Below are 247061 nucleotides of genomic sequence, written 5' to 3' on the forward strand. Positions count from 1 at the left end.
CCTAACAAGCTGTCAGCTCACATTTGATAAAGCATGCATCAGCAATGGCCAACTTGGCATATATTTAGACAGGGCAGACAGGTCTTTCCAAGCAACGTTATCCCCTTAGGGTTCCGTATCACTTTCTCCCATCTCAGTTTTCTCAGACAGTTTGACTTTGTCTCGTACTGATGACGAAGCCGTCCACTTGTGCAGCGATCGGATAAACACTGTTGGATTCCACTGATGAAAAAGCATGAGACGTTTGTTCACCAGCTCCGGTGTTGCTGGAATGTTCAGTTCCGAAGTCCCCACATAGAGGGAGCTCGTGCGTGCATAGAAACCAAAGCGTAGAAATACTGAATGAGTGAGTTAGTGTGTGTTCGAGTGAGAGAAAGGGAGAGGTGCGGTGGACGAAATCACATCGCAGGGGAGTGAAAATGTCACACAAGCCAGCATCAAGAAAATCCACGGGGACCGCGCGACAGGTTTAAGATACACGCGTTTCGTTGCGGATCAACTTTGGGCAAGTTGGTGATTACCAGGAGACCAAGTGAAAGCCCCGAGACTGCGCTACAAGTTGAGAGAGGGGTAAAAGGACTTATATCACTATTTTTAAATGTGAGATTTAGGGGGCGTGGACGGCGGAGAAGCAGCAGCGAGCATGTTGGCTGCAGTTCCAGTGAAGTGATGTGCCGGCTGGAGGAACGGGGCTGCGCACACACTGAGCAGTTGGACACGGATCTCTGCGGTTGGCGTGAGTCGTCTGTTGCCGGCTTTGTCATTTTGAAGCCTCTTCGACATTATTTGGATTATTGTTTTTTCTTTCGTTTGTGCTCATCGACACAAAGAATCAGGGGGAAGAGCGAAAACTGTTAAAACCTACCCTGCGTAACGGGTGGAATCAGATATAGCAGCTATTTGAATGACAGTAGTGCGAGGCATCTGATCGTATAAGGAAGCGTAATTGCGCACAGTAAAATACAGTGGGTCAGTGAGAGAAACGTGTGAAAGCTGTCAAATCAAGCTCAAGTTGCCTTCATGTCTAAATATTTACAAGTGTTAGCCATAGTCTGTATCAGGCAGAATCTCCATTCAGCTTTTGTATGTTTTGATAAGGTTGGGTATGGTGACCAAGCCTGTTATATGGATTTTTCCCAAATTATTTAATCCAGTTCTTCTACGCCCCTAACACATGGAGAAAACACACGGTCACTGACAACCTTATAATGCGTTTGAAACGCCAAGTGGGAAAGTAGCATTCACTTCAGTGTCGTCTTTCTCCCAAGTTGTAGCCGATTTGGCAACATCCAAAATGACAAGCAACGGACCTGTCATCGTCTACGAGTGGTTGAAGACTCTCCAGCTCTCCCAGTATGTCGAGTCTTTTGTGGATAATGGATATGACGATCTGGAGGTTTGCAAACAAATAGGGGATCCCGACCTGGATGCCATCGGCGTCTACATCCCTCACCACAGGCAGAGGATTCACGACGCGGTGAGAAGGCTGAAAGAGGAAGCCAAAGAGACGGCCAGTGGACTGTACTTCACGCTTGAGCCGATGCCACCTACAGCCGAGATTTATAGCAGTCACATGGTGGAGTATGAGTCAAAACTGAGGGGGTCCAAGTCCTGGACCGAGCCCAACGGTGACCGGGTTGGGCGTAACGGTGGGTACATGGGCGCGCAGAGGAACCTGACGCTGGGCAACAGGAGGGAGCTGACTATTTACCCCAAGCTGAAGCTAAAGATCATGATCAGGGATAAACTCATCAGAGATGGCATCAACCTCGCCAAGCCGCCCTACTCTAATAAGGTAACAATTGTTATGCCACGTAAATGGCACTCAAAGCACAGTGCTGTATACTCGGAGCATCCTGCTCAGTCACCCCAAATTTATTTCATTTAAGAAGTAATCTAACATGAAAGCATCTAGAACTGACACTCCCTTCCCACATATGATGCTTATATAAATGCTTTAAAAAGTACTTCACCTGCATTATATAACGTAAAAAAAATTAGACCAGATTTAAGAAAAAAAAAAATGGTGCTGCTTTTAGAACAAGTGCAAAACATTTTCTTCAGTGGAGGAATTTTTCAAAAAATATTTTCAAAGATGAGTTTTTCCATCATCCCACAGATGGTTCCATGACACAAAGGTTGCTTTCTCCCGCTCAGCATGGTCCATGTTTGGATAAAAGCATGCTGTGTGTCAGCAAGTGCACAACTTTTGTTAAAGACAACATGCTGTATGTTACTCAAGTGCCCAGCATCAAATAAGAATCTGAGCTGTAGCTGTAGTGTAATTCCTAAACATTTTCAGGACCACTGCACTTTGCAGATAGTATAGTGGAGAAAACTCCTGTGGAGCTTTCACTTTGTGATTGTCTGTAGGGCAAAAATGATTTACACTGATTATAAATCTACTCGGACTCCACCTGTCCACTGGCTTCTCTCAGTATTCAGTGTGGGTGGATCAACCTGGCCCACAGGGATGTAAGCCCCATCTCTTATCTGTGATGAATGGGCGATGGGCTGTTGATTTCAGGGCCAGAAGATGAAGAGACCCCAGCTGGGGTAGGCTGTTGCAGTCCTGTGAGCCAGACTGAGAGGGCCTCTTGTTTTCAGACTTATAGTGATGTTTCTTCAGAAGTGTTTGAATCATATGCCTACCAGCTGAGAGGGCCCTTCTGAATTACTGCTGTTTACGGACAAGGAGGTTTTTGATCAGAGCGTCTGCAGGCCAGTGAGGAAGCAGACACCAGGTCCTGTGCATTTGTTCAGGTTCTCTAACTTGCACTTTTGTACAGCAACATCTTCAAAACGGAATGACGCGGCATTACAATAGGCTTGTATAAGGTATACAGAGAAGATAATCCCAGTGTTTTGTCATGATGACAACACATGCTGCTGCAGAACTATTACTTCTGAGTATTCATTTTTGTTGTGCTCAAGAACCTCCACACTTTATTCAACTGATTTTGAGCCTGCGAACTGAGCATTTTTTGTAGCAGTTGAGTGTGCCTCAGAAGACTGAAACGTGTGCTTTGAAATGTATGAATTTGCAGTGAAGTCTGCAGAATTGTTATTATTATTAATATGATTATTGTTTTGGGCCAAATGACCTCTGTGTAACAGAAATCCTGATTACAAGCGTGGCATTGGGCCTGTTTGTGTAGTTTCTGCATATTTGTGTGGATATGGAGAAATGGATTAGTGTCCCTTTCTATTCCAACATAAAAGATTCCTGAATATACAGCAGATATTCATCATCCCTATAACTCTCTGTACTATCTTTATTCTCTTTATTTTTATCCATCCTTTGATATTGTTAACAAGATTTAGTGCTTGCTTCACAACAGCTTTGATTGGAGTTTTGCATGTTTTTTTTAAGCTCCTTTTCTCCATGTATTTTTGCCACTTTGGCTAACGGTGAATCCCTCAGAGATTTGGGATTTGTGAGGGATTAACTGTCAAATCAGAGCTGAAACAAAGCATTAGTTTCAGAGGGTTAAAGTATCTTCCTTTTGAAGGCTGTATTTATTTAGAGCTAGAGCTTTGGCATTGAGGCTTTTGAGAGGAATGAGCAGGTCAAGGTCTTTCAGTCTCTTTTGCTCATTTGTGTGTGTGTGTGTGTGTGTGTGTGTGTTTGTGTGTGTGTGTGTGTTTGTGTGTAACCCTGTACTTTTGAGTTGGCTTCATCCCAGTGCTTTTCTCCTCAGGAAGACTGAGAGGCGTGTGGGAGATGGAGCTGTGACCAGCTGATAGAGTTTGACTAAGTGGGCTGTGATTGGTCTGTTGATATCCCCCCTCTCTGTGCTCTCCAGACAAGATGTCCCCCCCAGCAGAGACTGAGGACACAGACCCAGATTTTGGGGCAATAACAGAACACACTTTTGGGATGACTTAAGGGATGATTATTGCATAGCATAAACCAGATCTCCATCCACATTTAAACAGTTCCTGAGAGGTTCTTTCTTTTTAATACTCTGTGATTTTTTTCGTTCATGTTTGTGCAACTGGATTTGCCTCCATTGTTTGTCAGCAAGCAAATCCAGTGAAAATATAAGCACTACGATTCTGAAATTCTCTCTCGTGTGAGCTGAATGTCCTCTGGTGAGACAACCCATTATCAAACAATTGACTGAAAAGGCTCTGCTGGGTGTAATAAATACCCATGATCCTTATCATGAGCCGCAGAGACCCCTTGTCTGAGAGAGAGTATTATTTCTTATGATGTAAACAAACACTTGTGCCGAGGGTTGCACATTTCATGATCTCTCATCAGGGAACGATATGAGTAGAGAAGACTGTTGCCGGCTGGATTGTTGTTGTCATCCACAGCAGTCACTGAATTAACATGGTTTTTCTTTTCGTTCAGATAGCCTCATGAATTTCTGTAACTTGCAACTCTTCCTATCTGATAATGTTAATGCAGCTATACCTGCTTTATTTTTGTAAATCATGCCCAGAGCATTGACTGCTGATTTGCTTACCTAAATGTTATCCCTAAACAACTTTTTTTTAAATGAACAACATTTGTAGACTGAGACTTCGTCAACCTTAATAACCCTTTCTATTCCAAAAATGTGTTTGGGCTTTGTGATGTCACAACTAGTTTAGAGGCCAGCTTAGGCCAAAAAGGTAACTTATACCATAAAGATAATAAAAAAGGTAACTTAGCATTTCACATAGGTTGGCAGTAGACTTTGAGTGATGTAGGAGACATCTTATGTCAAAGCATTACAATTTTTAGATAGAAAAAAGTTTGCATACTAGATTTTTCAATTAGGAGTCATATGACACTTTAAGATTGGCTAATAAGTCAAGTTTTCTAAAGGATAAACTGTATCTAACAAATTGTTATCAAAAGCATTTTCTTTCAACTTGACTGGAAAGATCTGGTCTTTTACTGTTTTTGTCTGGTTGCATGACATGTTTTCCAAGGTTAATGGGATGTTAAAGTGCTTTGCATGAATTATTCCATAGCTGTTTTCTAACTGTAAAAATATAATTAATATATATAGTTCCATCAATATGTTAAATGGATTCTGTTATAGATTTCTACGTTTATGTTCTTTTGGAATACTAATCAGCACATTTAGTTACGGTCAGATTAATTAAGGATTACATGTCTGAAAGGGGCTGATGGTTATATTTGACCCCATTTGCCCTAGTTTTCTTCTTTTTGCTTTTTCTGCTCCAGTCATCTCTCAGTTTAATTCTCTTTATCTCATTGGGAAAAAAAAATGATGTTTTAATGCCAACTCGTTAAATAAGCTCAACACCAAACTATGTGAGGATGTTCTCCCATCCCGGCCTCATCCTGATGCTGGACGCAGCAGACAGTCGGTCATAATAGCGCCTCATTGTTAGCGCTGTGTGTCGGGAGGAAGTAGAAGCTAAACAGTGGGAGATTCTCTATTGTTTGTATGGAAGCTGATGGAGCCATATGTCCTTTCACTGCTGGTCTGTTTTGCATTCCCAATTTCCGCCCATTGAAATGGGCTGTGGAGGCAAGTGTCCAGCATTGTGCTGATGGGTGGGTGATTAAAAACCTGGGTATCATACAGAGGGAGTAAGGATTGGAAATAGATGGGCACATTTTTTATGAAGGCTGTAAAGGGCTTATTGGGTGTTAAGGAAGGGTCAGAGTGCAAAGTTGTTGGAGAAAGTCTGCTCTTTAAGGCCTTTCTATGACCCTACAGAGCAGCTGATCAAATGTAGTGGGTGACAATTCTTGAGGCCTGTAGCTTAACCGATCTTAGGAATGTGAAAAATGCAGTGAAGCCACAGAGGTGTTGTTACTTAGGTGCTGTTTACACATACCCGGGTATTTTGAAAAACGCATATTTTCTAACCTTCGTTTGCAAAAAAAACTAGGTGCACACAGCCCCGTTTTTAAAAAAAAACCACGTCTACATTGATCCGGAGAAATACGCTATCAGGAGCTGTTAAATTACGCCAAGCCTGACGGTGGCAGTGTTAGAACAATGAGAATTCCACACAAGCCAATCAGAAGCCTAATAGAGAACCGCTGACAGGAAGAACTTCCGGATCCTTTTCAAGAAGAAAATATTGCGCTAGGCTCATGTGTGTGGACTGATAGCGAGACTGAGCTACTTTTACACGTTGCGCTGGACTATAAAACTGCTAAAGCCGTGAAAAATGTCTTTGTTGTTCAATACATTGTATGACTGTAATTTTCAAAATCACACAAGCGAGTATAGCTCTCAACAACTGAAATGCTGCTAGTACCTCCATGCTTGCTAGATAAACAATGGACGGAGAGAAAGGCGTTCTCACGCTAGCATCCTGCCAACAAGATGGATAGGGGCGGGGCTCTGTACTATGACGACAACTCCGCATTCCATTCTGAAAACTCCGTTTTCGTCTCTTTCAACCAGTTTACACACAAACGCTAAACGGAGTTTTTAAAAAATCTCCACTTTTGCCGGAGTTTTTTTTTAGCTTCGTTTTCGGAGGAAAAAACTCCGTTTGTGTATAAACGAAAGGCACAAACGAAGGGAAAGGTCTTCGTTTTTCAAAATACCCGGGTATGTGTAAACGGCACCTTAGAGGGAAAGACAGCTTTTAACTGGCTGTGTTCTAAACATCCTTTTGCAGAAAAAGGAAGTTGGCCACCTTGCATGAAAGCATTCACCTCCCTTCCTGTTTCAGTCCTCTTATATTGATTAATATCCTTATAATCATGCCCAGCAGGAAATTGGGGTATAGTGTAAGATGACCCTGAGTTGGCTGACTGTGATTATTGAAGGCCCTCAAAGGGGAACTCCGGGGCATTTGAAGCGCATTTCCATTGCTAGAGGTTGTCAAATACTGATAGTAGGACACAGACAGGTGCAAATCTGCGCTCCCTGTGTGGAGATCGCGCTGGTCGCGCAGCCTGTCATGCGAGGCTAATACGTGGTGGCTAGGGGCAAGCGCTAACCCTTCCACGTAAAACAACAACTTGCACACTGCAGAAACGTCACACCACTTTATAAACCATCCGACAATAAAGTCACAAGCCTTACCATCAAAACCATATGCATGGTTCTCACATTACTGGCATGGGGACGTTACAAAACAACTTTATAAACAGCATGTCACTTACCGGTTGTTCAAGTATTTAAAACATTACAACAATACATGCCCAGTAATATTGTTGTAATGTTTTAAATACTTGAACGCAGTTTTTCTAGAGAAGATAATTGCTTTGTATATGGGAGTATCGTCCATTGACTCTTTTGGGCTTTCACATGCGCGAGCATACAAACAACCGGTAAGTGACATGCTGTTTATAAAGTTGTTTTGTAACGTCCCCATGCCAGTAATGTGAGAACCATGCATATGGTTTTGATGGTAAGGCTTGTGACTTTATTGTCGGATGGTTTATAAAGTGGTGTGACGTTTCTGCAGTGTGCAAGTTGTTGTTTTACGTGGAAGGTTTAGCGCTTGCCCCTAGCCACCACGTATTAGCCTCGCATGACAGGCTGCGCGAACAGCGCGATCTCCACACAGGGAGCGCAGATTTGCACCTGTCTGTGTCCTACTATCAGTATTTGACAACCTCTAGCAATGGCCCGGAGTTCCCCTTTAAGCTTCACTGGACAACTGCCAAGTCTTGGAAAGACAAATAATTTTAGCCCATCACAACTCTTTCTACCACAGCATTGCCACCACATATGCATTCACAGGCCAACTGCCAGCCTCAATGATGTTCAGGTGAAAGGAGAAAAAGAATTTGAGTTGAAAACACTCTCAAGCTGCTTCATTACATATGGACTCTACCTCAGTCCTTCGCCTCTATTCATATGAGGCCTTCTTATAAACTATGGGCTCAGAAAAAACATTTTTTGAATTCATTATCTTGATGTTTTTTAATAAATGAAGAGCTTTTTAATTTCCATTGAAAACACTACAGTAAAAGCTTCATTGAGCTTTTCATTTAGCATGTGTTTTTTTTGGGAAATGCCGTCATCAACCATGTCCATTCCTATAGGGCTGGCATTTAGCCACAAGGACAGAGAGCACCTCTCACAACAGCCTCTGAGTTTTTCATTTACTCTGCTGAGAGAACTGTTTGCTTAGTTTTTATTAAAGGCATCTTAAAGGAATGGTCAGCTGAGGACTCATAAAGGGGAAGTCATAAAGAAGTCAAGGACCAGCTCTATTGTCCTGAGAGGACAGGGAAAGTCAATTAGTATAGTGAGCTGCTGTTTACGTGATAGGAAAACAGGGTTATATGGAGCACTAAAAAGGGATGGGTCACATTTCCATCATGTTGAAAAGTCATGTACACTCATAGCAGCTCCTCTTAAAGGAAAAAAAAAACTGGTTCTGGATTTTTAAGGCATCTTTGTTAGACATTAGCTGCAACTCCGAGTATTTAGCTATTTGGAAAGCAACTGAGGATTGATGGCTATCACATTGACACCACAGCCTTGGAACTGCTGTACCAAAGACAAAGCTTTGGTGCTTCAAAGAAATGGATCCCTTGCAGCCTTGTGGTTTCAGTGGGTGCCGGATCTTTCAACGTCAAATCTATTTTACATTGCTGTCTCAAGTGCACATAATCACTTTACCATTTTGCAGAAAGTACATTGCGGAATAATTCATGATATATATTGCACATCTCTGCTCCGTTTTGCCAAAAACCATACCTGCAAAAGCAGTTCAGTCAAATAAAGCTATCTCCTTAATTGTTATCTCTGCAAGGAAAACTTCATTCATGAGATGTTTTTTTTTTTTTTCTTGCACCATGAGTCAGAATTTGTCTCTTCCACTGTCATAAAGACTGAACCACCCATCTCCAGGGAACATGTGCAAATGTGGGAAAGCAAAATCTATGCTACATGTGCAGCTGGCCTTCTCATTTCAGTAGCAGTGAGAGGAGCTTGTTCCTACTGTGCTGTTTCTCACATGATCAACTGACTTCTTAGCCACTTTGATTCCTTGGCTGTGTGAATGTGGTCTGAAAGACGACAGGGTTCAGATTCACAACGCAGCACAACTGCACTGACTATTCTTTGTTCATTAATTGGAATAATCAGCCTTAAAGTAACACAGTAAGCGTAACGGCTTTAAATAAAGCAGACCACCAAGTCATCAAGGCCATTTAATGTTCCACGGTCTGCAGAGGAACAGGTCCTGATGACACATTCATGACAGATGCATTATCAGAGCTATTTTGGTCCAAGGTTTCAGCAGCTTCCAGACAGCCAGACTGCATTACACACATGCTGTAGTATCACACAAGACTCCAGGCTTCATTATCAATATCTGCTTATCTTTGAACCCTTTTTCACACTTTTTTTTTTTTGGTATTTAGCTTCATTCTAAGGTAAAAGTATTTGAACTGGTGCTATGCCACAATTGCATTTCAACAGCAACTCCATCAATAAAGAGAAGAGTTGGTTTTATTAGAAGTCTTTTTCTCTGGTGAGAAAAGAATGAACAAAGTGCATTTGAAGTCAAGCTTTTCCGCACACATCAATATTCTATGGTTCACTGAAAAAAAGGCAGATTTCTTGTCAGCAACAGCCAAAAGGAGACACTAGATGCTCAGTTGCGGCTGTAAACATGTTTGTTTTTCACACGTCTCTTCACCGCCTCTTTCTTGGTGCTGGCAAATGCAAAATGCATAAGCAGCAGCTTGCTTTTATCCCAAAATTATGTGAAGGCACAAAGAAATCCTATTACAACAGCCTTAATCATAGCCGCCTTTGCCATGGTTACACGATATGTGTGCAATAATGACCCCGTTGTCCTGAAAATGAAGATATCAAGTGCCCCAACAGGATGCCAAGACTAGAAATGACAAGAGAGCAGGCCTGAGCATCTGTCTGTGTCAGGATCCAGATTGCAAACACGCTTGCAAATAAACACATCCACTCATGTTTTCTTTCCCTCTACATCGTTGTCTTGCACACACTCGTTACTGCATTCACAGTGACTGCTGTGGGGTGGATCATCACATTTCCTCATAGAAAGTGACCGATTGTACTGGAAATGCACAGCCATGCATTGCTGGATACCATATAGCTGCTCTGTAAACACTGACATTCATCTATTGGATTGATTTTGCTGTATTTGTATGAGGTTGTCATGTGTGACCTATATAGGCCAAGAAGTCTAATTACTGTACCTCTGACTCCCATGGAACTGTGAGCCAGGAGGTGGTAAACTAAAGGAGCATTGTTAAAAGTTACCATGGAGACCTTTTTTTTTCTTTTTTTCCTGCAGTCATATTGGTTGGGGTTATTGCATAATGTTAGAACTCTATTTAAATATTGCTCATCAAGCATGACGCTAAGCAGCTCTCTGTTGTTGTTATATTTGCAAAGATAATTCATCATTCTGAAAGGGTGAGCGCTGCAATGAGCAACACTAATCCTAAGGTTAAATGCAATCATGCATCATTGTCTTCATAATTTACTGATCTTTTTTTTCTTTTATCAGAGTTCAAGGTAGCTTTTTAACTGATTGCCTTGTCCACCTAGTATTCCAAATTTGAGAATATTTCCAGCATTAACCTTTATAAATGTTATAAATTGCAAATCATATTTTCATAATTAATCAGTTAGCTAATCCATCAAGTATCAACAGTGTTGGACTGAAAAATAATTTATTTGGAGTCACAGGAGTTTGGCAAATTACTCAAATCATTTATTTTACATTGTTAGAAGTTTAATATTGATTATTAAAACGGATAAATATTCAACTTAATGTCTTTGTCAGTGTGCATGAGAGATGTAAGACAACTAGACCCTATGCTCCTTTTTCATGAGCAGATCTCTGCCTCTAAAAACATGACAAAGGAAATTCTAGTCATTTTTCTCAAGCCTTGCTTCCACATGCTTCTCCAAGTGGATGGAATAATCCTGTTTCCTATGAATATACAGGTAAGAATGATGGCAGTGTTCCCTGCAAAGCTTGGAGCCCAGACATGCTCAATAAATCAGAATGATGAGGTTAGAGACACACAATGCTTGCTGGTCTTAGTGGTGGATTTCTTTAGGCAGTGAGCAGTTTTGGGAGGGTTTAAGTTCTACAACGTACAATGGAGATTAATTGCCCCACATGTAGCTACAGTTTGGTTCATGTCAGCCCATATTATCTTGGTCTGTGTTTCATGTGTAATGCCGGGGTGTAGAGAGATGAGTGAGGTGTGATAGCTGAAAGTTTGAGTGTTAGAGAGACATAAAGGAGAGTGTGTATAATTACCCCGTCTGAAGCTGCTGCCAGCGAGGTGTATGGAACGCAGAGCAACTAACTCACAACCCCTCCTTATCTCTAATTGGTCCATTTCCAAGGCATGAGGGCAGGACACTGAAAGCTTTGATCATGGAGACCACACCAGTGTCGATATGTCCCTACCTGAGTGCTTTTGTAGTGGCTGAATCTGGCAGGGGATTACACCAAACTAAACCCCCAGAGTGTCTGTATGTCAGTCTTTCTCACTCTGGCTTCCCTGCGGCTCTACATACCTGAATCTGAACCCTAATTACGAGGCATTTACTACATTCCTCAAACACACCCACGCAAACACACTCACCTCTAGTATATTGCTCATATTCATTCTTTCATAAGAGCGCCGGAGGCATTTCATAGGGACGGTTTGGTCTTGTGGGGTTTGTTACACCTGATTATAAGGATTGTGTGTGTGTGTTCTGTATCCATATACAGTGGCATGCAAATGTTTCAATATCTTGGTTTCTGTGGACTTGAAATTGAGAAAATGATGGAAAAAAAATATGGCAAGGCATTAAGAAATGGCAGTTAACAGGAATAGTGGAGGTCAGATTGGAGTCGGGATAACCAAGAAAACTTTTAGAGAACTTTTATTTTACTGTGCAGTGACACCTACACAAACATGATCCTTATAGAGGCGTCATCTTAAGAAAACCTCTCCTGTGTCCTCCCCTCCAAATTAAGCATAAGATTTTGCACAAATGTCTAAACAAGGCAATATTTTTGGACAGAAATTAAGATAGAGCTTTTTGGCTGAAATGCAAGTGAATCTTTGGAGACAGAACTGTGCATAAAGCGACAGGGTGCAGCCTGTGCCATTTGGAACATTTTAGCTGTGGATAGACCTGAAAAGAGCCACCCAAAAAAGTTTCCTTCACTGTTTAATTGTTTTTCTGTGAGAGGAGGTTAAGCTGACTGTAGCAATTCTTTCCAAATAGGATACTGCCAGCTAGTCAGACACGCATTAGGGGATCAATCAAGACATTCTCTTTGTGGAGGGCTGGAGTTCATCACTCTAATTGCTGCTTTTTGACCTGTGTGCATGTTAGAGTTAATAGTTCTATTCATTAAATGCTAATCACTTGCCACACTGCTTCATGCAGGGAAGAAGAGATTCCATTCTAGTTGCCCAGGCTGTTCTAAAACCTCCTTTTTAAGCTTCAAATTTGAGTCTCATATCATTACAGCTTCACCAGAGTTTGGATTTCTGTGGTTTCTGCAGAGGGAAAATTGGTCAGGTTTGTTTATGTTGAGCTTAACTTTGCAGCCCATCATTCAGTTCATCCATTGAAATCTATCTAAAATACACAGAGCGAATGAACTCTGGAAGCTGTTCGTTATACTGTATAAACTGAGAAATTGTGTGAAATGGTTCACCACTGACTCCAAGCAGGTTGTAAGCCACAAAATTAATACTTGTATTAGAACAAAGCCCTTAATATGTTTCCCTCTGGGTATGGATTTTTCTGAAATGCTTTTTTTCTATGATTCTATCATGTGGCCTTTGTTCACACTTGATAAATTTCACTCTTTGTGAGGCTTCATCTACTGTGGGTTAGCCACAAATCTACAGTTTTAATGTTAGGAGATCTTTGAACCAATACTAAATGCCAAACCAAATTCTATATTTGTAATCGCTCACGAGAATTCTTTCTAAGGGAAAGTCTTTCAGGCAAATCTAGTGATGCAAAGCATCTCCTCTGATCTCCCTTTGGCTTTTTCTAGCAAAATGGGGCAACATCCTAAGATTTTAGATCATTCCAACTTCAGCTAAGTCTTAGAGTTTATATTGCACAGTCAGCTAAAGTCATGGATTGAGATGCCTGTTTGAACAAAATCACAATTGGAAATTTAACCTTTTGCATTCTTTGGAACTGGCCTGATGTGACTTCTATTAAGAGGCAGTAGCTTGTGTAACCAGTCAACAGTTAGCATGTGTTGCTTTAGAGAGGATTAGACTAAGACCACATTTATTTCGACATGAAGCCTTTGAAGAAAAACTAGATTAGAAGCCAATAATGAGCTTTCGAATATTCCACTTAATAACATAGAAACATTATGTACTAATGAGAAGGTTAGCTAAACAGAATGTTGGCTGAGCTTGTCCTCAGAGCCTCCCTTATAAAATAAAACTCAAATATTTTGTAGCTTAGGTTTATAGCGTGTCACACAAGTATGTTAAAGTTGACCCCCCATTCCATCCTCTATGCATAATAGTTGCCTATTGTTTCACAAACTGATTTATGATACAGTCTCTGCATTCACCAGCCTTATATTGTTTTATTAGCACTGGTCTGTGATCCGACCTTCTTATTTGCCCACCTAATGGATCAATTCCTGAGCATGCTCGTTTGCAGGCTTCATAGAGAGAAACTGCTTTTAATCAGGTTCACTATATAACTTCTGAGCCAAAGTCCACTTGGCAACATTCAGCAGTTTTTTTTTAAATGCCAAATAGATATCGTTAACCACGGTTAGCCCACTTGTTGTTTGTAGGCTGCTCAAATGTCTGTCTTTGTATAGGAAAAGCGCCTCTCAGGAACATTTGAGATACTGTTGGAGCATTTGGCAAGTGCAAGTCTGGGTTATACAGGGGTTATCGCTTATTTGGTTGTCCACACAAGTGAACCACATTACTTTCCCTAAGAACAGTTTGACTCTTTAATGTTGCAACTGCACACACACAGACACACACCAGGTAGTTTTAGCCATTTTCTCTGACTCTTCCTTGAACGAACCTGAGCTTGTGTACTTCTTGTGTCTTTACTGGCCGTAGCTACACTCAACTACCAATCTGTAGCCCTACAGATTGATTGCTATCTCAGTGGACTCTGACTTGATAACAAACCATCTACTTGTCTTAGTGATGCAACATGGTGGCAAGAACTTTAGTTGGTCCCCATAAAAAAAAAAAAAGAAATATGTTATAGAATTATTAAAAATTGAATTGTGTATAAAATCTTCTTAAGTTATGAATTACCTTTGAAATATGTATATGTATACACTCAGCTCTGTACAAAACTCATTGAAATTAGACAATTTTGTTCCTTTTTAAAAGGTCTCTATCCTGTGGCTCAACCCCTCTGTAAAACAATGAACAGGCCAACTGGCAGCTCGTAGTCTGAGCCTGAGCGGCGGGGTCATGCATCACGAGTTTTCTCTGCTCCACCAAACATCCTCACCCAGTTTTGCCTCATTCTCACTAACTTGGAGACAGGGGAAGGAAGGCTGAAATACAAATTGACAAACTGGCAACCTTGTCAAACTGACAGAGACTATGTGAGAAAGACTGACAGCAGGCATGACAGGCAGACAAACAGGCTGTTTTTGACAGACAGAGAAAGTAGAAAATAAAAAGAAATGCCAGAAGAGATGCAGCTTGATTGACAGAAAGGTAGAATTCGTGATGTGCATGTTCAGACTTTCTTTAGTCATTAGTAATATTCTCTCATTTGGGAATTCTTTTAAGGATGTGCCACTGCTATTACTGCCATTTCTGTAGATATTTGCATCTGCAGGGTTGTGTTTTAAAGCTTTGGCTTGGAGGCAGTTACTCTCATTATGTATGCCCTGAAGCATTTAACAGCTAAACAACTAATAAATAAATGATTAGATCATGGGTCAGTCAATAAACCATGCAAGAATAATGGCTGAGGTTACTATAGTGTCTAAATAGTCTATGTGGAGACTATGCCTCATATAAATGCATCTGTTGAAGATGCATCACATGATTAAAACTCTATTTATCCAAAGGGAAATGTAACATAATTTGATAGTACATGCATGCCTTTTATTCTACTTTCTCTCATTTTTTCCCCTGATAGCAGTTGTAGGCATGTAGAAAACGTATGCTTTGGATGGGACAGCAGTATGTAAACACTTTTCATTGGTCGTCTGTTGGGTGAACTGTATTGTGATGTGGGGTTTTGTTATGGCCACTTAGCCCTGTCTAAAGCCTGCAGAAGGAATTGTTTTCTTTCCTCTTGGATGAGAATAGACTATCACTACAGAACAATGGGCTGCAGGCCTCAGCTTCTTCTCTCAGCTGCCCCTACAGCTATGATCCCTGTCCACTCCATTTATGGTTTAAGAGCTAAATGCCTGTACCCCTCCACAACTGGACCCCACCCACCCCCAATGCACGTACTGCCCCAGATTAGGTGAAAGCTTTATTCTTAAAACGCATTTTATGCCTTTAAATAGACCCTGGCAACTGCTTCAGTGGAACAAGTGTATTTGAGTCAGAAGACTCGATTACCTTGCTAATACTTCCTGCAAGATGACTGAAGGTCTTCACTGATTCCAGTGGCAGCCACGCTTAGGGTTCTTTTGGAAGTGGATTATGATGCAGCAGTGAAAGTTTAGGCAAGCGATTATGTTTGGAGACGTTCTCATTGTCATGCAGGAATTCCATGGCTGAGCTTATACCAATTGTTATGTAAAGTGGACATTCATATTGTACAGTCTGCTTGGAGCTGAGTTTCTGCTTTGTGTGTAAATGCTACAGAGAAGGGCAGAGGAGTGTGAAAATGTGTTGTTATTATGTTTGTTTTATCCTCCTTGATTACTATACACCTGCCTACATATGCGCAAACCGTCACTTTGTTTCCGTGCCCAGCATCAGCTTTAATTTCCTCCAGTACAAACCAGTGTCTATTTTAAATCAGATAAATGCAGGCCTGATACAGTATGTAAAATCTTAAATATGTTTTTGTAGAACTCAAAGTCTCACATATTCTGTGCTCATTATCCTGCAAAAATACAACAAAAGCTCAAGTGCTCTTATTGTTGATTAGACTAAGGCTTCTCTTGTAATCCTAATCAGTATATTGATGAGCCCTCCTCACTTCAGGAAAAGCTTGAGGGAGCTTTTGTTATGAAGAGGCATTATGTCCTCACAGGTCGAGACTCAGAGGAGGCTCTTTATTTCAGTCACATAAGCAACACTGTTTATACAAAGAAGAGACACATTAAGAGAATTTACTAGTAGATGTTAATTCTGTTTTCTTTTTTTCTTGTGAAAAGTTGAACTCAAGTAGAGTTCTATCAGGGTGAGAGGCAGCTGTTTTCTCTATACTTTCAGGTTGCAGACATTGCACTCGATGTAGTTCTTACTTGTCCAGAAGACACTCTGCTTCTCACTTTAACAGACACGAAAATGTTCAGTGTGTGAACATGTTATGTTTGTTTCAACTCCCTCTGTGTCCTTACGTACACTCCCTCTCACTTAGTGCACTCTTCGGCTCTGTGACTGTTTAGTCATGGCAGCAACTGCTGCTCATATTGACATCAGTTTGTGACAAAGATGCAGATAATTGAATAAGAACATTACAGTTTCAGAGAAACCAGGATTAATTTACCATAACAGAGTGCATAATTAGATCATTATAATGATAAAGTAGCCACAAAATAGTTATACTTTGAAACAGAGTGCTGTTGTCAAACGTGGACTTAATGATCCAAATTCCCCACCCAAACCAAAACTACCTTCAAATTACTTTCATATATTACTCATAAGGTGTGGTCTAATATTTTTTTTTGTTCAAGTCACAATTACATGGAAACACAAGCTGACTAAACTATTTAACACAAACAACTGGTCTGAGTAATAACTGAGGCTGAAAAAAGATGGAGAAATGTTTCAAACTCACAGAGCTGTCTTCAGTAGCACTATCCTTCATCAAATCCTCCAGTCTAACAACAATAAGCAGGAATACAAAGCTATTTCAACTAATCAGTATTTCTGAGGCATCTTAACTGAACCCCTGGCCCTTGCCACAGCATTTTTGTTGGGTTAAGGTCACCGCTCTGATTAGGCCATTCCAAAACCTGATTTTTGCCTTTTTCAATCATTCTCATGTTGATTTCCTGTAGTTTGTTCCCTTTGGGTTGTTCTAAAAGAGTTCAGTTGGACTTATTTTTGGTTCTTGAAAGGGTTTCACTACTTGGCCACTAAGTCTTTTTATTTCTTCAGCCTTCTAGAATAAAAAGAAACACTAGTTGTTTTCTCTTTTAGCACTATGTATTATCATGACCGTGATGACTGTAATGTGTTTACAGTGGCTTTTTGTGGCTTTTTCCAACTTTGTAATGGCTCATATGAAAGTTATTGTAATGTAGGCATTGTTAACAGCAACCAGTCTGTTTTAAACAGAGCAGGCTGTCAGTGAGCAGTCTTTGTAATTCTTCATAGTCAGGAGGGGCACCTTTACAGCCCACTCTTTGAATCTCCTTGGCTGGAACACATGATTGCAAATAGCTTTTGGAAAAGCCGTGAGCACAGAGGATCATAAACTTTTTCCCAGTCTAAGATGTGAACAATTACTTAGTGTGTTCAAGAAATACATGAAAAGTCAGATTGTGGACTTAGATGAAGATCAGACCACATTTCACGAATAATGAAAAAGTACCCAAACGTCTTGCAACTGCATGCTGTTGCTTCAACAAGTTTATGAATTACTTCAGAAATACGCAACACTCCTGTCCAGCCAAAATGCAAAACTACAGACATGTACACACTTGTAGATGACATATTATTTTTATAAGCAATTAGAAGCACTGAAAAACCTTTTATGAACTTTAATAAAACAACATAATGCATTAGACTCTACAATAAAAGAGTTTTCCTTAAGGCAAACAGTACTGCAGAACCAGTAAAAAATAATTATTCCCATATGCCATAAAGACAGTAGCCCCTTTCACACTGCGACCTGCTACCTTAGCGGGTCCAAATTGCACCTTCGACCCGCGTCGACCAATGTGAACGCTTGGCGTGTTGGTGACCCGTGTCGCCTGAAGCCGAGTTCAGGGGGCGTTGCCTAGTGGCAGAGCGTCACACGAAACACATAAAATGCTGGGCGTGTACAATGACGTAGGCACAAGCCATGCGTCGGAGGTAGGGTTAAATACACCTTGAGGACTCGTTTTTGCAATTGTATATGCAGTTCATGGAGATGTTATTTTACGGGGTGTGGATGGTTACAACGTGGGATGCCGCCGAAGAACATATGCGGAGAATACAAGAGCACTATAGTCCCCGAAATGTGGCGGTAAATAACGTCCTCTGCTCGGAGGCTGAGGAGCTTGCGGACCTCCTTGTCTCCCCAGTTGGCCATCTTCAAAAATGTCTCGAACTTGATGTAAAACAGAGTGAAACTTGTCCTCACCTGTCGCTGTTGTTCTGAATCAGCTGTCCATTCTGTCTTTTAAACTCCTCACGTCACGCCACGCCCACGTCCGACCCGCGTCAATTGCGTTCACACCAAACTCGGCTCGGCAAAAAGACTAGGGTCCGACGCGGGTCGAAAGGCGAGTCGAGTTGACGCGGCAGCCCGGGTCGGCAGTGTGAACGCAACAGCGGACACGCTAAATTCGCGGATTAAACGTGGGTTATTCCTCAGTGTGAAAGGGGCTATTGACAGAAGAGAAAGTGATATCACAAAACCATAGTTTAGAGGCTGTAATGCTATCGCAAACTGCCTACTCAGCTTATTATAGGCACGATGCACGATATTGATCACTTAAGATATCCTCAGGACCTGCTAACATTAGCCGCTTTCGGACAGACCGTTCTAAGAAAGTAGTTATCAGAACTACCCTCCTCGAATTTCGTTCTGATAACTATCCTTCCCCAGCGGAACTGTTTCAGTCTGCATTTGCACATGAGGCGGGACCTGATAGGGACTGATGCGCCGCGCGCAGCCGTCTGCTTCAGTGACGTGTTAGCCGTTAGCCGTTTAGCACTACATTCAAACACAAAACAAAACGATAAAAGTAAGGAGAGTAGAAAAAACACCACCAAGAAGCTAATATGGAGAGCGGGGAGGCCACTGTGTTTATGGTCTGCATGATGGTGATATTAATCATAGACAATCACATCAGGCGTCTAATATCAAGGCTGGAAAAGCTCACAGAGAGAGTCAGGAGACGATACTTTTTTATTTCATGAAGGAAGAAAGGAGAGCAGAGCGCTGCAGACAAATGAGACCAGTGTAAGTTTAACTTATTAAACACCCGCCGGTTGTGTCTGTGTCTATTGAGGAAACATTTCAGCCGTGATAGCATGACATGGGACGTAGCTACCAACCACCACACACCTCCGTTAGATTAGTTCTATAAGAACTATGAAAAGACCCGACCTCGGAGAAGGAGCTAAATAGTTATAGGAACTGAGGGAGAAAGCCTCGAGTTCCTGTATGTCCGAACACGGGAGAAAACGGCCCCGCGGATTAAAAGGTTATTAGAACTGCCAAAGGTTCCTACAGTCCGAAAGCGGCTATTACTGCTGTAACCACTTTATCTAAAAGTGAACTTTTTATAATGTAGTATTTGCATGCTCGGATTAACATTTCACTTCCGTTACAAATACATCACAAATATATTTCTTTTTCAGAGAAAATATTCTTTCGGATTTGAAAATAACTGTAACTAGAAATGCACTCAGAGAGTGCAGACCTCCGCCAACCGCCAACCCACCTGTGGATAGCGAGCCATGTATGGACATACGTTCCTGATGTGGGCTACTTGTTCTTTGGCGCTGTCAGCAGAAGAGGCATTTCCTTCTCCCTATTCATTATTGAACAGCAGTGTTCACCGTTATTAATTATTATTAATATTATTATTATTATTATAATGTTTTGTGGGTAAGCAGTGTTCTGTCGGGAAGCAGTGTTCGCCGTTATTATTACGCTATATGCAGTTATGCACACTGGCTTGCCGTGCAAGTAAATCCGCGCACTATGCATTCTGTCTGGCTTTGGGCACGCTAAATGCAGTTATGCACACTGGCGAACGAACATCCAGACCAACAGACAAACTCGGGCGATCACATAACCTCCTTGGCGGAGGTAATTATGTTGATTTTCTGCAACTTACTGTCTGTTTTTCCAAACAAACCAATGGTTTTGGAACTATTCTTTATCTTGGATCCATCACATACAACCAGCCAGAAGATATTTAAAATAGAATATAAAAAAAAGAAGACTTTTGGAATTGTCAATTCTTCCCTGCGGAGAACATCTTTCCATTTTTTTTCGGCTCCTACAGAGGAAGAGGCACATTGTTGAGCAGTGGCTGTCTCGTCACTTCCAAGTCTGTTGTTAGGCAGATTTTAGTAAAAGAAAAACTTCACATGGGATTGCTGTGCGAGAAAGCAGACATTCATCTCTATACGAGTATGCATCGGGCCACCAGGGTTCCTGAATCGGCTTATGTAATCCACTTGACATCTATGGGGCTCAGGGGGTTGTCAAAAAGAAAGTCTGAGACTGATTTGGCATGTTGTTTATTTTCTGTCTGGGAGTTTTTTGGTATTGCAAACTGAACTGAGACATGAACAGAAACGTCTGAGACGATGTTGTCTTACATGTGTTGTCCAGTTTTGGCTGTTTCTTTTTTTTTCAAATCAAGGGGAAAAGAAGATCTTTGTCAAAAGCAGCATATTTAATCATTGTGACCTTTCTTGCATCTTATACACGAGTTTACCTTTTTTTCTGTATTCTGTTCCGTGTTCTAAAAACTGATCATGTTCAGCATATCATCCACAGCTTACCTTAGTGGTCCAGTGAGTAAAAGCCATGAAAGCTCTTGCCAAGGACACTTCCAATCGCGTCAGCACTCTGGCTCCCCAGAGTGGAGATTGAAACTGCAGGGGGATGTAAAACACAAGCAGAAGTGTGACAAAGCTTTTTCTTTTTTTGTGCCATGGAGTCTCTGAGTTGAGGCTGTGTTTGTGTGTGCACACTCATGGCTCCTGCCAACCCAGAAACCTCTCAAACCTCTCTTCTCCAGCACTCATGTGGCATACACACAGTAAGTCTGTTCATTTACCCCATTAACACTGCACCTACACTCTGCCTACACTGTTAATGATAGGAAGATGTTGATGCTGTAAAGCTTCCTCGTACTTGGCCGGCCCGTGTGACAAATTCCTCTTTGGGTATTCTCTCCATTCTGAAAGAGAGCATGAGGCCCGGGTATTTATGTTGACAGTCTCCACGGTTCTGACTGAAACTCCCCGCTGGATCCCATTCACAGCCAGCTCATTATGGGATGTCAAGTCTGCCATCCTTCCTCTTTTCCAAGCTGGGAAAGTGTTTTCTTTTTCTTTTTTAAAAAAAAAAATGCAATAGGTTGCCAAGGCAACATGTAGAAGCACTGCTGAGGGATTTTGGTGCCATGTTCTCCTGTGATCCTGTGGACAATAAGCCCAGTGACAGGCATTGCTGATATGCCCGCTGCTGCACTGTAATCATAATGACTTAGATTAGGTCTTACATCCCAGTAAAGACCACCAGGGTGTCATTTATTGACACATACCAGGTAAAATGTTAGAGATGCAAGCTAAAGCTAAAGAAGAAGGTCACGATATATATATGTATATATATACTATATATATATAGTATGTGCTTCAAAAGATCGAGTGCTAACATGTCCTATAATACTGCCCTACCCTCAAATACTTTTCAGCTAAATACCAAGGCCAGGCATACATTACTATAGATGAAGACCATCGGTCATTCAATCCTGAAGGCTTGGACTCAGGCATGTCTTATAGGAATATCCTGACTCAGCCAGTCTTTGCATGCCCACAGGCTCTCAGCTGCTAATGTGCCACTAACTGCGTGTCACGTATCGCCCTACTGAAGGTCAGAGGTTGAGTGGAATGATTCATCTGGCCTCCACAGAGGTGGAAAAAAGCAGCAGCAATGGGGGAAGTGTGGTCGAGCAGCCCCGGGGGCTTGGAACATGCAATGTTCTTATTTCCACACATGCATGAAGTTTTTATTATCAATCCTATGTTGATCCAAAGAGGAGAAGGAGTGGAAGTTGGTAGGATTTTTTTTTTTTTTTTTGCGGGGGGTAAGAGTACATGGGATAGTCCCTGCAATGTTGTGACTCAATATTTGTTTGCAGTTGGATGCTCACATCTCAGAAATTCAGGATTTACCACTGATGTAAACTGAAAACATTTTAAGAATTTTGGACTCTAAACTGTTTAAATAAAAACTTTTTTTGTGATAGATATAGATTGTAGATTTAGAAATTGTAACACCATTTATTTTAGTCTTTGACATTTCGTGCCTTGAAATTTTTGACGATTTTCAGGCTGATTTGTATGTACTTTCCTCATTTTTATTTATCTTTTCATGTGCCTATTTGATCATTATTCCTATTACGGTTCGAGTCAGGGTCATCCCACCAAAACCATTGTATGAGAATCATCTTGCATCAGTGTTGTGTATGGATTCCACTTTTAAGTGGGGTATGACAGCTGCCCTAATTTCATCTCCTCTCTGTAAACATGAACTACACCCTACATATAGGTTTGGCTTGAGATGTCAATTATAATGTGGGTCAAGCCGAGATAAAGCATGCACAACTCTCAAATAAGTAGGGTGTGATACTGTGACTGTTAAAAATCAAGTGATGACACAAATGTTGCTTTGTAAATAAGTTACATAACAGCCCTGGATTTGCCTGTAAATGTCAATTTATGCACTCCACTTCCACCTCCAGAGATGTTACTTTGTAGTCGGAACTTAATTTACATTAGTCATACAAGTCCTTGGTTCGTGATTAAGTCATCTGTTTTATTTACTTTGAAAGAACTGCCTCGTCATTTTAGATTCAGCAAAGCAAACTAGAAAGAGAGGAAACTTGGCTCATTTGTTTATCTCCATTTCTTTGTAAAGCATTCATCTATTGTGTGTGTGTGTCTGCACTGTCTCCATCTCTCTCTCTCCTCTCCGTCTCTCTGCAGAGTAAAACTCGCTGACAGAGGCTCTTTGTTAATGGAGGGGAGAGAAAGAGAGATGAGACTGGGTCATACAGCCAGATTAGTGCTCATTGAAATCCTATAGCAGGGGTCATTTACATAGTGTTGCTTAAATCCACTTGTGACCTAATTTGTGAACCCCATCCACCATCCTGCCGCCTTCCACTCGTGCCTGACAATGTTTTGTAAACAAGTGTCGAGTATGCTTTTTCGGGGGCCATTTTTCAGGGGAACTGGCACTAGAGTGTGAAGGGCAGATCTGCAACTGAAGTGGACATTTTTCAGCTGCCCTGAAGTACCTCTGTGATAGAGTTTCACTCCACTGTGATGTTTGCTTAAAGGAGCTCTGGCTGAGCCCAGCACATTTTTTTGAATGAATGCTCAGTTTTGTCAGGTTCCTTAGGCTGCTTGGAGTGACAAGAGGAGTTTGTCTGGTAATATCAGTTTCCTTTAGACAAGAAAAAGAATTTGGAAATGACCAGTGCCACTGTGGTGAGACTTTGAGAAAAACTCTATTGACTAAAAAAAAAACCTTCCTGTTTTACCAATATCTTGTCTTTGCTTTGATTCCGTTTTGGGAAATCCAACCAGGTCTCAACCTGAAGCTCTTTTCCATGGAATACCCTGGAATACATTCGCAAATGGTTTTGGAATAATGAAACCCCTGCATTTACGTGCATGCAGGATTGTGCCCATTACCAGATTGCTTTGTTGCATGACAACAAAACTAACCTCCTGACCTTAAGGCAACATGACAAAAATAGTTACATAATCACATACTATATAGTTTACTATAAACAAACACTTAAGATCAGTATTTCTTATCATGTTGCCAAAATAACAATCCTACATTTTTACCCATAAGGAGCTAATGAGGAGAGAAAGATCACTGAGAGATTCATGACCGGAGAGCTACAGCTTTACCATGGCAGCAGTCATCATTGAGGATGTTGCAGATGTTTTTTTTTTTTTTTCACAAAACCTTATTATACTTTGCATATTGCGGTATTTTTCACCATTTGCCTCTTGTTTCTGAAACGATTACAAAGGTTACAGTATCAGAGTATTATGTAAAGTAAAATGATGCTCAGGATCAGTTGTGGCTGGGAGACATCATTTAATAGGGTGAGGGCAAAATCAAGAAAGTTCACAGGTTTTTCTATTTGTCCCCCACTGACACGGCTACTTTCCTTTTCCAAATCTAACATCCATGTAGCACAACCTTCGAAAAAGACATTTATGTCTTTGGATTGTCATTTTTGTTTTACACTTTTGTGAGCAATTTGCTTCGATAGTTAAGCACTACACTGATGAGCCATAACATTAAAAACCGCTGACAGGTGAATTGAGGGGAATTTATTATCTTGTTAGAAGTTGTTGCAGCGCTCTGCAGGGAAATCTTGGACGATGTGTACTGACACATTTCCAAAAACTACTTAGGGACCGCTTGTGTAAAACAAAGAGTCCAGGCTGCTAGTTCTGTAAATCACAGACCAAAGTGTGGTTTTAGTGTTACAAAGGGGAAATACACAATATAAGGCATATGTTTTTTTTAATGTTGTGTCTAACGTGTATATCCCCTCTGGTTTTCCTGCTTTCTGATATATGTTGTCAAATGTAATCTGACAAGGCTTGGAGAAATTTCTCCTTTGCAGCTGCAGGTCGCTGTTCGCAAGACGACACAGCATGGCACTGTGTGCCCTTATCACACTGTGACAGGTTAACTCTGTTTCATATCAGTCACAGAGAAACTTCTTACAGGAGAAACCCCCCCTGTCTGGTGTAATTTTATTTGCTTTTAAACCTGATGAATTAGAAATGGCATTGATGCAAGAGATGGTAACATTCTCTGCTGGTAAAACAGCGAGATCTAGCATCAATTGTTGAATTACAGCGACAATTTTAGTTACTTTACAGTTCACGTCACAGTATTGATTTACAATAGGTTGCATCAGGTGCATTAATGCAAATGCATTCATGGAGCACCTGTACACGCTTTCCTCGCTGGATGAGGTGACAACAGGGGGACAGCCCCTGAGGTCAAGAGAGGTTGCAGGAGATTGCTTGTCTGAACCAACCTGTGTGTGTGTGTGTGTCGCATACTTTTATGAGAGAAAGAATTTCATCATTACTGCAAAATAAGGAGAAGGAATTAGCATGTGACACCAGGCATCACATTTCTTTCTTTTAAATTGTGTTCTTCTCAAATGGCTGATTTAAAATTAGAAATAAATTCTTTGGATTAAATATTTTTTAAATTTTAGATAAGCTATACAAGATAAAATCATCCTAACGTGGCCTATCTTTTTTTCCGTCATTATTTAAAAATATATATTTTTGCTCACATGCATGTTGTAGCTCCCCACTCTGTTACTGTTTCTTTATATTGTGGTTACGGAGAGTAGCACTAATTGTATGTTTCCTGTTTTGCATGACTGTCCCTTTTTAATGGTCTTGCTTTAATGATGCAATAATAACTCTCCACAATGCATGGTGTTAAGCAAACTGCACATCTAACTTTTCAGCCATGAAGGACAACGTAACCCATTTTAGACAACATGCATCAGCTATTGATGATCAAAAAGCAAATGTGAGTGTCAGCAAGACTCTAATTGCCACTGAATGGTTTGGGAGTATAAAACCGTCAGCCATAAGATAAATCTCCATTTTCTTTGCTGGATGTTCTATTGAAGTTATATACAATGAATAAGCCAGTCCCTGCTTGGCCTTAAAAAATACCAAAAGGGTTTTAATCTTAAGTAATTGAAAACCCTGCTGAGCATAAATGAGTCACAATGTGACAACAGAGCTGTGCAAATGCCCTGGAGAACTCCAACTGCTTGTCTGCCTCCCCTCCGCTCCACTTTTCCTTTCCTGATAGAAAAAAAGCCAGCCGTTCATAATATTAAATTCAGATGACAGCAGCTCTGCGCGTATGTCACCACCAAGTGACATGATGAATACAAAGCTGCATCAGCAGAGACAAGTCTTACTGTATGCCAATGTAGAATAGGCTATTTATACATTTGTGAAATGGCAAAATAATGAATGCATTCTGTAAATTCAGTTTGCTCTGGGTGAGGATGGATCACTTAATTTGCATAGTTTGCAAGAAAAAATGGGACACTGGCTTCTTTCTATCTTGGAGAGCTTATGATTGGTTGTCTCCTACCATTTTTAAACTTTTTGTTTCTTTTTTAAAGCTATGATCAAAATAAAAAAACAACAAACGAATCCGAGACAAACTCAAGCTATATATAATTATTATTTACATGTTATTTAAGGACAGAGACTGGCTGTTCACTTGTTTGTCTTGAGCTGTGGCTCTGACATGCTATTACTCTTTTATTTTATGAATTGCCAGACTTATTCATATTGCCCTCATTGTCCTCTGAAATTATGCTAACGCGGCCTGTGTGATAGCTTTGGCCACACGGTCAAGTTTAAGCTCTGATTGCAGTATTTAGCTAAGAGTCAAGTTGTATAGCCATATTCACACACTTTGTTTTTGTTCTTCAATAAAGGAAGACTACTAAAATAATAAAGGACCGTCACTGTTGCCAATCTCTTCGAAGACATGTTTTTCATAATTTCATATAGAATCCATCTCAATGAAATTCGTCATGGAGCATGTTGAAAACAACCACACAGAAGTCCCATTGTCTCTAATTCTTTTAGTTGTACAAAAACAAACTGGAAAATCTACTGTGTGCCAGTTTAATGGTCAATGCGTTTCATCTTAAATGCTCTTTGATGTTGCTGTGAACGCTTGGGTTCAATTTGGTGCTTAAAATTTCCTAACATTCACTGTTTCTAGGTTTCATAGTGTGTGAATCTACTGCATTTTTGTTTTATATCAATACATTTGATAGTTTATATTATGAATAAATAGTGTTTCAAATATAATAATGAGATTTGTAGATCATGTCAATTGACATTTACTTCAACCCATTTTCAGTTTATTACATTTGACAGCAGCTCTCTCACGTATTTATTGGCTGTGAATCCTGCAGGTCACCTCTTGGGGTAGGGTTAACGAGCTTGTGGTTTAAGGTTGACATATTCCCCCGCTGGTCAAAGAAAGTTCATGACTTGTTGAAATAGATCAGTTTCCAGGGTAAAATGTCTGCAGCTGTATTTAAGGCAAAACAATGAACTTTTCCTTATCCTTACCAATTCATTATGATACCTAAACCTAACATGTTTTTGTGCCTGAACCAAACCAGACTGTGAATGAGAATGAGTTTGGTCCCAAACAGGATTTAAAACATGTGCCACCATGTGATGAAGGCGGGAGCTTATTCTGCTGCCACACTTCCAACCCTTTCCATGTAAGCTTTGTCTCTGGTTGATTAGGCATGCTCTTGTGCATGTCTTTGGGCGATTTGCTGCATGCGTCATATGCTGCTGTGGCTGATGGGTCATTGCATAAAATGTCACTGTACATATTCTATGTAACTCTAAGAGACATTGAGATTTTATATTTGTTATGCAGAGATGTAAAAAGTATGCTTTTGTGTGTTAAAATGCTTTTCTACAGCTATTACCTCAACAACAAACTGTTGTTTTGTGTTGTTCATTAGTAGCTAATGTTGCACACACTGAATTCTTTATGGATTAATTATCTGGGAGATTGTTTATTGTATGTGGATCAATGACGTGATTTTGAAATGCACGGAATAGAAAAAATACACTTCACTTAGCACCTTGTACCAAATTATAAAAGTTGTTCTAAAAAGTTAGAATTCTCAGTAAAATACAACATCAATGAGTCTTACAGAATTTTACATAAGAAGTATTTAATAATAGCTTAAGGCATAGAAACACTATTGCTTTGAATATTCTAATTAATTTGAATCAACTTCCTGCCGTGTTATAATTGTACAACCACCTGTCAAGGAGCCGTGAAACAAATATTTTGAATAACATGAAACTAACACTTGTTAATACATACTTACCTGACAAATGTGATACATACTTTCAGAGCAACTTTTGAAGAGATTTTATTCTTTCTCCTCTTGCCGACTCATCACCGACCGATGTCTTATGCAGCTACTAGCTGAATAAACCAGTTGAGTTTTCACTTTGATGCCACAGTTGTTTAAGTTGTTGGAATCAAGAAAGACACGGTTTTCTCCTTATTCCATATGCCAATAGTTCCAGTAAAATTCTTCCATGTCTTATTACCAGAGACCAAAAATTAGGTTGGTTAATAGAGATGAAACCATCATATTAGCCCCATAGCTGTCCTGGGTGACCAATTGTTTGCACATATGTGGTCATTAAAAATGGCAGGGCTGAGAAAACACAACAGAGATGCTGCTGGTCCTTAGCAAGGATTGTTAGTAAGATTGGATAAATGGCGCTCATTGTGAGATGGGAAGCTAAAAGAGGCTGATTCCAGAGAAAGAGATTCAGTAAGTGTAGAGAGCTCAAAATGAGTCAAGACCAGAGCTGATTTTACATTGCCTTGCCAGATGAGTTGGCAGAGGTTAAATAACCCAAACTTGTTATTCAGACCAGACCTGGCTAAATAACAAGTTTTAATAGGATATCTACAGTAAATATGCTGTAATTATGGATAAGGAGATTTCGGTTTAGATGAAGAGTTTTGTGTGGAGAACAAGAAGCTAAAATCCCTCCGTGCTTAGGGAGAATGAAAGCAACATTGTTATTATGTTCACTCAGACCCAGCGTTTTAGTTTAGATGTTTTGCAAGCAACTTTCCCAATAATCGGACATAATTAAATCTCTTTAGATGTCATCTGTAATTGTTGTCCTGTGTCTTAACCATCAAACCACCAAATCAGAATTTATATAACTCCGTTTATTCTCCCCGTTTCTGCTGTGCTGGGATTCACTGTTTAATCTTTGGTCACGGCACAGAGTTCAAAGAGGCCTATAAAGCTCATCTGGAAGATGTTGACAGTATTTTTTTCTTCTTTTATGTAGCTTATCTCAAATTCTCAAATTTCTTGCATTGAGGGCAAAAGAAGAATGTCCTGCTGATCAGAAACATTTCTGCAACTCCAAACACGTTCCTTGGCTCTTGCACAATGATTATTAGAAGCATATGCAGTGAACACGATATGCAGAGCCTCCGCCAGAGGCATATCTAATTTTGCAAACATTCAGATTAACTTTCGAGTTTAAGTAACCAAAAGCCTTAAATTCAGATAAAGTCTATAAAAGCAAGATTGGGTAGATTGTTCTTGCATTTTGAATTCTAACATATGCTTTAGAAAAAGTCTAGAAGTGTTGAATGTAAGTTGCTTTATAAACTGTCTGTTCATCAGTGCACAGCTTTTTATGCAATCCTGATAATCAACTCGTTGCCCGTAATAAGTATCATTGTATTTTGTGTGTCTTTTTATCTCATCTCGTAAAACAACCCTGGCTCCCAAAGAAATGGAAAGTCACATATAACATTTCATTAAAGAAATGTGAATAACTTAATTACCAAGATTTATTGAAAATGGCTACCCATAGATGTGACTGAACTGGTGTATCAGTTAGTTTGATTACGATTCTGAGTTAGTCCAGAGGCAAAGCAAGTGAATGCCATTTATCTTCCTTCCATCTGTCCAATTAGGTATTGCACATTTTATCTCTTAAAGCCTGTGAGAAAAATTGCCAGAAACAACTCAGATGTTCATCCTTCCTTGTCTTTCTGTCAAGTTGATGAGATGTTTAAAGGGAGTAACCGACTGCTCCTTCTCTAATTCAGGCTTGAATGCAGCGGAAAGCATGAGAAATGGATTAATAGGCTGCAAACAGAGTATTTGCTCAGCTCCTGCCTTGCTGTATGTATTGCACAGAGCCATAATTAGTCTATTACAGCAGGGCAGTAGCGATGGGTTATATGATCCAGTGCTATTAGAGCACTTAAAGTCAGCATGTCTCCTTCTCATTTATCCCTGCTGAGCAGTTATGCTAGATGGTCTGCATGGATACTTTATCAAATTGTCTCAGTAGAGCAGATGTGCCAGCAACCACGCAAACCACAGAAATATGCTGTTGCTTGTTTGACCATTTGTGACGTACCTGATTTGTTTTCCACATATCAAATGGACTATTTTTTACGATAATGACATATTAGTTTAGACAGTAACTTAGACCTACATTATGTAACCCATTCCAAGGTAAAACGCAGTAAAATGAGAAAAGCATGGAGCTCCTTGCCTCTACATTCTTCTGTCTAGTGCATTTTAAGGTTGTTTCTTTTTTACATTGATTTCAGGTGACTGTAAATAGGATAAAAACTTGCAATGACTTATCAGTTTGATGATGTATCTCAATAATTCATATCTATGTTGATTTCATCAGCAGTTGGGGGGCTTATAGCTGTCAGTCATACTTTGTCTGCTAACCCACCAGCTTTGATGGTAATTACTTACTAGCAGCTCAGTTAGCCCTCTCTGCAGGCGGAGCCAATGGCTCCAGCTGTATTTCAAAACAGACAGCTCTCTCACAGATTATGTTGGGTACATCTAATCAGAGAACTAATAATGGCTGGTTTGCTGCAGTGACATGCCGAAGAGAGGCTGAGGTTGAATCAGGATACTGGCGAACACTCTCGGAATCACTAAGCAGTCTGGGTAATTATTTCTAAATCAATATTGTGACAAGCAAAGCTCTGGAGTGCCAAATCCCAGCCCGTCAGATTTGAGCAAACTTATCCCTGTGGAATCTCCAGAGCTCAAATGCTGCTGCCTTGATTGATTCCCACATGATACCCTTCACATGATGGCCATCTGCAATGCTAACACAGTGATCCTGATCGATCAGCTTCTCTGCAGCATATGTGTTGGGCTTTCTGTGGAACAGGCTGCACAGTGTTCATTTCTGAGTATATATGTGCTGCTGAGAGATGATGTGAGCTAACATCACGGTTATTAAATGAAGCCATGCAGTTGTTTCATCGAAATAATTTGAATTTTTTAAAATCATCATGAGCTTAACTCAATGGATGAAACCAGATATTCATAAATAAACATTTGACCCTCTGCTACTTGTGCACACACACACACACACGCACACTACACTATCCTAACTAAGTTAAATTGCTGTCTCTGCCTTGCTGTGTAAATTCATTCCTCAGGGATGAATGTAAGGCTGCTGCTGGGTTGTTTTCAAGCTGAATTTCCCATTCTCTATTGTGTTGCTCAGGAACACCTAAAGGAAAATCCGTCTGTGTTCTATACCAGTGAAATTAGTTAGTTTTCAGTTTTTTTGGATTCAGATTTCTTTCATAGATTTAAGGAGACAGTAAACAGTAAAATGGAAGAGAAACAGCTGTATGTTATGCGCACATTTTCAAAATGGGACCTGATATGTTTTAATGCTAATGCAGATGGTTCATTCCAATCTTTGAAAAATTTAGTGTATGAATGCGAAATATTGTCAATGCATGGTCAGTCTTTTCCAGTCTAAAAAATAAGTTGAGAAATTGCCTGACGGTTTGATCATACACAACATATGGATTTATGTTTTATGTCATTCATAAATGTTTGATGCAAATTGTCACACATTTATTTCCTCTCTATTTCTTTCTAGTGCTACTTTCCAACACTTTTAGCGCAAGAGTAAACCTCACACCTCCTGACAAACTCGCAGTGTCTCTCCACTGCCTACTTCAGTGGGCTATCTTTTCCCAGCTCCCATTACTCGCAGATAAATGGAGCACTTTCTTGCACAGGCGGACCGGCACGTGACCACAGGAAGGCACTTACTCAAAGGTGGCAAAAAAAAAAGAAAAAAAAGACACCTCTGAAGCTGTCAGGTCTAATAAACAGCAGTGCTATTCAGGGATGAAAATTGTTGTCACAATTTCATAATGGTGTTCTGATGATTCACAGAAAGAGGCAGCAGCTGCTTTTAGAAACTCGTTCCTAAAAAAAACCTTAGATGTGAAACATTTCAGTGATAACTAAATCTCAATTACACACACTAAATTACAGCTTAACACATTTTCTGGGCAGCACAACAGTAAAAAACGTACAGCATTTTCCTGTTTTCTCCAGTTGCTGATTGAATTGCAGCAGACTGTAAAATATATAGTGAGCTGTGGATTTCTCTACACAGGATGTCCATGCATGTTAAGATTTCTGTGAGCCCTCAGACTTAAAAGATCAATAGAAAATAACAGTATGCGACTCTGCTTCTTCTAAATTACTTCTAAGTTGAGGTCATGTTTTATTCTTAATAGGAGCGTGTTTGTGTGTAACTAGCTGTGATGGGGAGCACCTTGGTGTAATTAGCACAAAATTGGGCTGAGTCTCAAGACAAAGGCATTCAAATGGCTCAGTAATATGTGGTTGTTTCCTCATCCTCGAAATAGCCTTGAGATCAAGATAAGCTTGAGATTTCAGGAGGATCATAGATTTGTTGTAGAGACCAATCCAACCCCCATATGGTTGAGCTGGCAAGGCTGGCCAAGCGGTCAAGTGGATGCCAAAGGTTTGTACTGAAGTTAATGTGTCTGTTTGTTAAATTCACAGAAAGCGCTGTGGCCAGGTTTATACTGCCAGATGAACACAGAAAATGGGGAGAAGTGAATTGGAATAGACAAAAGATCCAACTGGGACTACCTTGCATTTAGTGCAAAATGATAATTCAAGCTGCTGCTCAGTTCTATCTCATCCTCATTCCCCTTCCCTCTAAGCTCTCCTTTGCATTATGGGTATCTAATGCTTATTCTCCCTGCTGTTTGAATAGATTGTGCTTTTTGCTAGTGTGTCAGGTAGCATGCAGAGCACATTGAACCAGGTGGTTTTAAGGTTTGGAGCCGTACTTTCTCCCACCAGGCGTTTGGAACTCACAAAGAGCAAGTTTCCTGAGCTGAGGGGGATATTCTTAATGTCCAAGCATCTTTTCATCATATATGCATGCCACTTAGACGTGCCGTTTCATCTTAACTAAAAGTGAGGCCACCAGGAATAATATACGTTAAGCTGAGGCGTCTGCTGCACAGGATACTTTACCTCTTTTGAGATTTAGAACATCATTTTGCTCAGCTTACAGCAAAGAAGTCATATTGGAAACATTAAAAAAAAAACATTTTAATCATGTGATTGTATTCAGGAAATTTCTGTTTGCAAATTTAAAAAAAAGCCATTAAAAATGGCTCTTGGGAGTGACAGATTCAACAGAGCAGCAATAGCAGTTCCACAGAATTCAATGCCCTATCAATGCCCCAGCACATATACTATGGAATATTCCTTGGCATCTTGGTAGCTTAAAGGATTTCTTGAACAGGGCTATCAGTCTTCCGTTGGCATTTTCTCCAATCCCCCAAGACATCCCTCTCCACCAACCTACACATGATTGGCTGATGGGGTAGTAGGCATACTTTCTTTGCCTTGCCTTAAGCACTGCTTCCTTTCCTTTGGCTGTGTTGGAGGTGATGTAGAGTTCATTTTAGGATTATGTACTCTTGCAGGGCCTGTTGAAGAGCTGTAGGTGTTAACAAAGAAAGTTCTGAATCTTTTGAAATCTAGGCCACGAAGAGTGGCTTGTAAAGGAAACCTAATTGTCCTGCAAATCGGCAGCACAAACCAAAGCTGCTTTTGATTTGTTCTTTTTTTTTCCTCCATTTTCTTTATCAGCTGAGTGTGTATTCATGTGTGTTTGTGTGAACTGGTTTCTGTGTGGGAGTACATTCTGACATATGCCTGCAGGTTTGCACTAGATAGAGAGAAATGGAACCTTTTCACAGTGACACCCAATACATGACGCGGGAAACTGAATTTAGTCAATACAGCGGCTTATATTTGGCTTTAACTCAAGAGTTGTCCTCTTTTCCCTCACAGCAATCCTCTCACTTTGATCAATACAAAATTATATACCCTGCCTAAGCATGCTATCGCATCTTGCTTGGGATTTTTTTCAGCATTACTATGAGCCAGATTCTTCAGACTGTTGGCACACTTTACAGTCAATGTAGCCATGTTATTTTTTTATGTCTTTCAGCACTAGTCAAGTCTTGTCAGAGTGAAGATCTCATTTATTAGGGATGGATCATTGCAAGCTCAAGGGCTGTGTGCCATCACAACGACAGGATCTGTAACAAGTAGACACTATTCAGCGCCTTACGGACCCCATTTGTCATTTTCAATTTTCTTTTATTGCTGATAATTCTATAGTTTCTCCCATTGAAGTAGATTTAACACGAAAAACCTTTTTCAGTATATATACTGAATTTGAAAACTAGTAAAAAAGGTGCTTGTGAATTAATTTATTGGGGGAACAGACAAATGGCCCACTTGAAATCAATTGGGGAAGCTCAGAAAATGAGGCGTGTAGATGATATATGTTCCACAGTCTGATCTTTTAAGTAATAGGTTTTAGTGATTTCATGCATGTATGTCCTGTTAGTCCTGTTCCTGAAGGGAAGAGGGGCATAATGCTCTCTGACCTTTCCTCCTGACCTTGTGCTGTCTAGTCACCACCTGGCTCCAGGGGAAATGTGGCATGACACAGGACACACAGTCTGCTTCACATGTACCTGACCAAGATTAATGGCACCTCAGATAATCATCAATATTCTCCCTAACAGCAGTCAGATATGGCCTTGGGCCAGATCTCTGCCACCGAAACTCACGGAAGTAAAATATGCAATGTTCAAATGCAACCTGGCCAGAGTCCTGCAATACATTAGTGGCTTTATTCTGAATGTCCTTTATAGTGCAGCAACTTAAATGAAGGATTAATCCGACTGCACAAAAGGTGCCATGGTTACTGAAGTAAACAACTAACCCTTAGTAAGTGCATTTACATGCATGTGTCACCTCTTTTCGACAGCCAACTTGCTCGACCTGCTCTTTGCTCTCAGAGGGGTCTGCAAGTAAGAAAGCAGTGACACCCCACCCCCCCAACCTCTTGTTATCCATCCTAATTGTCTGAAAATGAGGGTCAATGAAGCTCACACAAAGGACTGCTGCAGAGAGAGGTGGTGGTACTTGGATGGGGTGGGGGTTGGTATTGTTGCACTTGGGCAGATAGAGAGGTAATTGTTGGGGGATGGAGGGTGGAGTTGGTTCTATCTGCCTGCTGCCTCTCCTCATAGGAACATCTGCCTCACAGACTGCAACAGATGCAGAGGCACAGAGGGAGACGCAGAAGGTGATGGTGGTGGGAGTGGATGTATGCCGCCAGGTTGTTGATGGTAGAGTCACCACCAGTCACATTACCAATTTGGTTTTAAGCATAAGTCAGCTTTGTCAGGCTGTTGCAAATATCTCAAAATCTTTGTTTGGGTAGAAAGGGAAATTCAATTCCAAACATTGTTCAGATTCATGGTGTATCTAAAATCCTAAGGTTAGAACTTAAACATACAAGCTTATTAAAACAATTAATAGATTAAATCAGCAATTTAGAATAAAAAGCCCTTTCCTGAGAATTAAGGCATATAAAAAGATCAACTATATAATAGGTAAGAATGCAGAAAATCACACCTATTGCACTTAGAGAACACTGTGTGGGCACTTCTGGCACCTTCTCATGCATCGCCAACCAGATTTCTGTATATTATCCTTAATAGACTGAAAATCGTAATTTGTCAGGAGGGCCAGCCATTATACATGCTACATTTGAATAGAATTCCAATTATTTGATGCTATGCTACCTCAAACTGACTTCTGAATGGCTCCACACACCATCTGCTGTGTAGCCTGTGGCATTATTCACACCCTGCGGTCCTCAAATGTACATTTACTGAAAAACTCACAGGCGCATGCTCACATTCATTCAGCCACTTGGACTAGTGCCTATCTCTGATGCTGTAGCACACCTCAACTGATACCCTGCTGTTAAATCTCAATGAGCCAATTTTCTTCATCCAATGAGATTCGCTCAATTACAGTTCTGTGTATTGGTTTACCACAGGACAGCTGCCGCCGCTGCTGGGATGTAGATTGTGGTTTCCTAAAGATTGGCACCAGTTCCTGCTAGATTTGTTTTAATCACACTAGTTTGATAAAAGGGCCATAAAGATGTTGTAAAGGCAGCTAGCCCATAATTAGCTGTGTGCACGAAATAAGAGGCAGAAACTTGCCACCGCATAATGTTTTTTCATTATGTGAGTTGTATTATTACAGTGTTTCTATGCAAAATGTTTCTTTACTCTTTCTGTAGTTGTGGATTTTCTGCAGTTAGGGTACATGTTTTATCACAGAAGGAGCGCCTAAAAGTTAAAACGGAGGATTTTGCTTTGGTGTCAGACGTTTGTGATGTTTGCCTGTTGTGAGAGAGTCTCTGGAAGTTTCAGGTAGCAGTTCCCAGAAGAGTTCACTACAAACACACCGCAGGTATCTGAGGCACACTTTTTTCTGCCAACACACACAACTCTATAGTATCAATTCAGCAGAGAATGTGTTGCAGCCTTACAGATATACAGTAACTCATGCAACCTTGTCATTTCTGCATTTGTCATTGCTATGTGTTTTCTCAAAAGAGCAGTTTTTTTTTCTTCCCGTGACCCCGAGACAAACTGATGTCAAGAAAGAAATGTGTAGATGAATCATCTGCCGTTTTAGATCCTGAAAAGTAACAGGGCTTCGCCACCTCATCAGTCTGAATCCATGGCATGGCTTTTCACTCTACTTGTAACTCTGCTCTGTTTTATCATTACACGCACATCTGTTTTTCACAAAGCTCTTGTAAGGATGTGAAGTCTTATCTGCTACTGAAGTATGGTGCGGACAGTGATCTGCCAGTCGACCATTAGGTTTGTACCAGTGCTTATCAGCCTGTAGTGGTGCCACCGGCCTGGTCTGCTCTTTATCTTTTATCTCTAACACCGGACGTAGAGCAACAGATGCTGTCTCAACAGCAGCTTAACAGGATATCAGGAGCGCTGTTTGCTTGCTATCCTACCGTTGGAGAAATGATTAACTGACTCTCACTGGTTTGTGTGTGTTTTTATGCAGTGTGTGATCCGAGGTTAGCATGTATGATGATTATGTTATTTTTAGTCAAAGATTTACAGTTTTTTGGCATCATGTCAATATACTGTCACTGTCAAAGTTGATACTTTATTCATGTTATGGTGGTCATGTTTCAGTAAGCTGCCAAGCTTACAACATAAATGAGTCAGTAGGCCAACACAACAAACAATACCTGCACTTTCAGGTGGAAGACCTGGGTTCTTTACAGCAAAAGCTGGATTATTGGCTTAGCAAGGTACTTGAGTGTTTAGCTCTGGATTTTCAGTATCACCAGGCAGTTTGACTTCTTACCAGCTTGTATCAGCATGTCAACTGATGCTGGAAACCTATCAGCTCCAAAGCAACATATATAAGCATCACTGCCTGTCCAATCAATTATCTTGGAAAAAATTAATAGATAAATAGGATTATTTGGTGTTCAAACAGTGAGAGAGCCTCTTCTTGACTTCAGAAGCATCTTTACAAAAGATGTGTCATCCAAAGGGAATGCTTCTGTAGCAAAACAGACACCGATTATTCTTAAGCTTGTTTCTACTGACTTTCAAGGATTTGGCACAAATATTAGTCACCCTCCTTTAACAAAAACATCACTGAAATGGGTAAAATTTCTGACTTTTCCTTACAGAGCATGCGTGTGCAGCATATCAACCTCATTGAATTAAGACTGTACATGCATGTTATTATCCACATCCATCTGAATATTTGAAAAACTAATTGAAATAACTAAAAAACTAAAACTTTTGTTTGCCATTTTGGAGCCTGGATGAAAGAAAAATGACTTGGGTATTTATAACAATCTCATTGACTAGTTTAAATGGTGTAAACTACCCTCTCCACCAGTTTTATATGAACACGTGTATATATATAAGAAAAGCTCCGCTCTTGTCGAGTTGATGCAACACATTACTGCTTAGCCAGTTGTCCCATGTTGTGGTTAGTTAAACCAGATCACATACCCTGGATATGCTGAACCTACTTCATGGCACAGGCCCCTGGAGGTTTAGGATGTGCATTTGGCTGATTTTAAAAACTCCAACAATAAGATCCAAAACTTAAAGACACAGTCTAAGATACTAAAATAAAATTGCTCAGGTTTTAAAAACTTTTATCTTTATTTTATTACAAAGCATATCTATCTATAAATCCTTGAGGATAACTACAGACATTTAAGAAAAAGAATATTGAGCATTGCAAGTCAAACTAAAGTGCTCAGAAACCCCAAAATGTCTTTTCCTGAGCAAACACATGGTCAAAACATGTTTCATGACAATTTCTGGTGCAGTTTTTGGTGCAATAACAGTAGTTACAGTGATGGACCTAAGCATCACTTATTTAAAGTTCAATTTTTTTCTCTTAAAGGCAGCTTTGCAGGATGTCCCTCTCATTCCCCCCGTGGGCTTTTAAAAGCTTACTGCCAATTTTGTTTTTTATTAGAGAAATGCTTATTATCTGTTAGCAAGTGAAGGGCCTTCCAGGGATTTAAACTAATTCAGGAGAAAGGCATCCCATCACTCTGTGATGATGAGCACATGCCCCTCTAATAACTCGCTTAATTTATTGATGAGCAACTGGCAGCACAGAGCCAAGAGGTCAACATTGCCTGTCAGTTGACCTTTCTGGTATTGGTGTTAACCGTGATCCATTTTGCACATGATTCATCACAGAACTTGCTACAATTCATGACCTTTTGTAAGATAAATGGGAGGTGCCAAATGTCAGTTACAACCTGCGGCAACATTGGGGATGGGTTGTGAGATTGCCACGCACAAAAAAGGGCAAAGGGCTTATTTGCCCTAGTTAAGAAGAGAAATGCTGATTCGCTACTGTATACTGCCTTGAGGGTTACATAGTGATGTCCACATGTGGTCCATTTTGCATGGTAACAGTGACTCAGATTGAATCATAGGTCATGTCACTTGCTGATGAGCTAGTTGACCTCCTGCAGTGAGATTGTCCTCTACCATTTTATAAAGTATATGTAGTACTGATCTATGACCCATTTTTATAATGGTAAACGGGGAAGTTATTTCACAGTTCAAAATCATTCAAATCACTAACAGGGTCACTCTGTATGTCATCTAAAATATATATATTCTATTCCTGACTGAAATCTGATAGGTGACATCCATAAAAGGTCAAGACAGTCACTGGCTTTGCCTTGACTGTTTAAACCCTGCATTTTTTAAAGGCGGCGTATTACTGCTTGGATAGACGAGTTCGTTTTTAATACAGTTCATGTGTTTGTTGCGGATGAATGCTCTTCAGCTCTATAAACTAAAAATCGCCTGCATAAACCGAAATGCTGTTTCCAGGGTTGTGTGACCCACCCATCTGCATTTGAGAATGTTTTCCAAGTTCAACTTCTTTTGTTCCTTTCCGAGGTTTGTTTGAAAAAATCAGACTGTTCTCAAAGCTGTGTGATCTCAAAGTGTAATTATTGCTGCTTTAAATAATCAAATACATCCATGATTACCCATCATGCCGCTCCTGATGCAGGATTAAATTTAGTACAGCCCAGAGGACTCAAGCCTTTCTGTAAGCCCTTCCTAGACCCACGAAAACAATATTGCTGATCCTCCAGCCCTCGCACTCCCACACAATGCACCACTGAGCCGCAGAGAGTGTTGGATGTAACTGCAGCACTTTTTGCTGTGGGATAGATTAGTGCATGCACAATTAAAATGGGTCATTCCACCAGGCACTGCCAGTAAGGTATTTTTATTGTTGGGAGTATCCCATTGGATTAGTCTCATGTATAACCTTCCTGCTGCATTCTTTTTCAACAGAATGAGGAGCCAGATTCAGTAGGGAATAAAAGTCTCACTTTGAAAGTGCAGCATTAAGCAGCCTATTAAACTTGGCTAATCATGGAAAAGCAAAGAAACTTTGGATTGGAATGTCAGGAGGCAGGTGCCGAGTAAGGAGACGGGAGCTGCAGGGGATTCAGCATCACAATTGTTTACTACTTTGCTTAACTGTGTGTACATGCCTACCTGTATAACCTCTGTTATTTATGTGTTCATAAGGATATATACAGTGGATGAGCTTATTTACAACCAATGCCTAATAAAAGTAGTATTTATGTCTCATCTGGCTTATCTTTGCCTCAGAAACATAAAGCTTTCATTATTCTGTCAAGGCTTTTAAAACGAAGTTGAAAGGAGCAGAGTAATTAAGATGGTGCACAAATCATTGGTTGCTGGATGGGTAGGGCTGGCAGCGGTGATCTGTCAGATGGTTGAGCTGATGGAAAAGTGAAAGAGGGGTCGCCGATTCAACAACTACAGCTGCCTGTGCCTTAATTCCACAATTTGAATTCAAAGCCGCCGTCGATCTGATTGCTGGTGTGGAGCTACAATATCAAAGTGAGATTTCCTGCCCTCCGGATTTCACAATGAGTTGAAACATAAATTACAAAGTGGCATGCATGCAGACTCTCTTTGTTTATTAATAATAGGTAGCATACTGTTTTGGATTGTTTTACTGGTTGTGTAGATTCTAATGTTAGGAATTGAAATTAATTTGTTTTGTGGATTTTTTTTTTTTTATTATTTTTTTTTTTTTACCATAACACACTTAATTCATACATGATGTCGTTCACTTTAAAGAGTAATTTTATACCAGTTAGCTTTACACTTATCAGCTAAGTGGTTGCCAAGTTACAAAAGAATTGATGACGGCCTTGATAAAAGATATTTATCAAGTTTTTTTTTTTCTGCTGCACTTCAACTTGCTACATATTTGTCAGCTGATTTATATTTTATTTTTCCTATTTATAACAATGGCATATATTTTATAATAATTGAAACTGGAGTCATATAATTTCCCTTTGGGGATTAATGAAGTATTACTGAATTGAATTAACATCAAAAGATTTTGTTTTCCTGTATTTCAGGGTCCTAACTTTAAGTTTGCTGTAAGATTTCTGCTTCACGTGCGGTCCCTTGTTCGATCTGGACACCTGTCCCCCTGCATGCCATCCCTCGAATTTCCCTCCGCAGGAGCACATCTCCAGCAGAAAGTATTCCACCGTGATGTGCTTGTGTTAAGAGTAGCTACGAAAAAAGGCTAGATTACATTTCCACTTGGTTGTTAATGTGTGACTTAAAACTTTCAACATAAAACAACAAAATGACAGAAATGTTGATATTGAGTAGTGTGAAGTTTGATATTCTGTATGCCTCCCAGACTACATAAAGCATCATCCACCATGACACCCTGTTCAGATTGTCTTTCTTTTACCGTCAGCATCTGTCAAATTGATGGGAGCACCATTCAGTTTGAAGCCATTCTCACAATAAATTGTTTTGTCTGTTTCCTGCACTATTCTCCATTCTAACCACCCTTTACACCAGAATAAAAAGTGTATATGCATGATTTTTTGTGTGAGATGAAATGCAGACCCCATTAGATTCCTAATCACAGCAGGATGCTGAGTTGACAAATGGATACGCAGAAAGCAGAAGGAGGTGTCGATACACAGAAACATTACCCAAGGGATAGCCAATCCTCAGACCTCTTGTACTCTCTGCTGGTTCTTTTGATTCATCATATGCCCCCTGGGTTGTTTCTACACTAAACTGCAGGGTCTAAAATATCTGAAAGCCGAGAGATCATAAGTTTTTTTTCAGTAACATTTTTTAAAAACATTTATTCGTAAATGCATTTGCTAATTCTTTTACTACTTCCTAGAACCGAGAGAATCTTAGTTATTGTTGTTGGACATTTCATAGGTCCTTCAACATAATGAGTGTAGTCAAGGACAGAGTTAAGCCCACGGAGTGCTGAGATCCGGTGTGGAATGTACAGAGGCAGGCAAAGGAATACAGGTCTGGAGGACTGCTGACAGACAGATTGATGTAGTGCGTACTCCTTTGAGAGATGATGAATGACTTTCTGTGGTGCTTAGAGCTGCCAACTCCCCTCCAGTGGGAAAAAGTTTGGCTCCAAAGAGTGGAATACAGTTTCTGGTGTTAAAAGCGGAAGAGCAGTGGTACTGCACAAGCTGGCTTTCAAGATGCTTCGGATTCCACTTACAGTAGAATGAGGTTAAGAAACCCTCAGCTTAACATAACGTTGGAAAATCCTCTTTTATAATTCAAGGCAAGCAGTGGAATTGTCCCCTCTTTTTTTGTCTATACTGTGTCTTCTGTGTTAAGAGAACTCCAGATCCTTGAAATAATTCATACTGTTGTTCCAGGTAACATAAGTGTCCAGAAAAACCTTGATATTTTTAAAGTGTATACATTACACTGAATACAACACAGAGGTCTTGGCTTTTGAATGTTAGCAGTCCAAACAACAATATATATTTATGATAGAGCGCCAGCTAGGGAACATTAATGTTACAGATTATTTATGAATACTTGATGATTTAAGTCCAACAACTGGAAACTTTGTCTTTGTCTCTCCTAATATAATACACTCTTTTATTAAAACATTTGATGATCCACATTTAGAAGTAGACATGAAGGTGTTAAGCATGGCTTTTTCAGTAGGTGGCAAGCAGACTGTCTAATCAGTTACTTTTCCCACTTCAGTTCTCTCAGCAGCTGACGGTGGGCCTTTTCCCTATTTGTCAAACTCAGCCACAACTCCTGTGATACAACCCTGTTGCTTTTCCTTTATGCCTTGTGTTATCCACATAGCACTTTTCATATTGCCACCCTCACAAAAAAACATGTTGACAGCAGATCAGAATTCAGGAGACTGTCTCTGACAGATGCTGTATGATGTTAGCTTGATTAACTGATGGACCAGCGTGCGTCTGTTTTTGGTTAAGTAGGTCAGACAAATTAAGGCAAGAGTTTTTCACTTGGGCCTCGTAGTGGCTGCTCACAGCTTTAACCGCAGGTCGCATGACACCAGTAAATTTCAAGACAATTATCTCTGACACAATTTCAGTATTTCAATGTAACTGTTCTGCTGTGTTAGAAATGATTTATGTAAGGAATACGAGTACACATTACCGTCAGTCTTACTATTAATAGTGATTTCTGATCTTGTGGTAAGATAAAATGTTTTGATGAGATTTGTAATAGCTGTCAGAGCAGTGTGTGCATTTTGCCGGTGGCAGTAATCAAATTTAATTTTTTTTTTCTCTTCTGAGGGTTTGTTGTCTTCACTGAGAACGTCTTTGGCCTCCTCTTAAGTTGTTGTTGCTCGAGGCCTGTCTGGTGTAGAACCAGCACATTAGGCCCTGTGTCAGCCAGGAGATGGATGGACAGTGGCTGCTCAGCTGGTGCTCCCATACTGCTGCAGTTGCACGGGCAGCTTTTTCAACAGGGGAGACATGCCAGCAGCCGGAAGGATGAATGGAGAAGTTGGATGTTGGGAGAGAGTCTGGATTAATGAGGGGCGTCTGGTGACTGATGGTGCGACATCAGTAAATGGGTATTTCAATTTCAGCTTCCCACTCTACATCCTGCCTTTGTTATACATCAGGGAGAGGTACAGATATATCCCTGATATTCTGTTCAAGGTGCCTGTTCCATTTTTGTTGTCCGTATATTATTTTGTCTCCGTCGAAAAGGGGCACATCTTGCTCCCTAAATTAGCCTTTGAACTTTCAACAGCTAGTCTTGTTTTAAAAGCATGTTTTAGATGTAAAACTAGATTTGTTTTAATCTTTTCAGTTGTCAGAATAAGTGGGGCCTGTTTTTCATCTTTGTCAGTTTGAAGTGTGAAGAGACACAAGGGTCTTCCTCTCCAGCAAACCAGTCCGGCAGTCGCAGGTCGTAAATTGTGGCCTCCGTTCCCTCAAGGCTCCCCTCATTGCCCCCTCTATCCTTCCTCATCCTATCTAACCTCCCCAGTGGGACCATTATAATAAGAATGATAGTACGTGTCTGCATTGGAGCCTGCTCACCTCTGCACTGCTCTCTGATGTGTGTGGGGGGACTTGTGGAGGAGAAACTTTGAGGAGCAGAAAAGCGAGCAAAAAGGGCTATGGACGACAGATGAGAGATGGAATGAAGCCATGAGAGGAGAGGGCAAGAGAGGGAAAGTGAGGGGACGGTACGGGGCACAAAGAGCACATTAAATATTTATGGGTATACTCCCTTGGCTAATGGGAATTACATCTGTTTTAATTATTGATGGCCTAACCGTCTGTCTTTATAAGAATCCTCTCTGGAGACTGAGCTGCCTGACAGATGTATTCCATTGTTGTTGTTTATGTATGATATGGAAGCACATGTGGATCGGTTCATGGCACTTCACTAATAATGTTTGGTAGAAAGTAATGGTCCATAAATTAATTTCTTCAATCTAATTCATTGCAACGACTTAGCTTGATAATGCTTTTATTTAAAAAGCACAAGCAAGTTTTGTGTTGTTGATGTCACTGTGTGTCCTTCTTTAGGCATGAGTGGAAGAGGAAGTTAAGATAATCCCACTGTGCTGGTTTTCAGAAGCAAAATGTAGCCATTGGCAAATGTTACAATGTTGAAATATCTTGGAGGATAAATCTCTGGAAAACGAACACACCTGCACGGATAAGGATGACTGTTTAAGTTAGATTTTTCCCTCTAAACAGAAAGTCTTTATCTTTCAAGGGAACAGATTTTATGTTCACCGAAACTTGGCTGGCTTGAGCTTCTGCATTTTCTCTTGCCAGTCATCTCTCGAGTCTTGTTGTACTCAGATTCGTTGCCAACTGGCCATCAGTCAGCTCCATTGTGAGAAGGTATTGGTGAAGCAGATGGCATAGAAAAAGCCTGAGGTATCTTCAGGAATCAGAGGTCTTGGCTTCGCTGCAAGTCAAAGGAATATTATTTTCGCTCGAGATGAACTTCAGCTTGTGTGTGTGCTTGTATTATATTTGTCTGTGTGCCAGGATGTGAGTAGCTGAACTTTCACTTATACTAAAACTATCCTCTCTCAACAAGTGTATTCATTTTATATTCATCTAATGGGATCTTTGAGAGTCGCTACTAAGAGACATAGACAAACCAGACTCAAGCATTTTTTAGTACCTGCCTTTTGTTCGTCATCATTGGCGTCACCACAGGTAGGCATTCATCACCTGCCACCTCTTGACTCGGCTGACTTAGGCAGTTTAATCAGAGACACAAATAATTGGATTTAAAAAAATTGTGTAAATGAAATGTATTGATTGTTACATGTGATGGGATGTCCTGCGCTGTCTAGTTATGTCCATTTTTAAATGTGCAGATGTGTAGCGGCACATTATTTCCAAAGATGAAGAGCTCCTCAAGGATCGGTCTTTTCCTGCTGAATTTCAGTCTGGCTTCACTGATTAATGGGCCCTATTAAAACCTGTCTGCTGAACGCGCTTTGTTGGAGGAGCCAGAGTAGACGAGTGGTGGGGATGGGTGAGGGCTCATCCCCCCTCTGATGGATGGTTTCAGAAATGGTCCTTTCCACATGTGTCATGCAGCATCTGGAGATGTATTGATGTGCTACACGGGAGAGTCGCCAGAACTGTTATAGCTGGTTACATCAATGAGTGAGAAGTGAGAGGAAAGACCGAGCGAAGAGGAAGAGTACAACTCATCAAGCTAAAGAAAAAAAGAAAGGATTGAACTCAACTTAAACTGAGAAGAAAAAAATCATATAGGCAGGCATAGAATGACAGATGGCAATTTCAGTAAGACTGAAATACGCTAATAGGGTGATAAGTGGATCTAAATTAAGAGAAGTGGTCAAGTACCTTACTCTGAGGCTTTATCTTCCTAACGGTGCATTTTCATCCTCATTAGAGCGTGTCCCATGGTTAATTATTGATCAGCTATGCAGAGATAAGTCACTCAGCAAAGGCCACATGCTGGGCTTTGAGGTTCAACACTTCTTCCTGCTGGGAACTGGCACAAAGACACAGATACACTCATAAAAACTGCTAATCAGTATTTACTGTTTCCTTCGTATTTATTAGTGCCAATTTTAATGCACATTTGATATGCTGACAGAGGTTCCTTAACAGCTTTAGTTAAATTGAATGCTCAAATGGGCCCTCATGGTTTATTACTACTCTAACAGCTGTGGAGGATGTTGTCAAACAATGATGGAAATATGATGATAACATGACTATTTTCTTTCTTTTGCTGACACTGCTTTTCTGTGATGTGTGTGGAAATGAACCTTGAGTAGAAGGGCAAAGGAAATATCCCTGTTGTCTTTGATTTTCTTTTTAAACTTCTCTTCCTATTGTTGACCTCACGTTGCCATTAACCATATATCAGCCAACAATAGTCGCTGTTTTCCGTCAGCTGTGAGTTGCCTATGTTTAGTGAATTATCACCGGGACAGTCTTTGTCCTGAAATGGTCAGCGCTGAACTCCACCATGGGTTAGAACATTCTAGATAAAGCCCACTTTGTTTTTAAAGAAAAACTGTCAGAGCCCCAAAGGTGCATCTGTCCCACTTTTACTGTGTAAAATGAATTCTGATACATCAAATTAGAATATTTGGCACTGCTTATTTTCTGCAATTCGGATTGATGCATCCCACTGAAAATAAACACGAGCCTGTGTTAATTTGGGAGCCAACCTTGGATTTTCAATATATATTTTTTTTCCACACATGTGGAAATATCCCTCGCTGCTACTTTTAGGCTACACCTACACTGGTGTGTGCACTTATACAAGCTGTTAACAGTGTGACCAGGTCAGGGTCTTTTTGCCCATTAACTCCTTTATTGAGGGACCATCAGACAGCAAGATATGGAACATAATCAATTCTACTGCTCTGTAGGTTGCGCCTACTCTGGCTTTGTTTGCTGCCATTTGTCTCCTGTGTTTACATTGGCTATTCCACATTCTACATTTGACAAATAGGCAATCACATCCATCTTCATCTTGATTGAAGTAGCAGTCTCAAGGTTGCAGGTATCTTTGAAATGATGCTTGTCTTTTATGATACTACAAAAGCTGAGCCTTTTTTTTTTATTAGGGCTTGCTCAGATGAATAAAGGTCTAGTGGATGACAAGGGTGAGGTTTGATCATGCCTTGTACTATAGCCTACATGAGAACCTTTTTTATTGGGTTTGCATTGTTTTGCTAATGAAGTAGCTTTTTAGATGCACAAGTGTAAATCTCAAATCTCAGCGAGCTGCTTCATACATTGTGCAGACGTAAAGAGTTCTATCTCTGCCTGAGGAAAACAAAGCAAGCACTTGCCTGCTAAGTTGTGAAATAATTGAGTGTGCAGTCATTGATTTTCTTGTCTCTCTCCTCTTGCAGGTAAGTGGATGTATTTTGCCGCAAGGGGTCTGAAGGGCTGTGGGGTAAGTGCGAAATCATTTTGAACACAGAATCATTTTTCAACACAGGACACGGTCCCACTCCTCTTTATATCCAGACATGTAGAATGAGCTGCCATATTTTTTTGGTACCAAAGGTGTTATACCAAAATGTTTTCACAGGGTAATGTGACTACCGCATGTCACTAGAATGTGTCCTGCCAGATTCAGCTCGAAATACAATCATCAGCATCAGTCTTTTGACCAAACCTATACACACGTGGCTTTAGCTTCTTCTGAAAAGGAGACTTTGAGTGTTTGTAGCTTGAAATGCAAACGAGCTGCTGCTGCCAACACGTCTTTCTAAAAGAGAGCTCGAGCCACAGATGGAAACATTTTAGAGATTAATTTCTGGTTTTGTATTTAGTCTATGGCTGTGTGCCCTACACTTGATCTGATGTAGTGAGCTGATATACACCTCCCCAGAAATGTGACACAACATTACAGGCTGCATTACTGTGGTTAGTCAGCTTGGTATGACATGTTAACACCGAATATCATTTTGTTCAAAGGTACTAGAAAATGTGATAGGCTTGTAATTCTGGCTTGCATTAAATACTAATAAATCAATGGGGCATTTTCTCTTTTTTATATCGTTCTGCCAGTACATGTATAGTTCTTTCAGGAGTAATGGTTTCTGCTGCCAGTTAATGTTTTGGTGGTGTGCTTATATTAAAAAAACAATGACAAAGTGCGTTTTGTGCAGTTTGCCTCTCCACTCGATCACTTCACTCTCTATTCGTGGAACCTTATTTTTGAGGTAAAATGGTGAAATATAAAGTAGATTAAGGGGCTTTTAGTGTAGCTTAAGTTAATCAAATAGAAGAAGTTAATGGATTTTGACTTTCTTTCAAAAGCTTCCATTTGATCATTTCTTTAAAATGACTGACTTAATGAAGATTTAAGGAGCAGCAGAGTTAGTTTGTTGGAGATTATGTTGTCGCTTGTATTACTTGAGGAAAGTCAATATTGTCTTGACTTTATAGTCTGTAACAAACACTATGTGTTATTCCTAAGACTCTCTTGTTACAGAGAGTAACGTCATTTGTGAACAATAATATGAATATCTTATAATATGACTGACTTGAACGCTGACCTTTTTAAATTCTTTGAATTGGCTTGACTTCTCTCCTTTACAATACTTGGAATACAAGACTGCATTTACTCGTTCTTTTGCTCTAATAAAGCGTCCCTTGGGATTAACTTGTGTTCACTGAAAAACATCATTAAACCCCAAACAGGAAAGCTGAACAAAGCCAATGACCGCAGCTGGCGTCTGTCATTCTGTGAGTGACACAGAAAGAAGGGAGATGAGTAAAAGTGAAATAATTGTTGAGCAGACAGCATGATGAGCAAGACAAAGGTAAAAATGGAGCCAAAAAAAGACCACCTTCCTTTAATTATGCAAAGCAGATTTCCATCCCCTTCAAAGTGGATTGTGGGTAGCCATTAGATCAGTGTCTGTTATTGCCCAGAGACATAAGCTTTTATCAGATGGGAATATGGGTATCTGTGCCATAATATATAATAGGATCATGTTTGTAATAATTTGACATATGCTACTGTACAATTTGATTAGACTTTTCCAAAACAACAGATTATGGTGCTCAATCTGTATTTTTTATCACCTGATATTGTGGTGTACAACAAGGATTTATGAGCTGTGCTTGCTTAATTGCTTTACACTGATTTGTAGTAATTTTGCATAGTTTTTTGTGTGGTTCAAAAGCCATAATACATTAAGCAGATTAGTTGAATGCAAATGATACATGGATAAAGCATGGCCGTGTTCGTGAATTGTGCCAAAGACTAATAGATTTTCTTTGACTATGGTATCTAACGTTGAGTAAACCCACACTTAAGTAAGGTACACAAGCGAAACCAACACTGTGCAGAATTTGTTCTTCATTCAGTACAAATGCATAGCTGGCCTCTCCAGAGACTTCACAGCACAAAGTGGACAAAAGGCAACCCACGCTGCAGAAAGAGTGGAATGAAAAACACACATCACATTGTGGACTCCACGTGTGCGTGGCTCTGCATCTGTTGGGCTCAGCTTGACGCACAGTACACACATAAAGACAGAGACGCCACATGTAACAGCTTCAAATGCGTATCTGGTCAAAGACGGCACTGAACCAGAAAAGTGTGGAATTGATTACGTGGTGCATAATGCTGGGAAAGGTTTTTTTTACTTGGATATTATTTGACTCTTTACTTAGTTCAACATACTTGATTTGTGTGGATTATCATGCATTTTGGTTTCTTTCAGTGTGTTTCAGTAGTTGATGTGCATGCAATGATTCTTGGGCTGGCAATTCACACGCTCACAAGGAACCTTGTAAGTTTTCAAAGAGATACATTGGTTTTGCGAAAGTCCACTAGTCCAGTTACTAACATGACCATTTTTTTCTGGCAGAATCATCAGTCATCAATTATCCAATAAGTTTTCATGTTTTGTTGACAAAAATGTATAATCAGCTTCAGGCTGTTTTGAACAAGCAATCTCCAGCATATTGAATGTTTATTAATGAAGGTCAGGATATGAGCAAAGGGATGTGATGTGGTTTTATAAATGGATAATGCAGCTAATTAAGTCGCACAACATTAGTATTTCAGCTGGAGCACAGGAGGAGAGTATGCTTTCAGTTTAATGATTGACCTTTTTTAGTTGATTTATTCTCCCTCTTGCGCAGGTGTCGTAAATATCAAGATGTTCAGGAAAACAATTAACCTTAATACAAAATGATTTACTTTTTTTAATCAACTTCATTAATCAAAAGTATTCTTTTCAGTACGAGCTGAAAATGCGCAACTTTTTTCGCCTTTATGCATCTCTTATTTCCGACATATCTCATGCTATAGTATTTGAGTTCTTTTTGCCTTTCAAAAATCGTCTTTTACTTGCGGAGGAGTCACACTGATCAGAGTTAAACCCAGATCTGTACGAGCTGATAATCAGTGTCCCTTTTCTAAAGCCACAGCCGGATTGTATAGACGCAACATCCCTCTGCGTAGTTCTCACAACATTTGCTCAGAGAGATTTCTTGTCAGTTAACCTTGTGCAGTAATTTTGTTTGTCGTAAACACACTCACTTTCACACATGCTATGTACTCTGTGAGGGGATTAGAATTCAGTTAGCTCAGTGCGGAACAAAAATACACTACTGAGAGGCCATGTGTCCCAAATTAGACCTTGCAGAGTTACAGACATTCCAAATGAAAACAATTTCCCCCTGACAGTGTATGTGTGTGTGGGGGTGTGTGCGTGCGTGTGCAAGCAGCCCATCAGATGTCCCTCCACAACCTCTGTGGTGCTAATCCTAACTTTATTAGAGATAATGTTCCTTTAGATGAATCTTTTTGTTACACATGCTGTTTTGTGAAAGGAACTGTTGGTAGTTTCCTTTGATCCAGAGTACTCACACAGTAGTGCACCATGTCACGTAGAAGCTTACATCTCCGGAAATAAACCTGCTGTATAAATTAGAGTGTAGTGTCTAAAAAGTGTCATGAAGAAAAAAAGCTTGTCTGGATTTAAAGTGCACCCAAAGCCCTGTGTATGACAATAAATCCCTTGAATCTGAAAGCGTGGCAGCAAGGAATGTGCGTCAATGTGTGTGTATCATGTTCAGATGGCCTGCAGCTGACATGACAGTTTGTTAAGCCTCTTAAGCCAACCTTTACCAAAACTGTTTTGTGTTAACATTATCTAGGCAGGAAGCTGCACAAAACTACACTTAGAGTTCATCACATTACTATATAACGCATTCTTATCAGGCAGTAGAAGTGTGTGTTTAAAGTGCGATCCCAAATTCAAAAAAGCAAGTTTTGTCTGCTTATCATTCTTTCCAGGTTTCAAATAATTGGAAAGGCACAGCTGTGTCTCATTGTATCTACCTGTGTTAAATGCACATGCCTACATCCACTGACCCATGTCAGCGCTCAACACATTTTTTTTAGTTACAGATGGCAAGGATTTGCACTGAAACTTTCTGGAAATTCACTCAGCCAAGCGACAGTGACCTATCTTGGAAAAAGGGTGGGGGGAGGTCAAGTGCGCGCCGTTGACGCTAAAGTAGAGGCTATTTTATCTGTTCCGGTACCTACCACTCGTACTGAGCTACGCCGCTATCTAGCAATGGTTGGCTACTACAGGGGTTCTGTAAAAACTTTTCCTCTGTAGCTGCTCCTTTAACAGACCTACTTAGCCCTAAAGTAGCTTTTATTTGGTCTGATCGGTGTCAATCTGCTTTTGAGCAAACTAAACATTTGCTAATTAACGCTCCTGTGTTGTCTGCCCCTCGTTTTGATGTACCATTTAAGTTGGCTGTGGACGCCACGGATGTGATTCTGGCGTCGGAGCTGTCCTTCTCCAGGATGGTACTGATGGGGTGGAACATCCGGTTTCTTATTTCTCAAAGAAACTTGACAAGTATCAGAGATGGTATTCAACCATCGAAAAGGAGGCACTAGCGTTGGTCCTGGCTTTAGAACATTTTGAAGTGTATGTAGGCGGTTCCATCGGATCTGTGGTTGTTTTTACGGACCATACTCCGTTCGCATGCGCAATAAAAACCGCCGCTTGATGAACTGGGCTCTGCGACTCCAGTCTTTTAACATCTCTATCCAACATGTTCGTGGTAAAGACAACGTAGTGGCCGACGCACTCTCACGACTCTAGTCTTGTTTTTTTTTTCTCTGAATGTTTTTTTTTTTTCTTACGGGTTACATCAATCCCCATTCAGAGTCTTTGGGTGGGGGTGTTATGTGCTTTGGGCACATTAGTAATTATTTTGGTAATTAATTTGATTACATTAATTTGTGGCGCTGTTGGTCCGCCTATAAATAGGCTGGGTTTCGACATGTTAGGGACTTCCACTTCCACCTTTCCACTCGCTTCCGCTCGCTCCATCACCAACGGGAACGCGTCGTGACGCGGTGCGCGCTCGTCCAGTCGCTGTAGGCCGCAGCTGACGTCTCCAGCCTGCCATGCGGTATTTTTGGTTAGTCTTTGTTTGTTCGTTTTTTGGCCTGGTGGGACCGGTTGTCCTGGTTTCGATCTTTCTTTTGCATTAGGTTCTTTTTTGCTTTAGTCCGGTACTAGTAGGGGCTTTGATGGACCTGTATAGGGTTGGCCCCCTGCTGTACCGTTTTGTTCTGTTTGATCGGCTCACCAGGTCCAACCTTCTGTTAATACTTTTGGGGTTGTGTTTTTCCTTCTTTCTTTTTTTGGGACACGGGAAACCTGAGGGAAGTTAACTCTCTTTTCTTCACAGAAAATCAAAAGCAGCTGAACCAAGAACCAAAGTTCCAGAGAGTTTAATAATAAAATATATCTTTTTGAACCCTCAATCTTGTCTTGTGTCCTCTAAATATGTTGTGTACTTGGTGGCCGTAACAGAGACCAAAAACTGCAGGAAACCACAGTTGATATAGATCGTCCCGTGCTTTCCCCGTCAAGGTTTGGCATCCTTGTCAAATTTTCACAATAACTATAAAGCTGTTTTTTTTGTTTCTATCCTCCCACAGGCCTGCAGCTCATGGATTTTCTGTCCTGTTGGTAAACTTGTCAACTGTATCTAAAAAAACTCTCAAACCCCTCCATACAATCGTTAGTAACACAAGCTGCACAGAAGAGCGCCACCATTCATCGGCAAAACACCATGTAATACAGTTTGCATTCGGCACTGAACAAACCTGTAATCATCCACAGTAGAGGAACATTTAAGGAAGAACATTTCATGTGACTTAAGAGAAGACATCATAACAACCACATCAGCATTTGCATATCTTACACCTGCCCAAACTGACAAAATCAATTTCAAATGGGGTACTGTAGTGTTGGAATGTAAATATTAAATAATGGAGGGCCTTTTTTTAGATGAAGAGGGTGACAGAGAAAGAGGTATTTGTATCGAGATGAAAATCTTGCAGATAAACATCCTTTGTTATGGTAATGAGATGATGCAGTGGGTGACAGCCATTGGCTGCGGCACTGAAGAGAGCTCTTCAGGAGCCAGTGGCTTTTGTTATCAGTAGCTGGCAGCTGGTAAACCCATAAAGAAATGGAAGCCTACAAGAGGCACTGGGCCTTGAAACAGATTTTCTGTGGGACTCATTTTGCCAGCAAGAGTGAAAGAGAAGCGAGAGATGTGGTCGTGTGCAGAACGGCCTCAAGAGCACGGCTAAATATCCTGAGGAGAAATGGAAGTCATTATTAGTACCTTGTTCGTAGCAGGATCATCAGTTTCTGAATGTTGTTTTTGGCTTGATCTTTGACGCCATTTTGTGGCGCATTTAATGTGTTTCATATTAGAACAAAATAATAGACAAAAATAATGGTTTAGTATATCTGGCGCTTATTTTCATGAAGTGTCATATGTAGATTTATTACTCTGTCTTGTCTTTTGTCAGATTTACCCCGTTTCAGTATGCTGACATTTGTTTTGATCCATCTTATTCTAAGTATTGTAAGTATTACCCTTGTCCAGTTTCTACACTCCAAACTTAAAACTTGAAAAGGTGAAAATGTGCTTTGATTTATAGGTTTACTGTATGTATGAATGTGTATATTTGCTCTTTTGTTTGAGAGCAGATGGGTTCATTGTTCTTCTCATTGGCAGAATCTCTTTTTCAGTACACCTCAATTACATTTTTCTGGTCCAAAATGTACTGTAAAAATATTTCTTCTAACTTGTGCAGCTCTGCAGTTCACTCATGAGCAAAACAAGCCCCATCACAGCTGCATATTATATGTACTACATTATAGTAGACCTTTTAATATGCCTTTCTGCTTCTGTACGTCCCAATATCTTTTGTCCTTTACATCTGAGATGGGGATGTTTCCATCCTGATTCAGGAAGCTAGCTTTGCTGATACCTTTCTTGAATCAACTCTTATCCTCTCATAGGAGAGTCTGATCGATAGGAGAGACAGAGGCAGCCGGCCGCCATCCAGCCCAGCCCTGATAGCTGCTATTAAGAGTCCCTTTAACCACTAAAACCAGAGCCACATACTATCTCTCTGTGGTTTCTTCCTCCCATTCTCCACTGACAGATGACTAATAGAGCCATGATTATGAGCCACAAATTAAGGTTTGTTTATTCCTCAAGAGAGGTTCAAGGGTTGGATGGCTGTTTGTAATCAATCACTGGAGTTTTCCCATGAATTTTAAAGCAGCTTGTTTTTGTGTCAACTCACTTGCATTCTCAGATTCTGGGGGGAAAAAAGGAAAAAAAAAAATAAAGCAGTTGCTGGTTCTTCCCACAGCATTGGGGCAGTTCCCATTTTTTTATTGTAATCATTAACATATGCCCAATCTCTGGTGTCAATGCAGTTCAGTTATTTTCAGAAGCAGCTTTGTTCACTGAAACTGATAATCGGACCGATGGATAGTCTACTCTACGGTCTTTCTGGTGAAGTTAAAACAATCAATATTACATTGTCTAACCACAGATAACCAAAAGTACCTTGTTGGTCGGTCCTTTAACCCCTTATATGATCTGAGTGTGGGCTTGCTGGATTGTCAGGAAAGGTAACTAAGTGAAAAGAGAGCATTAATTGGCATTGTTATACCCCACAATCAGCTATAAGAGTACATAGGGTGGAATTCTATGCTTTGAACTGAGTATATGTCATATACATTGAGCAATCTTGATCTTATAATGGCTTGGCTGTCCAAAGCTGACATGTAATGCTTTTCTGTTCACCTTAGAAATGGCATGAAGGGTTTGCAGATGAAATATTCTTGGGAATTGAAAGCAGTGACACTTTTCCTTATAAAAACAATACAGTTTACTATATTCAGCAGCTTTTGTCCTAGCCACTGGATCAGTTCATGCTGTCCCTCAGGTCTTTGTCTAGCTATTGTCATGTGCTGAACCCTGAAAGGTGGATAAATTGTAACAATTTGTAGCAGTGCTGTCCTTCCCCTGGGATCACAGACCATATTTGGTCCTCTTTCTCTTTGCCACCACGGCACTGAACAGTCAGAGGATGCATTTTAGGTTTACCTTGACAAAACTGAATGAACAGATTATATTTGATTAATCAGACCACAGTAATCCTTTGTTTCATTTCCCTGTTGAAAAAAACAACTACAGGTTATGCAGCGGCTATCCAGGAATTTCCTCTAACACCTAAAAGAATACTATACATCTCATTACAAAGGGGATTTAGCTCAAATTTAGTAAAGGGACTTAGATTAAAGCTGAGAGCCTAATCCCTCTCCAGCCCATAGCTGAGCCTTATTGATGGATAGTTCTCTCTTGAGAGGGAGAGGGGATCAATAGGCAAACGGCATCATTGATCTTGACTGCTTTGAAGTCATGTCTCTCCCAGCAGAGATCTCCATCTCTCAGATCCCTGCTGTCCTGTGCTGCCTTGTCTGGTTAATGGTTGTCATAAAACGGCAAGCCTGTTTGCAGAAAATGTGCCGGCACATAGGGAGAGAGAAGCCAATTTTACAGGCTATATAATCCATTTTATATTGCGTTTTATGCTTGTATCAGGTTGGATTTATTGCATTTCCCTCTTTTAATTGTCTATCAAAAAGAAAGTGATCAAGTAATTGATAATGCATTGATCTTTACTGAGTAGATGTACCGTGTCCATGATTTCTAAAAGAATTAGATGTAGGTACAAGATGAGGCTCAGAGATGAAGAAAGAAGCCTTAATATCCTTCAATTTAACGGTTTTAACATGTCCCAGATGTGCACACAGAGCTGCTGGGAAGGTTTCATGAGTGACATCATCACATTGGTCCAGACAGACATAGGCATCCCTTGGATGAACAGACAGTCATACAATTATGTGGTTTCTTGCAGGACTCTGCTGTCTCTCTTAAAACCATTTGTAACAGAGGAGAGAATCAATTTACTCGAGGTGTGGAAATCCAAGCTTTCCAAACCAGAAAACTAATAGAGATCATTTTTTGTTTGTTTCCTTAAAACCTCTTCTTTCAGTTTCCAATGAAACAAGATTCCCCCCCCCCCCCTTTCTTTCCCCCTAGAAAACCATATTCCCCCTCTGCCATGATGTGCTGACAGAAGCAGTTATCACAGCTCCCAATAATGTGAGCATTTTATCTGATGAGTGCACTGAAGGGCTATGGGAAGTCTTGTCAAAACCATTTACTATAGTATACAACAATGGGGAAGAAACGGTTTTCTTATCCTCAGGTTGAATACAGTAGAATTGATCATTTAATTGATTTGATAGTCAGTTTTTTTTATCATTATTTAGGAATTCAGGGTGTTCTCTAACAATTGAAACATCGCGATCATTGAATCCAATATAGAGCTTTTCACAGTGACTCTGCTTCCTTTTAATGCTTTCTTTGTATTAAGATTATGTGCACTGAAAATAATTCTCAAAGAAAATTGACACAAGATTTAACCTTTTAACGGCTGGGTGTTATTTTCTCAACAGATTTGGCTAAAAATAATCATGCGATTCATGGATATAGTATAAACACATCTGCACGGTTCACATATCCTGTTCAGTATTGGTCATCCATATAGACAATATGGCAATGCCCAGTAAGATGTTGGAATATTACTCTCCTGCTTTGGGTATTTTGCTAAAAATACAGGGTCATCTGCTTCATGTATATGCTATAATATCAAATATTGGGAGTGCATCATATGTGTTCTTTCCTACTGTTAATACTGACAGAAAGAAAAGGTAAAATTGCCCTGAGCTGTGCCCTGTCAGGCTCACTTTTCCAAGGTAAGATGTTCATTCCCTGTGAGAAAGGAAGATGCAATAAACAAGTTTGAGGGCTTCAGTTTTATCAGTGCATTTCTGAAGGAACAGTAGAGCTGAAAAATGTCACCTTTTTAGTGACTTCAACAAACCATGATATTATTATTTGCAATGTCAACATTGATAATTATGTCTTAAACGTCCAAAAAGTCCAAAAAGGTTTGAATTAAGCTCTCTGAGTCCTGCAACACATGTCAGCATTACAATGGGAGGAGCACTTGTGAATAGGTATGATTGTTGAACTTTTTGTAATCAGTGTGGGTAACAGGTAACAAAACCGCCTTTGTTCCTTTTTTTAAAGAACGTAGTTGTAAGCTGAGCTTGCTGACATTTTACATGTAGATGTATTCTGCTCCCGCTCTACAAAGCTCTGCATATATTGATTGAACCAGAGATCCATGTTTACTGCTCTAAAGAACAGCTACAGACAATCTTGTGTGTGTGTGTGTGTGTGTGTGTGTGTGTGTGTGTGTAATGATTTTAGGATGTTTGATAAACTTATTCCGTCAAATATGCAGTAATCAAACTTTTTAAGGGCTTTGTGGTTTGTTTTGTTTAGTTAATGTCCCTGTACTAAATTCTGAATGGAAAAAAGGATAATAATTTGAAAAAAATACAAATAATTTCCCTCTATGATTTAGAGTGTTTAGAGTGGAGATTGATACAGTTGTGATTAGCAGCTACAAAATACCTATGTTGCAATCAAAGAAGCATTTGTCACTGTGAAAGTGAAATTGGTTTATTTTGCTCATTTTCTGCCGTGCTGTCGTTTGTGTCGATCTCAGTGCTTGCAAAAATAAGTTTATGTGTAAAAATGACCTCCAATCTTAGACCAGCCTTTTTTTTTTTCAAGAGAAGGAGCTTTGGTGCAGGATCTCTTCAGTCATTCAGGTAAAAACGATTACTGCAAAATGCCAGGCGCAGTGTATAGACAAGAGTTTTTAGATCCATTCAAAGCACAATAAGCTACAACTTCACTTGCTCCGTTAGTCTGTGAAAGCTCCAGGTAATGTAGCTCAGTGTCTTACCAAATATGCACACCCTTTTCTTTTTTTTTTTAATCTTTCAGATAACCATAAGCAACCTTTCTACACTCAGTAGAAATCCTATATCTAACATTGTCTGACCCTTGTTATAACAGTCTGAGTCTATAAATTGTCTGTCAAAAACAAGAACGTCTACTTGATATAGATTTTATTGTCTTTCTAATTACTTTACAGCTATTCTCACAGAATAATGGACCAGTAAAAAAAATTGTACTGTATTAAGTATTAAACTTTGAGATTAAGATCATGTTTGCATGTTAAAATGCAGACTTTCACACACGTTTTCTTCTATTTTGGCAGAACACAGCTTCCCCTCCTGCTGTCTGTTACAGGTGTGTCACACTGTATGAACACAGGTTCTACTTAACAGAGCAAAGCAAAGTGAATGTTCAAACCATTACACTCCCACTAATCAAATTCCATACAGCAGACCTGCTGTCAATGCTCAGTATGTACCTCGAGTTTGTTAGAATTTATTTCCCCAGTTGCTTGGAATGGAGGTGCACACATTCATTATGTTTGTTTGTGCACATACAAGCATCTTTGTCTACAACCTTTCACAGTCTGAGCCTGTTTCACACCGCTGCCACTCTGCTCGTGGCAGCCAACACCAGCAATCCCAGCCTGGAGGGAGTTTTTTGTTAGAAGGAGGCGGTCTATGGCACAGATTGCCCAGTGAGGCTGTAATTACACTGAAATCTAAAATGGCAGCACTTGAAAATGGATGAACTGGTCAATAATTCACACTGCAGCCTTCCTGTGTGAACCCCGTGCTCTAGCATTGGGTAATTTTCACCCTATCACCACAATTAATGCTAGCAGACAGCAACAATTGATTGTTGAGGTGTTAACTGAAATATAAAGTTATCTTAAAGATCAATGGAAGGGGTTTGCTTTGGTCATGGAGAATGTTCATATTTTCTTGGCCGTTAACCTGAGAAGAGAGTTGATTGTGGACTGAAGCTGTGTGTAGGTGTAATGGTTATACAACAGCTTTATCTCTGAAATACTCTTTATTTCAGCCCTACATGAAAGTAGAAGTCTTTATAGGTAGGAGGAAATTTATAAAGTTTTATTATTTATAAATTTATAAAGATATAAAGTGTCATATTTAAGTTGATATTTTGTCTGATGCATTTATCAGACTTTAAATTGGTAAACGTTACAATGTTTCACCACAGCATACATTTAGTCTGATGTTAGAGATAGAGTTTCCATCTGCAAGGAGATGGATGATGGTAAACAGACGTGTCCTCACAAGCACACAAACATGCACTGGAGCGGCTCCTTGATTTGCGTCACATGGCTTCTCTGAACACCAATTACCACCACTGCATGGCCGTGTGCTGAACGTTATAAAGCCAGTAGAGCCAAGGCACTTACATCACCACTCAAAGCCGGTCTCCCCTTCCCCTTTTTTTTCCTCTTCTCTTCTCCACCCCCTCCTCTTGTCCCACCACTGACGGCAACTGGCACAAAATCTGCCCTCTATGCACAAAAGTCATCTACAGAGATGGACCTTCTTTTAAATTGCTCTTTTTGTTTCTCCAGGTTACTCTTCTGCGTTTTCTTGGTTTGCCCTAAATTGTCGAATGGAATTTGCTCTAATAATGATTAAATCTTATGGAGGGGTAGATGGAGACGTCTGAAACGTCCTTGAATTGAAATAATAAAAAACAAACGGTCTGAGGTTTTAAAATTTTCAGCGTTCACCTGAACATACTCTCCCCTTGAGCTTCTTCAAACTCCAACTCTACTCTTAATTCTCTCAGTACTGAACAAGAAGTCCCCTGGTAATGCTAATGCATGCATTATGATTTTAATGAGTTTAGCAGTCATCCGTAGCACCTACAGTCTCTGTGATTTTTAACCTGCTTATTATTCATGAACTCTTTGTACTTGTGGATAAGCTTTGTTTCTGCACAAATTAGATATTACCATAACTTAGGCTAACTTTATGAAACAAATGACTTTGAGTTTTTGTTTCGTCGAAATGTAAAACTTTACCCAGCAACCATTTAACCAGTTTCTTTGAGACTGATTCCGTCTTTACAAAGCACCTTTCACCCAGGTCGACCTTGTCCTTGCATCTCAGCTACTTAACCGCCACCGCCACATTGTTGCAGGAGCACAGATGTCCACTGAAATGGTTGGAGGGCGAAGCGAGAGAGCGTCATGAAAAGGAATGTTTTATTTATTTATTTTCTTGTTTATTTGTCTTCTCTGTGACTGCCATGTCGTCTGTAACATGGCGGTGCTGGCCCCAGGGAGGGGGTGAAGATTTGTGTGTGAGGATGCTTGACTGAATCTGCAGAGTGCAGGCTGCCTTGTTTCTGACCTCTTTGGCACACACAATACAAGTCTATTGAAGAAAGCAGCACTTACAGGCAATACCATGTTGTCGTTTTTATGATGTAGCGAGTACAGCACCCCATGTGAAGAGAACCATGCAGACAGGCAGTGCTATAATACACAGGAGGCATGGTTATATATCAGAGTGTATCACATAGAATTCAGGAAAACGAAAAGGAATAAGTTGTTTCGGTTTTCCCTGTCGCTTTTTTTCAGCTGTCAACATTCCACTTCATCTACATATACGAGGAGGGCTCTGCCAGGGAGGAAGGAGCAGCAGATGTTACTGTCACCTGGAGTGCATGCGTTTTGACAGATGGCCACCTGTACAGGGTTCATCTCAAATAACTAGTTTTGGCTCTGTGCTACATGTTACTTATTGGAGCTGCGAGTGAAACCGGCCAAGACTGCTCCAATGCACTCTCTTTGTATGCTAAGTTGCCAAATCTATCTATCTAGCTCTCAAATGTCAGTGTTGTTTAGAAAGACAGATTTTTGGAGATTACTTTTTTATCAGGAAGCTGTGGAATAATTCAAAGCTCGGGCTTTGCACACAAATTTAAAACCTCATCTGCAGTGTGGACATTTCATTAAGGTCCAGTTGTTTAACTTTCTAATCGTTTCTCTTGTCAAAGCCAGTTTTACCAATCATCTGCATAATACAAATAGACTGCAGACTGTGCTGCAATTTTGTGGGAAAACCTTTGGATGGTATTTAAAAAGATGAATGCCACGCGTGACATCATCCTTTGGTTTGTTTAACACTGTTTTGAAGCTTTGATTTCAGCTCTGAGCTCTTCCCATCTTGGGTTTTTAACATCAGAAATGACTGGTACACACTCGAATACTAGGACATTATGCATGTCTTTTGTGTCAACTTTAATGGCAAAATCCCCCCCCCCATACAGTTGTCATGAAAGGGCCATTTCTGCCCCATTCTGTAAACATGTTTGCTCCAGGGTCACTAGGGCATTGTAATATGACATTCTGTGGGGAATTATTTTCTTTTAAAACTCAGCCACAAGTGACCATTTGAAGAACTGCTGTTTTTGCCAAGCATCACAAAAAACTATTAGATGACCCAAACGTTTCACTACACATAGTTATGTGAGCTTATAATAGGACTTCAAAACAGTGCGGCACTGGGGTTGAGTGGTCAGAAATTATAAGGTAATTGCTTCTCTAATTAATTTAATATGAAAGTTTTCCCCCTTGCATATGCTTTGGAGCTCTGCTTTTTTGTAACATCCCCTGCAGCAATGTGATTAAAAGTAACTGATGGGGTTATGTCTTTGATACTTGGCCTGCAGCTCTCTGTAGAGAACCAATGCATAGTTTAAAGTTTTAAACACGATTTCTGTTTAATATCTGTGAATACATGTGAATATCCATACTGACATACTTACAGCCGTTCTGTTTGTTCACCCTCCTCTAAGCTCAGTGCTCCAACAAAAAAAAAGTGTGGATCATACATCCTGCTATCCTCTCAGTCTCCCTTTATTGTCTCTTTCAAATAAAGAGGGGTGCTCCATAGAGAGCTGTCATCCATTGCCATCCATTATCTTGCTGGCTCGCCGTGGATGGCTGAGCACTGTCAGCCTGTGGAGCTCAGCAGGGCTCAGGGTTAGCAGGACTCCCAGTTGAGACCTTTCTCTTGCACCACAGTAATTCTCGCAGGCCTCTGAGCGGACAGCAGCACGCTGGTGAAAAGATGACACCCTTTCTTTCTCCTCCCGCTTAGGAGCACTTAACAAACTGTGGAGTCTGTCCACGACCTCTGTTAATTAAACTTCAGGCTGCTGTTAAATCATGGTCCAATGCATTTGAAGTTCATTTCAGTTCATCCGACCCACGGGTGCAATTTTCCCAGAAGCTCTGTTTTGTCCACAGCCAGATATATATAGTACTCTCACTGTGGTTGAACCAATTGATTTGTTTTACGTGATTAGATTTTAGTTACGTTTCTATTCAACATTTATGACAACTGAATAGTCATTGATTTTCTTCCCTCTGCATGGATCAGTTGAAATGTAGACGAGAGAAAGTGAATCCATTTTGTTTGATTTTACTTGTGCTTTTGTAGATAGAAGTCTTTACGTGTTGCGTTCCGAGAAACAGGCCCATCTCGTTTGCCTGTTTTTTTCCATTGAGTTTTTGCCCTTGAGGCAGTGTTGAGATAGCACCATAGAAAACAATACATTTTTAAAGACGCCTATCATCACACTGTTAAATAAATCGTTCGCATCTCTGTGGTTATTATGCCTCTTTGTAATTATTGCACAGCCAAAATAGTTTTCCATGTAAAACCCTTTCAGGGTTTTAATGAAGTGAGCGGGCCTCCTGGGAGTGAAGGACTTGGATGCGGCGAGGAATGCATGATTAATCCTTAAAATGCCTCTGGAATACACCTACTTGGTCTCGATCCAGTTTTGGATCAAAGAACTCGAGAAGAAAAGAAAAACAGCGTGCCTGTCCCAGTCGTATTATTGCCCTTGATATGATTAATCATTTAATGAATGTGATACTGCATGTTTTACTATTGCTAATTAGTCTTTGATGTTCCCACATTGGTTATAATTATATTAATTATTTTGTTTTGGTGGAATTTTCAGCTTGTGGTTATGAAGTGCATGCGAGTTCAAAAACATTGCTCAATATCAGGGTATTGTAAGCAAGTTTGGGATCCACATGAGGCTCTGCAGAAAGCCACGTATCTGCAGTAAAATGCATCTTAGAATTAAATATTGCCATTTGTCATTCTTTATCATCAGACATTCCCTCTGTTCAGTGCTTTGGTAACTTCAACATACTGACTTCCCCCTTTAAAAGGAACTCTTTAGTCATCAACATGTGCCCCAAAGATCAGAGCTTGGAACTGAGAGAAAATTGTTCTGTAAAAAAAAACAGCAATGAAATATTCATCAAAAGCTCAGTGACTTGAGTGTTGAAGCTTGGGAATTATGTCCAGAAGTTACCAGTGTAAATGAATCTTGCAAGTTCTGCTACCGCATAAGACTTACTCAGCTTGACATTTTAAGTAGGTCAGCCAGAAAAATGCTTGGTGCATAGCATCACTGATCCTCAGTATATTTGAATAATCTGGACTTGGCTATTAGCTTTTATAAAGTTCTATTTGGTTTAATGTGCTCCTACTTTTCCTCAGCTCAGAATGTACTCTTCTTTGGCTGTGCATAGTTTTACAGTCCATTCTAATAACCCCAGTATTGTCTGTCAACAGCACCCTTTCTCATAAAGCAAAAGAGGACATTGGAGCTTTTGTTGCTCTCTATGATGATAATGTCCAATATTTATTGGTATGTCTAGTCTGATTTCGCACATACTAATATAAGGATCCTCAGAAAAGCTTGAATGAATTCCCTTTTTCTTCCCCTCGCTCATGTTCACATCGTGACCATCTTGGTTACTGTTTTCTATGTAAATTATTGGTTTAAGAAAAAGGGTCAATACAACTGCAGGTTCCAGTACCTTATTTTTGAGTGCTTGACACAAAAGAAATCATTACGCAAACGTCTATTTTCACAACTGACCCTGACAATGGCTGCAGCTGCTGTAAACATAGCTTACAATGTGGCAATTAGTCTTTTACAGAAATAACGTAGCAACCTGCGTTAGTTTGAATAGCTGTGGTAAATTTGACATTCATTTCTGACGTAAAAACAATTGTTAATTAAACAAAGTCACAGCTGCAAGATCACCAATACTCACTTGGCTTGGGGTAACATCCTATTATGGTTGTAAATAATAGCCTCAATAACAATTTGTACTGTACACTGGTTAAGTTTTCTCAGTTTTTCCTCTATTTTACATGTTATGTTGTGGAATGTTTACATTTGATCTTTGTACTGGTATGTAGTGTGAAGTTTAGGTAAGCCATGCAGACTAAATCAAATCAAATCAAATTTATTTGTATAGCACATTTCATGTACAAAACAATTCAAAGTGCTTTTTAACAAGACTACAGTCTTGTTAAAAAGGAAGGAAAAAAAAGAAAGCTTTCTCCTGTTTGCCATTTTGAATAAGTCATTCTCATTCAGTCTTTTTCTAATTGTACTGTCATGAAATATAAAATTTAGCATGTTAACTGAGGCCTGTGGAGTCTGAGATGTAGTTTTTGGGTTTCTTTGCACTTTCTTTTGGACATAGCATTGTCTGACCTTAGGGTGAACTTAGCTGGGACCTCCACTCCTGGGAAGCTTGCAAACTGCCATGAATGCTTTCCACTTGTGAATAATCTTTCTAACTGATGAATGATGAAGTCTTAATTGTTTTGAAATGACCTTTTAACCCTGCCCAGCAGCAATAATTGTTTCTCTAAGATATTTCCTCTTTGACATTGTATTGACACACACCTGAATGTTCCAGACCAACAAACTGCCAAAACTTCTGCTTTTATAGGGGTGCCCACACTTACTGATGATCAATTAATCCAATACATTTGGTTAGCAGCACCTTACAGCTACTAACCCTCTTTATGGTAACAATAAAGATGAACTTAAATTATTCAACAAAAACTAAGCCCAAAAAAAGGAGAAAAAAATTTTTTTTACATGTAATCATGAGCATGTAGGCCTCAAGCTGTAAAGTGACTCACAAACCACAAGTATTGCTCGGCACAAGTAGACTCATACCATCCAAACATGTGCAAAATAGCTACTCGTGAGACTGCCTACACAGCCCCTGGACATTGATTTATTTATTTTTTTTACTTTGTCTGAGTACAGTTGCATTGTGCTCATTCATACAGTATGTAGCTCATGTGTCTTTGCAAACAAACATTAGCAGTGTCACGTAAAACCAACTTGTCTGTATAATTGCCCTCTTAATGGAATGAGATCGTATCGATTTATGAAACTAAGTGGACGTCTCATTTCAGTATCAGCTAAATGGAGTTTTAATGACTCCCTTCATCTGTGGTCCTGTTGTGTGCCACTGGATAGTAATCATGAGACACGTGTCAGGCTACAACAAAAGACTATTGAGCTGGGAGATTTGGAACAGCGTGTAGACGAGGCCGGCAAGAGTTTTGACGAAAAGAGCATGTAACTACAACTCCTCCGCAGTTAGTCATCCCTGCCTGCTGATTGGTGATGCAATGGACAGTAAATTTGACCTCTAAGCTTCTGCTGCCGCTGAGTCCACACTCTCTAAAAATGACTGGCATCCAAGCTTGATGTGGCAGGCCCTTTAAGAATACTCACTCCTCTTGATGTTGAGTTTATCCACCACACTGTGACAACTTGATGAACGCGTCAAGAAATTTAATTAGAGTTTGTTCTCTCACATCACCTCCGTGTTTGATGACACCGTTACCTCAGATTGTGAACCCGTGTAATGATTCACTGCTTTGATTAATGGTGTGGTAGAAGTTTATTTCTCACGCAAGTATGGACAGTGGCAAGCATTCCCAAAAGTCACAGAGCGTTGATCTCTGCGTTATACAAATGACTGAAATGATTCCAGTCAGTTGCGATTCCTAAAAGGCTACAAGTGCTAAGAGGTGCCAGCTTGTCTGTCAGTTTTCCAACATTCTTGGCTGGCAGAAAAGTGATAGACAGGCAGCTGGTTCGTAGCTTGTCAAACATGTTAACATTAACTTCTTTGCGTCTTTGGTATCAGTATTGTAATGTTACAAAGTTACAAGAATGCTCAATTCATTCCAGTGGTCCATGCGGACAAAGGTATTGAAAATCAAAGACCTATGATAAAAAATTAAACCTTGTTTATTTCTTCGACTGACAGTTTGTGTTTTAAATTTGACATTTCTAGTTTATCATCGCTGCACTCTTTTTTTCCTTCTGAATATAGTTTTAAGGGTGTTAAACACTGTATCATTTCATTTCGCTGTAATCAAATAGAAAACCACACGGGGAATATTTTTACATAATTTCCAAGGTGAGTCAGAGAAAATGTCACAGAGCCGAGATGTGTTTATATTGCTATCAAATGGGCATGCTGCCATTAAAATGTATGTAACATCAAAAACATGTTGAAATAAATGCTCCTGTCTGTGCAGGAAGCTGGTATTCGCAGCTGAAAGTGCTGCAGCTTGACTCGGGTCACAGATCAGCGCAGATAAGGTCTGACAGCGCCTGAGGTTTTGGGGCCGGCGCCTCTTCTTTGAAGTGTCATTGTTACAGGCTGAACATGATGGGCCTTGTCTTCCTCCACCTCATCTCAAACCGCTCTTCTTTATCGTAAATCCCCATGCTGGGAATGGAACGCAAAAAAAGGATGAAGCCACTGCTGTTGAAATAAAGAGGTGGTGAGAGAAGATATGACTCTGATGTTGTTTTTGTCAGGATGCTGAAGCAATGTGGAAGTCAAAGATGACTGGCTTTTTTTCCAGGGCTTTTAACGCGATAGTGGTTTTAAAGTGTGTTGTTGTTGTTATGACAGCAGATTTATAACCTTGGGATAAATGTAATTGTTCATTTGGCTGGCATTTTAAAACCTGAGTTGTGAATCACGAAAGGACAAAAAAAAAAGAATATCTGTGTTCAGGCCATAAACAGATAAACCAACGTCCAAACTACATTCCCTTTCATAGACAGACAATGCACTCTTATACATACGCACACATGCTGAACAAATAAGTAACCGCATGAGGATTTTGGATTTTGAACACAACATCCACACATACATGCTGAGGTCGTTGTCCCTGAAAGGTTCTGCACACATCCATCACTTGTCAGTACAGAGTAAGTGTGAGATGATGATGGACGGTTGAATGTTTCGACAGAGCAGAGGAAGACGACACTCGTGTATCCTGCGTTGCAGGAGAGGTTTGCCAGTTTTGCCTCTGGTGACACCTCTAACCCGAAGGTTAATTGTCGGAGTAAGAAAGCATGAAAAACGAACTGCTATATATGACAGCTCAGCTGCACAAAGGAGGACTTTTTGATGTCAAATGACATCCAGCTCACATCAGACTGTAACAGAGAGGGCCATCGTGTTTGCTCTTATGTAACGAATGTGGATTTACCTTTGCACAAAGACTGATCTTTTTCAGCAGATTACAATTTCTGATTATTTTTCTATTTTTGTCTTGAAAATTTTAATTGGAAATTTGTCCTATATGACATCAGAGGCCCTGTACAACATGACCTCAACTTGGATCTTGGGTAATCCCATGACAAGCTGACTGCTCCAAGTGCATCAGTTCTTACCTGGTATTAGAATGTATCCCCACATTAATCAGTCTTTTTATGGAAAATCTTTTTCTGGCTCGTTCTCTGGCTCTGATTCTGATTCTTTATATGGAAATAAACATTTATAATATTTTAGTTGCATTTGTCCAACTAAATGTGTTTTGTACAGTTATCTCCAAGCCAAATCTTGACCTGCCTGCATCGATATAACATCGGCAACCTGACCCAGAATTAAATTTGGGCTCCATAAATGACTAATAGCTGCAAACTCTTTTTCACATGCTTTTTTTCTCTCGCCACCACCTAGTGTGGTCTGTGTAATCAGATCTCAGTTTGTCCTTCCTGATCTTTGTTGCCTTTGCACCTCTACTTACAGCTGTCTACTTTGTGGTTGGATCACCAGAGTTGATGTGAGCGGCTGGTGGCAACAGGGCCAAACATAGATGACATTTCTCATAGATGACATTTTACTCATCTTTGGAATGCAACATACATAAAAGAAAGAACAGCACGGGACAGAATTCAACATGTACACTAATGATCAAATTCATAATAAATAAATATCCTTTTGTGTAGCTTTCAAACTAAGCTTTAAACTTAATTGAGAGCAAAGAACACAAAAGCCTCAAACAAAAAAGGCTCTGTGTCCAAGCTGTGTTCAGGTGAGCCCAGATTCGTTTCTTCACACATCTTGTCTCATGAAGTGCTGTAGTTGCCTCAGGGTGCTGAGGTGTGAAGGTCATTTCGACAATGTACCCCTCCTTCTGTGCAAGGAAACACAGTACCCGTCCCTTGCCATAGCAGCCCAAATCATCAACCTGCAGGTGCCAGCCATCGACCAGTGTGACCTCACACAAGGCCACAGTCGCACGCTGCTTAGCACTGCCCTTTCCCTACCCCACACAGACACCGCCTCTGCCGGCGTCGCCATATGTTTCGCTATCCATTGTCATACATGGAGGGCAAAGGTGAGAGATGCCCAGCAGTATCATTCTGGCGGAGTGCTCCACCCCATCAGGGAATCGGACATGCAGTGATACATATCCTGGTGTGCCATCACACATGTCTTGACAGTGTGGCTTGTTTGAATACGTGGAAATGTAGATTCACAGCATGAGTATTTTCTGATTGTCCCTTTACACCTGAACTGTTGCGTAAGGGAAGTCTTTCTTATTTTGGAGATTCGCTTTTTTTACTCCTTCTGCATTAGAGATTTGTTGAACGCTTTCTGAGCAAATTAAACATTCTTTTTGCCCCCCCCCACAGCTGATACCAACACATTAATTCCGTGATTAAACAACTTCACAAATTTAGGAATGACAAAGTGCAGTACACAGATATGGGTGTAATGTTTCCTGTTAAATTAACCTTCATTGCTCTTCACCTTCCTGTTTCCTGTCTGGGAGAGAAAATAGGAATACCATCGAGGGCTTGTGGAAAAATACAGAGAAATCAGTGGAATCCAGGGGAGATGGGGACCTTTGCTATTGTTCTACACAGTTTGTCACTCACAGGGACAAACATTAGTTAATGGTTGCATTATTTAAAACATTGTGTGGACAAGGATATTTGCTGATAGGTATCAATGACCTGTTGCCTGTGTGTCGGTCACATGTGCTGTTGGGGAATTCAGCAGTTTTAACCTTCACTTGAGCCCCTGGCTTTGTTTTGACATTAAAAGTGAGTTGCATGTATGGCAAGAATACCACATCAAAGAATAAGACACAATGCAGGTTTTATCTGAATAAATTGATTATAACAGTGATACTAAGAGAAAATATTGATATTGTGTTGATAATGAATATATAGATTATGGTGTTTTCATCTAAAAATCTTTTTGAATTTTTCTTGTTTGGAATTCAGTTGCTAAAAAATGATCAGATATTATTACAGCTATCATCCATCTCATAATGCTGTTAGTGAATTTGTTTCATAATAGGCATTTCCTTGTCATGTCAATGAAAACAACGCTTTCTTCCTTTACAACACAGATGACCAGTTGGAGCTCCAATTGATTTACTTTCCAACAAATTTGTTTACACTTTTTTTTTTCTCATTTTGTTACTCTCTCACTATTATGTAGCATTTTTAGTGAAACCTCTCCCTGAGCCTGATTCTGTGTTACCTCAGTATAGGTAATGTGTTCCGTTGATTCATTCAATTAGAATAAGATTCATTTACTTTCTGCCATTTCCAGATGAGGCTTTCTCTCCCACAGTGATAAAAATGGGAAATGATTAAATGTGCTGTCTGCAAAGAAACATAATCATTGGTGTTGTGCTTTTTAGTTAATATAGAAAGTGGTCTTCTACATTCAGTTGATTTACCTCTCAAAGGCCTGACCATCATTGCTGTGACTTCGTAGTAATCTATGGAGGAAAAAAAAAACATATCCGTGCATCTGTCCTTGTTGAAGCCATTCTTCAAGGGCCTTTAGCAAAATACCAGTCCATGCATTTAAATAGGAATATTATTATAATGACAGTCTGTCACATCAAGTGTGGGTATGTGTGAATGTCTCTGTCATCCTGGTTTTAAAGAAAGGAGGTGTTTGGGCTATTAAGCTTAGCTACAGTCTGACAGGTTTGGGAGTTCTGGTGGAGAGGCAAGCCTGAACAGTTGACCTCATGGCTTGATCTTTATGTTAATGCCAGATAATTTATTATCAACCAGTTTGGGCCTCAGGGGGACAAGCACTGACAGAAATTTATGTGAGTCTAAATAGGATGACAGAGCAAGAGTGGTGATACGTTTATTCTTCTCTATTCTGTTCCTTTCAGCAAAAATGCTGCAGATCATTAGAGCAAGTGGGACGGAGTTTTTTTCAAAGATGATTTAAGAAAAAATTGTGTGGGAGGTCTACTTTAGGTGTGTCTGGTGGAGCCAAAGAGAAATGTGGGGGTGGAGTGTTTGAGTGCTGGCAGTCAAGTATGTAATCTATTAAGTAGAGTTCAGTGCAGGGCTGTAAACCAGTTTTTTCAGCAAGTTTTGATGAGGTGTCAATTTGTGGAACATTTATCAAATTGCTGTGGGGACACACCAAAGACGGTTAATTTCTAATGCTGCTAAATATAAGGAGGCATTGTTCTGAAAAATGAACAAATGAACACAGAAGGAAGCGTGTAGAGACTATTTTAATGGTGAGAGGTAAACATAAAGGAAATGATGCCATGTATTTCAAACCTGACAATAGCCTTCTCAAGAAGTTGTGATGTTTAAAACTGACCAAACAAGGAGTGAAAAGTATTACGCCTCTAAGACCTGTGACGTCTGTCCACCTCCCACTTAGCACCTTATCTAATAATATCAGAAAATAAGCACACAAGTTGGCTGTTATTTTCGACTCAGACCTGTCGTTTGATGTTCAGGTGATTAAAGTAGTGTTGCATACCTGCTTTGCCCAATAAGAAGTCATCATTGCAATTCACTGTATTCTTGTACAAGCAGGCAAAACATCCAAAAGTCGCAGTTGAAACAAAATGATTCTGTAAAGCTTTTTACTGATTTGAGAATTTTGTTACTTGTTTTTAAAGCATTAGGAAGACTAGTTTCTGCCTCTATCTGGAATCTTCTAACCCCAAATGAGCCTTATTGCTGCTTGATATCCTCTGAAAAACCCCTCCTAATGGTTAGTCACCTGTGGTAGCACATTGAGTTTTACTAAGTATTCATCCTCTGTGCCCCTCAGCTGTGACTCTTCCTGTCTGGAGTTATTGGGCCGGCCAACTCAATATCCTGTTTATCTCTATCTATCTTTTATTGTTGTAAATTAAAGAATAATCTGAACATATTTTTGCTTTTGATGCTTGTTTTTTCTTGTCCTTTTTTCCCTTTATGATATGCTTTTATTCCTAAGACTTTGTAACATATTTTTAAAAAAGTCTTATACGAATGAAATATGTCAGGATGCAAAATTGCAGTTTAATATGAAGTCTTTTCAGTTTTGACGAGAGTATAAATCAGGATTATTTTTCAATTTCAAATTTCAAATTTACCTTTTGGTAAAAACAAAACAAACAAAAACATTAAATAAAAAGTTTCTCTAGTTTTCTTTAAGAAATGGTTTGAAAACCAAAGCTGTACTGGGGACTGGGCCAAATCTAACTGCAGCTCAGTGTAGACCTCCAGCCAGTAGGCTGTACTGAACATTTCAGTCAGTAATAACTTGTGTGTCACTACAAAGAGGAGGTCATATTTCTCACGGTGATCAGTCTTACTGAAGACAGCTCGTATAAAAGAGTGACACAACAAGACTCTGCCAATTAAATGAGACGTTTTCTTTGAATATGGGCCTACCCACACTGCCAGCATGAAATTGTTAGCTGTAACTGAACAAACGCCTTTAGCAATTTACCTCCGCAGAGCACATGAGAAAGTCATTTATTCTCATTCACTTTGGTAAGCACATCACAGTAGCTTGCAGTGTGTCATTTGGCTGTCTGAGTGGATTCAGTGGCATCTGCATGCCTGTAAAACTAAAAACAGCGATACCTCATTAAATATATGATATTGACTCAAGCTGTGTCTTGCCTGTTTTTGCACTTCATCCAAATTCATTCCAGCCACATAAAAAATTTGGGGAGAATTTTACTCGTCATCTGTCCCAGCCCTTGAGGAGGGAGGGAAACCAGATGAATACAGTTACAGGCTTTTGGGGTCACATTCTGAACTGCTGCTGAACTCCTGCTTAAGATGCAGCTCTAAGTCTGAACTATTGACACACCTCACTTCACAGTAATTGCTGCAGTTAACTTAAATCCATTAGTAATCCCAAGCATCATTAGCTCTGTATACTTTGCATCCAAAAGCATTGCTAATTAAAAACAGTGTTAATTGTTAATGTTTTGCTAACAATCGTTGAATTGTTCTAATGATCTGGCATCTTGATGAAGAAACTTCAAGGATGGTAATGTGGTGTATTTGGACTGATATGAATGTTTTCTTTTTCTTTGTGTCCTCCACGCTTCATCTGCGGATCGTGCCTGTCGTGACTTCTCCTCTCCGCTGCATTCAGGTAAGAACAATCCTCTTGCATTCAGACAGACGTGTAATGGAGAAAAACAAGTGCGGATCATTGTTTTCTTTGTGCCTTTGTTAACCCATCACATGTGCTTATACGCTGACTGATTTGTCTGCACATTCTGCCTGATGAGACTAAGTTGATGCAGTGAACCCAATTTTATCACATTTAAAGTGCCTCATTGCCTTTGGAAGAAACACTCAGAGAAACTCCGTGAAACTAAGTCACTTCCTGAAACCCTTTTTTCTTACCACGATCTGTCCGTGTCTCAAATAAAGATGATAGGGGAATTAAATAAAGTATCACGGACATGAGTAATTGGATAGACAAAGGCCTACGAGCAGGAGCTCTACAAGAAAGGAAAAAAAACAGCAAGGTCACCCCATTCTTCCTCTGAGCATCCCATTGAGCAGTTGAGAATGGGGACAGGAGGAGTGTGTGAGACAAGATAACGCACAAGAAAGGCATGGCGTAATTGAGATATCAATCAAGGAGGTTATTTCAGGGGTAATTGCTGAGGTCCTTTGGTTTGTGTTGGTGAGTTGGAGACACAGAAAGAGAAGAGATTTAATGTGGAAAAATAGGTGAGTCGTCTCAACTATCTGTGATCCGTCTTAGTAGATGAGCTATCATATCCACTCTTGTTTTTCTGTGCTCCCTCGTGATTCTCTGGCTAAGAGACTTTCAGTATTAACTAAAATAAATAAGTCTGTCTTCTCAGACAATAACTCCCACAGCCACAAGAATACATTTTCCGAGCCTTTTTTTTTTTTGCACGAGTGTTATTTCTTTATAAATTTTTACCAGAGGTCTATTTGAAGAGCTTAATTTCAGAACAGTTTGCAGTTATTTTGGAGTTATTTTAAATTCCTCTCAGAAGAATAAATAATAAATGCTTTTCACTTGGAGGGTTTACTTTTATTCTTCGCTGAGACAGATCTGTGTCGCTTTCTAAATTACTATGCATGATTTTGACTTGAACTCCTCAGTGACATTCATAGGGTACTTAATGTTTATGCATGTGGAATGTTTCATTTCATTAAACGCCGGTTTGCATTTGTATTTGTATGGACAGCCATTTGAGACTTTTTGAGAGGCATTGAGCTTTGTTTTAAGGGCTGCACAATGCTCATGAATATTCCATTTCCTCTTGAGATTACTTCCTGTAATAACACTGCTGCCCTGCTCCTCAAGGACATACTACTACAGATGCTACACACTGCTTCAGGGACACACACTCACACACTCGTACACATGTGTCTTAGACATGCCCGCATGCAGGTTGGCTTGCACACATTCCCACACACACTTACACACAGTTCAGGTAGTCTATTTACATATTAGCATATGAATGTGCACTTTTAATTTGCCATTTTCTGCCCAAGTGCTCTCTGATGCTATACTGCCTGCATGGTTAAGCCAGAGAATAAGCTTTTAATTGTTAAACTTTGGTGGCACTGAGAAGAATGGCCATGGATAAACTGGGTACTGTTTTTGGGCCCCTGGAAAAAGGTGTACGGTCCCATTTCATCAGAAAAGGTTAAGCTTGTGTTTGGAATTTAAAGCCCGAGCTCATCATTTCTGGATGTGCACTTGTAACGACACTCGCTGGATGTTAACTGAGACAATCGATTCTTTACAAAGCACTTAACAATTAGCCTGGCCCTGTGACAAACTAACATCACCTGCCTTCCAGTCACAGACCGTATATAAAAGACGGATATAAACACACCATGATGTCACCCGTTGGTTACACCACCCCTTTTTCAGTTGGCTGTGTGGGTTTTTAGAGCCATAAAGTGACATGCAAGAAAGCGTTATGACTGAAAACCTGTGGATAGATGTAGTGGACACTTAACCCATTCCGAACTCTTAAACCGTCTTCTAAAACCTGCGGGTTTTCTGGAAAACTTAAAACTGTCTCGTAAAATATTTTATTTGTCAACATCTGAATACCTTCCATTGAATGACCCGAGCGGGGATCCTCCTTGTGTGCTCAGAAACCTAACGAAATCTGCCCGTCATTTATACTGAGGGAACCAGGTCTTCCCTTTTGTTCTACTTCCAAACAAGCAACAAAATAGAAGAAAAAAGAAAAAAAGCTTCATTATTTTATTGCACCGTTTCTTTTATTGAGTTTACACAGGCCAGGGAAATGTAATCCTTTAATGTACAGTACCGGTGGCGTACAGAAAGGGATGTGTTTATGTGTTTTGGAGTGGAGATATTAGCCGTGCTCAGTTACTGTAGAACATCTGGATTAGTCATCATCACTTACTCTTGTTTTTACTGTGTGAATCAAAGCCAATTTTGGAAAGATTTTATAGAACCACACTGTAAAGACTCACTGATGCTCTGACCACTGCCTGTGTTTTTAGATATGTTCATGAAACAGTGAGAAGCACTTTAAAGGAAAAAATGAGGACACGATATATTATTTCAGGATGGAATTAGCAGATTAGTTTTGGGATTTATGTTGATGTTAATTTATCCGTCATCTCATCACACTTTGTGTTTTTTGTTGCTTTTGTTGGCATCATCCCTTGCTCTCCCTTGTGCTGGTGACGTAAACATCCACTATTCACTTCCATTATTTTACCATTATTTTACCATTATTTTATTGAAGGAAGGAATAAGTGAATGAATAACTAAAGAAGTATTCTACAAAAGAAAATTCTTTATGCATGCAAACTCATGAGAGCGAATACATGACAGACACGTGAAACACCCAATTATTGGCTACCACCCAACAATTATTCACATTATCCGCTGGGTCATCATTTTAAGGCCGGCAATTAATGAAGACTCCAGCCAACCATGAAGCAGACATGATGGGCACATTAGAACAGCACTGTGTCGGTGATGTGGTGAAATAGGAGGAGGATGTTTGAGCAAGTTGTCAACAGGCCAGAGATGTGGATGACAAATGACCATTGCTGGTTTATCATCAGCCTGATGTCTGTGTTATTCATGGCGCTCAGTGTTTGATTGAATAATGCAATAATGCAGTTTCCACAGGCTGAAAGGCTCCTTTTTTTTTTAAACGTAAATTAAAGCCCCTTTGCATCCAACATTGCTGATGTTTTCACTCAGTCTGAATGGATTTATTGATTAGTCATTGAACAGTCTATGAATTGATTGGCCACCTTCACCTGTCTTGAACTGTGACGGCTAATCCTTTTTAGTTCAAAGCTTTCTGTTGTGTCTCCATGTTTTTTCATACCTTGCATTTGTTGCTTTCCCTTTTAATCTCAACCAAAGCCATCACAGACATTTCTTACATGTGGTTATGTTACTGATAAAAAAAAAAAATCTATGAAAGAGCAGATTACCGAGTTGAAAGATTTAGACATTCTTTGGACATTCCATCTGTTTTTCTCTATTAAGCATTGTCTGTTTATTTTTCCTCAGCATGTTCCTGATTTGAATTAAATGTGTTTGAATGTAGTACTTTCGTGTACATGAAGGTCTCTGAAAGCCTTTGATAAAAAGAGCTGTACTGTTTCAGGAATCGCTACCTGCTTTTGGAGCATTAAAAAAAAAACATCACCGGTCTGGCTGAATCTGACATAAAAGCTGCTTTGAAGCATTGAGCCTTTTGAGAGGTGATGCAATGCATCAGCACTTTTGTTAGGGCTAAAAACTCAGGTAGCGCTGGCGACCAAATGCAAGGCAATATTTGAAACAAATTAAATGTGAAAACACACTCCACAGCACGTTTTGTGCTCACATGTTGAAAAAGACACAAAATTCTGAGTAAAAAAAAACAAAAAACTGAAATAGACAAAGAGCACATGTCAGTGTGGCAATTTCGTCTTTTAAATGTGATTCACATTGTTTAAGCACGGCATAGACATGCAGCTTTGCACAAAAGTGAGATGTTGAGACAGAGGACAAGAATAAAACATCACAGATAGTAATCATTATCTCGCTCCAGTCCTCCCAGCAGTGGAACAGATCAATACAGTGCACCCAGCATGGCTCTGCAGTGGAACAGCTCCACAAAGCCTCTTATTACTGCCTACACTCTAATTACTAAACACACATGCACTGTTCACACGTGCCTATGTAAACATTGTATTTTTGTGTCAATCTTTGCCTTGTTTAACTCGGGTCTTAGCGTAAGAATCTAAAGCCGTGGCCTGTTTTCTTTTGTTTGAACGCAGTGGCTCTAATGTAAAGGTACAGTAGGCTGCACACATGGCCAGGTAGCCTCCTTTGGAGGAGTTTTGAAAAGCAAAAAGCATTTCTGACATGCATACAAAGATGTGTGCACGCATGTGCACATGCTCTACCAATCATTTCAAATCCCAATCTCAGCAAAATTAGGTCATAATTTTTTCTGTGTTAACGAGTTTCTATTTTTGAATAATTAACAAGGAGTTAGCAGGGTTTGAGGAGGGAATTGGGTCTCAATATAATCCTCCATGCCTCTAGTGAGTGCAAATGTATTGCATGTGAGATTGGTTGATGTCTATTCTGTACTAGTTGTATGAAGGTTGGATTAGGCATGTATTTGTCTCCCTTGAAGTTGGAACAGAATTGTTTGAGTATTTTTAAATTATTACTATTGTGTTATATTTATAATGATACATGTTTCTATTCATGTGTCAGTTCTGTGGAAAAAAAAAAAATCTTCATGCACATCTGTCTTTTTTGGCATTTTCCTAACAGCTCTTCAGCTCTGGGGAGCATGTTAAAGAGCCCTGCAGCCCCAATGATTTACATTCACCATAAAGTTCAACAGGCCAAAGGCTGCTGCCACCAAAAGAGAATGACACAGAGCTCTGGTTGTTTTCTTACTCTCAATCACATGAAGTGCCGGCTGTTCGCAGAGATTCATCGGCTTTGTTTTCTCGACACGACACTTGATGCATCGAAAATAAAATCAGTGACTCTCACGGAAAGCTGCGAAAGGCTAAACAGTTACTCTGGGATCGTGGAAATCTGATGCAGAAAATACAGCTGTGTGTAGCAGTATTTTTTTTGTGTCATTTCCTCACATACACACCGACAAGGAAACACCAGATGTTCTTCCGTGTTTTATAGCTAGCTGCCCCAGGAGAGAGCAGAGCCACCTGCTGGAGGAGCTCTGCTGCCTGTCTAACATGGCCTTGGAATATCTATAGAGGCATCCATCTGCTTCCTGTACCCACCATCCCACTGTGGTACATCATATTTAGATTACACATATTGGTGCTGTGGCTTACTGATGAATACCGTCGCCTCATGAAGGCTATACTAACAGAAAAAGTGTGATTTGCTTTCTGACTTGATGAGTATTTTTCTACTGCATTTTGTGCGGACTGGAAAATTAACTCTCTCAGTTTTTTGATCATGACACTCCACGATAGATTTGAATTTGTAAGGTGAATGGAAAGTTGTTGCCGTCTATATTGCAATTTATATGCTATACATATAGTTTATAGTTCCCCATAGTCTCGCTGAAGCGGAGAAGCACAGTTAGTGCTCATTTTGAACATTAAGAAGACTGTAAAGAAAGAGATACTGTTGTGTTGGAGAAGGACAGATTGCAAAAATGAAGAGCAAAAAAGAACAGAGAAAATGGGAGAGGAGAACTACATTTGCATGTTTATCGTTCAGTGATCGTTTCCATCTCTCACTATTTTATTATAACTCTACAAATTCTTACAAAAAGTGTCAAAAGCCATCTCAAGCTACAATATAAAAGTTTGTGACAAATGTAATGGGAAATTTCAATTCAATGAATTTTCAAACTTTTTTTCAATGTTAAAATATGCATGAAAAACATTGATGGCAGCATCTGATGGCCAAATGCCTCACTTTTAAGTATTCTTTTCCCCATGACTGGTCACCCGTCTGCACATACAGAAACATGAAAGTTTCTCTGCAACGAGAAACAAATAAGAATAACACAGAATAACGAACTGCAGTTCATATGCTCCACATAATCTTACTCTCAGCTATGACTTAATTTGGTCTGATTTTAAGATTAAGAAATTTTGCATATTTTTTTTCATGAAGTGATATCAAAAAAGCACCTTTATCCACTTGATACGACTCTTTTATTAATTAATTCTCCCCGATAGCCTAGGAAGATCATGCTGTTCATGACTGGTGCCGTTTTTATACACTATTATGCAGACACATACAGCTGGTCCAATAGAGCAGCCTTAAGTACATTCATGAAGTACATTCAACAAACTGAATAAAATATCACTTTTACACTTCAATATGTTAATGTCCCCTTAATAAAAAGTCAAATTTGAACATTCCTTTTGGCTTAATGGTATAAGACGTTCAATGATCTTAAGTGTGATCTCTCAATTGCGTTTGACAACAAAGAAGGCTCCACTCTGACTCAGAAATCACTACATGTTATTCTCTCTGTGATGAAGTTGAAGAAATGTATCACATGAAGCTGGGACAATGGTGTGGGGATATATGTGTGTGTGTGTGTGTGTGTGTGTGTGTGTGTGTGTTTCCCCGCTGTGTTACTCTCCTTTACACAGGAACTAAGTCCTGCTGTGCAATCATGCTCAGTGAAGCCCATCCCACCCCCTGCAGACACACACACACTCAAACACAAGCACACACGTTTGGTATAATATGCCTACTTGCACTTGGTGTGTTGCACAACCCAAAGAACAGAGGGTTATAGTAACGGTGCGTTCAGCTTCCTCGGTGATCTCAGTAAAGCAGATGATCGAAGTTGTTTCCCATTGGCATTAAATATGCATTAATCTCTGCCTTTCATGTAGGCGCTGAGCTGTGTTTTGTGTAAGAAGTCCTGGGGATATTTTTCAAACTTGGAGCCCACCAATTTTTTATCTTCATCTTTTAATTAAGAAGGAGAATGAGGTCTGCAAGAAAGGGAGCTAATCTTTATTAAATGGAATTTCTGGGACACTGGGTTGCTCCGGGGCTGGTTAGGAAACATCCAGCTAAGAGACACCACAAAGCCCCAGCTCCACGATCTATTATTTCGCATCAATTCACATTTAAAACTTAAGAGGAAGACCACACAAGAAGATTACAAGGCAAGGGATTGCACTACCTCATAATTATCTCAACCATTCACCTTTTATGCCTCATTCATTGAGAAAAATGTAAAGCCAGGTTGTTGTTACGGACAGAGTTCTTTGTTTACCGTGTTAGTAAACCGAAGCACAGGTTGTGAGCCTCGAGTTCTGTCTTGTGTAAAGACATAGCTATCAGTAATTTTATGACAAGAGCCTTTGGGAGGATCGGGGCTCTGTGCCCTTAGTGTCTTTACTGGCTCACCAGCGAAAGGTGATTCCCAAGCTGGCTGCTATGACCACCGCTGCTCGCACTTATATCCTCTCTGAGGTTGGCTCTCTGCTGTTCGATTATCCTCTCTGTCTGTAATTAAAGGCAGCCAAGGGGAACAGGGATGGGGTGAGGGAGGAGAATAGCTCAAGATGGCTGTCCATATTTTACACAGAGTGTGGCTGACAGAAGAAAAAAAAGAAGCCCTTCCATAGCAAGAGGATAAGTGTAATTAGACCCTCACAATGTGGTTTTAACCAACAGGTCCTCAACATGCAAACCATTGCTTGAATCACACAATTTGGATATCCAGCTAAAAAAGCCTGATTTCCTCCCTGTGTCTGTTTCCTGACCTTTGAGCTACATCAGACTGCTTCCTGTTTGATGTTGATCTCATGATGCTGGTCTGTTTGACCAAATAACCGATGATGTCCATTTTCTCTGGAGAAGTCATTTTGTCAGAAGTGAATCCTAAGCCTCCATCCAATGAGTATAGAAACCGGCACCTGCGTCTTTATGTGCGTGTATGTATGTGTGTGTGTGTGTGTGTGTGTTCGCTGGCAAGTGTAAAAAAGAAGCTAATACTCAACAATTCCATCATGCCGGCACACTAAGACTGTAATATCACACACTGTGAGCACACTCTGTTCACACTCATAAATCAGATCTCAGATCTCCCCCCCCAATTTTTTTACATCTTCTTTCTGGTTTTGTGATTGTAACCCCGTTCCAGGGTTTCATCTGTGTGCCCACGCTAGCTCGTATTGGACAAGATTGGAACCTGTCGTGATAATGGGGTCTATGACCCAGTGGGGCCATCGTTGTGTGTGCGTATAGGTGTGTTCGGGTGCATATACACACATCTGTCCGTGTGCACTGATGTATGAGGAAACAAATCTTCCACTAGAGTCTCAAGGGCATGGCTTGGCTGCTATAAACAAGCAGCCTTGGATATCAGTAGGGCAGTAAATATTGATTATTTAAAATGGCTATCGCACCACACTCATAAATATGCATTGATTACACATCTTTGGGTTGAGACCCTTCGATTTGGTTTTGAAAAATGTGAAACTATTAACAGCTCATGAACGAAAATAGCCATGCTTGAAAACATCTTATGTATTTCCCGAAGATGACTTTGAGAAAACAGCATTGATATAGTCCTCACAATGATTAAAAAAAAAAAAATAATCCATACTTTCATATAAATTATTGCATTTGTAAATATAATTTATCATACAATCCCAGATCCTACAAAACAGGGAGCCTTCAGCTTTCTCAGAACCTTTAATTTCCTGGTATTTTTCATCCACAGTTGTGTTCCAGTCCATTGACAGAATACAAAATGGAAGTCACCCCATCATAGACCCTGTCTACCATCATCTCCATATTTTACTGCTTTGTAGACCACCAGACCTTCCAGATCCAAGATTTTACCAATGCACCATCACAGTGTCTGCAAAATATACAACACATGATTAGTTGTGGTCTACCTCTGGTTATTTAATACCTTATTTCGTCTCTTAGACTGTTAACTCCCCTCATTGGAAAAGCCTCAAGGGTATAGATGGGTCACGTAAACTCCTGCCAACAAAATTTTCTGACAAAAGTCAGCACTTTCTCTAAGATGAACTGCATTTTACCTCTGACTCTCCCCTCGGTGTATTGACTCGTAAGAAGTTTGGTCCTGTGCTTTTCTCCCTTACTTCCTCCAGCGGCTGCCGAGAAGTGTCGATCACTTTGACATTTGTGTGCCTTGCTCAACGTGGGTGTAAATAATCAGATTCATGACAAGTAACCAGCAAGTGAAAGGAGGTGAGAATTGAATTTTTTTGACTCCTTGTATTTTTCTGATATGGATCCCCTTCAGCAGATAAAACAGCATGCCTCTGCTGTTCTCATAAAAGGAAACTGAATTACTCATTTGCAACAGAGAAAAGTGAAGATTAAAAAAGGATTCGCTCGCTGGCAAAGGGACTCGCGCAGACTGCCAAGATGTGTGCATCCAGTTTTTGAAAGATCTGGTGCTCACACAGAAGGGGTACAGTGACAAACAATTCCTAAGTTGGAATTCTTCCAAAAGCGATAAAGTAAATTGTAACAATATCAATTGAAACAATTCTTAAAATGTGACCATATTGCACAGAGTTTGAAAGAAGTATGCATATACATTTTACTGTGTCACTGGACATGGAGGAAGTAGTGCGGAAAAGTGAGAAAAGGAGCAATGAAAATGCCTTGACGAGCATTTTTTGTGCAACTTATATAGATGTTCAGAGTGGTCAAAGCCACGGAAATGACATGGAAAGAAAAAGAGATGAAGAGTGACTGTTCTGGCCAAGGCAACACATTCCACTGACTTAACATTACTGGTTGTACAAGAGAAAAATTGCTTCTAAGAAGGTAGGAGATGCTGGGAAGGGGGGTTACAGTGCAGACTGTTACTGTGCAGACTGTCACAGAACTGACGCACGCACTGACTCTGCTGTACACAAAACATCAGGCAGTGTAAAACATTACCGTCTCTTAACTTTCAGCCTATATTGTGACAATATTTTGGACATGTGGACAAATGTACCTATCGGATGCTTTCTTTGAGCCAGAGCTGGCCACAAACATACAGGCTCCCTAAACAGAGTGGAGATTTTCATAAAATTGTCCAACATGGTATCTTCCCACAGGGTTGTGAGGAGATCCACAGAGTCGTGGACACATTTATTTGTACTTTAAAACTAACCACCAATCAGTAAACAAGGTTTATTTTTTCTGTATGCTGTTCGGTTCTGTGACTGGCTGTAGCCTTTTTCTGTCTCCAGCCATTGAAAACCTTTGCCTTAAGTCATTTGTGCTTGTTTAACCAATAAGGAGGGGCCATAGGATTGGATATCTATTAATTTCTCTTTTAAGGGTATAATTTTTAAGTCAAGACTTTGCATTCATATCAGTCTTCTTAGTCATATATTAATCTCTAAATTAACTCTTCTCATTGAATGAATCCTTTAAAAAATACTTTCTTAAAAATGAGGGTATTGAACATGAAAATAAATGAGCTCCCTGGAGCTTGACAGAGCAGGACACTGGATGGATTCAGCCTCAAGGCAATCTTGAATAGAAACAGCAGCAGAGAGCCTGATCTCTCTTTATGCGCTTTTAATTACACACGGCTGGCTGGACTCCAATCCCCAGAGAGCTGAGGTGAGGCACTTGTCAAGACAGGGAAGGGATGGAGGATCACTGGCACCTATGAGGGTTAAATCACATTTGCAAGAACCACAGGCAGCTGTCGATCATCCCACAGTATTTTGAGTGACATATAGTGAAAACAACTGTCGAGCCAGAATAGGTTACCAGCAAATCACCAAAAGACTCACTAAAAGAATTATCCATCAAACTGCTCATCTGTATTCAATACACAATCACCTCTTGTTTTTAATAACATACAAGTTATGGTGGCTAGCTCTCCACGAAAGGAGAAATATAATGATTAATATGGCACTTTTGACCCATAGCATAAATCCTTTCAGTGTTTCATCTTGGTGATCATTTGTCAGACAGGCAGTTAGTGTTGTTGAAAAATGTGAGAGGACAGACAGACACAGTGCACATCTATGACTGATTGATCTGAAAGACAACAATCGGCTGTGTCAGAACACGGGATTAGGCTCAAGCTTGTGAGTGTTTGCTGCCAGTAGTCTGACATCCCTCTCCACCTCAGACTCAACATGCTCCCTCTTGCTCTCTCAGCAAGACACACAAGTCCAAACAGATTCGTGGTTAAGTCATATTTTATTTACTTAGTCCAGTATCACAAATTTGCCTCAGGAGGCGTTGCAGTCTGTGCTATCCCCGCACTGCTTCTCTCACACACAGTTACTCCCTCTGATATGTCGACACACATTCCAACAGTTCAGAGCACACTGAACGGTTAGAGCCGAGGGAATAAGACACTCTCACACAGAAATACCTTTTATGTATCAGGGACCCTTCATTCACATGATTTTCACCTCCCAGAACTTTGCTTCACTGCAAAATGAATGGTGCAACCTCCAGGCAATGTCAAGGTGAAGGAAACGTGTCACTGCCTCCCTGGCGAGCTTTTCGTAGCTCTGGCTCCCTCCAGTTAATGACTCGTGTGGAGAATATTGCTTCAGCCAAGCATGGCCAGATGAGCCCAGAGGAGATGGTCAGACTGTAATCACAGGCAATCATCAGCTCCCTTGCTTTTTGTGCTACTCTGGACTGAGCAGCATGATCCCCGACCTGTGATTTGGGCTGCAAGGTGGAGTGAGGTAAAAAAAAAAAAAAGGGGGGAGGATTAGGACAACACTGGTTTGTAATAGGGTAGGCTATACACTAATGAGATGCTAGTGATCACTATTTTTTCTGTTTATTATGTTAGCGAGCTCATTTTTGCTAATATTACACATAACGTAGCTCATTTTAATGCCAATATAGTGGTTTATAACAGTTAGAGCAAACACTATATATTGTGCATTTTACACTGCATTACTTTAGCATCAGACAGTTATTTTGCTTTGTTAGGTTGCACTGTATCCTGCCACTGGCCAGCTGTGACTGATTGTTCTGCCACCCTAATCCCAACATACCATCTAAGAGACTGTAGAAATGAACGAAAAACCTGGAAGAGCACAAACCTGTACCATCTTCAAATCTTTGCAAAAAGTAATCTCCTGCAGAGAGCTATCCAACAACACTGATGCAACTTCAGAAAGACTAATCTGATCAATAATAAAATATGTTGGACATCGATCCTGCTGAGAAGTTTTAGATGGTGAATATATGAGTACTGTTAGCTTGACGCAACTGCCAGAATTCCATCCAGACACAGACGCATATTACCATTATACAACCCCAATTTAGGAAAAATAAACATAAGGGGCATTGTTAAGTTACACACTGACAATGCCCCTGCAAAACAGCATCTCAGGGTTGCTTGTTTTAGTGGAACCAGTTGGAAAATATTCCAAGAACATCCTTGCTAGACAACAAGTTTTGTAAACATATTCTGTCAAATTACCAAAAGAACCATATGAGCCCGCCTTATTTTACGAAACAAATATTCATAAAATGTTGCCCATTTCAGTTGCTGCCTTGAAAGTTGTTTTTTCTTTTAAAGGAGATTTTCTAACAGTCGAAGGAGAGTGGTCAGAGTGGTCGGCACCCAGCCAGTCAGACTGATACTGGTCGGTGCTTGATTGCATCAGCTTTGCATCCCAACTGACCTACCTGAACCACCGAGCACAGTAGTGCTCCACTTCCACTGATCCAATGAAGCATTGGCCACTAATCCTCAAATGACCATGAATCTATACAGTAAAAAGAAATTCAAAGCAATCAAAACAAGAGTTTGAATATTGCAATATGAATGTGACCTCCAGACTGAATTATCTTCACAGGATGCAGCCATAAATAGGCATCCTTTTGTGTGTTTCACTGTGGTTCAGCATGAAACTGTACTGTATGTATCGGTCCTATTGTGCACTTACTCCAATAATGTTCCAGTATGAGATCCAATATATATCAATATTAAAAAAGCAGAGAGTGGAGTAAGTAATATCAATCTGAAGTAGCTGACTTTACGCTCAAGTCCACAAGCAACTTGACCTTCTGGTAGGGCTGCCACCCTCCACTCTGTGTGAAAGAATAATAAAGTTCCATGCAGTTTGACATGGTGGACCCAAGCGTTGTGACTTCTCAACCCCCCCGGCTAAATCTAATGGAAGTTCTGCTTTTTCCAGCTCGCCTGTCTCTCTTCATCAACACACAGAAACCCCCACATTGCCTGCAGCACTGACACTAATATGGAATACAGAATTGTTGCTCATTTGATTTAACAGCCAAGCTTGCTGGTGCCACTCAAACAGAACACGAGCACGTCTCCATAACCAGCAGTGTGATTTAGTGGCTTGATAGGCAAAAAGAAATAACCCCTGCTTTTATAGCTACATGCATGTCAGCTCTGTCTTCGGAGCCATAAACTTGAACATTGTGGTGTGTGGAGATAGTGAGTGAATGAAAGGACTTGGACTGTTTGTCTCTAAATCTCAGTTCTACGTGCTCTGCGGCTGAGTCTGGTTGTCTGCTTTCTGCTGTGGTCTTTCATCACGTTCACTCCCTAGTCTGGCATGGAACTACTAGTATAATAGCTGTGTGTGTGTCTGCATGTGTGTGTTTATGTGTATGGAAGTCCAGAACTTTACTGCCATCTAGCGGCAGGAACACCTCAACCTTTTCAGTGGGGTCAGTGAGATCACATCTGATATCAAGTATAAACAATAAAATATGTGGAAACATAGCAGTGTGGAGTGCTTTGTAAGCGCTATTTTGTTACAGTTGACCTGTGTGCTTATGGAGGCTGAGGTTTGGAACTCATTAATGCTAGTCTATATTTGTATATTAGGTAATTTAAGTCAATGAGCAAGCACTAATTCTTCTCCAGTTTTGTACACCACCACTTGTCTCATATTTGCATATAAATTGCTATTGATGTGATGTTACTGCTAAGTTCCTTAGCTGGCACTGGTTTAAAATTCATGAATTCTTTTGAATATTTTTAGACACAGTTGAGCTGTCAAAAAAAACTCTTTTATGCATTTTTTTAAAGAATACCTGCAGGTGTGCGTGTGCCCTGGAATTTGCCCAGAGATTTTGTGATTTCTTCTTCAGTTGGTCTGTCAAAAAGCTCTGAAGCGTTCCCATTCTTTGGATTCATTTCGTGTGAGTGTCCATGTGTGTTTAAAACGTATCATTCAGTTTAAATGGTGGAGGGAGATTTGCTCCAGCATGCATAAGTAATCTGCAACAGTCGGCAGTGGAAGAGCGAGAAATATTAATAAAATCTTCAGAATGGGTTCATATATAGGAATAAACAGTAATGCATTAGCATCTTCTAAGCTGTATTGACCCACACTTTAACCAGTATCTGACCCTTTCATCAACAGCAACACAACCCATGAAGTAAAAAATATATATACTTGTTTTGACATATCACAAACATGCTTTTATGCACACACAAATGCTCCGTGATATTGCCATCATTGCTTCTGCGTGATCAGACTTAAGGCAAGCACTCTTGTTCAGAGTTAATTTGTGTCTGCTGGTTGATTGTTTGCCTCAGGGGGAACAAGGATGGTGCTAAAAGTAATTGAATGGCCTATTTACATTCTGCTAATTGATTTTGAGGGTTTTGATGAGTTTTTTTTTTGTGGTTCTTTGTGTGTTTGTCTGTGTCTCATTCAGGTATTGCTTATGTTGTGGGGAACTGTTTATCTAATGACATTACAGGGACCTGCTTTCCTTCTGGGGACAAAGATTATGTCCTCAAACCAGAAATTATTCAAATTTGAGTTGAAGACATAATTTAAGGCTTTGGTAAGACGAGGGTTGGGCAACATTAGCAGTTAAGAGTGAATATCTGGCGAATGATTAAAAAATCATGGCAATGTCCTCTGAAATCACGGATACATGGATGGTTAAACATTTGCCATCAAAAGATACCAAACAAACCAAAAGGGAGAAAGCTGAAAAGGATAACCACTGTAGACTTCTAGAAGCAAAAAGTCATATTTCACATATATCAAGTTCTCATATGAAATGATAAATCATCACATTAAGGAACAGAGCTTTCATGTTAACTATGTCTGCAAGGGTTGACCTGCATGCATTCAAAGGCAACTCTGCAACAGTGGAATGTAGGTACTCATGTATGTTCCTGTACCTGCTGGTACCCAACCTCCTCACATTAAAGCTGGCCATATTGCACATCTTCACAGTGCTTTCCCTGTGACCAGTATGTGTTTGCTTTGCATGCAAATATACAATACAGCCTTCTTTGATGATGAAAATCCCTGTGCTGTTCAGATTTTTTGGTTTGTCAAGATCAAAAGAAAAATTGTATCCCTCATGTCTATGCATATATTACATGAGGTTGTTGGCTGGTTATCTGTAGCTGTGGTAAAGACGAGAACACGATCATGTTCTGATTACAACCGACTGATCTGACCTGATACTTTCATGTAAAGAACTAGATTAATTCAATGGCTCAGAGGCATTCTTGACTCCATACACAGGAAATGTGCTGTCTATTCACTTGAACAAAGAATGCTGAGCACATTTTGTCAGTGTTTCTTCATCTGCATTTGTATACACTTCTAAAACTGCCTGTTTATAAAATTTGGTCTCACTGCACATCCTTGAGATTCTCTTTAAGCATTTATTGTAATTCCTCGACAATGTGTGTTTATAGAAACCTTTTCAACATGTTTCCTTCTGTAAATGTTGTGACAGCAAGCCTAAACAGGATACAGGTCAGCTATAATATTAGTTTACACAAGAGATACACAGGTTGGCCTGAATGTCACTGGTCCGATATCAGTGTAATCGTGCGGTTTGTACAAAGCAACACTGCAAGTATGCCGATTTAACCAATGAAGTAATAGTCGATGCTGCTGGACTTTTCCTTCCAGTTAAGACTTGATTCATACTGCCCTGTCTGTCACCAGCAATGGAAATATAGAAGCAAACACAAGCTGACCAGCTTGAGTCTCTAATGTGCAGTTGCATGTTTTTAGAAGGTGCACATCAGCTTAATATATGGCTCCACGGTATTTTAAGTTTCCACTGCTTTGTGTGCCGGTATAATCTGTTTCCTATTTGCCACCGTGTCAGTGTGTGCTCACCATCACCCATCATCTTTGACCGTATGGTGCGCGTTATTTGGTTCTGTCAGCACGGCTGTTTTGGTAAGTCATGTCCTGGAGGATGGATTAGGGATGAGGGAAAGTAGTTGCTCTGGTACCTCTCCAAGCCCATGTCTATCCTCCCCTGCCCTTCCATTCCTCTTTTTCTATCCCATTTCTCCTGCCTCCTCTCCCATGACCTAAGTCATACCTCAGGAAGAGAAATGTTCCAAAATGGGATGATTTTTTTTTTTATATATACCCTCTTCTTCTTTGGTTGCGTTCTCCTTCTCTCAAATTAACATTGAAAAACCCAAACCTCACTGCTGAGTGACTCATTCAAATAATTGTTGCTTTCAGCTGGATCAGGTTACTCCTTTCTCTGACTCGCTTCTTGCTTTTCACCCTTTCTCCCAGTACAGTGTGGTATCTGGGCCACTTTTGAATCGGGGCCTTTGAGTGAAAAGGCAGAAAAAAAAGAGTGGCATCAGTGAGGGAGAGAAAGTGAAGGATTTAAAACTTGAGTGACCCTGTGATTTTATGCTGTGTTTCTATGATTGCATGTGTGACTGAAGTCCTCCCTCTTGAAACCTAACTTGGTCACTTTGTAAGTGGGCATACATGAATAAACATGTCTTCTATGAACGTCTGTTATTAGCATGTTTGCCCAATTTAGGTGTGTCTAGCTACAGCTCAACATTGTTATCTATTGCAGGAATTCAACTTTAAAGGAGTGTGCCAGCCTATTCAAAACTGAAAACAACAAGGACAAAGAGACAACAAAGAGAGTGTATGTATTTTTGTGTGTGTGCTAAAAGGACAGCATGAACAAAAGAGTTGAGCTGGCAAAGGAAAGGGGAGTGTACAAATAATGGAAGGCCAGATCAACTTGAAACAGACAAGAAATTTGAGACTTCTTGAGACATTTTTTGGTTAGAAGAGGAAAAGAGACACAGCGAGCAAAAGGACAAGATCCCTCCCCTGGCCAAATGTGAGTTAGACTATCCTATAGCTCTGTTGTTTCCCTCCTCCTCCGCTCCACGTCCCATGTGAGCAGCAGCCTGATGACTGGACCTCTCTGTGTCTCCGCTCTGCTTACGCTTTGCTGCGCTTAGGCAGACATGCATTGTTCTCCACTGTACACTTCTTGTCGCTCCCATTCTCGAACAGTTGTCCTGTGTTAGCTCTACAGACAGACTGACGGGAAAGACTTTGGCAGAGCTTCGCGGTGAGTACTGACATTTTCATTTTGGAGCTTTTGTTGGGAGAGGAGAATTGTCTCATTCATTTGTTTGCGCTGTCAGAGCATAAAGTCTCAGAGTTCCGTAAATGTTTAGGTGATCCGTGCAGTGGGAGATTGTTTTAAACGAGTCAGTCAAGTTGGCACACAGTGAAAAGGACATGGAGAAACTTTTGTGTTGAGTAACTTTGTAAAAGATATGTTTTGGTAGTGAGAGCCTTTCTAGTGCCTCTGGTTTCTGACTGAATAGCTCCCTTTTTGCTGACTCACTCTATTAACTTAATTCATATGGCTCCATGCTGTGTGGGTGTGTGTAGTCTACATGTGTTTGCCATTGGGTACAAGTTCAAAAGTAACTCTTAACAGTTACCTATTTGTTTTCTTCCAACTTAGTGTATTTGACAGTTGAGCTCAATTATTTGCCCGTGTACCGTATGTAAACGCGGGAAATCAGTCAACAGAGAGAGCAGCAAAGAAAAAGAAAGAAAAACAGCAAAATAATAAAGACGGTTGCTATTATACAGCTGTTATTCACTTTTACTCTGCACGGTTTCCCATTCTCATTGGTTTTTCCCCTTTTTTAACTGAAAGAGAACAATAGCCTCATCCCTGGCCAAGAATCCTTATAAGCAAGCCAGTTAAATATCAACACCAAATCTCCTCAAAGATGTTTCTCATTGATTTGCTTTGTCGCCACAAGAACACAGATACAAACTCATGCATATACTCTACAATAGTGCCCTGTTGTTCAAGAGGGATTCCATTGTTTGGTGAACGTAATTGTTTGTGTGTATGTGTCTAAAAGGTCTCGGACAATGAAGTCTGTCACCTCTCCGTCCCTCTCCTTCTCCTTTTCCTGTCCAATTCCTCCCCCTTCACATCTGGATCCCCCCTCCAGCTGACAAGGAACAAGAGAGCGGATAAAGGCAGGAGGGAAGTGTGGATAGGGGTTTGGAGAGAAGGATAGAAATGAGAGGAAGGGGAGTTTTCTTAGTCCATAGTTCCCTTGGTGGACTTCCCTCTGTGCAGGAAAGGCACACTCACAATGTCATTTGTGTTTGCAAAGTTTAAGAGGGGGAACAAACACTGTAGATACACACACGTACACACGCTCTCACACACATTGGAAGCAACCCGTCACATGCTTGCAAGAAGTTTTTGAGCTCATGTGTGTGCATATTAAGTATGTGCATGCAGTGTTCACTCAAAAACACATTCACATGCAATACACATGCAAGTGACTGTGAAGCCAGTGAAGAAAGTGCTTGTGCTCCATGGACAGCTTTGGTTTCAGTTCATGTGAATTTTTCAATTGAAATTTAGAACAAGGCATTGGCTGTCAAAGCAAGTCTTGTTCACTGTCAGTCTCTTTGTTCTGCTTCTTTACAGCTCATCAATCCATTGCTAGACTCTGCAGAGACTCTCTGAAACCATAATGAAATGCTTGACTTAAAAGAAAGTCAGTTGTTCTGGATTGGTTTTATTTCTCTGTTTTTGTTGTTGTTGTTTTTCTCTTCAGTTTCACTGATAGATTGAGCTATGCCAGCCAACTGCAGAACACATGTGCCTGTTTATTCATAACAGGGCGGGGCCAAGTGCCATGGCAACAGGTGTATGTTGATGTTTTTTTAATTATCAAGCAATGGTCGAGGCTGTTTGGATGTAGATTCATAAATGTCTTTTGCCAATACTTGGGGGGGGGGGGGGGGGGTTGTGCTGCTTGCGTGATCTGCAAAGTTTCTGTGGTGGTTACGATTGAGACAGGGATAAAACAGAAGTCCTCAGTTCTTCCACAGCCTCCCAGGATTTGTTTGACTGAGCAGTTTCTGCCATATGTTCATGTGTGATTCAGTCATCTCCCTCTGCCTGTGCAGCTGGTCTGTGTCTGCCTGTAACGCCACTTTTTAGTTTATGTCTGGCTGTTAGTTAAGCCTCCATCTTTGTGTGATTTAAGGGCATGAAGGGATGATGTCACAACGCAGGTGGCATAACTGAGGTCACTACCAAACTCTCTAAATTCTCTTGGTGACTTGACATCAGTGTTAATCTTATTGCTTCTCCAGTTAAAACCATCAGCTTTAGGGTCTACAAAATGTATTGAAACTCCTTTTGAGTGATCATTCCAATACTTAGTTTTGTTGTGATGTCAGCCAAATTAGGCCCTCTTACACCACATCACTATGTCACCAAGCAAGCTGAAAGCTACAGCCAATTATGTTGTGTCATTTGGCACAACAAGCAGTGTACAGTACAGTACAGTACAGTACTGTTTGCATGCCAGCCAACAAATCAGAGTAGAGAACAGTGAAATGTGTTCAGCTGACTCAGAAAGCTCAGGATTGTTTTGGTCATGGTGATAATATTCCCTGAACAGTAGCGCCAGTACATTGTGTGCAACAATGAATCTCTCAGTGATTTGGCAAGAAATAAACATACAGTGTCTGGCAATGAACAAACCGCCACAGTGGGGGAAATTTGTGATTAGATTAACATAAATAAATGCGAAATGAAACCAAAACTTCATACTCAAACCTAAAGGTTGTTTAGACCCCTATGTCTAAATGATATCTTTACTGTCATCGATATCATTAATATCATTATCAGCATTTCATTCAAGTTTGGAAATTACAGGTTGAAACAAACATATTAACCTGGAACAAAGAAGGAAAAGGGTTATTTACATTTGCAAGTCCAGCCTGCTACTGACACCACTTCTTCTTCATTGAAAAGTCAAGTTATGGCAATCCTTGTCTTAATACCAGCTGATTTTGGATCTTTGTGATTTTATTAAAATGCACTTTATCTTTTTATTATCCATGCGAATAGGTCAGACTAAGTTGCATTGCATCCATCTAGTCTGTTTGTTTTATAAAGCCTTTATTTGTCTTGAAAAAACACATTTCCTGAGCATTGTGAGCTGGATTGAATACACATGCAAAAACTCCAAATAAGCTTTTCTTTACCTCTCTCTATCTGTTGTTCATCCAGCATCTTGTATATCAGGACAGATGAGTTTTCAAAACTGCACCCCAAGCCATCTGTCTCGCATTTTTGATGCCCAAATTGTTCTTTATATGTTTCCACTCTGATCTCGGTGCATATGCGATGCTTCACATGCACATTTTCATTGTCTTGACTTTGACAAAATCACGTCACACACGGCATGACAGATTACAGCATCTGGGAATGGATTCTGGTCAGCGAGGATGTGATGATGTGGGCCTATGCTCAAAGAAATGTATGTGCTTCACAGATGCCTACGTTATACACCATATTTCTCTTGTGAGTTATTGTTTAAGCATATTTATATGTGGGGTATAGGCTTGTTATGTTTCATCAATGTGACAGTAACATCAGTAACTCATTTAGAAGCCAAGACATTTTATATTATGACAGACTGATGGACAATAACATTGCTTCATAGGTTGAAGGCAGATGTCCATGTTATCTGCTCTCAGATTTAATCAAAATGTCAGACTTGAGTCAGCTGGGATAAATTAGCCAAGCATGTTGCTTAATTAATGCTGCTGTGAGCACAAAGATGATTAAAAGTCTTTTTTTATCTTTTTTTTCAATCAGCTTTTTTCTCTTAAAGTTTGGTATGGATTGAGTGGGCATACCAGTGACACCTAAAATATATTTCACTGCAAATGATCCCACACCTGCATGACAGTTGTTCATTTTACAGCCTAATTGCTTTTGGTGGGTTTTCAGCTTTGCCACCATAATGTGCACTTGTCTGTGACTAAAGGAATTCCAAATTAGGTTTTTGTTTTTGTTTTTCAACATTTGATTGCTCATATCATTTCTGTATTGTATCGCTCTTGCCATCTTCACATCCCATCATCTCAAATGAATATGTTTCTGAATAACTGATTTCAGCAAAATGCCATTCTAACTCGCAAAATCCAGTAAAGATAAGTTTTCAAGGCTTATTATGAGTCTAGTTTTATGTAATTCACAAATCCTTAGTTTATTTCTAAAATTTTAAGCCCGTTTTTTTTAATTGTGATATACACCAATCAGTCTTAAAATTATGAGCAGTTAATTTTGGTAGGTCCTCTTCTCGATCCTAAAAGAGATCTGACTGGTCAGGATGTGGACAAAGACCATCTGAGGGTATTCTGGATTGTCTGTGACCTGGATGTTTGCAATAGATTCTTTGGGCCCTGTGGGATGTTGGGTGGGGTTTTTGTGGTATAGGCTTGCTTCCCACAGATGCCATCAGATCCCTTCAGCTGTTTCTCTTGGAAGTTTGGAGACTGAGTGAACGCCTCAGACTCTGTGTTGTGTTCTTCGAGGCCCTCGGCAGTTTTTGCAAGGCCCACTGCTGTCCTGCTGGAGGTGATTACTGTTGGAGAGTGCTGTTCACATATGGGGGTGTGACTGGTCTGCATAAATGTTTAGATGGGTGGCAAGTGTCAAACAATCACAGTAATGCCAGGATGCATGTTTTCCCTATAGAACATTGCATTGTAACAAGATGAGCAGTTGTAGCACAAGTGGTTTATTGATACCCTATATCAGGGAATAAGTGCATGTTTTTTATGTTCATAATGGCTGCATTTGGTATGTACAATGCATGTACATGGTTGAATCCACATACAGATGCAGTGTTCTGCAGGGCACTTTCTTTGGTGCACAGGGGTACACATTCACCCAGTTTGTTCTTGAGAACTATTACTATCCCTCTGTTCGCCCCCCACTTTCTGCCATTGCTGCTACATTGTGCAGTTTTCAGTGGTTCTGCTGTTACTACAACAGCTGGATTTCAAACCAGATATAATTAATTATAAAACAAGTTGCACACCAGTTGTAAAAGTTCAGCAAAATCCAAATTTTTTAGCATGTCGCAAGTTACTTATCACATTGAAATGAGAAGTTTATAGCCATTATTGGTGAAGAAATAATATTCCCTGATTATTGCCCAACTCTGGTGTCTGAACACAAAGAACTCTGATTACTGCTGGCAGTGATGCCCCACTTTCCAGGATTCCATGCACTGGCTGGCGCAGTGGGGAGGCACTGACAACTCCAACCACACAAACACCTACAAAACAAAACAAATGCTCACATGCAGAGGCACATAAAAAATAAAAAAAACACTTTACTGTTTAATGTTCTTGCCTAAAATCCCACTGCAGTAGTTATAAACTGCTAAAAACGCATATGTCAATTATACATTTCAAAGTTTTAGCCAGGAAAAATCAATTTTAAAATTGCTTGGGATATAACTCCACTTCTTCATCTTCATACAGTGAATGGCAAGCTATGAATATGCTAATCTGACTCCGCCTACATTTCCACCCAATAGCAGCTGACAGTATCCTTCCCCGGGGCTGCTAAGGAATCACTGTTTATAATATTTGTCTAACGTACCCATCCATTGTGTTATGACTTTGTTCAAATAAATAATAAATAAATAAGCTCTAATCTTATTCAAATTAAATTCAGCCATAAATCTGAAAGCTGAAGGAATTGTACAAGGTTGTAGGCACATGAAAGTAACAAAATGGCAAATTATTTTTCTGTTCTTTCAATAATACAGGTGCTGCTATCCAGGGCCGCTGACAGGTTTGGCTGGGCCCGGGACAAAATTCTCTGAATGGTCAAATGAGAAGCCGTGGGGCTAGGCATGCCGGGCAAGCTAACCAGAAGATCACTCACCATGGAAGCAGCTAGCTCCAGTCATGCTGGGCTAGCCCAGAAGCTAGAACAGTGAAGTTTCTGTTGGACCGCAGGCATACTGGAAGCTTGCTTGCCATGGAAGTCGCTTGCTCCAAGAGTGCTGGGCTAGCTGGGAGATAGTAGAGGAAGGTTTGGGGCGAGCAAGCTTCTAGTTGGGTGGCTGCATAGTGTGCCATAGTTTATTGCTTGTTCTTGCTTCTGCTGTGTGTTCGTACAGATAGCTTTAGGGTTAGCCCAGCTCCCGGCCTCATCTAGGTCAACGCTGCTAGAACTAGTGGTTTCTGCAATCTGTGTCCATTTGACCTGGAGCAAACGAGCAAGCTTCTCAGCGAGTGCTACAACTCCTCGCTCAGCCTTGCTTCTGCTGTTTCTATATGTCTATCACCCTGCTAGCTTCTCATTTCATCTGTTCCCCACAGCATAAGATTAGCTCTTCACCACACCTTGCAAGTAGTCAAGACTGGTTGGCGCTGTTTCCTCCAAATTGTCGATATATATTCAAATACAAGCTGGAAGACCTCGCCTTTTTGAGATCAGTGGTGCTCTGCAGATTCAGAGCAGAAATTCTTAGTCATAGCACTGATGGCTGAGTTTGCTTTTGACATGTCTTGTAACACAACTATCTTATGGAAATATGAAAAGGTTAAAAACTTGATTATTAGCAGAGGGGGACTTTAACACCCAGTATGCACACACACATGCTTTTTCCTGTTTGTGTTGCCTATGGCAACAGCTTGGCAGAGATCGGTGGTGATGTCAGCAGTGATGTATGATTGTTAGAGTGCGAGGGGTGACCTCAACAGAGGGGAAGTCCCAAAGGACTCATATCAGCTGCAACCAGCGGTTAGACTTCAGGACTTTCTCACACTCTGTATCTCGGCAGTAAGTAAAGCTGCCCTGACCTCGCTCTTGAAACCCTTGCATATGATCCTTCACAGACATCACAAATCATGACAAAAACCTTTGACATATGCAAGACACTCTCACCTCACATTTGGTGCTGGTAATATCTAGAGCAATGCAAAGCAAATAGCTAATGTCCCCCAATGGGCCAAACCTGCATTTTCATTTCATAATTGAAGTGTTTTTTTTGGTACTAAATCTAATGTTTTTACAAAGTTCAAAGTAAAGGGGGAGAACAGAAGCACAATCTCTCTGACTATTATGCATTTCCACAAGAGTTGGCAGGAGTAATATGGTGCAAATTGGACCAATGTGCCAGTAAAAATAATGAGGGACATTATAACTTATTACATGATGCTGATTTCAAAACAGATTTGAAGATACAACATTTTGGTGACTATCGGGAAGTGCGAGTAATATTTACATACATATACATAAGAAATATTATATAGCAATTTAAAATAGTGAGTTTTGTATGCTGTAATTAGAAGCATAAAATTCATGAGTTTAGTGTTAGTGTTTCCTCTATGTAAGACCAGTGGTTTGCGGCTTTTGTCATCTGGGACATTTCTCTCGGTTTGTGGGTTTGTATTTTCCCTAAAATTTCATCCTGTTTTTGACACAGCAGCAACACTTCTGTAATGACATTATTTAGCATGGTGACTTGACTCATCCTCTCCCTTCCCAGAGCGGTTGTCGTGTCCAGATTGGCAGAGTTCTGTTCTGCCTCTGATTTAAGCAACAGTCAATCTGTAAATGAATGGTTGCCTCTTCCTTGGACAGCTGTGCTACCAGCCTTGAATGGAAAAATAATCATAGCTGCCCCAACCGCATCCATGGATACAAATCAAGAATGCGTGCTTCATGTTCTCAGAGCAGTTGAATGTGCATATGCTCCTTTTCAAGCACATGTATCCATGAACCTGTCCATGTGTTTAAAGTTGTTAACTTCTCTCAAATGTGGAGGATCAAACAGTACATCAGTGGGTGTATTATTGTTCTTATTTGTATTTGTTTGTATTGATGCCTGACTCAGAGGTGGGTGTTTGATAGCTACTGTAAAAGTAAAGGTTGGTAAACACATAAACCAGAAAATGCAGGAGGATGGGAATTGAGAATAATGAGAAGGTTTCTGGTTGCTTACTAGCTTGGAAGCATGCAAGTTCTCTCCCTCAAATTGAGTTATTTCTTTTGAAGTGGCTCTTGCTTTTACAAAACCAATCAAATCCGGATATTTTCTGCGTTCATTTTCTGGAAAATCTGCACGTTTCTCCCAAGTTTGTGGACGGGTTCTTAATGCATTAACAGTCCTCAGCCCCAGGGGGAGCTCTTTCTCCAGCTGTGGACTGTAAACCTCTTGCCCTTCCCTGCCCCCTGGATCCACGAATTCCTTCTTTTAACCTCTCCATCTATTCCATCAGTTTCCTCATCAGTTACTTTTTGTCATTTTCTTTTTTTAGTATTTGCTCTCATCATATTACACAAACAAGAAGTCATGATTTGGTTCACTGACGGTGGCAAACAGTACAGTACAGGCCACTGATGTAAACATGTCACCACCACATGTCCCCGGCATTAACACACAGAATCAAATGTCTAGCTGAGGTCATGACTTAACAAAATACAAAAATACCAGACAAATTGGTCCTAGATATACTTTTAAATAATTTCACAGTCGCTAATTGGCGTCTGTAGAGTATGTTTTTGGATGGCTTTTGATGATGTCTAACTGTAAATTCTGAAAAGAAATCCTGCAAAACATGCTTATTATGAATATTTTTAAAATGTATTAACACTAACACATTTAGTTGGCATATATGAAATATATCCATACGGTTGTAATGCAGACAGCTTTTATGCTCAAAAGTCAAGACTGAGCTTTACAACCCATATGTCTTTTTTTTTTTGCGCTGAGATCATCTAGATCAGCCCTCTTGCAGCTGTCCCTCAATCTATTCCAGACTAGACATAGAGTAAAAGTCTTTGTGTAAAGAAATGTGTGGAGTTATACTAATTTGTGACCTCTGCACACTGCAAAGCCCCGATTTCAATCCAAATGAAGGAACATTTAATTTTCTTGTCTCTTTAGTAGCTGTCTCTGCATTTATTATAATGCAACTGAGCAAATCTAGACTCCAATCAAGATAAACATAATTTCTGAAGTCTTGCAAGGTTTGACCCTCATATTCAGACCCAATGAAGATTCAGTGTTTGCACAATTAATGCTGTTGTAGTTTTGACGGTGGTGTTAATATTCACCAGATGGTCCAGCACAAAGCAGTAATGATATTCAGAGGGAAGGAGGGTAAATACTGCACAGCTCTTTGCTAAAAGCCAGAGTTGTGCCACAGAATATAGATCTCTTTTTTTGGGCAGCATGGGCTCAGGACTAAGCCCTGCAGCACAAAACATCTCAGCCAACTCAGAGCTCGTGTGTCTGCAGCATGTGTTTTTGGGTGCCCCTCAGGGACCCCATCGTTCCAATACCCTCCCTGATGAATTACTCCATCTTATTTAATGTTTTGCAACCTGCTGGATCTGCCCAATGTTTTATTATCATTTTTTTTTTTTAAATAATTATAGCACTGCCACAAGAAACATTAATTAGTCAATAAATAACAGGTATTGTGTTAGGGAAAAAAATCTTCTCATTCAAGCTTCTTAAATGTGAGTTTTGGTAAAGTGTTCTTTTTTAATTGATTTCCTTTTTTTTAAGGATAGCTGGCTTCAGTATATTTCATCCCTATATTTCTTCTAACAGCATCCATCACGTCCATTCATCACGTAAATCTTTAGATAAAGACGCTACTATTCCCTATTTAGAATATTTTATTCTTGTTATGCAACAGAACCATCTTTAGCCAAAATGACATTTTACTCTTCATTCATTTAATCTCAGTGAACCCACTGACCTTTATTTTGCCTCTGGTCTGGTTGTGTTGTCATGGCTCCAGGGAAGCTCCACACTTCCAACAGGGTGATGGTTAGTGGACCAGGCTATTTACTGGTGCAATAACTGACCTCGAACATGAACTGGAAGGGCACTTATTAAACCCTCTAAGCTAATTACCAGCGACCGCTACATTCATTTTGTATATTACCCTGGTCATACTGTTAGTGTGTGTGTTGGAATGTGACACAGAAAACAGAGAGCTACAGAGCAGTTGTGTTGGTGAGTGTCAAAAAGGTGTGGTAATTAGGTCTGAGTGTCTGTCTGGACCAGTGATTGCAGATTGGACTCCCCACCAGCCTGTAGTGAGCCTTCGTCAGGCCGAAGCAACCATCACCCCAACTTGTGCCAGGCATCGAGCCGTTGCTATGGTAACCTGTGGCTTTATCGCCTAATAGGTTCTGAATCAGCCAGTTACAGAGCAGAAGCAGAAAAAGAGTTGGACGTGATTTGCTTTCAGTATTTCAGTTATATGACAATGGTGAGGGCTGTGTTTTCAGACAGTTGGAATGATTTTGGAAGCCATCAAATGCCTTGTCAGATAGTTTTACATTGTTTACAGTTCTCAGGTAAATAATTGAATTCTTAGGGTGATTACAAACACAAGTATGGCTGTATTGCTTCAGAATTAAATACCTTGAATGAACCCAAAAACTAGTTGGATGGTTTTATGAAAAAACCTTCTTCCCTCTGTACTTATGATCAAGCAGCTTTATTTGTTTGAAGATGCAGCCCACAAGTTTGACCAGTGCTCTGTACGTCCCCATGTAAACCTTTTAAAGTAATCATGAAAATATACAGGTTTTGCTTTGTTTTGTGTTTTTGTGGATCGATTCTACCACTGGGCTCATATTCTGTTAGTGTAAGCAGGATCCTCTGGGTTAAAGTGGGGAAGAATTCCTATAAAAGTGGAGGGCTGCAATTGTTGAGCTGAGCTTGCATTATGTTTGCGTGTTATGTGGTTGAGTTTCAAGTAGACGGCCAACCAGAAAGACAAAGACAGATTGAAACTGTACAGTCAAAGATACTCATATGTACACAAGCAAGCCTGAGAGAGATTATGGCAAAACGGATCATTGGTTGTCCTGCCTGTCAATCATCATTTTTTATCTGTATCTGTAACAATAAGACTTTACAAAGAACTGAGACACAAACGTATGTGTTGAAACCCCCTGTGTACTGAGGTATTGATATCCATCCACCAATGTGAGTCAGAGCAAATTTTTGCACATCAGCATGTATTTTAACATCGCTGTTTATTTGCCTCTTAATGTGCAAATGGCCAAATGCGGAGTGTGTGACAGATTGTGTGTCATGGACTGTGCGTGAGATATATGGTGGTTGTGTTGATACTGACAGTAATTACAGAAGGCTGTACCACAGCAGCCTGGGGCTGGCTCGGTAACAAGTCATTATAACATCTGATACATAACCAAATGTCAGCCATGTCTGCAGCATTTGCTGCTGCAACGTGACATAAATCAACGAGGTTAGTTGAGCTGTAATTGCTCGTGATACATAACTCATTGGAAATATTTTTTTTTTCTGAAGATTGTGAATGTCCTTCTTGATGTTCATCTAAATTTCATTTGCAGATGTCATGCTGCTCTGTTACTCTTTCAGTTAATGCATGGCTGAATGTGTGCTGTAATCTAGCATCTGTTTACGGAGACGATCTATGCCAGCGATAATGTGGATGGAATCCTTTACTCACTGCATTCACAAGAGACTCTCTTGTCTTTCTCTTCTCTTATAAAACCTGAATGTTGTCTGTCTAATAGTTTCCACTAAATAAGCTGGCTCCCTTAACATCTACACTCATTGCTTTTACATATGTTCAGATTCCAAACAACTAGCACTGGAGAAAAAGGAAAAAATTCTAACGTGGTTTTCTGAGTTTAATACGTTTAACCAATATTTGTGATCCGTCTTTCAGCTGTGTTGTGTACTCCATGCTAGCATTACTCGAGACAACAGGTGAGCGTGTTTAGGTTAAGAAACTAAGCAGAAACAGACCCATTAAAACCTTTATCAGCATCCACTTGCTCTTATCTATAGCTTTGGAATGTACAGTAGCAATGCGTGCAAGCTTCAATGTCGATGCGTGTCTTTGTTCCTGAGTGTGTATTTGAGTCCTTGGACATAATTATGTAGTGTGTTCACACCACACATGTTCCTTAATAACATTGAGGCCAAGCCTGTTTTTACAGTTTCTAGCTCAGAGGCCAACATATGGCAGACTGGCTGACTTGGCATAACAGGATGTGCAACAAGATTTAATAGACAGTCCAGTGTCCTGCCTGGGCGAGCCGGGTATGTGTTCTGTGGCTTGTAAGTATATTTGACAACAGCAGGGGGAACCACTATGTCCCATTTTACGAACTCACTCTTAAGACGGAGGCACCAGATGGAAACACAGACACCGGAAGTTCTGTAGAAGGGTTTGGACAAGCTGATTGATGCTTAAGTTTAGAAAGAGTGAAGAAAACACCTTTATTTAGATGTTTTGAAGATTAAAGGCGCATTCCATCATTTTTAGCGAGTGTTTTTGTCAAGTCATATATATGCCTTTCTTATTGCCATCAGTTGCATCAGTTGCTCATTTTTTCACATTTAAAGGTGACTCTTATTTTACTTTGACTGGAGTTGTAGTGCACTTGGTGTAGACCTAAGAGTAGTTAAGCTTCCATACTGAAAAATGAGAAATAACATCAGGCTATTTTCACATCAGCCAGTGATTATTTTAGAATAAAGTGTGTTGCAAAGGCTTGAGATGAAAAATAAAAGAAAATAATTTACTCAGTAGTGGTTACTAAAAGTTTGTAAACCCTTGACTCTTGAGCACTCACGTGCTCTTTCCATATGGTGAAACTGCTCCGCCACAGCACATCTCGTGCCGACCTCCAATACACAGAGTGAGATGACACACTGGACATCAGCTGAGAGCCTGGCAGTGCCATCCTGACACCAACACAGCTGCTGGCCAAGTCTCATGACCTCCATCTATAGTGATGCTAAAACATCTCCTCAGTCTGCACCTGTGGATTCATTATCTCCAACAAACAAACAAACCCCGTTCTTTTCATTTTCAAACACACCTGCGGACACAAGTTTCACAATTATGCAGTTTATTCTTGCCCCATGGTCTTTTCTGTGTCACACACGTCCCTGCCAGCAAACATCCCCAAACTTCAAACACGCCAAACACTGTGCACTTAGAGGACTGGCCTCTGACACAGTGCTGCTCATTCTTTTAGAATCTCACTTACATCCAAATAAACATCTGTCCTTTCAGTTGTGCCTGATTTTAAAATTCTTTAAAAAAAAAAAAACCTTGAACCTTCACACACTCACACACACAGTGTTGTAACATAATCACCTTCTGCATGGCTACAGAGGCGTGCACAGCATGAAGAATCTGGGAATCCAGGGCTTAACAGAAATATGCACTGTTTTTATATTAGCGTGTTTTTTGTTTTTTTTAACTCAAAGCACATGAAAGCGACCTACGGTTACCAGTGCATTACTGAAAGCATGTAAACACTGCTCAGAAGTGCTTGTGACTTAAATTTGCATGCTTTATAGACAGCCAACATATTCAGGACTCAGGAAAAAAGAACAACACAGAGGTATCAGTGTCAAATTTAATTTAATTGCAAAATAAGAGTGAGAGTCGTGGCAAAATTCCAGTGTAAATGTTTTGTCTGTGTCAACAATGGTATCAGCAGGCCATGTTGTGAAAAACATTGAGTACCCCAGGATTTGACTTCTAGCCTCTCAGCATCTCAAAGACAGACTTTCCTCTTGACTTTGAATTCCTGTGAATACACGTTTACACATTTGGAATTTCTCCCTCATCTCAGATTGTTTTCACTGACATACCAAACACTAGATGAGCTATTTGAGAGGTTTCAACAGTGAGTTTTGGTTCTACTTACAGTAGATTATCTCATGCTCCTACCCCAGACGGACCTTCATTCCTCTTCACCGTATCAGTTTGTTGCTGTTCTCAGTGTTCTCCCTGTTTCCCATATATACTGCTTTGTATGTTTATCTCACACTCAGTTGTCATCCTTCTTTTTTTCTTACTGCAGTGTTGATTCCACGGTAATTCCAGTGTTGATGCCTAAAGTTAACATTTCTTCAGCTTTCAAAAGACTCCAGTGTTACGCTCGACCACCCTATGAAAAGTAATACCTAAAACTCACAAATACCAAGTGCCTGCGGATCCCCTAAAGCTTTGTTTTTAGCAGAGAGACCAAAGTGTTGATTTAATGTGCTGCTTAACTAAGTGTTCGTTAGTGTGTGTTAGGGAGAGTTGCAGCAAGGAAACAGTAATTGGTTTTCATGCTAATTGGGCTTGTGTGATAACTCCCACACAGACTCAGCAGTGTGTGAGGCACAGTGGGGTAGGCCTGCCTGTTCATCTCACACAGATGCATTTTCTTGCACGTTGGAATACACAAAAGAACACAAGTACATACACAAATAAATACGCACTGATGCTCACAGTCTGAAAGAAAATGCCCAGGGACTGTCGGGCCTTTGACTCATCGACTAGTGGAATTAATGATGCAAATTTCTTGATCTAAGATATTCAACAAAAGCATGCCGAGAACTAAAGGATCAAGACTTTGCACCCCATTAGTTAAGGGTAAATGGGTATAGGTCTTAACTTGAGAGAAAGAAAAAGAGGGTGAAAAGTTTCAGTAATCAGAGAATAAGTGGTGACTACGTGCTGTCTTGGCTTTATGTCATCCTTTTGGTTTCATTACTCTTCATCTGTTAGGGGTAGAAAAAAATATGACCAGACTTTTATCATTTGAAATCTTTTAAATCTAGAGTATTCATCCTGTAAAACGCAGTTGTTGGACTATTAACTATCACTGTGTAAACTGCAGAGAATGCAATAAATGTCAGTGTTGTGTGGATAGCATTCCTTAAGTGTGCTGTTGGTACCCTCGATGTCTGTCCACCATGCTGTTAATCACGCCTGCCACTACGTTCTTGACTCCCCAAGGAGATATTTGTAAGCCCGGGGGTCACTGATCTCTAGGAAGGGTCAGTCTCGCTATCAGGGGAGGTCCAAGCCCTGCTTTGCTTTGCTTTAACACCACCTACATTCTTTATTTTCTTTTTTTATCTCTAGCTCTATTTACCCCAGGTTTGAGCACTGTCTTCCCACTCCTCTTTCTCTTGGCTTAATGTCAGTTAACTTAATGTAACATTTTATTGTTGGAAAATAAAGATTTTAGGCCTCTGAAAGCCACATTATTTCAATAATATGTGGTTTGACTTGCAAACCTATATAGCTTTGATTTGGTCTTTAATGCTATCTTCTTCTGGTGTCTAAATGTGTTCGCATAAACATGCTTACAAGTTTTGTAATAATCTTGCTCAGTTGTCTCCAATCGGAAATTATACACTGTGATGTCTGTGGAAGTTTATGCAGGTCTTTAAGATTACTTAGCCGGGGGGGGGTAGGTTGGGTGATTAATGAAAGGACTCAAGTGGGAGATTAGTTGATTCTTTGTAGACACAATTTCTCTATAAAGCATCCATAACTTTGCTGATAACTGCAAAACATGATACTCTTACCAGTTCCTCTCTTTGCAAATCAAGCCTGGGGATGAAACTTTCTATCTTTTTGTCTTAATGTTCCCATTACCACCTGGTTTTGGAAATGTGGCACTACTGCCACATTTCCAAATCCCACATTTGGGATTTGAATCCCACCCTTTTTCACTTGTGAATTTGGATATTATTGATCGCTTAACAAGACTGAGTATTTGCAGCTCGAAAAGAAGCCCATATAGGTTTATGGCTATAGATGGAATAAGCAGGAAAGAAAAAATTGTTCCACTGAATGTTCACTCGGATCATGGTCCCATGCAGATAAAGACCCCTTTTCACAAAGATATTGCACAATGACACCAACAAAACCCACTAATATTACCTTTTGAATGCGATGGAAAAAATTTGAATCGGCATCAAATCTCACAGCAAGTGACTCTGGAGTAGTGGCAGGTATTAATCGGCGTTGGCGCTGATTAGATTGATGGAACGCCCTGGTGTACATGCTAATTTTCAATAGAGGTGCTGCGTACAAGGCTGCATGAGTGGGCACAGCTCCTTTTTAACAGAGACACAAGTTTGCAGGCTATAAAGTCTTACACGGAGGCTTTGAAACTGACAGCAGTAACTCATGTACAAAAATAATAAAACTATCTGAATTATCTAGAAAAAAAAATCACGCATTTCAAAAACTGTGTGCCAACACAGCCTATAGGATAATGGGCAATGCCATCCGATTGTGTCGTCAAAGCTTACAGGCTTCTCCTCTTGGATGTAATGGTAGTTATTGGATGTAACTCAAGTTCTGTGTATGTACCCCTATGTTATGCTGCAGATGCAGCCCTTGCTCTTTCACACTGACCAAACAATGGCAGCGTAGTTCCATCAAAGAACTATGTTTTCGATAAAGGGGCAAGGCTTTGACATGTCTGATATAATATTCTTTTGTCTCCTTTGATGTTCACCAGCTCCACGCCAAGCAAATGCACAACAAGACAAAGAAACTAGTGAATATGGTTAGAACAACAGTTAGGGGAATATATTAAAGACAGTGAAAAAATTGTCAAAATAATAGCAACATTTGTCTTGTCTTTTAAAATGTTCACAGGAATTTATATATTTATTGCTTTGTCATTTTTGTCGAGAGGGTACTGCCTTTTGAACCACGAACCATGAAAAAGTTATCTAAACAAATGTCACAAAATGATCCTGTGGAATTTCATCCAGAAATGTTCTCATGAGAGAAGACCTCAACATACAATTAGCATCTGGTGAAATAACAAGAGGGACTTCTGTTTTCTCTTGTCTGGCAACATGACACCTTGATTAGTGATTAGTGTGAAAAGAGGGAAATCTGGCTGCTACGCACACCAGCAGTGTTTCAAGAGCATGCACTGAGTCAGCGGGCTTCCCTCTCTGCTCATTAATGGTTTGACCCCTCGGTTTGTGGCACTCCACGTGGGAGTCGCACTGTCTTGCATGAGGGTAAAGGATGGTTTAGCAAGAAGAGTGATTTCTGCTGGTGAAAGATGTGTTTGTAGGGATGGCTTCCAATCTGGAAAGAGGATGAGGATTTCAATTATTTTTTCTTAATTTAACCTTTATTTAACCAGGAAAATCCCATTAAGATTAAGAACCTCTTTTTCAAGGGAGAATAATGCCTACAAATTACAATGTGGACACTGTTCTGATGGATGGAGCTAAGATTTAACAACAGTATGGACACACATTGCCTTGTACAATAGCAGCCTTACCACGCATTGCGGCTGCCACCCGATGGTTACAGAGGAGAGGTCGGCAGTGCAGACCCCCCGTACTGTCAACTTGCCTCCCAACAATGCTGTGCTTGTGTGAGTGTGTTTTCAGTATGTTTAGACTGCGTTCAAGATACTGTGGAGCAGCTGCCACTCATCCAAGACCTTTTAAAGTCATTTCTCAACGACACAGACTTTGAAACAGGATATTGCATATAAAAGAATGATTTATGCCAACAAAAGTGTAATCCTTTGAAAGTAAAGCTGGACCTCTTTGTGCATGGGGAAAAGCAAACTTCAAAATTAATTTTTAGTCACATGAGGACACAAGTTTGACCAATACTTTAGTCTAGACTGAAATGTGACTGTGGATTACTTTTAAACTTTGTACAGAGTTTGTACTTTGTACAATGAGGTTCACTACATTGCTTGGATTAAATGCATAATCCATTTCAATCCAATTATAGAATATTTATAATCTATATGAGGTACCTGCCCAACTAATGTTGCATTTCCACGGCATATGGCATGATTTTTTTTGGCTTTTCATTGTGATAGTACTTGATACTTCTTCAGGTATCTCCTTGGTTGAGTTTCCAAATTAGATGAGCCATTACTAAAACTTGATGTGAAAACATTGTACACTAAGGCCAAGTCCATGGCTTGCATGTTGGCGCAAACCAACTGAGACTTTGCTAATGAGCAGACAGTCATACCAACAGAACATTGCAGAGGGGAGGCTAATGGTACATTCAGTTCGCAAAATCACAGCTATTTGGGCTACACAGAAGTTTCCAGAGGTCACTACATGTGTTTCCATTTCTTTTTTTTAATCCCATGTAAAATATGTGAGTAAGAAAAAGTGAATGGAATTGGTAAAACTAAAAAAAAAGGAAGCTTTGTTTTAGGTCATTTTTGCCTGTTTTGACAAAGACTTGATGTGCATTAGGGGATAAAAACAACTTTGAGGATTGTGTCTAACCACCTAAATGACTCACCAGCTATTTTGGGTCTGAGTCAACAAACAAATGCACGTTTCTGCCAGATAATCTTCCTAGATTTTCCCCACAGACGAAAATAATTCCTGATTTAATTTTGTGGATGTCCAGTTTGGACAACTACTTCTTCTACTAAATTATAGCCACAAGCAAAGTAGTCTATATTGCCACCCTTTGGCAACACTGTGCAGCTTCATTTATTCACTTCGAACCAGTCAATAGAAAAGTATTAAAAAAGTAAGTAATGTCTTTTTTTGCATTTTTTCAAAAGATAGCTTCTGTTTCGCTCTGCGAGTGAATGAAAACCCAACTACTGTCATGTTGTATGTCCTTGTTTTAATATAATGAATATTTTTATCAGACAATTAAAATGAAAACTTTTCATACACCGAATACCTTTAGATTATGCCACCAAACATGCAAATGCATGAATGAAATGCATCTGAGCCTTTTGTGCCATACATAGCTGACAGCAGGCCTCCTATTACGCACATGCTTTCACACAAGTGAAACTGTAGCTTTGGGGATTATTGTGTAACTGATCCCCTTTTATATGGCCGTAGAAAGAATGTGTGGTTAACAGTTTTTTCTGGCCTCTACCCTTTGCTTGTGTTACTTTTAAATGCATGCTCTTAATGCATGTGGTGGTGTTGCATGTGATTGACCCGGTACGCAGCAGGTAAAGCAGCATTTTTGACTGGCTTTAAACCACAGGGAAGGGAGCTGAATGAAGAATGGTAAAATGTTCAGTTTTACACTATCTCACATCCCTGCCCTGCTGGCTACTGTCACAAGACCTGGCAGCTGTGGCTGCTCTGAGAAAATGGGCACTTTACAACAACGGGGAGAGCCACAGACAGATTCAGGACCTCTTCATTATAATAGTAAAGCCTGCTGGCAGAGCATAACAAACGGCTGATCAGACAAGAGCTGTGCAATTTCATGCTTGTTCATTACACAATTCTCTTTATGCTACTTGTTTTCAAACTACAGCTGCAGCACAGAATAAATGCTGTTAAACTGCATTGCAGATACTGTTTGTGTAATGTCTGCAGCAACCCAACAGTTAGACAAAACTCAGAAAATCACTAAAGAGTTGGGCAACTTTGGCTTAATCTTGAAGTTTGTTTTATTTTAATGTTTTTGTCTTTCTCTGGCATTTTAGGCAGATTTATGCATGCAATGGGGCACTGCATGCATCAACCCCTTACGAACATTTTTCCCATGTGCTTTTTTTTTTTGTTTGTGAGACAATTGTGTAAAGAATGTGCTTTGTTCACAATCCCTATTGAAAACTGTCTGGAGAGATGTAAAGGACGCCAACATGCGATGGAAAAAAAAGAATTTCTAGTATTTTGACAGTCCCTAAATAAAGTATATAGTACTATGAAAAACTTGTGCACAAGTTTCGGCTTAAATAAAGCGTTCGTAGAAGGTAACATGTACAAAAAAATATCCATTGAGTAGAAGTTTTGACGGTGAAGAGTCGCCAGAGAGTGAATTGTCAACAATGTGCTGTATAATGTATCATCAAATAATAGATGACTCAAACAAATGAGTGACATGAGTATTTATTTATGTATTTAAAAAAAACTTTTGCAACATGAATAATTAGGAAGTGGTGTGTTGGATAAGTTTGTTTTTCGCTCTTCCTGCTGTAACGTCTTGTTGGGAGGAGTGTGAGGGGGAGAGACAGGGAGAGACGGCGGGTGAAGAGAGGGGGAGGCGCAGTGTTTTGCTCGGGCGTTCTTTCACTCGAACTTTTTTAATGGAAATACTCATGTATTCGCCTGCTGCTTTACTTTAGACAGCTTGCTGCCTCTCCTCGAGGGGTTTCTTAAACTTTTCGAAAACTTTTGATCAACTTCGACGACTTCATCTCCCCCGGCGTGAGGTTTGATTTGTGCCCGGAGACGAATCCGTGCTGTGCGGAATTCGGAGCAAAGGAGAATATTCTCACTAATTGTGGGTCAACATAGTCCACACCATCCTCTCTTTTTTTTATTTGGGGTTTTATTGTTTGTATCTAACGCACCTTTTTTGTCGTGGATATTTTTATCAACATGCCAGGACGCAGTTTGCTCACCAAACTTCGAATCGTGCCAAGCAATGTTGGAACATTTCGCCTGTGCGTCAAGGGCAACTCTTTGTAGGAGCAGCCTTGGCACCGACATCTCGTGTACAGCCGGTGTTCAGGTCCCTGCTTGTGGGCTTAGACTCGAGCTCTGCACCGTACTGCCTGTAGACTCTTTTTTTCTAACACAATGGAGGGTGAGCTGGGGACCGGTGCGCCCTCCGATGAGCCCCAGGCGGACAACGCCGCTGCGTCCGACAGTTTTTCCCAACTGTGGACGGACGTTATGGGGATGCTGGTAAGTTCAGGGAGAGGGGGGCGACACGATCACACGCTGACATCACAGACTCAACTAATCGAAGTTTCTCACCTTCGTCCTCAAAGGTGATTTGCCTAACTTGGTTACTGTGAAGCGGTGCATACAGAATTACGCATCAAAATAACACGTCCTTACAGGCCCGAGTTTCAAATCCATCTGCACTTGTAGTCTTGAGTGCGGGTGATTGGGTTGTTGGCTCCTGAGAGCATACAGTTGAGACGACCGGAGCTCCGTGCAAACTGGAGGGAGTTGGTAGGTTACGCGCTGTTAAATGAACCTTTTGTTGTATGGTGTTTGTTGTTTCTTTGTGCTGCCATACACTCTTCTCTGTGGCTGCTGGACATTTAGTGTGCTTACAATCTTTTTCCTCTGAAAGTGAAACATGATTAGGTATCTGATGCTATGTATGAGGGTTTCTGCTAGTTCTGTATTTTAAACTAGACAACAGGGTAAACATACTGATTATTAGAGATGTTCATATATCCAGTGTCATATGTTTTGGTTTACAGGGAGGAAACTGCTATCCTACATTTTACTAATTCATGGTTAGATAATGCAAGTTGGGGTAAAATTTTGTGTATCTTTTAAGTGCATCTGACCTGAGCTGACGTGTATTGTAGCAACATGCATTCCTTCAACAGGCTCCTTTGTTTGGCTGCCAACCTAATCTTAGGCGTATGGATCTGATTGATCTCCTGACCAAATGTGTTGCAGTCTGTTAAAGGACAGAGGTGTTAATTTGGTTTGGTCTGATGTGAATGGTGTGTAAATGCAGGATTGTGTGTGCACAGGGTGAGAGTTGTGGGTGCTGTCCTGCCCCTGTGACACTAGCTGGGAGACCTGGCTCCCAGCCAGGCAATTTAACCAGATTTATTGCTTTGGAAGCAAATGTCTGCAAGGATGTGCTTATCTTTGTTCTTTTTTCATCTTGCTTGACCTGAGGCACACACAATAGGCAAAAAGTTATTTAAATTATTATGTTCTCTAACTCAATTCACAGTCGTACTTCAGATATTTTTGTTGGTTGATAAAATGTGTATAGGGTTGATATGAAGGTGAATGAACATGAAGCTTAGGTCGTCTATTTTTGTTGTTGTCAAGATCCATTAATATTTGACCGGCTTTAACGTTCGATTTTCGTTAGTGACCGCTCTACTAGTGCACATCCTAAGACAATATAAAAGTAATTTCAACACCATTAGCCATCTTGCCAGCAGACGTGGCGCAGTCTCAAATAATTGCAAAATCTCTGACCTCAGTATTTGCTGGATTCATACTCTGTGTTCTGTATCACCTCACATGTTTATGTCTTGATCATCTGATAGGCTTACAAAGCCACAAACTACCTTTTAACTGCAGAATAAGACTATATATAAATAAAGTATGAAAGTGTAGTCCTTGATTGACCTTTGTGGTTGCTTTAAGTCTGTGCCTGTGGCATGTTCAGTCAGCCAGTTTTTTATACTGCAACTAACAGGTTTAACAACCATGATAATGCATAAATTTCTCTTGGTTGATTTTCCCTAAAAGCGAATGAGCATCTGGAATTCAGTAGCAGGAAGGCAAAAATCTTGTTTTTGACTTGTTTGTGACAGCTTGCCAGGTTGATTTCTTCGCTTTGGACTGTTTTGCTAAGTTTATTTTTCAAAGAGGTCTTTCTGTTTGTTCAAAAAGGTGTTGCGTGAATGTCGATGTTAATAGCATGACAGTGAAACCATAACAAAACTGCCCTTCACGGTGAACTTTAACTATTTGCTCAGGCTCCTATCTTTAAACACATTGGCCCTCATTTATCAAGCCGTCGTAGAAAGCATCGTAGATATGAGCGGAGAACTCGTCGTACGCAGAGGCTCAAGTGAGATTTACAGAACATGCGTACCACACCAATCCCATCGTAAGACCGAGCGGCTGTTGATAAATCCGGCGGCTGAAATCCATCGTAATGATCCTAACCACGCCTTCTACAAAAGGGGGTTGAGAGGCCGCACCTCTAGAGTTTGCGACATGGATTGACGAAAGGCGGCAAAGAAACGCTGCCAACAGCGTTGACAGCTGGGACGCCTGTCAACAGCGTTGGCGATGTAAATCGCAGACCGGACGAGTTATGTATTTTCCCCTACTGTGATGGTCAATAAAATGTGATAAACTCCAGATTAAATTAAATCTTTCTCCAGAATCTCCAGTAAGATCAGGAAGAAGTGGTCCGATATGAAATTGGCCAAAAAAGAAGGTCGCAGCTCTCCGACGCAGCATGTCACAAACGGGGGGGGTGGGTGGAGGATTTGAGTGCCTTGGAGGAGATGGTGGTTGGCGTGATCGGAGCTACGTCCTCATCAGGCGTGCCAGGGAAACTTGACACTGATGCGCCCATGTCAGAGCTCGAGAATGGTAAGAATGACTGCACACCCAAGACGTTTAAATAAAACAGTTGCTTTAATTTTCAACACAAATGAGGTTCCTAATCAAACTAATATTTTTCATTCACAGATGAATCCGAAGTGGCATCCGGGCAACCTGACCCGCGCAACGAATACGCGGCCCGTCAACATCCGAAGCCTCTGCCTGCCTCTGCCCCCCGGTCTCCAGCGTCACACCGGCCAGCCGTGTTAACCACAGAGGTCCTAGAAAGACAAACAGAGATCGTGAAGTGGATGATGGCTTTAACACACACCATGCAATCTATCGACAGTACATTGAAAGACATAAATGAAACACTGAAGTCACAGAATAAATGCTGAAAGAAATCGTTGTTCTCCTTTCTTTTTTCCTTGAATAACAGAATGCTTACCGAAAGTCAGAATCGCTGAATAAGTTCCTCTCTCCTCCTGAGCGCTCTTGGCTGTGCAGGCTGGTGGTAGGGATCTCTGGGTACGGGGTCCTCTGGATGTACATCTGGAAATGGCACTCCATTTTTTTGGGCAATGTTATGGAGATCCCCGCATGAAATAATAATATTGCATACCTTTTCGGGCGGATAGGGTTCCCCCCGCAGCCGAGAGACAGATCCAGCTTTAGGAGCCCTGTACACCTCTCTACAGTGGCACGCGTGCGCGAATGCGCAGTGTTAAAGCGCCTCTCTTGTTCGGTGTGAGGGTGCACGGTTGAATAATGAGCCATCACTCTTCCAATTACGGAGTTGTACTTGTTTAATTTATTTAATTTGCGTTTATGTTTATATTTATGTTGAAGTCAAATAAAACATGGGCCTTCTTTAAAGTGATAAGTCTGTAATTTTAACCAAGGGATTTGTTGCGACTCCTGAGCACGCACTAGTGACGCTGCTGTATTGCAGTCACCGCAAGTCAAAATGGAAAACTGCGTACACGGCCTCAGACCTGTCGTGGCGATTTCATCTTTCCTGCGCTCACGATGGATTTGATAAATGCCAACCTTTGCGCAGAAAAGAACGTACACACGACCTACGCACGTTTTTCGTCTTACGCAAGTTTGATAAATGAGGGCCATTGTGTGACGCGGAGCACAATGAACACCGTATCTTTGTTGAAATGAAATGAATATACTATATATAACCATTGCACTATAACTTTCAATAGCTTTTGTTTTGCCAGGGAGCCTACATGGGAATGCCCTTTAAATTTGGGTTTGGTCCTTAACTACCGACACCACCTTCACAGAAAGATATCCAGCCTGATAAAGACTTGCTCAACATGCCTACCGTAAAATGCTTCAACGCACATACCAAACACGAGAACAGAAGATTTTAGTGACAGTGCAGATAAGTATTAAAACAGCCCACAGCATAATGTGATCTTCGTTTGCTCCTTAAAAGTGAGTTTTCGTCATGTTTTGACTGTAAATCAAAGGCTACGTCAGTCTGCAGCGTGCTTCTGAGGGCCCCCTGTGTCTGAGGTTTACCATACACAGTAATGTGTGGAGGCACGTGTTTAATAAGAATACCCAGGAAAGCCAGTCACTTATTTGTAGTAGCAGCCAAGTTAATAGCCCTTGAGTTAATTAAGAATCTGAGGCTGTTTTGGACAGTATGGTGCATGAGCTGTAAATCCTAAGTGGTTGGATTTAATGACGTCTTAATGGGAATTTGCTTCCATTTCCACCCTAATTCTGTAGATATGAAGGTTTTCATTCAGCTCTGAGCTAATTTATTGAATATTATTGAACGAAACAAAGAAGGAGCAGCTGTTGACATTGAGATCTCAGAGACAATCTAGATTTTTCTCTCTTTCCATTTCATCCCATTTGGCAAATATTTCTTGTGTATATGGGATTTATTTGTGTGGAATAACTGCTATATTTCTCATCGAGGTTGACAAGTACAGACATATTTTCAGATCACAGTCCTGGACAGCTGATAGTCACTCATAAGCCTCTTTTCCTCCTCGAGAAAATTCTCCTGTTTTTCCTTGGAAGGTCACGTTGAGCCAAGGCCTTGTGGAAATATTTTGCTTGCCTGCAGGGAATCCTTCTCTTCTTGAAAAGAGTTTTGTGGTGTTTAACACAGTGTAGGCGGGAGCTCGTCCATTTAAAAAAACAGTGATTATAGAAGAGACAGAGCTTCATCTCTATACCTTAGGATCCATTATTGATTGTGTCTGGAAAAGCGTATAGTTTGACGATGTGATCCCTGTGTGCCTCCTCCCACATAACACTTAATACATAGTGGCAACACATTCTTCAGTATTTTTCTCAGAAACTTTGCAAGGCCATTTTTATATCGATGCCAATAATGTTCCTATGAAGTCTAATAGCTTAATTTTGTCTGTTATTGGACAGTCTAACTCCCCTGACTTCAACTTTGCTCCCCCACCCCTGCCCAGTCTCATTAATGAGGTCACAGAGAGATCGGGCAGGTTTCCTCTGCTGGGAAGGCAGAGCACTGTTCTGCTCAAGCTGCGGATATCCTAAGGAAACTCTAAAAGAGTGAGCTGTCGCCTATGGCCTTACCCTCCTTAAAAGTCTGGCACTGTTGGCTGCTGTAAGGTCAACACCACAGTGTTTAGTGAGCCATCTGCTCGCTCTGGGGTTTGTCGAATTCTCTACTGCTGTGGCTTCAACATTTTTCTGAACTGCTGTAGTCAGGTAACGCAACATGGCAGATGAGCAGTCTTTCCATCAAATGGTCTTCATTCATCTTTTCCAAATCTCTCATCTGGTTTGTCTCTCTCTCTTTGATCAATTTCCTTCTGTTGGTTGGCTCATATTGGTGCTGTACTAAGCCCAGAAAAACAAATGGGAATGGTCCAGACTTTGCTGTTTGTACTTGAGAAACTGGGTGGGTAGATTAGAGGATTGATTACATTGCTGTTATGATGTTGGGAACTTGGAATTGTTAGGCCGGAGAGTTTGTGACTCATGCGCAATCTGAATGCTCGTTGCGCTTTTCTTCTGAAAAAAAACATTGGTTCGATAATGCAAGAAAAGCCCGTTAGTGGCAATTTTATTTTAACTGGCTGCCCCTGTCCTGAGGCTGAGCAACAAGTGAAAGCCTTCATACTACTGCCGCTCTGACATTACATCAGAAATGGGACTCTGTTCTAAACAGTCATCATTGTTCTCTCCCCTGGAGAACAAGTCGTCATAAAGCCACCCCTGTGACAATAGTTATGCCACGTACACTACTATTCAGCCCCTGTGTAACTGAGCCTCACTATGATGAGCAAAGCGATTTAAGCCTGAAGGATAGAACAAAACAAACAGGTTAAGCTTCTAGCCTTTTGAAATTTCATCCCAATAGGAACTGAATTGGAGAGACTTTGCAATAATATGTGGAAAACTTGTATTGAGTGTAACTTGGTTGAGTGATTAGATTCTCAAACACACAAGAGTACCCTGTTTGTCAGTGCCTTTGATGATGACTGTGGAAGTTTCAATACATTTACCGGAGATAACTTTAATGGCGTGCCGTTTAGATAGTCTGTCTTGGAGGAACTGTCACCTGAGCTGTGGAATGCACTTTTATTTAGTTTACCCAATGCAAATATGGAAGGGTTAAGTGACACGCTTTTACAAAACCGACCCAACAAAGACTTAAGTATATCCCAAAATCCTCTTGGCATTTTTATTTTTAGTACAATGTCCTCTTGCCACTTTTAGGTCACTGGTAAACAAAACAATTGCAACACTCCAGTGTTCAAACAACTCTTACCTAAACAGGACTTAATGAAGTCTATTTCTACAGGATATGTTCTGGTTCCCTGTGATGCATATGTCCGATTTCATACAAGCAAAAGAGTTCAGTCTCTGGGTGAAGTGTTGTGAAACTGCATTGATGCTTTTAACCAGAGAAATTACTCGAGCTGATAACGTTTGAATGTGATCTTGAATCACGTGCAGTATTGTGTCACATCAGTTAAACTTGAAACAAACTGTCTATTTGCGGGGTTTCGGTAGATTCGTTGCTAGTATGTGTTAACAAACGCCATTGTCACTGAAAACACGAGATGTAACGGTTTAACACCATATCCTCTCTTGCCTCTTGATCAAAGAGATGCTGCTTTGTAATTACTTACAGAGATAAACGTCTGTGCTGGTCAGAATGTGAGGAATTCCGTGACCAGTTGATCACAGGCTACTGGGCTTACTTGCTGGGTTCACTCTAATGTGTGCACAGTTGCTGCCTTTTGCTTGCATAAAGGAGATTTATCAAATATGATCATATTTCTTTTGTATTCAAAAAAACATGTGAGAGATTAACTGCATTCATTTGTCTGGCATGGATGCAAATTATTTGCTCTCCTCTGAAGCAGTCTTCAGTGAAAATTGTGTAAATCACTTGGTAATTGCTCAGTAGCAGTTTTATTACACATGACTGAAATGGTGATCTACTGCGGTGAAATATAGGCAGTCTGTGTTTTGATACTAAACCACCATGACAGATATTAACTCACGGGGATTCCTTTAACAGAGATTAGACCAGTGCTCTGCACATCAGTTCTCTGAACCCCTTCTCTTCTGAGTTACACAAACCGGAACATAATACGAAGACTCGTTGGTTTACTGCATGTCTGACAGATTTCTACTGCAAATTGGGAGTAGCAGCTTCATGGAAATTTACAATAAATAACAAATTCATTCTCTTTACTGTAAATACACACAACATGCCTCACACATTCTTGCATGGGTGTTCCTTTTTGTCTGACTATTGTTGCTATTGTTCAAGTCATAATGTGGCGTTGGACTCCCTCACATCCAGGGTGGAGTAGCTATTACATCATCAGCATTGGTCACTATTTCAAACATGCTCGGGGCTGGATGGGCTTTAATTCTAGATAATTATTTGTAAAGCAGTTTTGAAAGAATATCGTCAAAGTAAGACTCTTTTAATGGCTTCTATGGTAAGATTGAGATGCTGGACTCCTATCTTATTTTTTATGTCAGATAAGACAGAATCCAGATGTTTACTTATCCCATAGGTTCCCAAATATCATCCCTTGCCCAGCCTACACCCCAAACCCTCTGCCCAGTTTCTAAAGTGGATCTGATGACCGCTGTCAGCTCTCCTACCCTTCCCTCCCACACTGACAGATTCTCTCTGAAATGGGGACTAAACACATGTTAATGTACTGACACACATAGTCAATCCCACATCATGAGAGAAGTGTTCTTTCTGCCCCTCACTCACCGTGATTGAACTAAAAGCCACTGCCCTGCTTGCATGATTTGAGTTCCCATGCCTCCTTATAGCAGACATGCATAACACTTTACAGAGTTTGAGTGTTGGGGTTGACACGTATGAGCTAATACCTCAGGAGAACTGAAGGAATCCCAGTTATCTAAGCACACAGATAAGTGTTTATGTTCACGATGATGCATTCTGTCACAGTGTTTTTTTTTTTTTTTAGCTCTACCTGTCCAACGAGGTTTGAATCCAACATACCTGCTAAGAGTGGGGGATTATGTATCTAATTATGTCCAAAAATGATCCATTACTTTTCAACAACAATTTGAGTAATATTTTGGAATTGGTCCTGTTTTAGCACAGTTTCGATTCTTGCCATAATACATACGCTCCATCTTGACATGCGGTTAGTCATTATGGATGGAGTTCTGTAATGAGAGCGTGCTTTCAGTCAATGTGAGGAATGAAGGAGAGGGCACGTGTCTGTTTGGGGAGTTCTCCCACTGGGATTCTCAGTTATCTCAAACCATATGTCTGGCCAGAGGAGGATTTCTCAGCTAAAGAGTTTGGGAGGATAGATCACTAACACTTTACCTATACCTTCGAGACAAAAATATGTGTATTTGTCAGTGATGTTGTACGTAGCCAACAACAACCGCTATTCTATAACTCTGTCCACTGAGCCGTGTTGTTTACTATTGGCTTGCCTCAGTTTGTTTTGGTCCGATGTTTTTTAAATCCCCTGCATGCATGTGTGTGCATGCCAATGTGCGTTCTCTCTGACTAGACACCCATCTCTGAAGAAGGCCTTATGCCCCTCTGTGTGCATGTCCTCACTCACACTCACAGTGATCCTTTCATTTGTGGCCTGGCACCCAGTTCGGGAGTCCGGTAAAGAAAGACAGAGACTAAGAGAGACTGTTCGGATCCTGCTCAGTGACTCAATGCTAGCTGTCTGCCTGGCACTGATTAGATCAACACTGATGAATATTCAACAGTTGGCCACCACAGCCAGAATGGCCTACATTTTGACCAAGGCAAGAGATGGTAGATAGTCCTCACTGCCACATTGTACAAGAACTTGACAAGGACTTAATTCGTGGAACAAAATCAACTTTATTTTTTTCTTTTCCATCCGTTGATATTCCACAACTGAATTGTGGACTGATATTAGAGTCAGCCAATCTAAGCTTATTTTAAGCTCTTTTCTCATATTATGGGCCTTTTCTGTTATAGTTCATATTCAGTGAGTGTTATTGTCTGTTGAGTAGGATCTTTACTGTTTGGAGCACAGCTTCCTGCCTCAATCCCGAACAAGTCTTCCCCACAAAGGCAGGAACTGTGCAGATCTAAACTACAGCTAGCAGGAAAAATGTGTTTGCTTCAGAGCTTAGTGAATGCCTGAGGTGGTAAAGGGCATCCTTGAAGTCATCCTCCATGAAGACAAAACCCAGGAACAAACCTTGGCTTGCCAGGGATACTGAATGGGAACTGATAAGAATGAATAAATGGCCATAACTGACAGCACCGGTACAGATGGTTATTTGTAGGTGTTTCTGATTGTATGGAGTATATTAGACTCTGCAATGGGCACAACAAATTTCTGAACACATTGATGCATAAGGTTTATTTTGCCTGGAAGAAAAATTCACAGATGTTGTCTTCAGCCACAAAACATTCCGTTTATTAATCTGTGCAGGAAATGTAGCTGATTATATGCGCATCTATGTACCAACTTTAAGCCATGCCAGGTTTACCAAAATGCACGCCTTTTAGTGTAATGAGTGCCTTTTATATACCTCTAATTCTGAGTGTAAGGGACATTGGTTTTGGAAAACTGTTCATGGAGTAAAGGCAGAGCATGGACTCGGGGGGAGCTTGTTGTTAACTTTATTATGTTTTTTTTTTTTCCTTCCCTAAATCACGAGAGGGATGTTGTAAAGTGAGCCGACATGAAAGAGTAAATGCTTGCATGCTCTGGTCTTTAAAACAAAGACGGAGAATAAGAATAGCTTTTGTAATTAAATGGTAAAATTTTGGTGTGGAAAAGCCTTTTTGTCCTTTCAAGTTTGTAGTGGATTGCATATTCTCAGAAGACTTTTGTTTTATTTGCTGTTTTAACGATTGACTTATACCATGTTCTTGCCTGGAAGTTGGAATCCCTCGACTAAAATGTCCCATCTCTGCTTCCCTTCAGGATGGTTCTCTGGGCAACATAGATGACCTTGCCCAGGAGTATTCTGAATACTACAACACCTGCTTTAGCGACGTCAGCGACCGCATGGAGGAACTACGAAAACGCAGAGTCTCCCAGGATCTTGACATGGTAAATGCATACGCTTACATGTACAAAAACTTGCCTAGTTGCATGATTAGAACAAAAATGTCTTTATTCTCAAAAAAGGAATGAAAACATTGTATTTTTCACAATCTTAGTCCAAAAAAAAAAAAGCAGGAAGGTCATGGATGTGTACTAAAGTGTATGACATTCCACAAGGGCATTGTCCGGATGTGAATGCATTGGTGTTCTGGAGATCCATTAGGGGTAGTTTGGAGTTCCTTTTCACTCGGATGTAGGCTAGTGGCGAAGCCATTTGGTTGCCAAGCTGCAAGCAAATGTATGGTGGAATGCTGCTGGTGCTTTGTGCAGTATTCAACCCAACGAGTCCACAAAATAACAAGAGAATGCATAAATATTGCCCTACAATTCCAGCTGACTCCTTAATGGTGATTAATTATATCGCTTAGAAAAAATATAATCTTACAAATAAACACCAAAACAGCTATGTCACAAATAATTAGTAGTTTATAGCATTAATCTGCAAGAAAGTAAGATGTGAATAAACAAAGTTCGATCTTACACGTACTGTATCATAGTGGGGCCTGACACAATAACAGTTCAGGCCTTCATCCGTATATTTTGGTGATTATGTTGCAGCTTTTCTAATTTTAATATAGCTATCGTCCAGATTGTCTCGGCACATGCATTTTTGCCCTCATTACATATTCGTAGTCATTAGGAGGCCTATTCTGCTTGAAGGCAGGTTTGTAGTTTTGATTGTGTTGACAGGTGTGGCTTGGATGGATTCCTAATTTACTGTTCTCCAAATTTTAATCACTTCAGACATCCTCCTCTCACAGCTTTAAGAAGAGGGACCGGAAAGTAGATGCATTTAGCTTTGTTTCGTCTTTCTCCATCCAGTGAGTTAAGTATTTCCTCTGGACACGTTTTACTTATGGGATGGTTTCACCCCGAGGATGAGAAAACTGGGGAAGGGAAACAAATTGGGCAGGTTTTTCTGGCGCTGCAGAAGAGCGGAAAAGAGTTGACTGGGACCTGTGCCTGAAGCCTTGTGCAGGAGGAGGATAAGGATCTGAATAGAAGAAGAAGAGAGCAGGAGGAGTGGAGAATGTGAGAGCCTGCAGCTGTCCTGCCACTCTGCAAAGTTTGGCAGCAAAATATAGGAGAAGAGGAGAAAAATGCATGACGAAAGGAATATAGGTCAGACAACACCTTACTGAGAGCTCTCAAAAGTGCTGGATCAACCCACATGATATGGATTGAACTTTGACTTTAATTTCAATACAGGACTTTTCCAAAATTAGTTTTGGGAAACGTTCAAGCCAAGAGCAGTTTTTTTTTTTTTGTCTACCCTGCTTCCAAGGATGCAATGGATGAAGACAAAGTTTTCATTGTAGGAAATCTTCTTAAGAGTCATTGTCAAAGGAATAGACAGGACGTGGAGAGACAGAACACAAGAGACGAAGATGAACTAAGTTAAAACTTAGAGAGTGGAACTGACACCCAGTCAGAGACTGAGAAGTGAAAGACTGTTTTGTATCTTTTGAAGTGTGTCCAAAAAGCAGTGGCTTCAAGCCAACTTCATGAAGCCATCTCCCCTTGTAGCAGAAGGTTACAATGTCTTAGAGTCACATTAGTGTTGAGACATTTAGCTGGTGGTGGACTTTAGGGTCATGGCATTTAAAGGCAAACCTGAAAGGGTCTTTAAGATCCACTCACTCTCTTCAACCATTGTCTATATTTTCATCTGTTCTCCAGATTTACAGGTCAGCTCTGTTCCTCTTTGTCTTTTTTTCTTTTTTGACCGATCGCTTAAATCTTTTCACATTGTTCCCACTGTAGCCTTTCGGGACAAATATTTAAGTCCTCTGGTCAATGGATATGCAACTTTGAAGGCAAAGGTCACCTCAATTTTAGCCTCTCCTTGTCCTTATGTTCAGACTGCAAGAAAGGTCAGAGGTCGAGATAAAAATGGTACTTGACAAGTTAAAAATGGAAGAAATCCGCTTCAGTGATATGTTATGATGGTCTCGTTCAAAGTTTACTTAACTTACTTCATGGTATATATAGGCCCATCTGCTGACGACGAATTTGAAAATTCCCACAAGAAAGTCCCTGTGTCTGCAATTTTGCTGAGGTTAGTGTAGCAACACTTTTTGGTTTCTGTTCTTTAAAACGGTCACATGTTGACTCTCATGATGACACGAAGAATCCCTTTTTTTATTTGAGAACATTCTGGTTTCTGTTTAGGCTTCTTTGCTCCTTTTTCTTGAGAAATGCAACATTTGTGTTTGCCTTCACATGCGCAGCCCATCTACCAGCCCCCGACCACCAACATGTTAACACAATATTGGCTGTCTCTGTCGTGGTAAAACACGGGAGTCTTTTCTATTCAAAGCTGATGATGGAGGCTCTTTCTGAGATGGCTATCAATGCACCTACTTCCTGCCTGTGCTCAGTTGTTTCTATGCATCTCCATGTTAGTTTTATGAGCTGCTGGGACACAAGTGGTTGGATAAACATCCCCTCTGAATGGATTAGTCCTACTGTGCGCACAGTTTCCCACCACTTCTTATAGAGGAGAGTTTGGATGCCTCTCACTCGCAATGCTAATTTGATGATGCGTGGGGCTTATTGTTGAGCAGCGTCAGTAAAACGTGTTGTTCTAAGTGGCAGGTCAGTGAGAGGTCAGGTCAAAGAGCAAAGTTAACTTTTTTGGCCAGACACTGTTAGTCAAAGTGATATTTAGAAAGTTTGCAGCTCTTTTGAGTTTTTTTTTTCTTCTTGAACACGCAAACAAAAAACCACACAGTGGATAACTTTTTTCCCCACAAGAGATGCAAGCTATAGATATCAAGTCTGTTCTTTTTGCAGGCCTATTTTGTTTGTATATTTCACTTATGCCAGTGAGTTATCGTTTACTTGCGTATGGTTTCTTTTCCGGACCTAAGTCACACTGATGATTGGGTTTTTTTTGTCTTTCAGCTCTTGTGCTTTGTCATAAATTTGTAGTTTTTTTTCAGTCATTTATTCGTTATTACCTTAAAATAGTGCTTGTTTTCATCCTGCCTGTGATTAATGACATATTAGTTTGAAAAATCTTTTTTCAAATAGAAATCTCTGAAAATTAAAACTGACGTTCACTCCCTCAATAAAGGTAAATTACACCTGACTTGTTTTCCAAGTTAAACTTGTAACATTTCAGGTACATATGTTCTTTAGCCTGTTTTTTAAGCCGTCTTGTCTTCAGTAAGATAGATGGACAGCCTTGACAGTTGGGGGTCGAGATAGTTCGACAGATATTTCAATCAACTCTGTATACAGCTACTGTGTCACTCTGTTCTGTGTCAGCGCAACAGCAGTTTCTGCCGAGGTTGAAAACATGCCAAAACATGACGTATAGGGCAGGCCAGATGAGAGATCCTTAAGGCATGCAGTGACTGGCTGTTGAGGTGAAAAATCATGGACACAGAAATGGCAAACATTATCTCTGCCTTACCACAGAGATGAGACCAATGATGCACCAAATATAAATCGGGTTAATTCATTTTTTGAATATGTGGTTGTCGGGCAAAACTTTTAAAATATTAGTACATACAATGGAATTAGATATTGCAACACTGTCTGTGCGGATAATTTTAAAGTTGTGGATAAACAAGAACCCCTTGAAGAATAATTGCTTTGATGTTTTTGCCAAAGTCCTTCAGTCGTTGGTCTCACTGTTGACTTTATTATTGGAACATTTTTAGCACAAAAAGCCCTCAGCTTGTGTCAGAGCAATCTGCAAGCCTCAGGAATGCTCTTTAATTGTTTTCTAGCTGAGTCGCTTGACAGTTGGGGGTCGAGATTCAAGCACAGACTTGTGTTTTGTTTTGCCATGAGGTGAGGAACAGTATGGTTAATGTCTTGATGCCCTCCATGGACTTGACCATCCAAGTGGGTCAGTTCATCTGGGTTAAAACTACAGTGTGGATGAAAGACAAGCTCTGCTGTGAGTTTTTGCTGCCTATTTGCCCTCTCCACTGTCTGCTTTTTGCCAAGAAACAAGAAAAGTCAACCTGCTCACACAGCTGCCTTTGTTGCTGCAAGATTACTTTCAAGTGATGTTGGCGGTGCACCCTTGTTGGCATAACCCTTGTGGAACGCATGTGGTGTATTTGTAATTTTATTTCGTGATTTATTTGTCTGTGCTGGACTTGTGACTGTCATTGGAATTTGTAATAACGCTGGTATTAGTTCCGAAGTCTCTAAACAATGATGATCCTCAGGGCTTAGGAATGTTTTACATGCCGGCCTCCACACTCTTTTGAGAGGAAGATTTTTTTTTTTTTCTGATCATTTGCTTTTAGGCATGCAGCAGCTCTGAGCTGGCACGACAGGCTGTCTGATGTGAATGAACATTTCCAACTTTTGTGAGCAAGATTTCAACAGAAATGCTTTCTTGTGTGTGAAACCATGGTGAGTTAAATGTGTGTAAGCAGATCCTCTCATTGAGCTGGTTCTACAGGCCCGCACTGTGCCACACTGGTTCCTCCACTAACGTCTTTTTAGACTTTCCCCTGACTTTCCATTTAGTGCCTGCTCCTCCACATCCGCAGTCTTACCTTGCAAATTCACTTGCCCACCCAGATTCACCAAGCCATGCCAGCTGGATCGCCTCCCCTAAATCACCTCGCTGCTTTTGCTGCATATCCGCCCGCTTGTTGGCAATAACTCCACGGTGGGAGGAATGATTTTGTAGCAATGCAATGAACTGAAAAAGCTGGAATAAACTATCTGTGTTTCTACCGATGTCCTTTGGTTAACAGGATCTTGCCCTGCTGCAGTAAAGCTGAGCTTAGCTGTAGTTTGTGGGCTTTGAAATTTCAGTCACTTTTCAGGAGTGTGTGTTTGTGTGTACATGGGCTTGAGATGCTTGAAAAGTCCCTTTTCTGCTGACATCGTGATCCTTATTAGTTAGAGCTCTCCCTTTGCTCTCTTTTTATTTTTAACTCAATTCTGTCACGCCCAAGCAATCAGAGAAATCATGCATTTACATCAAACTGGCATGCACACACACACACACAGAGTGAACAGTGTACAAACAACCCTTCCAGCCATCCTGAGGGAAAGCATGTGCACATTCGCACACATACGTGCCAGTTTGGAGTAAGTAGGGCAGTATCACAAGACGATGTGTTTAAGTTCATGTAAAGGATAGCATGCCCCCTCAGGGAGCGGATTGTGAGATCTAAGCTTTACACTCACACAGACGCCCCTTCGAAACGTATTGATCTGATGTTCTTTTTCAGAAACCGTGCCAGTTGCGCTGGCAACTTATTCACCGTACGTTCATGTTCCTCCTCTGATGAAGCGAATGTCTTCGCTTAGGAAGCTTTTAAACAATTTTTGTCTCCACGTCGTTCCAGATATGTCTTACAAATCTGCGATGAAAAGGGACAAGATGTAGGATTAGTTTGTTTTTCGTTGATTGTCCTCTCATCTTTTCCCCTTTCTCTCATGCCAGAGACGATGTGCACAGGAAGGGAATACAAGAAAGCTGCGGATGAGTAGGAGGAACAGAGAGCTGCTTTGTGCCTTTTATGGCGCTCTATCTGTGAAAACGGAGGCGAAATGTGTGCATGTGTGTAGGAGTTTCTCAGACTGGGTTTAGGTGTGTGGTGGCATGTATGTCAGGGTCTGTGTCTGGTGTATTCCTTTGTATCTATGCATGGTTCTTGTAAGGCAGCAGGGAGCGCGTGTGCTTTTTAAAAGAGGCACAGTACCTGTACATACCCACTGGTGAGACCTGCATATCTCTCCTGTCGTTGAAACCAGAGAAGCCATCAAAGAGGATCTGATAGCAAAACCAGTCCACCGCAACCTTTATGAAAGTATTTGTTGTTGTGCATCTGCATTTGAGCGCATGCCGTGTTTTATGACTCTCCCTCTTAATGTGGGATTTCCTGAGTACACAATATTCTGCATTATGCCGTTGTTTAAACAAGTCTGCCAAAGCTGTGCTTGTTTAAAGGATGGATGTGGTGTTTTTGTGTCACATAATCGGTGCCTCTAAGAGAAAGACAAACAGTCTTGTCCCATACTTTCCTTACAGCCTGGAGAAGAAATCTTTTTGACCCGAGACAGATACCTGCTCTCTGACTTATGGGATTTGCCAAATTCCCCGAGATGGACAAGCTGTTAAAAGGTTGTTCCAGAATAAGATGATTTACCCCATGAAAAATTTCCGGATACATATGCCTGTGTGCTTGATCAGAGTAGCAGACAAGTAGACCAGTGCCTTGCAGGACTTGTTTGACGAAAGTAAAGCCAGCCATGCTGTCTTGCAAAACATCTTTACAGTCTGTGCACAGTTGATTACAGTTATGGTAAATGTAGGGTTGAGACTAATTTGGAGGCCCTTAGCCATCTCAACAGTTCGGGGCTGCTGCTCATTTGACTTGTGGGTTACAAGCTCTTAAAGAGGTCTTATATAGAGGTTATATCACCTCTGACTAATACACTCACTCATGGTTAGAGGGTGACAGTGTGGAATTATTTTACTCCCCTTCCCAAAGCCCGGAACAGAAAGAAAAAAAAACTCCAGCTAAAGGTCACCTTGATTAGGAAGAATGACACACAAACTGAAGGAAGTCCTGTACGTTCAGCGTATCCTCCAATCTAATATCTGGTAGTGCAGATAGAGGAATGATGCACATTACTCAAGAACAGTCCATGTCCTATTCCTGCTCCTGCTCCACATTTGGGGACCTCTGTCCTGCTGCCACTGAGAAAAATGGAATTCAAAGTTCAATTCAATTGTTTTAGAAAGCCAAGTACCTTGCTGCCCTAAACTTCCTTCTGTTGAAGTAACCATCTTAGATTGTATCCAGTCTACCCAGTATGCCTTGTCCAAGCAGATTGGCCTGTAGTAAAAATAACATCTAAAATGCCACCTGAACTGCCCAGCTGATTGAGAAGAGCTTAAACTCTGTTTAGGTTGATCTTACCTCAAATTCTTTTAAGAGGCACTTTCTCACACTTACAATCAGCCCAGCTTATAGTGTATCATAGTGACAATTTTTTTTTTACATCATTAACACATTGTTACATTTTTTTTTAAGGTAAACACATTTAGCAGATGTACAGAAATGTGAAATAGAAATTAAATGCAAGTATAATGTCATTCATTGTGGCATGCTTCCCGTAACTCTCTGCGTGCTGGTAAAATGTAAAAAAAAAAGCCAGACAGGAAGTAGAAACAGATACCCTAATGAAAGTCAGTGGTCAAGGTGGCATTGACACTTCCTCAAAAATAAATGAAACCAATGACCTCATTGTGAAGATCATCCTTTTTAATCTTAATTGTTCTGCATGACTGCGCTCACAACCAAAACTTTTTTCTAATGGTTGCTTCAATGACTTCTGCTCTTTAAGTGTCATTCTAGCATAATCCCTGCTATTTGCTCCCTTTTTTTTCTGTTTGAACATTTGGAGGTATTGCATCAATAAAAAAAAAAAAGTCGTATTCTTAATGTTACTGGTATTTACAAATATTTCCCAAGCCACCATGTACATGCTCATATTATGTATTATATACTTATGGGAGATGATAATTCATGGTTACACTGTAGTTCATCCTAGAGCCATTTATAGCACAAAGGCAGTAAAGGCTTATTTTTCTCTCTGTGCAATGAGCGCTATGACCTCTGCAATTAAAAATGTTGACGTGAAGTTAACTTGTGAACCCTGGTCTGGTACTTTAAAATCAGTTCACTGCCCTTCAGCGGATTGCTGACCCTGTCTGTGTTAGTGCTACTTAAAGACACACAGCAGAAAGACGTGTGAGTACATAGAGTCCCAGTCATGGAGTCAGGTCATATCCATCATGACAGTTAAAAAGCATACTCCATCAAAAAACTATGTTGTCAAAAAGTCCCTGAAGGCTGTTCATTTACCTTAAATAACTCCGGGTGAAAATCAAGTTGCAGATTCATGACGATTGACTAGTGTTCAGCTGTCGGTCAGCAGAATCATTTGATTTGAGGCTTATCTTTATCTTGTTATCTGGATATGTTATGATGAGCACACCTGCTTCGACATATTTATAAGCACCAGCTGTGCAGTGAATACAACTCAGACAGACATGGTGAGCCGGAGAAGCTCAGCAGCACTTTGCGTGTATGGGGAGTTAAAAGAATGTGGAATTATACATTGTTTCTCTACAGTTTCTTTTAGGCCAAAGCATTTATTTATTTATTTTTTAAACTGAAGGCCAAATCTTTGCCAAGTTTGGATATCTGTTTTCCATCCATGCCTGTTTTTCCATGTATGCTGCCAGTTCGGTTTGTCAAATATGTCATTCTGTATTCTAACAATGTGAGGCAAGCCAACAGGTGTTTGCTAGTAGAAGGGAGTGCACGCTAATGTAATCACCCCGTGGAATTTATGGGAACAGTTATCGAGGTGCATTTCTGTCTTGTGCTGCGAGGAAAGCCAAGACTCCACCAAGTCACTCCACTCTGCCAAGCGGTATTCAGTAACATTTAAAACAAGTATCACAGGTTTGGGGACCTCAAGCAAGTCTCGACTTGCCTGATGGGTTGTTCAGGTGCACACGTGTATGTGTTTGTTTTCACTGCAGGTGGGTCTAAATCCTACAATGGAATGTCTTACCCACATCAGGGCATTGGAAAAGATCCCATCCACTGTTTGTCTCCTGTTTTGTCCATTTCCCATTTGTTTGACCTGTCTTGGCTTCATTTTGTGCTCTAACTTCATTGCTTCAGTAATGAACAAGTGACTGATCTTTGATGGTGACATTTTGCCCTCATACTTCTCTCTCTTACCATTTTTCAGGAGAAACAGGACCCAAGCAGTACCTCTCTGCAGCTCCGTAACGAGATCCAGGTAAGCAGAGAAATGATTATGTGGGCAAAACTGTTGAAACTGCATAAACATATCATCTTAATCTGTACTCTGTAATTCATAAACAAGCTTTGGCTAAAGACCAACCTGACACCTGTCTCCATTTGTCTGTCTGCAGGAATCTTTGGGCTTCAGCAGTGAGGTGTCCACACCTGAAACAGACAGAAAGTATGTTTTTATTCTTTCTACTTTATATTAACATGTGTCTGTTGCTAGCGTTGAAACTTGAATTGTGCAGCTGTTGCATGTCTAAACAACGTGCAGTTCGCAGCGCGTGTCTGGATAACGTCAACCTGTGCATGCTTGTATCCAAAATCATGAATCACAGATGTTCTGTGGCTTAACAGCTAAAGACCGAGAGAGGAGACCTCGTATGAGAGCTTGTGCAAAAGGTGACTGAACTTGCCTTTGCGGAGAACACAACACAACAATACTTAAGGTTAATTGATATTTAAACTGGAGAGGGGAAAAAAGGGGACCAGACGACTGACAACCAAGAATTTGCCCAAGTTTGGCTCAAGTATGGGAATTTAAGGTAACGCACACAGTCCATAGTTGATCAGAATTCTTGTAAATTTCTCAATTATCAAGCCACTATCCCAAGTCAGCACACCCAAGGCCTAACCAAATCTAATAACCATCACTGGACTAAAGTCGCTCATTTTTCATCAGCTGCCAATTGTGTTGACACTTGGCCTCAAATGGCCACAATTCAGGTGGTTACTTTGGTGTGTAATGACTATTGAAATGAAAAATTTTAACAGGGTATAAAATGATCCTGCCTTCTACATTCATAGACATCGCTAATGTGACGTAGCTGGTCCTCTAAGCTCCCATGGCCCCATCCCTGCTGTGGTCAAAGGAAACAGACGACTGCTTCCTCGGGCTGACCTGCTCAGTTCAGCAGCCATTCTCTGCTCTTTGGCCCTCTGTACTTCCTTCCTGGCTTTGTGTCCTGCGGGGTAGAGGGGGAGACACAGAGGGTGATGGTTGAAAGATTACAGCAAAGAAGGATGAACGAAAGAGCAGGATGGAACAGGGCATGGGTGGGGTTCCTTTTCACTGGTTCCTGTACCACAAAAGCTTGGCTTTTCATTTTTGCACATCGCTCTTTTTTTCTGTGTATTAAATTTCTCCATAATAGCCTTGCATGAGGTCACTGTAATACAATTTCATACGCTTTAAAAGCAATCCATGTAACTGGTTGGCAAAGCAGCTGTCTTGGCTTCAAAAGGAGTTCAATTTATGGTGGTCGCACACAATTTGGCCTTTTTAAGCCTGATTCTTACTCGGCGCAACTGTTCTGGCTCGAGAACCATTAATGACGTCATCGAAAGCGCCAGCCCCTATCACAGTTCCTTCAGCTCATAAGCGCAGTTTGCGCCGAGTATGCGTCACATTTGCAGTTCTCTCCAGACCAGCGGGCGTCACTGTTGAGGAAACAAGCTGAAGAACCGGACGAAGAAAAGCATACGAAGAAAGCATACACAATGCCACCTGTGGTGTCACGTCAGCAGAGGCTGGCACATCTGATGCGGATGCGGAATGAATTTACTCTGGGTGTAGAACTGTATATGTATCTCAGAGCTAAGCGGTTGCGGCAAAAACAGAAGAGAAGGTGGAATGTTCATCCTTTGCAACAAGACGAACTTTGTCAAACGTTGTCAAACGTTGTCCTTTGGGACAACGTTGTCCCAGTGTAACTTCATAGACGTGTCGTACAGATGTTTGTAGAGGCGCACCCTCTCGGTCACCGCGGTCTCTGCAGTGTTCATGTTTCCTTTCTCTTGGTCAGCTGTTTCCGGTTGAGCTCGCGCGAAGTCAGAAAAAAAGTTGTGTGCGCGCCCTTGCGACGCGCGAGGATTTTTTAGCTTGCGACGGGGGGCGTGGCGGAATTTTGGGTCACGTGACCGTTTGCGCCATTTGCGACCAGCTAGTAAGAATGGGTCAAAGCGAGGTTGCGCCGAGTAAGAATCAGGCTTTACTGGCCCACTTGTTTAGTCTCCTTTTAGTGAAACCAAGATCAAAAAGCCCCTTTCCTCATGACAAGTTAAGTCACATATATTTCAACAGAGCCACTTTTTCCACTATCGGTTAAAAAAAAGTTTATTTGTATTTTCCTTTGTATTCGATCTTGATTATCCCCCATATACGACCCTCCTGTGGAATTATCACGTTCATGTGATGACCACGTGCGGCGGAGGAAATGCATACCACAGACATGATCTCTTTTCCCATGGCTGTATATGTTGCACAGGCAAATGCCGAGGATGATGAGAACCAGATGCCAAATTTCAAGTGACGTCTTTCTGCTGTTCAAGAGGAGCCTGAAACGATAGCCCGACTGCACAATATTCTGTCTCTTCTTCCTGTCAGCCTGGTTTCTTTCTGTTTTTCATGCTTTGCATGGATACTGTCAGATCCTTTGTATCATAAACATCTGCTCCTGAGCTGACCTACAGTATAGTCTTCAGGCAGTCTCCTTATTGAAGTTGCTTTGCATTTATTTACACACACTTTTTTTGTGAATCTATCCTCCAGTGCCAGCCGCACTAGTCTTGCTCTCCCCCCGGCTCTCTTCTGTATTATGTTGTCTACTGTCCACTTTCCACTGTGGTGAATGGATTTCAAGTAGTGATTTATCATGGCAGGGAGATTGATGGACAAGCCCCCGTCCATTTCTCAGAGAAATTCCTCACAATCCCACGAAACGGCGCGCTTGCACTCTGACGCACGGATACCCAATCATCACCTCTCTGTGCTGCACAACAGGAGATTAGCAAGACTTCATCCAGCGGCTGTGCCACCCCTACGTCTCTCTGTGTCTCCCCGTTACATTGTCGGCAAGAAGTGGGCACAGCTCCCATTTTGATTGGCGATGACAGAGTGCTCTCAGAAGGTTTAGAGATTCATGTTGGGGACTTCCTGTTTTGGAACGCGATTGATTGGTTAGTATTGTTACAGAGAGGAGGCAGCTGGCTTATCAGTCACTTTAAGAGAAGGACTAAATGGATCTTGATGAAAGCATACATTTGCACAGCGGTGAGATACAAATGGTAGATTATTGCCTTCAACAGGGATGGTAAAGAGAGTAGTACATGTAGAGGCAGTTGGGCAACTGGAAGCCCAGCTTACGGGATATTCAGATAGATTTGTAAGCTGTGCCATGTGCCGAATCTGATCAAAACAACAGTACCGTTTTGGAAACCTCAAGCACCTTGTCAGCATATTTTCCCATGTTTGGCTGAGGGCTGGAAACCTCATGGAGCTGTTATGCATTAAGTCGACGTACAGCAGAAAAATGCACGCACAGTTCAAATGCAGTCATAGTGTCTTTTTTTTATTTTTCTGTTTTATTTATATGCTTTTCTGTTTCCCTGCAATGAGCTTATGCCCTTTCCTTTCTATGTGACCCTTGAAACCAATCGCCCCTGAAGAGGTGATCCCGTGTTCTTCCTGTTATACCCTGCCATCGTCACACTGTCACCTTTCATTGTTTAGACTAGAACATCGGGGACCCATTTGCTCCAGGTGGCTAGCCTTTTAAGCACACATAAACACAGTCACTGTGCCGAGATACACACATGCACTGTAATTCTTTCAGAGTGCAATAAAAAGAAAGGAAAAAAGTGACTCTCTGCAGTATTTATGCAATTTTTTTGCATATTTTCTGTTAAATAATTCACAGATGCAGCTGCAACACATGTTGGGAAGCCCTGTAAAATAAGACCAGCCAGTCATTTTTAAAGTGAACATTTGTTTTTACTCCTCCCATAGGTAAAAAACGTTGAGAAACTTCATTTTTAACAAGCTAACTCACAAATGCAGATTTTAATGGAAAAAGCTTAGCCTTTATAGCACTTGTGGCACCTTGTTGAGGTATCACGAGAAGTAACCTCAACCTGTCCTGCTCAGGCTTGGCCAAAGCTAAGATATATTTTATGTAATGCCTAAGCTAGCCTCTCGTGCTCTTGAGAGAGAAAGCAGCTAAAGGCCCCATACTGAATGCAAAGAACAAAACTGAAACAGAAAGGCATGGCAAAGATTTAAGGTTAAACCAATTAAGTTGCCGAGCATCACAATGCCTTTGCTGACACACTCTTTGGAAGACATTCAGTCGCTTTTTAAGAGTGTGGGTGTGCAAATGTGTGTGAGTACATGCGTCCGCGCACTATGTGGGGGGTTAATTTATAGAGCGTGTGTTGGGGGGTGATGCTGCCTCAGAAAAGCTTCTATTGAGTGAGTTATTTTAGCATTAGCTTTGGCCCTAGCCTATTTGATAGGGGGATGAGGGTTGGGGGCAAACCGTACAGGCCTCCATTCAATTAGCATCTCATTATGTTGCTATGGTAGCCGGGCTATAAGCCGTGCAAAGATTTCCCATTGCACCAAGAGAGGACTGCCATGTTTGAACAAACATATGTTCACACACGCACACGTACACAAAGACATGTAGCCACTGGAGGGGAAAATGAACTGTTCAATTTTGTTTGGATCCCGTCGGATGCTTTCACATTACTCCAGTGGCAGCCTTCTGTCTATGGCAGGTGTGCAACTGCTTGAAAGTGGGCAAAAAAGAGACACTATAACAGGGAGATAGTTGTCACCTCAGGAAATGGATTGATTGAACACATTTTCAGATGTTTCTTTCTGCTTCTTGGGTAACTTAATTCCTTTTAACCAAAAAACTGAAAAGTTACAATCGGCATCCACCACTACTTTACCATCACTCTCATCTCAGTGACTCTTTAGCATCACGCTCAGTCAACTTAGTGCCAAGTTTTCAGCCACTACTTTGAACACAAACCTTTGAAGCTCATTGTTTTTTTATATATATATATATATATATATATATATATATATATATATAAAAGTAGACAGAAATAGATTGCTTGATGTGGTTACTCATCTTTGTCAGACCATGGGAGAGTCAGCCAAGATCTAACATGCTGCTGAACTTGCTAGAAAATAGGTCGACGCTGCTCAAACGTGACTTTTTGATTGGAAGCTGAAAGCAGTTCATGTTTTACAAGCGGCTTTTAAATTGTTATTTTCTCCATGTTAGTTCTGGTTTATACACATGTCAGGGATTTTTTTGTTTCACTCAAATATTTTCCATCTCTCTCTCTGTTTTGTCCTCAGTTCTCCTCCTCTCTCCCTTCTCTCCCACTCCTGCCTTTTCCTCGTGACTGTCTATTCTGCGGAGGGAAGTGGAAACACAAATAGGCTGAGTCTGCCCTGTGGTTTCTACCCTCCGCCTCCAACTCCTGTCTCCTTGTCCTCCCCGATTCCAAACTTTCTTGCTTCACTCAGCTCACCAAGCAGTTCCATAGTCCTCTATCCTTTGCTTCATTTGATTGACTTTTTTTTCACTGTCTTTAAAGCTTCTTAAGGAGTTAGTATTGCAGCCATCTTTGTCTTTCCCATTTGTTTTTGCATCCTCTCCTCCTTCTCCCTCTCAAGCCTCAGGAGCCTGGTTCACGATCTCTGAAGTACCATCACTGATCCCAAGTGGTGAATTCGCAGAACTGCAGCCCCACTTTTTAAAAAAAGAAAGAAAACAATATCCGTTAAACATTTGTGCTTGAACAGACTTAATGTGAATTTGTGTGTTGATACAGACAAGACTACTAAAAATAATTTATTTAATTGTTGTAATTATAACTGAACTTCATTTTACTCCTTTTCTTTAGAAATCCCCTGCACAAGTCCAGCTCCGAAGATGGATCTGGAGGTAAGCTGAGATTCAATTTCAAGGTTGTCTTCTGCTCTCTGAATATGTTTTATCGACGTTTATCATTCATTCATTCATTCATTCAACAGACATGTTTGAAATTTGAATAAAGGGATTATTTTACAACATTTGTGCCTTTAAGAACAGCTGAGGTGTGACACTTGGTTGAGTAGTAGTTTTGTAACAGGTTAACCACCATGTGACTGAACAGATATCTTGTCCCTTTTAGGCAAGTGGGACAATAAGAAGAAAAACAAATCATTTTGGCAGAACTTCCGAAAATCTCAGCACAAACCCGTTGCTCGACAGTCATCCAAAGGTTTGTGTGGCTCTTTATTTTTCACATCCAACTTTGCTGAACGTTTGTCGCTTCACGTTTGCACTTTTGCTCTGTGGTATTTACTGCGATCAGGAGAGGATATTGGCTACGTGGCCAGCGAGATCACCATGAGCGATGAAGAGCGGATCCAGCTGATGATGATGGTGAAAGAGAAGATGATCACAGTAGAAGAAGCTCTGGCTCGGGTAGGAATCTCCTGCCTCATCTCCTTCACTTTCTCCCTTTCTCCTCAGCCCCTTCCCCACTTCAACGTCATGGACCGATCTGTAACGTCCCTTTAATCCCCCACACCCCCTCACCACCTCCTGAATTAAGATTCTAGCCTCCCTCTCCCCTGTACTCCCATAGTCCTGCAGTAGCATACTAAAACGACTCACTCTTACTAACCCCTAATAGGCCCTTTAATGTAACACTGCATTGTCTTATTTACACACACACACAAACTCCAGACCAACTGGCATGTCCAGAAGCTCAGAAGTCTGGGAATTTTAGGGTTCAAGCTCTTTGGAGTGTGTGTGGGTGTGTTGTGCAGCTCATAATTACGAGGTTGATGGTCTGTAGCTCAATAGCCCCACCTGTTGGGGGGATTCTGTGGTGCATTGTGGTTTTTCCCTAGTTGGACATGGTGGATAATCGTTTGGCTTTCCTGTAAAATTTCTTACACTCTTGTTTTGAACTGACTTGCAATCAATTACTCTTGATTGTTCTTTGTTGTTTTTTCCTTTGCTCTTTCTTCTGTTTCTTTTCTTATTTTCTCTCCTCCTGTCAGTCATAATGCCTTGCTCCTGAGTAGCATGACTGGCAAGCCGCGTTTGAGAACTGGATTGCACATGTTGATTATCTTTCTATATTCTGTTTTTAGATATCTTTTTTTCTTATCTGATCAAACCAATCAACCCAATCAGTGTTTTTGGATGATGTTTTTGTTTTGTTGTTCTGCTTCTGTTTCTGTGGTTTATGTCGCCTGTCTTTTTTTTTTCTTTTTTTTTTATGTTATTCTAGGGGTATGTAGAGGATTGAAGTTGCCTTTAAACTTAAGTGACCCCTCTTTTATAAATAAATGAAGATCATTGTCTGTTGAAAAGCAGATAAAAAAACATCACAACACAAAAAGTATAAAGGTGCTACATAGCAAATATGTTAAAGCATTTTCTCATTATAACAAGGTACCAATTAATTCTATTTCTTAAGAAAAGTGTCTTAGTGTAACATTCAATTTTATGGAACAGAGAATGTGAAGTTGACGTCACGTCTGTTTTGACACGTCTAAAGTCATCTCTGTCTATTTCTACTCTTGAAAACCAGATATGTATCTATCTATATCTATATAGATATACAGATAGATACATATCTGTCCACTGCAAGTAAAAAAAAAAGTAAAGTGACTTACAATTCCCACACAATCCAACAACTGGAATTGATTATAAGTATTGTAGTCAATTTACTTTAATAAATGGATTAAAAAAAAATGTAATTTTGATTTTGGTGGGGGATCAGATTTTGACAAAATACTGGTTTATTTAGTTACCAGATTTTGCTTTCAGCGGCGCAGTTCATTTACTGCCGATCAAACATAATCTTCTTGGTCCTCTTTGCTTCCTCCAGGTCTTCCCGTCTGTACTATATTTGGCCATTTTAATCTCAAAACTAAACGGGCAACAGTGGCACTATATGAACATAATGGGAGAGCAGTCCTTAAAAGATGGCACCTTTGTCCCATCATGCAACATGGTGTGACCTACCATCACATTCTCTATATTAGAGGTTCTTTCTCATTATTCCACAAAAGCAACTTATCTCATTAAATCTAACCTTTTATTGTGGCCACATAGTTAGCTTTTTAACAAGAAACAACCCCACTTACAAAAAGGTCCATCATTGTGTGAACAGGTATTGAAGCTTTGAACCTCATACAAAGGTGCCTGATAGGCATATAAACTAACATTATGATCTAGACATGTGGCACGTGTTCTTTGTTTGTGGGCCTGTGGATACTCATTTGGAGTACTATCCTGTTTGGGATCAGAGCTCATCAGTTACTCTATGACTGGTATGTACACTGTTGATACATAAGGCTAGAGATGATGTGACAAGCAGAGCCAGTCAAAAAAAAGTAATGATTAACTCTGACCCTGCTCAGAAAAGAAAATACTGATAAGTAATTTAAGGGTTTTTTGTGTCCGTGCTGAATGAAAGACATGGTACCATTCTTAGATACTCAGATATTCTGTAATCTGATATGCCAACACTTTTCTGATCCATACCATGATGTCTCTTGGACTTAATACAAACACACAATTTGCAGGCACAGTAAATAGAACCACCCTCTACATGTCTAGACCATGATATTACATGTCAAAAATCATTCTGTATGATTGTAGACGACAGCATCTCTTCAGGCAATGAACCTTTTGCTGATTGTAACACCATATTGAAGTTTTTTTAAACCTGTTGTAGGAAAAAATTGTGTCAAAGAGATGTTATTTTTGGGAAGTAAGAAAATATAGTGCCATGATGTAACGGGACAAGTTTCTAGATCCATAAGTGGACTCACTTTTCCAATGGTTGGTTTCTTTCCAGATGATCCACCAAACCCAAGCCGCATCACGTTTTATAGATGCCACTGTGAATGAACTCATTTTTCTCGATGGTCTTTTAGTATACAGAGAAACATAACATCCTGGGTGACAGCTGGTGGCGCTGCCCTGTTCCTCTGCCTCTCTAAACTCTTCTTTTCCATGTAGCTGAAGGAGTATGAGCTCAACAGACAGTCCAGCAGTACTGACACTGCAGAGTGGACTGATGGATCTGCACCCAGTCTAAACCAGTCCTCAAACTGTAATGTAAGTACATCCCTCCCTGATACTCTCAAACCCCCCCAAGTCTTAATCTGACCCACTACCTCTCTTAAAAAATCTCTCTTTTCAGCTTAATTTTTCAGCCAAGAAGATTGTGATGGGGATCAGTGGTTTTTATTATTCATTTTTGGATAAATGTGTGCTTTGGTGTGTGGGTTTATCTGAATGTAATTCATGTCACTAAAATGACTTTCCCCAGCTGTGTATCTATATTAAAATACAATTAACCTGTACCTGTAGAGCTCCCTTTTAAACTAACTTCGAACATCCTCAATCAACTTTCTCTTGACCTCCTCTCTTTATATCTATCTCTCTCTTTGTGTTCTTCATTCATGGGCTAAACTACAATGGGTCCGCTTTTGAACGTATATTCTCTCCACCATGTCATTATGCAGCTTAATGGTATCTGTGTTGCCTTTGAAAATTCCAGGCCGTTGCTTCCTTCGGTTGTCTAAAGCTGGACTCCTGAATTTGCAATGAGATCTATGTATTTTGCTGCAAGTGTTCATGCATATTTTATTGGATCGGTTTAGTCCTGACAAAGACATCTAATTTGGAAATTGTCCCGACAAAGTGACAGGGCACCTTATGTAAATTTTAGGTCAGTTCTGTTTATATCAATCAGTCAAAGTTGTAACTTGTTGAAAGTCGAGTGGGGAGGCGGACATAACCCACACCACATTTTTGCGGCAGATTTGTTTTGGAGTGGCTTTTTCAGCTGTGATCCTTTGAGAGAGAGATTCAAAACCTCCCCTGATTACCATAAAGAGTGCTGAGATCTCTGAGGATAGGTTCATGTTGTAAAGTCAGTTCCGAAATGGATGCTATGAGTTCTGGAGCTGGGGCTGTGTGCGTGTGTGTGTGTGTGTGTGTGTGTATTCACTCATCTGCTGATCATTCTTAATGCTGATTCGGAAATTACCAGTGGTGAGTTTTTATTAGTTTTCAGTTGTATAGTATGATGGGGGTGTAACATGCAGGCAGGCAGACAGTCTCGTACACTGACCCACTTTTCTTTTTTTTTTTTTTTTTTTTTTTTTTTTTTTTTTTTACAGGAAGTGAATTTATCCAAACACAGAAATTCCAATCACTCTGAAAATAAATCCCAGCACATATGAGCTGTTGCTATTTTGAATCATGTTGCAAATTCCTTAATAAACATTACTGCCTTTTTTTCTAGAAACCGTCTCTCAGTTAATTAATTTTTTTCCCTTGTCGTTAAAGTAAATGGACACTTGACCTCATTGCCATGATTGAGATATGGATTTGGATCCTGTCCACTTAGGAAATTTCAAAATCACAGTTTCATTTAGGTGGAGTTGTATGCTCCAGGGACTTGTTTGCTTGGCTTCTACGCATTCATATCTTTCCGCTTAAGTAATACATGGCTTGTACCCATAGAGAAACCAGATCTGCATGTCTCTTTCTTACTGTAACTGAATCAGTAAGTGACTATGAATGAGGACTCGTGCAAAACTGTTTTCTCACACCATCCTTATTAAAATATTCTTTCGGGGTAATGATTGATTATTTCCTTTCAAATGGAAAGTAGGTCCATTCCCAGCATGCACAACCGTAGCCCAAATCCTATGCTCTATCTGGCTTTTTGATGTGGGTGCATAAGTACGCTGATCATATTAATTAGTCTGGTAAACCTGGTGTTACACAGCTGCCGCCAGTTGCTCGCTTCCTGTTGGAGGCAGATGATTGATTTAGGGATTTTAAAAACACTACAGAAGACTGAAGAGTTGCAGTACTGAGGAAGTATTGTAGAGAGGAACGCACAGTTTGGCTCTAGAGGCAAGTGCTGGAGGCAGAGAGGAAACGAGGGAGACCGAGAGAGTAAAGATGAAGGCATTACACTTGTCCCGGAGGTCAGAAAAGGGGGGTAGCTCTGCATCTCTTCTTGCCCGAAGTTCCAAAATTGTCCACTTCAGGAAATATTTCCTCTCTGTAGAGGTCTCTCATGGTGTCACATACTGCCCCTTCTCTTCTCCTGTGAATGGAATTAGCTCATTCCCAAATCCAAATAGCTTAAAGTTTTTCTTTTATTTTATACACATAAACATAAGAATAGAGTGCATTCTTGTAGCTGAGAAATTTGCAGTATTCAGTACTGCTGTGAGGCTTTTTTCTGATGCTTTCTTTCTCTTGTCTGTCGTACCCTTGCGATCAGAGCCCACATTCCAGGGCTGGCCATTAGTGATTTAGGGGCCAAGGCAGGGTCAGAGGGGCTCAAACGCTGGATTGTTCTCCATGCACAACACGCCTTTTCTCTGCTAGTTATGCAGCGCAGCACTTCCAAACAGTCCCTCATTCCTCTGAGCTGAATTCACTAACAGGCTGCATCTGCCAGCATGTGCACAGGCGCACAGATATTATTTTGGATGAAATGTCCGTGAGGATGCGGTCAAGGCACTAGGGATTTTCTTCTTGTTTTCTGTCTTATTTGTGGGATGTTGGTAAAGGAAGTGGTAGCCTGTTTTCCTCAGTGAGGCGGTAAGTTTTGAACCTACGCTGGTTCTCTTCATTTTCTGAATTAGAATATTTCTTTAGAGTATAATCTATTTTGTTTTTTGCACGAAGTTTGTCTTTTGTTCAAAGGTTTTAGTGTGCAGCTCAGTTGTTGATTCCTGTTATTCTAAATTTGACTCCCTAAAGTTATGTGACCGATCCCTAAAGTGATTTGCGAGGCAAAACGGCAATTGTGGTGATGGAATTATTCCTTTAACCTTGTTTGCATTTGCAGCCTTTTAGCCCTCCTTGATTGATGTCCTCATATGTTTGGCTCTCTTTCTGTGGGTGTCTCTTTTCCCTGCTTATCTGGTCATTTGCATGGATGGTGCTCCTTGGGACCGAGCTAGAAGTTTTATATCATTGTCACCTTCTTTTCCATTCTCCACTTCTTTGTCCTTCAGTCACACATTGTTCAAAATTACTGAGGCAGTTGTGCTTCATTAGTTATTCCATCTATATAACAAATGGGGCTTTCGTCTGCAAAAATCTGTCTCTTCAAACCAAGCTTCAAGATTGGATTCTAAGCCCAACTTTTCAATCTACTAACCTTACAGCCTTTCTACTTGCTCTTTTATCAGTTCTCCAGAGTAGAGTCGTATATTTTCTGAAATGAATACTCTCAAGTCTAATCTAGAGTGAATAGGAGTTTAAAGGAGTCGCTGCTTCAGCCAGAATTGTGTAGTTCAGTTGAGAGATTGTCAGGGTTGAGGGCTCAGTGGAGTTATGGGTTTTCAGAGCCTATTTCTACTGTTTTGGCAGAGGCCAAATGAGTGGTAATACCTTTGCTCTGGTCTGCTGGGCTGACATGACAGAAAAGCTAATGTTTGATCATACACCTCTGAAAGGAGTGAGGGTGGTGAAGGGAGCGAGGTTTGATAGAATGAACTTGTATGACTGACGTCTTGTTTTTTCTTTTTCAACTTGGCAATGATTAGTAAAGTTTTGTGTCGCAGTCATACCTGCAGGACATGAAATGTCATCATGTTTCTTTGGTGGTGCAGTGCTGTATTTTTTCATACTGTCAGATGTTTGCTCAAAAACAAGCCCCAGCTGTTAACATCATCCCTTCTGCATTCTACATCAATAGCCTCTGAAACGAGCCTGTGGTTTGTTCTGCAGACTGCAGCTTTTTAGGTCTCGCTGCTGCATGATGAGACTTCATTTTATCAGAGAGCGCAGCCCTGTAGACCTGGTCTGTCTTATTGTGCAATGCGCATGTGTTCATGTCCGTCCCTTTGCAAGTATCATTGTGGCAACTGTGGGACCAGAACAGAGGTTTTTACTTGGGACGTCGGCAACAAATGGAAACGAATAAAGTTGTTTGAGATTCACGATAAAGATGATGGTGTCACAATTTAAATTCTGCTGATCACCACACATAGAGGCCGGAGCTCAGGAGGAGATAGGCTTGTTTGTGTGTAAGTGTGTTTGTGATGCTTGCGAATGAATGTACTTCATTATGCTCTGGAGAAATGAGTTCTGAGTCCAACTTTTTGCCAAATGGACCATAATGCCATTCAATTTAGTCAGTTCTTTCAATCTACCGTGTCACCGTTATGTCGGTGAATTTCATTCTGTGTTGGTTAAAAATATGAACCTCATACAATGCAGTGGGCCACCATCCCTCCAATCCTCCATCTCTCACCTCACTAACGTTGTTACCATCCTAAACCAAGCACCCATCTGTTGCATAATAAATCCCAAGTATAAAAGTGTTATACTTTCTTTGTTTAATAGATTTAAAATTAAATAATTTGTCAGTGTTAAGACCATGAGCTTGTATCTGTTTTTTTTGTTTTTGCCTTACTTTTTTCTTTAACTTAGGTTTTTTATTTTTTATTTTTTAAATATAGTGACTGTTCCTTTTATTATTCCACTGTTATCCTGTTCTCTCTCCCACCAGTCTCGTGAACAGTCGGATGATGAGCAATCCGAGGACTCAGTGAAGTTCAAACGGCTTCATAAGTTGGTCAATTCAACACGCCGAGTCAGAAAGAAACTCATCAAGGTGGAGGAGGGCAAGAAGCATGCACCGGAAGGTCTGTATTTCTGTCTGAAAATAAGAAAATATATTATCTTACAGTTCAACACAGCTTAAGTTTGGCCACATTTGTTTATATCCATGTGGCCATGCATCATATTTAATGTACAGGATGTTTAATGCTAGTACTGTATTACCTGTGAGTTAAAAATCTCTTTTAAGAACTGAATTACTTTTTGAATGTGAATGGCTATGCCTGATACGCAGACATCAAGAATTTGTTGTAAATTTTTAGTTGGATAGCTTGATAACTTGATAGCTTGCTCAAGTCTATATGCCCCCAAATGACAAACTGTCTGACTGATTGTTTTGTTCTCTTTTTCTTTAGATTTTCTGAATCTGGAGACTTCTCCCTGCTGTGAAGACAACTCCGCTCTGTACACAGGGGTTCTAAAGAAGCCCCTTTTGCCCCAGGAGGCTTCTCTGCCCTCCCTCACCCATGATCAGCTCTGTCTGGATGGAGACACAGACAGCCTGACAACCTCCCCATCCTCCAGCAGCCTGGACACCTGGTCTGGACACAAGCTGGTGAAAACCTTCAGTAAGTCTTCCAGTACCCACGGACTCATCCGGCCCCCCAGGAGAACCCCGGCCGGCTCCAGCGCCCCAGGAGGCTCCATCGCTGGCGTGGCAGGCAGTGGCTCCTCCTTCTCAGAGCTTGATGGGTGTGGATTGGATGATGAGGGAAAGCTGTCACGCTCCACAACAGATGGCGAGATGAGGAAGGCCCTGAGCTCCATCTCCCACGGGGTAAGTAACAACGAAGCCCTCTACGCCTTCTATGGCCTCACCAAACCTCGTCCCAAACCCCATTCCCAATCCCGCTTTCTGATCTCCCTGGATGATGGGCCGCAAGGCAGCCCCAAACATCAACCTGCCAATCGGCACCATGGCAGCTGGACACACCGGAAACCTGACCCCAACTACGCATATTCTACCAAGCACCTGTTGTATCAGCGCTCGCGCAATGCCAAGGCCCCTATCTCCCCCCTGTCTGTCACCCCAACCTCCCCTGCGCGCTGTGACGTAGCCAAATCAAAAGGTTTTGGAAGCGGGGGAGGGGGCTGGGTGTTTCCCTCTCGCAGGCTGCGAGGCCGAACAGCAGTCAGTGAGCTGAACATCACCTATGTGGTAGAACGGAGCCTGTACGGTCACCTGAACTGGGCCCAGCTGGTCCGCCCAGTTACCCTCAGTCGCGCCGAGCGGCGCTGTCTATTGGAGGAGGACCGCGAAGTGGAAAGGAAGTGGGCGGCCAGTGTGGACCGCTGCACCAAGCGTGTGCTCTTGCGCATCCAGCAGAAGTCTGTGAGTTTAGACCACGAGGTTCAAGTCGACCGCCGCGTGTGAGCAGGACTCGGTACTTTAAAGTTGCAGAATAGCTCAGAGGTTAAAGGTAAAGGTACAGAAAGCATCTAGCCAGAGGAGACACAGCTGGTGAAATGTCTCAAACTTACATGTTTAATACAGTGTATGAAAAAGGAATAGACAAAAAAGGAAAACGTCATTCTCTGTGTACTGAAAACGTCATAATACCTGACATACCTGCCTCAGACCTAACTGCACTGAGAGGAACACCATCTCTTTGACCTTTAAGCAAATGCCTTTGGCTTAGAACCTTTTTACTTCAGCTAAATATGAAATAATTACGGAATATGTAGTGCTCCCCTTGGGAGGTTAAGTTTTATAAGTGCCTGGTATGAATGTCGGATCCCTGAGGAACATGTGCACTCACACGGTCACATTAATCCCTGTGGGTCTAGGAAATGTTGTACAAGCTCAGCACATAGCCTCAAAGACATGTTCAATTAGTGGCCTCATTCAGTCAACTTCAGTGACTGAACAGTCTTTGGGCCTATCGGTTTTCAAATTGATGTTATACGGGCTGAAAATAGCTTTAAAAACATAAAGAAGTAAGAGAAACTTACTCAGCCTGCAGTGATTGTACATTTTGTAATAATGTTTCACTTTGAACCTGCCTGAAAATAGTCTGGTCGCACGGCAAATACTTTGCTTATTTCCCGATGAATAGCTTGTGTGCTCCGGCAGAAGTGACTCAGAGATAGAAATAGAGGGAGTGGTGACATAGTGGAGCTATCCTGCAGCTTTGAGGGTACCTGAATCCTGTTGTGTTTTAGTGAAATCACTGGAGGTCTCTCTCATACAAAAACTCTCCGAATCCACTTTTTTTGTTGTTGCTTTTTGTCCTCTTTTAAGGCCCGTGCCTCTCTCACAGATGTGGCTTTTTTTTTTTTTTCTTTGTAATTATCTCTAAGAGACATTTGTTTTCTGGGTGCATGTCCATTCCATTGAACATCGCCATCACATTCTTTTTGGACATCTTTTCAAACATGCCTGTTCTCCAAACTGCTTTTGCTGGGAAGCTGTGATGTGGACTGCAGCTGTGGACATGCGATATAATAACAGTTTTCTCAATGTGCAGTGCTTATTCACTTGAAGATTCTTCTTCTACAGTAAACAGTAAACTTCCAGTGAAATAGTTTAGTAATGGCTTGTGAAGCAGAAGGGAAATGCCATCGAGTCCCCACCCCATCCCCAAGATCTGTTTCTGTGAATGTCTGTCTACATCTTTTTGTATACAGAAAGTCCGATCCAGTTTCCTCTCATGTCATAGTTCTCGTTTGTGTCGAGCATTTACTGGTGGCCTAGAAAAAGAATCAGTTTTGTCCTTTCAGATGAAACAGTTCTCTTAATGAAAGTGATGTTGGTGAGAATTATGTGTTGTTGGCTCTTATCAACCAGAGTGTGTGTTCACGTTTGCATTTCTCATATTTAACGTCAAAACAAACAAGCATCAGGCTGAAATGCAAAACAATATATGTTTGCTTGTAAAAATTTTTATTATCTAAGCTTTGACACATCAAGAGAGGTTTAACTGAGTCCAGTTATTTCTCCAGGGCTTTAAGTTTTAAGCATATGAGGAGCCACCAATATAACAGCTCATTTGCTTACTGTAACACAATTTTTTAAAAGGAGTTCATTTAATAGTTTGTTACATCATGTCTGTTGGCTGTCCACGGTCCCATATGACATCATGCCCTCACACATATATATATATTTATATTCATATATATATACGTATATAAAGCATTCAGCCATGGACATTATTCAAACTGCTGCTTGTGTCGTGCCAAGCATGAGTCATTGTGAGTATACTTGAGTGGGTGTGGGTGGGAAGGTTCTCCAATGAATGTGACTCATTTGATTGTGTTTTGGCTCCCCCACAGAGAACATGCAGCTTTGGCGGCTTTGACCTGTCCAACCGTGCTCTCCATGTGGTCAACTCTGTCTCTGAGGCTAATGTAAGTGCTGGCAGATTGCAAAAAGCCAAAAGGCTTTAAGGAGCACAGGCTGAACCCCCCCACCCGTCACTCTGAATCACCTTTTGTCTTACGTTTTTACTGCTTTTTTTTTTTTATGATCACTCTGCCCTTTGACCCTTCCTGCTCCTGCGTTCGATGCATTCCCATCTGCCCGCTTCTCTCAACGTCCTCATCTGCGTCCATCCTGTTCTCATGCGCTTCTTCTTCTTCTAATCACAGAATAAAGACCAGGAAGCAATCTACAGAGAAGTGGTCAAATCCCCCACCACATCTCGGATCTCACTGGGCAAGAAAGTCAAGTCGGTGAAGGAGACTATGAGGAAGCGCATGTCGAAGAAATACAGCAGCTCCCTGTCTGAGCAGGTTAGAGATGAGCCCACCTCCACAGACACATAGATTCATTTCTTTTCTTTTTTTTGCATTTTGTATGAAGTTTGCATTACAGTAAACACTGTGTTCCTCTTCACGGGACAAACGATGTATTTATAAACAATAATAACAGTCGAACCATCACTTTATGTAGAATAGAGCAGCTAATGCATCAATAGTTTATGCATTTAATGCTCGAAACGGTGAGCCGCCTGTAAAGAAAGAAAAGCTCCCCATGTTGTGCGGACATTTCAGTGTTTTCAAGCGTAAAACACATGTTCTGTCCACAGGCAGTAAGTGGGTTGGGAATATTTGTTAGTAACAGAATAAACACAAATCATTGAAACACCATCCCTATTAAGACTTCTCTCTCTGCTCTTCCCTCCTTGGGCCTAGTGTTTTGGGTGGAGTGTGCACCTCATGCTGAACTCATGTAGTGATGCAATCGTCCCCGGAGCTTGCGCTTGTGGTGGGAAGTGGAGAGTGTGGAATAGTCCTCTCACCCCGACTGGACTAACTTTTTCTGGGCTTTCAGTGGCTTCAGCACTTGTCCAGCTTCACAGTTTGACGTCACCTCGTATCATGCACCATTAATGCACATCATGATGCTCGCAGTAATGTGGCCCATACATCCTCACATGAGTTATTGGTTTAGAGTAATTATAGGTTGAATTTATTGCGATGTAAAGTAGAGGAGGGGATCATTTTTGCTCGGTTTGCAAAATGAGACTAATTTATCAATCTACACATTTCAGTTGCAGTTGTATAACTTATAACAATTATATATAAAAGTTTTTCTTCCTGAATGAATGGATGTTGCATCACATGCACTTACACCTTTTTCCTTGTCAGACTCCTATAATCCTTGGGGCTTGTAGGGAAGGCCAAGATCACAATGTTGTAAAGAAAAGAGGTGCACTGGTTTCTTAACACGAACCAGATTAAGAACATTATAGCCAAACAGATTGCAGCACAATCATTGTTTCATCTAGTGAACATGTAAAAACTGAATATTAAATTTGGTTACAGACATCACCTCAGTTGTAACTAAAGCCACCAGATAAATGTTGATTAGAAACCACAATATTCTAGTAGAGAGCTTCATAAGAACTGACCCAACTCGGACTGTACTGTACAGAAGTACCTTAAATGTATACCGGGAAACAAAACTTCACTAAATGCAGTTATGTTCCACCAGCTGTCAGAGCGTGGCAGCCATTATCTTGACCACAGTGCCACCTAGTGGATTCTTGGAACATGTACAGCAAATGAGGACGCAGTACATTGGTTCTCGGCATTGTTAGAAATGATCTAATTATTAAATGAAAACTTTTGAACAAAGTCAAATGTTATTTGTGCTTAATAGGTATGATATGATTTAAAAATGTTATTTGAAAAAAAAACATTTTTTTTGAAGGTCTATCTTTCCTTTTTTCTTCTCTTCTGTTAAAATGTTTGCTAATAAATCAGTTTTGTATTCGTGCATCTGTTTTGGAGATGAAAATTATGTTAACAGCCCCTATCACACCCCTCACCTGTGATCTCCCGCCATGTCTTTTTTTCCTTTCTTTCTACCTCAAATATGCTTTTCATCTCTTCCAACCATTCATCCATAAACATTTTTTTTTGTTTCTTCCCCTTGTGTTCTGTCATAACTCATCTGTATCTCCCCCTCCATTTCCATGTTTCAGTCCAGTCCGGATGGAACCCCCGGTTCCCCACAATCCCCTCTGCCAGACACGGACTCTCTGGAGAAACCGAAGCTTAAGGCCGGCGGCTCGGTGGAAAGCCTGCGCAGCTCACTCAGCGGACAGAGTTCAATGAGTAAATCAATTCTTTCAAAATGATCATTTTTCTAAAACAGTAACTTTTATGTTTTCTAATATTTTGAAGAAAGAAGAATGGCTTTTAATTTACCCACTCAAGGTCCTTTAATTAATACACATATGAAGGATTATGGCACAGTCATACAGTTGTTGGGCATCACTACAAATGTCAGAACATCAGAAGTTTTATATAGATTTTAAAATCAAACAGGAAGGTGCTGGTAGCATTTGCTGATGGCTGCTTCAAATGCCTCTAGCATTACATAAATACCAAATCATTTTGAAACAACTTGTTGTTGTTTTCTGTGGATGAAATGCCTTCCATCACTTAAAGCTTAGGTTGAACAGAAGTCTTGGCTGACTGTCAGTGATTCAGAGCCACAGAAGATACAAAAACAACAAATCCTCTACATTTCTAGATGTCAACAGTGTACAAGTGGCTCGTTAATATTTTTCACTCGCTGCAGACACAAAAATGCAGAGAAATTTAGAGCTGGACAAAATAAACACTGATTATGACTTCTAAGCTGTCTTTCTAAACATTTTTGAGGCATTTTATTACAGCGAGATGACAGATGGTTTGAGGACAGTCTGTCAGGATTGTCTGTGTCCATGAGAAAACTCTGTTAGCTGTTGTTAATTACTGTTTTCTTTTCTTTTTGTAGAAAGTGGCCATCGTGAATTTATCGGCAGCCGCTTTATGGCTTGTGTACGGATTTTTCACACTTCTGTCTATTTGTCCAGGCGGTCAGACGGTGAGCACCACTGACTCATCAGCCAGCAACAGAGAGAGTGTGAAGTCAGAAGATGGAGATGATGAGGAGCCACCGTACAGAGGACCGTTCTGTGGCCGTGCCCGAGTCCATACAGACTTCACTCCCAGCCCCTATGACTCCGACTCCCTCAAACTGAAGGTTGAGAAACTTTACTTTCAGCTATGCCTACAGTCAAAGTCAGTGTCATGTAACTTCCCCCTAAAATGATCACAGTTCAGCTGTACAGATGTGATCGGGTAGATTTTAACCCTTAATGTATGACAAAGTCGGACAAAGGACTTTCAGTACAGCCAGCTTTAATAATTAGATCTAAGAAATCTAAAAAACCCTGAGGATACTATTCAAAATGCCTGGGTCAGGTAACACTTGTGTTTTCTATGTGACTGTCTAGAGAGGGGATGTGATTGACATCATCAGTAAGCCACCCATGGGAACATGGATGGGGTTGCTCAATAACAAAGTGGGCACCTTTAAGTTCATATATGTGGATGTGCTGAGCGAAGAAGAGGAGAAGCCTAAGAGGCCTGTCAGGAGGAGGAGGAAGGGTCGACCACCCAAACCCTCATCAGTGGAGGACCTGCTGGAGCGCATCAACCTCAAGGTACAGCACCAGGCAATGCAGATTTCACACATCCTTGACCTATTACTGTCAGATCAATTCACAAATCAACTCGTTTGTGGCCTAACTTGAAAAAGCCCCACCCATCCGGCACATCACCCAGACAGAGAAAAAATCTTTTGAAGTAAACAAAATATTTTTAAAAAAGACAAATATAGCGGACCCAATTACAGGCTGTATGGCTTAGGATGTCTGATTTGACACCGGCACACAAACATTAACGCCCCCGTTGTGACGACCACACCCCAGCAAAAGGCTTGGATCTTTCATCAAATCCTACACATTGCTCCGAGCTCGCCATCATCCTCTCCCACCCTGGCAGGCAGCAGGCTTCACTTCCTCAGACAGAGAGAGATTCTTTCTGTGGGTTGTCTGTTTTTGTCTCTGGCCAGCTCAATAACCGAGTCCCAGGAGATTTCTGTTGCTAAGCTGTGAATCTGCTTGTTAAAATTGCATCAAAGTACTAAAGTCCTCTTGGTCGCCACCAGATTCCTGGTATCGGCAAGTTAGACCAAGGGGCCGTTTACACGGAAACGAAAACGGGTTAAAAACGCAAAACCTTTTTGCGGATGCACTATATCGTTTAGATGGAAACAGCGTTTTGGGGGCATGAAAACGCAAAAAAGTGAAAACGCCCTCCAGAGTGGAATTCTTGAAAACGCTCCACTGTCGCGCCACCGTGTAAACGATGAAAACGCAAAACTGCGTTTCTCATCACATAGAAATGACGTGACAAGCCAGGAAACCGTGGGAAACACATCAGTAGGCTATCAACATGTCCGTCCCTGCGGACTTTCAACTCGCGGTAATTGACGTTCAAGAGTCATTTCATTACATAACAGCAATGATGAGAGAGTAGTAAAGAACAGACAAAAAATATGAACTACGTTCTCGAAATTCTTGAAGTTCATAGAGAGAGCAGGCGACCTAGCCAGCTGTGGGTGAGACCTGTGAGGACTTCAGTGGTGGGATAACTTCATGAATGGAGTGGTAGAAAGACTTGGTCTTGATAGTGTTGCCATCTGGCGTGTTTACTGCATCGATAATGAAACGTCACACACTTTTGCGTTTCCGTATGCACGCAGAGTTTCACCCTAAAACGCTCGTCTAAACGCAGATTTAAAAGTGAAAACGAAACGCCACTTTTGCGTTTTGATTTCAGATCGTTTCCGTGTAAAGTTAGCCTAAACACACACAAAACGTGCAAGAGCTTCCGATTTTCAGTGTGTATTCTCTTACTTTTTTATTTGAAATGCTCCTTCCTTGCTTGTGTGTTGTTGATTAAGTAAACTGAGATAAACACATTTTTAATACAACTATCTTTTTGACATGAGCCTTATTGCAAGTTAACTGAAAGGAGGTCAGACTTTCCTTTTTTTATGAATCTTATGCTTATGAGACAAGATAGAGAGGGACCCGATATTCCAGAAGTTTTTGGTTTCCTCATTTGTTTGTTGGCAGTCCTCTACAGTACTTAAATCAATTTCAGCTTTTTCTGAGATCCTTTCTCAAGTTTCCATCCTCTTAGAAACATATTTTGACAGGCTACATGAATTTAAAGAAATGAGTGACACACCAGAGAGGAAGCGTTCTTCTTCTTCTGAAAATGCTCCGCCAACATCGGGTTAACAAGTGCTTGTAGAGTGTAAATCTCCACATCCCTGCTCATTTTGGCCTGTGCACTCTCTGCCAAGTAACCTTCAGATTTGTAATGTGTTTAAGTTCAACTGGCCAGAAGGAGAAAATATTCTTTGAGTGAGAGGACGCAGCTGCCTGTGTTTGTATTCGATGGTGGTCCTCTGTTTAGTCCTGCGTCATCCAGTAGAAACGGCACAGATACACACTGCTCTCCACTGTGGACTCCACCAAAAGCCCGGTGCGACGTGTGGACCTGCCCGGCGCAGCTCCTCCGACTGCTCCGTCGGCCCCCTTCCTCTCTCCCTCCTTCTCCGACCCTCCGGGGCCGGGGAGGGGCGCCATTCCCGTCTGGCCCTGCATGAGTCGGGCGCGGACAGTCTTGTTGGTGACACACAGTCTATGTACTGGTCCAACAAAATGTGTGGGTCACACAAACCTAGAATAAAAGTAGAAAAAGTTACGAGTGCTTTGACTGATGGTGCCGGAAAGGTTTTCCATTCACACGCAGGGTGTATCGTATAAATTTATTTTTATGTCATCTCAGATAGCACAATGACTCGGGGGTGGTTTTTGTTCTACTTTCTTCCGTGGTTAAAATTGCTTTGATGTGATTCTCGCAACCCACCCATTTGTTCTCACATTAAGTGGGTGGGTTTAAGTTTCAACTTCCGTATGCCATTTTGGTCATAGCTAGCATGCATTTCACATGCTGTTATGTGTGCATCTAGTTTGCTAATGTTGCCACAACTTGCTTTTATATTCCTGTCGAAATGACAAAGCTTGTGCCATATCAAAGTGTGCTGACATTTAAAGCAGCTATAACTTGGCTAGCTGAAAGTGATGACATGCCATCTAAAAATCAAAGTAGCAGTTTAGATTTGGCTCACCAGAGGTTTAAAAGTACACATTGTGGGTCGGAAATTATGAGCAGATGACTAGTCCAGTTTTTTTCCTCTTTACCCTGCCATGACTATTTTATCCACACTTGTCACATGTGCTATGCCTCGGATCCAAAGTGTATTTTTCTTAAGTTCACTCTATTTTCCACAGGAACACATGCCCACTTTCTTGTTCAACGGCTACGAGGACCTGGACACGTTCAAGCTGCTGGAAGAGGAGGACTTGGATGAGCTGAACATCAGAGATCCTCAGCACCGAGCTGTGCTTCTCACTGCTGTCGAGCTGCTACAGGAATATGATAGTAAGGAGACTGAAAAGCATGTGATCTATACATTTTAGACCGAGGTGTGAAGAAACACTCTGTGTTTCCATGAGTATATTTGACTATATACACTGAAAGAATAGCACAGTCTAATCACAAAATGTTCATAATCACCAAAACATAGTGTCACAGTGATCCATTTAGCTTTTCAGCTGTATAACCAACCAAAATTCAAAGTTATGTCTATATGAAGTCAAAGATAGAAGAGGCAAAGAGTTATACGATAGATAGATAGATAGATAGATAGATAGATACTGTATTGATCCCGAAGGAAATTCAAGCATCCAGTAGCAGACATAATAAAGCAATAAAAATGTTTATACAATTATAAACACTTTAAAAACAATCTAAGAATTTAAAAAACAATTTCAAAAGAAAACAGTTTAAAAATATAAAGTGATCAGTGAAATTCAGAAGTGCCATCGCTGAGAGCTGTTGTACAGCCTGATGGCCGGAGGAACAAAAGAGTTACAACAGTAGGTAGGTTTTACTACCATTACTGCCATAGTCAAACCATTCATTTCTACTATGCTGTGTCTCTCTGTGACCAGGCAGCAGTGATCCAGAACGTGGTGGCCTTTCAGGCTCTCAGGAGAAGCTGCTGTCTGAAGGTCGGGGCCTGGTGGGAGACTCCCCACGGGACTCCGGATGCTACGAGAGCAATGAAAATCTTGAGAATGGTAATGATCGCTTTGCTTAGTCTATACAAACACCCAAAAACCCATTAAGAATTAGTCTAGCTCAAGCCTGCTCCGACTCTAGCTTTGTCCTTTTATCACAGTGACCCTTTAGCCAATTTTCCTTCCTGGGTCTCCCCCCCTGCTCCCTCACATACCATGCTTGGCCCTTCTAACACCCTGCCCACCTCACTCCTTTGTATCACCATCAACCTTTTGCTGTCAAATCTGCCCCCTGTCCATACCTACCTACCTTTATCTTTTTTAGTGAAGATGCTTTAGAGAAATAACCTTTAAGACACCTTTTCTGTGCTTTCACTCCACTTTCTTCACCACTCTTTTCACCCTATAGGCGTTCTGTGTCGTCAGTGCCACAGTCCAGTTGTAACTGAGAGGGAGCCAGGCTCCAGACCACTAAGCCTAGTCCACCCCACAATGTTGGGAGCGCAGCGGGAGAGACTTTTCCCAAAGCGCAGAACTGTTCTGATGAGAACAAACTCACTGCCCAGCTGTGGACATGGGTTCCTAGCAGGTCCACCTGTGGGTTCAAGTTCCATAGATGGATGCCAGGAAGACGAATGTGAGCTCAGAGAGCATTTCTGTTGAGTCTTTTCAGAATTTGGCATTCAGAAAAGAAAAAAAAATACTTGCAGAGTAGCAGTTTCAGTAAATGCTTGTATTTTCTTGCAGTGATGATTCTATAGGCTAATAAAACAAATGTACAAGTTGGGTGATAGATCAGTGCTGCCATTTAGTCTTTTCACCATGTCAAGATGTCCCTTTGCTTGAGTTTATCATGACTATATTGCACAATGATACAGTACGTGCCTAAAATGATGTGGATGAAAAGTTTTTGAAAGTGTAGAGTTCAGTTCCTAAAAGTTTATTGAAGTCTTATATCTTAGATTTTTTTATTATTCTTTTTTTTTTTTTTTTTTTGTCTGTGTGTACTTCTTCAGACTGTCCTATCTCTCTGCATATGTCACCGTCTTTCACTCAGAACATTCTTTTAACAGCTCCATAACTCATGAATCACTGCTTTGTCCTTTTTCCGTGTCTGTATGGTTCCGGTGTAAGTACCGGTTCCCTCTTTCTGTGTAATGCCGCTCATTCAGGTGCAACAGTGAAGCGTGCAGTTTGCCACAGTAGAAATAAAAGTTGTGCAATAAAACAACTTCTCTTAAATAATAAAAGGGACTCTGGTGCTGCTTGTTTGATTTTTTTTTCTCTCTTTTTTTTGTCTGTTCTTTCTTTCATGCCACTAAACTGTTCATAGATTAGCTGCATAACATGTAGAAAACATTCTGCTTGTTTCTTGCTGGTTCAGGGTTCCACAGCTCCGCTCTCTGTACAAATGCATAGACTTGTTGCCTATACTAATGAATATTTCAGACATTTATTGGTGGGGAGGATTGTTAAAAGGAAGCATTTGATTTAGATTTGAACGATGCAGGTGAAGTCCCTGTGGAGCTCTGAACATCTGCACTTTTTTTTTTTTTTTCAATAAACTTTTCTTTTAATCTACATGTCTCATTGTTGTCATCAGATGTAGCAATTCGTCCTCACAACAAACTTCTGAAGTCACTCAAGACTTTAATACGCACACATAATTTGGTCATGTATTGATTAGTTACGTAAAAGGTGGTTATTGATATTAGGTATATGATATTAACTCGATATAGCTAAATGTCAGTTACTTGAATTAATTAATCTTAGATTTTTTTTTTTTTATCTTACTCTGCAGTTGGTCAAGTTTGTCACATTCTACAAGATACAAGTCACCATACAAGATGCATTTTAACAGTCAAATTCAAAAATATACAACTGATGAGAAAATAGCACTTATTCAATAACAAATTTGCCAAAAGAAGTCTTTAAATGACCACACCCACTCAACTTACAGTGCATTTCAATTTGGAGGGACGCTATTCTCTTTATTTCATATGTGAAGAAAGATAATCCGTAAGAAAACACAGCATCTGCAGGAAATGTTAAGTGATTAAATATATTGGCCACGTGTACCTAAATTATCATAGCTAACATTTGAACACATCTGGAAACTGTCGTAACATTTCTTGACAATCCTTCTGTTGAACTTATCTCTGTCATGCCACTGTTTAATTTCTTTGCTAAGTCATACTGTATGGCTCTCCTCCATTTCATCCATCCATTCTGCTCTGTAAACCGAAGGATAGCTGGTAAGTTTCTACATCCTTTCGTTCCTTTTTTCTCCATAAAGTAATCCATCCAGATATCTATATTTGGAATTCTGTTCTGATATCAATAGATCAGTCGGAAAGTTAGACCATGAGTCAAAAAGCTTATCTTGTCCCAGTGTTCAGTCAAGCACTCCTTCATATACGTTTCTGCTGCATAATGCAGCTCACAGAAAAGCCTGGGGACAACAAGAATGCAGAGCTTATCTTGGGTTGAATTTTTTTTTAATGTCTTTTTTTAACGACTTTTTAAAGACCATTTGAAATAACTGGTGCAGACAGTTTACTTTCCAGTAATAGAAAGGGTTTGTGTCATGCATGCATGTTATTTTTCACCACGTAGTTATATTTTTGTCCAAGACTTTATAAGGAATAGAAAAACATAAAATAGAGGACACAAAAGGGAGCCATGGCTGTAAGAAATTGTAAGAGAGTACCTTTTTTTTTTTTCTTCCTTGCAGGTAAGAGCAGGAAAGCGTCCCGTTCAAGTCGTTCTTCAGCTGGGCTCCAGTCTCCAGACTACCCAACATTGCCCATGACCCTTTCTACAGAGGCTTTGCAGCAGAACAGCAAAAACCAGCGTGCAAAGTTCCCAAAGCCCTTCTTCATCAAGCCCTCCCTGAAGGGCTTCAACTTGTTGGGTCTGCGTAAAGCCCAAAGAAAGTCCCCCATCCCGGCCAGCCGCAGCTGTGAGGACCTTGATGGTCCCCCAGAGCCCACCGGACCATGGAAACGTTCCCACTCTCTGGGAGATCTGCACTGGGAAGAGAACTCTGAGCAGAAAGATGATCCGAGTGTGGTGCTTAAACCCACCAAGGAGGTACCTAAATTGGGCAGCAGTAGTCCCATCAAGGTATATAGGGAGGAGAGTTTTCCAGGCCAAAATGGGAGTCCGACAGTGAGTCCAAAAGGAAGGGCTGACAGACCACCCATCCCCTCCCAGCTGCCTCTTCGCTCCCCGTGTCCAACAACCCAGTCCTCCAACTCTCCAGAATCTCTTTCAAGTCCCACTCCAAGTCCTCCTGATTCTAGTGCAAGTGGAGAGAGGGTCATTCGGACTCATCCCAAAAAGCCTCCCATCCCGCCTCCTGTTCCCGCCAAGAAATCAAAAGAAAGGCTAGCCAATGGCCTGCGTCACCCACCTCTCTCCATGCCTTCCACACCATCCCCCTCTGCCTCACCCTCCCATTCTTTCAACCGTTCCCAACCCAGCAGCCCCATAATCCGCAGCAGCAGCCCCAGCCCCATCCTCAGTGCCCCTGCTCTTCCTCCCAAGACCCCAAGTACGCCAGCCAGTCCATGTGCCACCTCATCTGCATCATCCTTGGGCGAAGAATCAGGCACTCCACCAGCAGTGCAGCCTCCTTGGCTCTCGGATCTTGGGGGTAAAATGGCAGTTACGAGGAAGGTTTCACACACCAAGATGAGTCCTGACCTGCTCACCCTCCTGGAACAGCGACTGCTGGCCGAGGGCATTGATCTTACTGAGGAGCCTTACTCTGACAAGGTCAGCAATGCAACATTAGACAAGAACATCTCCTTGTTATTTAAATGGGAAATTACCTTTAACAAACACTTTAAGAATACTGTAAATCTGACAATCCACTGCTGTGAGGAGAAAAGAGTTAAAATTGGATTCTTACAGTAATTGATCTTTTTAATTTGTGGATGTTTTGAGCAGTAAACAGATAAAGTCATATAGTAATTAGAGCATAACTGTATTTCAAGCCATATTTTTATAGTTAATGTGAAAATTAGGGCTCTCAGACACCTCAGGGCTATACTTGTCTGGCGTCAGGCTCTTCTGGTTTAGTACTGTAACATGCCTAACTTAACTCAGTCATAATTTTACTGAAGCTTGGTTCCAAATTGTTCTGTGTTTACGCTAATGAAATCAGCAGCTTGCTTTAAGAACTAATTTTGTTTATAAATAGACACAAATGGAGTCTAAAGTCTGTGAGTGTGTTCAGATGCCGTTTTATGTGTTAGGGGATTTATTTCTGAGTTATGGTGTGTGGGGGTGTGTGTGTATGAGCAATAATAAATATGCTGCCTGGAGCAGAGGAGGAAAGACTCTGGCTTCAGTCTGACTATGATGCGGTTTAGACTGTTAACTTTATGGGCTGAATCTTACTGAAGGCAGACGGTGTTATAAAAATTTTTGGCACTCGCCAGACCCCGGGCTCGGCCCCTAAAACATGGCGGAGCCCCCGACATTGGCAGAGAAACAACGGGTATTCAAACAGTCAGTGGTGTCAAGGAATGAGGTGAGAAATAGTGCCTAAGACCACAGCACAGCTCTGCTGGATTTCTGTTTATCGTAGGTGGATTGGCAGGGACTTGAGAAGCTCTTTGTTGCTGTTGTAGCATCAGCGTGAGAGCGGGCCCTGTGCCATTAGTGTCTCAACTCATTCATGTAATTTAATGAGCAATTTAGCCCATTTTACTGTGAGAGTAGTTTTATGAGCTGACCAGTATTTAAGAACTTCCCACAGTACTGCACAGTGATTCTAGTTGACCTACTGAGAAGCTTCAAATCTTTTCCCCTCCATCATCCCGTCCTTTCATACTCAAAATAGTTCTGGTCCAGTCGAACTTACGAAAGCCAGGCCTTGTTGAAAAGCAACCATCACCTCAGATGTGCACACAAAAAGAAGAACAACAAGGGCAAGTGCTCATAGGACCTGAGCAGAATGAGTACTTGCAATAAAATCCCTAGTCAGATCTGATGTCTTGTAAATGTTGATATGTCTAGTTTCAGTGAAAGAGGGTTGGTGTATTAAGAGGCAGAAATAAATACTGAAATAGTTTTTTTATCCCATTTAAAAGTCTGGCCACTATTTCAATGTGATTCATCTTCTTCATTCATGAATAATCAGCCCTCAGGCTGCATGATTTAAAGTCAAGCTTCTCCCACATGTCGGCCAACATGTGATACTGTTTTTTTTGTTTTGTTTTGGAAAAGATTTGTACGTTTTAAATGTGTTCCTCTTTCCATATAGCCATATTTAACATGTCTCTTTCCTCTTCCCCCATCCAGCATGGAAAATTTGGCATTCCTCAGCTGCTGGTACAGCGTTACTCTGAGGACTTGGAGCAGCCTGTCAAAGACGTGGTCTCCACCATGGACCAGCTCAGAGTCAAAGAGCTCCGTAAACAACACCGCATGGCTGTAAGACAACCATTGCTGTAGATAAGATTGCTGTGGATAGATTTCAAACTAGATAAATACAGCAAAAGATTACAGTTGCTAGGTATTCTAAATTTACCACAGATGCAATAAAGTCAGTCTTTTAATGATTTTGCAACGTTTGTGTCACCATAGATCAATGTAGGTTTAATAATACACGATCGTGATTAGAACCACTCTAACACCAATGACTTTCTATCTCACTGTGTCACTCAGATCCCCTCTGGAGGTTTGACAGAAATGTGCCGGAAGCCTGTACCCTTGAGCAACATCAGCACAGTATCTGATTGGTTAATCTCCATCGGCTTGCCCATGTATGCCCCATCTCTGGCAGCGGCAGGCATTGACACTCTGAGCCGTGTGGCCTTGTTAACAGAGAGCAATGTGTGGGAAGCTGGGGTGCGGAATGAAAGACACCTCCGCCGCCTGATCAGTGAGGCCCGACTGGTCAACTCACACAAAGAGGTGCAGGAATGATGTCGGTGGAAGTAACACAGTGGTCAGTATCATCTCATTTAAACATGACCATCAGGCCCCAGGACTGAGAGACCGCATGTGTCACCACAGCACTATAGTCCTTCCTGTCCTGCACATGTCAAAAGACCCGACGCGAGCTACCCTCCTCTGTGGTTTTCTCTCTTTTTAACTTTGTCTTTTCTTAAATGTTTACGGCATTAGGGAGTTTCTCCCAACAGCCAAGACAAGATATCAAATGCCTTTTAAAAAAAGAAAAAAAAAAAAAGACAAGACTGACTCACTCAGCGGGATGGCTTCCATTCTGAGGACACCCCCAAAGTCTTGAAATAAAGACTTGGATATGCCTTGACAGAGGATAGCACACTCTTTTGTTGAATGAATTCCTTTTTCCTTCCAGAAAGATGGTTTATTTCCTGCGTATTTCAAGAGTGGATCATTTTCATCTCTTGTGACAAGGAAGCATAATTTGAGGGCAATATCTGGACTTTAAATCAACTGAATGCAGACACCAAACAGTGGATAACAGGTGGCTTATTTTGTATCATGTTTCTGTATTATAGCATAAAGCACATCTTAATTTCAAAATGATCTATATGTTGAAATTTGTGTTTGCTTTTTGAATGTTACTGCCTTTTTTGAGGCCAGCTCTCGGTCATATCTGAGCTGAAACAGCTGACACCCCACCTTTATATCTTGCTGTATCTCCTATTTCACAGCATATCTTGGATGCACACTTTGCTCTAATATCAAGTCTTACAGAAGGCTTTGTTTTGTTGTTGTAATCACAATCAGCTCTCACTGAAACAATACATTCCCCTGTGTATAAAAGGACATTTTTAGTTGCCTTACCATTATGAATGAATAGCTAAAAGAAATAGTGCAGGCTGTAGTTTTTACTACACGATGATGGAGACAGAACTGTGCCAAAGGTGCAAGCCTTTAATGTCCCGAACGTTTCTGAGAACAGAGATATTTTTGAATGCACAAACACAGCAGGCTCATTTTGGTGACATATGGATATATGGACTGCAGAACATGCTTCGAAGGGATTATTCTAGTGACGCTCAGAGACATCATCCCACGGACCATGCTGAAACACATTCGCTGTGCTTTTTTGCTGAAAGGTTATGAGACAGGGAAGCAGAAGCAATTGAAAAGGCCCTCTAAGACACAGGCATCTGGTCTTTCATATCTGGAGTTTATTGGGCTGTCTACACTTTTGGTTGCTATGTTGAGGAGCTTGAATTGTAGCTGTATAATAAGCTCTTTTGGGAGCATTTTAAACTTCAAATCAATGCCAGTGAAAAATTGGACCCTTGTCAAACCGAGCGGAAAAAAACGGTAAAAGCAAACTGACACATCAGATGTGAAGTTGACCTCCACATTCCACAAACAAGTCTTGATATTCAGGGAAGCACTGAGTGTGGTCAGATGGTGGAAGTTTTTGGTCCAAGAACATAAAATAGCCAGAAACTTGTTACTCTTTCAGTTGCGCGTTCTGCATGAAAAGGAGCAAACAAATATTCCTTGTGTGTGTGTGAGTGTGTGTGTTTTCTTCATGTTATAACAGTTATATCTTTCATAGCCAGAACTGAGCTGTAGACGTAGTCCATGGATTTGATTTTTAAACATGTAGCCAGCTGTTATTTCTCAATTAAAAGCTGTTTTTTTGCAGTGGGCACTTGATAGATATTGGATGCCTTTTTTCTCTTCTCAATCAAAGTGGTGCTCTGGGAAAGTGAGGATTGGGGTCACATTTAAACAGGTAAATGCCCCAAGAAGTGTTCTGTAAAGAATGAAAATATTGACACTGTACATGCACTTTAGATGGTAAATCTAGCAGTTTTATAGGCAGAATTGGCTACACTTGTTCACAGGTCCTCAAATGGACATTTGTTGTCAGGTATTGTAAAGGGTTTCAATGGGTTATGCTGGTATTTCCTTTTAGTACTGAGTTCCCAATGCCAAGTTTAATAACCATTCCTGAGTTAACCTCCAGTTACTTCCAGTTTGTTTTTTCAGTCTTACAAAACTAAATTCTTAATTACATATATGAAATGCTTAGCAGAAGTTGCACATTCTGTATATGTAATTGATATTTAAATAACTTATTTTTGCTTTTTTTTCATATAAACTGTAATTAGCTGTACTATATGAATAGCAATACCTTCCTGCATAATGCATATTGCTCTAGCCAGTAAGGATTTACAGTATGTATTGTAAAAATGTGTACAAATTATTTTATTTGGTTTTCATCTACCTAATGATTGTCCATGCAGATTTGCTTGTGTATTGGAACAACAAAAGTAATGTCCATAACTATTTGTCATTCTGAAATATAATAAAAACAGTTTCTTGCCATACACTGACCCTCTGATTGTTGTCATGCAGTTTACATACAGCAGTGCCCAAACGTGCAGTAATGGGAAGATGTGGCCATTTGCTTTTGGCAAAGATGAACGGTGGCACGGCCCTTTGTTCAAACCACTCTTAATTCTATTTTAAAATTAGAAATTAAGAATGTGTGGATTTGCACAGAAGGAATAATAACACTAAACTTGAATTAATTAAAGCGGTGTGTCAAACATGTCATTATTTTATTCTTGGATATAGGAAACAATGGAGTTTTTATGGTTTTGTCAAAAAAAAAAGAAAGCATAATCTGTAACCATTATGGCATTTCCCATCACTAAATAATGATTAAAAAATATGGGCTTTCTATACTGTCAAAGGTTCAGTTGACCTACAGTAGTCCTTTGAAAATAAGGAACTTACCAGCCTCGCTTCATTGTATCTTGCTTGTATAGCTTCATTTAGAAAACTATATACATCTGCTAAGTGCCAAGACAACAAGTTCCTTAACAGATTCACTCTGCAGAGCCACTTCCTGTTTTGCTCTTGCTGCATTGCAGCTGTTGTCCTTTTATCCAAGACTCATCAAAATGACTAAGGACAGACCGGAATCTAAACCCTAGTTGAATCATGTGCTGTCCCAAAGGACAGGATCTGAGATGATTTTAGCCACACAACTTTAATCTCATCTGGTATCTGGGATTCTTCTGATTTAAACAAACTGAGCAGACACTTTCATGAAAATAAATTGGAGTCAAATTTATTGGTTTTTTGTTCTTGTATAGTGTGTAATGATGACATTTTAGATTTTTTTGTGTATTTCAACATAAACTATGATTTTTTTTACAGAAAATGTAGAGGTTGTGTTTTATTTGATGTCTGACCCTGTAAGTTTTGTGAGGCAAATCCAGCTATCTGAATTTCTTGCTCCCTGTGTTATTCCCTCTGCACTGTCTGTGGATTCTTATTATAGAAAAGTGAACTCAATTCAATGGCTGCAGGCCCGGAGATTTTCACTTCTGCTGCATGCCCCCTCCCCTCTGCAATAATTGTGTATTCCTCTCAAGGTGCTAACTGTCTCCATTGTATTGTGAACAGCCACTCCACCTCCCACTGAGGATGCTGCCTGTAATGACAAAGGCCAAACTGCTGTTTGAATGAACTCTGATCAGCCCAACATACTGTGTATGCATTTCTATTTTTACAAGCTGCCCCTGCAACATCATTAGTTTTGCAGCCAAAGAAATTGTCTATAGTTACAGTCCTTCCCTGGTCCATTAATGGTTCTGTTAACCCGATTCTTTCATTGGAAGCCCAAGAACAAGCTGGAGAAATCTTAAGTTAAACAAAGTATTTATTTGTGGTCACATGTAAAGTACGGTAGCGCTGGACTGGGAGTGACACAGCTCCCGCAGGAAATCCGTCTGCCCGAGCCCCGATATCCGGAAACATTTCATATTTACGTTCACCTTTAGGTTGTACTTGCGACAGAGTATAACTGGCCAGTTTTTAGTGACATGAGCAACCACCGTCTTCGTCATGTTCTTTGGATGAGATAAACAACGTGTGTGTGTCAGTGTTGTTTTAGGCGTGTATCTACTGTACCAGACCTATCTGACCTAATGGAGACGCTTTATCTGACCCAGTTATTTTGTCCCGCTATGTCATCTTAAAGTATTGGACCATTCAAGGACACACCTTGCGTTGTATGAGCAGAGTGGAAAAGTACAAGCTAGGAACATAGGTTATTTAGTAAAATTGAGAATATGAATACATAATGTCTAAGAACAAAGCCAATTATAACAGTTCCATCAATTTCAAAACAACATTCTCTGACAGCCTCTCTCCGTCGGACGAGTGGGATTTTTTTCCCAAGTAAGGGATGGCATTACACCTGTATTTTGTGTCCAGATCTGCTGCAATTCAGATTTATCAGGCTTGGATGCAATGTACTGCAGAAAGGGACAACGAACCTTTGAAGGAAATAACTGCTCATCCACGGTAACATGTTGCCCTGGATTGTAGGACGTCACACAATTCTGAACAAACCGCTGCCAGATGTCTGAAATTGCAGCAAATTTGTCCGTTTGTATGCGCTCCTTGCTGGTGTCCTTGTTGTCGAGGCGAAGGTATATATGCTTTGGGGCATTATGGCTTTGATATCTGGGTTGCCGAATCTATTGGCCCACATGTAGCCCTTGGCAGCCCTTTGAAAAAGGATTGTGAGGAACGCCATCAGCTCGAAGACGCCCTGGCACAGCTGGGATTTGTTCTACGGCCCTCCTGGACTGTGCAGTCTCTGATGGTCAACAACATTGTGGTGGAACCACACAGTGCCATCTTTTGCCTTCTCTGTGGATCCGTGTGTTATGCCCACATCTGCAACTTTTTGTTTTTTTATTGCAAGGGGGGTTGACATGTGTTGTGTCTTCCTCCTCATCTGACGTGGCCTCTGTGTCTGAACTGTCCTGCTCATTCACATACGTGACCACCCGTCTCCTGGTGCGTCTTTGGAGGGGAGGATTTACTGGTGCAAGAGCAGTCGCATCCTCATCACTTGATGAATCTGTGACAACGTTTCCATTCTGAAATGCGAGGTCCACATCTCCACCATCAGATTCACAGTCCGACATGCTCTGTTGAATTGCTAAAGCCTCCTGATCCTTCTTGGTTGCCTTGGTTGTGACATTGTAAAGTCTGGCTCTGCGTGCCAGGCGTTCCCTATTTATAGTTGTTTCTCGCCCACAACGTTCACACCTTTTACGACACTCCCTTCCCCTCCCTTCCTTCATCGAATCTAAATTGTGTGATGCCCATTGAGTCTTACAAAAGGGTACATCAGCTATGATCAAACCCACGTAGTCAACTGGAAAGAGGCTATTTCTCAGGTAACACAATTTGTCTTATGCCCTTGTCAAATGCCAGCATGGTTTTTGTTACAAATGTTATAGTGAAAAGATGGCAAATATTTTGGTTATGTGCCTTTTATGGCCAGTGATTCTTAAAGAAGGGCACATCAGAGTTGGTGGCCTGCAGAATATCCTGTGTGTACAGATTGTCCTGTGTGTAGGGGTGGGGTGCTGGCAGGGACACATCTCAATAATTTGGCTTCATTACACAACAATGGGAGGCAGTTGGTGGTTAGACTTATTCACACATTTAGGGGGGATTTCATTGCAGACTAAAGTCTGCTGTTTGGGCCTTCTAGTGTTAATTCTAAAGCATGTTCCCTTAATCCAAGCATAATGCCTTCTTTTAAAGTGTGATATTCATGCAAGATCCCAGTTCATTTCTCTCAGCCTCTTGCCATTTTTCCAATATTTATTTTATTAGCACTCAAAAACCCTTGTGAAAACACAGATGGGCAGACAATGTCTTTACTGAGTCTGTAAGGTGCAAACCCTAATAAACTTCAGCTGAATTCTAGCTCCTGGATATTACTGACAAGCACACATGCGCAGAATACCCCATAACAAAGTTAGAAAGCTCTATGACACATTACAGTTTGATGTCATGTGCGAGGAGTACGAGGTTCCAGCAGCTGCCTGTGAACTTGATGAATGGATGGCGCACGTCAAAAAGATGTGATGGCACCAGAAACCTTTCTGGACCTGTATAAAGTGGTTCTGATTAGACCACCTGATTTAGAGCAGTGACCTTACTAGCATCTATACAATCGTATTGGGCAATAAATATCTGTGCCGATTCGGCTCGCTGGCTGGCTGAGCTATAAACCTTTAATCCGTTTACAAATTTTTCATCTAGCTTACAAATTGCAGCACTATACCATTTTGACTTCATGGACCAGGAAAAAGTGCCAACCATCCCTCAACTGAATAATTCTATTCCTTTGAATTACATTTGAACACCAAATTAAATTAATTTGAAATCATTTGTGCTCTCTTGAAAGGTTCTTAGTTACTATTATGAATAACCTCCTAAGTGTAGGTTTAGTCTAATGGTGGGTTATGGTCCTGCTGTGGGAAAATATATGGTTCAGTGTAAGGTTTTAACAACCTGCCTGAGGGGAAAGAGAAAGTTTCACATACACACACAGCAGGAGTGACATCTACAACATGATTATGTGGTAAGAAGAACATTTGACCCATTAGACAGAAAGAATGCAGACTGAGGGTGCATTATTAGCCTGATGTTCAAATCTCTAAATAATTTGAAAATTGTAGGAGGGGTTTATTTAGAGCTATTTATCATTAAGTTAATAATTTTTCAAACAACCAGCCACTCTTTCTTCTTTATAAAAGGACTAATGTGGTAATCCGCAAGTAATTTAAACTTTTTTTTTTCCAACCACAGACCTACTGTCTGTCTTTGTCTGCGCTGTTGCACAACAAAACACAATGAAGCCCCCTGACTGCGTGTCGTGCCTTTTATTCTGAACACCGGGAGGCGCTGTTTTACGCACTGCAACCCTGACTAATTCCTGTGTGAGGTGGACGTTTCCCCTCTTTCCACGTTCAGTAATCTGACACCCAAAAGACTCGGAGGAAAAGGATGGACCCTTAAACTCGGTTGGAAGGACGGAAGGAAGGAACAGTCAAACAACGAGTGCAAGCGGACAGGGACGGAGCTCAAAGCGAAACGTTGTGCGCAATAAAGAACACCCGTGGCTCCGGGCAGCGGAGGAGATCCTGGGTGCCTACGCGTCTCCAAACTAACCGGCTGTCTGCTTCAAATGATCCCAAAGCTACAAGTTTCCCTTTCCACATGCGGATGGGTGACTTTCCACAGTGCTTTGTGAGGAGGAGATGATGAAGAATTTCAACAGCAGTCCCCTTCACAGCAACAACCAGACTCCCAACCACATCAGAGAGCGACACAACAGAAAGCACAGCTTACTCTCGGTTCTGCCTTTGCGATTCTCCTTGAGAGGTTATGGTTTTTGCATGGCTACGCTGTTCCTTTTCTGTTTCGGCTCTCTTTTTTACCAGCTGAACGGAGGACCTCCTAAAATCCTGCTGGACATCAGACAGTATCTCGGTAAGAACTTTTAATTTCTCCGCGTTGGCTGAAGTTCGCCATATGAGTAATACCTTCAATTAAAAGTTGCTCTGCGTCTGTAGTCGTGTTCCTCTGATGAGAAGTACAAAGATATTTATCCAGAATGAAAAGGTCTCTCCCTTTTTGTAATCAGCCGGAGCTCGGTCCCTCGACTCCATTTACCTCCAATGGATTATTGATGTTGTCACTTTTTTCCTCATCGTAAAACCATCAAGTTAGACACGTGTTAAGTTATTTTAGGATGACATCTCAGCAAGGAATACAATGAGGTGATATCTATTAACCCAGGAAATTAATTAATAAACTACATCTGCTCCGCTTTTGAAATTCTACTTTTAACTTCATTTTGCACCCTGGGAATATCAGTCATAACTTGTCGAAGCTTGATTGTTATGAAATCAAGAGCTTAGCAACTGTTCGGACTGATACTGTATGTGGATGATGACTGACACATCTGTCAGTCAGCTGGCGCGCTCTATCCACGCAGCGCTCATTACGCACGGCTGGCACCGCTGGAACAAAGTGCAACAGAGTTCTGAAAGGTGCCGGTGGCTATTGTTGGATACGTAATTACATGAAAAAGCATGTGAAAGTTTTTAGTTCTAAATGTTTTCAAATTAGCTTTCCAACTTGAAATGTTCGGGAATGTTTCAAATTTGTTTGAATTTACACTTGACAGTGCTACACTGTGTGATAACGAGTAGACATTCTCATATGAGGCTACATTTGTCCCAGCCAGAATCCTGGGCTAAGTGTCTGTCTTTAAGACTAAGACCTATCAAAGGTCAAAAAGGTAATGCATGTTTGTGTGAACAGATCTGATCTTGTCACTCCAGCCGCCTTTGATAGGCAACACATAATCAGATGCAAAGGGGATTTCTTAACAGCACGTTTGTCTTTGGGCTAGAAGCTGGCTGCACCTTGAATATGTGTGTGCTTCTGTGTATATGTGTGTGTTGAAAGGAGGTTGTGTTCCTACCTACTTCTCACAGAGAGCTTTAAGGCCTTTATGACGTGATAAACATCTGGAACAGAATGAGAGCCACTCACCAAGTCGGCCACTAATCCCGCGGGTCAGATTGGTTTCCTGCAGACACGCACTCTGAGACACACACATTCTCTCATGCGTGCATGTGCGCACATGCCATCACACTACAGCTGCATGTAATTGTTAAGCAAAAGCATTGATGTGGTTCAAAACATGAACACTGACAGCTTTTGCTCGCTTTCAGTGTTTGCGCAGAAAATACATTTTGAATACATAAGTTTTATAGCTCCAAGCTTTGCAGCCTGATGGGATTTAGAAGTCAAACTAGTCAATGCAAGTTCCTTCCATTTTAGGGTACCTGCACAGAATGAGTGCATGCACAGTGATAGAAGCTGTAATTTCTTGCACCGTCTCTTCTCGAGAGTTGTCTAAAGCTTGAACAAACACAGACGCATAATCTTGTGGTGTTGACAGAGTAGATGTAAATGCCATTAGCTCAGGCACACACTTTATTGAAAATACCAATAGATGCACAAATTATATGTGCACCATTATAACCCACCAGGGCTCAGCTATGTGTGGACCCTAGGGCAAGGAATCCCTCTAGAGGATCTATGAGTGTCTGGTCCCCACCTGCACGACGTTATCTCCACTGCAGCTCTGCGCAGAAACCCTGAGGACCTGAGGCTGGTCAGACACTCACTTCTCTGTGCTCTATCGAATGGAGGTTTCTTATGTAACAGTGACATGACCACAGTGCAGCACCTCCAGTGGGATCTGGATGAGTAATCTTCTCCATGAGTAATCTTCTATGTTGCGGAAATGCTTTGTTTGAAACAAAAAGTTGTGACAGGGGATGATTGAAAAATGGAAGTTTGAGGTTCTGGGCATGCAGCAAGATTAAGATAAATTTCAGATAACTTTTTGGAAGAAATCTGCTTTGTTGTGGGTTAAGCTATTGTTTGACAACAGGTTGGCTGGAGTGGAGGAAGTGACTTCCACGCAAATCCATATTCAACTGGATCTTTTCCACGGCAGCCCTATGAGCTGATGTAATATATTTGACTCAGCATCGCCAACCTGCAGACATCATGCTAAAACAAGCATGTCACTGAGAAGACTATAAAACTGAAGCTCACTGAAGTCTGTGCTAGTGCTGTACCTGGTTCCCTTTGACCCCCCCACCCTGCCACCATTCATTGTCACTGTATAAATCACATTTTGTATACTACAACAACGTGATGATGTTTGGGAGGAATAAAGGAGGGAAAATGTAGAAACAAAAACTTGAGTTGTGCTCGACTCCAGACTGAAGAACCTATCATCTTGAGGGGCAAAGTATTCCTGTGATTGTGTGGCAAAACGATCTTTGCAGGTGCCTTAAAGAAAGTTTGACATCAGTTCGTAGTCTCCATCTCTGTCAGTAAATGATAGGATGCAAACTCCAACACGCTGTATTAAAGAACCCTCTTACTCCACCAACTGAAATAAGGCGAATAATGAATCCTTTGAAATGCCTGCACCCAGCCAGCACTATGGTGAGCTTCTGCACTTTACTAAAAGCTCTTTCTGTCACTGTGTGCTCAAGATGTCAACCTTCTCCTTAATGATTTGTGGTATTGTTGGCTGCGCTGTGCCAAGATGAATGTGAGGGTTACTGGTGGGATATGTGACAGAGAATAGTAGGTTGATACGGTAGGATTGGGAGTTAGGTGTGTGGGTTTTTCTCCGTCAGAAGCAGAGTAGAGGGAACAGACTGCGTTTTGTTCAGCCCAGTGGGGAGGTTGGTGTTTGAGGCTGTCACTCAACATGTAGTTGCTGTAGCTAAATGGGCGTGCAGACCTTTAGACCTGGATTTATAAGTCTTGTGCTCACCGTTGCGTGTTCCCAGTCACTGACCTCGTCTAACACTCTCTCAAGTCTTTCTTTCTCTCCTTCAGCCATACATGTTGATCTAGCTGCTTTGCCAAAAAGTCTCTTCTCGATTATGCTCGTCTCGTGTTTATCTGGGTGTTATTGTGAACCTGAATGTGTAGCAGTGATTCCCCAGATATTTGAGCTTGCTGAGCAGCACAGCGTCTGACTAGGACATGATTGAATCTATTATTGTTTTTTTTACCAAGATATGATTGAATTTATTGTTGTTGTTTTGTTTTTTTTTAGAAAGTTGGGCGGCAGTTCTGCCTATAACTGGGCTGAGTGATGGATTAGGTGTGATTTTTAACCAGTTTAGGAATCCTTTTATAGAGGAAACAGTCTACGTTCCTGTCTGAGAACGCTACATATAAGACGAATATGAAAGACTAGCAGATTTTTAAGCCAAGGAGGCTGTGTTTGGCCCTTTTTCTTCCTTTTATGCATGCACCACACACCCTGTACTTCTGCTGTAACATACCAAATGCCAGTTGACTTTGAGTGTTGTGTTTTGGAAGCAAAACACAGAGCACTACCTTCTGAAGATGCATCCTTCAGGTTAAGACAGATACACTTCCCCCTTAGACATATGGATAATTGTAAGAGACTCTTAAGGAGACTTAGCTACACAGGTCTTCCTGAGTGCTTGTGTGTTGTAACGGTCTGCATTCCTCATGCCATGCATCGTAAACGCTGAACAAGCTTTATGTGGCTGTCAGTCTATCATCAAGTGTTGGGCTGCTTCTCAAAAGAACTCTGCAACCTTAAAACCCATTCATAAAAGTAACTGCTCAGAAAGCGTCTGGTAAAGTCTTCTAGTTGCAGACTGTTAGGTGGTTTGAGGCATTAGGTCTGTGTGGACATAGAGTAACCTTTGGGATCTCTGCCCTCCCTTCACTTTCTGTCATATTTATGCCATCGCTGGCCGGTAACTGGGAGACAGCAAACTTTGTGTGTAAATCGAGATAAAGCTTGGTTTGGCTGCTGAGCACTTAGCAGAAGTAACTTTGAAAAAAACTGCATACGTAATATTTAAAGTATAGGAGAAAGAATATATGGATGGAAGTGGTGCAGAGGGACAACGGGAAAGAGATCTGTAAGAATGTAGTTAAAGGACACACAAACAACAGTATTCTGTAGTTATTCTTTCCCTTACAAACTCAAACATGCACACCTTGCAATCAGAAAAATGTGCAACAAACACTGTTTTACAATGCCGATTACAAGGGTCAATTCGATTAACTCTTACATTTTGCATTCCTCAACATGAACCCACTAAAATGGCTATCGTCACCCTTAAGCATGTTGTTAAGACAAGCTTTATTTGATGCATACAACTAAAAAGATTTACATAGATTGTGACCTAGAGTGTGGAACGGTACTTAATCACTCTCCCAGCTTTTTGAGCTGAAGACCCTTACTAACCTGCCCCACTAACCTCAAATCTTACCTGCCGTGCTTCTTTGCTAAAATGGGATTAAAAAACATTATGCTTAGCCACATATGTATTTCATTCCAGTGTACAGTCATACAGTGGTGAGGAAAGTGACACACGAGCTACACATTTTCAAAAGCTTTTTTGAGCGAACCAGCAGTGTAAATGTGAGTTTTGGAACAAACCCACTACCCCAGGCGCACCCGCACGCCCACTTCCTTCCAAAGTATATTAAAAACAAGGTGTATTTCTAAATTATAATGGTTTTATTTCTTTAAATTGACAGATTTAGTGGCCCTGACCCTTCGCCAGAAGTGACAGAATCACTTCTTTAAAGCAGTCTACCAAGTGTCAAATAGAATTGAAACAGAGCAGTGCCAGTCAAGCTGCCACTCAGCATTTTAACTGGTTGCCAGGTGTTCATCAGCCTGAGTCTAAGTGAAGTAAGTCTTGTGGAAAAATACTTAAGCTGCCACTTTTGAGTTTATGTAATATACTCATAAAGTATTTGAGTTGAGTTGCAAAGCAAAGCATTTATAGTTAATACTAAAGGCTACTGGTCTAAGATAGTCTCATGTTTAAGAGGTGAAGATAGAACAATATTTTGCATTCGGCCAACACTTTCAGCTGACAAAACTCATTAGGAGGTGCGAGTAGGACAACCTGGCCTCCTTCCTCTGTATTCCCACTGCCTCCGATTTGTTAGTGTTGGGGAAAACTAAGCGTAACCTCCAACAGACCCCAGAAAACAACTCTGGACTGGTGTCACAACCAGCCGAAATGCCAAAACAATTTAGATCGCTTGTAATTTCCTCCAGGTTGGTAAAACAAGCAGTGCTCCCTGCTAAGCAGAGGTGAGCCATGCTCTGTTTATTCAACAGCTTTCTGTCAGGAATGCCAGCTTCTAATTGGCTTTAAGGCTCCATAAAGGGATAATGGTTTTTATTCAATGGAAATTGAAAAGGTCTCACAGTGCTTTGGTTTAAAATTTGATAAAGGCAAAGAATAGATCCATATGCCATGGTTGGGACATCTTTTGGTTGGTCATGATTATCTTTGGATTATTTATCGTCCTCGTTATCACAATATATATATATATTATATAACAGGAGCAATTAGCTTTACCAATTAGCATCTGCATGCCTGAGAGGTTGCTATTGCCATCTCCAGAGAGACAGGCAAACACCAAAACAACACAGGGTAATTATCTTTCATTAGTTCATTTGTTTTTCGCCACATGAAAAGGGAGCAGAAGGAAAGAAAATTACCAATGCCTCGACGCTGTTAAAGTGCAACTGCTGTTCAAAGCTTGCTGAGCAATGGTGGCTATAACCCAAGTGAAATGCCAGACTAATTTGTGGGCAATAGTTTGTGACAGTGTGCTTCTGCACTGTGATACGGGAATGTATGCTGCCTCTGCTTTTGAAAAATGATTTTGAGGGACAAGTAAACATTAGTAGAAACAGAACATGTTCTATGAAATTGGGATTTGCTAGTTATTTCCACAGTTATTCTTCTTTAACCAATATTTATAGTACATGATCACTTCTGTGCTGCGGCTTTTCAGCAAAACTGCACAATATAATTCAATGCCTCAGACAGACAAACTCAAGTCAGCTTAACTTTATGTTATACAGCACTTTTCAAGCAGGAATGCAATCAAAAGTGCTTTGAAGAGAAAAAGCAAAAATTAAAAAGAAAAAAAAAAAAAAAAAAAAAAAAAAAACTGTGTGTGTTATTTCTCAAAATAACCTGAAGTTTCTTAAAACTTAGAGAGGGTTCAAACATACGCTACACTGTGTTCATTATTGAGCATTAGAAGTGCTTGTAGGTATATTTATGAGCCTGGAAAGTAGCCAAGCTGTCTTTCAAGCTCTGCGAAGGTAAGCTAACTGACATGGTTACTCATGAATCTCAATAAAACTGCTCTGAAGTGCTTGTGTGAATAGCAAATGTGGAAAAAGACCGCACCAAATTGTCTGTACATTCTTCTGAACATCTCAGGCGTTCGAGCGTGAAACAGGCTCGTGACGGTAATGAAAACAAATCATTTAGAATCACCTTTGCAGTTCTGTAAACCTAAAAAAATGATTGTTTCTGATTATTTGTTGCCACATGTGTACACTTTATCAAAAGAATGGCACCGTATTCACAAGTTTACCATTTTACCAATTATTTATTTTCATGATTTAGACACTTTGTGAATATAATATAACTGAAAATCCTTTCAAACTTTTATAAACCCATTGTCTTTGATGTTTGTGATGTGAAGAAGGCCAAGAGCTTGAATGAAAGTAGGATTTTGTTTCAGCGAAGAGCGTTACAACGCCTGCCTGAAGCAGGCGTTGTAACTTTCAGAGGTTTTGTGTTAGTGCCTGTGGTGGTATGTAAATAGTTGGGTGGGTGAAACCCACTGGGTGTTACCTTGGCTGATGTGTCTGAAAAAAGCTGATTATACTGTATATCTTGTAATTAAAAAAAAGAAAAATCAAAGCCAGAATAAACAGAGGTTCTATGAAAGAATTAGGTGTTGCCTTATAACGTATAAACGGAGTGTCCTGCTTTAATTATCTCGGCCTTGTTCATGTAGAAGGACAAAACCTTTAATCTGAATCCAAGTTCTTTCATGACAGAATTAGAAACACAATTGCACCCTGCCCCATGAGCATTTTTAGATCAGCCTTGCCTTTCCTCTAATCTCGGTTCCTGAGTGCTGGTAATATATTTTTGAAGTTTCTGTCGCTTCTTTGGCGAGTGTTAAATTGTCTGTTAAACTCTAAATTCCTCATTTTTTTGCCACGGAACATCCAACATTTAGAGCTCTTCTTTCTGTCCAGCTGGCAGCATACAGTACACACTTGCCATCAAACAGGTCTGTGTGGTTTACCGATTTCATTCCAGATTCATCAAAAAAGTGCAGTCAGACTTTTTCTTAGCAGAATCGGGAAACCAAAGCAAAATATTTGTTATAGGACATATTAATCAGAAACATGTTCCCTGGTGGTCAGTGACATACCTTGTTCAAGGAACTCAGTCTGTCTTTACTGAGTGAGTTTACCACAACTCTGTCTGCTCCCCTCATTTCATGGTAATGAAAAAATATATAGTGCTTTAAAAGAGCAGCCTTAAATATATAGCAGGGCAAATAGAGCTGCTGCTTATGTTGTGAAAACCACCATGTGAACTTTTTAAGTTTAATTTGGCCTTGTTTCCCCTTTTTGGCTGAGTTGAACAGAATTCCAGTTTTTAGATCTTTTTTTTTTTTTCTTTTTAAGATAGTAAAGCATTTTACAGCTTTTGTGGCGGGGACTATAAGATAACATTTTCAATGACAATTCGGTCATCCAGCAGCTCACAAGATAGACAAAAACAGCATTGCAATTAGTAAAAAGAATAAAGGCATAACCACATTCATAGACTGTATATGAAATGCAACCCCCTTAACAATGCATATGTTTAATCCTTGATATTATTCAAATATAGGAATGTACTAAAATACACCCCACCTGCAGTTGTCATGAGCGATAAAATGAAAGTAAAGATCAAAACTTCTTTGTGCCACGTTGTACACACATTTATTTCTGCTTTCGCTCCCAAGTTATAAAAAAAAATATCAAATTGGAAGATTTAAGGATGGTACATACAATGAACATGTTGCTACAGTATATTTAATACATGTCCACTGACTTCACTTTTATGTATATTAGATCTTGTGTTGGCCCTGCATATGCAATATAATAGTGACCTGTCCATGGTGTAGCCACCTTATGGTAGTCTTGATAAGCTCCAGCCCCGCATGGCCCTGAACAGAATGAAGGGGGCATGGAAAATGGATGGATGGATAGATCTGGTTTAGTCTTAAATAGCAGTATAAGTGAAGCATAGTAAGTAGGTAGAATGCCTCTTTTCCCCTGTCCCCAAGATGCTGAACTGACTTAAGTACAGATGTTAAATCTTGCTTTGCATCGATAATACAGCATTGAACTTGTGATAATATCAGAAACAGGTTTCACAAAGACATTAAAAATGTTTCTTTTTTCCAAATTATAACACAACACAGCTTTTCTCGAGCCTAGAGGTATTCTAGAGGTCTTTGATCTCTCCACAAGAGCCGTTCCCTCAAAGAGCCAAAATGACCACATGGATTTGCATGCATACAGCCTGCATACACAGTTAGAAATCTAATCAGATATGCCATCCAAATTTGCCTACAAAGTTACATAGGAAACACAAGTGTTTCATACAATATAAGCAGCTGCTCCAAGTGTGTAGCATTCTAGATTTTGTGTTTAATTTCACTGTACTGCAGTGCTTTCCTGTGTTTAGTCTAACGGCTGTTTTCTGCATGTACACCTTTAGGTACTCGAAGAGAATGCATTTATTTTTCTTCAGTGAAAGATAGATTTTACAGAGACATTCCACATATCTGAAGGCCAAGCTAAGCAGAGAAGAAAATTGGGAAAAGATCTCTGTCACACCTCCCAGCCTCCATCCAATCAATGTCTTTTGCAACAGGTCTATATTTCTGCTTGTCACTCAGAATGTTATAACTCTATTGGAGATGAACTGAAGGGGTGAGGTACATTTTAAGAATGATCACCACAAACATCGGCTTCGACACGTTTTGATTCAGAGTTATCTTATTGCTTGCTGATGCGCTACATGGTGCAAAAACAGACACTGTTGGAAATGAATTTGTAAAACTCTGCCGGTATGTCATAGTGTGACCCATCGGCCATCGCACATTAAGGTGCATGTGTGAGGAATACTTCCCAATATTTTTATTTCTGTCTCCTTTTTTTTATGTTTTTTTTTGTTTTATCCTCTGATATCTTTTTTTTTCTTCCCCAAACTGACAGAAGACCTGAAACTTTCTACCTTTCTCCAAAAATCTTTCAAATATCCAGCTGGAATGTGGTCGTCCCTGGTGTAAAGCAAACCTCATCTCTGCCAAATATCTCACTTCTGTCTCAGAATGTGCTCTCCTTCTCTGAAATCCACCTTTGTTCAACACCGCTCCTCTCTGTCTTCCCCAGAATTACTCTCTTTCGTGCTTTTTGTAAGCTTTCTCTCAGCACCCTTCAGTGCAGAATATCGTAGTGCTAAAATTGACATCATGCCATCACCTCTCACATTTACCAAGTCTCCAATAAGTTGAATTTGTATTTTTATTCAATTTTTTATTTTTTTTTGTCATGTTACCCTACAAATAAAAGTTCCTTCAAGTAATGAAGCCCCAGCTGAAGCACACTGCAGTGCTGCGGTCATAATTCTGTACAAATGTTCTGGTCTCCTGGAGAAACCACATTTTCCAGATGTTTTAAAGACGCATCATGACTGAAAGTGCCACAGTCCAAAGCTAACAAAGTCTTTGTTAAAAAAAATACACAAACGCCCATCTTCCACAAAGTTGTTCTTTTTCCTGTACGGTCAGGACTGAGGTTGAGTCCTTATTCTCTCAGCATGGGATTGGTTCTGCAGAGAAGTCAGCTGGCGTCGTTAGTGGTCTTAATTGCATGCTTTAAAAGAAATGGGTTGTATCTGACTTGTGTTCGTGCATGTTTGAGAGAGAAAATTATGGACTGAAATGTAAACATTCCACTGTAGTTATTTTGCAGCCAGCCTAACAGGTTCAGGAATGCAGACTACCACAATAAACAAGTATCTTTTCAGATATGTCATAACTCTCTCTTTCGCTGAGACAGACAGGCAACAGAAGTTTGAAAAGGTGCATTTAACAAGCGGTTAAAGGACATGTAAGGACCCGGATAAACCCATCTCAAGGTTAAATGAGCAGCTCTAGAGTTAACTGGTATTTCTAACACACTGTGTCCCATGAAAAGCTGTCAGTTGTCTGGCATGGTTCGCTGGCCCAGATTCTTGCTGTGTAGTGTTTACACTCATTTACCCAGAACAACTTTGCTACACCAGTCTACTTTGGACCAGGCTGAATTTGCGCCAGCTTGACCATCACTCTATGAAAAGTAGTTCCAATTCTTTGCCACACATTCTTATCCTAAGAACTGCCACACTCTTGTCTTGTTTTTCCTGCCTCAAATAACCCCTTCAAGCTTTTTCCATTTCCATCAGCTCCTTGCTACTTCCTCCTCTGTCTACATCTTCATGCCATCTACCCCCCCTCTGCTCCTTCATAGAAAAATTATTTTCCTGGACAGCAAAAATATGAGTGAACAGATACTGCCCCTGTGTTGTCCTGAGCACTACAGTGAAACACACTGTGAATAGTGTAAACACACACACACTTGTGATAGTACCACTGGGTGCATTGTCTGTGTGTTAGTGCCAGCTGGAACATTTTTGTCTTTAATCAGTGCATGCAGTTCCATTACATACTCAAATGCAGGATTGCAAAACTTCTGTCTCTCTGAGCTGTCCTGTATCATCCTCAACTCCTTTAGGCACCTAGTGTGATGCATGTCTTACCGTTTATCTTCAAGTTTGCAGACTCAAGTGTCACCAGATCCATTTAATTCGTGCACATTTGCATTTTTGTGCCTAGGTGCTGTTCTTGCTGTACAAGTGCTTTTGGTATGAAAATGATGTGTATGGACTGTAAAGTTTCTATAATTTATGATTTCTGTAGGATACATTTGATAGATTTCCTGTTGTCTGTCGGAGACAAAAAAAAAGTGTTTCGATAATACGCCAGGGGAACATAGTTGAATGCAGTCAAATGAGAGGGAGATGTCAAAGCTGGGAAAAAAAGGACGTTCAACTTGTCAAGATGAGAGGCTTTGAGGACAATGAATAAACAGTATTGTTCACTCATTTCGGTGTGTATTTTCAATATTCTGTCTTCTTTTAAAATGTCTCAGCTATCTATAGTCTCGCCAAACTGAGTCCAAACCAACTAAATCTTTTAAAGGCAGCTGAGCACAAACTTAGAAGCCATGATTATCCTTTTTTCTTTGAGCTTACCTCCTTGACCACAAAGATCTTTACAACTTTTCTATCTCTTCCTTGTATCTTTCATAATATGTTGTTGCTCATCCAGTATGTAGCTTAGTGATGTCCTGTGTATAATTAGCTTTTCGCTTCTAATGAGGTGGTTCTGAAAGGCTGAAGTAAACCGCTGACCACCGGCTAGCGTAGCTTAGCCCACATTGCTAAATTACAGAGAGGCTCAATTTTCAAGGTCACAGATGGCAGCCCACTGCGCTTCAGTGAGAAGTCAACATAGAAAACATTTAGTTTACTCCGGTTATGATGCTCCATGCTGGAAACACTCTTAATAGTACTTTTACAATTAGGGAGAATGGAACAGCACAGAGCATCGTACATGGTTTGACATTAAATAAATGTATACAGTAATATATAAAAATCGACAAATATTACTGTATATATATTTATTTAATGTCAAACCATGTACGTTTCCATTTCCTGTTAACATATCAAAATGTCTGTGAGGCATAGTGAAAAATAAGTGAGTCTGGTCTGTTGCGTAACCAATTTTCTAAAATATTTTGCCAAAAAAAACATATGAACTAATACACATGTACTGTGTACTTAAGGCAGCAAATAGCTTGTTAGCCTGTTAAATTTCAATAAAGTCCAGAGTGAAAGAAAAAGAAGACAACTTAGGAGAACAGAGATTCTCAGAAGACAGTGGATATCCAGTGTCTTAACTTGTGTACACCACATAGCTATCTGGGAAATAAGTATGACTTGATTTATACCATTATTGCATGTTTTACAAATGAAATCCCAATCTGTGAAGTATAACTCAATTTGCATTAAAAAGCAAATACACAATTAACATGCAGAGGGCTCTAAAGGATTCCAATACTTGCGCTTTAGTTGATCTAAACCTCCAGTCTGCTCCAGACTTCTCTGCATTCATCATTCGTTAATGCAGATGCACACTGCTCAGGAACACACACTTGAGTGTAGGAGTTGCTGCTTGTTTATTTCAAGGGTAAACAGTTGGGGGAGCAGCAGAAACTGGGCCCATGTGAGTTATTCTTTTTTTTTTCTCACAGAACAGGTCCCATCCCTCCTGGCCATGCTGTTCCTCAGAGATTGAACAGTGCGTTTGTCAAACCAGGCTGTTGAGGAGCTTGTGTGTGTGTGCGCGCTTTTGTGTGTGTGGCTTCTGTTCTGTGAAGTATTAAATGCTTTTCAGGGAAGGAAGTGCTGTGAGTCCTGCTTGGCACTACTTCCTCATTATCCAGATGTCCTTTACTTTGCTCCCTCCTTTATCTCTTCTCTACTTCTTTCATTATCTTCTTTTTCTTTAATCTCTCTCTGACAGTTTTGCCTTCAGGACTAGAGTCTTAATGAATAGGACAGATTCCCTGCTTATTTATAGGCCAAGCTAAAAGCGTTTGCCCACACAAACTCTCACATCTGACACATTGATTACAGGTCAGGGCAGACTGTCTGAGTCTGTGAACTGTGACCAGCAGCATGAGGACAAAAATGACCACGACTGACCGCAAGTACTGTTAGACACATGCATAATCTGTGCCAATGTGTGGTTTAGTGCTGACGTTTCTACAGTATGAGGGACATACTGAGGTGAAAATGTATGTAGGATCCAGCCCTAACTAATCCTGTATGTTTAAAACTGGGTGGGGATGTTATTAATTTTTTTCCTCAGTCTGCTCTAGGTTTTTTTTTTTACTGATCTCAAATTTCAGTTCAGTGCTCATTTTTCAAACATTCCTGTAGAGTGTGCAAATGCTAGATTAATGGATGCTTACCACAGAACATGCTGTAAAACTTGCCATTCAAAGCCACTCGGCCAGACCGCAATTAAGAGTCAATCGTCATAGCTGCCCTCAAATGACAAAGCAAAACATCAGATGATGCTTATAAATGAATACTGGCTATTTCCTGCCATGGCTCACTATGTGTGAGTTACTTTTAGGCCTGCATTTTAAGCCACATCCATGTTTCCAAGTTACAAGTCAAGGGTGAGAGAGTTTCCCTCACCTTGACGCTGTGGCGCTCAACCGGTGGACATGAATGGACAGCGGCGGCGATGCATGGATACTGCGTTTGTTTGCCTCTGCCTTGCTTGGATGTGTACACTGGCAATATGTATGTGTGAGACTGAGAGAGATGTGTCAGACTCAGTAGGGTGCCTGTTGGGAGAGTGGATACAGTACAGGGTCTCATTGTGTTACTTCTTACCAATGTAACCCTGCCTTAACACATCGACAGGGGCAGATTTAGCACCTTCAGCCCTTCTACATGCTTCCCTCTGCCCCTCATGATAGAAACAGGTGGTGGACTACACTTGACACTTTTAAGGAAACCCACTTTATGAAGAAAATTTGGTTCCTAATGACCCGTAATAGGTGTGTATTTCTCCATAGCCTCTCTTTAGCACTTGTGGTTTGGATTTCATTGCAACAGGGGTGAGTAAAGAGGAAACAACCAAAGAGTGCTCAGAAACTGACTGTGCATATGCTGTGTAGTATGCAGTATGACAGTGTTTGAAGTATTTATTCATCTGTGCCTTTATTAGCATAATGAAGAGCCTCTTTCTCAGAACTGTTGAGATTTAATGAGGGAAATTTGGTTGCTTAAAGGATAAGACCGGTTTTTTGACATTGGGCCCTTGATTTCACATTATAACATGATGTTCTACTCACCCCTGCTTGTTGTTGAACATTTGGAGCTGTTCCGAAGATATTCGAGAGGCGTCTGGCTGCTCTCTTGAGATATTCGGCCATGAAACGGTTTCCTATGGGCAAGCTTATACAGGCACAAACTATGCTGTTTATAATTTATTAATTACTGTACATTAGCACTGATAACGTGGAGGTGCGTCGCTTACTTAAAAAAATCCGGGTTACTGTAATTTTAATTTTTTTGTCGTAAAGTGGGTGTTACTGACGTCCTCGTCGTGCTACTGCCACAGACAGCCCACAGACCTGCTGCCTATTTATTCATTCGGCTAAAATTCAAAATTAGTAACCCGGATTTTTTTAAGTAAGCGACGCACCTCCACGTTATCAGTGCTAGTGTACAGTAATTAATAAATTATAAACAGCATAGTTTGTGCCTGTATAAGCTTGCCCATAGGAAACCGTTTCATGGCCGAATATCTCAAGAGAGCAGCCAGACGCCTCGCGAATATCTTCGGAACAGCTCCAAATGACCAACAACAAGCAGGGGTGAGTAGAACATCATGTTATAATGTGAAATCAAGGGCCCAATGTCAAAAAACCGGTCTTATCCTTTAAAGGCTTATTTTTCAAGTCAGCACTGATATTTGCCTTTCCATCCAATTATCAAATGGATCAAAAAGTCCAACAACACTGATCTTCCTTCCTTCTTAGATTATTAGTTATTTCAACTATAGATTATACTGTCAGCCAGACATACTTCCATTACACCAACATAGACCCTTTATATTTATTTTACAATAAATTGCAAAATCCTTCCAAGATGTCAAGAGCCTGGCAGCTTGGACAATAGGACAACAGGACACAATGCATGTTTTATACACTGCATGCTTATTGTGACGCCAATAACATTTTTGTGGGTCTTTCAATGTAGACATAAGCCCCCCCTCATGCCCAAGCTGGAGGCCTGTGGCTTGCCAACCAACTGCTCCTTGATTCCTTGATGTGCCTAGAAAAAAACCCAAAAGGTTATCAAGATTTTGCAGTGGCTGAATTGGCTGAATTGGCTAAATTGTGGAATAACTTGCCATTTTAGGATAAATTTGCTCCCACCGTTGAGCAATTCAAATATTTGTTGAAGACACATCTGTTTTTCTTGGCCTTCCTTTCGAGTTGAGCAATTTTATCCTCCTGAAAGATTTAACTGTTATTTTTATAATGTATTATTTATTATTTTTTTTGTTGTACTGTTATTCTGTGAAGTACTTTGGTCAACCTCAGCTGTTTTTAAATGTGCTGTAGAAATAAAGGTGACTTGACTTGACCCGTTTAAGCCACCAGGGACGCGCTTCCTGTACCATGTGTGTTGCTTCCTTCCCTATTACAGAATAATTAACACGGTAACTTGCCAGTCACAACTAACTGATTAGTCTCTATCTGCTGTAAGGCAAGAATTCTGCACAAATAGATGACATTTCATCCTTCTTTATTTCTTACAATCAGATTATACCTCAGATAACTGAACTTTAGTGTATATCGGGAGAATGATGCATTGTGTGAGCCTTTATCCATGTAAGTTGCTTTTTTTCAAGTGTTTTTCATGTCAAACATCTACATATTTACAGGCTACATCACTTGGATCATCTGGTCTTGTGATACACCTGCTTTAGTTGTACAGCTTGGACACGAATTAAACAGACCAATCCCAGTTTATCTTGTAGTTCTCTCAGATTTTGCCTTTAAATTGATGATTTATGATATTTCCTGATTGATACTGCAGTAGGCAGCCTGTTTTCAAAGCATACATCAATAAATGCTGATTTGCTGTTCTTGGAAGTCTGAGCTGCCATCTGTTGTTTATTGCTTAATAGTTGCTCTTTGCTCTGTTTCTAGCCACCGTTGTCCAGGCAAGTGCCAAATGGCTGTCACTGCAGTATCACCAAACTGGTCAAACACTGTCACTCCATTTTACCTCGGCTAAATAAGTATTTCAACATCTTCAAATAGAATATTGGTTCAGTCAGAATGCTTTGAAGTGTAGACAGTGAACATGTTTCTGATTACGCAATCATGACACTTGATACTTAAAGTTTGTTAGAGTTCTCTTCTGTAGTGGGACAGATCTCCCTTACCGACATGTGCTCAACACATGGCATTTGCACTTTATTTGGTACCTCCTGAGAAGGAAAAAAAAACATGTAGTCAGACGTGTGTGTTTTTGTGTGCCCCTGACGTGTGTACTAAGTTTTGGGAGGAACTTGGATAATGTCATAGGGCACAAGGTGGTCTGTTGCAGACGCACATCCTGTGGGTTCTGATCTTGGGAACTGTAAAGTGTCCTTGCACACGTGCATTTTTGCATACACACACATTTTATTCTTTTGCTGTTTCTCTCTCATATGCACTTAAACACATGTTTAGACCTCGGTTAAGCTTGTGCCATTTTTTCCCTTCTCACACATCACACTTTTCATTCTAACTGCGTACTATCTGTCTTTCTTTTTTTGGTTCTTTCGCACGGCACGCATTCACAAACATACATGCATGCATATCCTTAAAGAACTGAGCACAAAACAAGGGAGTTGCCGTGTCCTGATCTAGCTGTGGTTTAACCTGGCACTGACCGACGCTGCAGACCGAGATGGAGCCTGACAGCAGTTTCCGTCAAATGAGTATTTATGTAACAGATGATGCAGGCATGGAGGTCAGGGCTGTGCCACCATCCACTGTGTAATTAGTGAGAGGTTTGGGGGTTTTGCAGCAAGCACACAACTACACAAAAGCACTCGTCATGTACATGTACAGTCCCGATAGAATAGACAATAAGTGTAGACACTTACCGATACCCCTTTGAGTGGACTAAATCACTGATTATAGAGACTGCACAAAGTTTCATACATTATGTGCAGACGTGAGTGTACAGTAGGACTGTCTGCGCAGTGTTGCTGTGCATGGAATGCAGATAAAAGTAGAGAGGGAGAGTCATGGTTTGGAAGCATTTGATTTTTTCCAAAGTTGTTATTTGGTAAGAAAACACTGCAACAATATGATTATAATGATGATGTATTAGCTGCTGAAAAGTGAAGGAGTTTCTTCAGTTAGATATCTAAAAAATTATTGTTATTTAAATAACATTAGATTCTTAGCAGAACGTATGATTTTGTTGACTTTTCCTGTTAATTTACAGTAATTGTGTCGTTTTTTTTAAACAATCTTTTTTTTGCATTTGTGTTTGGGATGTAGAGCTGCATACAAAGATCTGTGCTACAGGTCAAAATGTTTGCTGCATATGAAACAGTCATCAACATTTTAGATTGTTAGATTGTTTTCTTTTTTTTTTTTTCAGTTTTTAGTTAGTAGTTTTTTCAGGTAGCCATTTTCTCATTCCGTGGTGTACTCAAGAAAGAGCACCTAACCTAAACATGACCTAGCCACTGAAATGGCCCCCAAAGCCCCAGTCAAAGGGCTATATGACCACTACTCCTTAATCCCCAAAAGAAAAGGGGCATCTTACCTTTGCAAAACAGAAAGGTATTGAAGGGTAAATGATAGAGCCATTGTAAAGGTAAAGCTGGATAAAGGAAAATAAAGATTTTGACATGGCCCTAACTGTTCCTCAATACGCATCTATGAAAATCTGTGGACAGGCCTCTCACAAGCAGAACTGCTCTACAGGATTTTTTTTCTAGCTGCTGCAATGCTAAAGGATGTGTTATATCTGTATATTCTTTGTAATCCAGGTCATAGTAAAATAGAGGGCAACTTGACTTCTGTACCTTATTTTAACATTGTTGCAAAGTATTGACCATGCAGGATGCCCATACTCATTCTAGGGAGCATTTCTTAAAGATCCCATTTTTGTTATACACTCTGATTATTTTTAGTGTTTTTGATTTCATGTACTTTGCTACTCTTAATGCGAGTATAGTGTACAGTGAACATATTTCTTTATTTGTTAACTTTTAAGTAGAAAAGCATTTTTTACAGACTTCAGATTTGCTTAAGCTGTGAATGGCTTTTTGATACATTCAGATACTAATCAAATCAAATCAAATCAAATTTATTTGTATAGCACATTTCATGTACAAACAGTTCAAAGTGCTTTACATAAAATAAAAGCATTGCAGCAGGGAGTGCAAGAAGCATTAAAAATACATAAAATAATATAAAGAGAAACAAATAAAATCATTTAAATGAATTTAAAATCAGGCAACAGTCTAGATAAGTTAAAAGATATTTCATGCATAGACACATGAGAAAAGAAATGTTTTTAACCTGGATTTAAAAATGTCTACATTTGGTGAAAGTTTAATCTCCAGTGGCAGTTTGTTCCACTTATTTGCAGCATAACAGCTAAATGCTGCTTCTCCATGTTTAGTCTGGGCTCTGGACTGGACCAGCTGACCTGAGTCCTTGGATCTAAGAGCTCTGCTGGGTTTATATTCTCTGAACATATCACAGATGTATTTTGGGCCTAAACCATTCTGGGATTTGTAAACCATCAGCAGGCTTTTAAAATCTATTCTGTGACTGACTGGAAGCCAGTGTAAAGATTTAAAAACTGGTGTGATGTGTTCAGATCTCTTAAGCCCCATACACACACGTCGCTGCTATTTACTCGCTCAGCGAGTGAAGTCAATAGAATGTCTATGTGTTCACGCGAGGCGAGGAGGCGAGGAGGCGAGTAGGCGAGGAGAGTACAAGCGAGTACAAGCGATGCGATGTGGGCGGATTCCGAGATGAACATATTTCAACTTCGAGCGACGCGAGTAAAAGCGAGTAGCCAATTAAAATGCAGAATACAGATTATTGACAGGTGACGTTCCCCCAGTGTTCTCCAAACAGTGGCCACCCAACTTCTACACACCAAGTTAGCAAAAGCACCCAAGCGAGTGGCGAGTAGGCGAGTGAGCGAGTAGCGAGTAAATAGCAGCGACGTGTGTGTATGGGGCTTAAGTCCGGGTTAAAACTCTAGCACCAGCGTTCTGGATGAGCTGCAGATGTTTAATGCTCTTTTTGGGAAGTCCAGTTAAAAGAGCGTTACAGTAATCGAGTCTACTGGAGATGAATGCATGGATGAGTTTCTCCTGGTCTTTTTGGGAGAGGAAACCTTTAATTCTGTTGATATTTCTGAGGTGGTAAAAAGCTGCCTTGGTGACAGCTTTGATGTGGCTGCTGAAAGTCAGATCTGAGTCTATCAACACTCCGAGGTTACGAACTTGGTCAGTGATTGTAAGGTCCCGAGTCTCAAGATATTTACCAACGCTGACCCTCTTCTCTTTGCTACCAAACAGAATGATCTCAGTTTTGTCTTCATTTAATTGTAGAAAATTATCTCTCATCCAGGTGTTTACTTCCTCCAGACACTGACACAGTACGTCTGCTGGGCTGCAGTCGTCCGGTGACAGAGACACATAAAGTTGTGTATCGTCTGCATAACTGGGGGACTCCACAAGTCATGGCCACTCGCTCAGATTCATTTTTTACTAAAGAATCTCTTGTGCCGCTCACAGCTCTTTTTAACTGACAGCCAGTGATACTACCTGACCTTCATGAGTGCAAACAACATGCATGAATGGGTCATATCTTTGTGAACTCACACCTCTCTGTCTCAGACAGAACTGTGTAAAAGTCATATTTAGGTTTGTCGTTGGGGCCCATGTGAAAAGTAGCATGCTTCAGTGGATTACAGGCACACATTTGAGTGGAGATTTCTTTTTCTGTCTCCTCTGGAAAGATTTTAAGGCAGTCTAACTTTTGACGAGGCCGATAAAAAACAAAAAGCCATTTCATCATTTCACCCTGCATCTCAAACTTCTGCCTGCTTTCTTAAATCTTTATCTTTCTTTTGCTTATTTCTCCTCCTGACCCTCACCTTTGGTCCATCTTTCATTTCCCTCACTCTCTTCCCTGTGCCTCACTTCGGTGCGAGACTTAGCACCACACAGGCTCTCTTTATGCCGTCTGTTTGTTCTGCAGGGCCAAGCTGATGCTCCTTCCTTGCCATTCTTACTAAGTCACACTCAGGCTGCTGCTTCTGCTGGGCGGACATTTGAGAATTACTGAATGTGTGTGTAACTTCTGTCATGGCCTATAATAGTATGCAGTGGAATGCATGTATCTCGTGCCATCAACCAGAAAACAAGGCTCTTACTCACAGCTGGATGAGTCTCTGGCCAACGCTTTCTGTGAGGAAGCAATAAGATTCCATCACACTCCACATCCAGTATGTTTTTTAATCGTTACAGCCGTTAATCTTCATTTGATGTTATGAGTAAATTGTTGTCATGTGCACATCACATATCAAGTACAGAAGAAAGCCTGTTTTAGGCTTTTTGAAGAACGATTTCAGTCCTTTGATCTGTGTGCATGCATACAGTACTCTGTGTCTGTGGGTGCATAATTCTGTGCTCCCTAGTGGAATCAAAAGGCTTCTCTTTGTTAAAGGCATTTCAGTCCATTGAGAAAGCTGCCAGATATTGCACTTCATCTTCTTCCTCTGACCTCTGCAGAGACCTCAGAATCTGATTAGATAACAATTTGTTTCCGATTTACCCCCACCAACTTTCTTTTTCATTTCCTCAGTGTGCTGTTTAGCAGCTGCTTTTCCTCTTGTGTCACATGATGACCTCTGAGGAATTCATGGTTCACTTTAGTAATTCACTACCTTCCAATCCCTCCTTCATATGGTGCTTTTTGTCATTCTTCCTTTGCCGCAATTCTACTTCTCTTCCTCTGAAAGAACTCCCCGAGAACTTTATCCACACCCCCAAAGACTTCCTCAGGGCATGGGAGAGGAAAGTGATTTACATGTGTATTTTATTGCTTGTCTGCAAGCATGTATTCTGTGTTTCTCTCCTTATAATTTGGAGTTTAAGAAACCATAAGAAGAAAGAGAGGAAAAGCAGTTGAGTGAAGACTTTAACAAGTTTGGAAGGGAGTTGTCTTTTGGCAAGAGTAGAGGAGAATATCTATTTCACTGTGATTTTTATTGCTAAATGTGCAGCTCAAGGCTCAGCTGATTAGCTTAGCATAACATACACATAAAACAGGAAACAGGAAAGCAGCTAGCCATTCGAAGATACCAAAATCCACCAACCCGCACAGTCTAATACATAAGCTTTAGAGGTGCTGCTTGTCTCCTATCAACGTTTATTGCATTCTCATTGGCTGTAGCTCCTTGCTGACTCAGCAACTCATTCCAACTCCTTGACGACATAAAACTAGATATTCGTTCAGAGAAGTGAACATATTTGTGTATCTGACAAATAACTTCTTGGAATTATTCACACACAGAGATAAGTGACTGCAGATCGAACCACCGATTTGTCTCAACTCAAAATCTTGTCAGTTAAACGAGGCTTTATAGACCTTCAGGGTGACATAACTGACAATTAACTGTTTTAATGTTCACAAATGTAACCTTCTAGAAAGTCAGGCGAAGAAAACCCTTTGCATCTTCACAGCAGAATTTAGTGTTAGAGACTTGCAAATTAACTTGCAAGTCTGCAAGTTGTGGCAGACTTGAATGGAAAATTTCATGGGAATAACTAATTACTATCTAATTGTGAAACCCAGTGGTGGATTGATCATGCTTTGGACTTGTGTTGTAGCTAGTGGTATGGTAACATCTCACAAGTTAACAGAAGAATGGATTCAGTTCACTCATTTAAGCGTTTATAAAGTCTTCTAAAATCAGAAGGTTTTCTTGAAAACTTAGCTGTCCATTGAAATATGTTTATGTCTCAATCTGATGACATGCGTTAAAATACATTTTAGTGTAATAGAATAGTAAATACTATATCGTTAAAGCAAATTTTTTATTGTAAATTATGGATGTTGCCCGAGTGTTTCTCAATAAGTCAGTAAAAGAAAAATGATGACAGGATGATGACACATAAATGCATGTTAAATTGGAAAAGCTTAAGCATCTTCTAAAATCTGTGGACCGACCTAAAAACAAGCATGTGTTCATATCACTTTTAGAAAGATAAGATTTGGCAGCAAAAATATTTTCACAAACTTTTCTCTTTCCTTATTGTTTTAAAACTATAAATATATGATTTATCATTTCCAATTCCCTTTGGAAATCTGGTCCTATTCTTTCTTGCATGTTTGGTTTGATATTCTGTAGAGCCATGTAGATGTAATTGCTTCGTGTTTCATAGTTTGTCCTTCCCTGTAGGGTTAAAGCTTGCTGCTCTGTGTGGACTCTAGGTTTCTCAGTGGCTACATGCACATCCAAGCATAAAACCAAAAGCAAACAGATAGCCGAGGCTCAGCGTGAAAACACGCACAGTGGGAGAAATTGTGCAGATTTGAAAACTCGTGAACCTTCTTTGAATTATGGTGGGACACATAAACACAAAGCAAAGTTTCTTGGCATTTAACAGTAGGAGTTTCTTGCCTAAACGCTGTTGTTATGACTGCTCTTCAGTTTTAGAAACCGTGGAGGTGGAAAAGAATCTTTCATGACTTACATCATGACAAGGCAGAAAAAAATGCAAAACAGGTCTTAAGATTTGCTTCAACCACAGCCTAAAAATACCAGACTTTTATGATGATTGCCCAACAAAACCAGCCTTTCTAGATTTATCTCAGCATTCCCTCAATCATGATTCAGCTGCATCACCAGGGAACCCTAAAAGGTAGGTGTCACTGTTGTTCAGTTGACATTGTCATGATGAAGGGAGTGGTGATTACACACCATGTTCATTTTCTTGCTAATTGTTACTACTTAAATGTCATCACGGGCAGAAATATTGGAGAGCGTACATATGTTGTAGTCCACAAGTCACTTCTTTGACCCCCACCGATCATCAGGATCATAATTATGTGTGAGGAAAACACAGAAACAGGCTTCAGAGTCATAAACAAGTGGTGTCATGTTTAAAAAAAACAAAAAATTATTATTTTTTGGAGAAAAATTATTTAGCTTGGGCTAGGCTCGGGGCCAAGAGAGCTGTGTTGTAAACAAACAATTAAAGTAGGGTGTTTTCTGTTTTTCTTTCTCTCAGGGTGCCGAGCTTCAATCACAGCCTTCTGTCCCCGTTACAGTTGAGAGAGTGTGTCGGTACATTTAAAGAGGATTACATCGAAGGTTCCCAGCTGAAATGCTGTTGAGAAACTATTTGGCTAAACAACTAAAGATTTTTTTTAATTGTCTGTCTTATTTTATGGGCGCATTTTGTTGCAGATAAGATGAAAACTTTATCCCACGCTGATACATGTACAAAAGGAAATCTCTTTCCAAAAGCTGCTTCACTCATATTCCAGAGACGCATTAAACAAGCTGATTTAACTATCACTATTTTACTAATACTGTGAATTATAGTTAGATCTTCATGTAAGATAATGGCTAATACAACCTGTCCACGAGTGACAGTAGGTAACTGTGAGTTATCTGCATGAAACAGTATTTTTAGCTCAAAGATTTCCATTTTTTGTTCGATTAGCAAAACTCCACCATCAAAGCGCAGAACTTTTTGATTGCTGATGTTACATGATCTCAACATGAGTAAATGTAGAAGCATCACCTACTCTCGTAGAAATTTTGGCTGGTGAGGCAGAAAGTGTCCTGCTGGACATTTAGGGGATATGTGATGTCTCTGGTGCCAGGATTGTGCTGTTATTTTACACTGCAACTCTTTGTAGTGATTGTAAAGTTTTATAAAGTCATAATTCTTCGTTCCATTTTCAGTTAAGCTTGCACCAGTGGTGTTATTGTGTAGCTGTGGGGCCCGCTCATTTATGCATGATGCATTTCCACATCTGGCCCTTGTTTTAAAAGTTGTTTTAGAGCTGGTGTAAAGCAACGCTGGCCAGGCAGTTGCCCAGTTGTGGTTGGTTTATAACGGGCTGGCTGTTATTGTTGTTGTTGTAGATGGAGTTGACATTTTTTATATCTTAAAATGCAAAGAATTACACACATTTGACAAATTCGGACTCAAACCCTCAGAATATTTTCCTATCTTCCTGAGCTGCTGACAAGATAATGTCAGTTTAATCTGAGGCATGCTCATTCACCATGTTATTATATGGATTTCATGTGCACACAGAAAAATGTGAAATATTCATTGCCTTTCCTTTGTATATTTAGCTGATTTTAAGTATGCCAACCATTAGGTTTATACATAAAGTTCCTCCTGCCCCATTGGATATTTTTTATTCAACTTGCTACAGATTTAGAAGACAGATTCAAAAGGTCACCTCCATTTGACTTTTTTTGTAGGGGTGTGTTGGAAAAATTACTGGTCAGTCAAAATGACCACCGGCAGGCTCTTTATCCACACGGACAGGGTAGAAAGACATCTGGTGTCGTGGCCGCATGCCCACAGGTCGAGACAAGGTACGTACAAGCTGCACGAGAACTCTGGCGCTCTCTGGAAGGGGATTGACTTCTTAAGAATTAGCAGAAATTTATCAGAACATGAATGAACGAGAAATATTTTATTCATCCCAAAAGGAAATGATATAATATCATGTCATATCTGTATATCATATCCTATGATTATACATATCACACCCTGTTATTAACAGTTTTGTGTCTTTCTCATTGCTGTGGCAATGCTGACATAAATTTTCCTGGAAGTCATATTCAAGGAAAAACTTGCTCATCACATCAGTTCCTCAGTTGTTCGGAGGGATTTGAATATGTGCGGCTGGTGCATGTGTTCATTTCAAAATAACCTGATGTTACACCTGTTTTTATCTAAAAACCATTGACGATAAAAAAAAAAAAGTATCGTCATTTCCACGCAAGGAGCGATATTTAACATATTTTACTCACATTTACATCAGTTTGAAACATTTCAAAATGCAAAAACCAAAATTCTTTGTTCCCAGTTTGAAAATTCGCCTTTCAAGTGATTAAAGTCATTTTCCTTCAGGCGTTTTTTAGATTCAGGTATCATGCTGTAATGTTGTGTTGTGGCTGCTTGGCTGCTCCTCACTCTGCATGCTTGAATGGCCTCACTTGATTTATTTCACTTTGCTCGTGTTCATTCAGTTTTATTAACTGCCTCTTTACCTCAGCAAGTTTTCAGGCACCAGGTCAAGTGTAAAAGCTACTTGTGAAGGTTTGAGAAGTATTTTTTTAAATAGATTCTAAATGTAATCCACAGCTTTTTTTTTCCTTTTCCACAGTTAGTCAAGTTTTACAAGCTAAAAACTTGTCTTTAAATCATAGTGATACTCACATGGATGATTTTCTTATAAATTCAGTTTGTTTAGTTTTCCCTGAAGTACTGTAAATAGTTGAGCTTTTTCTTCTCTTGTTCTTCTCTGTCTTCTCTTCTCTCAGTGTCTTTTATTTTTGACTTTCGTGGCAGCTGCACAGCCACCAGAGTATACGCTTCTTTGCTGCGTCGTCAGTTTAGTGGCACCGTCCTTGTTGCGCAATACACATGGTGGCAATCACTGGTCTCCACAAATGACACACTGACAGTCATATTGAAGTCTCCCAAACCCTACACATCTGCATGTCTGTGTGTGTGAATCCTCGTGCAGAATTTCACCAACCAAAATTTTAGGGGAGCATCAAGTCCCCAAATAAGTCTTCCTACCAGCATGGACGTCGGAACTATTTTCTGAGAAGGGGGGCTGTGTTTTTGTTGGGAGGGGGAAGCACGCACACTTATCAATGATTAAGGATTTGATTTGAAGTTATTTTATAATAGCATGCAGTTATAAGAGAACTAGGATGGATGAACACAGCATCTTTATTGTTAAGAAAATGAAACTTTGATAGCTAAATCAAGCCATTTAAGGAACATAACAGCATTAAGTCATTTTTTGCGACATTTCAGCTGGCTTTATTGAACCTGTGACATTAAGCTAACACCAACAGATCAAAACAAAAGTCGTGTTTTTTTTATTTGTTTAGCCTATGTCACACTGAGGTGTCAGATGCAGCCTGACTCCATACAGTAGCCTAGTTAGGCAGGCTGCATATCACATCAAAAGCATAGATATATGCATTAATTATATGAAAGAGATAAAAGTAAGTCAGACAAATTTAGTTTAAATTCAGATTCTTTATTTTTTTAATGCGTAATGCAGTGGGTAGGGAGGCTGATGGTGGGGCGGAGGGAGGGGGCCGCACCCCTAGTTCCGACGTCTATGCCTGCCAGCTTCTGCTCTTTGGTCACCTGCAATAACATAGCAGTGGCACTCCTTTTATATTTATATCACCAAGCTGTCCAACCATTGTTGATTCTTGAGTGACCGAGGGGTGATGTGGAGCTGGGCGTAGTGGGTGGAACCCCTGACCCTCAACTTAACTCCCTTCTGTAATTAGGACATGGGTTGTGCTATGGGTCTTAATAGAGGGCCACTCCCACACATCAGATCAAAGGGCTTGGTGACCACACACACACCCGCACAAAAGCATGTTGTATATAACTCATACACAACATGCACACTAACTTTGTTTAGTAAAAGGACCGTAACCAGAGGTGTGTCAGAGTTTAACTCAATGCATTTTACTCAGAGCGGACATACAGGAGGCTCGTGATTCTTGACAATAGTGCAAACTGTCACAGGATCTCTTCCTCTATTTTTATTTCAAAGCAGTGCTCTGTATTTTTAAAACAAAAGACAGTTTTGGCTCTAAGCGTTTGAATACCTTCTTTTTCATCACATTTCCATCTGCGGTATTAAGAAACTACAGCAGGATGTGGTAAATAGATGAGAGACTTTAGTCTTCACGAGTAAAGGAACCTGTAATCTGGTTTCACATGCTTGTAGAACATTCCATGACAGCAGCTCTGTAAGCTCCCGTCTTTGCTTTGAACCCTGGCCCACAGCATTGCAAAGGCTCCTTAACTTCTACCTCGCGCCTATCCTTTTGGCCTCCCTTTCAAACACCATTCCTGTGTGGTTTTCTGCTCCCACCTCGGCCTATTCTTAGACGCGCTCTTTCCTAAGTTCTACTTAGCCAGTTTTACAAAGCAAATGAAATGGTCTATGCTTTAAATACATGTTTATGAAATTCCCAAACTTGCTGGAACATTCCTCGAGCAGTCAAACACCAAAAGGAAAATTCCAGAGCCTGAAGGAATTATTCCGCACGGGATTTCATCAAAGAACAGGTGTAATATTATAGGACAAATGAAACCTAAATATCTCTTTTAACCATGTCTGGAAACATTGCCGATTAATATTAATAAAACACGTTTCTTACAGACCAAAGTAAATATCTCTACACGTCGTATCAAACCATGAAGCAATACCTCAGAAAAGCTTGAATCTCGCATTGCTTTTCCTTTCTTCGTGTTCATGAACATGAAAAGATAAAGTCACATAAGACCGAGGCTTTAACACTCTTTAGATCTAGTTTTACACATCACTTAAATGTTTTATTTTATATCGCTTTCACTTGCTGTTTGCTTACTTTTAGTCATTTGAAACTACTCAATCAGGTCTCGGCATCTAAACTACTCGGTTAGAGTTTCACACACAATAAACTCCTTCACAACATTTGAAAACGTTTTTAGAGCATGTGCATAAAATGTGGTGCACGCACTGAACATACATTACTTTGTAAACTGTACTGAGATTTTTTCAAAAATTGAGAAATTTTGCCCATTATGACATTTTTGTTGGCTCTCTCTGTTCTGCTTTTTGGGGTTTCTTTTGGTTCCCTGAATCTCTAGCCTTGTCTGTTGTTGTACTCAACGATTCCTGTTTCAATGGCTGGCAAAGCTATCAAGATAGTCTGGGATCAGTTGGTCGGAATAATAACCGCAATGTCATGACAGTGTCATCCTCTCGTAGTGGAGAAACAAAAATGCTACAGGTCTACTGAAAAGTCAACTGTCTGAATTAACTGTCAGGTGATTTATTTTAGCTAATAACGTGGATGTTAAATGTGCCTGTCCAATTTGCAGCTGCTGGCCAGTACCCCCCCCCCCTCCTTACTAGATTCCTATTACACAAAATTTCCTTGAAAGAATTTTACATTTTGTTTCCCCTATAACTCACATTGCATGATGTCCCCACAATACGTGTTTCTTTTCAAGAAAAGCAATGCAGAACAAAATCTTTTGAGAACTTCACTGAAGAGGAAGTAGCATACTCTAAAAAAGACTGGTATCCCTACCTGTTAAGAGATTGTAATAAGCAATACCACAGTTTGCATCATGTAGGCTATAAGCTTTTTAATCTTTAACATTAGCAGAATAACATGCTGCGTGCTTCATATTATTGCTAATTCAAAGTTAAAAGCATTAACAGATTTGTGTAATTCACATTGAAGTATTGATTAGATAATTGTAATTAGAAATTGTTTTGCTCGTCTTCAGCTCTTTTTAGCCAGAGGCGAGTCGACGGATCTTGTGACACACTAATCCAATTTACCATTTAGCAACATACCAATGCATACCAATGCTCAAGTTAGTTTTTCCTTCAATCACCGGCGGACACACACATGTACATCTGCGCCCGGGGTCAACAACACACAAAAAGGATAAATGTGAGAATATGCTGCACTTTCATGCAAGTTGGGAAGTCTTTCTCCGATTCTCTGATATTCGTCTTGACGTGTTTGAATAAATGGGCTGTTGTAGGCTGCAGAGGGACTCCATACCTGTCAATTCTGATATTACTTCTGAATCACTTAACGGGCGCCAAATAAGCATTAGAAACAAAAAAATTTAAATTTTTTTTTTTTTTTTCGAATAAGTGAAATTGTTCCATTAAACTCTAACTTTTCTGACATCTAGCATCGGAGGACAATGGGGTCAGTGAGTATAGTACAGTGTACAGTGGCTCTTTAAGATTATTTTCCTCCCTCTGTGGGTGGTGGGGGCGGAGGGCAGCTGTCAGGTTTTACAAGCTCTTGCCCTGGAAAAAATTAGTTCCAATCCTCTATCCAAAACGCTAATGAGAAGCACACACAGGAGGAAAGGAGGGGCTGGATGGAGGTCGTGGTGATGTCGGCGGGGTGGGGGGTGGGGGGGTTGTCCATGATGGATGACAGAGGAAGGAACAGAGACGTCTGTCTCTCTGCATCCTCACCCCACCATGACCTGAAATGCCTCGAAGAAGAGCTGAAAACACGTGCCTTCTTCAGCATTCCACAGGAAAACTCTGTAAAGCCCCAATAAAGAGGCAGATGAAAAGAAAACGAAACGTCTAAAAAAGCACCTGAGGGTGAGCATAGTGCAGCTGTGTCAGTTTTTTGAGATCCAGCATCAGATGAATTAATGAGCCGCAACTCACACAGGAAGCCACGTTCTATATAGTAACTGTGTGAGTGTGTGTGTGGGAGAGTGATAATGAAACAGGGCCAGACTCCGTGTTAGTCTAATTATTCAAAGCTTACACATCACCACTATCTAAAGTATAAACAGTACTTACAAAGTCATGGACTTAGAGTACAATTGCACAATGACATCTCTAAGTGTGTGCCAAGAGGGAAACTTGGCTAGAAATGAATCTTTGAGTTTTCATGCTTCATTTTGTTTTTCCTCTAATTTCAGAGACACAAGTGGAGACTGTTCTCTTACGTAATATGTAATCTTTTTTACAGTTTAACCCTCCCATATTTTATTCTTCTCTCACCTTTTGAAACCTTCATGTTGTACATGTGATGGGGACTTATGCTTCTCTGTTTGTCTGAATAGGAAGCCAAAGAAAAGGCCGCTGTGAGAAGCCTGGGCTTAGATTAGAAGAGTGGGCCAAAAGGCGTTCACAGACCATCAGTGTGGGGACAACCTTGAATGAGCTCCATTGTTCTCACATGAAACAGTTTAGCAGTCTTCCTCATACTGTATGAATAAGCTACAACTCTTTTCACAACATCTTCACACATGACGCGGAAGAGAAATATGCTTCATTTTACGTGAGTGACAGAAGGTGGGGGACAAGCAGCTGCTGGGTTCAACTGCGGTTTTCAAAATTAGGCCTGATGCAGTTTTTCAAACCTTATCTGGTGACGTGTCTTTTCTGGAGTGTGTGCAAGACTGAAAAGGAAAAATAGATTATCTCAGTGAAAGCTAAGATATGACTAAACTTGGTCATATCTGGCATACACTTAACCTCCTGTCATTGTGCAAACCAGTGGACTTGTGCATGTTTTCTCTGTGCTTGCGCGGCTGTCCTCCTGATTTTCCATCATTCTCCAGCAGTACAAAGATGTATATATTATAATAACTGGCCATACGTTTGAGAGGTAGCATATATAGTTGTCTGATGCATGATTTTTTTTCGTACTCTCTGTGAACCTGAAAAGGTTATAGATTGTATCGCTAATTGATGGTTGGATGGGTATTGGGTATTAGAAGAACATTAGCAAGATTAAAAAGAAATAGAAAATGAAACAAGAAAGGTTCAACGATTGTTTGTTTATTTTTGTCACCAATCGTGCAAAATCATAAATTGTATATGCATATTCCTTTAACATTTTAGTTGATTTAAAAAAAAAAAAGATCAAGTGATCAATAACACATTTGTTGGTAAAAGTAAATGAGGATATAAAGATAGACCTACACGGTGTATAATGGAAAATGTGCCTGCCTAAAGATATCAACAAAAGCTTATCAGAGTCAAGAGTCCAATTAGGGGAAAAGAAAGATTAGAGCTGGAGGTTAGCACTAATTTCATTTGAAACACACACACAGACGCATACACAAACATTTTGAGTTTGATGTTGACCATGCACGATAAGAAGAGATCTTCTTAATTATCGTCTTATTTAGTTCATTTTTACACAAAGCTGTGGCATTCAAAGTAATCTCAAAAAGTTCAAATATTCATCCACAGTAGAAATATTGTCCATCAACAGAGATGATTTAGCGGGGGCTCAGAAAGAAACAAAACATTATATTTATCAGTGTGTTATTTTTATTAAGATCTCTCCCCTGCTTCTTATATACACATGTTTATCAACGCTCTGCTTTTGTAAATATATTTTGTTAGTTTGACATTTCTGTTTACCAGTTAGTTATTCTGGATATAGTCTTACGTTACTGCAATCAAAGCAAACTTCCAGTTTCAAAATACAACTTGTGTAATTTAGGCTTTTATTGTAATTTAGGATTCCCTTTTACTGTCATTTTCCTTTAACTGGCAATATGCACAGAAATCTGTTGCATAATGCCAGTTATTGAAAAGTTATCCCTCTGTGAGGATACGTAGCACATTGGCTATGCTGATGATAAACAGAGATAGGAAAACGTCAGTCTGCAGTGTTTGCTTAGTACAAAGTGTCATGGGCCGTGAGAAGTGGGAATCCAAACTTGAAACTGTATTTCTCAGTGTTTTTTTTCCTGTCTTGATTTTGACCTCCAGTCCATTATTTTGACTTCCTTCACTCTACTACCCTACTACTTTGCAGTGCATCTTGGTTAAAGTCTGGCAGTGAAACTACTTGGTTAAGCTTAAGAAAGCATCTTTTTTAGGTGTTAAAATACACAATTTCATCCGTTTCACTGTGAAAAGCTTCGCTGACATTTTCCACATTCCCATGGCGCTGGCCCTGAAACTGTCATGTTACCAGCTTAGGAAACCCTGCACATCCAGAAGTGGTATTTTGGGGATGCCCTCTGGGTTTTGAATTAAGTGTCAGTATGTGATGAGTTGCGAGTGAGAGCGGGTCGGACAATCAGTTCAGTGTGGCTCTTTGAAGTTGTCTGAGTTTCAGGTGCACACTTCAGACTCAGCTCTTAGATTAACTGGGAAATTAGGCACTTTTTTTGCCACTTTTCCAGCTGACTGACACAAAAGTCTACCTTTACATCAAGTGGTTTACATGCACTGATATGAGTGTTGGTATTTGGTGAGGGGCAAGGTCTTCCTCAGTCTTATTTATATTTTTCATAGCATCTTTCAGGACTCTCAGCAGAGCAAATACAGAGCAAGTACCTGAATTAAGCTGCTTAAATTGTTTGACTTCCGTTGTTTCCCTTTATGATGTCTGAGTTTTAATTTTTCACAAACTCGTTTTGCTTGTTTTTGCAGGTGAATCCACGTATCTGCATGACCACGGACCCCCTGCTCCACGAGTAAGTCCCTCTTTCTGTCTTTCCATACCCTTTTTGTCCCTTCATTTTTGTCTCAGATGTGCTACCCAGCTATCCAAGTCAGTTAAGTCCAGCCAGGATAAGAGTTAGGTCTGTGTGAAAGAGCTGCATGCAAACTCACTCTAAATACCAGCAAGACCTGGCTTCAGTGCTACAGTAATGCTTTGAACACACTCTCACACACATACAGCACTGACACAGGAGCCTTGTATCCATCCAGCTGCATGTCTGCAGGACTATCTCTCCTATGTGCTCCCTCTTTCTCTGCCTGCCAACTGCTTTCTTCCTCCGTCTGCTGCTTGTTTATTATCAACTTCTTTAATCAGTCACCCCATTTTCGCCTCATTACTTTTCGATTGGAGCTATTTCTTTCATTCCCTTTCTCATGTTTGATTGATGGAGTAATGTGTGGTCTTATTACAATAAAGTGTTTAATTTAAGTTCGCTTTTGTAGCTTGTTTGCGGCTGTCGAGAGCAGCTGTTTTTTGGATGTTTTATCAGGTCTCATATGGGCTTTGTTTAAAACTTATCCTGACCACTTGGACAAGCCAGGCAGCCACAGTGCTTATTTCATACATCAACATTCAGCAACGTGTTATTCATACGAAACGAACTGTTTCTGGAACACAGTGGTTTCTTTTATTTTTTGCCATGTCACCATTATCTGAAATAAAAAAGGAATTTCACTTTCACCTTTCATATCCACTTACATTTAATGAACAGAAATTGTGCCTTACAAAACAAACCGTTTTCACATCTTCCTATTAAAGATAGAGTTCAGTCTGATAGTTAACTTTTTCTTGAGGCATCTGATTCTGTGTATTTACATAATCGAGCAAACACAGGCGCTCATCTGTCACACCGACGAAGAAACGTCCGATTTTAATGGAACAGAGAGTCTTCAAAAACAAAGTGGACAGATAAAGCCTAAGTTGTTTCTTTAACTTTTGAATACCCCCACGCTCTGTGTTATAGAGCCATCTGCCATCCGGTTCTTGTTATTTAGACTTTTTACATTTTTTTATTTTATCCAGTCAGAATTGGCTGCCTGCAGCACTGTATCAAGCCTGCAACGTTTGATTTATGTTTGGGTTATACATATTAGACAAAATCTACTCCCACTTGCATTTTACTTTGTAAATACATTATTTATCCTTTATTTCGATCTAAAGTTTATCTAAAGTTTTATTATCCTTAAGAGATGGCCAACCTTGTGAAATTCTATTAGAACAGAGATTTGAACCCTGGACCATGATATCCTGCACATATTGCTGCACCATAAGTTTTTGTTTAGCCAAATATCTTTTCTTACAAGTTACGGCAATGATAACATGCGTGTAAAACTTGGGTACTTTTATTTCATCAAGATTTTAGTGCTAACATTTTGAAGAAATGAACAAATCACACATCCATCTTGCATTTATTTTGAAATTTTTCTATGAAAAGATAATCCGATTTGGCAAGATATGAAAACTTGTCGATAAGAGCGAATGAACAGATTTCCATCCTTCCATTTTCAGTATCTGCTTAATTCTAATCAGGGTTCCAGACTGGAGACGATCCTAAATGCCATCTGGGGACAGGCAGGATACATCCTGGACAGGTCGGCTGTCCATCACAAGGCCAACACAGGGACAAATGAGACAACAACCATGCACGCACAGGCTATGAACTGATTTAGCATATTTTTGAGAATATAAAGTAATGAGCCACAGAATTCACCTTAGGTCACAGTGAAAAAAACACTTGCAAACAATAACCAGGTCTGCTGAAAAAATGTCATGTCTTATGTAGATTTTTTGGAAGTTTATTTTACAGATCAGCTGAGTCATGAAAGATAAGAACTAAATTTTGTTCAAATCCATGTTTTCAGTTACAAGAGACGCTTATTTCTGGTGCCACACTAGAACATAGGTGCAATGTGACAACCCTGAAAAGTATAATTTGAATATAAGGTCAATTACTCAATGGGTGGAAATGGGGCTGCATAATCAAAATGAACTGACTTGGAATATCCTATGACGACTTCACAAATATCTGAATAATCCTGAGTCACTTTTGAGGTGTTGAAAGAGATTTTTAGAACTATGGAGCAGTAACTCAAAAGATTTTATGTTCGTAAACTGCAAAATGAGTAAACTTGGTCACTACTGAGCCATCTATGGGTGCAGTAGCCCAAGTTTGAGGTCTTAGTGGTGGTAGGTATTTGAGACCATTTTCTGAACTTTCTTGTTTCAAGACAAGTACTAAGACATAGAAACGAATAAAAATAAAAAAGTCAGGACAAATATAAAAGGGCTCGTTCAACTTATCAACCAGATGAGGGTTGTTAATAATTAGTACAGCAATTTACATTACATGCACCATCAGCATGATTTCGTTGTTGTTTTGTTCAATTGTTTGCTGAAGATACAACATTTTCTACAGCCCTTTCACTCCCTACAGCTGCACCCTGCACCCTCTTTTTTTACAAATATAAAGTGTCAAAGCAGATCTATTCCCTCTCACTCTGGCTCAGTGAAATGAAATGAGAGCACAGCGACCATGTGCTGAAATTATAAAAACTTTACAGGCAGATGGACAGAATAGGCTGACAGTTGTTGTAAATTAGTTGCAAACTTTCACTGATTCCATATCAGCTGTCATCTCGTCTCCCACACAGACTCTGCTAATGCCATGTCAGTGGCAAGCGGCATCTGCCACATCTCTCATTATCTTTTTGTTGACATGCCCCTGCAGTTGGAATTGATCTGCAATTCCAGTGGCGGTCTGACATCCTAGATCATGTGTGCTCAGAAAGCTGCGGTTCTGGTAAATGTAGGGAGTGATCAGAATTTGAGTTGAAAGTGCAGTGAAAATGAGAACGTATGGAAAAACCCAAGTTCTCCCAGAATACAGCTTTGAAACTTTATGCGCATGGAAACACGACTGGAATGTCCCCTCTTCATTTTTATGCATGTGTTAAATGTGTCTATATGACTTTAAGGTACACATTTTCCAACTTCATCCACCACAATTGTGACTGATATATTTTTTTGTCTGAATCCTCAATTTTCTTTTTATTCTTTTGAAATAAATTCATGTTAATTCACGGAAACATTTTGATAGAAACACTGTCACAATGTTTCATTCTCCGCTTATTCAAAACAGGAAATGCTTAGAATCTCCTCTCTTCTCCCCTCGACATGCCCTGCAGAGTTTAAAGTGGGAAGCACTGAACCCAGATCAGGACTAACTGAAATCTGCAAAAACTTATTTCCCAAGAAGGTTAGTGGGGAAGGCAGCTGTTGTGGGTTTCCTGGAAAGTCGAGTGAGAAAGTCCTCTCCTCACAGTCCGCTCAGAATAAGCATCCAAATGCTCCAATTTAAAATGCCCCCCTACATACTACTTATTTATATTTTTTACTCCATATATCTACAATTGAGTCTCTTTACTTTCAAACGTTATGGACATTTCTCACAGCAGGTATCAGAAATCTAAGCTCTACAGAAAAAGAAAAATAATAGCACAAACTGAAAGATCGCCCTTTTTGTGCTTTCAATGCCAGTGGGAGATTTGGTCTTTTGATAGCATGTCTGGTGTTCTTCCAGTGTTATTCATCAGCAGGTCGTTGGAAGTTTGACACAGTCATTTGTCATGATATCAGCAGGGACTGATGTCCTGCAAAACACTGCATCTATTTCGCCCGCCTCGTTATTGTCACAAGCTGAGATGTCTGCGGTTATTTGGCAGACACTGAGGAATGTAAGACCGCTGTCCAAGAGAACCATTTCCAATCTGCTTGAAATCTTTTTCCAAAACTTAAGCAACTGTTGCTATTGATAAGACTTTGATCCATTGGAACATGTTTTTTTTTTTTGTCCTTTTTTTTTTGGATGACCCACAATGGCGCTTTGAGTTCATGCAAGGGACACAAGCTGGAGCATGCCTGTCAACAAAAAAACTATTGTTAACTTGTGGGAGCTTCTTGAGCCCCCTAAGAACTAAGGTTTGATTTTTTTTAAATGTGGTGTTTGAAAACAGCTTCCTAAACCTTAAATCTGTCAACATTCACTAAAACCTTCATCTCTCAGTATTTGGAGCCGATAGAAAGCCTTAAAGCCTCACATTAAACCTTAAACCTTCCCCTCTTATTGTTTCTTTTGCCCAAATGGTCATGAGAACTTATGAAATTATATCATATGAAGTACACTCACATCACATCAGACTTGAAAGAAAGTAGCATGCCAATGTAACTCCCAGTCTTAAAGGGATTTATATGCATATGTTGTTATTATGTTATTTTTATTATCATAAGTAATTGTTTTCCATTTACGTCCATTCCTAAGTATGAGTAAATGTAACTACACATTTCTTGTGCCAAAAAGCAACCATCTCTCATGAAATACAAGAAAATACCAGAAGGGGGACTGATACAGCGATGACCTGTGATTTCGCTTAACATTTAGCTAAGTTTATTTATTTTCTTTTCCTTCCTCGGCTTAGTCAATATCCATCCTCTTGTGACTTTTCTTTGTTTTCCCTGGGCTCTGGCACAAATTCAGAGAGACCTGCGCTGTTGTTGCTGAATCTGTGCTCGGGTGGGCCTGCTGCTTTTGGCGTACGCAGGAGAAATTTAGACAATGTTTGAGGCCATGCTGACCTCTGTGGTGTGGAAACTGCACCAGATCTGAAGAGCACTGATATTAACTAGAGATGAACAATCATTTTTTGTCCCTGTGGCGTGAGAAATAGGCAGGTGAGTGGTCATTTTGATCTGCCCAGTAAGACTACAGCATTGCAGGCCAGTTACTTAGCTTGTTGTTGGAACGTACGAACTGGTTGCTTCACAGGGACTGCTGGCACGAATGTATTTCTGTCAGAACCACTCTCGTCAAAATGAGACGAGAAACAGAGATGAATTTCAGAAGCTTATTCTGAATGCATACAATTTATGTTTGGCGGTATGGCTCTGTTCGGAGGAAGTTCCCGACTTTCCCATGAGCTCCATGGAAGCCAAGACAGGGAACAGCAGCATCCTCAGGTGGAGTGCCTTCCATTTGCTGTAAAGGCAACAAACCCCCTAGAACAGAGCAAGCAACAATGAACAACAGTATGACATTGTTTGCAATGAGAAGTCGGTGGAGCAGGGGAGGTGGTGGGTGCAAGCAGAGAGCAAAAAAAAGCAGTGACAGCAAACCTAGTTTAAATGAAGTGCCCCAAATGCCAGCATCCAATTGCGAGCATCAGCTGATTACCCAATTGAGCACAGCTGGTTGCGGAGCCATAAGGGTTGGGTCGGCGTCAGCCAATAGGCAAGGGCGCGTTGACTACGTGGTCTGCCAGAACTAACGCGATGCTCCATCTCTGTGACATCTGATTTACAGGAAAGCCTCATTAAAATGATGAGAGTAAAGGGTTTTTTTTACGATTGCATAACAAATCTGTCTGTTTTCATTTGTTATAATTCACTTTTAAAAGATATTTTCCAGATTTCTCCTCAGCGACTTGTCCGTCTCGCTATTATTCTGTCCTTTTCATCTTCTATCTGGTAAATTTGCTTGTATAGCCTTCATTCTTAAGGGCCCACTTGTGTAAACCTCACAGGCCCTTAGAGATAATTGCTGAATTAGTGCATTCTTGCCACCCTTGTGCTAAAATGTTGAATGTGCATGTAAGCATCAACTTCCTCCCTCAGAAATAGGAAGGTTTTTTTTTTTAATCTTTTTTATTTTTAGTGTCTGAATCATGTCTGAGCTGCTTGCTTAATTGGTGAGTCATGAGGTGTGTACGAGGACCTGCTGTTGCCTGTGTGTGTGCGCGCATCTGGTAAAATGCTAAAAAGTTGTGTCAGTAATGCTTCGCAGCACATTCTTACTTAGTTCAGTGGAGGAATGAGTGTATGAAGAGAAAATAGATGAAAGCATGTGCACCTATGCTCAGTCTTGGTGTGTTTTGTAGCTGAAAGGCAATGTGTCTGAGGTCAATGGAGCCCAGCTCTGGGGAGAGTAGATGTGAAAACCAGAGGCCAAAGATCAGAGAAGAGAAAGAAAGAGAATCCAGACAGGGTTTGATACATTTCTTCAGTTTTTGACCTTTTTTTCTCGTCTTTGTATCACATTTCACACTTTCATCCAAACCTTTTTTTTTTCCTACTCTGCTTCTGTATGTAGGGACAAAAACACATGCTAATGAATATAACACACATTGTTATTGAATGCATATTTAAACTGTGACAGTAACAGCTTGAATATATCAATGTATCATCAGTTTAACACATTCATCACTCTCTTTGTCTGTTTGTTTGCAGGTGCTCCCGTTCCCCAGCCAGGTGGTTTATAACCGTGTGGGGAAGTGTGGCAGCCGGACAGTTGTGATCTTACTGAGGTTGCTGGCTGAGAAACATCAGTTCAACCTCGTCTCCTCAGACATCCACAATAAAACACGCCTCACCAAACATGAACAGGTAAACAAATCAGGGTGCACCTTTTTTTGTTCTGATGCTCTAATAGATGAACCCACAGTAAAATCCGTATACATTTTTTTCACTGTGGGCTATCGATAACAACTTCAGTGGATTAAAAAACTAAACATACCACATACCTTCCCTTAAATTCACATCTCACAAATTGCCATTTTTTCATTCTTACTTTTTTCATTTCTTCATCATTGTGATAACGCTGCTAATATGTGGGACATTAAACAGTGCTTGAATTAGTTTATTTTGTTTTTATTCTTTACATTCCACATTGAAAACCAGTGATAATCATGAATGAGTAATATAAACAAGTTGAACCAAGCCTTTGTCTTATAACTTTAGTGTATATATCCAGATTTAAATGAGCCGATGTTAAATCCTTAGAACACCGAGCAATGTCCCTGTTCAAGGCAAACACTGACTGTATGTGGAAAAAAAGCTTTTACAGGTTTGTATTTACTTACAGAACAGAGTGGTCCCTGCAAGCATTTAGAGGAGCTTATTCAGTGTTTGCCTTCATTCAGTGTGATAACAAGGATGAAGGATCAGGATGCCCCTTTAATTTTTTTCTGGAACATCTTAAGAAAAAAAAAAATCTGCTGTAATTTAAAACGAAAAATAAATTATTAGATTGTTTAAGCTTAGTTATGTTGTGTTTACAAATTGTACCATGAAGCTCGTAACTATGATTACAAAATGATCGTGGTTATTGGAATAGAAAATACAATTTGCTCTCTTCTATGAAATCAGAGAGCATCGTATGGTTATTCTTGTACCTAAAAACTGCATTCGAATCAGATCTGCTTTATGATTCATTTTATTCTGACTCCTGGAAGTTATACCATCAATGACCAGCTGACCCTGAAGTTCGATGTTCCCCAAGGCAAACGCAAAAAAAAAAATTACCCCAAAAAGATCTGAAATTTCCAGTGAAATCTGAGTGCAATAATAGTTTTTGGCTTCTCAGAACTGGTGCGTCATTTTTCTCTTGTCACATCAGTGTTTCTCAGTAACACAGTGATTACTTAAGCCATCTGTATGTGTAAGCAACTTAATCATGTAATGTGTGGGAGTATTGCAGCAGTGACTCACATCCTCTCATGATGTTACTTTAGGAAGAGGCTAACCACTTGGGAATGGTTAGCCAATGCTAAATATGTAACGCCATTACTGACCGATTTCTTGTAGATGGTAGGTCAATATTATTGAAGCAGTTACTTGTTTGCTCGTGTCAGTGTTGGCTGCACGCTCAGTGGCTTAACACCATTAGTGTCATTAGGTCTTTTGAAATAAAACGTCTCTGTGAATGGTCCAAGCAACGCTTCCCAGAAAGCGTGTGTGCATTCCACATGGTCTTAGCTCGGTGCTGTTGGGGAGGGGGTCTCTTTAAGAGTGCGCTTGTGTTTATGTGCTATTCAGTAAACTTGGCCTCCTTCTTTGTGCGTTTGTTTGCCTGTGTACTTCAGTGCATGTTGACTTATGCAGATGCAGACGCATGTCGCCTAAGTTTAGAGATGCTGGTCTCGTCAGCTGTGGTTCTTTGCATTGCAGTCTTTGGACAGCTTTCCTGCTGGCTCCCCCAGTAATGCATTATTGGGTTTGCCCAGGGTCGACATCTTGTGCTTGGCTTGCCAAATGTGACGGTGGCTTATTCGTCTGGAACCTTGTACGTCTTCCTCTGACTTGAGGCATACAGTACAATGAACCATCTCTCCTCCTCAGCTCTTTGGGGGAGCATGCTCAGTGGCAGAGAAAGACAGAAGACATTTTTTTTTTGGGGGGGGGGGCTTGATTCAAAACATCAAGAAAAGAGACTAAAGTTTAAAGAGCTTTTCTTTGCATTACTGTGAAGAAATATTCGCTCTGCAGTCATGACCAGGCACAGATGCTCATTGCAGCAATGTATTTGGCTATTTAATGAGAATTGGATAAGATGGGACATTTAATTTCAGGTCAGCCGACATTTTTTGTGACTCCACGTAGGTAATTAACACAAAACAATTTCAAAGCCAATGCATATTTGAACCGATTCTTTTGGAATCTCTCTGATAGACTAGACTTGTCTTTCACTCTCACTGAAATGTATAGGTGGGTTAAATAAGGTTAAACCCAGGGCAGCAGTCAAAGCTTTCTGTGATTCCAGCTCCTCCTCTGTTTCCCCCGATGAGCCCTGTGAGGACACCACTGGGGCTCAAGGAGGAGGGGGTGATGCAGGTATGCCTGGAATCCTCCACTTTCTCCTTGTATCCCTTCTTGGTAAATGAGAGGGGGGTCTGGCCAGACAGCAGACTGAGGGGTTGGGTCAGCAAACACACACACACACACACACATTAACTCCCCAAATGTGCCAAAAGCATTCTGCGTGTGCACACCAGCCATGTGTGGGGGAGGGAATACTGAGAGACCATTTAAAAACCTTTTTAAAGTAGAATAGAAAGTAGAAAGAAGAGGATATTGCTGAGCTGAGAATGGACACAGAGTGGTGAAATATGTTCCTCAGTGGTAATGAAAACTTTACAAATTGTACGATTTATACAAGAAGAGACCCATAGAAGCTGGAAGCAGAGCAAGTGGAAATGTACTGAGTTTATAGAGAGGAGGGAGGGTGTGAAGCTCAAATCTGACTGGGGCCTTAGATTAACTGCCTTGTGTACATAAACAAGTACACATATTGCTGTTGCAATTCAAATAGTGTTGCTATGACATAACAGGTGCCAATATATGGTTTGTATGAGCAAGTTGTTGAAACAGTTCCTCAGCAGAACAGCGCCTTTTTGCTGCATAAGTCTTTGTATGAAAGCCGATGGAAACAGTAATGACAGGGTGAAATGTAACCATCTTAGCAGAGGAGTGGAGGAAATTGGCTCTGGAGTTATTGACAACATAAAGAGTAAAAGAGAAAGTGAAAACATGATACCTCATTTACAGCGTATCATATCAGTCAAGCAGAAAAAAGTAAAAGAAAGTGAGTTTTTTTTCAGTTTCTCTTTGCATGACGAGCAGCTACTACTCCAAACTCGGACGGATGATTTAAATCAGTGCGTCTTTGCCTCACACTCAGCCTGCCGCTGCCTGTCTCCTCTGAAATAACTGTGCTTTTTCTTTCTTGGAGCTTTTAGATTCTGTTCCAGAGGAATGCTTCATTGATAGTTTCCTGGTTCATTGACTAAGCACATCCTGCTGCTTTCCAGTCGCTCATCTGGAAGCCTAGATGCCAAGGGGAGTTTTTCAATTTGCCAAGGAAACACCTCCAGTCACATTTTGTTAATTAACCCACCATGCCCATTTCCCCCATTGGGATGCATAATTCATATTTAAAGCATTTGTTAGTTCTTTTGATTTTTCTGTGTGTATGCATAAACACAACGTCTTTGCTCTTGGTTTCTGTCTTTTTTTTTCTTTTTTTTTTGCAACCCCTTGTATTAAGTGTTAAAAATGCACAGTTATCAAAGCAGTGGGCGATTAGGGTTATTATTCTATTATGATCTTTTTAAAAATTCCCTTTATATTTTCATATTCATGCCACTTAATATGAATTAAGTGACATGAATATGAACATCCTGGGGACATCTCAGCCGTCCCCAGCCTATGGGCTGCTATGCCTACATTGCTCATCCCCTCACTTGAACACAGGATGATGGTATATTCGCAGCTCTTAGGAAGAGCCATTTGATATTAGATTGACTTTCAGGAGTCTTAATTGACCATTTGATCATCAGTGAAAACCCTGTTTGTTTTTTTTTTAAGGCAAGGCAATGACAGCAGCCAGGGGCTGTAAGTTGGAAAGCCATTATAGCGTGGAGTCTTCCTGGCATTGCTGTTGTTGAAACCTCCTCCTTTTCTATCTTATCATATACCTTTGTGTTTCTGTCTTTGCTTCTTTCTTGAAAAGTTCATGACTACATCATACTGGAAAACAGAGTGATAGGTTAATTCACTACATGTTAGCTTTTACAAATGCTTGCCTGTGTTTCCAGAATGGCCCAGCCATGAATTATCCCTACCTGTCAACAGCTATTAGCTTTGTGGGCCAGCCTCATCTCTCACCAAACGTTTCGCACTGCAGATACCTTAAAATTGACAGGACTAAGCGCACACTTACCTTTCATTTTCAGATTATATTAGCAATACTTCGAGGCTTTCTGCGGGATCTTGTCCCTGTCCCTGCCATACAAACACCTGCTCAATGCTTTAGGGGCATGCATAATGCGACACAGGATATTTGGAGGATAGTATGCATTGTGTAACTGTCCGAAGGAAAAAAGTTCCTGGAAGCAGTTCATTCTATGACACGCTGCAATAGTGGAAAAGCAATGATTCATTATGTATTGGAAAGCAACAAAGGTGAAAATGTAAGAAAGGGAAGATAAATGGGTCACATAAAACTTTGAGAAGTGCTAAATTTACCTTTCTTGTGATTGAATTTCAGAGTTTATGGGCTAGTTCATCAACTGTATTGATGTGGGCATTAATAAAAGCTGAGGTTTGGGGCAGTGGCTCAATTCTCAATGGACCTCTTAAATATCCAGTCATTCTTATGAAAATTTGAATTTATTGAAAACTTAAGGGGAATTGTAAAAGGAGTGATGGAAATACAAGTTATGATATCATGGTATGTTATTCCAGTATGGAAGTATTTTAGTGTGGAATGACTACGCATTTTGGATTGAGTTTCAGGGCCTTCTGTAAAAGATCATGCTAAAGATCTGCCCTGTATATGGCCCTGCTTTGATATCTGCCTGTGTCTACTTTGGCTGCTTCCAGTCTGTCTTTCCATGCACACCTGGAAACCCTGTAGGTACAAAGGATAAAGAGTCTTGGAATAACGGCTTTAAAAGTCTTAGCTTTCCTGTGAATAAAATTGGAGAAACATGATCTTTGGGATTGAACATTGTGAGAGAAGAAAAAATGGGACATTACAATGTTTCATTGATGTGAGGTTAGTTTGAACAACAAATCAACATTCTTTAGAGTGCATCGAGGTGCACCCATAGCCACAAATCTAAATTCTTGGCCAAATTTATCCGTGCATAATCCAAATTCTTGGTTACATTTTAACAACAGTGTCCCGAGGGATAGTATGTGCTATTCTGTGGTATGATTACTAAGAATCCCTTTCCCGTGGTACACCCTGGACAGGTCACCAGTCCATCACAGGGCGTTGTTAGTAATTTCTTATGCTAATTTAGAGGATGTGAAAGAGGAGATTTGTTTGCTCGACGTGGTGTTTTGCTTGTATTGAATAAGGCTGCGGCTACACGAAAACGTTTTTCACTGTAAACGATACTTTTTCTTATCGTTTCGCTGTCGTGGCCACACGGAGCCGGCGTTCCCACTACCCCAAAACGATAGTTTTTGAGAACGGGTTCCAGAGTGGGAAAGTTTGAAAACGAGGTCGTTTCGTTTCCATTATTACAGCGAAAACGTTTTTGCGTCAGTCAAACGTTGACGCTGTGAGACTTCTCTATTGTCTCACAGCGTGGGGTGACACAGTGGCGTGTGTACTGCATCGTTTCATCGTTTTCATCCGTTTTCGTCTGGACCTGAGTCTTTACAGCAGCGTTGCCGTGTGGTTGCAAGAATTTTCGTACCCGTTTTAAAAAAAAAACTCGTTTTGTTTCCGTGTAGCCGTAGCCTAAAACTTAACACACGTTAGGGAGTAACAGATACAACCTTATGAATCGTATCAAACCTGGCCAAGATTAAAATGATGTGGCTGACCAGTTGTTTCCAGTCTTAGTGAAGAAACAATAGACTCAAGTGACTGACTAGCATTTTCAAGGTATTTTCTGTTTTAGCTCCTGAGTCTTTAAAGCCCACACTCCTAAAAGGCCTTGACTAGTCCTTGAATAGTCACCTGATTGGTCAAAAATGGTCGAAGAATGTGAGCCGGCTGGTCATTCATGTAAATGTGTTACACGCAGATATAGATAAGTAACAGAGGAAAAGCCTTGACCACAAACAGGGGGTTTCAGAGTTGAGGAGAGTCTTTTGTGGGATAGAATGACTCCTTGGTTTTGAATGTGCTCCTAAAAACTTGGCAGACTTTTGAAATGCTTCAAAAAGCCACAAAATACGTTAAAGGAAATGAAAAAACCCAAAAGACCTAATATATCCTCTTTAACGTAAGCTGTGTTTCTGTGTGTGTGTTTCCTTTGTACAGGTGGATCTCATGAAAAACATTAGTAAGATCCCCATGCCATTCCTCTATACAAGACATGTTCACTTCCTCAACTTTACAAGGTATGGAGCTTTTCAACTGCAGATATTTATACTTACCTGCCTGTTTTCTCAGATATGCAGTTATTCTAAAGTCTTAACTTACATTTGTGTTTATTTTGTCAGGTTCAGGATAGAGCAGCCTGTCTATGTCAACATAATCCGGGACCCCATCAACCGGTTCCTGTCCAACTATTTCTTTCGTCGCTTTGGTGACTGGAGGGGTGAGCAGAACCACCTCATCCGAACACCAGGGATGAAAGATGACGAGAGATACCTGGTGAGTAATTTGTTTTCTCATATGGCAGCTAATCCCTAACCACAGATTTGCAATTTACTTGATGTGTTGTGCCCTGTGATGGACTTGCGAATAGGAATAAGCGGTTATAGAAAATGAATGAATGACTGATGTTTTATGTTTTTATTGAAGTGTCTAAGGTCCCAACACAAAAGCTAGAGTGATGAGGAAACATTTTTAAAAAAAAATCTGTTGAGTGTTGAACCAGTTAACATGCAACACTTCAACTGATGCTTTTGAGCAGGTAGGACATTTGGTTACCATTTTGTTGTGATCCAAAGTGTTCCAGTGCCTGCAAGGAACATTATCACAACCATATTAAGTATGCCAAATAAATACTTAAACTTTTAGCATCCCTCCCCTTTGTCTTCCTTTCATCCAGGTCCCAGTGCCCTCAAGCCCATTTACTCTCTTATTGACATTGACTGAATCAATTCTACAAATGCTAATGGTTTGAAATACTAATGCGTTTGGAGTGTTTGACATACTGTACCTGCCCACTTCATTTACATGTGAGTCATTTGCTTGCAAGAAGCAGTGCTTTCAAGTCTCTATTGTTCTGGTTCCAAGCCAGGTAGTAAAGCATAAAGCCCATTTGAGACATAAACTGAAATATACATACTAATGTCTCTCTGTAGAGTGGCCCAAATGCAGCCTGTAACGTTGAAGAATTTTTCTTTAGATTTTTGTAGATATCTGGCACTATACTCTATGAATACACTGCATGACCTTCCATAAAAGATCTTAGAAGAATAACACTATAACCTACTACAATAATACTATTTCCCAGATGAGTATTTGCTTATGTTTGTGTACTATCGGTCTTGGTAACAGTTACCTTGAGGCAGATATTAGCTTCCTTAACTCTAAATGTATCACAATGTTTTAAAACCACACGCTGCTCTTTTGTTCCACATGTTGTGTTGCCAGAGGGAGGACGGCAAATTTTAAGGCTGTGGCAGCCTGATGTTAACCCAATGTTTAAATCAGATTATGATTTCAATTACAGACCCGATTTACCACATGAGAAACTTGGTATCCTACATCTGCGTCACAGAGTTGTTTGTCCCTGCAGCACCATACTAAAGCCAATGCATCTGTTTGGTTTTTTTTACACATTTTATTTAATCTCTGTGTGCATTTTATGATGAGAAGGAGCAGCTTAAACACACTTTGAGTTTGAGCATACAGACCAGTTTTTTTAGTGAAGTGATGGATCAAATGTGGGTTTGGAATTCCCCCTTAAAAGAAAAAGCCTAACAGCTTTATATGAGATCAGGCAGAAACAAAAATATAGTGGTCAGAACAATGATCACATTAGTAATTGTTCTGGATATGATGTCAAATCGATTTCCAAACGCAAACACATGCACGCTCCAGTCCATCCTCCCACAGTCCACCATGCCGTCAGAGACTCAGGGAGCTGAGAGGTACATTCTGAGAGGCTAACAGGAGTGAATGTCAGTCTGGTTTGAGTCTGACGGGGTGTAATTAAGTATTACACTGCTTTCCCTGGTGTTTTGGACCATGTGAGTTGAGTTATTAAAGTATGCAGAGGGGCCCCATGCTAGAGTTTAAGGGGAAGGGGAGGCTGTGCTGCTTAAGACTGGCTTACCTGTGTGTGCGACCACGCTTTAACACTCCTATACATATGCAGACAAACTTTATTCATTTATATAACATTCCATTTCATAGATTTTCTTGGTGCTCCCTGAGGGACTTGTTTAGGTTGTTAGATTACTGTGTGTTTTGCCATGAGTCAAAGATAGGATTGTACTGTAGAATGGCATGAATATGAAACCACCTCTTGAAGGAAATGTGTTCAGTTCTTGCTTTGCTTTGCTTTTTTGCTTATACCACTCTGCTACTCTTGATACATTTCTTCCTTCTATTGTTTGTGTTTGATAGCAGCAATGACAAATCTGACCAAATCAACAAAAACTGCCTGCAGTTATGTCCTAAACCATATCTATAAACAGTAGCTGCTAAACATGCCACACAAGCAATTGTGTGGTGTGTACAGCTGCTAAAAACGGTCTGCACCACAAAGTATGTGTGCCACTAAAAAGCCAAAAGTTTGAGTTTTAAGAATTCAAACTCCGTGTAGGGAAGATGTAAACTGATGCAACAGCTTGAAGTATTTTGAGTTTAACATGGTAATAGAAAGGATTTTAATTTTTCTTTTTAGCAAACCCTTACGATTAAAGTCAGGTTTAAGGAATAAGCTTTAAAGCCATGTGGCTGGTTTGGCGAGTCGAGCTCTCAGCTACTGTGAGCTCAGTGGATAGACAGCTCAGCAACTCCCTCAACTCAAGCAACTATCTTAACTTATGTGAAGATAGTTGATTCTATCTTAATACTGTGGAGCTGATGCAATCAATTTCCTCCTAAGTTTGGAATTCCATAGCGTCTGTCAGCAAGTATTCCCTGCCTCGTCAACGATCAGAGTACAGAGGCATCTTGAATATATCCCCTGCCTGGTGTGCACCAGCACCTCCTTTTCCTGTGCGAGGTGTATATAAGAGAGGTGTCAATGAAAGAACACTGTCAGTTTGCTTGCCGGGGGCCGAAGGAACCTGAAGCACATGTTACTGAGACATTCCTGTGGTTGGCTTGAATTTTTCCGTCAGTCCCCACACCCCTTTTTACATACAAATACACTACATTTTCAAAAGGCATGCAGTGGTCACTTGAACACATGATGTGCACACATTCAGGCTCGTACAAACATGCACGATACTGAGCACAGCCGTAGTGCCGAAGCTTGTCACAAAGGACACGTATTGTGAACCTTTTTTGAATTTAGGTGGGATATGGAATGATGCTCACACCGAATATATACAGATGCATATACAATGACTGATAAACCTCAGCCTTGTCTGGCCTTTCTGGCATTCGTATCATTGTGAGTTTGTATGGAAATACACGTAACAGTAATTCATTTGCACAAATGAATTCTAACTGTTCAAATATACCTGTCTGATTAGATGAGATTCCCACACTAACAGACATACAGTCATACAAAAAACAAGTGCGCCCACAGTAAGAGAGGATTTACTTGCATAAGTCAAGCCTTTGCATGCCTTGACATTTTAAACAAAGGTGGTGCATCTGTTTTTGGAATGATTGCCTAACTGCCAAATGGTCTCATCTGTTACTTGCTTTTTGATCCAGTATTTGTTTTTCTAAGATGAGAAGTTTCCTCATGAATTGCCTGTTAAAAGCATGTGGAACCTGTATTTTCCTAGTAACAATAAGTCATTAACTGTAAGGTGTAACATGTGGGGACAAAACTCACTGAACATGATCACCTGACTCAGTGGTTCTCTAGCTTTTTTTTTTAGCATCTTTCATTGCTTTGGTTTTAGCACCCATAATTGTATGAGTTTGGTTCCCTCAACTGAATCTCCCTTATCGGCATCATTTGGGACTACTTACATGAAAATGAAAAGTGAAACATTTAGCTGTCAAGGCAAAAAAAGGCAAAAGCCCACACAATTTTATCTTGAGACGGTATGGAAACCAAAAATAGAGCTATAAGGACTTTTTGAATAAATGCTAAAGTAACTGTCGCTGAGAGTGTAAATGCTGACAAATTCAACAGGTAAACGTTAAAGTGTGTCTTGGGCTCATAACTTGTTTATGCTGCCCCCAGGTGGCAAAACAATGACATTGCAGATTTAAAGAACCCTTAACCGTGTTTACAGGTTCATAATTTTATTTTAGGGGTCTGCTTGAAAAGGTTTACATGTCCAGTGCTGCAGAGCCAACTTCAAGCTTGTGTCTTAAATGCTTTATTTCAGCTCTTGTCTGTTTAAGGTTGTTCACCATGTGAGAGATATGCAAGAAGTGAAGTGAAATTTATTTATATAGCACTTTCCAGCAAAAAAGGCGATCCAAAGTGCAAGAGGCATTCTGCCACTAACTTTCTAACTTTCTCGCAGAGGGATCTTTTCACATGTGTACATGACCAAACATTGAACAACTGTTATCTATTGTCAGACTATGCTACAGTTATAAAGTCAGGATTATATTGGAGCAGAAGAGCAGATTATTGATGCTTGATCATTTTTATCCTGTCATAATAACTGATTCATGTGGATAAATATATTTCACTTTTTAAAAAGGTTTCTTCCTTTTTTTCAGTTACAAATACTAAAGTAATATTCTATATTTTCTGTAATATGACATATATGCAATAATTATCATGTAAGAATGTGATGAGACAGTGTTTAAAGCACTTGTCGTAGAATATTTATTGAACACTTGTAGTTCCACTGCTCCAGACCCACATCACGGCTTTGTTATTGAATGTGGCCATACTTACCCCTTTCTCTGTTTCTGATTTTCAATTTTTTTTGTTTGTTTGTTAGTTATTTCAGAAAAGTTTGTCTGTAAATGAGGTTGTGTGTGGGAAAGGTAGATTTAACTTTTCTTTAGTTCAGGTTTCAACCATAACTTGAGGTACTTTTAAACTCTCCACATATGGAGAACAAACACAATATCTTTGTTCTTTTTAGTTCATCTGTTTGGGCTTGCGGAACAACTCATCATTGATAACAGGGGTTATATTGAAACTGTCATCCTTCGAATAAAGAAGCACAAGAAGAACAACAGTGCTCTTAAAATTGAGAGAGGGACAGACTCTTTGTAAGTCCGAACATGACCTGCACAGTAACAATGGTCGACTCTTTTCTGAAGCTTCCTGTGAGGTTTTGTTGTGGCTTCTTTGAAGAGCTTTCCAGGTATTTGCTGCAGCGATCGCCAGTAAGTTTTGTTTTGACCTCACAGTGTGACTGATTGTTGTCAGTAGTAATGTTCAAACAAATGATGCAGCTGGTAGGTGAACCAGGAACACAGCTGTACCACATTGGGCTGCTGCAAGGAAAAAAAAGACAGAAAAAGTGTCATCCCAGCTTATCTATATGAGCTTCTTTTGTAGGCTGTCTCAGATCCTGTCATTGCTGCCTTGTTAGATGCTAGATGTACAAATAGTGTATCCTTATGTCTCATTCTGGCTTCTGTACAGTTATTCCACTCTCCTTATTATACATGCAGGATGACATCTGCTGCATTTCTGTCCCTCCTGGCAGATAGCTACTGCAGCAGTTTCCCCTTTTGTTTTCCATGTTAATGAGTTTTGGAAAGTGTTTCTTTATCTCATTCAGCGTATAGAGGGTGTTTTATTACCGTTTGAGGCAAATTTGAGGCTTTGGGCTTTATGAATAAAATTTAATTAACCTGGCGGCCCCCTGTTAAATAAAATTGGTCTTTATATTGTCATGCATTGGTGTGAAGCCAAAATTACATCAGAAAAAAGCGATCTAATGCTATGTAAAGCTATAGCCATCACCATGTAAAGCTCTCAGAAGCACACAGACACTCGAACACAAAAGCAAGCCTTTACTGTATAAACATGCCTTCATAAATGTTTCCACCTGTTTCCCAGAGTTCACCCCTCAAATCACACTCTCAGCAGCAGCTTGCATCCCCTGGGAAAGTCCAGGCTTCCGGTTCTGTTTGACTCAGCTTAATCGCTGTGATGGACTATGTTAGCCTAAGTGTTGGCTTTGACAAACTGTCAAACTGTTGACTCTTTTTAAGTCAACCATTAATAACTTATCAGGGGAGACATCTAAATGGGCAGCTTTGACATAATTATTACACTTGCAATTTGCTCCCTGCACGAGATGTCTTCTTTCTTAATCTTACTCGCCTGACCCTCTGTCACAAGCATGTAACTTGCTGTTACTGTATGTGTGTGTTTGAGCATTATCATGTGGCATATCTGCATGTGCCTGAGAGTGCATGTGAGTAATGCCTCGTGGAGTGTTTTGTTACTGAGGACTTGTTTCCATCCATGAGGCTTACGTCACCTGACATGGATTTGTCTGCCGGTTCCACAGCACTCTGTGGCTGGCCAGCTTCCCTCCTGTATGTGTGTTTTTAATCTTTGTTCATTTTTTCCCCCTCTGTCGTTACTCGATTCAAACATGGATTTCACATGTTTGTTTTGAGCACTTTTGTTCTGACGTCTTGATCATGGAATTTTTCAACACCGAGTGGGTTTTTTTTTTTGTGTGTGTGTGTGTTTGTGTGTTTTACTTGAATAAAAAAAAGCAAACACAAGTAAAACATATAATTCATTCTGTTGTATTTTAGCACTGACAGCAGCTGAAGAGCTGAGCTTATCCGTGTGCAAAGGATGTTGTTTTCCAAAGCTCTTTGGCTTCTAATATGGCGACAATTATTGAAATGCAACCAGAGAGCTCCATCTAGTGGCACAAATGAATCTTTGTCATTTGTCTCAGGACCATCTACTAAATTAAAACCGTCTGTATGTGTTTTGTCTGCTTTCAGGATATCAATGTGTGCATTTTAGAGAATTACCCCGAGTGCTCCAACCCTCGCGTTTTCTACATCATTCCCTACTTCTGTGGACAGCATCCTCAGTGCAGGTAGATACGAGGCTTTGGAAAGTTGCACGGCAAAAGCATTTTGTTGCCTCAAACAATGGTAATGTTTCATTTGTTTCTTGTAAAGTAAATCTGTTCTTTTGCAAATATTTTTCTTCTTCTTTCTTTTACAGAGAGCCAGGAGTGTGGGCTTTGGACAGGGCCAAACAGAACGTCCTGGAGAACTACCTCCTCGTGGGTATCTTGGAGGAGCTGGAGGATGTTCTGCTCATGTTGGAGAGGCTTTTACCTCATTACTTTTCTGGAGTACTCAACATCTACAAAAGCCCTGGTTGGTGCACACAGCAGAATAGATCCCAAAGACAAGAAAAAAAATGTCTAGTTCTTCAGCATTCTTCAACACGCTCAAGAATTGGACAGATTTTTTTCTTCTTCTAATGTACGATAATGTTAGATGATTGAAAAAAATGACCAATGGTATCGTGATCGTTTCTGTGGAAATTTAATCCTTGGTCTTTTTTGTTTGTTTTTTATTTTCTAACTGCAGAGTATAGGAAAATGGGGAACATGACAGGCACGGTGCGTAAACACACACCATCCCTGGAGGCCATGAAGGTGTTGTACCACCGCATGCGCTATGAGTATGAGTTCTACAACTTCATCCGTGACCAGTTCCACCTCATGAAGAAGAAAATTGGCCTCAAGTCTGTCTCCCAACCGCCCGCCTATTCACCCGCTTTCCTGCGAGAACTGGCCCTCAGAACCCCAGAGCCGCTGGATGAAGACGAGGAGCTGGACTCAGACCTGGAGGATGCTAACAGCTGGCTACTCCATACCTAAGGGCTGTTTGATCAAAAGTGGAAGAAGCCAAAAATAATAGTTAAAATTGGCTAAAGAAAGCTGGAGGCAGCCTGAGGGCAAGGGATTGTGCTCCCCATCTTTCGGATCCTGATGCTTGTGTTTTTGCAAGTTCTGTTTCCCATCTGCAGACTCCTCTTCTGACAGCCTCAACGCTTAGGACTTGAGTAATTGGAAGGACAAAGAAAACTTTACCTAAAACCTAAGGACAGAGGGAAATTATATTAAGCTCAAACTGCTTAACTGTTTTGTTTTAATTTGAGCTTGTTTTAGGGTTCATATAAAAAATAACTGTTTTTGCTGTAATCTCCAGGAGAGATTAGCGCAAGATGAGGACAGCTAAATCTATTGCTAAATGTTCGAGAGGACATCAACGACATTCCCTGGAGAGAGATTCATACTTTATGAAAGGGCTGATGTCCTAAAAACTGGAATGGGACATGAATTTAAAAGTGCCAAAAGTCTTATGTATGTATATTAGTTGTCCAGGACTTTTATAAGTGCCAAACCTCAATAAGTATTCCTGTAACTGTGCACAGATGGGTGAAACGGTGATTATGGTTAAGTTACTATAGAATTGGTTTAAAACATAATTTGTTTAAATTGTAAGATGTTATTAGGTATAAATGAGGGTTAAACTATATGCACTCAATTATGAATTCAAAGAATTCCAACTATGTGTGCAGGAATGATTGAGTTTGACCAAACCAGCAGTATATTTTAGCATAGATTTCTATTATTTGGGAGACAGTATAGCATTGGTTAAGAGCCAGCTGCTTAAAGCATTCACAGAGCCTTGTTTGTAATCCAAAGTAAAACGACTGAGCTTGTCAACTGCCAGTGTTTCAACTGCTTTTACATTGTTTCCTGAACTTCTGCAGCAACTGGATGAAAACTGCCTTTAATATCAGCTTTGGTAATGTACTGTGGAAGGATTTTCCTTTGCAAAGTGTTACCATGAAAGTGTGTGAAGTTTAACCAACCAGTTAACAGCTAATTCCTGTCATTTTTACTAAGAATGCATTTTTTTCATACACTCATGTAAAAGTCATCCAAAGAATAATAACCATAAGCTAATATGTGATCTACATATTTTTACCAAACCCATCTACTCTCCATTGCCTGTACCCATGTTATTGTTGCATTAATGTGTTCAGTGTTTCCGTAAGTACCAATTTAATTTATTATTTTCTACTCATTTTGCTTTCCCGATGAAATTCTCAGGAAAGAAAACAACGTTACATAACTTGAGCATTTGCACCACAGGTTTCTGGCGGCTATGAAACTGTTCTTGCTATTTAAAGTGTGTCTAGAATGGGTGTATGTCAACAACTGTCAACTGGGTAAAGAAACAAATGCGTTCCATCTTTTAACATCCTCAGAATAAATGTCCTCTAACTATTGCAGCTTCGGTGTCTGCTTTAATTTTTTTAAACGAAAAAAATCGATACAGCTATTTATTAGAGCAACCCCCGTCCAGAGTGCTGCAGTTCGCCTCATCCTCAGACTTCCTAAAGTCTGTCATCCTGCTACAGCTGCCCAGTTTTTTGGCAAATACATCCCTCTGGAACGCCATGGTCCAGCAGCCTCTCTACCGCCTGCAGCAGCCTGTCCATCATCCCACCTCATCCGGACAGTTTTCTTCCCAGTTTAAAGCAGGACAACACTTTCTATCCTGAAACAAAACCATTATTTTAAGAAATATTGAACATAATTCTTGGTTAAATGTAGCCTGGGAATTCCCTTGCTGCTTTGCGCGCGATTTCATTCACACTGCAAAGGCAGCCTGGAAACCACCGCCCCTATTTTTGCCTGAGTTAGGGAACCAATCACAGAACGGGGGGGGGGGGGGGGGGGGGGGCAGCAAGACGATGACGACGTCTATGCGCTACACAGAAGCTTATAGAGTGTTAATCCAACATGGCAGCGGACACAACGTTACCGTTCGATGCAGCCTTAGAAAGTGTTTTAAGTAGCTTAGAACGCAAGATTACTTTTAAAAAAGAGCAACGTTTGGCGTTGAAATATTTCATTGCCTTCTTCTTCGTCGAATTTCTGTCGCTCTACATATGTCATCTGGTATAAGTGATACAATTGGCTATATGATTCGCGTGCAAAGCAGCATGGGAAGAACCAGACGCCATTTGATAGACATTCGTAGCGCCCAATAAACAGCTCTAGGCATTCGTAAACCACGCCTCAAATACGAGAAAATGCACACCTAGTTCCCAGACCACCATCTCATCGAGATGTGGACACGTCAGCCAGGCAAGGTTAAATGTGCAATTACCATTAGAATCTTACATTTTGGATGATATATGCTGAGTTTACACAGTAAGGGGGGGGGGGTTGTCTCAGTTCTTCAGCTCCTTGCTCTGAGTTTCTTGTACCTTGAGAATTAATCTTCTGCTTCATTTTTACCCTCCACTTCTTACTTTGGATGAAAGTTACAACAAAAGGCCAAAAAATTATTCTCGGTGGAGTGAATATTGGACATGTCTCTTGAACCTTTTTAAAAGGCAGTTTTGATCCCCTTCAGTTTTCTTAATCTTAACACCGCATTACAAAATCAAACAAAAACAATAATGACATTAACCTGGTTACATCATAAAAGTTATAGCAGATTAAATAGAATATGGAAATGTGTTTAATGTTAAACTAAAGATAATTAAAAATGTATTTTACACGTTTTAACTCAGTTTTTGAGGTGGACGTCATGCTAAATTTCTGTATACAAACATTCAACAACACCTTCTAAACATGGGAAATGGTAAACCTGTATAATGCGTCAGGTTGTGATATGTTTGATATGTTCTCCCTGTGTTTGCGTGGCTTCTCTCCGGGTACTTCGGTTCCTCCCGCCATCCAATAAAAACATGCATGTCAGGTTAATTGGTGATGCTAAATTGACCCTAACAGTGAGTGTGGGTGGTTGTTTGTCTCTGTTTGGCCCTGCATGGACTGGCAACCTGTCCAGGGTGTACCCCACTTCCAGCCCCCCTGCGACCCTGAGCTGGATTAAGCGGGTATAGAAAATGGATGATAAAATGGATATACCTGACAGGCTAAAATTTGTATTTTATTTTTTAAGAATGGGTTTGTTTAGCAACAATTCTCTGAAGCCAATGCAAAACAGACAATTTTCTAGAAATGTGACGTGTCTTTAACCACTCAAGAATCACTGTGTACTTACCTTCCTTGTAATAACCCAAATTTTAGAACCAAGGCCTAAACTTTTAGCATCCCCCTCTGAAGAAGGTTCTTTCAAAATGTAGCTTGTATCCACAAAGATAGAACTACATCACTACACAGACTCGACCTCAGTAGAAAAGAATTCCTGACACAATCTTTACTCCTGAGTGTCCAGCAATAAGAAAAACAATATACGCAGGAGTATGACAGAAGTGGAGATTAACATTAGCAGGAGTGAACGTTTAAGGAATGTGCAGAACTTTAACTTTTCCATCAACATGTGCCTGCACTTATACACACACACACACAGGTCATCCGCCTGCAATTTTCCACTCAGAAGTTGAACAGAGAGGAGTTTTATTTGAAGGGTGGCACACAGTGAGCTTGTGTTGCTGCAATAAGACCTCCTCCACAAACAGGATACTGCAAGTATTGAGTTTGTCCAAGACTGAAGAAAAAATTAATTAATTCTCCTAGTTTCGAGTCACAGATTCAACTGTGCATTTCCCCATTTTGACAAAGAAGGAAGGAGAGAGCGTTAAAAACGTGTATTTATCAAACAAGGTTTATTCAAAGACTCCAAGTCTCTTCTCAGTATCACTTTAAAACTACGGCTGCTTCAGCAGATAAATATAAACAAAACATATTTGTGTTGTGTTGCAATGAGGAGGCTAGCAGCCTCAATATCAGTCATTATTTATTGTTCACTGATGACAAAAAAATAAACTAATCATAGATAAAAAATCCATACAGCTGATTGTAAAACTGAGTGCTGGACCTGAGTGCTTTCATTAACAGGTGATTAAATGTCTGAGGCTAATATAACAGCTGCTTTTCATGATTTACCTCCCTACTCGTCTTCTCTATTGCAAAACTGTTATATACATTACTTCACTATTGTGGTTCATTCCTGTATTTGGTCCAAACATCTGGAGATCACATCTTGACTCTTGAACATGCATTAATGCAGTACAACTTGATATACTTCGTCTTCAATACATCATTTAGATTGCAAACACATGATAAGCAATTGAAAAACAAGGACGCAAATTTACTAAACCATTGTACGTAATAAAACACACACACACACAGCAAACATACCAACAGCTACACTCAGATTAGACTCTGATGTTAAATCCATTAATGGCATCTTAAGCAACATGGAATTGAGGATGTAAAGCTGATTCAAAACTAGAATATCTTTAAGTTTATAATTTCACAGTAATAAGGTTACCCTGAGATTAAAAAAAGGCACTTCCATTACATTTTAACAGTGCAATCTATTGTGTCAGCATGCAAAATATGTGAGATGTACTGTTATGTAAACTAATTGAGACAAAGCAGTGATCTGCTCTGTTCCTGATTAATTACAAAATCACGGTGCAGCATTTCACTCATGTTCACTGCTTTGTTCTGTATATATGCTTCTTAGAATATGGTTAATTAGAATTAAGGTCTTATTTCTGTAGTTATAGCCATCAGTCCTGTTGGTAATGGTAACATTGCAGTCTTTGGTGTAGCTTAACTGCTCCAAATGAATGTCAACTACAAAAATAAAACTGATATTGAACCAAAATTATTCTTTTGGATACATCATTCTGCGGTTTTGCGCATGAGTCATGCAAACATACACATATACTATACACTTAGCACATGACATCACTGAATTCGTGATTGCACCATGATGTAACCAAGATCCCTTAAATCCGGAACTGTTGGTCACTTTGACGAACAAAATGTCAACTAAAAACTTGATCTTCTGTTTTTTTTAATACGTCCAGCAATCAAATAAATCAATGATCACCACCTCTTCTCTTGTCTAACCAGTTTGATTTCCAAAATGTTTCTCTGGTTTTCCTGCAGCATGACACTCAGGCCTTAGCCACACGTTGGTTCAGCTCCAGCCCATCCTCAGCATCATTGTTGCAGAGAGCTGGGTTCTTGCTGGGCTTACGGCCAAGAGCTTCGGCCTCTTTCAACGTAGTTGTAAGAGGTTGCCCCAGGGTCTCAGGCAACAACAGTGTCAGCACTCCAATAATAAATGCCAGGATTCCAACGATGAGCTACATGCAGATTGTAATGGAAAAAGGCAAATATTCATTTAATACAATTAGTTTTGCTACATGGATACTTTTGTAGATAAAGTTTGAGCTCACATGGGCTGACACACCCATCAACATGTTGACATTCTGACACAAGCTGCGAGGATCCTCAAAACACACATTTCCAATGTTAGCTGATTTTCCCTGAGAGACTAAATTAATGTTAGGCACACCTTATTTCCAGTGGCCTTTCTCTCTTTGCATGCCACAATAATAACTGTTATCCCTCCAGACTCACAGAGTTGCAGACTCACATAATTGACATTCTAATCTGCTTTGAGTCAGCTTGCAGGATACTTTCTAAGTATGCAATAAATTGAAATCTACAGGAAGACATATTAATATCTTCCCAGAAGCTGGGCAGTTCCCCTAGACAAATGGTTGCGCATTTGATTGTCTTAACATTCTTTGAAAGAGGATTTGTGCATAGATGGACAAGACAACCTCTGTTTAAATTCAGCCTCGAATTTGGTTTTCCATGTGATACACACTCAGCTGCACAGAGCCTCATGTTCACCCTCTAATGATACAATTTATATCACACAGACCCCTGCAGAGAGTGTGACACTGGCTAAGACCTTCTTGTTTCTGCACAGACAGTATGAGAAATATGCATGTGTTAATACTGCAATGAACACTCTGAAATGCCACAAGATTCAGGTGATTAAATGTCAAATATTATGTCTCGGTCTAAAGGGCTTGCCAGAAGAAAAGATTAGTTTTCATACCTGAGGTAGATATACCCAGATGTCGGCCAGATACACACAAAAAGGAGCCACCACGCTGCCAACACGACACATCATACTGCCACTCCCTACTGCCAGAGACCTGGAGGAGGAACGTACACAGTTCAGATTAGCTGTTCAACTTGAGTAATGGAATTAATAAAATGATGAATAAATCATCATGCCATGTCACTGTAAACCCTTAGAGAAGAAAAGAAACATTCAAGCAGCTGACTGTCTGAAACAATTAACCAAAAGAGGTTTCACATTTGACAAATGCTATTATTGCTGCCTTCCTTTATACTTTGGTTGCAGTACATATTAAAAAGATCACATACAGGAGATTTATAGGGTCATGATCAGAACCCTGAGACACATTAAACAAGAATTTTTTCTTTTATAAAATCCCACTTTGTTACATGTTTTCATCGTGTTTCTCTGATTGTATATGACCTTACCTGATGATGGTTGGATAAAGCTCACATGTGTACAAGTAGATGAGACCAAAGGCAATGGCAACAGCAAACTTTCCTATCATATTGAGAGCAATGGCCAGGGCCTCTATGTCCTGTAGAGATGGAGCAATATGATACAGTATGATGAGAGACAAAAGAAACAGAGATCCTTCAGAACAAGTTTAACATTTTTTCACATTTCATGAATTAAAAAAAGCTTTGCTTTGCTTTTTCATAACTATATTAGTAAATTATATCATTGCTGATCCCATCACAGCAGTAAAAGGTCCACCTAACATATCAGTTTCAAACATGCGCTGCACTGAAAGTCAAGCTTTTACAAGACCACTGATTCCACAGATGACTGATCTAAAGTGCATGCCAGCTTGATTCATGTTTGCCATATTTTCTCATAAGCAGTATGATCACTCACGCATATCATTGTCAAAATAATGGAGAACACAGTAACACTGAAGAATTATGTCCCTGTTAGCACTTGCATTTTGCACTGTCATCTTAAAAATCAGTTCATTAGCAATTCGAGTGTCCGATTAACTAAGAGAGTGCTCTGGCTAACAATGTCAATTTTTTGCGGTTTGTATTAAGAAGTGTGTTCAGTGAGCTGCCGGTCTCGGTGGAAACTGTCTTCCTCCAAGAGACAACCCTGAGGTTTGTTTGCTTATGCAGGCAATCATGACCAAAAATACTATCCATCCATTTTTTGTACCCGCTTAATCTGTCTGTCGGGTTGCGGGGGGGCTGGAGCCTATCCCAGCAGTCATCGGGCGAGAGGCGGGGAACACCCTGGACAGGTCGCCAGTCCATCACAGGGCCACACAGAGACAAATGAGAAGAACAACCACACACACCCACTCCTAAGAAGGATTTTAGAGACACCAATTAACCTAACATGCATGTTTTTGGACAGTGGGAGAAAGCCGGAGTACCCGGAGAGAACCCATGCATACACAGGGGAGAACATGCAAACTCCACACAGAAAGGCCCCAGCTGGGATTTGAACCTGGAACCTTCTTGCTGTGAGGCGACGGTGCTAACCACCACACCAACGTGCCCAAAAATACTAATTAAAGAATATTGGACCTCTAGTGTTTGTTAGAGACACACTGCACTTATGTGAAGTGTCAAAATGGCATAGATTTAGGTAACAGTGGTTGCAGGGAACAAAAAAGAGCTAGACATGAATTGTAACCGTAACCAAATGACATTAAGGCTTAAACACAACACAACCAGTGAGTAACAAAATGGCTGTGGAAATTTGTTGTTGCCTTTCTGACTGAACGTAACACAGGAGTCAAAAAGCAATTGTCATATCTGGGAGTCAAACCTGCTTCTCATGGTTGAGAGTGCTGCGTGTAATTGCTCCCTTCCCACCGAACCTTTTCCTCTTTAAAAGGACTTTGTGGCTTGCGAAAGGAAACACTTGAGAATAATGTTTCCAATGTGGAAACTCTTACATGAGTTATATTTCCCTCCTGCCAGTAGGGGTGGTAGTTTATAGGATGCCTCTTACAGTTTTTCTCAATTGGTTTGGCTCATTTCTTGAAACTGCGATGACATTCTCAAAATGACATGGACAAATCCCCAAACTAACAGGCGGTGTCTCAGAACAGAATGGCATTTCTCATTGCTTTCATCACATTTCAAATGCTTTGTACATGTCTCAAGCACTTAGTACATCTTTGCAAATGGTTATGTACAAGTGGCCTACATTTAACACAATCAGCCTACATTTAGAACATTTCCCAAAAAAGTGCATCTTGCTGATCTGTCCCAATTGGTTGGTTCTCAGTGTAATGGTTGTTCTCTCCAAAACATGTCAGCACAATTTCATTGTATAAGTCATCATCTGCAGAATAGTCTGCTCAATTGTCAAAATTCTTTAAGAAATTGGAATACAATACAGTACACATATTTTGGAACATTTCATACGTTCATGACAATCAGGTGAGTAGGTAACAGGTGAAAGCAGGTTCTGACAAGGAGTGTAGAGGATGACTAAGGCATTCAAGGCGCTTCTTCCCAAGGTGCATTGCTAGAGAAGACATCAGATGCGATGTTGACAAGAATTTATGGCTAAACAGACTGCAGCGGATGGATGGCCCGGAAGATGAGGAGGGTGACCAGGAGCAAGAGGGAAGTGACACAGAGTAGTCAGAATATTACTGTATTTCATTTGTGATGCTTGACTGTTTTTTTTTTTTTTTTACTGTAACATAGGCTACTGTAATGTATTTTGTTTTTGTTTTTGGTTCTTGCAGGTTTTTGTATTTTGTATACATAGGCCTATATTGTATACCTTTTCCTAGTTTTTTTCTTTCCTACCTACAGTAATGTGTAAAAATGTACTTGTGAATAAAAATAGTTACAATTTCCTCAGCAGAATGAGTGCAGTGTGTGTGGTGTGAAAATTGTATTCCTTTAGCTAGACCTTTTCCATAAAGACAAAACATCTAATCATTTTGACTTGCAGTGCTTACACAATGCCAAAGGGACAATGCATTTTGGAAGCACTGATGATTTGTGTGAGAAAGGAATTTAGTTTTGACACATGGGTAAACTATTTTTGGAGCGATATGAGCATGTGATGAGGATCCATGTAGTTGTGCTGCACCGTCCAGTTTATTTTGACAGGAGGACAAAATGAATGAAAATGTGCCAAAGCAATTGAGAAGGATCTATGCCATTTTTATGGTACTGACTATTTATATGGGACAGGGACTTCATTTTGAAGCAAGAATGAACGTTTTGGGAGACATATGACATTTTGCTGGTTATCTCAAGTGTTGCGAAGAACTGCAAGTCTGTTTGGCCAAGTGACCCTATAGTTATAGGAATGTCATCTCAGTTTCAAGAAATGAGCCAAACCAATCGAGAAAAACTGTAAAATAAGTGAAGAGGTTGTTTGTTCATCAGTTCACTGATGAACAAACAACCTCTTCACTTATTTTAATCAGAGAACTTATAGCTATAGATTACATCTGAATTAGCACTTTACAAAATGACAGTGAGTATAAAACACACAATAGCAGTACCAGGAGGATTACAAACACAGAATTTTGGCTGTGATCCAAACATGATCGATAAAAAACTGACCTATGAGTAATTCAAGTGTAAAAAAGGCACCTAACTTATTAGCCAACGCTGTGTACATATATCACAGACAACTTAGCAAAGATCCAACATGTGCAGAAATGCTGCTGAACATGTGCATGTTAAAAATGGGGGGGAAAAAACTTTTGGAGGCTGAACCACAGAGGTCAGGTGCTTATTTTACCAGGAGAATTATTACTCAGACCATTACCATGACGCAACATGTGGCCACAACAGACATCAAAGGAGGGAGGATGTTTAATGTAATCCCATCCAATAAGAGTCGTTTCAGTGCTGTGGTGTGACTGCATAGGACATGCAGAGTTGTTTAAAAGAAAACAGCCTTTTGTCCTTTCTGAAATGGAACATTTCTATCACAAAGGTCAGAAAGAGTGATTTTCTTCCATCCTGTGCAGATGCCATATTTCCCAGAAAACCCTGACACAGAGCTTACAGTGTGTTGTAAAACTTCTGGCTGTTAATGCCAGATTTTCACAAAAAACAGGCAGGGGTGTGTAAAGCCACTGAGATAAACACAGATGTTAGGACTCAACATTAGTCTCCCCTTACACCTCCCTCAATAATACAGTCCAGCATTGCTAAGGAGACAAGACCAACCAAAAGCAAAAGCACTCAGAGCATCCAAAAATAATGCTGACCTTCTTTTAGGACTTTATCATTGGATGGCAAAAACATAGGAGTGTCCCCTGTACATAATGTAAGTTTTGTTAATAAGATTTTGCCACAAAAACAAGCTTATGTGTTCTGAAGTTACAAATGATTCTGCACACTAACTTTTTCTGTTATGCAGTTATGTTGGAGATCATGCCATGTTTGTCAGGCTAAGATATGTCTGTCCATTTGGATCTAGGGCTGAACGATTTTAAGAAAAAATTGAAATTGCGATTTTTCTGGCAGAGATTGCGATTTCGATTTCAACCACGATTTATTTTCTTTAAATCAAGTTTCAGTGTAAATTAATTCAATGCGGCTGGCCCCAGTTCGACTCCCGCACCGGGCGGCCCTGTGCTGCGTGTCTTTCCCCTCTCTCTGCCCCCTGCTTCCTGTCTCTCTCAAACTGTCCTAACATTAAAGGCATAAAAAGCCCCAAAAAATAGCTGCGGTCGGCAACTTTTCTTTAGTCATATTAGCTTGAACTGTCATGGGATTCTGGAAGTAGAATATTAAATAGGCTGTTTAGGAAAAATAACGAAATCTGTAGCTCCCTCTGAAGCCTGTAATCATGCTTGCAAAAACCGAGCGCTCCCGGCTGTTTTTAACCAATCAAGTTAGGGTGGAGGAATCCTACCTGTCAATCACAGCTTGTGCACACGCTGCTGAGCGTGAGTCTGCCCCAGCTTGTGTGCGCTCACACTGGTGTGAACTCACGTGTACAACCTCGTCCACAGAGGGGGAGGGGTTTGGGGGGGGATTCGGAGCTTGTTAGAGGTTGGAGAGGGACCTTAAAGTTGTATCTGTTGTGCCCCTGGAGGATGCGTTGTTCGTTTGCTGGAAACACAGTTCAGTGTCATTTGGTTGCCATGGCAACGTGGGGGTGGTACTTGGGACATGTTGGGACGTGTGGAAGGCTCTCAGTGCGGTGGTCGGCTGCGGTCGTGCGGGCACGCGCAGTCTTCAGCTCTTCTGTTAATCTGCCAGTTGTACTCCCTCTTCGCTAAAGCAACGTCTGTGAGTATTGTTTATCAGCTGACATTAACATTAACATTGATCTGGCAATTGTGAGTTTGTATGTATTAAGACTGCTAAGATTTAAATTGTGTAGCTAAGCTAAATTAGCTCTATGTGTTACGACTGTTTCGTGTTTAGATCGGATCGTATCTTCATAATATTAATGCAGATGGTTTTGCTGTATTTTCAGTTTTACAAGATTCTCAGTAAACTTCATGGAATCAATCACATGCATCCTGGATATTATTGAGAAGTGTTTAAGCTGATTGGGAACGTAGCCCATGACAGTGAAAAGACAGCAACACAGCTAACGGGAAACACACGGATTGCTTCCTACAGAGCTACTCAATATCAAGAGATAAGCAGCTAACATTACAGCTTCCAGACAGCTTCACGCTAGCCTTCTTCTCCTGACATTGAACCCACGGCGAGTCGCAATGTCACAACGCAGCAACGTTAAAGGTGGAAATGGAGATAACCACTCTGAGTCTGTACAGTCGCTCATCTAGTACATCGTCTAGCTCAAGAATTAGCATAGTCATCGCCAAGGCTAAAGCAAAAGCTGAAGCAGCGCAGGCCAGAGCAGCACATTCAAAAAAGGAAATCGAACTTAAAGTGGAGCAGGCACGTATCCAAGCCAGTCTTGATGCATTAAATGAAGAAAAAGAAAAAGATGCTGCCATAGCAGAGGCAAATACTCTCGTGGCCGGTTTAATAGACATGCGCCTCATCACTCTCCTCAGGCTCCCCAGACAAGTGGAGCACCAGAACAACAAAGCCTCAAGCAGCCTCTCTACTCCCCTCCAGCTCCTCAGCTTAGTGGAATATCTCCACATCAGACCTTCAAACAGCATTTCCCATCTCCTGCATACCAACCTGTTCGTGGGATGCCTTATGGAACCAGCCATAACAATTCTGCATCAAACAAAGACGTCATTAAATACCTCGCCCGCAACAGCCTGGTGACCTCAGGTCTCACCCCATATGATGACCAGCCAATGAACTATTGGGCCTGGAAAACATCGTTCGGAAATACTATCGCCGGCCTAGATCTGTCTGCTGCAGAAGAACTCGACCTTCTATCCAAGTTTCTGGGAAAAGAGTCAGCAGAACAAGTAAGAAGAATAAAAACAGTCAACATCAGGAATCCGGCTACTGGACTGTACATGGCATGGGAGCGTCTCGATGAACTATATGGCTCACCAGAGGCCGTTGAACAGGCTCTGTTCAACAAACTGGAAAACTTTCCAAAGATTACAACAAAGGATCCACAGAGACTCCGGGATCTAGCTGACCTGTTGTCAGAACTACAGGCCGCCAAGGAGGATGGCTTCCTCGCAGGCTTGTCATACTTAGATACTTCCAGAGGAATTAAGCCTATTATAGAGAAACTTCCTTACAACTTACAAGAAAAGTGGTTATACTTTGGGAAAAGATACAAACGTGAACGTTTCGTCAGCTTCCCACCTTTCTTCGTACTGGTAGACTTCATCTACACAGAGGCAAAGGCTCGTACAGACCCAGGTTTTAAACTCTTCATGCAAGCTCCAACAGAGAGAAAGAGCAAATGGGAGAGGCCCGCAAAGACATCCGTATATGTTCATAAGACACAGGTCTCAGGATCCACCAAGTACGAGTCTAGAGGAGGCAGGGAACGAATTGACCCAAACGAACATTGCCCCCTACATCAAAAGCCCCACCCTCTTAGGAAATGCAGAGGCTTTCGTGAAAAGAGCATAGATGATCGCAAACAGCTCTTGAAGGAACACTACATCTGTTTTCGCTGTTGCTCTTCCACAGAACATCTCGCAAAGAACTGCACTGCTGAGATAAAATGTACAGAGTGCGAGAGCACTGCTCACGTGACAGCACTACACCCCAACCGACCTACCTGGAAATGTAAGTCGTTCCCTTCCACTTCAGAGGATGGCGGGGAGGAGGACAAAGCGGATAACCAGGAGGTCAAGTCGACATGCACACAAGTATGTGGGGAAGGTCTAAGCGCCAGAGCATGTGCCAAGATCTGCCTTGTCAGCGTGTTTCCAAACGGGTGCAGAGAGGCGTCCAAGAGGATGTACGCCATACTGGATGAGCAGAGTAATCGGTCCCTCGCACGGTCCGAGTTCTTTGATGTCTTCAATATCTCCGGCTGCTCCTACTCATACACGCTCAAGACCTGTGCGGGACGTACAGAGACAGCGGGGAGGAGAGTCAGTGGCTACACTGTGGAGCCAGTGGACAAGAAAGTAAGCATTCCTCTGCCTACACTCCTCGAGTGCAACCAAATCCCTAATGTGCGTGCCGAGATTCCTACCCCGGATGCAGCATACCACCATGCTCACCTGAAACGCATAGCTGACAAAATACCACCTCTCGATCCGGACGCCAAGATACTCCTCCTATTGGGCAGGGACATCTTACAAGTTCACAAGGTCCGAGAGCAGATAAGTGGCCCAGGAAATACACCGTTCGCTCAAAAGCTTGACCTAGGATGGGTCGTCATCGGTGATGTATGCCTTGGAGGCGCTCACAGACCACTGGAGGCGAGAAGCTACAAAACAGTCATCTTAGACAATGGTCGTGCAAGCCATCTCCAGCCATGCAACAGCAAGATCAGGGTGAAAGAGATGTTCAGTCAAGCACCTAAACATCTGGCATTAACCCCCACGTACGGCTCAGCGACCCTCATAGGAGACAGCCTGGGTCAAACCGTCTTCGCACGTACTCCTGATGACCACAGACTTGCTCCATCCATTGAAGATCTGAAGTTTCTTCAGATAATGGAAGCCGAGTGCCACCAGGACAGTGCCAAAAGTTGGGTTGCACCTTTACCCTTCCGGTCGCCAAGACAGCGGCTACCCAATAACAGGAAACAGGCCCTCGACCGTCTGGTCTCACTCCACCGCTCATTGGAAAAACGGCCGCAGATGAAAGCCCACTTCCTGGAGTTTATGGAGAAGATGCTCAAGAGAGCAGATCCTTTTTGACCATATCCACTGGGGGGCACATGCAGAAGTTGCCCCACCAACGAAACCCCAACAGGAGTGCTGGTACCTGCCCTTGTTTGGCGTGTACCACCCCAGGAAGCCAGATAAGATCCGTGTGGTCTTTGACAGCAGCGCGTCATGTGGAGGAGTATCGCTCAATGACGTTTTGCTCACTGGCCCCGACCTTAATAATAGCCTACTAGGCGTTCTCATGAGGTTCAGGAAGGAACAAGTAGCGATCACCGCTGACATCGAGCACATGTTCCACTGCTTCATCGGGACAGTATCAGTTCGAATTTTCCGACTTTAGACTCGGAATTTTGAAAACCTGCCGACGGCAGCTTTTCAAAAAAAAAAAAAATTATCCACCAAAAAAAAACGCAGCTTTGACGATCACAAAATCGTGTTGTCTGAGATCGCGATTTTCGGTCGAAAACGATAGATCGTTCAGCCCTATTTGGATCATAAACAATCTTTTTTCATAGGCCTGCAGAAGCTAGTACAGTGATAACTCATATCCGTAATCTCCACTGTACCCATGCTGGTATTTTTTACTTCACGTTTGAGTGCACCGCTTAGATCAGCATCCAAAGTCAAAGGTCATATTTACTCAAATATTAAGCACAAGCTGTTTACCCGTCCAACCGTAAACAGTGCTAATGTGGGTCAGAGCGCAGGCCATGCACATGTTGGGAACTGTGAGTGTCATATATCGGAGCTCAACGGTAATCATCCAGTGGCTCGGAGCAGTGCAGTGACAATAAATGCAAAACTGACAGTGTAAACAGACTGTGCGAGAGTAGAAAATTCATTATTACACCTATGCTTTTCCTGTTTCCCCCTTGCTGCTGACATACACAAATCGGCCATAACATTATGACCACCTGACTGATATAGAGTCTGCTCGCCGCATCCTGCCAAAAGAACTCTGATCAGTCAGGGTGTGGTCAAATTTCATCTGATGGTGTCCTGCAGTGTCGTGTACCACAACCTTAGCAAAGGCTCCTTTGGTTGTGGTGGAGGGTTGTTTACACGAAATTGCGCTTGCATTACACAGATACAATCGGATCCCATCAGATTGGTATCTGCAGAGTTTAGAGGTCAGAGGAACACCTAAGGCTCTTTGACATGCTTTTTAGCCCTTCCTAAGCTGTTTCTGCAGGGCTCAGAGCTCTCCCTCTGGGGAAAGCTGCTCATTAGGGGAGTGGTGTTGTCATACTGTATGGCTATGGCTGTAGGTGTTTGGTCAGCAGAAGTGTTTAGGCAGGTGCCAAAGTAAAATCCATGGATGCAGGCTTTACCAGCAGAACATTGCATTGGATCAAGATGAGAAGTGTTGCTCAATTTACCTGTTAGTGGTCATAATGTTATGGCTGATCAGTGTACAACTCCTTACAACTTAGCATCGTGCTGACAGCAGCATTACTGTCACATGCATTGAGCAGTGCAGGTTGAAATTGAGATTTGACTCATGTCTGTGGGAGCACTTAAAATGACAAAAATGACTTAGACAGTTTGCCTAAAATGAATACTCTAATCTAGTGTTATAGTGTATATCTGTGCACATACAGCGGGTACCACAATGATGATCATACAAGCAACCCCGGCCAGGAGCAGCGCTGGGGCACACGTCTTCTTTCTTCCAATCCGGTCCATTGCAAAACAGCCAACTAGATAAGAGGGGATCTCCACTGCACCTGGAAACAACCAATGACAGCAGCCTGTGGTCAGAAATGTTCCCAGCACTGACACAGTGACATTCGATCTGGGGGGACCTGAATAAACATCTAATAGAGTATGTTGGTCAAGACGAGCCTCACAAATGAGTTCAACCGTAGACCTCCAAATGATGTAAGGGGACTATTTATATTCTAACTAGAAATAAAATGAAGATGAATAAATGAAGCATGGCCTCATTAGCATAAAAATAAAAATAGACCAAGCAAATGAGCATTTCACCCAGTGAATTGATCAAATACAACATCCTGCAGCTGTATATTTGTGTGAACTACTAACTTAGAATGTATTAGTTGTAAATATTCAACGTTTATGTGAAAGGCATCGAAAAACATTTTGAAAAACAGCATTACATGAGCAGTACATAGCTCTTGACCTGTTTAACAAAATGTTAATTACAGCACAAATCTTATTTTCTTTAATAGAGACCACAGGGAAGTCATTTGGCTGAAGATAGCTGCTGGTCATTGCTGAGAGACCACATTCACTCTCTGTTACCTTAAACAGAGCAGTAAACAAAGCTACACTGGACAACAGCAAATGATCTTACTGCCTTCTTAATGACAGACCAATGCAGTTGCATTGAAATGTTTTGGGACAATGGATCAACATTTCTCATAAAAGTGCAGAGCAAGTTGAACAATTTGAAGATTAATTGATCTAAAAAAAAGTCTAAAAGTTAAAGATGAAACCTACTTTTTCAAATCTGGAGCAACATCAGTGGATTATTTTGTTTTTACAAAAATTACAAGAGTGAGAAAAGTGCAAAAAATGATCCAACCCCCTCTCATCTAAGCAGAAGATGGCAAAGCTTTATCTCAAAGACCAACAAAGTCTTGACTGTTAAAATAAAAATCCCCTTTTGGCTCAAAATTCCCTTCAGGAAGATTTAGCAGACAGTGTGGTGGTGTGGAGTGATGAACAAATTAACTGTAAGGCACTTTGGTGGTTTGATCATGCTTTTGGGCGGTAGGGATACAAATCAATTAAATTAGCTATTGCTTAAAATATCTAAAATTAACCTTATGAGGCATATAAGGTTACCATTTACTGACTGAACTTTTCATCGTGACGCATGCCCTTAAACATAAAATTTCGACGCATTTTTTTACATTCAGGATCATTACTTTATCTTGCACACTCATCAGAAAATCACTTACCAGCAAGAAAGAGGTTAACGTACTGGTTTCCTCCAAGGTTAACTGAGCCTAGAGAGAAGACATAATAGCCTAAGCTGCCAATGAACCAGATGGCCCAGACTGTGCATGTGCGGCCCGCCATCCTCCAGCTGCCAAACAGGTCCAGGATGGATAGCTTCTTTTCAGGCTGTGACGGACACTCTTCTGCCTCCTGCGTCAGCAGAGCTGTACCATTCTCCGTCTTCTCTGGCTCTAGGAGTTCCTCTGCCTTAAGCTTGCACTCAAGGCCGTTGAAGCGAGCTATCGTATCCAACAGGGTCTGAGTCTCCTGGTAGCGGCCCTTGGCCATCAAGTAAAAGGGCGTTTCGGGGAACTTCCAGCAAAAGAGCAGGAAGGGTGAGGTGCAAATGGACAGGATGATCTGGTAGATCCACCAGACTCGAACTAAGTAACCGGTCAGGGCCACCACCATGATGCCGACTGCAAAGGCTGCATGCACATGCATGGAGGTCCATGTGCGGACTTTGCTGCCGGTGAACTCCGTCACATACACAAACACCACTACCAAATAGCCACTGGACACCTGACAACAGTAAAGAAGGGAAGGAGGAAAGGAAGGACAGAGAAGAGGAGGAAGGGGATGGAGATTTGGAAGATTGAAAGGGGGAGGAAAGATGGGAGATTAGAGAACGGCTGAAAGTGTTGACAGATGTACAATATGGGATGTCAATTGCAGGATTTGGTCATTTGCCACAAAAACTGTACAACAAAAAGTGCTTTGTCACGCTTTTTTTTTTTTTTTTTACTTGTGCATGCAATACAGAGTAAACAATGAAGTGTTGTACTTCATTTTTGAGTACTTTGTGTTGGTATTGAAACCACAGAATAAATCCTCAGCATATATCACTTAGAGCCTTGACTTTCTATTTACTTGTAAAAGGAACAATGTGTCTTTTCATCTTTTAAGTTGCACGGCCATGCTTTAAAGCTAAAAATTACCAGATAAAACGTGCTTTAAAGTGTAGCTGTGCAGATACAGTCCTCACTATCTGAGCGCATGATTCTGTGTGAAAAACAACAGCTGTGGCTGAGGAGGAAAGGGGGGATGGTAGAAGACAGAGGGGAATGAAACCAACTGTAGAGGCCCTTTCAGCACAACTTTATTACCATATGTGCCTCCAACTGTAAATACCCCCTTATTTTCCCTTCTGAACTTACATTTTCTCATGCATATATAGTCTATATTATTTTTCCCTCACATGTCACTCATACTGATTACTTGCTTTAAAAAAGAAGGTTTGTCATGCTTTTTTAGCTGTTACACAACTGATAAGCAGGACCAAGGCTCGGAATCTAACTTAATTTGTAAGACGTAATGTAATGTTATCATGGCAGGTACAGCATTTACCTAGATGCATGGGCTAGAGTATAAACTCCACTCAGATGTAAATGTAAAGGTCATATTTGCACTGTACATACACAAATATTTTTGCTTCACACAATCAACATGATAAAAATTTGACTTTAGGGCTTATTCAGCCCAAAGGCCCAGCTATAATATGTTCCTAAACTAGGGTTCTTTCTCTTTTTTTTCTTGTTGCTTCTGCAACAATGACAAAATACAGTATAAAAACATTAACACTGTGCAAAAGTGGACATACGTGCACAAAGTGTTCAACACAGCCAAATTAAAACCAAACATATTGCTTTGGTTTGCATGTTGGCTTTGTGCAATATGACTAACAAAAGGTGGCTCCAAGTATATTAATTGAGAGCAGTAGTGACTGAGTGGCTGAGAGACTGTTTTGTACAGGAACAGCACATAGTGACCCTGGTTGTATATGAACAGAGCATTGAAAGTAATCACAACTTCTGACCCATGTTCGGGTTTACAAATGTCCAGAAGAGCGACTTTTTTCTAATGTAAACAGAAACACACACCAAAGTGCATTTATGCTTATATACACACTGAACTCACCATGGCAAGCAGAAAGCGGAGCACCATAAAGAAATAGTAGTTTCCAGAGAATGCCACAGACACCCCGAGTCCAAACTGACAGAGGCTGGTGAACATCAGAATCTTCACACGTCCAACTCTGGTGCAACAAAGCAAACATGGAGAAGAGGTAAAAGGAGTTCAGAGACGAGAAAGATGGGGGAAATGCAGATGCATAGTGAGTAACCCATAAACAGGGGCTTGTACAGTTGACAAAGTTGTAAAGGGATTTGCACAACTGGTAAACAGGAAATCCTTCAGTGGCAACAATCTGGCATAATGACAACCTGTATAAATCCTGCTTTTGAATAGAACCACAAGAATGAAATGTAATTAAGGTCTACAGATGTTGTAGGTCTGCATACCAAAAACTAAGTTTTATTAGAGAATGTGGTGGCTGTTTTCAGTATTAATCTGAATCATTTTCTAAATTAACTGATTAACATGTTTATCAACAAAGAAGAACATGAGAAAAACATGAGAAAAATCAGTTGCAAAAATAAATGTGAGCAATGATTGCACTTTGCATGATGAGTCATCATGCTGCCATTAAGAAGCAAACCTTCACCCCAAATTTACCTCTGCGGTAATTCTAGGGTGTGTTGTTCATGCTTTTGCTAACTCCTTATTAACCTTGAACAAAATAACCCGTAGATTCAAAGACAAATGAACCATTCTGAGTGCTATTCCTCAACAACAACAAAAAAAAGAAGCCAATATTAGAAAACAAAGCGCAGCCAAGGTATAAAACCAGGGATGCTATTATATCGTTTATTATATAGTTTATTAGACCAAACATGTTTTTTAAATTAGATTTCTAAGCAATGTTTGTAAAAACAGACGACCGTCAGCGCCATGTCTTCAAAAGAGCTGACTGGCAATATCAAGCCTGAAGGAGACATCAGACAAACAATGTGTCTGAGGAGGAGACAAACTATCCCCTTGCACGCTTGTTTTCAGCAGACGATCAGAAAACACTTTAATATGTAACCTAAATATAAATACTAGACTGACATTCTAACAGATGTATATGACGATGTTATGACTTGACTTTACAGTGGCTGACTAGTCTGTGTAAATGCAAACTGGTTCAAGCTCCAGAGTGGCTTTAGCACAAGCCTGGTATGAACAAAGAGTTCATATTAGAAGAAAGTGTGAACAAGACTTTGACCATCTCCTCACAATGTAAGCCTCCAACACTTTGGATGCTGTAAGTGGACCTATAAAAAGAAAACCGTGATTGCTCCGGTCACTGTGCCTTCATCCTTTCTTCCCCATCATCACCATCTACAGATATCTGGCCTCCTCTTTTCGCGCCACCATAATCAGCTCGTCTCCACAGCTTCTTATCAAAATGATAATTAAACTAACGAAGCAATCATACAGCTCTGTGCTAACACGTCACTTAGTGTGAGAGAACACTGTCAGATTAGATATTAAGTCAGAAGTTCAAACATATCTTTTGAAGTTCTGGCTACATGGATTATATAAAGGAGCAGTCTTCAGAGGTTTAACCTAATAGCATTCTTGTTGCCTGCCAACTGAGTAAAACTTCCCTATATGGTGAAAGTCTTCTCCTTGTAATATGTGTTACATGAGATGATTTACTTCCCCTCTCTGTATCTGCACTCTTTGTGCAAGTAAACCCTCCCCCCCAACACTGTGGCTCTTACTCACCTGTCAGCAATGTCCCCAAACAACAGTGCTCCGATCAGCACCCCTAACATGAATGTAGGCTGGCACAGCTTGGATAACCACTCTTTGTCACACACCAAGTCCCAGTCCGTCACGATGCTTTGGGAAATTTCAGTGTGGTCAAAAACAAAGTTCTCACTGCATGCCTCCACTGTTTTGTTGCCACTAAACTCATATGTAAAGTCTTTAGGGTTGATGCGCAGGGCACAGCGGCACCGGCTGAGCTCCCACTGCTCCCCCAGAGCTGTCCTCACCACCAAGGGGCCACTCCCTGACTTGAAGAGTGGCAGGATATCTTCCAGCCTGGATGCTGTTAAGTTACCATAGAGGACATTAGTGATGTTGCCGGGCACACTGCACACGAAATTTGGAGTCTCGACCAGGAAAACAGAAGCCAAATAGTGGATTCCACACGCAGTGGCCTGGAAGACTGCTGCAAAGTACAAACATGCCTGAAATCTGCAAAGACAGAGCATACATGAAAATATTCTGATGAAGAGCTGGGAATAGGGTTGATAGATTGCGATCATTCTGGTATCTTTTTTTTTACATAAATCTCCAATAAGGCAGCATGAACAGCTTATCTTCTAACAAGTCTTAAAAATCAACCGGGTGATGCTACTGCATTCTACTATCTAAACCAGGGATGTCCAAAGTCGGTCCTCGAGGGCCGCTGTCCTGCAGGTTTTAGATGTTGCCCTGCTTCAACACACCTGATTCAGATCAATACATCATTAACAGGCTTGTGCAGAACTTAACAATCTGTTGAAGTAATCCATTTAATCTGACTGTGTTGAAGCAGGGCAACATCTAAAACCTGCAGGACAGCGGCCCTCGAGGACCGACTTTGGACATCCCTGATCTAAACTATCTATTCCCATGGCAGTGTTAGCTTTGAAATGAGATAGATCAGAGGTCTTCAACAGGGGGTCCACGACCCCCAGGGGGTCCGCGGAGGTACTGCAGGGGGGTTGCGAAATCTTTGGTTGATTAGACGATTTTTTTTAAATTTAAAAAAAATTTATTTATTTTTTTTTTTTTTTCAAACAGTTTTTTCTCACAAATTGTGTGCAAACGTGTGCCATCTGAGGATTCATTGTCCCATCTACATGCATGTTTAAAGTTAAAATCTGTGGATTATTTGAATAGCTCAGTGTTGTATGCAAGATGTTTGTTTATAAATGGCAGTGGCACGGCCACCCTGTACCTTGCACATGTTTAAAATAAAAACATGAATATATTAACCTGTGTATTATTTGAATAGCTTAGTATTGAATGTACAATAACAGAGTAGCTATGTTTATACACGGCACTAGGCCCCGTTAAATATAAAACACAATTGTATGCCATATAAATAGTAGGGGGGTCCCTGCTCCAACTCTCCATCAGTTTGGGGGTCCCTGGCCTGAAAAACGTTGAAGACCCCTGAGATAGATTTTCACCCTTGTATTTAATATACATGTCCTGGCCCAGAAATGTAAACGACAACTTGATTAATAACAAAACGTTTGCTTCCTCGGTCATGTAAAACTAATGTTTAATTAGAATAAACATACATTAGGAACATTAGGACAAAATTCACTGAAAACATCCAATTGATGTGTGCTGTCATTACTCAGAACGCCTAATTAGAAAGAAAGTTTAATAGATTCAACAGTTGGATGGTTAGATGTACTGGAAATTCGCGAATTTGAAAAGCATAGTTATTTCAATTAGCTGTTTTTCTTTAATATCTCCGAAGAGGATACAAAAGTACAGCTATTGCCTGGATTATGACTTTCTCTTTAGTGGAATTCAGTCAATTTATTAAAAGCAATGTGTTCAAATCTACGGAGCCCCTTGAGTCTTAAGGTGAAATATATTGGGGTGTCGAGAAAGCGTGCACCCGTTTTAAAAAGCGCGCTCTCATTTAACCAAACCGTGCTCTCCTTAAAATATAGCAAGCGCACGTTTACCTAAATCGTGCGCTCGAATTACTAATGTCGTGTACTCGCTGTAATACAGTCGTACTCACGTTATATCCCTCGTGAGCACAATTTACTGAAACGTGTCTTCACTTTGTAAAGTGCGCGCTCATTTAACCAAAACGTGCTCTCGTTGAAATACAACGTGCGCACGTTTACCTAAATCGTGCGCTCGATTTAGTAGTTTCTTGCTCTCGTTGTAGTAACAAAGTTATATACCTCTTTCAGCAAATGTAGACATTTTTAAATCCAGGTTAAAGACATTTCTGTTCTCATGTGTCTATGCATGAAATATCTTTTAACTTATCTAGACTGTTGCCTGTTTTTAAATTCATTTAAATGATTTTATTTGTTTCTTTTTATATTCTTTTATGTATTTTTAATGCTTCTTGCACTCCCTGCTGCAATGCTTTTATTTTATGTAAAGCACTTTGAACTGTTTGTACATGAAATGTGCTATATAAATAAATTTGATTTGATTTGATTTGGTAAAGCGTGGTCATGATTCACAAAACGTGTTAACGTTATTTAAGAAATGTATAGCCTAATTAAAATTGGCACAAGTAAGCAAAGCGTGGCCACGATTCCACACTCTCATAACATCATGAGCCAAATTTACCAGCAGGATATGATTCTTCACCATTTTGAAATGGACTTAATCAGGGTTTACCATGGGCTAGGTATGGAATACAAGAATATTCTTTCAACCTTGGCGTCCAGTCATGGCATCATCATGATTCTAGTTGACTCAAAGTACTTCACACACCCTCACCTGTTCTCAAGGCTGCCTTGTAAGGCGCCCAAGTCAGGGCTGTAACTAAATGAAAATCCTAAAATATTTATTTGCATTCGTTATTTTTTTCCCCAGGATGAATTGAACAGCATCCAAGACACATGGAATGCACATCGCATCCGTCCGTCCAGAAACCCAGGTGTTCCGGCTGGAATACCGGATATAATGCACCTGGCTCCGCATCTGTGGGGGGCTGAAGATCATCTCTTTCCTCTCGATGAAGCCAATCTGACCGTCTGCAAGTGGAAATGCACCTTCCTCGACTCCATACCATGCGACATCGATGTATTTGATTTTTGCACAGGCATAATGCAAGAACGAGGGTTACAGTTGACAAACAGTCCAGACCAAGCACTTGAATTATACATTACATTAAGGGACACTGTTCGTCCCATAATACTTGCTTAGGCATACATTCGCCATAGCACAATGCACTTACTGTTCCATTCCAAGCAACTTCCAAATAGATTAAAAAGGTGAGATGCTCACACTGTAATGGTAACAGATTTCGTGGCCACAATTAATACAACGTGCGAACGTTTCAAGCAATTTGGATTTATTGTTGCCATACAGAATGTCGTGGGCACGTCTTACAGATCGTGGGCACACTTTTGTTTATTGTGCTCACAAGGTATATAATGTGGGCACGACTGAGGGGCAGTGAGCGCACGGTTTTAGTAAGACGAGCGCACGGTTTATGTATACGCGCGCACGCTTTATTTAGACGAGCGCACGATTTAATAAAGCGAGGGCACACTTTGAAAAGTGAGAGAACGCTTTCTTGAAACCCCCTGAAAAAGATATTGTTTGATCTCCACCGGGCTCCGTACAAATCATACGTGAATATGAAGTCAAATGAAATGGAACGCGACCAGTCGTTGTTATGCTTTCAAACTCTCATGAGTAACTTGGAACAAAAATAACTTTAGACATGTTCAAAAGCTCCCCAACTGACTGTTGATTGGTGAACACGGGCTCCAACTCAATCCCAGAACAAAGATAAACGCACAGTAGATTACTTTAAATGTGAGGGGTGGGAAAATCCATAATCGTGTTACCTTTTAAAATGTCCGAGCTCGTCGAATATTCTCTCAACGGTCATTTTTCTTGCGGTGTGTTTGTGCGTTGAGGATCCAGTGCGTGTCTCCAGGGCGGGCAGCGGGTCCCTGAGCGCATGAGACCTGAAATTTGTTGTTGAGTGGTGCCTTTCACGGTCAGAGGGGTAGGAGGGGCGAGCAAACTTGCGCGCACATACTCACTCCCACATGCACGGAAGGAGTATACTTTCAAACGAGGAATTCTTTGATAAAACATGACGGTGCTTTGGAACGAAATTGATAACACCACATATTTCATACAGTATTTTATACGTTTTTGTTGCTGCATATTCGCCTAATATAGGGGAGACCTGTTATGGTTGTAACATGCTTGTAACCCATATGTATTTGGTGAATTAACCTCGACACTGTTTTTCTTATCAAAGTGGACAAATAAGTCCTAAAAAGGCTTGATAGATTAGACTTTGATGCAATCATACAATGACGTAACCGTGTTAAGTGTGCATGTCACATCTTAATGAAGGTTAATACAAACACTAGATACTTGTGATAGTGGTTGATTGCAACTTTAACCCTTGGAGGAAAACTCTCCCATGTAATCTAACCGCAGACTGAAGAGCTCCTATTTTAGGCACGCTGCCTGTCTCAGTGTGGAAACTGGCCTGCTTTTCTGTTGAAAACACACTGTTAACCTCCTCCAGTGTGACACTGAGTACTTTGGCATCATGGTAACACAATTCTATTAAGGTACTACCACGGTTAAGATAAACCTTTTTAAAAACCAATAGGAAAAACAGATGCTGTCAATGTGCCCTAAATATGTTCACTTTAAGAAGAATGGTAATGAGCTGCGAGTTCATGATCATTAGAAGATTTATCTCTAAACCAGCAACGTGTCGCATCCTCATTAGCACACCATCTTTCCTTTAGTTTCTCTCATTCCTAATTACAGCCACAAATACTACTTTTGCTTGTATTATCATTATTTTCTCAACCATTTGTTCTCCGAAGCATCAGATATTATATTATATCAGACATATTTTCATCTTTCCTATTAAGAAAATAAATTAATAGATAAATGTGAATGAATAAATAAATGATAGCGTTGCCATGCTTGAAATATCTGGCTTAATATACATAATAGTAAGAAAGAAAGAACAACTTAGTATTGTGTGTTTGACTTTTAAGTTCTCAGTATTTTCTGATCCATTTGTCACAGTTATGTATGACAAGAATGTGCTTAACAAAAAACAAAAAAAAATTCAGCTTTATCACACTTGTACACACCAGATGCTTAACAACATGCCAATACTTTAATTTATACTAACTGACCATGCTCCTAATAAGGGCTTTGATTAATGATTGATAAGTGCAGTAGTTGGGGCTGTACAGTCTTGCTTTGGCTGGATCCAGCAGGATTACTGATACAATACGGCAGTCTTTGCGCGCGTTGCACTCCCTCATCATTTGGTGCTCCTACTCAGGAAATAAACAGCAGGAAGATCTAGATGGGCTGTTCGTGCAGTCACACTGTAAAGGTTTTGATACCCTTTAATTGTGCTGCCGTCATGTGGGAATTCTTCCCATGATTTTCACTTATATATTGTCAAGTAGATGTTGTCACCAAGTTGATGGCTTTCTGGCAAGTTCCTGCCATTTGGTTATCAAAGTACCCAGTGACTTCAGATCGGCATCTGCCTCTGATATTTCTAATTCAATCTAAAATCAAACTAAGGAGGTATTCTCTCCTAAAAAGTCCAAGCTGCCCTTATTGGTCATCTTCACCAGTCGGTGCAGGCAGCACCTGCTGCATAAATAGGAGATGCAAAATTAGTTAAGTTATCAACTTTTTAATCATTACCATAAAAATGACAAACTCCAAAATACAGTCAGGAATTCTGAGAAAACTACTTTTTTCTTTGTGAGACCAAATACCAGATGTATTCGATGATGATCTCAACACGTCCAAACTTTGGATATGATTTCAAGGAGATTTTAAAAGGTAAATAGGTAATATTCTTAATCCTGTTCAAAGTATGTTTCATAGTTTTCAGAGCTTTTCAAACTTTGAATAGTTCATTTTTGAGTGAGCCAGTGTGTATAGATTTGTTTTAACTGAGGGTGTGCATGTGTGTTTGTGTAGCAAATATTGGTCTCCAGCCAAAAGCAAACACACACTGACCTTGACCTGCTCCTGTCACAACTGGTTGCTTCCCACTGTGAGAGATTTCAATACATTTATCCAGATCTCAGCATGCTCACGAGCTAAAAAAAAAAAATCCTTCACTTTGCTTCGCAGGCTAACCTATCTTAGTCTAGTTCAGAGCAGTTTACGCCTTGTGTTGTGAAATCTGAACATAGCAGATATCAGAGGAGCTGTTGCCTGTTTACAAGATAGCATCAAGTAATTTCCACTTTCAAGTATCCTGGATACACTATCTTGAAATTCTTGATTTAAAAAGAGATTTTCAGCTTTGTGGCCTAGATGTGGATTTAGTCTTCTCTCCTTGCATTAGGTGTTTGTTGTTCTATGTCAAAAATACCATCTTCCTCCCTCTTCTTACTCCCAGGAGGCTCATTATACCATTTCTCCTCAGCCCTCAATACTTCAATAGCCTTCAATATCCATTTAACATCGAGGCTGACTTGCAAGATGGCTCATTCATGCATGTTGAGTCTGTTGATTTATGGTGGACCTCTGAATACCTTCTGACAGCTGCTCTGATATGTCTACAAGGCTAAAACACAAAAAAGGCAATGCCAGTGGACTGAGTGTTCATGATGTCTATTTTGGTGGAACAGAGGAAAGCAGAGGAGAGAAAGAAGCAGTCACACACAAATGCATTCCACGTGGCAACAGGTTTTGTCCAAATCACTGCAATATGTGTAATCCTGGCTGAAAAAAAAGCTATGATAGAAATGCAGATTCTCTTTGTGTTTGATACACGTGTGTCTGACATTTTGAAATAGTTTGGTCACTTTTTTTATTTATTTTTTTAATTAAGGCCTCCTTCATTCTGTTTAGGCACACAAATAAGGACTCACGCTCATTTTTAACTGCAGTTGCACATGTGTGTGCAGATTCACCCTCAGCTTATAGGCTTTGGTGTATGTTTGGATTGATCCTGTTTAATTTTGTAACGTCACCATTTTCTTACACTTCTAACTACATGCATTCCTTACTTATACCTTCCATCATCATTTCTAGTACTATTTGAAGAACATCACATTGGGAATCCACAGACTCGCATAATGTTGTAATCCATTCCATACAGAGGTGACAAGTATCCATAAGCAGCCACTGGGTGGCAGCAGAGATTGTCTTATGTACATGACGTGTTTCGCACAAGCTCTGGGTTTCCAAATTAAATCAATTTGATTTTGTGTAACTAACAGGTTTAAAATATTTGGTGGTTACGAGAAGTAATTCACACAGTTGGCGCAAGCTTTAAGACCAAATTAAGACGTAGACTCTTTCAAATGCTTAGAAACTTTAAAGCTTTTTGTTCAACTTTGGTCACTGGGTGAGAGGCAGGGTACACCCTGGACAGGTTGCCAGTCCATCACAGGACCACATACAGACAGACGAGACAAACAACCATCCATGCTCACACTCACTCAGAAAGTTTTTGTCTAAACAAGAATTTCAGGTGTGTGATTGCAAATGTATGAATGTGTACAGTGATCAATCCGAAACTACATGATCATAAAGAAGTAAAGTGCAATAATTGAATTCAATAATTTGCATGACTTCAACGAAGTTTAATCCGAGACGGCAGAGAATTGGTTACGAGGCAAAACCCAAACAAAGAAGTTTGTCAATGACACAATATATAGCTGGAGGAAATCAACCAAATCATTTTTCTTTATTGAAAAGTCAAGGGACAATGTTAAGCAGGCAATGGTAATGGCTGGTTTTAATAAGGTTTCCAAGAGTTATTCACAAGGAATGAACTGATTAGATACAACAACAGCTCAGCTAGGACTTATGATTAGATATTTCAGTTTCTATGGTATTTGTGAATGCAAAGTTTTGCTGGCAAAAGTCTCAAACTGATGTCTGAAAAACTGATGCTTGCAACAAAATCATGGAGCACAGCATATATTTCTTAAATCTTTTTCCAGCCCTTTTAAACCTTCAGTCTGTTG

General features: G+C 40.6%; 3 protein-coding genes across 8 annotated transcripts; 2 read left to right on the forward strand and 1 right to left on the reverse strand.

Annotated features, from left to right (window-relative positions):
• The first annotated feature begins 375 nt into the window (after positions 1-375).
• Positions 376-161062, forward strand: sash1a (SAM and SH3 domain containing 1a). 6 transcript variants are annotated; one of them, XM_075459640.1, is made up of 20 exons: positions 376-1795; positions 119841-119969; positions 128784-128834; positions 128971-129020; positions 134546-134586; positions 134816-134905; positions 134999-135111; positions 137671-137769; positions 142205-142340; positions 142671-143647; positions 145588-145662; positions 145903-146046; positions 147744-147876; positions 148623-148792; positions 149046-149255; positions 151962-152112; positions 152685-152813; positions 155488-156533; positions 158067-158198; positions 158433-161062. In XM_075459640.1, exons 1-20 carry the CDS (start codon positions 1295-1297, stop codon positions 158691-158693), a joined length of 4638 nt encoding a protein of 1545 aa, XP_075315755.1. In that variant the 5' UTR covers positions 376-1294; the 3' UTR covers positions 158694-161062. The 6 variants fall into 6 exon arrangements, with proteins under 6 accessions (XP_075315755.1, XP_075315758.1, XP_075315756.1 ...); XM_075459643.1 differs by having other exon boundaries at positions 142671-143092; XM_075459644.1 differs by lacking the exon at positions 376-1795 and adding an exon at positions 89571-89774.
• A 4423-nt stretch (positions 161063-165485) lies between these two features.
• Positions 165486-219670, forward strand: usta (uronyl 2-sulfotransferase a). The gene is made up of 8 exons (XM_075458915.1): positions 165486-166043; positions 197959-198002; positions 204311-204466; positions 210642-210721; positions 210824-210977; positions 217356-217453; positions 217585-217742; positions 217959-219670. Exons 1-8 carry the CDS (start codon positions 165812-165814, stop codon positions 218249-218251), a joined length of 1215 nt encoding a protein of 404 aa, XP_075315030.1. The 5' UTR covers positions 165486-165811; the 3' UTR covers positions 218252-219670.
• A 2338-nt stretch (positions 219671-222008) lies between these two features.
• On the reverse strand, positions 222009-243022 carry slc22a16 (solute carrier family 22 member 16). Its single transcript, XM_075459413.1, has 8 exons — positions 242913-243022; positions 239080-239556; positions 237385-237502; positions 235428-235989; positions 234100-234227; positions 224747-224856; positions 224292-224391; positions 222009-223524 (listed from the first exon to the last, which is right to left on the reverse strand). The coding sequence occupies exons 1-8, from the start codon at positions 242954-242956 to the stop codon at positions 223333-223335; spliced, it is 1731 nt and encodes a 576-aa protein (XP_075315528.1). The 5' UTR covers positions 242957-243022; the 3' UTR covers positions 222009-223332.
• Between the last annotated feature and the right edge of the window lie 4039 nt (positions 243023-247061).

This window comes from Odontesthes bonariensis, chromosome 24 (genome assembly GCF_027942865.1).
Source record: "Odontesthes bonariensis isolate fOdoBon6 chromosome 24, fOdoBon6.hap1, whole genome shotgun sequence".
In the NCBI taxonomy this organism is placed as follows: Eukaryota; Metazoa; Chordata; class Actinopteri; order Atheriniformes; family Atherinopsidae; genus Odontesthes; species Odontesthes bonariensis.

Excerpts from the sequence above, each read along its gene's own strand:
- slc22a16 (XM_075459413.1), bottom strand. The coding sequence starts at position 242,956 with ATGACCGTTGAGAGAATATTCGACGAGCTCGGACATTTTAAAAG. Across the intron at positions 235,990-237,384 it reads TCCGCTTTCTGCTTGCCATG|GTGTCCAGTGGCTATTTGGT; the intron begins GTGAGTTCAGTG and ends TACTGTTGTCAG. Across the intron at positions 223,525-224,291 it reads TCTGGGTATATCTACCTCAG|CTCATCGTTGGAATCCTGGC; the intron begins GTATGAAAACTA and ends ATCTGCATGTAG.
- sash1a (XM_075459640.1), top strand. The coding sequence starts at position 1,295 with ATGACAAGCAACGGACCTGTCATCGTCTACGAGTGGTTGAAGACTCTC. Across the intron at positions 156,534-158,066 it reads AGGAGCCTTACTCTGACAAG|CATGGAAAATTTGGCATTCC; the intron begins GTCAGCAATGCA and ends TCCCCCATCCAG. Across the intron at positions 158,199-158,432 it reads GTAAACAACACCGCATGGCT|ATCCCCTCTGGAGGTTTGAC; the intron begins GTAAGACAACCA and ends TGTGTCACTCAG.
- usta (XM_075458915.1), top strand. The coding sequence starts at position 165,812 with ATGATGAAGAATTTCAACAGCAGTCCCCTTCACAGCAACAACCAGACT. Across the intron at positions 204,467-210,641 it reads GCCTCACCAAACATGAACAG|GTGGATCTCATGAAAAACAT; the intron begins GTAAACAAATCA and ends TCCTTTGTACAG. Across the intron at positions 210,978-217,355 it reads AAGATGACGAGAGATACCTG|GATATCAATGTGTGCATTTT; the intron begins GTGAGTAATTTG and ends GTCTGCTTTCAG.